Raw genomic sequence first — 288,358 nt, 5'->3', positions numbered from 1 at the left:
CATCGTTCAGTCAATGTTTGACACTGAATTCCTGCCAGAACGAGGCGCGATGATGTCATCGAAATCCCCCGGAAATCAGAGATGAGCATTTTTGCCTCCATTGTAACTTTCTGAATCATAAGTCATATTTACTTACCAATCCAGTTTGGCAGTGAGTACATTTCAGTGGCAGCGTCGCCAATTTATTCGACGAGTGGACACTTCGGTTTCAGCAGAGTGAGTAAACTTTAATTTTGCTCGGGGACTTCACTGACACTTTCACGCGAAGGCTAACTTTGGGTGATACGTCGATCCAAAGCGAAATCGCATTCTAACTAGGACACTTAGGCAACATACAGATCTTGGTGAGATGGTTGACCTTCGTAAATAATCGCATCGCTCACCGATCTCTCACCGATCGTAATAAGGGGTCTCGTGTACACTCGGACGTGCCACACTTCTAGCGGTTGTGATTGCGATCCTATATACCTCAGAGGGGGCGGCGGGTATTGAGTTGACAGCCGTCGATGACGTGTTTCAAGCTCCCCTCCCCCACCCGCCACCATTGTTGCAAAATAGAACAAATAAATATTACATTACTGTATATATTGTCCACGCTTCTTTAGGTCTTCTACAGGACGATGTCACAATGATAATCGAATTTTTACATGAATTTATATCTTACGCGAACATCGCAAAATACGGCTCCACCCAAACCGTGATATTGCCTTGGTCTCCGATTGGTATGATTCACGCTCTTGTATCAACAGCTCAGACGAAAAAAAAAAAGGTGAGTCCCCAGTGCCAGTTAATATTTCACGGGTTACCGCTGGAATGAAAAAAAAAAAGAGAGAGAGATATTGATTATTCTGACAATTACGTAAACTAGTTCAAAGATTAAGAAACGGGTCGATAATATCCCCGGCGGTAGTGGATGTCGCACGAATTGATATGCCAAGTCAAGATCTGTGGCACTGCAGCCTTTCGCCATAAGCTTTATTCACTCACGCAAAACATGAATAGCAAGAAAAAGGCAAAACAAAATTGGGTCTCCATAACGAGACATCATTAATATCGGGTGTTGCGCTGCACTGGTCTGGATTGATGTAAAGTTGTATTGTTAAATATTCATTCAGTGAAAGTCGGCCGGCATCTAACCGCTTTGTCTTTCTTTCTTTTTCTTCTTCTTTTTTTTCTGTCAGACACAGTAACGTTATTTTCTATGCCCACAATTGACAAATAAATTAAAATATGGTTAACATATACGCTCACAGTAAGCGTTCGATAGAAATTAAACGAAAGCAATACAGTACGAGGAAATGACGAAGACAGTGAAAGCTGGAAAAATTGATATGATAATAATAATACGATCTTCTCTATCCAGGGTAGCCTCTTCAGTGTTGCCACTGCTCTACCAGAGGGCCCTGCCATTATTATTATTACCCTAGCGTTGCCAGGTACCCCATTTATACACCTGGGTCGTGAGGTACGTGGTAGGTAAAAAAATCTTGTCCAAGGACGTAAACACTGGACTGGATTCGAACTTGGGTCCTCCGATTGACAGCCAAGAGTCTTATCCATTATGCCACAGTGCCCCCCAAAAGATGGATATTGAAAGACATTGAGATAAATAGACAGATATACAGGAAGTGAGAGAGGAGGCAGACGTTTTATTGATGACAGAGGAGGAGGATGATGAGATGAGGACATGGTGGAAAGGAATTTATTTGGTTTACGTCCCAAGAGACGGAATACTCACTCTCGCTGTCGCCATAGGATACATCCTATATGAGCGTCGCTTTTCTCTCTTCATTAACCACGCCCACATCAAACAGGTTCTGCAGATCATATTACGAAAGCAGTGAAAATTTTCTGTCATGCATCGCAATGCTCTGAACCTCTTAATCATGATGCAATAGATAGGATCACAAATAAACAAATAATCAAACAAGACAAAAATAAAATCTATCTCTATCTATGGATGTTCAATTCTTCAAACAGTGGAAAAAAGCATATAGATCTTACAATTCATTCCTCTCTGTTCCTTGTTCCTTGCTTGGCGTGTTCAATTTATTGTATTAAATTCTTTCACTTCAGAACAGTCGCTTGATTCTTAAAAGAAAGTAAACATAGAAGATTTGTTTTGGATTGATTTGCCTATAGATCTGGCCAAGACGCGTATTTTGAGAAGAAGCTTTTTGATAGTAAATCAATCAGACAAGAAAAAAAAAACATTGGAGAGAGAGAGATAAAGTGCGTGGAATTGAGTATAATTATGTATCACTCATTGTAACCGTAGAGAAACAAATTAGATGCAACAGTATATATTCCAGTGTATATCCTTGCTTATGTGGATGTGTGTGTTGTTGTAGGTGTGTTCCTTGAGTGTATCAAGGAGTGTGTATTCAAACGTTTCGTTAATTACATTTTGTTGGAGATAAACTTAAAGCTTGAAGTGATTTAGTTAATGTGAAGTAGATAAAAGGCATGACAGCTTTTTCAAGTTTTGTTCCAAAATGAAATAAACATAAACAAATTTATGAAACTATAATACAGCTTAAGAATCATAGGGAAAAATATCCAGAAAAAACACTTCCCCATCTTACTTGCTTTCAGACAAAAGTTCGCAGCTTTATTTACATAAACAACAATTATCGGGTGATTAAGGAAAGCGTCTTTTCTTGTAAGATATGTTGCTTGCTGTGCAATCAGCCAGTGATTTCAAGACTTGCAGAATATTTAGCACTTGGAAACCAAAATGAGATAGGGAGAAATAACTATTTGAAGGAGAAAAAGGAAGACCAATTTGCTGACTTTAGACTGAAATGTGCAAAGACTTAATCTCACGGACACTTCGGGCCGTTACACTTGGAGGAGTTGAAAGTAAATTTGTTCAGCAGTTTCATGTGATCAACAGCAGCTTCGAAGATTCCCATATGAGCAATGAGGGCGCAGTTCATCTCTGCCAAATATCTCTGATGATGACCAGATGACATCACACGAAAAAAGAAAAAGAGTTTCCTGTTCAAATAAGCTATACCTTGGGATGGTGCTGGCAGTGTAACCCTGACGACAGAGTATAGATGCTATCTTCTCTTTCCTCTTTCTTACGTCCTTCTCGCTCGTATTTCAATTTGTGATATTCTAACCTGATCTTTGATAACAACACTAAACGAATAAACTTAGCGATTGTATACCGCTTATTAATAGTCTAATCAGCACTGCGCTGTAAGAGGAGTGAAGAAGCACCACATTCCATAATTTATGTATGTAGATTTTCACAAGCGATAATCAGGCAACGGTCAGTGCTAGTGCAGTCAAATTGCGGTAAGATTGGAATCTGTGCATATTCATAATTTTCATTTCTATCTTAGCTTAATTTTGGCTGACAAAATATCTGAAAACCCAAATGTTTTTTGAAGGGACATGCCAAAGCCGGTCAACAACCTTTGTTTAACCAGTTCACTCCTCAAGGAGGAGTGTTTATACCAAAAGGCTAGGTTCTGTAGTCATGACTTGTGAAAGTCATTCATTCAAGCGTATTATGACACAGTGAGCCTGGATGATACCATATGCTGACTATTGGCAGTCACTTGGAGCGAACCACGAGAGTCGGCATCATTCGACCGCTTTCTTGTGTGGGTGGGTAGGGGGACCACTTCACCGGGTTGGCACCCTGCTCTTTGAGATGAACGAAAGAAGTGGGATCTTTGACTTGCATGAGTTGTGACCGCCTTATACACAGAACCTCCACTTAACATCCTATCCGAGGGACAGAATGTTTTGCCTCTTACTAGAGAAGACGGAGTGCTTACACACAACATTGCTCAGTCAGACTCGGGAATCGAACCCGGGTCCTTTGGAACCAGCAGGCAGACACGCTACTGACTGAACCAAATAACCGCCCACTTGCGAGAGTGATTTAGCTATTAGATTCTTTATTCCGGGACAATAGTCTTGACATGCCAAGTAATGTGAAGTAAGACGCGTATAATAATCACACTGTTTTATATTGGCAGTTTAGGAAGAGAATTTCGAGGGGGAAAAAAGGGAAGTGTTTTAACAGGCTTTAAAGTTTACCAAGAAAAGAGACACTCAGACCAGTCCCCTAGTGTTCTGCCCAAACCTGTACGGTAAGATGTCTGTTTCTGCTCCAACTCATTTTAACCTCTCTGATACGGCTTTTTATCTTCATGGAATCTGTGAACACTTTTATTTTTTTTTTGCGATCACTTTGTCCGTTGTTCTGAACGAGAAAGTACGAAGTTTATGGAAGACTTTTTTTTCCTTGGTTCTGTTACGGATATCATTCTTTTCTCAGCTGCTTGAGATCATTAGCCATGCTGTCATTACCATCATCATGCCATATATTCAAAATCAAAAGCAGCAGTGATTGGTAATGGTCATGACAATGACAGGCTTTGCATAGTTCATATTCATAGCAGTAGTTGTAGAAGTGAGTGGTAGCAGTATCAGCACGTAGTTCTTCTTCTTCTTCTTCTTCTTGTTTGTTGGTTGTTGTATTGTTATCGTCGTTGTTAATGCTGCAGTTGTACCTGAAAAAAAAAAGTAGCTGCACGCTGGTTGAAGTATCATCATTATTGTCATGGCTGTCGGCGTCGAACTCATGAATGCTTGTTACCCTCTCTCGTCTTCACACATTAACCCCACACCTTAACAGTAATCAAATCTATCAATCAAACTTCGACATGTTCATACCGACGCCCACATCACATCAATCGAATTCTGCAGACGGAATATGAAGCTGACGAGGTGAAGAGGTCGCTTCGTTAGACTCGTCCTGACATTTTTCGGCCCACACTATCGATCCGCGCATTCTAACCCACCGCAAACGCAGCAATTGCAATTGTCGTTATTCCCTCCACGTATAATATAGGGCAGAGAAGAACAGCGGCGCCGGTTTTCCAATTTACACGTCGGGATTGATAGAACGCTTATCATCTGAACTCACTTACATCAAGCAGCGATTGAGTCTGTGATAGAGAATACCAATAGACGCCAAATATGAGATATCGTTATTAATGTTTTCACTACGACACTCGCCTAGTGTTTTCTACTGTGGTGTTGTTTACATGATTTCCCGCAGGTTATGCGATAATACGAAAGAGGTCATCGGTTTATCAATACTTCATAAACAACCAACTTTAGGAAAGATTAAATCATCCCTACTTCTCTGACATCCAATCCCATCCCCCTCTCTCCCTACACTTCCCTTCATCTAATACTCTTCCTCTCTAGATCCATTCTGGTGCTCTATGTTTTCAAGTCTATGAAGTATAACTTTCATGAAGTCTTGAGATAACTGTGGCCGAAGGATCAGTATCACCCAGCAGGCTATATCATGAATGTCATACAATCTTCCCATTCAATCCAAATGTCATCCATCCCGGCATGTGATGAACCACGAGAGACAACTTGCTTTCAGTGTATTATCCCATCCTATTCACGGCATCATCAAATTGTCACGTGACATAAGCACCTTACAACAGAACTCGGGCGCTGAGTGTAAGGGAAGCTCCCAACGAGCACGATTTAAGCCCGTCCGCCCCGTATTACCTCGCTCAAATTTCTGGCCGTGGGTTTCTAGACGCGACAACATTATTCAACATGCAGGGAGTGACTGGATTGTCTTGCCCCTGTAGAGTCTAGCCACACTTAGTGAAAAAGAACGTGAGAAAAACAGGAGTGACAGCGAGTGTGTGAGAGAAAGTATGAAGTATAGACAAAAAAACAAAAAAACAAATAAACAGACGGACAGAAGCAAGAGAAGGATAAACGTTAGCAAGAATGAAAATAATTTCAGAGTAGATCGTTGTCTAGATCTTTAATTATGGCAATTGTACAGACATGGAAAATAAAATGTAAGCAGTACCTCTAGACAAAGAACACTTCACACGTGCGTGAAACTTATAATGATCTTACCCCAATATCTAGTACTATGTTCATTACCGACTTTTACCTGTGTATGAGTTCGCTGACATTCCAAAATATTGTACAGTTCTAACAACTGTCTAATCAAGCCTGGGCCTTACTTTATCATCATGTGTAAGTATGACGATAAGTCGTTAGAAAAGGCAACATTTGTTTTTCTTCAGAAAAAGAAAAAAAAAGGTTATAAGTTTTTGAGAGGTGAAAATATCGCAGAATCAATGCAGACATCCTGTTTATCAGACACAAGGATAGGAGAGACAAAAACGATTACCCATCTTTCTTTGTTTATGCATATCATATTTATTTTGGAAGAAGAGAAATGATACTTTCTTGAGTGTTTAAGACACAGGAGCACTGACAGCTAGCTATCACAGTCTTCAGCCTTCAAGAAGCAGTAAGGCACATCGAGGAATTCGTCCAAAACTGCCTCGAGACAGAGTAAATTAATGCTTTTCTGTTTTCCACGAATTCCATCCACCTGCCATCACACTCAGCCCTTTCTTCACGTCAGGGTTTATATTGCAATTTTGAACACTATGTTTGTTGAATGCGTTTTAACTACACACCACATCGCAATCTAATCATAAGCTTACAGTAAAATCATGTTAGCACATCACACACGCACACGCGCGCGCGCGCGCACGCTGACACACACAAACGTTCAACATCGAGAAGTGGTAACCAAGGAATGATATACAGTGGTTTGATGATGAAGAAACTGTGATTTTTTTGTTTTTGTTTCCAGACCTTCTCTTTATTTTGCCACTAAATACACCTTTACACATCAACAATAACATCTTCCATCCCCTCCCATCACTTTTCTTTTGGTATAAAATCTTTTACTGCAAATACAGAAAGTGATTCCTAATATTTACCTAGATTAAACTAGACGTCTCAAAGAATAGCCCCAATGGCGCTGATCTATGAATAGAATACTCGGTCTAGAAGACATCAACAAGTGAAGTAAACACCAATATCTGGGGGACATTTCATGCAAACGCCACCTATATAATCGCCATGCTCTATAGTAGAAACCACTATAAGTCATTTTACCACATTATACTGAAATCGTGTTGAAATCGGATTGAGATGTACAAGTATGAAGGCTATGAGTAAGTGGTAATAAACACTTCAAAAGGACTGTACAGTACTGGTTGAGGTGGGGATTCGTGTTTTGAACATTCCTAAGTGAGATAATGAGAAACCTCTTCTGAAATATGAAAAAGCATGTAATTTTAAGAAGGATTCAACGTTTATTTGATGAAAATTGGTTTTCAAATGGCTGAGATATCCAAAAAAGTGATAATAATAAAAGGAGACAGGCCACGCCTTTTATTAGGATCTCTTTGTTTCACCTTATTTTAGGATATCTCAGCCATTTCAAAACCGATTTTCATCAAATAAACTTTTGATACCCCTTAGAATTGCATGCTCTTTGACATCTCATAGAGTGGTTTCTGAATATCTCGCAAAACGTTAAAAGCTAAATCCTCACCTCAACCAGAACTGTACACACCCTTCAAAAATAAAGGCTACTAGAGAAACTGTAATGGGATGCGATCATGGATTCAAATAATGATTATGCCGCCTATAGCTTAGAAGCATGCCTGGATCTGTTCCATCTTTTCGCAGTCATGCGATGTCGGCTAGACTTGGTGTCCAGGGGGTTGTAAGAGAATGATCTATGGCACGCCCTCTAGGCTAGGAACACGTGATATCGCGACTTGTCCAACAACATGACGAGATATGACGAGACAGTTAAGATGGCTGCGAGATTTCAGTAAACGAAGACTCGAGTTACATTAATTGTGTCATAGAGTTTTATTGACAAATGAATGAGCGATGTGTCTCATACCAACACTTGACCTGTAGCAAAGTCATCGCACTGGTCAAGAGGGCTCCAATGCGGGCGCTGTCTATAACATTAAATGATCAGGAAATTCAAAAAGGTGGATTGACCAAGTTTGGCTGTTCTTATCGATACTTCATCAGGCAATATCTATGACCATTGAAATGAGATAAAGAAGAGATTAATCGTGATTATCTTTGTTACTTCTATCTTTTCCTGCATATTTCATTTCTGTTTGCAGCCAAGTCGATGGAAACTCGAGCGCCAGTGACGCAGGTTGCTCCCACTCGAAAGCGGATAGCGTGCCAGATGAAAGCTCTTCGAGTGATGTTGCGATGATGTATCCTAGATCCAATACCCCTCTGGATCCTAGCCTTTCTGGGCCGTCGGCGATTTTCCACGATATCCTGGCCGAGTACGACATGAGAGTTCGACCAAACTATGGCGGTAAGAGAATTTCCCTTCAAAAACAAAGTCCCTTGTACTGGCTAAAACATTGTCCGCCGTATACAAAGCAATGATCATGCTACAACAGTACTGTCGTCCCATGTGTCTCGAGACAAACCAACAACAAACCCACCCGCTGGGTTGCATTCCTTGATAAGTTAAGTGTATCAAAATATCTTATGTAGGGGGAACACATATCATTACATGAAAACTATGTCCAATTAAAATGGGTATGAGAGCTGGGGCTCAAGGAGGACAAAGAACAATAACTATAAACTGGTATTTTAAACGAATACTATTCTTCTGAGAACGAGGCGTTGGGTTCGCATTTGAAAGAAGAGCCATTCCCTTTGGACCGTCAGGCGGATTTCTAGGGTGGAAAAGGGGGGGGGGGCTGTTTATAGGAATACCTGCCATGAAACGATTAGTATCGTCACAATATGTACGTGACAGTCAGAACATAATCATCTTTAGATATGAAATGAATATAGGGCCTATTGAGAAACCAGGGGGTGTTTCATAAAGCTGTTCGTAAAGTCACGAACGGCTTGCGAGCGACTGGTGATTAGTTCTTGTGCTGAATTATGGAAATTCTGATAAGTATAGCACATCAAAATTGATCACCAGTCACACGTAAGTTGTTCGTAACTTTACGAACAGCTTTATGAAACAGGCCCCAGGAGATTTAAATCTTGAGCACTTAATTATTATAAGATCATCTTGCTTTTAACACTGTAATTCACCATTGCATGATATGATGATTATGTGACACATGCTTCTTTTGTTCCAAGTATTTTCATATTATATTGATGGAAGTTGTTAGACATTGGAAAGAATTATCGAGAAGTCTTAATGCAGTTATTTTTTGGGGAAAAGAGTTATATTTTCACTTAACCCCAAAGACCGGATAATTAATAAAATAAGAATAAAATTATATGAGATGCATTTAGATAGGACGTTCTAAAACAATGTATGAACAATCATCAGCAGTGGATACATAGGCTATAATTATGATCACAGGGTCTTTTAGACGAACACTGGTTAAACAGTACATAATTCACTTGGCCAAATTATATCATTGTTGAATACTGACAATCCTCATTTTCTAGTTAATTACAGCAGTTCATTGCATATAGTAATAGCACAAGGTGAAACACGTGACATTTAAAGATAAAAGTACTGTAGAATGAATAAGAACATCATTCTATTTCAGCTGTTCCAATCAATACCGTATGACACAAATAATATACTTATCGCATATATACATAAATATGCACTCTATAATGATGATTCCTTGTATGAAACAAATAAGAACATGTATTTCAGCTGTATCAATTTCATATTCACATAATGCTGGTTTCAATCATTGCATAATGTGGATATGATACTCACGGCCTTCTCAAAAGATATTCAAATTATCAGTTTAAAGCAACGAGAAACGATGGAATCATAAATGCCCATAATTTCATCGGGATCTTGTGGAAAGCCAAACCGTGATGAGTCGGAGTGTTGCCTTTCTAACCCTATTATCCAGTGCTGGTGGTTAATTTCCCGTGAAAATCGAATTACCTCTGGCTCCAGCGCAAATGTGATTGAGCGAGAACATTGGCTATTCAGAACGCATACAGCTACCATCCTTACGATGATACGAGGGTGAATATAAGAAAGTGGAAGAGAAATCTAATACGTTTGATGATTTCTTAAAGTGGCAGTGCTTCATTTCTTAAAAATTAATAAGATAATGTGAAATCTTCTCTCTATGTGGAAAAGAAATCATGTAGATATTTCTAGAGCTAAACTCACTTGTTACTTTGGATCTTACTTTATCTTCTCATTAATTACAAACTTCATCCAAGATTCAGTGAAGAGAGTTCATCAAATCATACAAACAAATCGGGAATAAGTCTAATCTTTTCTGATTCTCTTTGTATAGAGGGGGGATACACAAATTCAATGGCAATGCAACTTTGCAACCCCAGAAAGTCTTAGTTGAACTTTTGTTTGCTCTAGGGTATTTCTCAGTGTACGTTTCTCAGCAGTTTGAATGAATTGATATGGGAATTTGACATCGTGTTGCTTTTCAATCATACTGTGTCCCCGCCTTAGGGAAATGCACTTTTGGTTGATTAGTCCTAATTCATTGAGGTGACGAAAAAGTTTGCCCACGCGCTCATCGGTACTCTCGTGTACCAAGACAAACTTGCCAAGAGCTGACATGTGTCGAGGTAAATATTGCTAGAACTGTGGGTAAATATAGTTTGACACTCAGCCATCAGATGAGTTTACGCCTCAGCGTGATTGGAATGTCTCACAGATGATATGAAAAAGCCAAGGACGTTTTTCCCCCTTCCTGAAATGATCACTTATCTGCAATCCATTTATTTTTTGCAGCTCTTTATCTTTCAAGAATTAGACGCTGAGACGAGAACGGACTTCCAGACATGTGGGGCAGGTAAACTGGGTGAAAAAAAAATGTGCACGAGAATCATGATTTACGAAAAAATAGCATTAAACAATCAGGTTTCAGAAGACTGTTTAAGGGGGAAGGGGGGTAAAAGGGACACTTTTCAAGAATATCTGTCTGTGAGACAAAAGGTTAGCGATAAGTGTCCATCTGGCCGACATTTCCCCCAGCCTAAGTGACAGATCCAGGTTAGAGGGAGGGTGGGCTATCGACTAATACATGAGAATACCCGAGTTATTTTACGTCATGTCTCTTTCCTTTGTGTTATACCTCCTGTAATAGGCCTTTTAAAGATTTTTGACTGCCACTTTAAGAGGGAGTCTCTTTAAAATTCTCGTAGGATTCTTCAAAACTTCCCTTCCAGTCGCCGTCTTGAACTGAATTGTTGAAAAACATTTCAAATGTCACGTTTTAAACATGGAATTTGAAATGAGATGCGTTTTACCGTTTACCGATCGTTAAGTCATTGTCTGCTATAGTCAGCGGCTCCTCACAGGCCCTTCCAAATATTTTAAGCTATGAACAGGCACGTAATATACGAACGATGTTTTGTTGACATTCAGGGATGCGAGAAATTAAAATCTTTGAGCTCTTTGGCGCACATGCGCACTCTTCACTCGTCCGCCGCAGTCGGAGTGGGTCGATGTAGCCGTAATTGTTCGTGATCGACATTGATCGAATCAAAATATCCCAAAGTGTTGGCACACATCATCCTCTGTAATTCCGACCTTAATCGCAGGCTGAAACGTGCTCTTTCCCTGGCACCCGAGGTACATCGCCGTCTCCCCGGTGATTTCTTCACCCATAATACATCACCGTTTGGCGTGTTTGCTGCCGGTTTATCGAAATAAGCATCAATACACACACTCTCTATCATTGATTCAAGACAGTTGATGGAATGTTTTACGCGAGCAATTTACTGAAAATCCAAACTAACTAGCATGCAAAAATACCAATCGTATAGATTTTCAAGTACAAATTGTTCACTTCCACGACATTCCAAGGATTAATCCATCTTGATTTCGTCTGTAAATGAGCGTCCTACTTCCTTTTTAAGGTCACGGTTGATTTTCTAACGATTGCAAAATGGACTGGTATTGACGAGAGCACTCAATGAGACAATTCGATTTATTTTCAGATAAGTTGTTTTCCATACCTAAATCAATCTCATTAGTCAATAAGTAAAGTATCAATTAATCGGTACTAACCAATCACTTAATCAATCTTTTATTACTCAATCAGTCTTTTATTACTCAATCAATATTCTGCTGTTGGTAAATCGTGATTCGCGTTCACATTTTGTTCGCACCCTGTTTATCTGTTCCACCTTGTTTTTTCAGTCCATCCTCACCTTGGAAACTAAAAGGGACATTCCAGACGATTTTCATAATTTCACATCATGTAACAGATAGATCGACAGCTCCATGTATAGATTTGCTGAATTCATTGTGGTCCTTGAGCAGAGAAACCAATACTTTGAAAAACCTTAAACAAATTACACTGAATAATGATCATGACATAGGAGGCTCACATATTTCATGAAAATGTAGCAGTGTAATTCCATTACAATACCGCTTGCTTAACAAGTACACCTGTGTATAATCTATGCACGCCTTCTTCTTTTGTTCTGCTTTCTTGAGCCCCAACTCAAGCATCTTTATGGTGAGGCTGCCATGTCATCATCCTTGTTCATTGCAATTTGTTATAAATTTTGAAACATTCTTATTCTTCATCCCAAACATTATAAATTCTGAAACTCTGTACTCAGTATAACTAATTCATAGTTGTTCAAATGTAAATGTCTAAAAATAATCCGGAGGTCTCTTTTAACCCAGAAAGATAAATACCTTCAAAAATGGACTGCAGACAAGCGATACTCACTGGTAATACTAACAAGTTTGTCTATGACAACTGACTAATAAATCGGTCAAGTGATTTTTTTTTCTTCTTCAAGTCCATCACTGGACCAAACCACAACGTATTTCTGTTTCTCCTTGTGTGTAGGTGTGGCGACCAATGTGGCGTGCAGTATCGACATCATCAGCGTCGATTCCGTGACAGAAATCACCATGGTGAGTCGATGCCAGCATTTCATCAGAAGCAGTTTTTAGTCACGTGACCTGTCACCGCAACGGAAAAAAAAATGACCCAAAAAATATCTATAGGAGTCGAACGTAATATGCAAGTTGTGCGTGAGGAAGGAAGGTACTAGTTCAGGTAAACAAAATAATGACCCATAGTCAACTGATGCAAGAAAATCAAGCCTTGACCTTTAGGTATATACCACTTCATGAAAAAAAAAACCCGTCATGCAGCATTTTGAAGATGCAAATTTTGCTTTGAATAGTCCATGCCAAAATCACCTTACGTATATTTTCTCAAATCCGGGAATGATGTCTTTTCTATGGATAAACACATAGACTAACGATATATTGGTTTACTATAACAACCTTTTACATACATATACAGACGATTTTTTTGTGGTTAGTATATTCTGAAATAGTACGCTCAATGTAGTTGAATCTAAATGTACTATGTTAACTGCACAAATAAAAGTGATGCATGAAACATATTTTGAGAACCAAGTATTGCATATCAAACATCTAACTTTGCACGTATGTGATTTTTGGCTAACAAAAAGTCATGCCAGCAATTATAGGAATGACAAAAAAAAAGAGAAGAAATTGACTGTTTTCTAAACCTCGCCTTTGTATTTTCTAATCGACGGCTTCTTATATTATTCACTGTGAAAGCGAGAAACCTCTGACTAAATATATATGAGAATTTCGACACTAAAGACCACAATTTCTTACTCTTAAAACACACTCACACACACGCACACACACACACATACACACACAAACACACCTACCCAACCGCACAATGAAAACCCCTGTCAATGTTATGGTAACTTCCATTCAATTCAATTCAATTCAATTCAATTCAATTCAATTCAATTCAATTCAATTCAAACTTTATTTTCATTTCTGTCAACAGATGTACAAAAAATACCTAAATTCGACATGCATTTAAGGAATGACACACAGGTAGCAAGGAATAACATGTTCATGTCTGCAGTATTATCTTTATATCCAAACATATTTATACATTCTGTAAAAAAATGGAGGTACCGACTCAAAAGACTGCTTGTACTAACTATGTGGGTATACCTCACAGAGAAGAGGGTAAAATAAGTGAAGAGCTTAAAACTACAAGAAGTGTGACGTAAATTAGGAAAGAGAGTGAAAAAAAGCAATTTGGAAAAAAAGCAATTTGGAAAAAGAGGAAACAGATATAGGGGGAAAAGACGAGACAGTTAAAAAAGCCTGGATCAATTGATACATCAAAGGTCTAAGCCCACAGAGACGATTAGCCATAGTAGGACACTAAAGCAACAGAGAAAGTGGCGCAGGGAATTGCTGATAGCAAAACTTATCTATATAATATAGTGTAACAGTAAACAAGTTCGCAATAGAATAAACATGGGATGTGATATGATGAAGGACTGTTGGTCTGAATTGTTGAATTATGCTATGTTTTCTAACCTACTAGAATGAAATTATTTTAGTGGGATATGTATCGTATGTTTGGTAGTGTGGGAAAAACGGATCAAGTATTTATGGAATTTCGCAGCAAGATATTAGCATTCATTAACATGCAATGAGCCAGCGAAGCCCTCTATTTTTGCCCACAGATTTTTAATCTGGCTATATTTGAAATGATCTGAATTTGCATGGTGTCCATCCTTAGCAGATAGTCTTGTTTCAGACGTTATCGATTACGTTGGAATTTGCCCTTGATATGCATGCATTTCACCCACCATCAGCACATATTCCACCAATCAAAATTTTGACAATGCAGGACTGGAGCGTCGGAATGCTTGCCCTTCAATGGGCATCAGTCAAACCCAGTGGGTAGCTAAAAATGTGTCTTGACAAAAGATCGATGCGTTATGGACTTCTAGCGATTTCTGGCACTCCCGTGAAAAGACGAAAATAATCTTCGCTTCATTAGCCACCTGGAAAATGTTCATCCAAGCGACTGAACATTATGACGTCACGTTCTGCATAAGATCTGTTTGAGAAGCGAGTACACAGACACACAGACACACAGACACACAGACACACACACACACACACACTGCCACGTATATTGTATTACATTGCTGCACAGGGCACACACACTACACGAATACACACACAGACACAAATCACGCCTACAAACACATTCACACACCAAAGTTTCTGTGAAGTTTTCCTTCTGCATAGTTCATGAAAGTTTTAGGAATTTCTGCTTTAAACTTAACGCCCGACGTTCATATTAACCGTTATGGTAAGTTAGAATGGAATCCAAATATCTTCGTAACCAGGCGATTGCTAAAGCGTGAAAGCGTTAAAAAAAGCGTATTATTAATCAATGGCTGATTAATAAATGATTAACAAAACGAAAGTTGGTGTATGAATTCTGCATGTTGTGAAACCGCAGAATATTTTCTTGTCATTCAATTTTGTAAAATGGAGCAGGGAGGGCTTGTCAACACTAGCTATACCCCGTTTAACATCATCAGCATCGCAATTCCACACTTTGGACATCATTTAAATTATATACTCGTAACTTGCCTTATTTATAATTCATCCTTATAAACCTATGAGAACATTATTTATTCCTTATATCATATATAATGTAATCTCCTTCACTTCTTTTTTTTTCTTGTGCTGCATGCACTTTCTCTTTTCTGTAAATCAAACAGGCAAACTTTTCTGTCGAAACAATTTGCATACTTTGTTGCTCTGCCCAAAAGTTTTCATTTGATGATACAATAATCGTTTTTCCTTTAAGTTCCATAATTATTTTTCATGAGCTTAGCGTAATCTGATGACGCCTTTCAAATTGATCTTCACAAAAATAGAAGCAGAGTCATTGACAAGTAGAACATGGCGCTACTTTCCGCTTTCTGTCTCTTAGATAACAATAGTAACTAAACAAATGACATTTTACAGCGCTTTTATACTGGCTTTTTAAAGAACTGATGAACATTGTGATGTTTGTCTGGTGTCATAATAAACGGTTGTTGTTGTTGTTGTTTGTTTGGTTTTTTTTTCAAACCGAATCCCGTCCCCCCTGAAAAATAAAAAATAAAAAAGACCAAAAAAAAAAGAAGAAGAAGAAGAGACAAACATAAAAAGACAGTAGAAAATGCACCTAATCTATTACGTAACCATGTAACCGACCATGACCTGTAACACCTTGTTCACCTGTACCTTGTTGAGAAAATGTTTTTGTCATGCTTTGCTGATCAGTGATCCAGGTGATGATCTAACTTTGTGTAAACCTAAATAGGCCTGAATTCACGAAGGTGGTACACTTTTTGTCCATGGACAAAGGCCGTAGTTTTGTACGGGGCGCCAAGTGTCGCATGGCTTATTTCGTTACGAAATAAGTCATTTCGTCGACGAAGTGTCGCATGGCATATTCACCGACGAAATGACTGATTTCGTAACGAAATAGGCCATGTGACACTTGGCGCCCCATACAAAACTACGGTCTTTGTCCATGGACAAAAAGTGTACCACCTTCGTGAATTCGGGCCTTAGTGAAAGCAAACAGACCTCTCCTTTCCTTTCTCCTCTCTTCTATCTTATCTCTACGCAAGTCATCCCTCCCTTCTATTTTCCAATATGTACTATGTATAGGGCTGCGAGCAGATCAAGCTACGCTTAAGCTACGCTTAAAGGGAGGCAGTCCTGAGAATTTTTACCTTTACTATAATTAAGGACAATAAGCAATAAAATCTTTAACAAGGTTTTACGGAGGGAAATCCACCAGTGTCTCCGTATGCGATTTTTGAAAATTAAATTAAATCAATCTTCCGCCAACACTCCCTCATTAGCATATTCATCACTGCAGATTCACATTTTTTCAGTCGAATATACGCGCTTGTTTGGTGATTAAAGTTGTTTTTGGTGAAAGTAGTTCATTAGAGATACCAACAACAACATTTTTTTTTTCAAATTCGTCAGGACTGCGTCACTTTAAGCTGTAGCCCCTCTGCATTATTCATTGTATCGCGGATACGTTTTGATGTACATTGTAAAGGCAATGAAGGAAAAAACTACTTTGTTAACTACTTATCTTTATGTATGATTATGTATGGCTCCAACAATGTATGCATTCATGTTCATGTATATGTGCATGTGCAATGATGAGCAGGAACCCATAAATCAAATCAAATCAAATCAAATCAAATCAAATCAAATCAAATCAAATCAAATCAAATCAAATCAAATCAAATCATCTAAAAGGCATCGAAAACTTCCTTATGCGATTTATAACTGACAGCAAAACCTCAGTGCAGTGCAGTGACGTAATGTAACACTAATTCCACGCCAGGGTTTTCAAATCTCTGTCTTGACAATTTCAAGTTGCCGCATGTCCAAGGTTTTGATTTTTGTATTCTTACTCAAACACTTCGGAAAACACAGCTCAAAGAAAAATGACAGTAATTTGCAAATGTCACTTGACAGTTTATAGAATTGTTCAAAGAATAGGAGTAGCGCATCGCTATCGTGTAAATTTCAATACGATATGAGAATTGAGCAGATGGGGACTTACAGGATGATTATGAAAGTTGAGCTTGAGATCATGGACGTGTGAAACGTACAACCCTCTCTGTTCCCGCAATTCCAGTTAACAAGGGGTTTGATATTTTCTTTCAAAAAATCTCAAAATCCTTTGATACTTGGACTTGAATCTGCACATTCTTTAAGCTAAAAACATTCCAAATTACTTCCTCTCCGATTTAAAGCACAAACAACTTGAGTATCAATATGGAATTTTAAGTGAACTTCAGCAATTTTGTTAACTTAGAGCATTAGAAGTATTATTTCCTTAGATCACGTGACTTATCAATATTGAGATTCGGGAACTACAATTTTGGTCTTCGTTTATTAGAATTACAATCTAAGCGATTTCAAATTTGTACACCGATACATTTTTCTTTCGTCACAGGGTCCAATATTGCGCAATGATAAATTATGAAAACCGTTAGAGTTGTTCTTCCCCATTATAGGCATAAACGCGAAATTTTATAGAAAATGAATGTGCCACCACAAATAGCACTATATAATCGAGTACGCACATAAAGTGTACTTTTCTTCGTCCAAATTGTGAGTTTCCCTCTTTTTTTTCTTTTTTTTTTGGGTGGGGGGTCAAATTTCTGTGATATAATTTCTCTTTGAAAGCATTTACTTATTCATCTAATGTAGGGGACTGAAATTCTGTGCGTTGTCCTTCGAGTGTAAATAAAGTAAATATTTACACACGTCTAGTGACAATTCTGTATGCCAAAACTTCTTGTGAATTCTTTCTTTCACTCCCAAATGCATCTGCTGTAAATATTTTCATTTCTTTGCAATTACTTTAACATAATGTAGACTTGCAACTTCAAAGACAGCCTTCGCTCTTCTTGACAATATGAAATATTTCAAATTTAGTCGCAGCTTAAACCTCGGACGACTACTTCTGCGCAGGTGAGAGCTGAAAATGGTGCCGTGCGCAAATTCATTTTTATTTTTGTGGTACTGGTGGTTTCATGATTGTGCAAACTTCACGTCACAACGCATCAACATTGTGTCCTAAAAAGGCTGCATTGCATGGTAATTTTCATTTTCTTATGAACGTTATAACATCTTTGAATACACAATGATAAAAAACTGTAAAACAGGAGTCTTTCCTCTCCTTTCTTTTCTTGTTTTTTTTTAATGAATTATGACATCTTCATTATAGTGTGATGAAATCGAATAGGATTTTTTTTTTTGTCGACAAAAAGCATGAAAATAAGCCTGTGGGATTTCTAAAATTCACACATGCTTTATTTCGTTGAATCAACTAGTGTTCGGCAAAGAGTATTTGCCAAAGAGAAAGAGACACGAAAATAGAAAAAAAAAATCCTTTTGAAATGGAGCCTTTTTTAAAGACAGACACAACATTCCGCATAAGTTTTGATTGTACCCATTTACCGTTTTTATTGCCTCGTAATACTAATTTTGACATTGTACCTCATTGGGAATTATTCCTTGTTCAAGTGATCACGTTTGTTCCTCTGTCGCGTTTTATTTTAATATCAGGGAGCTTTAGATTTTCGCGACGGGGACGTTCAGGGGAAAAAAACAACAACAACAAAACCTTTGCTGAGCATGCACAAAATCGCTTAACAACAGTGATCAATTTATAACTCGCGTCGTCTGAGTTTTCGTTACGGGTTCTTGGCCATTTTTTCGTCCGCTCAATTCACGACGCTGAGAGCTACTTGATGCACTGATCATAATAGAGACGCCATTTCTTTATAGGTTACGTTACTAAAGCTACTTTTCAACACGACGGAGGAGAGAGGAGAACTTCCAACGCAATCGTCTTCTGAAACGTCCGCGTCGCAAATCTAAAGCTCCCTATTATTACGTCATTTCAACGGGTGCACGTCACGAGAAAGCCACCACCGAGTCATACAGCCCTCGAGCAGGACAGTAAGTGAAAAAGGCCCATGAGCTCGACTTCAAGTAAAATACGCCCAGGAGCTACACTGTCGGCGACACTGGGCAACTATGGCCCATGAGTCCGACACTAGGCAAAAAAGAAAAGAAAAAAAAAAGGCCCACGAGACCGACATTACATCACGGGGCGTAATGTACGCAGTGACGGTCTATTGGGCCTTTTTTTGTCCTGTCGGTCTCATGGGCCTTATTTGCCTCGTGTCGGACTCATGGGCCTTATTTCCCTATTGTCGAGCTGGTAGGCATTATTGCCTAGTGTCGAGTTCGTGGGCTGTAAGGCACTTGGACCTTTTTCCAATTTCGAGCTCGTGGGCTGTATGACTCGTGGGTGTAGAGCTCGTGGGATGACCCATTTCAACTTGGCAAGTTTGGTTCAGTTGTTTTCACGTTGTCTTGTAGCACAATAGATGTTACAATGTGTCGGATTACTCCTAACCAGTTTCTCAGGTAGGGCCTACATGTTCTTCATGAAATCGATCAAAAGAAAGTGTTACTTAATCTGTATACTTTTATGTTCATCATTCTGGTCGTGTATAACAATTCAATTTCGTTTTCATGGCACCGTCTAAATATTTCTTAAATCATATCGTCTGATAATCATATCAGCCTCTTTGTTAAAAAAAAAACCAGTTAAAGACATTGAGGATTATAACCATGCAGTGTGACATGATCATCTTTGTTTATATGAGAACATAACGCCATGTTTCGTGTAATCAATAGGGATTTTCTCTATCTGCTTTGTTTTTCTGTTTGTTTGCATTATTCAGAATTTTATTTTCCTTTCCTCTTAAAGGGATTGTATAGTTTTGGTTGAGACCTAATTTCATGTTTCTAACATTTTTTGGTGAGATAATGAGAAAACTCATATGAAATATGAAAGAGCATGTAATTCCATGAGGAATTCAACGTTTATTTGATGAAAATTGGTTTTGAAATGGCTTAGATATCCAAAACAGAGTGATTTTAATAAGTGTGGGACCCACACTTTGTTACGATTGCTTTGTTTTACTTTGTTTTTCGATGTTTCAGTCATTCCAAACCCGATTTTCATCAAATAAACTTTGAATTCCTCTTAAAATGGTATGCTTTGTACTATTTCCTAAGTGCTTTCTTGGTATCTCGCAAAAAGTTAAAAGCCCAATTCTCATCTCCACCAATACTGTACTATCCCTTTAACCGCTCTCCTACATAGACTACTTATAATGACTTCGTACCACTACCTTACCGCTGCAAACATTATTGCTGCTAAAATAACTGTCCAACTTTTAATGCCTTCACTTGTATTGCTGCAAATACTAATTTCATCGGCAAGTTAACTACTTATACTGCCATTACAACCAATGTTACCACTATTTCAACACTAGTTTTTACTTTTACTACTTCCTCTGCCATTTTGAATTCAAGAAGTACTGCTCCTGCTATGCTATAGGTTCCATATGCAGTAATACAAGTACTATTTCCAGTGAATTACTGGTACTGTCATTAAAACTACTTCTTATCAATCCTTCAGCTACTCTTACTAGGGTAATTCTATCGTGACTGTCTTATTTGTTTTTATTTTTATTCTTTATTCTTTATTCTTTTTAGACAATGCTGTAACTACCAATAATGGTTAAACTTTTTCACGCTTTCTTGAGAGCGCACTTCTCACCTTGGACTTTTATTTTTATATAATTATGTTTATACTCTAGCCCACCAGTAACTTGTTGGCGTAAATGTCGATTACATTTTTTATTTTACGCTGCGGCGCGGACAATCTCATGCAATGCAACGTCTGAACAGAATTGCGCATTTCACACACACACACACACACACACACACACACACACACACACACACACACACACTTATAGTAGCACTTTCCTTGTCATGTATATGATAGCGAACGTCTACATTGACTACCAGCAAATACCAAACATCCTGTGCGCCTTCTGAGAACAAGATAGCATTAAGGAAATATCATTCTTTTGTCCCTTAGGTTACAATGATTACAGCTCAACGCACACAATTGGTTAGATACTTCTTAACGCGGGAATATCTAAACATCATTAAAATAACTACAAAGAGCTGGAATACAACATATTGAGTCACTCTATAGCAACCACAAAACATATCATATAAATTTGAAAACGAGGCAACGTTTTGTTTCAAAAGTTTTTGAAGAAATACAAGCATTTACACCAAAAAAAAAAGAGATATCAGTTATCAAATAGTTATAATTATAACAGTGACAATGTCGATAACAGTATTGATACAAATTTAAAATGCGCCATGTCTGTAATTGTGGTTGCTTGAATAAAATTTGAATCACGGTTACATGATAATGAACTTTGCAGTCTTATCTTGACAGAAAGAGAATTTACCTTATAAATGCGCAGGTTAGTAAGAACTGAGCTCATGGGCGTCACCAGGGGGGGTGCGTTGGGTGCGAACGCACCCCCCTTCAGACCCTTAAAAAAAAAAAAAAAAAAGCGACCTCAACGCCGGACACTAAATGATTATTTTTTATCTATTTTTTTTTTTTTTTGGGGGGGGGGGGGTGAAATTTTGCATCGGGGACAAAAACAAAAAAAAAAAAGAAAAAATCGTGGGCAAAAGCAATTCGCACCTCTGATTCTGGCAGCACTGATTTTATACATAATTACCTACTAGACTAAGTACAAGTGTATTCTATACAGTGTTGACTATATATATACATAGATTTTGGACATCCTTCCCATACTTGGTCACTTCGACGCCACCTCGCTGGTCATACCTCCCCCAGTCATAAACATAAACCGACACACTTGACTACCAGTGGCGGATCCAGGGGGAGGGGCGCACCGGGCGTCCCCCCCCCCCCCGCCCCCTCTTAATTTCCAAAGCGAAAAAGTATAGCTACACACGGCAGTTTTTGGACTGTAAAATGTCAAAATTTTCAAGCTCGCTCGCTGGCATTTAGTCGTAATGCCATTCTCCTGAAGTTGCTGCCAGTAATTGCCGGCAGTTCCACCCGGTGCCCCCCCCCCCTTACTGCAAAAAATATAGCTACAAACAGCAGTTTTGGGACTGTAAAATGTCACAATTTTCAAGCTCTCTCGCTCCGCTCGCTCGCATTTAAATTCTCCTAATATTGCTGTCAGTAATTGCCAGCAGTTGCGCCCGGTGCGCCCCTCAATTTCGAAAGCAAAAAAAGATATAGCATCAAACGGCAGTTTTGGGACTGTAAAATGTCAAAATTTTCAAGCTCGCTCGCATTTGATCTTTGTGCAATTCCCCTGATGTTACTGCCAGTAATATTGTCTGCAGTTGCACCCGGTGCGCCCCCCCCTTAATTTCCAAAGCGAAAAAATATAGCTACAAACGGCAGTTTTTCTACTGTAAAATGTCAAAATTTTCAAGCTCGCTCTCTTAGTTATAACAGGATGTTTGATTGAAAGACATGTCCCATACACCAACATCAAAAGTTCAGCAAAAAACAAAAAACAAACAAAAACAAACAAACAAAGTAAGATCACATCTTTTATACACATGATGCACATACTTGAGTGGATTGCCTTGAATGGTCAAAACTTGTATGGACAGTCATGGGTATTTTGGTCCATTTCCACAATATAAGAATACCATTTCATTGATTCATAATAAATGTGTCACACTTTGGTATTCTATGTATCATTTGTTTTACAAAAAAAAAAAGTAATAACAATTTTCCAAGGTGAGTCAGGAAACACTGAAGTAAAACATCCAGATATTCCTTTTTACAGCTCTTAAGTATGCAAGCATTTTCGATGAGCAAGTATAAAAAAAAATTGGAATGTTTTAAGGTAGTACTCTAAAGAGAACTTGCTTTAATCAAAGATATGCCTTAATATTCACCTTCTGACACTAAGGGAAACACAAGCAAAGTTTGTCCGATACACTATGCATAGCAGTCATTTACATCAGCGTGTTCATTGTTGAAAATAAGAAATTAGATATGACTACACAGAGACTAAGAAGATAGCCACAAACAGTACTATCCATTAGAGATGCAAACAATAACAGATATAGTATAATACCAGGTGGTTTGTGTACAAGGTAGAGGTGGACTTGATATTTACATTAAAGAACATAATTAATCATTACCAACCATTTAAAAAAGAACTCCACATATCAGTTCTAAAGTCCAGTCATGAGGTCACTCTTCAGTCAACATTGATTTAAGCTTTAAGTTGTGGAGCTATTCTTGAATACTGGTGCATACTTTCAAATTATGATAATACTATGCCTAATATATTCTACAATTAGTATTGCATAATTATGAACATATAATTTCTGTATATCACACTGTACATGCATGAAGATAGTAATAAATGATGCATATACTACACACTATACCATGTCACAATTTCACCCACTTAATGTTCACTGCGTCCTTCACCATCGTGAATACTTCAGCACATTTCCCACACACAGTATCGGCACTCCTTGAAACATTTCAGACATATCTTTTTAATGTTTTTGACTACAGACAGCACTCTATGTGACTTAATATGATACTAGATGATGTTGGTGAAAATTTCTAATAAGTTAACAAACAACACTTTCTAAAGGAAAATGTAAACAAACCATATGTGGTCATATTGCCACACATGATCACAATTGACATTACAATTTCATAGCTTACCTTTTTCACAGCCTACAAGTAGATATACACATGTACATGTATTTACTCTTCGCTCGTTCGCATTGAATCGTTATGCAATGCACCTGATGTTGCTGCCAGTAATTGCCAGCAGTTGCGCCCGGTGGCATGCGCTCCACCCCCCTTAATTTCCAAAGCGAAAAAATATGGCTAAGAACGGCAGTTTTTGGACTATAAAATGTAAAATTTTCAACCTCGCTCGCATTTAATCGTTATGCAATTCACCTGATGTTGCTGCCAGTAATTGCAAACAGTCCGCCCGGTGCGCCCCCTCCCTTAATTTCCAAAGCGAAAAAATATGGCTGAGAACGGCAGTTTTTGGACTGTAAAATGTAACATTTTCAAGCTCGCTCTCTTCGCTCGCTCGCATTTAATCTTTATGCAATTCCCCTGATGTTACTGCCAGTAATTGTCTGCAGTTCCGCCCGGTGCGCCCCCCCCCCCCCCATTTCCAAAGCGAAAAAATATAGCTACAAACGGCAGTTTTTCTACTGTAAAATGTCAAATTTTTCAAGCTCGCTCTCTTCGCTCGCTCGCATTGAATCGTTATGCAATTCACCTGATGTTGCTGTCAGTAATTGCCAGCAGTTGCGCCCGGTGGCATGCGCTCCACTCCCCCCCCCCCCCCTTAGTTTCCAAAGCGAAAAAATGTGGCTAAGAACGGCAGTTTTGGGACTGTAAGATGTAATTTTCAAGCTCGCTGGCATTTAATAGTTATGCAATTCACCTGATGTTGCTGTCAGTAATTGCCAGCAGTTCCGCCCGGTGCGCCCCCTCCCTTAATTTCCAAAGCGAAAAAATATGGCTAAGAACGGCAGTTTTTGGACCGTAAAATGTAAAATTTTCAAGCTCGCTCTCTTCGCTTGCTCGCATTAAATTTAATCTTTATGCAATTCCCCTGATGTTAGGTACTGCAAGTAATTGTCTGCAGTTGCGCCCGGTGCCCCCCCCCCCCTTAATTTCCAAAGCGAAAAAATATAGCTACAAACGGCAGTTTTTCTACTGTAAAATGTCAAAATTTTCAAGCTCGCTCTCTACGCTCGCTCGCATTGAATCGTTATGCAATTCACCTGATGTTGCTGCCAGTAATTGCCAGCAGTTCCGTCCGGTGCGCCCCCCTCCCTTGATTTCCAAAGCGAAAAAAATATGGCTAAGAACGGCAGTTTTTTGGGACTGTAAAATGTAAAATTTTCAAGCTCGCTCGCATTTTATCGTTATGCAATTCACCTGATGTTGCTGCCAGTAATTGCCAGCAGTTCAGCCCGGTACGCCCCCTCCCTTAATTTCCAAAGCGAAACAATATGGCTAAGAACGGCAGTTTTTGGACTGTAAAATGTAAGATTTTCAAGCTCGCTCTCTTCGCTCGCGCGCATTTAATCGTTATGCAATTCACCTGATGTTGCTGCCAGTAATTGCCAGCAGTTCCGCCCGGTGTGCCCCTCCCTATATTTCCAAAGCGGAAAAATATAGCAACAAACGGCAGGTTCTTTTTTTTTTTTTTTTTGCTGTAAAATGTCAAAATATTCAAGCTCGCTCGCTCCGCTCGCTCGCATTTAATTGTTATGCCTTTCTCCTGATGTTGCTGCCAGTAATTGCCAGCAGTTGCGCCCGGTGTGCCCTCCCCCCTTTATTTCCAAAGCGAAAAAATATAGCTCCAAATGGTAGTTTTTTTACAGCAAAATATGAAATCCTAGCTACGCCGGTGCCCTTTCCACGCTTGGTTTCCCTTAACAACAGTAAAAGTCTAGGGATTGAGAGCTTCCTATATTCCAAATGTCTGTCAAAAAAAGAAAAATCTCGTTACATTATGGTCAAAACGCACCCCCCTTGAAAAAAAGCTGATGACGCCCCTGGAGCTATATGCTGGATATCCGGATTTTAGATTTAAAAGATGTAATTCTAAACCCAAACTACCCAGTTGTAAGATATCATAAATGTTGAAATTGCTCGTTCAGGAGGGATATCATTTTAGAGGAGAAGGGTGCATTGTACGTCGGTCTATGTTATGTTGTTTTGCCGCCCTGTCTGGCAGTGATCCGTATCAAACATCGGTCAACCATGAAGCGAGACTGCCTCGTGTCTGGCATCCCTCCTCTTCCACCATCTGCCCAATCTCGCTCCAACTCAAGAGGATTTGGTCTTTTACCATTTCAGTAATCTACAGGACTAGTCAGAAACAAGTAAATTTTGCCCTATGCCATCTGGAATGCAAGTTGAATTAACGCTATAAAGCGTTTCGACAATGTTGCAGTATCTTTAAGATTTTTTTCCATTTATGTTTTATTAGAAGAATCATATACAGAATCACACGATTTGTAAATGATTTGCATGAGTAAAATAACAAATCACAGAAGGAAAGTTAGCGGAGAATAAAAAAAAGCAGAACAGATATTGTTCAAATATGATTATAAGCAAGCGGATTCTTAAGGCCTATTTGTTATTTTTGCTGGATAAGGCAGATGGAATCTCCTTGCACTGGCATGGCTTGTAATACATAATGAACAATCAGTGATCAGCCTGCTTGATTGCCTAGCCGTGATACGTCTGGCTGTTCACATCAAATTGATTGGAAAGGAATCTTTTGCATACAAAATGATGATTATCTTTAAGTAAACACACAAATGAAGCAGAAAAAGAAGGTGTCGCTATGCTTAACTATTTACTGCTAAGATGCAAGATAAAGGGCGGTGAGTTAGCTCAGACGGTAGCGCGTCTGCCTCATGATCCAAATGACCCCGATTCGATTCCCGTGTTCCACTGAGCAATCTTGTGTGTGATCATTCCGTCTCCTCTAGTAGCAAGAAACAAAACACTCTGTCCCTCGGATAGGACATAAAATGGAGGTCCCGCGTGTGAGAGAATGTAGAAAATATAGAATGTAGAGCAATTCTACTCAGTGCAGTCCAACGGAACACTATATCTGAATAATATATCCATCTGGTGTTTGTGTTTTCATGCTAAGGACTTTCCATCAATACACCTCTGCATGGAAATATACGGGTGCACGTTACGAGACCGACACTCACGAGTCATACAGCCCACGAGTCATAGAGCTCACGAGTCATTCAGCCCATGAGTTAAACAGCTCACGAGTCATGCAGCCCATGAGTTCGACACTAAGCTAACAAGGCCCACGAGGCCGACACATTTAAGCCCCGTGTTATATTTGTTGAACTCGTGGGCTGTTTATACCTATAGTGTCGAACTCATGGGCTTTATTTGCCTATAGTGTTGAACTCATGTGCTGTATGACTCGTGAGCTGTATGACTCATGGGCCTGTTTTCAATGTCGAACTCGTGGGCTGTATGACTCGTTGGTGGGTGTCGGTCTTGTGGGATGACCCCAAATATACTATACCCCTTTCATGAAAACAGCGATATGGAGTTGACAGTTTAAGTTCACCTAAAGGAAAGACCAACTACCTATCTGTGAAAATTTTTAAGTTAAGATTATCTTTTTATTCTTCGACAAGACATAATAAAAATTCACTTTTAATGAGGAGTTTATGATGTTAATCTTAATCATCAGTATAGATGTATGAAGGAACGGATTTATTCTCTTCACCTGTAATTTGATTCAAGATCTGAACAACATACATTCTCATCAGGACGTTAACTCTCATTGCAAGGCTAAAAATATCATATAAATTATAGGAAAAGAGCCCCATTTCTATACTGCTGCTATAATTATGATCATATGAGTGTTCACATGTCTCCATGTCGTTGTTGTTATTGTGTTGGTTGCTTTCATTACTACGTTGGCTTTTGCATTTTTCATTCACTCACGACACCAAATTCATCGCTACAGTTTACACCTCACATCACAAATAAGTCTTGTTCAGTGACCATGTGGTTTTGTGGTTATGTGAAGTATACTAACGTTATGTTTAACCAGGATAGGAAAGCCGGTTGATAATACGTGCATGTACAATGAATATCTAAAATAAAGAAAGATAACACAAAAAAGCCTCCTCTCATCAAAATGTAAGTGCACTGCGACATGACCGTTACCATGGTGACTGGCACTTCGGCGTATACACAATCTAAAATGGACGAAACATTCTTTGAGAATAAGGCGAACCAAATGAGCAGCAGTGATTGACTCGTTTTTGTTTTGATTGGATGGTTCTATTTGCTTATCAAAACCTCACATATATTTTTTAAACAACTTTACAGCTCAAAATGAATATAACGAAAGGAATATTACAAGCCTTAACCTCAATACATAATTGCATGCTCAATTCTCATTTTGGTGGTGATTACCTGAAAATGCACAGAAGCGTCCCCACTCCGTGAGATTAGTAATGATAGATGATGCATTATTCACTTCCTATGTGGATTTCTTTGGGCGCATGAATATACCGCAGTTTTGTTTTCCCTCAAAAGTGATTTAATTTGTTAGTGGAGTTCAATTCAGCCTCTTCCTAAATTTAAATCAATCAAGTACAATTCAATCATCTCTCTTCATGATTTGGTAATAATGCAGTTTATGCAATGACGTCATCAAAGGTGACATATTACTGGAGCTTCTCTTTTTTCCCCCCTGCGAAAAGTTGTCCTTGATTTTCAGGCTGATATTCAATAAATCAGTCAAGAGCAATACACAGTTAATTCTAATGCACAACAGATGATCCAACGATCGGCCAATCGGTGATTCGAGAAAATGGCATGAGGATGAAATAAGGTTTGGGAATTTGCACCCCATATTTTCATTGTTTGTTTGTTTGTTTGTCATCTAGCATTTCCTCGACGGCAAGAAATCTACTCAGGAGAGCTGTTCAGTTTCTTTTGGTTTCAGTTTCTTTTGTTAAGGGGTGGGGTTGTCTCGACGACATGTCTAACATGTGACGAGCATGTGATGAACATGAGTTCAAATAACCTAAGGTTTTGGTATTGCCAGCTGGTAAACAATACGCGTCTCATGAAATTCAGATTCGATACACATTAGTGTCTGGGGGTGCCTCAGTCGCCGGATAGCTAGAAATGGTTAATTTCCCACGTGCATGAATTGCACTAAATATCACTTAAGAGCAAATGTTTCGATAGGTTGGCTTAATGGATCATGATTCTAAGCTGCAGTTAGCTTTCCGCTTTTAGATTATCCTCCCCCACCTTCCATTTTGTCCAAGAAAGGTGAGTATCCTTCAAGATCTTTCCCTTGAAACTTTGAAGATTCTTTCCGCGCTTCAAAGAGCATCTGATGCAGGGCACCTTTGTATAGTAAAGAGGATGATTGTAGGCATACTTATTTTACAATCGAATACCGATTTGGTTTTTGTTCTGTATAAGCAAACTTTTCATCAAGGGAACAAGAAACAAAAACAAATCCAATACAAAAACCTACATCATAAGGCAAGGTAACATCAGTTTCTTTATCTTTGTTGGTGCAAAAGTTCATATTCATGTAACTTGAGACATATCGACCATATCATTTACAACGTAGCCGATGAAAACAAATTCAAATCTGTAAAGCTATAAAACTTCTTATCCAAATGTCTTATTCCTGAGCAGGACTATGTTTTCACATTAGCAAACTAGATTTATATTTTTGTGAATTGGGCACTTAAGATAAAAAGACATCTAAAATCATTTTCATCTTCCTCAACCAAGCAAGAAATTCATCACTCACCTCCTCCCAAGATCTATGCGTCAAGGTGTGAAATTTTTCTTATAAAAGGGGGAAAATTTACGGCCGAGAGCTCATTATCATGCTGGGCATGATATTACTCCTACCCATGGATATAATAAACCATGTGCTCTTTAGCATTACATTCGAGACAGATCCAAGGGTGGCATACATACATCAACATTGAACCAGGATATGGTTATATGTTCAATGTGTTTGTGTGTGTATTCGTGAGTGTGTGTGTTCGTGTGTGTGTATGTGTGTGTGTGTGTGTGTGTGTATGTGTGTGTGTGTGTGTGAGCAGCAGCGCATACAAACGACTGCACCAAAACAAGAAACATCAATTCGAAACCGTTTACTTGCAAACATACTGGATAGGTCTATAGTTGCGTGTTTTCCCCAAGAATAGTATAGAGCGAACGAGGAAGTCCCAATGCATGTAACTGCTTCACAAACACCAAGGCAGACAACACATATTATCAGAAAATTTAGTCATAAAGGATGAAATATCCAAGAAAGCGATATTTGAAAAGGGTAAACAATCAAAGTTTAACATATAGCGAGTCACGTACAACCTTAAAGAGCTGGAGTCATTGGGTAATCTGAGAAGTGGGCCCTGTTGCATAAAACCCTTACTGCTGAACTTACCGCTCCTTTCTAGCGGTAAGTCTTCAAATTAGCGGTAAATTTTATAATCCCTGATGCTGATTGGCTGTGACGCCTAATTTTGACGGTAGTTACCATTCAAATTCAACGGTAAGTTTTATGCAATGGGCCCCAGAATCAGTTGTAATGTGTTCCGAGTAATGGATGCTAGCTTGTCTTTATCAATCCATTGCCGCAACTGAATATTTCATTTATGACTAAGTTCTGAGCATTTCTTAACCATGAAATTTTCTTTACTGTTGTGATCTTGCAGGACTTTGGCATGACTATCCTTCTGAAAGAGTACTGGAACGATCCAAGACTGGCCTACGGGAACATGACGGACCAGCCATATTTCGCGTCGGGAAAGAACATGATTGAACAGATCTGGGTTCCCGATCTCTTCTTCGCCAACGAGAAGCAGGCAAACTACCATGACGTCACACAACCGAACAGGCTCGTTCGCATCTATCCAAATGGAGACGTGTACTACAGCATGAAGTGAGTAACGCGTGCGCGCCGTGCGATGTAACATCACACTGACGTGTTATTCCATGATAATTGCGTTACACTGGGATAGATTGGAATAAATCTTCATCATGGTCCAGGGTTTATCTTTTGTTTAGCGCACTATACTTATCAAGTCAGCAACCATGCAAATTGTAGAAGAAAAAAAAAAACCTCTATCTGTGAAAAGTTGGGTTTGGGGATGACCGAGATAGTATGGATATAATACGCCTTCGCATTTTTTTTTTTTTTTTACATGAGCCAAGTCCACAGATTTTATTTATAGCTGGAGTGTACTATGCTCCTTTGATGGGAATGATATTGGTGATAATTTTTTGGGAGGTTAGATTTCGTAGGTGAAAGTTACTTGAAAGAAAGTCAGAATACGGGTAGATAATGTAAGAATTTTCATATATTCTACGATAATTTCATTCACAATGATTGCAAATGTAAGGCATGTAAGGTGAGGCTTCTGTTTTGGAAGAAATTACTTTGTTGTTGCGTGCCTGGGTACGACTGCGCCAATATTTCATTTGCATGATGCTAGTATTGTCTGTACTGATTGGATGCAACTTAATATACTCAAGGGGTTAGATTTTTCCTTCAACTTAACGGTATGATTTAGATCGTATGTTACTGTGACTGAGATTATGTATTCAGAAAATGTGGTGATCAAAAAATTATGAAATAATTTGCCATGACACAGACCTGTCGTAACGCTGCACTAACTGCGACCTTGATTTCAAAGTCGTTTTTCACACCCATGCAGCAGGACTCGGATGAAGTCACATTGGGAAGGGGTGAGTGTACGAAAAGAGGGGATGGGGGCTCTGTTTTTCAGGTAATCAGTCGGGTTTTCACTCCATTACAGCAGTCTTTTGTTACGTGACAAACCGCACTACCTACGTCATGTCCCGTCGCGTTCAACTTTTGGCGGTGATTCTTCTTACAGGGGTCTAGCGTTCATCCCTGGAATATGACCTCTTCTGTCGGTCGGGATATCTCGTGTCTGCGCAGCCTTTCAAGATATTATGATTGAAATCATCAAGTGGCGTTCCATACTTGTCACTTCCTCCCTCCCCCCCCCCCCCCACACCTTCACGGTCACATACATCAGTGAAACTTTACAATTTGTGCAGTTGAAGCGACAATGATTATTGTTCTTGCGGATTTCATCTTGTCCATACACGGTCATCAATTTGCAAAATCATTTTCATCGATATCATTTTTAAATAATTTCGGGTCTTCTTACAAAATTTCGGTCGCGAAAAGTTTACCTGATATCATGCATATCTCAGACTTGTCGCCGGTGGGAACAAATCCGGTCTGCATTTCTTTGACTGCGGGAAAACCTAGCCGACCAAGCCTTCAGTCCCGAAGGCAAATTCTACACTGCACGGTCCTGTCAAAGAAAGTTAAAACACACACAATACCATTGTACGAATACACACAATTTTAATTTAAGATGCCTACTCTCACCCACCCACACATACACGCACGCGCAAACAAATGTAGTCAGTACGGTTTTTTAGGGCTAATAGCCCATCATGAAGAATGATAAGAAACAGGCAAAAGCTTGTATAGACAGCAATGCACTGTGATGAATAACTCCATATCCTAATCACTGCTTCATAGCAAACAAAGAAAGTATCTGGAGTGCAGGAGCACAGCCTCGGACAAGATTTATAATTATGACGATAGGTGGCTATGATTTATGCACTCTGCACCTGAAGGATGTACACGTAACAATTTCAGTGATGTCACCTGCTAACATCTGGCAAGCTGTTCCATACACGTACTGCTGAGTGGATAAAAGTCCGACCAGTGAGTATGTATATATATATATATATATATATATATATATATATATATATATATATATGTATATATACATATATATATATATATATATATATCCCTAGTTGGCACCTTAGGGAGACATATTGGGGGGAAGTGTCTTCATTAGGGAGACAACTGGTCATTAAGGAGACAATTTTCGTGTCTCCATTGCGTAAATTGCCATTGAACATGTATTTTAAAATTTGCATATAAAACAAATGGAAATGTCTTCCAAATGACCCATCTAGGAGTATATATATATATATATATATATATATATATAAATAATACATACTACCACTACTACTACTAATAATAATAATGATAATAATAATAATAATAATGTGTGTGTACATATATATACATGCATACATACATACTGTTTGTGTGCGTGTTTGTGTGTGTGTGTCTTTTGTGTGTGAGATTACTATATTCACGTGCTGAAACTGAATCTGTTTTCTTCTTTTTGTTTCGCTGAGGTCATAATATCCTTACAAAAATGGCTCATATTCTTTACTAAGAAATCTCCCAGACGAAGATGCCAGCTGCCTTTCACAGACACAGACACAGACACACACACACACAAATACCAAACAAACAAACAAACACAGACCACACACACTTTAGTCCCCCTGTCAATGCATAGAGATGGAGGAAGATGCGAAAGGAAGATCCTTATATACTACCATCTCCTCAACAAGGCAGATAGAAATAGGATGGGTGGTTCAGGACCAATCTACCACCAATTTAGAGGATGCGTGTATGTCCCACTTCATTACTTCACATTCTACTATCACTCTACTTGTATCATAAGGGACAAAAACTGTGCCAATAGAATTTACGTTGAAAACACATACGCTATACTGAGGTACATTTCTCAGAAACAAATACAGCATATCTTATTTGGCATACCACTTTAATTTTCAGGCATGGTAGTCTCATCTTATCATGGTGAAGGTAGGTGATTAATGAGAAATCCCGGATCTGACGTTTTAAGGCGACAAAGATATCTTAGACCTGTGCATCCCCTGGTATAAAGCATAATAGAATTGTTTAAAAAAAAGAATAAGGGGTACAATAGTGGACGAGTTCTCATTTTCACTAATGGTGTTAGCGTGCGAGTGAACTTTTCTGTAAAGGGTCTTTTCCGTAAAGAAAATAAATATATGAAAACTGAGATCCCCCGCTACACAAGTCATCCAGAGGATATGCGGTACATTTTTTGGAAACATAACGAGGTTATGTCTTATTAGCCGACAGGCGTACGCAAGTGACGTGAAACGAAAAGATCCATGATCAGAGGAGACAGTTCGTACAGCGCGTTTTCTTTTTCTCCTCAAAAGCAGATATTTGGCTTAATTCCATCCAAGATGTGCTGGGGATTTCACGGGATTATACAGATTCAAGTCTGTCGATCCATTGTACAACTTCTACTCGCTATTTCATCTGAGTTCGCTGGCAAAATCCTGCCTTTGTTATTTGATTAGAAGAGGTTATAGAACCATCCAATTACACTGGATTTATCGCAGAAATGTCACACTAATGAAATTTTGTAGAAATTGTATTTGGACTGCCATCTTTTTTCCGCTATTATTGAGGAATGTGAACCTGTACGCCAAAAGGTACGGAAGAGCAATTTTCTTCTCCATTAGCTTTCCTCTTATTTCGTGAAAAATCTCTTATTTCTTACACTTTCTTTCTTTCTTTCTTTCTTCTTGTCCTTTAATCGCTTGTTCTTCTATTTTTCCCCTAATTTTTTTTTCAGTGTTTTATTGTCCCCAATTAGCATACTGTTTTTATCAGCCTCTAACCGGATTCAAGAGAATATGCCTCAAAGAGGCGCATACACTTTCCCTCAAATTACGACTCTGATTGAAGGATGACCCACTTTCAATACTGTTAATCGTGTTTACCGTGTAAGTTCTGTCTTAGCCAGTAGACCTCATGAGAATTCGTATTCTCGCACTTTTTGATGTAAGAACTAAAAGCCACATCACCACTTCAAGTGTGAAGCCGAGCCGTCGATAAATGAGGGCATCTTTATGAACCACCATCCATCTTGTGGTCTCGTGGGACGATCAGGGCTGGTGATCAGCCCGAGGCTGCTATTGTGGTCAGATCTGGCTGGACATGCTGAGCCATATATAGCTATAAGTAGACAAATACAATCTGTGTATACTGCGCATATGGGAAAAAGAACACTGATTGTGTCAAGTACTGTGGTTTATCTAGATACATGTGTAAAGTATCGATGTTTTCGTATGGTGCCAAGGATGCTATAACTCCGTCGTCTTGCTTCAGTAACCTCGACGTTCATATCTCAGGAAGATACCGTGTCCGTTCACGTGATGATTAAGCAATGGGGTCCTGAGTGAATGCTGCTTTGGATATTTTTTCATCATTAATCTGGAATCTCTACATCTAATTTACACAAATTAACAACAAATTTACAAACATCAATTTACCGATTTGAGAGAGCATCAGGGTCCATATTCACCTGAAATCAGAAATGTATAGCCAATCAAAGAATCAGACATTAGTAATCAGAAAACTATTAAAGGCGCCGTTGAAAACATCAAGTCTATACGGATTTATTTATATAAGAAGGATTCAAACAAATTAAAAGATTCAACTTTTTAACATAACAATAACACACAGTATGAAACTCCGTAAATGCTTTTTCAGTGAATAGATGAGCTATGAAGTTGGAAGGTGATGCTTTCATTCCTGACATGAGTGATTTAATTTCAGCGGACAGAAAAGTTAAAATATGTGCTGGAAATGAAAGGCAAGATCTTTTCCATGGGCTAGAATGATGTAAAATCCTGAAGTATTAAATTCTGTTATCTCTTTTGAATACTGAGTTATTTCGGATGATTAACATGCCGTGTTCTGGAGATCTTTTAAATGTACCACCGGAATGTTGGACAGCGGCAGGGTTTTATGATGTAGATAGACTTTACCTTTAGTCGTTTTTTTGAGTAGACACGATCAAGTCTCCAAGAAGCGATCTCCCTCTCTGACTTGGATTGATTGATACACCGACCAATGTCACGATCCAGCGAGTTTCAAATGGAACAGGCGACTGGTTTTCACCCTATCAATCAGAGACTGACAACCCACTTCCTTTTCGTGCATCAAATCGAGCAATAAAGGGCGGGAAACGCAGTCATGCGATCATGTCGTCTGCTTGCAAGTAGCTCCGCAGAGGAGGGGGACTTTGTTTTAAGGGCTTAGCGATGTTGGCCTCAATATCTTTGACCATAAACTGAAACATTGTAAATGTGAAGAAGTTTTTGACTTTCACATTCGTTATATTCCCGATCTCTTGTGCTGTCGTTGGTGAGTGAAAATGAATGCCGAAAGTCTGGCATAATGATTCATATTCTTTGAAAAAGTTTTGTTGAAATTGCGGAGGGATTTTTGTGCTATTCGCTTTACCGTCAAGACTGAGGATTATAAGACAGCACCCGACTTCTTGCAATCTTTTTTTACTGACTGAACGCAAAGTGCATTGCCACAAAAATACTTAAGTAAGACAGTAAAATACAAGCAAAAGAAGTCGGACAGACATCTACATGCACACTAAGACAAACAACGTCAGACAGAAATACACACATCAACGCACACTCTTGCCAACACAGTACAGCGCCCTGTCTTGCTTACGTTCTTTTTTTTTTCAAATACGAATCAACCCAGTCCCATTTTATTACGCGAATTTTAGCTACCACATAGCATTCTCCGGGAGTACTCTATACTGCATGCGTGTTTGGCTTGCTGTAACAGTAGGGACTATGTCCATCCATACGCATAGTCATATCAACATCTATTTCATGAAATTCATTATTGTCCTACCTTGTCATTGTTCGTGTGTTCTCATCAACTGCACTTCATTTTTCCCTGGTTTACTTCAATTTGCATACTCGTTATTTCTTCCTCGTTAAATGTATCTTAATGAGGTAAATCCTCAGCGGATGGAACACAGTGGTCATGACAACATGTCCCAGTGAATATATTTGTCTCCTGATCTTGTCTGTATGATGAATGGGGCTAATACAACACCTAATGACATGGAACCTTTTCTTTTTAAGCTGCTTTCTGGCTGTCGTGAAAAAGATTTGGCTTTTATTCCCTTACAGTGTGAAATTAAGAGAACATGGCTGAGAGAACGCGAATGGCGCGCAATATTGGGATCTGGACTAGGGCAATCACGGGCAACGGAAGCGCGCTAGATTAAACAGGGTTTGGAGCACTTTTCGCAGCTCCTATTTCCGTCTTCTCTATACCGACTGCAATAGGACCTCTTGAAATGAATTTATAGAGAGTGTGCATCCCCTCCCCCCCCCCCCCGCCCCAGCTAAAAAAGAGAGAAAGAAATAGCCCTCAAAGATCTTTTTTACAAGTTTTTCAAAATTTCTCATTGATGCACGTCATTGGTGCACGTCACGAGACCGACATCCACGAGTCATACAGCTCACGAGTCATACAGCCCATGAGTTCGACACTAAGCAAACAAGGCCCACGAGACCGACACATTAAGTCCCGTGTTGCATCTGTCGAACTCGTGGGCTGTTTTTACCAAGTGTCGAACTCATGGGTTGTATGACTCGTGAGCTATATGACTCATGGACCATTTCTTAATGTCGAACTCGTGGGCTGTATGACTCGTGAGTGTCGGTCTCGTGGGATGACCCCACTTAAAGGGTGGTATAACACGATATCCAGCAAAAGAGAAGACAGATTTTTGTTGATGGAAAACATCCGACTCTCAGAATGAAGAGTGTGACCAGATTGTTTCATATATACACGAAGAGAAATTGTATTTTAAGGAAGCACCTTTTTAAGGGGGCTGTCTGTTAATGAATAATCATTTGTTTCGAAGTGCTATTTGATATATTGAGACGCGTTGGTTAAGATTGTTGTAGGGTGCATGAGGATACTATAAACCCACATATCCCGAAACCGTACCACCATGGACACACACACACACACGTTTTAAGAATACTATGCACAGTACAGACACCAGGTGCTTCATTTCAAATCGATTCACAGGAGTACACAATATCAAGTTGACCTCCCCCTCCCCCCCCCCAAAAAAAAAAGAAAAGAAAAGGAGACCAGCCTTGAATACGTAAATTCGCAGTTATAGTCCACACCTGAACGGCAACACCCGAATTTCTTTAGATATCCCTTGGTTGCCGTTTTATTGATCTTCCTCTGGCAATGTGGTTTTTTTTTTCACTCTGTGTACAGATTTCTAGCTCAAATGAAGACAGATATGATATGATGAATGCGAATCGACATCAAAGACTGTGTATTGATGGGAACCTTGATGAAAGTTGCGCTTAAAGTGCGCTCAATGCTCATTGGTCGTTTATCTTTCCATCAGGTCAAAGGTTAATGTTGCAGGCCAGTATTGACGCTGTTTTCTCCCTGTACATGAACGAGCACTGAATCACAACGCTCGTAACTTTGCAAAAGTCGCTCTTGTACTATATAGTTCTGCATTTTCGTAAGGAATTTTCTTTCAGAAATATAAGACGAGGATCCGGGTAATATCTACAATACTCTTTCCATGAGATTTCATCAAAACATCAATCAGATGAATTTGGATTAAACTTCTCGATGTCTTTGCAAGCATAATAATCTTTAGTCACCCACGATACTCATAAGCTATTCTGTGCTCCTATATGAATCAAACACTTATGTCATAGAATACCTATCCTCTATCAGAGCAATTTATTTGTTGTTTTCTTTTTTTTCTAAGTTGCAGTTTTTGGGATAAATGTCAGGGTGTAAAATAATCAGAGCAATATGTTAACCACAACGACAGCCACAACCACAGATGTCGCTAGAAATATAGTACCGGTACGCTTCTTATTAAAATCTTGCATAAATAATCGCTGTTTATTTACGTCGATAAAGAGCAATTTGTCAATCAGTTACAGTACACTCCTGTTTTTGCTTCCATTTACCTTCTCTCGGACGACGACCATTTGTCATGGCAGCTGGCATTTGCATCATTTTCTGAGGAGACAATTCCGAAATTTCAAAACATAAGAGTTGCGAATACAATTTTTTTGAGCGATTTCACTTTAAAAAATCGTTTTAGAACGATTCCACTTTGTCAATATTTTTGTCAATCAAATCATGGTTTAACATTGTCGGACGAGAACCACGTGTGCTATGACAGATTTGTTTTTAAATTAATTGCCACCCTTTGTACAGATCATTCTGTACATTCTGTACATTAATATTCTCTTACTTTCATTCAGCATGCCTTGTCTGCCTCGGACTATTCAACGTAGAAATGTCGGAATTTTAAAGCCTTGACATTTTGTTCCAAGTTCATCGTGTCACTGCCGGCAACCAGCGACAGCCTGGTGGTGGTATCGCTGCCCGGAAAGCAGTAGATGACAGGTTCGAATCCTATTGGTTCCTCTTTAGGACATGTTTGTTAAAATGTAAATCAGCAGTTGCGATCTTACATAAACATTTGTACAGAGGGAGACCACTGTAAAGATTCTCTCATAGCACATCTTCTCTTTATTAAAAACCAAAGCTCGCGCTAAAATAATTGGACTTCTGATCTTTGGTTTCTCCTTTCCAGGCTGACGCTGGTTCTCTCCTGTCGAATGAACTTTGAGACGTTTCCTCTAGACAAGCAGAGATGCAAGACAGTCATCGAAAGCTGTAAGAACACCCAACCAATCGGGGTCATCCCACAAGACCGACACCGATGAGTCATACAGCCCTTGAGTTCTACAGCCCACGAGATCGACACTAGGCAAATAAAGCCCATGAGATCGACACTGGGTTAAAAAAGCCCACGATTTCGACAGATTGGATACAACACGGGGTTTAATGTGTCGGTCTCGTGGGCTTTGTTTGCTTAGTATCGAACTCATGGGCTGTATGACTCGTGGGCCATATAACTCGTAGGCTGTATGACTCGTGGGTGTCGGTGTCGTGACGTGCACCCGACCAATCAGTTCCATACTCCCTCATTTTTCCTTTCCATATGCATGTTGGGTTGTTGGATAAAAACTTTTTCTAGTCGTAGAAATGACAGAAGCCGTGGATTATATTGATGAATCCAATTTCCACGATGGAATCAAGTTAATGATTTTACTGGTAGGATCGTTCCGTAGATGTGTCATTGAGACTATTTTCAAGCACAAAGAACGCAAGGAAATAAGATGTTGAGTGTAACTCAGAAAACGGAACTGAAGAAGATAGATGGTGGAGTTCAGGCCAATTTTTCATCGTTTCGGAGACACGCCTGATACTAGCTAGGATGAAATTCCTCAGTCAAATATAGTTAACGTCTGCATTTGTTAGAGAACATGAAGATACTTCTGAAAAATGGTCGATAGAATTTGCAGCACATGCCGTCGATTTGATTTGATTTTTATTTATTCCAACACGGTAAAAAGAGTACTATCAGCTTTAAAGCTGCTTCTTTTTTTTTTAGCAAGGCAATGCGTAAGAATTTACAAAACTGAATCAAGAAAGAAGAGTAACAGATACAAGCATAAAAATGATTAAACAAAACATAATTAATGACATACAAATGAGCAAAATCAAAGCTAGAAGAGATATGACTATTCATTCCAATATTTAGATTTTTCATTCATTTTCAAATTGTTAATTGCTTCGTGGACACTGTGAATGTATAGATAGTTATACATCTTTTGAAGACGTTGATTACGCATTGATTGAAGTATTTATAGTCGGTTAAATATTTTACATGAAGTAACTTAACCCGTTCCATACGGGAACCTGGTAGCCTGTGTATTAAGTCTAATATGGGGATTTCAGAATTCAGTATGGAACGGGTTAACATGAGATAACTGTGATCATGACTATTTCAATAATTCGTTGCATCGCATTCACTGTATCTCATCATGTATACGAAGAAAGAAATTCGTGAGTGACGTACATGCGACAAGTTATTTGTTTTACAGGCGTGATCTCATTATGTTTTAGCACTTACATTTGTTATCCGTGATACATCCAAATTGTAGTTGGTTTCTATTTTGAAAGCTAAGTTCATACCTTTATAGCTAAGTATATACTTCGCTTTCAAACCCACTACAATTTGGATGTATTGTGGATAACAAATAATGTGCTAAAACTTCTAGAATTATTGAGGAAAATGTTAGCGTTATCTTTTGCGCTGCATTCATAGAGTTAAATGGCTAAATCCACACACTCATTAGAATGGCAGATCATTATTTCAAGGCTCTAATCGACCGTTTTCCGTTGATGGGTTGCCTGTAATAGATCAAAGCACTGACGATGAGCTTACCCTCGAGTGGAAGGAACCATTCGCCGTCCAGATCAACTCCAGAATTATGTTACCACAGTTTAGTCTTCTCCCAGACATTGATCACGGCCCGTGCTCGGATACTTTTTACACAACAGGTACTTAACTCTTATATACGGTAAACCTAGCTCTACTTGTATTGCTTCTTCAGGGTTTTTTATCTTCTGTTGCATGTCCAACCTTATTTCTTAAGTATTTCTTGTTGCCTTTACATTCATATCGTGTTTATTTGCCCTTGTTTTGTAGTTTATATTTTTCTCTTGTTTCTGTCCTGTCTGTCCTGTTTTGAATATAAGAAAGTCTAAGTTTTACGCCGATTGCATCAGTTGTCCACTGTATACGAGCACTGCACTTTAGTGGACCCTTGATTTTCTTTCTCAGAACGTGGATAATGTAACAAATTTGATTTGAAACTATTATACGTATACATGCCTTTAATTCGCTATTTACATCTAAGTTTATCATACATTCATCCATTGTATGCTCAAGATCATTTGCAATTTCGTTAGGCTGTGTAATGCTCTGTTGAAGAAAAAAGTTAAAATAAGAATTGAATTAGATGAATAATTGAATTAAAGTACCAAATATATTGGATTGATTTCTCAAAAGGATTTCTTATCAGTTCAGTGAAATGCATGATCCCTCTACATGTGCGTGGAAAGCTACGAGTAGCAAACATTGCCCTTATTGTAAGGCCCTCAATACGTTTATGTGAAATTGTTCACAGCATTTGCCGTTTGTAAAGGTACACATAAAATAGATTAAAACTCTGTTCATTCAAACGCCCTGTATTTTCTTAGGTTTGTCTTGTTACCATATTCACACCCGGGTATATAGACATTAGCGATGCTAACTCTACTGACAGTGGAAATATGGTATGAAATCTCTAATGCTGTAAAATGTCTATTACGATAATCCAAATGATTATACACACTTAATTTAGAGCGATGGACAATATCTGATAATTAGATGCATGCATTTAAGACAATGTTCGTTTCCCTTTCCACATCAAAGCGTTCACAAAAGTCTCTGCTTTTGGAGGGAGAACATAAGTTTTTAGACGCTTGATACTTTCTGCGAGTTCTGAGACAGATCAGTACACAGACAACAACTGCAATCAAAACTACTAGTAACTGTTTCAATACCCTAGAAAATAATAATATCATAGAATTATATTCTAGGTTCAATACAGAGTTGACTGACAACTATGCCATCCGAGATAGTATTTCTTTGCCTCACCTTTCAACATATTTTATGCTATTAACCGAGAATTCTCGCAGCTGCTTCTAAAAGTATTAACCACTTGGCCTGTACATTGAGTGAAAGTTTGAACGAGAGTCAAACTGTTTTGCTCTCTCCTGACTTGGTAGGAAATTTCTCCTGCATCGAGTTCTCCTTCCTGCTCATCCGGGAACTTACCTTTTACGTGGTCCAAGCCTACATGCCTACCGCCCTCCTGGTTATCATTAGCTGGGTGTCCTTCTGGATTGACATCAGCCAGGCCGCTGCTAGGGTGTCGCTAGGCGTGACCACTATCCTCACCATGACAACTACTACCACTGGTTACGCGGGCTTCGCTGGTCTTCCAAAAGTCTCCTACACTAAGGTGGGACATGGTGATAGGGTTTACTCGACTCATAAAGCTAGGGATATAAACTCATATTTCAGTAGGTGATTCCCTAGATGAAAACAAAATATTTTCTGTCGTCTGCGAAATCAATCCGAATATTGATACATGCATTAATTTTCGTCATAATAGAACAAATGCATGAATTTTCATACATCATACGACTTTTTCTTGTATAAGTATTTGGATCCAATTGGCATGCTTACAGATCATCTTGTCTATCTATATATACATTTGAAGTTGGGATCTAATGCTTTATACATTATATATATATATATATATATATATATATATATATATATATCTAAACATATATATTACAATCTTGAAACTGGAGGGTATATGGCTTATCGTTCGTCTGTGACTTCTTTCACTTCTCTTTTTTTTTTTCCGGAGTCGTGAAATAATCCGAACATTTATATTGTCCTGTTAATAATCGAGTAAATTGAAATGTCGCATTAGAATGAAAGCAAGTACAGTGCTATTGCAGAAAAGACAACGCCCTTCTGGAACTTGTTATGATATAATGAAAACCGGTAAAATTAAACGGCGTAAAATATTAACGCCCTAAGGTAGAGTGTTGGAAAAATTAATATTGACAACTGACGGTTATGGCGTCGTCCCGTCTTGCGTAGTTTTGGCGATCCCTCGTTTACGCCTCATCTGGCAAGTGAGCACCAATCAAACACCTCGGCAGTCGTTTTCATGGCCACAGGCAGAGAAATAAATGGTTTTTCGTACGAGAACGAGCAGTGACCTGTTGTTTTCATTTTTCCTCGAGAGGGGGCGCTGTTGGCAAAAATCGAGCGCGGGCACGGTAATTAACTTGGTCAAGGGATTCGGATTTGCATTTTCGTCTGAGAAAGATCAGTCAAGAATTACTCTTACCATGCTTACTGCACTTTACCAAGCATGTGAAATTTATCATTTAATACTGGGGCGGATCCAGGAATTCCGTTAAGAGGGGGCGCCTTTACAAAATATTGGGGGGGGGGGGGGCGCCCGGTGCTCTCCCCCCGCTGGATCCGCCAGAGGAGAAGAAGCAAAATGTAAATTGTCGCCAATAACCCGAGGGAAATTGTGGGCATTTGCGAATCTAGCTGTCTGGTTTCTTTTTGTGTGTGCGTGCGTGAATCATATGGTTATATGTCAATATCCAGATCATTCCTATTTTCCTATCTTCAAGGTACAAATATTCGATCACTACCTAGATATCAAGCTAAGGTTTGTGAAAATGAAAAACAGTTAAAATCTAAATAAGGTGTATTATGGAGTAGATTAAGCTGCCTTAGTTTTGAGCTTTACGAAATTCTCTGTTTTTTATTTAAATCTGTGTCATCTATTTCGTTTTATTTCTGTAGGCTGGACAGAGAGTAGGGCCAGATTATACGTACTCGTTTTCATCTCTCTTTCTCTCTCTCCTTCTCTGCATAATGCACTTACACAATCACATTTACATACATACAACACACAAATACAGGCTATCGATATCTGGTTCGATGCTTGTTTAGCCTTCGCCATAGCCAGCTTGTTCGAATATTCGGTGGTTCACTATTTGTGGACCAGAGACAGAACGGAACGACAGCGGCAAAAAGTCATGAGAAAAGCCAACAGAAAGGTAAGTATAATATGAGATGACGAATGTTGATCTAGTCTACAAAATTATTGCGCACTTTGATACCCATACATCCCATTAACGAAAAGTTTGTAGCATTTTCATTATACAGTTCCCACTTTCTTTTTGTTAGACATGTGATGCTTGATAGAGAATGCTATAGGTCACGTACTTATCTTTTGATCATGGCTCTCAACCAGGGAACCTGTACATCACCACTGCTATGACATGATGTTACATAATACCTGTTCTAACACGGAATGTTGGAACCCAAACCATGAATCGAGAAAATCGATAGTGGTCTTGATAATGCAGGTAACCGTTGTATGTGTTCCCTCAGACGGAATTTACCGACACCATTGTCTGTATAGGCTCCAAGCCTGATCAAGATTTGAACATTTCTTCAAGACCAAGGGTGCCTATGTTTATATCGACTTCTTTTACCTCTACTTATTTTTCCCTACAGTTCAAATTTCCCGGTTTGTGTATCAGTGGCAATGAGGCTGAGTCACCAATCCACCAACATCGAAGCCACAACATCAGCAACACGGGCAGAACCGACTTCATAGTTGCCATCGACGAAAACAAACCATACCCCGACAACCGCTACAACAAGTACAACTACGGAGCCACCTACCGACCCGTAAGGACGTCGAACTACCGCACAAGCTACGAAGGCGAAACGAGGTCGGATGTCCGCGACGATGATGTGGAGAACGGTCTCGCACCAGGAGTTAGCGGGGAGCGAGCTGGGCGAAGGGAGGGACACGTCCCGGGAGAGAAGGAGCATCCCGTTCTCTTTGGACTCTTCTCCTCTCAGAAGAGAAATTCAAAACTCCTGGCTCTCCGAATCGACCAGCTGGCCCGAGTCATGTTCCCCTTAACTTTCCTCATCTTCTGCGTCACGTATTGGAGCTACTACCTGAACATCCGCTCCTACACCATCTTATGATACTGCCGGAGAACAGATCCCGCGCGCGCCAAATCGTCTGCGATCGAAGCCGGTGGAGGCCATGGGAAGGACGCCCCGAACAACTATAAGCAGCATGCCGTCGCAACAAAACCTAAACCTAAATCGTTTGCTTTGGAAACTGTATGCAAACCCGCCAGACATGAATGGACAGAAACTTTATGTTTTTCTGCTGCAGTAATTCTGAGTTTTAAAAATGTTTCGGGAGTACTGCACAAACGCCAAATTATCTCCTAGAATAGATCTAGACCCACTGTAAAGTAAACTGCGAAATTCAAAACTAACGCGCGAATCCTCGGCAAATAAATTGAGAAAAGAAATGTGACACTGTGATGATATTGGACCTGTTTTGTGAATAAAATTCTTCCTATCGACGTTGGTTGTGCCACGTTTCCAGGAGACCTTCTGTTCGGAATCATTCCACCATCTGAGACGGTCTGTGTTGCTGATCCGATCGATGCATTCGATGGCTAGTCAGACATGTCAGAATTGTCAATCGCTGTACCTGCTAGTAATCATTCTGTCTGTGCTTAATGTGAACTACACGGCATTGGTGACCTTCTTCACATTTTGAATTTAACATGACTTCTAAGCGAGAATAAACGACGAGATCAAGACAGCTTGTTCGCCTTCGAAAAGCCGTGAGAAAGTGAACTACAAGCCCATTATATTTTGTTTTGTTTTTTCTGCATTACTACTATAACCATATGAAAATACGGAAGAGAGAGATGATACGCTGAATCAAGGAAGCAGACGGAGAGAGCAAATAAAGATTGCAGTATAAAGTTATTGAAAACTGCAGACGGATTGCCGTCTTGGGAGTGGATATGAAACAAATGTTTCCATGCTCCTTGCAAACTCCTAGATTCTAAGACATTTCTGATATGTTTTCCACAGTAGCTCTCAAGTCTTGCGTTCAGACCATTGAAAGCGACCCACAAGCGTGCTATTCCCTGCTTTCTCAAAATTATCATGCTGGTTTGTGAAGAATGTTTAGTGCTCGTCGACAACCTGTGTCAGCCAACTTGTTTTGAAGAGAAAAGCGTGAGCGCGTTTCACATCACCAACATCGAGCATCAAAACAATGCTTTCTAAGGACAATATCATATCTGAAATGACACTCTTTTAAAAAAAGGTAAATTAGAGGATTACGGATACGTTTAAAGTCTGAAGGAGACGTCACATTTCTGTTGGGGTATTGTTTTTATCGTTTGAAGTACTTACTGAAAGGGTTTTAATAAAAGTATGCCAGCAAGTGACATATTAGGGAGAAACAAAGCGACAAAAATGTAAAAATGGACAACGGTGGTAAAGTGTTCCATGTTAAAGTGGGCCGCTCAGACATGAAATGGTGAAATTCTTGTTCTGTGTATAGTCTGTGGATAACCCTCGTAATTTTTAAGAATGCCCTGAAATAAAAATCAATTATTTCCTCACATCAATAGGGTCTACATCAGCTCGATGACTAAATACGAAAATCAGAAATACATGTATCTGCCTCGAGCTTAAATTGCACGCTCCTCGACCCCGCTTTATTATGTTCACACTTCATGTTGTACAGTTGTTGTTCTGTCTTTCCTTCTCATGTACTTTCTTTATCCCCCTCTCAGTCTCTGCCTTTCTATGCCTTCATCTCATTTGTTTTTTCTTTCATTTAAACTATACGTAATAGCATAGTTTCTGTGTACGGATATTTTTAATCAATACATGTTTGTTTACAGGCCGGTAGCCAGACACTGCTAGGGGGTACGTCGGGTGCTGCACGCGACCCCCCTCCAAAAAAAGAGAAAAAAATATGAAAGGTAAAAAGGTCTACTTTTTCGAAAGAACATGTTATTGTGTTGATAAGCCTCAAGATAATGATTCTTTTTTTTTAAATCACATATACGCACTACGTTATAACAGTGTCGTTACAACGGGACGCGCTGTATTGTTTGTTTGTTTGTTTTGTTTTGTTTTTGCTTTTTGGTTTTTATTGCTCTGGAGCTGAAGGTAAATAGCTATTATACGGCCTCTGATAAAATGATATCATTATTTTTCCATATACGACTGAAGATGCTTATGAAAATGCAGAGAAAATGTTTTTCCACCATGCTCCATTATATTTTACTTGAGACAGAGTAACTGCATGATTGATTTAATGAATTTTATGTGTATTTTTTTACATGTACATTTCATGAACGTGACACCGGTTGCTGGTATCCGATTCACGCTGGACGAAATTAGGAGTAATCTCTATATTTTTACGGTTTGCCGAGTCAAGAATGGCATAGTGTGCGAGCGTGAAATTTGTCAGTCGTATTAACTGAGTCGGATATCATACAGCCCGCCCTCACCGACGTGTTTTGAGGCTGCGGGGAAGAAAATATGTGGAAGTGTCTATATAGTCACTTATTTTCTGCTTGATATTGTGTATACATGATCGATCGAGCACTCTATTATAAACAGTGCGAATTACATACTCAAATATGCAAAACAGATTTCTCCTGAGATTTGTGTAATGAAGCATTCGTTTCCAGAAAAGCAGAAAGGCGAGAGATGAGGGGTATGTTGATATTGTGTGTTAAAGGGTTAAAGTTCGTAATTCCGGTTTATTATTCCGAAGGTATGATATTCCTTAGGTTTCTTAATTCAGAAAAAGATTTGTTATTCCGAAGGTTCGTCAATCCATAGAATGAAGTAAGGTTCGTGATTCCGAAGGTTCGTTAATCCGAAAACGAAACAAGGTTCGTTAGTATGCACTTTTTTACTCATTATTATTTTCGGATTAAAGTGTAACAACGGAATAACGAACCTCTTTTTTTCTTTTCATTTTTCGATAATGAACCTTCGGAATAACGAACCTCATTTCATTCTCAGATTAACGAACCTCCGGAATAACGCCACATAATTATGTTCAGATTGACGAACCCTTTTTCACTTCGGTACTGACGATCATCTAGGTATAGGGAGTGTCTTACGGAATGACGAACCTTGGGAATAACGAACCTCATTTCTCGGTTTAACCGTGGTTTAACGAATCTTCGGAATATCGAACATCACCCGTTAATTTAAAAAAAAATGGTTTACTTGGTTGATACGTACATCCGGTGAAACTCTCACAGTATAGATGAGACGACTATACTTCTGTGGACCACTGCTTGCTGGCAGTAGTCTTGTTAACATGATTCAAGACTTTTTTAAAGGTAATTTGGGAAGATAGGAGAGGGGTGTTAGCGGATGTCATTCATCTTGTTCGCGGAGTCAATGGCGTGTTTTCTCGGACGATCTTAAGCTGTATGGGTGATATTTTTGCAGTGAAGAGTTTATTTTTACCTTTACAATATCTTCCGGAACTGCTGTATCAGTTTATTTCAGCTTGGTGGACGTTATCATATTACAATATCATAATATCTTATGTCATGCAATGTATCGCTTGATATTTCATCACATAGGCCTACTTTTTTTTAAAATTACATATAGTCTCTCGTTTGGTAATGTATAGAGAGGTTTACGTGCAACTGATGCACTCTGGATGTAGCATCATGTACGGTACATGTATCAGACATCCAATTCGATACAGGACGATGCGATCAAGAGTGTCCATTAAATCTGCTTGGTCAGTGCATTTCCAATGAGAAAACTTTTAGTCACTGACAGATGCAATTCATGCGGGACAGACCCAGTCCACTAAGGTGACAGATTTATAGTTCGTGACGAACGTGCAGCCCTAGACGCGTGCTTATAGGCCTACATGTAACGGCAAAGACTGGGCCTCTTAACATGGGCGGCATTGGCTTGTGTGGATCGAGCTCAGTAAATGACGATTTTATAATCCTTCGTTATACTTTTACTCCTTTACAAATGCTTCCCCCAAATATCCGAATGCGAGTAATGCTGACGATTCAAAAGAGATAGCGTTCACAGATTGAATATTATAATCCGCTCTTCTTCTTCTTCTTCTTGTTTTTTCTTCTTTTTCACGAGTGTCCGTGAGAAGAAGAAGAAGAAGAAGAAGCAGAAGAAGAAGAATGAAAAATAGGGAAGACGGATAATCGTCCTTCTTGATTTTTTAGGGCACCTTAAAAATAATCCGCATTATGTTGGAATTGCGTTCAAAAACCTCGAGTCTGGTCGCGATGCGGATATAATGCGGATAATTGCAGCGTCAAAAAAGTGCGGATACTGTGGACCCGCTCCGAATATACGACCAAATAATGAGGATATCATCCACATGATTGAGGTTATGACAGAGGTCCAGGATCGACCGGGTCCCGTATTTCGAGGATTTAGCACAGAAGGTGTGCTTCGTACACGTATGACATGTATTTGTACACGTCTATCAATGGTATATATTTATGACTCTAGACCCTACTGTGTAGGGAGTGATTACCTTTGCATGTATTCTAGTTTGTGTACATAGAAATAGTACCATAGTAGCCTTCCCCTTGCCCTATTCAACCGATTTTTTTTTCTTTGAATTTGACACAAATGTATATAATTTCAGTGCTGTCTAGATGCCCTAGAACCTAGAGTACGTGTAGATCCATGATAAAATCAAAAGCTTGTACTCACACTAAATTCGAGATACGTTAACCTTTTTTTTTTCAAACAATACCTAAAAGATGCCTCTTGGACCTGTATTATAATCATCTACTACCAATCTATAACATGATGGGTTGCTTCGAACGTCCATCACTGTCCATGTCGAGTCTACGTTCTTTATTCTTTAAAACTATATTACCTGAAAATATGTTTGTAAAAAGTGATTTCCTTTATTCTTTGTTTTTCCATCATACTAAAATATTGACTTATCGTGTATAAGAAAAAAGTTTTTAATCTGACTTATGTCGTTGGCGAGCAAGGACAAAAATAATGAACAAAAGCTAAAATCTCGTGTAAGTTATGTGACAGAAAAATAAAGTGCGTGACGATTTAAGCAAAAATAACATACACGTTGACTTTATGCAACGATCGTGAATTTCAGAGTGCTTTTATCAATACGTCGCATAAGAAGTAGATAGAATTTTAACGAATCGGTGAATCCTTATCATACTTCCGACATGAAAAAAAAAAAGGTGTATTGGTAGATTTTTTTTTTCTTTTCACAAAACCGCCCTCTGAGTTTGCAATTGAACCCCGCCGCCTTTTTCAAATACAAGAAAGTCTTCTGGTCTCGATGAATAAATAATTATGATGCATAGATAAATACTTATGATTGAAATGAATAATCATGATATAATTGTGATGATTATGAATATATTATAATCATTATAAACTCTGATCTGCTTTGTACATGGTGTAGTATGAAAGGTTTCGATGTCCTTCATTGTTGTTTTTATTTTCATTTTTATTTTCAGTGGCTCGTCGTTGTTACTGAGGGCGTATTTCTCTCTTTTCTCCCGTAATACTTTGCGAATAACAGTACCCAACCTTATCATTCACAATTAATCGTCTGATAAAACTTGTAAATAATATCATACTGACGAAATTTAGAATATTAAAACGTTGTGACTTCAAAGACAATATTCTTGGATACCAGAAGTGTATAAAGTAACCTCAAATTTGAAAATCGTATCATTCTTCCTGAATATTATGTAAATGTCATACATTAAATCGCTCTTTTGTGTTTCAGTTATTGTACTCGTTGCATTTTGTGTTATCAATAAAAGATGTCGCGACAAATGACTTGACACGAACATTGAGCATAAATGTCATTTAGCCTAATCTCTCGGTTGAATTTTTTTTTTTTTTTTTTTTTTTTTTTTTTACTGCAGTGGGCACGAGTACAATATATAGATCATATAAAAGGGCCCAACACTAACTTTTTTTCTCTGGTGACCACGTCGGGTTACTGACATCTATAAATATCAAATTTGGTGGCCCGAAGACATTATTTTCGGGCCGTTAATAGAAGGAAACATAAAAATCCATATATATACATATATATATATATATATATATATATATATATATATACATATATAATGTATATGTATGTATATCTCTTTTTTCTTTTTTCTTTTTTTCAATTTGGTGGTCTGGCATCAATTTTGAGAGGCACCGGACCACCGGCCACAGCTAATGTCGAGCCCTGCATGTATAAGTCGTAGGAAGTTGATGAAAGGGAAGGGTGGGGGAGAGGAGCAGGTGTAGATAACAGTTCCCCCCCCCCCCCAAAAAAAAAAAGAAATAATAATAATAATAATAATAATAATAATAAATGAATAAATAAATAAAATAAATGAATAAATAAATTAAAAAAATAAATGAATAAATAAAAATAAAATGAAATAAAAAATATATATACATGTAGTGCGATGATGGTGATATTTTTACCGAACGCTTCTGACATCTTGGGAAGTATGATATAATTGAGACAATAATGAAGACAGTTGATGTCACACGATGCCGGCTGTTGATAGAAGCTTTCGACCTCAGGTCAAAGCTGACGAAGACCATTATCATGTATGGCGTCATACAAAAATGATATACGTATGTCCGATGTATATATACATGTATATCATACAAAATAATGTATCATTAGTATATCTATGACAGATGTATGATTAACATTCCAATTTTCTTCAGTATTTCACAATGTCAGTAATCCAATATGTCAAATATGTATCGATACAGGTTCTAAAGAGATTGGTGTGGCATAAATGAAAATTATTTTGAAAAATATATGCTTTGGATTATCTGATGGAACTATACATGTATGGATAAAGCAACAGAACAATCAAAGGGTTTTTTTCGACTCTCATCAAACCGAAAATAGGCCTATGCTAATGACTCTCAGGTGAAATACATTTATACTGCAGGAGAGAGAGAGAGAGAGAGAGAGAGAGAGAGAGAAGGGGAGAAACAGCCAGCCAGACAGCCGAACAGAGTTACAGGCCGCCAGACTATCAGCCATATACAGCAGCGAGGGGAGTAGAGTGAAAACGTCGCATCGATACATGGACACTTACAAAACAGAGTACTGAAAAGACACAGATAACGTAGACCGAATACAGCTATCCATAGCGGGAAATGTTACACAAATATCACGCACACAGCATATCACATCACCCACAACCCCAAATTACAGGCCCTATACAAACGAACATATACTAGTACATTGTTTCTAGTGTATTTTCATCCATACACTCAACTCCGATTAATGACGTTGAAATGTGTCTTCATCAGTTTTAGAGGCAATCATGGAAAAATCCCCTATGGCAAAAGATTTTGTCTGTGTGCGCTTGTCACACTCATTAATTCAAGTTAATTTAATTAAGTTAATTTAACTTGTATATGGTCGTCTTCGCCAGCGAAGGACGAACATCATCAATTCAAGTTGGCACATTCAGGCTTTACAGTAATAGCATCAGACAAAGATAAGCCCAATTCGGTACCTATATAGTAAACCTGACGATGCATTGCATGCTATTATGTTGTGATTGCACAAAATGTAGCTATCTTTTTCTTTTCCCCTTACAGAGAGAGAGAGAGAGAGAGGGGGGGGGATTGTTGGAAATTGTGAATGTAAATCGAAACTTCTTTGATGCAATTTTGCTAAGCTCATGTAGTCAAGCGGCATACCTGGTAATCCTAATAGAAACAAGAATTTCTGCATACTGGAAGTCCATTACTTCAGTGCGCTCCTGCGTGTATCTATGCTCTCACCCTAACAGTAATATACATATTCTTTTATGTTCCCTTCCCTCCGATGAAAAAGTTTGTCCCTAATACAGCTGCACATTTTGGTACAGCTGTACACTGTATGACAGCCATCAATGTTGTGTGTACTGTGTTTGATAATAATATTAAAAATAATACTCAGAATCATGACAAAATAATGTACAGATCAGTGAAACTTGTAGTATCCTTTATCAACCACTTATTCATCCTTTATCAATCCTTTTTAAAACACATCCTTTATTAATCCTTGATTCACATAACCATGACATTAAATGAAAACAAGAGATTTTTAAGCAAAGATGTGAGGATATGAGGTATGGATGTTCTTCAACTTGTCTGCCCTCTATACAAATGAAATTTGTAAGATTGCAATATTATTGCTAATTTACATTTTTGATAAACATGTCAGGAAAACAGGGAACCAGCGGGAATCGAACCTGTCATCTACTGCTTTCTGGGCAGCGACAAATGCCTTGTCCGCCTCGGACTACTTAACATAACAATGCCGGAATTTTGGAGCTTGGGTATTTGTTCCAAGTTCATTGTGTCACTGCTAGCAACCAGGAATAGTCTGGTGGTTGTTTTGCTGCCCGGAAAAAAAGTAGATCATAGGTTCGAGTCCCTCTGGTTTCTTTTTCCCCCACAACATATTGAATATGCATATCAGCAGTTGCGATCTTACAAATTTAATTTAATTTTGTAGACAGGGCAGACAAATTGAAGAAAACTCATACCTCAACCATGACAATGTCATCAGTATCATAAAAATATATCTGCACAGGAACGTACCGTGGCATATCATACTCATGACACTTGTACATGGACTGTATATTTCATCAGACACCTGCAGATGACTTTTGTGCATTTCAAAACAAATAACATTCATGTGACTCAACAGTCTGTCATAGAGACAATATACCCGAAACGCTTTGTGCAGCAATACCATTCTCCTGATTGTGAGTGAAAGTTAATTAAATAGATACACAGATATCATATGCATTCCCACTTTTAATAGATACTTCAGCAAATGTATTTCCTGTTCAGCTTTGTGGCCACATAAAATGTATTTCAAAACTGACTAGAAAATAGTACAGATATTTCTTATTCCATCATTTTTCCCTTTTCATCATACAAACACTATTTCAAGGTTTCAGGGAATACATGGATATATCAAATTTTACATTCTTTGATACAATATCTAAGCATGAAAAGATTGACAAACATTTGGTACGAGAAACAGAAGGAAACAATAACATCAACAAACACTGGTAGGTTCAGTGCACTCCCGTTATAACAAACACAGTTATAACAAAATTGTTGATACAACGTAGTAAAAAATCAGGTCCAAAATTATCATCTTTATATGTCTATATACTTCAATGTTTGGCTGTAAGGAAATTCTGATATAATGAAAAAAAGTCAGTCGCAAGGACTTTTTATATAACACGAGTCGCCTCCACTACATAATTACATCAGCATGGAACTTCACAAGTAATGGAAGCTGCTTAAAGCTGCACATCATCATTGTTGAGAGCACACATCAAATTTGTCATTAAAATCTATAATCAAAGTTGATAAATAATTATTCTACACAGAACACGCCATACATGCACAAGTTTGTTTTTCGTCATCCTTTTTGACACCGAGTACAAGCAAAGTCATCAAAGGGGAATTCTGGACCACTTAAACGTTGTCTGAACAGAAAGGGTCAAATATTATGAGCACAACAGTGAAAATTCAATCAAAATTAGATGAAAATCAGAGGCTTCATGATATTGTGAAGTTTTGCATAATTCTGACAAACAGTCCTACGACATTTGATATGAATGTGCAAATGCAAAAACTGACGATTTCATCACCTCACAATTAATTTTCCATTGATTATACACAGAAAAAAATCATGGAAATTCCAGTTTTCTACTGTAAATATGTACAAAACAAAATGTAATATTCCTGGACAAATAAGTTTAAAATGACGATCAGTAACACATACCAGAAGTTGAGACTGTGGCATAATTGCATTTGAATAGAAAACATACCAACTGGAAATATCAAGATACTGTGTAAAAAGCATATACCACAAGTTGTCAGATGATGACATAATTTCACTCATTTGCATATTCATATTGAATGTTAAAGGCTGTTTCACATGAATTAGTGACAGATTACAATTTCATAACTTCCTTAACCTTGATGCAATTTTAATCAAACTTTGCTGTTGTACTTATAAAATTATATTCCCTTTTTTAGACTAACTTATGACTGGTCAGGAATTGCCCTCTAAGAAACCTGTAGGCCAGACTTTTCTGGAGATTCCCTGATAAATACATTGTATGATTACCCATGCCTAATAATATCAGTGTTATGACCCTTTAAATTATAATACAGTTGTACAGCTGTTGTGGTATCATCCATGGTGCAATAATCGGCACCTGTTAAATATCTATCTCCCAAATGAACAAATACAAGTCCATGTATACTTTTATTTACACAAGCCATGAAATTTAAGCCACAGCATATATATATATATATATATATATATATATATATATATATATATATATACACACATATATATAATGCTATACCAATGATTTTGATATCAATTTGCTACAAAAAAAACCTCATATTCTATTTCAGGGCATAAGTTCTCCAGCACTGAAAGACCCTAGCAGAGCCAGTCGCACAACTGTGCTCACATACTGTTAAAAAGTTTCTTACAGTACTAATCACTATACACATGAGGGAAAATTGCTGGAATGAAACTGTCACAATCTCTATCTGAACATCATTAAACCTCTGCTATGCAAATAAACCCAGATATTTAGTTACTGTACAATATCCACAGGACTATTGAAAGGTGCTTAAGTCACCACAATTTATTCAATGTTCTAGTGTGAAAATATATATATCCTAATCTGTGTATAAACATACATACATGTATATTAAATTTGTTCTTTTTCTTTTCTTTACCAAACAAATCTCAATCATTGCATTCTAAAAAAACTCTAGCAATACTGAAATAAGGCACTGATTGGAGGGAAGAATTTGAATTTGTAGCATGGCAGCTTCCCATGAAAAAAAGAAAAAAAGAAAGTGATAAAAGTATTTTTGAAAATAATGTACGAGACATGAACTAAACATGTGCAAAATATGGGGGTGATAGGGCGTGTTTTTTCTTGAGTTATTGCAAAGAAAGTTGCAGAAAGAAAGAAATATCTCAATACATAGAAGATAAGCTTTAATTTCAACCAATTTTTATCGTCATCCCGACATCGTATGAAAAAACAAAGGAAATAAAACGATAGCGCAAAGTCTCAGCTACAACATATTAAAATCTGGGAGAAATTCACCGAAGGGTAAGTGAGCTAGTGCTCGATAAAGACAATCATGTCAATTTTCACATTAAAGAAAATTCCCTCCCATAGAGATAACACGTCATAACGAAGATACAAAAAGAAGTACATATGACCTTTGACCTCAAATTGTACAGACAAGATGGCATCTGAGTAAAAAGTGGTTATTTTGTGAAATGATCCTTGTAACATGGTCTTTGCGTATGCAAAATATGGGAAAGATAGGACATGTATTCACTAAGATACAGGGTGAAACACTTATGACCTTTGACCCTAATTTACATACCCAAGATGGTGTCCGATCAAGTAGTTGTTATTTTATGAAATAATTCACGTGACATGAACTAAACATGTGCAAAATATAGAAGTGATAGAGGCCGTTTTTCTTGAGTTATTGCAAAGAAAGTTGCAGAAAGAAAGAAATATCTCAATACATCGAAGATAAGCCTGAATTTCAACCCAATTTTTTGACGTGATTCTGACATCGTATGAAAAAACAAAGGGCACACTTACGGTAGCGTAAAGTCTCAGCTACAACATATTAAAATCTGGGAGAAATTTACCGAAGCTTAAGTGAGCTAGTGCTCGATAAAGATAGTCATGTCAATTTTCATTTCCAGAAAAACTGCACTCCCATAGAGATAACACGTAAACTGGTCAAATTTGACAAGATTACTTTTAATCCATTTTTACGAGGTGATACCGTTATCCAATCAAAATATTGTAATTTTATGTTTGAAAGAACATTAAATAAGCTACATCATACTGAAATCTGGGTGAAAATTGACAAAGGACTAGTGAGATATGCTCGAATGAACTTGAAATTTGATGACGTCATTTTGAAAATTTACTTTTTTTTACTTTATTAAGAAATTTGATATCTTTTAATCATTTTGTCAGCATTGCCACCCCATGAAATGACATGTACAACTCATCAGCTTTCAAAATATGTACAGAAAATGGGGGGTCACCGTCCATCCTGACGAGTAAAATCGGATTTAAAATTGGCAGTTTTTTTGGCATAGTTGCACTGTATATCGCCATTGACGCGCGCGCGGAATTTCAACTTTGACGGGCCCGTATGACGTCATATTGAGTCGGATTGATTTGAAACTTGGTATAAATATTCCTTAACATTTCAGACATCCGATCAAAGTGAAAAAAACTGGAAATTTCAATTGCACATGAGCTGTGCGTGCGTATATGCGCGCGCGCGCGTACGCGTCCGTCCGATTTTTTCAATTTTTCAAAAAATGCTCTTCATACAATCATGAAACTTTGTGCCTGATGTCCCCATCACTGGGCTAGACAAACTAAGCTAGGACATACTGGAACCAATCCATCTTGGCTGGCTGACAATCCACTGTTCTCATTGAGCCACATACAATCTGCCCTTGGGCACTTTATGCTCTGTCCTTGTGTTCTATGCATACAATCTGTGACTATGGCACCAAGATTGGATGTAAGTAGAAGCAGAGTTTACTTCAGGCTAACTCTAGGCTCCTTCTGATGCGCCTGGTAAATTTCACACCATCTAAAACTAGACCCAAGTTTCAGCCTACCCTCGCCCTGCATACTGTACAGGAAAACTTTTGAGAAATTTAGTTACATTTTTATATTTCTGAAATGACTACTGGCATGACACTTTTATAATATATTTTTTTTCCATTGAGGATTACTGACCCTTGGACTGAATTGCACTTAACACCACATGTGATGTATTCTCGTGACCTTTGACCTCAAGAGCAAATTGCTGATCAAGTCATGTAGCCTTTAAATTTTACATCCTCTGACCCCTTCACGGAATGGATTGCACATCATACTGTTTGTGCTGTGAATCTAATGAATTCTGACCCATGGAATGAAAACGTCAAACACACTCTGTAGCCGTGGTAACACTGGCAAACGATTGCGAAGTTTAGGATCGCGAAGTCTTCGCGATCTTTGGTCATCCGTCCACATGGAAAGCCCAACCTCTTGATCCTACAACAAATAAGTTCTTGAAATTTGAGTCATTAATGAGCGTATGCAAGGAAGAAGAAATAGTGCACCGTCTGACAGCTGGTGATTGTGATGTAATATTGCACACCTATACATTACAATGACCACGCACTTCAGAAACAGATGGTGGACTAGTCACTCGACAAACTTCGTGAAGTTTCAGTTGCTAGCATTCACCCTGGCAAAATATCGAGAAGTTTGGCAGGGATGGGGGAAATATCAGTTTGAGTAGGAAGTTTCGTGAGAAATTTCGCATGAAGTTTCGCGGGAAGTTTGTGGCCATGCTGGCAAAAGATTGAGATCTTAAAGATTGTGATCTTAAACTTCGGGATATTTTGCTAGTGTGACTGCAGCTTATGTGTGTGTGTGTGTGGGGGGGAGGGGGTATGTGACCTGTGATCCCCACTAGTGGGGCCACACACATTTTTTAGGGTTGGATGCAGGTCCCTTCAGACATTTGTTGAGCTTCTCACATCCCGGAGGTGACCAGTTCTGTGATGTATTAAAGCAGAATGTGGCAGAGATTGAATGGGATACCACCTCAAGAGAAACTGATTTCTTTGTGTTTATTTGCATATTTACTACAGAGTACATAGTGGCAAAAAGTATTATCCCATAATACTTTACATAGTTAAGAACTATAATCATTACATATCAAGTTCTTCAGTACCTTCACTTTTTGTCAAAACAAAACAAACTAGAAATGTCGCTATGGCGACTGATATGCCTCCGCCATAATACATGGTTCTCCTAATAGGTCTATTGTACAACATCTTGACAATGTGTGATGACAGTTTCACATAATTGGCAAAATATTAGAATGACAGCTTTGTCACAAATGTGTTGAATGTTCACTTTCCTTGCACTAGGTTTAATTGGATGGATGCTATACTGCCTAAGAGTGCAGGTATTTGGGGATTTGAGGATCTTTACTTGACTTTTGACCGTTTTATAAGTCTATGCATTGAGTACCTTTCAAGGTATGGAGAAAGAGTGTAATTTCAGTATCAAATAGTAAAATTTTTGCATTTTAACTTGGCCTTTGACCCTGGACCTTTCACCCTATGACCCTAAAATTCCTGAGAGAATCGCTGTCAGGTAGAACATGCATAAATATGTACTAAGTTTCATGATGATACCTTAAGTCACTTTCGAGATATGGAAAAAAGAAGTAAAATTCAGCACTTTCACTTGACCTTTGGGCAAGAAACTTTCCAGAGAATCTCTATTGGGTAATACAAGTAGTTTCAAGAAAAATCTGGCAAGTATTGCATTTAAATATGAGGGAAAAAGTGATATTTTGAGGAGTTGACCTTGACCTTTGACCCATGACCCCTACATTCCCCAGATAATCACTGCTAGTCAGTACATGCATTCGTACTAAGTTCCATTATGAAGATCGCACTTTGAACCATTTCCCAGATATGGAGAAAAAAAGTGAAATTTTAACATTTTAATTAGACCACTGACCTTTGACCTCATGACTCAAAACTCTCTCTGGATAACCTTTATTTGGTATTTTAACAAATTGCATGTATACACTCAAGTTTCAAGAAAAAACCTTTAGGCATTGCATAGATATGGGGAAAATAGTGAAATTTTAAGCATTTAACCTTGACCTTGAGCACCCAAAAGTTATTTGGCTCAACTTCGTCCACTCATGCATACACACACCAAGTCTCATTAGGATACCTCAAACCAATTTTTGGGGAAAATAGTTACATTTAACCTTGCTGTCCACAAAATTCATTACAGACGGACGGAAGGACGGACAACCCGAAAAAATAATGCCTCCGGCGGCACTTCGTGGCGGAGGCATAAAAATCAATTCCACCTCAGCGGTACAAAATTAATGGGTTTATGTTGAATAGGTACACATAAGTATTAAAAGTGTATACAAAATGGCCTGATTTTTAAAAAAAGAAATGTAGGCAAATTTTGTATAAATTTTGACACACAAAACACATTTGAACATTAAAAATGATCATGAATCACCTCAGTACTTTACAAGTGGGGAAAAACAGTTTGCTCATGAACACATATATCAGGACAGTTATATTTCCACAAAAAAGAATCAGTAAAAAAGCTGTACACAATTCATAATGAGGATTTTTGAATATATTCGAGCCAGGCCAGTCTACTTACGCCATAGTATCCCCACGCTACCAAGTCTTTAACTAAAACTTACCATGACTGCATTGTCACACATATTGAGCTGCGGAGTCCCTGGGACGAGTCTCGACTTGTGATCGTCGACCACCTGCATGATCCCAGGCATCATCTGCTTGTATTCCGCCGTGGTGTTCCTGCATAAGTCAAGTGATATTCCCGTTGTGGTAACATGCAGGCATATATAATTTCAAGTTGTACATAAAATGAAAATAGACCATGGACAGCAGCATACATGAATATAATATTTATGTTCTACTACAGTGGACTCCCGTTAAAACGAAATCCACGGGACCAGCAGTTTTCTTTCATTATATCAAAATTTCATTATAAATGAACAATAAACAACAAAGATACATAGACTGGATAGTGCTGCCGCCTTAATTCTTACTTCTTTGTAACCAGAATTTCATTATTCATTATAACCGTGTTCGTTATAACAGGAGTGCACTGTATTACAAGCCCACCTGAATTAGAGGATAGTGAATTGGATAAACATGCATGAAATAATGCATCATTACATTATTTTGACTAACCTACAGAATCAGCAAGTAAGAGATGATAACATCTGTTACTGAGAACATACAAAATTCTATGTCCCTATATGGTTAAAATATGATTTTAGGTAGGAGATAAGTTTCTCAATGTCGTTTTAATTTTCTCGAATGAAATGTTCTGCGTGTTCAAGTCCATGTCTGTCATCATCTACGTAATCTTACTCTCCATGTGAATCATTGATGCAATAGCTGAGAATGAATGACTAGTAGCCCTCATGAAATAATGCATTTTACCTTTCAAAGACTAGAAGCATAAGCAACACTTATATTATATACTGGTAGTCATATATGTAACATTATTTCTATCTTTATATTCATGTATTTACCCATCTCTATTTCATATGAAAAGATGTGTGTGGTATTAAGTATCATACACCAACAGTACATCAACCAAAGTGTCCAATAATGAGAGACATACCAAAAACTTTTGGCAAAAGCTCCAGAGAGGAATGAAACTCACTTGATGGGATGTTTTTCCCCTGGGTCCCGCCCAAGGTGAAAGAGGAGAGGTGACAGGGTGTGGTTGACCTGGGCGTGGGTCATTACTCCGGTCACATTTTGGCCCTGACAGAAATTGACACCCTGGAGAAAGGATTCATGATTAAAACAGATTTATTATAAATCATACTGAACATGACTGATTAGATTATCTAGAATAAACACTAGTGACAGTTTTCCTTTTCTTTCCAGTAAATAGGAGGGTAAAAGGTTTGTTGGTAGTCAGAATCAACCAAGTACAGGCAAGTACAGGTATACATAACATTCATTCCAAATGCAGTGACAGTGGTTTGGATTTGTTCTTTACATTAAATGACAAATGTTTTTCACACTTCAGCCTACCTGTCAGACATTCAATTTACATTCATCTTTTCAGGAGAACTAAATCTACAGACAGTGAATTTGAAATCATCATCAAATTTCCATACCGGTGCATTAGGTTATGATGATGGGTGGTCATCAAACCATTATGGTCATATTTTTTTCCTTAATGCCAAGAACACTGGTTACTTTCATGAAGTAAAAAATATCTATCTACTGAGGAGCCATTGCAAAAAACCAAAAACAACAAATAAATGCATACAACTTTTTAAATACTACAGGTATAACTATTCAAATAACACTATCATAATCATGATATTCAAAAGATAAATGAACAAAATTAGTTTTGAAATCATATTTAGGTAGCTGACTGGCCAGGAAGCCTGAAGCGCACACAGGAAATTGAAATCAAAGATTGGCAGGAAGACTAAACTCCTTCACTCACACTCAAGAACTCTGAGATGGAGTTGGTCCAGGTCCAGTAGTGAGCCTTGTAGAGACCCCGTCTGACCGCCATCATCTCGTCGCCACGGTAATAGAACATGGTTTTATTTGCATCCACATCACCATTCAGAAGGGCCGGTAGAAGGCTCTGACCATCAATGATGCGGTCACTAGGAGGCTGGAGTCCAGCCAGACTTAATGAGGTGGTGAAGAGATCCATGACGCTGCCAATTTGATGAGTTACCTGAAAATATACAAATCAGTTTTCAAGAACAATGAATAGTAAAAGAAGATTGGTCTCGACTATGACTCTAACTTTGTCATTTCTCCAGTATTGCTAGGGACCTTTTAATGAATATCCTCCACGAAGGACATTGTGGGTAAAATATCTTGTCCAAAGATGCATGAGTGCATGATATAGATACAGGGGAACATATGGAACATAATGCATGTATATGCTCGATCCTCATATCAAATATCAACTGATATACAATATTGCAAAGAGGATAATGTTACCATGGCAACAATACGACGATAGCAATTCAGTTACACACAAAAAATTGAAACATGAATAAACACATGATAAAGAACAAATCTATCACACATCTACCCAACTTCATTCTTGTCTCAATCAATGATAATGAAAAAGCAAATGTTAGTTAATATCCATTTAGCAGTGATTAAAAGATCCCATAATTTGCAGCATAAAAGACTTTCCTTGGTAATTGAGTTTAACCCTGAAACGCAGGGGTTTATCCATGTGCACTAAAGGCAGTAAGTCACATACGACAGCTCTAGAACAACACACCCAGGGACACACACAGCATGACAGACAGAATCACAGATTCTGTCACCAACTCGGAGATATGCCCTAAGTAACACTTCTGATGCATGATGTACTCACAGTCCCTGGTTTGATATGACCAGGCCACCACGCTATTGTCGGTTCTCTCATTCCCCCTTCATACGTTGTCTCCTTCCCACACAGAAATGGGCCATTATCTCCACCTTGGATCAAATGAAATTAAAATACTAACCATTAATCTGAGGACTCAGTTTGTTGAAGAGTTCTTCAATCACAGTCATAACTTTCTTAAATGTACATGTCATGCCAGATATATTACACTCATTATGAGTTTCATTTCATTTAACAGGAAAACAGCTGGCTAATTTGTGCTTTTTATTTCTAAAGAGGTTCATCACATTGATAACACTCAAGCATGAAAATCATTCATATCTGAAAATCAGACACATATCACTGAATATAACAGACATTTCTTGTACTTTGAAAAAAAATCTTCATCATTCTTTCCATTCTATTTTCAACGGATTTATGTAAATAACAGGAAAAATTTTGGAAATTCTATTTCGATTGTGACCCTTGACATGAGACACACCAAGGTCAAGGTCTCCTTCATGAAGTGTTCTATCATTGAATTTACTTTGAATACACCACTACTCTTTGCTCAAATTGACCAACATAAAACAAAACAAACCATGTGGAAGTGTCATTAATTCCGATGGAAGAGAATACTGTAATGGACTTCCAGTTTCAAGTGTATTTATGTAATAGAAATATTAGTGAAAAGCGTGTATGCAAATTAAATGAGGCAATGATGCCATTACCTCCCACTGGCTTATACACAAAAATTGATAAAAGTTATGTTTTTTTAAATTATGATTTTAAGAACTGCAATCCCTTCCCCCTTCACCCTAACTTACCTGGGGGGGGGGGGCATAATGCCCCCCCCCCTCGACGAATTTCCGCGACCATCCCGGCGCGCAAATTTTTTTGACCGCGCCGCTCGCTGACTTTTTACTTTCAAGTCTCGCGCAACTTTTGAGATCAAATTTGTCGTGCCCAAGCATACCGTTCAGAAGTCACGCCCCTTCAAAAAAATTTTGTCAACCCCAAAATTGCTCAAAAACGTGATTTTGTGTACAAAGTCAATACAAATTGTTTTTTCAATTAATTCATATAAAGATTCATATCTTTAATTTTGATGGCTGAAATCAATTTATTTTAGCATAATTATGCTTCAAAAAATTTGTATGACAAATTCTGCTGAAAAAACAACAAAAACAAAAGTTCGAAAAAACACAGAAATACATAAAAAATTGATAAAACAATAAAAAATATAAGAAATTAATTTTGATACTGAATTTTTTTACGCACAAATGTTAGGAATGTCACTAGGAATATTTACACAAAAAAATCAGCATTACATAAGCTTTTATAAGCCAATTACAGACGAAAATGAGGGTTTTTGCATATATTTGCATAATTAATTAATTTAAAATAGAAAATGCAAATTTTTGGTAAATATAACTTAACAGTCTTGTAGATTACATCCGGCTTTATCTTCATGCAATATCTTGCGGCGATCGCGCGATCAACGGCCGAGATCTGAAGGGGGGGCCTTGATGGGCCCCCCCCCCCCAGGAATTCAAGCTCGCTAAATAGCAAAGGTAAGTTAGGGTTAAGGCAATTATAATTTGGTGATTAGCAACACACTGGTATTTTGATGCAAAGGTATAGGTCTTTTCTATCTGAATACATTTTGAAAAATTCAATGATCTGTGTGCAGAACAATGAGATGTTGTGCAAGTCAAAGCTATGACGGCTGTCTTCTTAGGCTTTGTGGTGGATGAATAAAGATGACATAGGGAATGACACAATATGGAAAGGCATGGAAAAGGCCAGCAAGCGTGCACACAATAAAACAAAAACGGATGTGCAGCCACAACACATGACAAGACAGCAGGGGTGGCAAGACTTGCCCCCATAAAATGGGCAACAATTTGTCGAACAGCTTTTGTGCTTGAAGATTTCAGTGTAAGTACTTATTTTTTATTATCAAATTTTGATTTCATGTTTCTAATTCATAGAAAAGACTGACTCTGGATACTTCTGAAGTGAGAAATAATTTTTGCTGTTTTGTCTTACCATTACGATCATTCAGGGGAGCTCCATTATCAGAAGTAAAGAGGACAAAGGTATTGTTTGTCATCTGATTTCTCTGCAGGGTCTCAAGAATGCTACCCACACCGTTATCCAGCTCTCGTACAGCGTCACCATACAGCCCTCGCTGACTCGTGCCCAAGTAGGCTCGCGAGGCATAGTGGGGCCCATGGGTTGCATCGGGGGCCCAGTACAAGAAAAATGGCTCCTGCCCTTCAGCACTCTTTTCAATGAAACTGATTGCTTCCTACGAGATGCAAAATCACAAATACAAGAACCTGCTTAATCAATTCCCCTTTACCTGTTGTAAGATATTGTTTGGAGGTATCCCCATCTTCTTAGAGGTTGCCATGGATTCCTTTTAACCCATTGAGGATGGACTGATTTTGCTACAACACGCATTTCCCATAGACACCTGCCCGAGTATACTTGGGACTCGTCCTCAACGGGTTAAGAATTACAAATCAAATCCTTTGTTGTCACTTTCTTTTAACCCTAAGAAGGTGGAGTCTCACCACCCAAGGTGGTCAAATCCTGTGACTTTGTGGAATGAATTGACATTGGAATGTCTTCTGTGTGAGGTTAAAACTGATTTGGTCAAATTTTCTGTCTCCCAGACTGTTCCACGTCCATCTCCTCCTTGGGCGATTTTGAAATCATATTTGGTAAAAGAATTAGGTAACGCTCTGGGCAACTGCCTAATAGACTAGGCAAGTGACGATCACAATAATAAATGAAGGCTCATTGAAGAAGCAGAAGTGTTGGTGATACAGTCACAGTTTGACAAGCAATCACATGTAGGAAATGAGATGATTAGTGCCAAGCCCACATGGATACAAGACAAACGAAGAGCAAGACAATTTTGAGTACAAGGCAGAAGCTTTCTAAAGGATGGATTTTGGAATACAATCACGAGAACTATGTTGGTGGTAATTTGCTGCACAAAGGCAATGAAGCGAATCTGGAGGTGAAGTTGTGCAATAAGGAAATATGAGGAGAGGAAAATATGAGAGAGTGAGGTTTAGATATTAGCGAAGCAGGAGTTAGATATCCCATCATAAACAAGCGCCTCCTGGGATCCAATGATGCCCCCAATTCTCACCCATCTCTCCAGCGTATGTGGCGCCCCCATTGTCTGAGGAGAACAGCACAAAAGTGTTATTGGCAATGCCCAGCTGACGGACTTTGTCTAAGATCTGTCCGACGCCGTGGTCCAGTTCCCTCACAGCGTCGCCATAGAGACCTCGCTGGCTGCCTCCAAGGAAGGCAGTGGAGGCATACACAGGCTCATGGGTTGCGTCAGGAGTCCAGTATAATAGAAATGGCTGCTTAGAAGCAGATGACTTTTCTATAAAACTTAGCCCTTCCTGTCAGTGACAAAAAAAAATAGTAAAAAGATGCAATCTGTCATGATGTGATGGATTGTATTATTCATGTGAAAGTTCCATCTCATAACACAGTGATGGAGAATCGTTAGTAATGTGTTTTTAAAGACAAAGACAGGGTATGTTCACACTGGACTGGAAGAGAGAGATTCACCCACTCAAGTCTCCAGTCTCTCGTGGTCATACTCTTAGTAGAGAGAAAGATAAGGAGAGAATGACTCATGCAATGCATGGGGACCAGTGCCGCGAAAAAAAGTTGTGAATCTATCAAAACCGAAAAACTAGAGAAGCACTCTGAGACCACAGACCTCTGCCAAGCAGCTAATTTCCACCAATGATCTTGTTCTTCCACTAGAGATCAGTGATTTCCACCCATATGTATGCATGCTGAAAGTTGCCCGATTTCACAATATAGAACTCTTTTGTTAAGTCGTCAACTTCCAGTTGCGCGGTGCGCCTCGCCCTCACAGAAACTAGAGCACGCACTGTAGTGTGCGTATGAAAACCTAAAAAATGGGCAGCTTGAACTCCCAAGTTCACAGACCCTTACCTGCCAAAATATAAAAAATCCTTCATAAAATCCATAAAAACTTCTGGATTACAACCAAAATTTAATCATCTGTTACTTGTGTCATTGATGTCATTCATCGCAATGCGTTCACAACTTGAATTATTTTGCATATGGACAAACAAACAAACGGTAATGAAAACATAACCTCCTCCCTTGGCAGAGGTAATAAATACCAAAAATAGGCTAAATGAGATATTGGTGACTTTAACCTGGGTATAGTAGTTCAATGATAACAAAAGCCAGTAGCAGGCATTTTTCTCACCTTTGGAAATTAAAATTGAAAACATCTCAGTGAAATTTAATTCATCTCCCCCAGCATGAAGAGGTAAAAACATTTAAGCCAAAATGTACCAATTTTTGTAAGGCATCCGATGCTTTTCTCTGATAAGACAAAATTGTTCAGTGAGATACTGTTTAAGAGTCAGAGGGTTAAAGAGAACACGGTGGATGAACAAAGTTAAGATGCACAAGTTCTACGAATCAGACAACTTCACAAAACATCCTAAATAGTTCCAGTTCTTCCACAGGGTCTGGTGCATCATCCTAACTGATATACCGCTCCACCCCAGAAGACTTGGAGCAAGGGGAAAGTTGAGTTAGTAAAAGGCTACAAATTTGTTAACGTTGTTACAAAGTGAACTCTTTCTCTCTCTCTGCCCAACTTGGAGGAGCTGGAAGTGGATGTTGGGGAGACAGAATCTTTCTGAGAAACGGGAGAAAATTCAACAAATGTTGGCATTTGATGTCGGGATACAGTAAAGAAGTCATCAGGTGAGCTAAAGCCAAATATGCCGAAGATGAAAGCGGATACTACACAAACTAGGATCAAGGTCTGGGGAATGAAGACTTGTAATCCAACTCAGAAGCCACTTAACTTGAACAATTTTTGTTTCACTATAATATTTGTGTTCCAGTGTGGGTAATCCTCTTGTTTATTTCCATGCCGTAAATGTATTACATAATTTAGTTCAATAAGCAAGAATGATTAGCGAACTAAAAGAACAATTGTTGCAGCTTATTTTGTCGACTCTCAGTGATGCCTTAATTCAAGTCACATGACAGAGTAGTGGCAGCATCACATGACAGTCTTCAGTTGCTATGGTGATCTAGAAGTGGATTCTATGCAGTACCTGGTACTTTCTGTTTAACCCTCAGAAGCATTTTGTCCGACAACTTTGTGGGACAAATTTGCTCTCAGCCAATCAGATGCAAGGATTTCAGTAGCTTTTAACAGTTTGTCAGACGAAATATCTGACAAAACGCTTCATGAAATGCCCCCCAGTTTAACTCTCTGTGTGCTACATTTATTTCCTGTCCATAGGTTTGTGTGTAAAATTTGTACACATTTGACTCATTAGCTCAGAAAGGGTTAATCTCCCATTTCTGCTTATGTTTTTGTTTGCAGTCTACAAGGGGGGTGTTTCATTATGCTGTTCTTAAAAGTTACGAACGACTTAAAAACGACTGGTGATCAGTTCTGATGTGCTATACTAATCAGGATTTCAATAATTCAGCACGAGAACTGATCACCAGTCGTTCTTAAGTCGTTCGTAACTTTAGCTTTATGAAACATCCCCAAGGTAATATATTTGATGTCTGTGCAATTTCAGGTCCTACACAGCTAACCATTGAGCACACTATAGTAACATTACACTTTGCTTATTTCTGAGGACAATGCGGACTTTTACGTGTCAACATGCATCGTCTATTTGATTTTCAAAACAAACTACTAAACATTCAAACTCTTTGAGGACAGGAGTACAATAAAAGAAAATGGCAGCATGACTTATGGCAAAATTTTGCAATAAAACACTACTATCTACTATCAATCCCTGTTTTCACAACATGAGAATGAAAACGATTCTCATTTGGTCCACTTTATATTTCCTTGAGTCCTGTTGACCATCACTGGGTAAAACCTGTTAACATTTAATCAATCACCACATATTCTCTTCACATTCAATGATATACAGCATAGGTACCTCCCATCAATATCTACCCTACATATTTATTTTGCTTATGTGATAAAACATATGAATGAAACAACTGATCATTGAATCAAAGAGCGACTCATGAATCATGATTTCATCAAACTCCAATAATTTCTATGCAGTTGGTTGTTACGAGCAAAGTGAACCATGCAAAATTGTTAAGAGTTTTTGAGAATTTTGCTGATATGTTGCTTTGATTTGATCTCTGATTAATACAACCATCCGTTTGTGGGATCTTAACATCTGGGGGACATTTCATGAAGCATTTTTGTCCGACAACTTGTCGGACAAATTTGCTCTCAGCCAATCAGATGCAAGGATTTCAGTAGCTTTTAACATTTTGTCAGACGAAATATCCGACAAAACGCTTCATGAAATGCCCCCCAGAACCATCTGGGGGGCATTTCATGAAGCATTTTTGTCCGACAACTTGTCGGACAATTTTGCTCTTAGCCAATCAGATGCAAGGATTTCAGTAGCTTTTAACGTTTTGTCAGACGAAATATCTGACAAAACGCTTCATGAAATGCCCCCCTCTATGACTATGGGTTCTATCACTGCATACCTGCACATTCCCATCATTTCAAATATTTGAAGTTAAATATTTGACACCTCTGATTTCAAAATTCTTAATTAATTACAAGCAGGACATACTTTTCAAAGCAATGACAAATGGTAACCAGATGGGGCAAGTCTGAGAGAATCCAAGACAGAAAACACTTTGATGCAAGTGCAACGTTCACGTTCCAACTCATCCAATCTAATGATGAATAATGACATAAAATGTAAACAAATGAGAGAGAGAGATGAACCTGAATGTAAAGCTGAGTTAAGTTGGACTCTCCAGTCTTTCTGTCGATGACAAAGTCCTCGTAGTAACGCCCCGCCATCTCTGCATCCTTGTAGACTGGAATGTTGGGTATGTTTTTGTCGTTGTAGGGACCAAAGTGGCAATTGGGGGAGCCAAACCACTCATCAAATCCATGCTTTAAAGGATGAAACTGTGGTTGATGGCCCAAATGCCTACAGAAATAGAACACGGTGGGTGAAAGATATTACTATGAACAATCACAGCAACTATTTTTTTCATCATAAAATTTTCAGTGGAAATTGCATAGTTGCTTGACTTCAGAGTGAATTAAGAACTATCAGAGCATAAACTTCTCTTTGAAATATTTGGTTGTGTGTGTGTGTGTGTTTGTGAATATGTTCATGAGTGTGTGTTAGATTTTAAATGTATCTACAATGTATATATATACAGTCTGACCTGAGCCTCTGTTATCCGGCCATGTCAGGATCAACGCCCTTCTGGATATTAAAGCAATTGGCTGCATATGGGAGAAACAACAAGTGCAAGTAGGCTACCGACCCAGTAGTAGCTACATAAGTAGTGCACATCGCAACAGAATTTTAATTTATGCTTGTCTACTTAAAATCATAGTCATGTAAATGAAACATCTTACTATAAGCATAGGGAATATTGGTAAATTCCATGAGTTTTGTAGGAGTTTTAATTGTGTTTGAAACATTTTTTTTCTGGCCTTTACTGCTTGCAGGCATTGGGGTAATAAAGAAGTCCGAATAAGAGAGGGCTGGATAATAGAGGTCAGATTGTACAAAAAAAGATGTCAGACAGGAAAAAGCAAGTCTTTATGAAAATATGAAATAGTTCTACATATAATAAGCAAAAAAAAAAAAAAAAATCATGGTTTTATTCTTGCGCTGGTTTCATGTTGAGTGAAATCTGTGAAAATTTCCTAAGTGTTCACTTTCACAGTACTTGCTTTTAATATGGAGGTTGGTGAGCTCCATTACCATTTGCCAACAATCTTGGTGGAGTAGCCAGCTGTCTGAAGAAGTTCCGAGAGAAGAATCTCGCTGTCAGCAATCCCACCCACGATGATCTGAGGAGTGTAGCCATTGCGGGCGTGGGCATTGGTGGTGTAGAAACCGTTCCGGATCGGAAGACGGCCAGTCAGGAGAGAAGCTCTTGCTGCATTCATTGAATGTAAGCATGTAAGCATGAGGATTGAAGGACATATTTGTTGTTATTTTAAAGATCGAAAGAGAAAGAGAAATGGGGCCCTATACAAATAATTTGCCCCAGACAGCACTTATAACATAAAACAAACATTATAGATCTTAAAGAGATATAAACAAGAATATTAAATGCATACCAAGTCTCCTCGAGGGAGCTCATATCGTCTCCACGAGGGAGCTCATATTGTCTCCACAAAGGAGCTCATAAAGTCTCCACGAGGGAGCTCATATTGTCTCCATAAAGGAGCTCATTACGTCTCCACGAGGGAGCTCATATGACATTGATGAATACCTCATATTCTTCAGACAAACTCAAATAACTACACAATACACGCACGCGTGCACCGCACACTAACTCATCCACGTGCACACACTCAACCACATACACACACCTCCAACCACGCACAGACACACCCATATCATGGTTCAACCCAAAATAATGTACAGTATTTAAATAGAGCACACACACAATGATATGTTTTTTACAAAATAGATAAAATTACTATAACTGTATCATTGTTTCGAAAGAAAGAAGAAGAAGAAAAAAAAATATATATACAGTGTTTATATCAAGGAGCTCTAAGGCGTTGATACAGAAAAATATTTGCAGCAAACAACGGAGAAATATGATACAGATATAATCCTGGAATCAAAGACGTGCGAGTATACCTGCGGGCTTCAAGCCCCCAAAAATAAAAAAAAGTACAATTTAGTGCCAGAAAGTGGGAGTCATAATAATCTTCAAAATAAATTCAAACCACAGATTTAAAGTATTAATTAGGTGCAGGCGACTCATACGAAAGGGGATTAACAAACACTTTAAGTTGTTCTCACCACAAAAATGATGAAAGGTGTATCATTTATAAAATTACACTATAGGTATATGAACGAAAAGATCCCCTGTTCTTGCTAGGGAAACGCACGCAAGGAACGTAAGACAATATACATGTATATATTTTATATAACAGAGACACATACAAAGAATACAGACACATACAAATGCATTTGTAAGCATGCATCCCTTCAACATGCTACTATGTTGACAGTAATATAATTCCCCATGCTTTCTGAAAGAGACACGTCATGTCCGCTTTCACTGTGCTTCAAAATAGGCAATATGTTGAATTCTGTCTACCTTTTAATTGTTGTCCTATTTGGTTATCAACAATTGGGCAAGTCCAAGATAAGGTCCCCTCAGAAGGCAAAATTTCATCTTTGCTCAATATTGACATGTTTGGTATCATTTTGAAGCTTATGAGTTGAAGTTTGATTTCCATGGAAGAAAAGATGATATTTTATAAATTGATGCAATTTTCAATGGTTTCATTTGCATACATGTGAAAATTCATTATAACCAAACAACTAAATAATGAAAAACCTAGAGCGGATAATGTTTCGGCCTGAATTTTTACTTTGTTGAAACTAGAATTTCGTTATAACTAATAATATTCTTATACTACTGGGAGTGCATTATGTAAATAAATTTATGCAGTGACACGCTAAAATTCATGGTATACCCTAGTTTTCAGACTTACATGGTGAACACAGCGGGTTACCAGAATAGAAATCTGGTAGGATGGCACCCTCTGCTGCCATACGATCCAAGTTTGGCGTTTCCTTGGCAGGGTTTCCGTATATTCCAAGATCCCCCCAGCCCATCTTTGGAGAGAGTGGAGTGGAGAAAACATACAGACTCTGACTGAAAAGGTATCAATTATTGTTTAAGTTAGGCAGTAAACACAAACACGTACCCGTACTTGAAATCATGACCTCTGTGAACACTGTTTAAAATAAAGTAAGCCTTTAAAAATTACACACTACCATATTTGTGGGTAACCTCAGCTTACTGGTATGGTACATTAAGTAAACTCAGCCTCTCACAACTCCATTACAACTTACAAGGGGCCGAGTTTACCCAAAAGCCGAGTTTACCCACAAATACAGAGCAATAATACAGCACCAAGTATGTCATCTATATTACATAGCACAAGACAAACTTTCAAAAATTGGCACTCTATCTTTACAATTCACAGAATACGGCTATTAAAAATTCCCTTAGCAATGTCAGAGGATTGCTACCTCACAAACAAAGCTACCAAAAGTGGTGGCCCTCTTCGACAAGGTCAGATATACTGCCCTACGCATGCGAATAGTAGAGCAAATAATAATTGCAGCAAGTTTCAAGAGGATGCAGAGGGGCAAATAAGTCCAGTATACTTTATGCCCAACATCAAGGTAAATCAAGGTAAATACTGCTGCACCACGGAAAATGCGCCTTTGACAAGCAAAATCTACACGAAGTCACCAAAGATTCAATGTCCAACCTGTGAGTGTTAGATATCTATTCGATTCCGTACTTACATCATCCATCAGCATTATGATAATGTTTGGTCTCGTCTCGGCATGAACCCCGTTCGACTTCCGAGTGGCAATCACTAGGAACAGAAAGACGAGAGACAACGCAGACGCCATGATGCCTAGCGGTAGAGGATCGATAAATTAACAGCGAGAAAGACTGCCCAACTCTGCTTCTCAGTAATGTTTGGCAGCAGGATCCCAGAACCTGCTTGGTCGCACGCACAGTATACCTCCCGTATCACGTAGGGGTATAGAGACCCGTGTGGCGCGGCTAGTGGCAGCGATTAGTGCAGTGATACGGCCCGCGGCCGGGGACGTTCAGCGAGGGTAGCGATGCGATGATGAGCTGGAATGGCCTTGTCACATGACAAACAGCGCTTCGATCACGTGAGCATATGTTTAGATGACGTCTGCTCAGTGCGTTCATATCCAAGTACATATGTGGGCCATTCTCAGATTAAGTGTTCAATTCCATGTGAGTAAAACCGAAAAATCAACCACAAAGTAATACATTCAAAGATGTGTTTTCGGAAACTTCAAAACCGGTCAAATACGAAACAAAAAGTGGAACATTCTAAATGATGGCCATTCATTGAGTAAAAATGAATTGAAATAGAGCATCATATATGATTTTTGATCACCAATCAGATACGTTACCGCAAATTTACATGTTGTAATGGACTCCTAACTCTGAATTAAATTTATTGTTTTGATCCAATTTCTGTTCAGGAAAAGACATCTGTCCCCCCTAAAGATATTGGGGTTTTTCAAGAGGTAAAGATGTTGTCATCCCTTGCTAATTGGTAGAAATTATTTCTGTGTGGTAGGTTGAAATATGTTTTTTGCTGAAATGAAATATAACCTTAAAATTCACTTTGTATTTTTAGCAAATTTCGCTTACAAATAAAGTTTCGAATCCCACAAATCATGCAAAGGGAACGAGCCGATCTGGAATTTCACAGGAAACAAATATGAATTGCTTTCCTGGGGAAATAACTATTGAAAAACATCGAATCACCTTTGGTAACGTATCTGGTAAAATATAAGTAATAATTTTAGTTGTGTATGAATTAATAAATATCACCTGTTTAATTATTTGCCTCATGAATTGATGTAAAAATGAATGATGTAAGCCCAAATTAACCATTTTACACATTGTACGTAATATTTAAACTATGAAATGTAGTGAAAGAGAACCTCAAATGTGAAAGCTGAGTTCTTCATTCACAGAATATTCTCATCTTACGTCTGAATGTATTTATCCATCTGACTATAAATATTCATTAAGTTTTGATGGATAATTCAAACAAGGTTTAAAAAATATATTTTTGCAGGCACTTAGAAGGAAGTAGGTACAGTCTTTATGAACTCGATATGCTAAACAGTTGTTTGACCTATGGTAACGTATTTGGCTCATCCCTTTTAATGAAAATGAATAAATAATTGTTCAACTTATCAATGAATCTTGAGTAGTTCTTCATATGTTGAAAAACACTAGAATAAATATGCAACAGAACGCTGAAACTTTTCTCGGAAGCGTTTCATAAACTACTTTTTACTCTTTCAAAGTTTGGTAACGTATCTGGCGTACCGTAAATGAATCTGTCGGTGAAGTTACAGAGCAATTTCTACTGAATATTCTTCATTTGAACATAACTTTAATTTTTTATGGAAGCGTCATTCTATGTAGAATTGTTTTATGAACACTTTGTTTTACATAACATTATTTGTCACCGTGGGTGCCCTGAATTATACGTAACGTATCTGCTAAATCTGAAAAGCAAAAAACTGATATGCTGAATCTTAACTTCGTCTTGTAAAATAAACGTTCAAAGTTGTTGCATAGAATATGAAAGTGGCTGGGTTTTATAGAATAGAACTTTGGAGTTTATGAGCACACAACGATTTGTTTGTAAAAACATTTACATTTTCTTTTCAGCATTTTGATTATGTGGTAACGTATCTGTCGGAAAACTTGGCATTAAGTTGTGAGACACTGACGCAGAAAGAAAAATCATGTGGAAGTGTTGATCTTTTTCACCTCTCTGTCCTTTTGGTGTAAGAATATAATCCCGAGGTCCAACAAAACGAGGCATGTAATGTGTTGGGATGAATTTTGACCAGATTTGATCCCCAGAAAGCACAAGACCAATGAGCAAAATTCGGTCACGTATCTGGGGTAACGTATCTGTGGTAACGTATATGGTCGATCATATTATTATGAGAGCGATATCTACCAAATATTTCTCACTTGTACTAAACTTTAATGTTGAATCGATGCGTCATTCCGAGGAGTAATGTATAATATACAATTTGTCTGACATTGCAATATCTGTCGCAGTGGGTGGCGTGAAAAGTATGTCACGTATCTGTCCAAATAAAAGTGTAGAAAACCGATATTTCAAACATTGTACCGTATTCTCTAAAAAGAGCTGTTGCACAAAAAATCTAAGTACTTGCAATGTATGAAGTATATCCTCAGGGTTTCATATACACAGGGTCATTGCATAGTCTTGTTATTTTCGCAATGCTGTAACACTAAAGAAACTGGTAACGTATCTGGCGGTGAACTTGGCGACAGGTTTCAAAAGGCTATAAAAAAAGAAGTCAATGAAAATTGTGGATCTTTTTGAGTATTGTGATTAGCACATATGATATGCTCATCGTCCATGAAAATGATATTTGGAAAGTGTGTTTGTGGACGGAGAGGAGCAATAAAACATAATTCTGAAATAGCCGGCGACACTGCGTTTTGGGGGTCTTAACGAAGTTTAACAGCAAAATTTTATACAAAAAGGCAGACAACCGCATTTGATCGTGTTTATTTTTAACAAATAAAGTCCTCGTGATATATTATAAACATTTAAATAGTATCTAATAGGTTTCAGGGAACCGCAAACTGTCATGGAATGTCGGCGACACCAAAATTCCGTATTTGAACGCTTTTACTGAGAATGGGCCATGTATCCCATAAATCTGAGTTAGTAATCAACAAAAGTGCGTTGCCGTTCCTCTAGATGATATTCTTATTACGCCGACATTCGGAAGGTTCGTTGTTTCAAATTAAAAAAAATGAAATATTTTCGTTATTCGAAGACTTGTTAATCCAAAATTGACACAAAATAGTTATTCCGACGTTTTGTTTACCCGAGGACGATTATATAGCCGTTATAGGTCCTAGAGCCTAAGGTTTGTAGTGTCAAAGTTTTGCTAGTGTACTCACCTTCTTTAAACTTTTGGATTAACGAACTTTATTCCATGTTCCGATTGAAAAAACATTTAGAATAACAAAGATTCTTATCGTTTTGGGATAAACGAACCTTCGTAATAGATTAACGACCCTTATAGAAAAACCAACCTTCTAAAGAAAGCCACAGCGTAATGCATTTTTCAATTTACGAACAGTACTTGGGTATATCAGAATTTACGTGTTAAGTAATAACAAACCTTTGGAACAAAGAATCTTATTTCATTTCGGATTAACCGTGCAAGTTCTCCTCAGAAACGGAACGTGACACAGGGAGCAAGCGCAAAGCCCAAGCTAGGGTGACCCCTCCTAGGCCCGGCGGGGAGGGGGGGGGGGTACATAACTTCTTTATTATTTGATGTATCACAGTCATATTTGGCACATGAGTAGAGCAACTCAAACTCTACATGACCCTACATGTGAACTTTCTCAAGGTCACAAATTGAGGGCGCTATTTAACAAAATATAAAGGAATACATTAAAGGCACTCAGTCGTGGCGAGTGGTTTGTGCGGCACGGAGACGAACGCAACACGCTGCCTCCCCCATTCTGTATCAAATGTGGTGACCCCGAATGAGAATAGCGCTGGCTCAATGGGTCAGCGAACAAAACGCGTAGGCTACAAGAGCGCTCTCTGTGCTAATCTCCTAACCCAAAATGGCTGTCCGAGCGAGCCCACAGAATTTGTGAGCGAGCCACGTGTGTTAGCTTCCGAATGGACGCACACACTCAGTGCGCATGCGCATGAAGAGAGGCCAAAAGAGCCACGCGTCTTCTGGCCTCTCTCCTCCAATCACCGCAGCTCGCGGTGACAATGTTTGTGTATGATGCGTACACACACATGCACACACACACACACACACACACACGCGTCTTCTGGCCTCTCTCCTCCAATCATCGCAGCTCGCGGTGACACTGTTTGTGTATGATGCGTACACACACGTGCACACACACACACACACGTGTCTCAGTGGCAGCATTGTCCCACACGTTTATGGATATAGCACCGAGTCTGGCATTGCGCAATTGCATGCACAAACTTCGGTCGTTCGGAGTTTACGTACCATTAGGGATGGCGATCGGCTGCCTTTAAAAAATGCAAAAAACCTTATCTTTCTTTAATATTTTTCTATCCCTATTTTTATGTCTTTATTCTGGACAAATCATTTTCATATTTGTCACAAACCAAAAGTAAGTCAAACTTTACTGTTTGTCATGGTTACAATTTCTCAAGGTCCTCACATTACAGTATAAAGAAATGTATTTTGAGACCTGTGATGCAATGTTTTGAATAGATACAATTAGTGACTGTAGTTATCACATGTTATATTTCCATGATATCAGAATATTGAGTTTGCAGAATGATAATAATGATTATCAATCTGCAATTATGATAAACAGGGGGCACGAGAGGTAAAACTTGTGTGAAAGATTCAAAATGACACAAAATAAGATGGTAATCTTTAAAAAAAAAACTTTTTCAAGTATCTCTCTTTTAACTATCTATTGTTTGATGTCTATGTCACATGAAAAATAATAGAAATAATAAGAGAAGCATTTCAGGTTCATTCGCAACCATAACTACTTCATGTTTTCTTAATTCAGCAAATTACAGCTGAGAAAACCCCATTTCATCCACTATTGTCCTGGAACAACAACAACAACAACAACAACAACAACCCTGTAAAATCTGACTTACATGGTTGTCAGCTCACGGTTGCTATGGCAACCAGAAATATCAGACATTTTTAATAATATATCAAAAAGTTCGCAATAAAATTTTAGGAAAAGTCGCCAAATCTGGTTGGAATTGGGTTAAGGACGTATAGGAGTGGCAAATGAGAATATAGAAGTGGGCACACCCCCCCCCCCCCCCTTGGGCTATATCGGGTTCAGCGTCCGCCAATCAGTGAAGAGACCCTCCTTAAATAGTTCTTCCGCTATGTATTTTCGTATTCAAGGCAATCTGCATTTCGTTGTAACAGATGAGAACATTTCTTTTGTTTTTCTTTGTTACTGGCGCTCGGAAAGCATTTCGATAGTTTTACTGCAGTATCTGCGAGGAAGTTTTACTGTTTCGCATTATGTATTACCCTTGCGTCTCGTAACCACTTGAGTGTTGGAGTTTGTGATTTGTGTGCCGAGTTGTTTATTTCGAATGGTGATGATAGTCGTTGTGAATGCTTGGCAAAGGACGCAATGATTATTTTGATTAGGGATAGTATTCATGATTACTGCAATGCTGTCATAGACAGTTTGCTTAAAGAAATGGAACAGTTTTGGTAGAGATGTGGCTTCCAACGTTTTTGATGACAATGTTTTGAGATAATGAAACACCTCTAATGAGATGAAAGAGCATAAAGTGTTATAATTCTTTGAGGAATTTCAAGTTTATTTGATGGAAATTGGTTTTGAGATGGCTGAGATATCCAAAACAAAGAGACCCCAATAAAAGGTGGGACCCACCTGCCTTTAGAGTCGCTTTGTTTTAATTTGCGTTTGGATACATCAGCCATTTCAAAACAGATTTTCATTAAATAAACCATGTAAACTTTTATTACTTGTTAAAATTCTATGCTCTTTCATATTTCATAAAGTAATTTCGAAATATCTCGCAACAAGTTAAAAGCTGAATTCTCACCTCAAGCAATATATACCATCCTTTTAACACGCTTTTCCTTCTTTCCTTTTCTCCTCTTACCTGTCACTCTTTTTTTTTCTTGTTTTTCCTGGGTATACGATGAACATAGCAACGACGACAACAACAACAGAAACCCTACCCTAATATGCCAAGAACCAGGACGTAGTGCTGTAACAGCCAATTAAGTCTCTTGAGGGAACATGCTGACGAAGAAAATAAATTAGTGATAGTGAACACTAACTTGGGAATAATTTTCAAGAAAGACGAAAAACATAACTTATAGGACGGGAGGGAGGGAGTCAATTAAACAAAATAATTATTCACCTCATGCGGATGCGCGTTCATGAATTCAAGACTGGAGGATATCAATGACGCAACGAAAAAGAATATATTTCCCAGAATCGATCTAGCACCCGTGTCGTGCCCGAGGCTTGATATTGATTGAACGAATAATTACGATAATCATAGCATTTTCTGATACAAAAACAAATTACACATTCGAATGAATTGATGGTTAATGACTGTTAATGGCCGTACCAAATTTCGTCTCGTTCAAAAGATTAATTAAAGAAAGAAAAAAACAAATATGTAAAATAATTTCCGATCGATGTAATGTCGCCAGACAATCATAGTTTCACACTAAATTCGTGAAAAGCGTACATTTATATCCAACGTATGGTATATACATGAAAATTTTTAATTATCAGCATAGTCGATGGAACACTTAGCGCCGGAGCGTATCTTCGATGAATGTCGGCGGAGCAACTGTCGGCGGAGCAAAATAATGTCGAAGGAGCACAATGTCGGCTGAGCAGTGGTTGCTGGCGAAGCAAATGTCGCGGAGCATTTTAGATTTTGTCACAATTTTCGGAGCAATATTGTCGGCGGAGCGTATATCGTGTCACAAGGCAGGGGGCCACAACGTATGTGCCTATATTGGCAGCTCGCACTTATACTTTATTAATAGTCATAGTTATACTCTAGGATGGGGAGACTAGTATACGGCATACGGCATACGACAATTTTATTCATAAATTTTTGTATTATTATGATAAAAAACATTCCTTTTGTTCGAGTAAAACATCGTAAACGTACACAAAATCCTCGGATAACTTACTAAAGGTATCCTGATTTCCATTGAAAAGAGAAATCGTCTTTATAACAAAAATCAGATAAACAGCCATCTCCGGAAAATTGTAATATATATAAACGTTACTGTAATAATGTTAACGTCATTAATCCGGCAATCCCGTAAACTTTATCACATGCATAAAATTATCATTCATTAGATAAGAACATTTACTACAACTACAATAAAGAATGAGGGTGAAAATATCAGTGATCCACAAAAAAAAATGCAGATATTTTCAATACTTATTTTGTAAATGTCGGTTTGAAATTGGCTTCTGATATAGATATTATTTATGATGATTTCACTCAAACTCTTCCTGAACCCTCAGTAAATTCATTATGATTATTTTTTCGGCAAATGAGCCCGCATGAAGTTGTTAACATTGTACAATCTCTCAGAGTTAGTAAGTCAACTGGACACGATGGAATAAGTGTAAACCTTTTGAAAAAGGTTATTCATTTTAATTCTTTTCCTTTGTGTTATATATCTAATTTATCTCTTACCATGGGTGTTTGCCCAAATTCTTTGAAAATAGCCAAAATAGTACCAATTCACAAAAAAGATGATTCATCATTAAAATATTGTGTCTAACTATCGGCCAATATCGGTTTTACCAGCCATATCAAAAATTCTCGAGAAAATAGTGCATTGCCGTCTTTGTGATTTTTTACTTAGTAATGATATATGTGTATCAAATTAGTATGGTTTTAGAAAATTTCACTAAACGGATCAAGCTATAATTCAATTCCATGATAAGATAATAAATTGTTTGTCACGTAAAGAACATGTTATTGGTATATTTATTGACCTTAGCAAAGCATTCAATACTATAGATCATGATATTGATTAAAAAAAAAGAACTCCGTCATTAATGCGTGGCAATACTTTATTGTGGTTTGTAGATTATTGTTAGGCATCACGGACCAGATACATGGAATGCTTTACCTGGCTCCCTGAAAACACGAACATCACTGTGTTCCTTCATAGCTAGTTTAAAGAAATATATATTTTAACTCAATATATTTAGTAAAATGAAATATGATAATTGATATATTTTTATATATTTTTGGTCTGATTTTGTTAGTATTATTGTATTGATATATTAAATCATAATTATATATTATAATGACCCCAACACAAACATTAATGCACCTATTACTGCACACGCACAGCACTTACTCACGTCTTCTTTTTCCCTCTAAAGCGTAATATTGCAATAGAAAATAGATAAAGCTACTTTTTGCGAGAGGCAAACATGAGTTACATTCCCAATGAGGCCATCAGCCCTGCCAAGCCTTGCTTACGCTGACGGTCTCCTACATGTACTTCCTTATCGAGTCATATGTACTGCCTTTTCTGTATTAGGCCTACATGCAACTATAAATGTTTTACAAAGATTTTTGTTATGCATATAGTATAAACTGCACTTTTGAATTGCTCCTTTGTCATTTAGTTATGTTTTGTTAAAAAATTGTCACACCCATGTAATTCATTTGATTTGATTTGATTTGATTTGATTTGAGAAGTAAAATAAATACGAACGGACGAATACAATTTTCCCCTTGACGTCAACGCACTGCATGCACAGTGAATTCAGAGTTTGCTGTGAATAGGGAGTTCGCTGTGAATTTACAGTTTGCAGTTAGCTACGAATGGGGAGTTCGCTGTGAATGGAGGGAAGGGGGGGGGGTGCTGTGAATGGAAATTTGCTTTGAACAGGGAGATTGACGTAAATTTGGAGTTACATTGCTGTGAATAGGGAGACTGATATTTAATTGGGACAGGAAGTATACAAGTCTGAACTTCCCCTAGAGTATAATACTATGAGTCTTAGTATTGTATTCTATAGGGAACCTCCAAAACTCTTATGAAAATACATGGAAGCTTAAAGGGTCATTCCAGACGACTTTCATAATTTCACATCATGTAGTACATAAATCGACAGCTCCATGTATAGATTTGTGGAATTTATTGTGGTCATTGAGCAGAGAAACAAGGGGGTTATGTATGTTTTTGTCAGAGTTTGTTTGTTTGTCTGTGTGCAAAATAACTCAAAAAGTTTGGAACAGATTTGGTTGAAACTTGCAGGAAAAGCTGATAATGACACAAGGAACAGATAAATCCATTTTGGTAGTGATCAGGGAATTTTCATTAAATTACACTGAACAGTGTTAATGACATATAGAGCCTCACATAATTATTTAGAAATCGAGCAGTGTAATTCCATTACAAATTTTGAAAACATTCCTATTCCTCAACCCAATCCCTATGAATTCTGAAACTCTGTACTCGGTATAACTAATTCATAGTTGTTCAAATGTAAAAGTCTAAAAATCATGCGGAGGTCTTCTTTAAGTCGTGCGACGTTTCGCGCGCCTAACGATATAGCTTCTTAAGGCGTCCTTCTAGAGGAATAATCGTCTTTATGATCAAGTATGCGTGAAGTCGTGCAGGAATGTCACGCACTGATGGGTCTTCACTGCGTGAAAAACGGCTCGGAATCCCCCCCCCCCCCACGCCCCTTCTTCCTGTTTAGGTTAATATTTCCTCCACGTTGTTCCCAAATGGATTCTTTGACGTCTCTCTCTGTCAATAATCGTCTCCACGTCTTCGAATGGTTACTTTGAGGTATGAGTAAACAGCTGATTCCGGGATGCTGTTCATGCTGATGTAAGTCTTCTGTCTTTGCTCGTACGTGCAATCCAGTTGTTTGATTTATAAGAATTTTGGAGGTTACACTTCGACGGGATGAATAATAATCTGCATCAGTTTATACTCTGTGGGGTAGGGAACTTCCTCATTTTATATCGTGTGCTATCGAAGTTCAATTCCACTCTCTGCGCATGCAGGCACGCTGCGCAGATTCGCCGTCCCTTCATCCGAAACTTCCAATCAAATTCAGTTTACTCGAACAATTCGATACTCAACTATTAAGAATCACATACACACACATGTACACACACACACACACACACACACACACACACACACACACACACACGCACGCACGCCCACACGCACACACGTCACTCACATACCACAGCAATAATCGTGGTGCCATCTACGTTAAAATTACACCCATTGCGCATGCACGCTGCGCATGCACATTCTATGCCTTCCAGCATCCGAAACTTTTGATAAATACACCCGACTCAAATGGTCACTCAAGAACAGATGACTGGATTTTCACCAAACTTGCAGGGTTTGTATGATAAAATAAGGGGAATAAGGGGAAAAAAGAGTAAAATTTGGGGGTCATGAGGTCAAAGGTCTATATGGGTCATAGCGGACATAAAACAAGCTCAATCTCCGAATAACTCAAGATTGGATGATCAGATTTTCCCCTCATGCATTGTGTAGACGCCCCTATACCTTTATGTTTATGTTGAAGATAATGCCTATAAGAAGTGAGCGATATTTGAATCATGGCGGCTTGGCGCAGTTCTGCTCTCTCTCAGTCCGCCAATGGCTCTTGTTTCAATGTATTCCGTTCACCGAGGGGGGCTCCCCCCCCCCTTCTGTCACATTCTCTCTCTCTCTCTCTCTCTCTCTCTCTCTCTCTTTACAGTCTTCTACGCACTCCTATTCGGGGAGCTGATATACATCATAATCTTACACTATATCCTTGTGGTAACAGTAATACTAATTTGTCATAAAATGCAATTGTGTGTGTGTGTGTGTGTCTTGTGTGCGTTGCGTGTGTGTTGTACGTGTATGTGTAAATGTGTGCATGAGCGTCTGCGTGTGTGCTGTGTGTGTGTGTGTGCATAATGAAATTTGTATCATCTTGTAATAAATCGATTTGTACGTATATTGTTTATATGAAAAAAAATAGATTGACAAAAACAACAAGAAAGTAGAAAGCAGGGGGGGGGCGAAATGCATAAGGTAGGAAAGGGAGAGGGTGAAAGGGATTGGACAAATACGCAGGGTTACGAGGGGCAGCTGGGGAAAACTTCATTGGGGAGTGGAGTTGTTTGCTGTGTACATGTAGATTGTAACATTGCAATTTCTTTTTCAGTTGTTATCAACCTGACAAATAAAATACATGGTGTTTATATTCAACTTTAAGCTTTACTTTTCATTTCCGTTAAATAAACAGGGAAAATTATATACAATACATTTACAGAACATATTTGTAAGAATTTCAAAGACGTAAATTAACAAAATACATGTGATCACGAGTAACAACATAAATTCATTTCTTTAAAGGTATATACATATGCATAATACAAAGATGGGAATGGAGGGTCCCACTAAAAAGCAAAGCTTGTACGGTATGGGACCCTCAGAAAATACATAAGGGAACGAATAATGACTTAGTGAAACTACAAACAGATATATGAAACAAAATCAAAGAAACCAATATTAACTGACATGAAATCAAATTTGGAAGGAAGGAAAGAAAAAAAAAGGAAAAAATGAAACTACAACACGCACCATCGTGGACACAAGCAGACCGGATTCCATGATGTAAGAGCAATGATAAGACTCACCCTGGATTGATATTGCGAAGAATTGGGTACATATATACCGGCAAGAATTACATGCAGAAAAGCGGATATTAAAGGAGAGAATATAGACACAGTGATATACGGTATATTATATTATCAAATTGTAGCTTATATTTCTGAGACCAAAACGTTGTACACAGGAAGGATATATATATATTCTTATTACTTGTGTCCAAGTCATGTTAGAGTTTGTTACAGCAGTACCAGTTTGCCTTTATATTGCCTGAATGTTAATGAATAAATACCATTGGAAAAAAAAAGTGCGTGTTACCACCGCCGCTAACATGTGCAACATCTGCCGAACACAATAGCTTCCGCCTTCCTGTTTTGTGATAATACGGGTTTGTACATGCAAAATACTGAATCAATATTCTCCGGTGCCAATCATCACGTTGTGTTTTATTCACAGAATGATTTGAGTTTTTCCTTGTCTATGTCCTCTTGCACGCCCCCGACAGTGGGGAGAGCTTATAACAGTCGGCTGGGATGAGGGCGCCGCCATAACGCTTGGAGTGACAAACTACAGAGCTCATCCAAGTTGAGGACAATTCTGGCCAAGTAGGCGGTTATCTCAGACTGTTGAAGACAAAGATGGGCATCCGATGGCAACTAGCCTGCTTGCTCCTGGTGGCGCTAGCAGGGGCGGCTTATGCCGCCGGACCTGGTCACAATGATGGGCGAGGTGACGGTCATAATGGCCATTGTGACGGGGGGAAAAAAGAAGGAGGAAAGTGGTCGAAGTCTTGTAAGCACCGAATCCGAAATCCTCGCGACAAACCTAACTTCGTGCTCTTCTTTGCAGACGATATGGGCTACGGGGATCTGGCCTCCTACGGACACCCGACTCAAGAACGAGGAGCCATCGACGACATCATGGTCAAAGGGGGTATCCGATTCACTCAAGGCTACGTACCTGACTCTCTTTGTACTCCGAGTCGCACAGCTCTGATCACAGGTATGATTAGCAGGACACTACAGGCCTATTTATCGTCTAAGTAGGCATTTCACTTTATTTAACCTCATGGAAACTATCAGAAAATGAAGAAAATTCTATATTACCTCAGACAGTCTATCCCTCTTCCTACAGCTGCTACTTTTCGACAGGACATCGAAGTGTTAGAGATTAGTATACGTTGTGCATAATTATACAGATTGTCAAATGTGCTGCCCCTGGTTTGAGTCCCTAACAGAATTGGTGTGCCCCTTAGCAGAAAACCCAGATCCAGATGTTGCGCCAAAAGTCCTTCTTATAGCTTTGTTCGCAGTTGTAACAACTGGAACTCCTTGCCAGACGCAGCTATCAGAGCAACAAGTGTAAATCAATTCAAATCTATCCTTGAGAAACACTGGAACAGCCATCCCCTAAAGTACAGCCCATTATCAGAGGGATAATGAAACCTGGAGGGGCAAAAAGCAACGCTTCACGTCTTTATTATATCCAAGTAAACTCCAAGTAAAGGCGCTTTAATATCCGTGTTGCTTTCGCGTCCGCAATTGTTTATTTACACGCTTTCATTGATTAATAAGTTGCCACTGTGAAAAAAAGTATTTGAATACATTTTTACATAACGGATTTTTCTTTCGAATAGACACACCGTTCTAATTTGTTGTTTAAGATGAGGTTGATTTGTCGATGTACATCAATAATTACAATGTGATACATGTATATCATACTATTTCCGAAGTAAAGAACTTTTCAGTTCACAAACACCTCGTCTTCCACTTTACTATAATAGCGTAATGAAAGAGCACTTGACTAACCGCTTTTAGAAAACAGGGAGAATTATTTCTACCTTTAAAAGGAAGGCTAGTAACTGATCAGTGGGAATCAGTGGAAATGCTAGGAGATGATTGTTCCAGTCCTTATGGGATTCCTTCATGAGTACATTATATATCTATTGTTGTGTGAAAGTTATTTGCTTCAGAATGGTCTCATATTCAAGTAATGTGCAGTTTAATGTTTCCAGGTTAGCATGCCTGGTCAGTGACGGGGCATTAAGCTGCACATCACTTGAATATGAGACCGTTCTGAAGCAAATAATTTTCACACAACGATAGATATAATGTACTCTTAAATGAATCCCACAAGAATTGGAACAATCATCCCGCAGCATTCGCACTGATTCCCACTGATCAGTTACTAGCCTTCCCCTTTAACATAATGTCAGTATCAAGTTCATGGAACGTGTAATTTTCATGGAAAATGATTTTTTTTGTGTGTGTGTGTGTGTGGAATTCTCTTTATATTTTCTTCATATTGTTGTCCACACATGACATCATGAATTCTGGTAGTCTCCTGATCCAGAGGTTCCAACACAAAAACTTTAAAAATGTATAACTTTTGCATCGATCGATTGTCCGATTTTCCTCAAATTTTCAGTGATGTGTTTTACTAATGTTGCTGCTTTCTCTTAATCCACGCTGCTCTTTGGGTTTTAGTTTCCCGATTTTGATTTTGTCGTGTAGTTGTATAATAGCGAAATCTGTTGAATGAAACTTTCGGAATCAATATTGATTTGGATTTAATAATATGTTGTATTGTTTAACAAAATCATGACAAACGTAAAGTGTCTTTTCTAAAATTTTTGATATATAGCAGGCAAAGTTGATATGTGGCGATAATTTGATGCTAAGGAAAGGCCATCTTTTTTAAATATTGTTATAACTCTGGCAATTTTCACAGAATCTGGGCAAACGCCGGATGTGATAGACAAATTGAAAATACATAATATAGGGTAAACTATTTTGATACATATATTTTTTCCCAAAAAAATCAATACTTATTCCGTCATATCCTGTAGACGTAATTGGTTTTAAAGAATTAACAACATTCAAAATTTCTTGATGATTATAGTCCATCGTAAAAATGATTTCTGAAAGGATTTCTGAAAGGGTTTATCCCGATAATTCTTAAGATCCCCTCGAGGTGCATTAATTCTTTATGCTAAATTAGGGCCTATATCAACAAAATTTGAAATAAACATTATTTGAAATTCGTTCAAGGTCACTTCGATAAATCCTTGCCTTCATAATGAAATGATGTCGGGGCATTATCAACTTTAGAGCCAGTGAGATCTTTCACAACATGCTAGAGAAAATCAGCATTATTCTTTTTTTAATTCTATATTTTGAGAATGATACATCTTTCATCTTATTTTCTTTCAGTATAGTTATTGGTTTGTAAGCATCATAAGATGTCATAGTTTCATATTCATTTTTTTATTCTTATATCATTTTTTTTTCATGTTCGATAGCATTTATTGACACTCAGACCTACCTCCCCAGATGCCTAGCCCGCCAATACAATAAATATGATGGCTATAACCACTTGATAACTTGTCCAAGAACTTTATTCCTAATTGAACGTATACAAGTTGCAATTTTGAAAGATAGAATGTGCGGGAACAAGATTTTCTTCTTTTTTTGTGCTAAAAAAGATGGGGACAATGTTAACACACTTCAGATTTAATCTGTATCTGTGAATAATTGTCATCTAATGGGCTAATTTTGATAAATTGAATACAGTAATAAGGAATTGGACTGAAAGAGGCGCGAAATTGGCCAGGAAAAGTATAAATTGTCGGGAACTAATAAAATAAGGGCAAAATATGGGATACGTGTTCATGGTTCAAATTCTTCCAAAAGCACCGAATTCGGCCCACAGGTCACTTACATCATACTTTTTCGATATTATTTTGACGGGCGCCAAGACTGGCGCCTCCTGGGGCTGTCATATTGTTAAAATCCAATATGGCCGCCATTCAGGTTAAAGCAATTGTAATAACAAAATTGTAAGGGCTTGTATTAGAAATATTTCCAGCTCTGACTTTTTGCGAGACACTTTGAAACCACTGTATGAAACCCTAATGTAAAAGAGAATACACTTGAAGAGGAATTCAAAGTTGATTTGATGAAAATCGGTTTTGTAATGCCTGAAATATCCACACAAAAAAAAGTAAAACAATGCGACCTTGATAAAAGATGGGTTCCACCTTTTATTGGGATTGCTTTGTTTTGGATATATCAGCCATTTCAGAACCAATTTTCATGAAATGAACTTTGAATTTCTCTTAGAACTACCCAGCTAGCAGACTGACGGTCAAAAAGACGTCTTAATTTGGTGGAAACTGGTCAAACTGCGTATTAATGACGTCAAATTTACGCTGCTTTTTAACGTGCTTATCACGTCATAATATATAGCGACGTATATCCCTGATACTATAGAGACACGTCAGAATGACGTCAATTTCACGTGAGCGCTGTCGTCAGAAAGACGTCGTAAACTGGCGACAACTTTTGCTCAAATGCAAGACGTAAAAACGACCTCATACTTGTAACGTCGAAAAGACGTCATTATATGCCGTCTTTTTGACGTAAATAAGCAAAGAAAATAGACTCTGTCAGGCGCCCGCTTTTGAGTTTACGGTACAAAGAAAAAAAAAAGCTGGAACATTGATCATGATAGATTCCGTACTTTTGTCGAGGCTTGGTATGGAGCTAGAACACTATAATTATGGCTATAATACCACCATTGAAACGTGCAGTGATATTTCAGTTTCCTATGAATGCATATTATAAAAACTCGTCAGTAGCGTTTGTGACTGCGATGCGATGCTCCAACTCAATGAAAAGATCTTGAATTTGGCTAATGTCGGGTAAATTAATTTTCTTTTGGTTATTTACCATTAAAGAATGAAATTACCTTGCGCCAAATGACAACACATAATAAAACTATCGTGTCAAGTCGCTTCCACATTTAATGTGTATTACTTGAGAATCGGAGCTGTGGGTTGCATTTTTTTTTCTCACGGTATCAAATTCTAGACATATTATGGTTATGCTATGGTTATGCGGGTGAACTGCAACCATACCTCCACTATCTCTATTAGACGCTACTCTTTTGTGTGTGTTTGTACCAAAGTTTAGTTTGTACGATACTGCACGATTTCGATTCAAGAAATCACGCATGACTTCCTTCCTTGGGTGTCAGTCGACGACTTAATGGTTTGATACATTTAAACTCATAAACCTATCTGGAAATTTGATACCAGTTAATGCCAGTAGGGGTTTGCCTTCTGTTGGTTTCTATATTGATCATGAGTTTTCATAAAAAGGGACGAGTACATGAATGTAAATTTATTGTGTATTTGTAGTGTATACAGCTGTACATACGAATTAGACACAATAACAGTCTCAATATTGATTTGTACTATTTTGTAAGATGTTTGATATATCACGCAGCTAGCAAACAGCGTGTAGCAAAATAGCGTCTAAGCAAAAATACGTTTTGACATCAATCTAAGACGTGTAAATGACGTCCAGTTTCTTTGTCTATTTACGTCAAAAAGACGGCATATTACGACGCCTTTCTGACGTCTGAATATAATAGGGCCTAAGTACAAGATATCGCACATGATTGCAGTAAAACAGTTTGAGACAGTTTGCTTGAGATTGTCTGGAGGAAAATCTATCATTAAGCGCAGAGTAAGCCTAACTTTAACACGAAGAAAAAAGAAGATATAATTATTCAGAATCCTTGACGATTTAACTTTTTTCTTCCCTTCCCTAAATTCATCCCTATAATAAGTCAATATAATTATATATATATACATAATTCAGATTCAGATTCAGATTCATTTATTGTCCATTCAGGAAATTCTTTTTGTTTGCATATGGACATACACATAGGAATATCTAAATACTACATACATACATACGTAAGGCCTACATAGTTCATTGGTATCATAGTGAAAGACATCAAATTGAGGCGGACGTTGCTCTCTGCATCTTTTCCCTTTTAATCGAGCTTTCGGCCTGTCCTGACCTTCATCATGATCTACCAAGAGAAAACACATTACAATAATTGTCTAGATGGTATAATGTGCCTTGATGTAATAGGTGCAATACCATAGCGCAATATCATACGATATAATAATGACAATAATAACATTAACACTAATAATAATGATATCAATCTTCTGAAATATTGCCTTTGCACAAATCAATCATCTACTTTAACACAAAAGTACAATCTAACATCATCATCAATTGTGTATCATACAAAAATGAAAAATGGAAACTTAAATTCAATTCCTGTATCGAACTTCCGAAATATCATAATCATACTTTGCCATTATTGTAAACATACATACACATATTTATGATATACAATCAGAAAAAAAGAACACTTTTAAGTTAATATTTCTCATAGAACATCTGGCTAAAAATCAATGTATTATATACCATATCAAAGGTAATTTAATTGGCTATCAACCTAGTATGTCAATGAAAAGGGAAACGTTATGCATGAGTGAACACATTTGTTTTTTCTTCCAAGACACAAAAGTAAAAATTGCATAAATGAACAGGTTGTTATACATGCGTAGGTGATCTTCAATATTATATAAAAATGAGAACAAAAGAGAAATTCATTACAATAAGAAACATGATTTAATTTTGAAAATAAACCTATTATTTCTATCATGTCTTCATAGCCCCAAAGATAAAGAGAGGCTAAAAATAATGCAGGAAAGTGAAGAATCTTTTGTCAAATCCAATTTCAAATGACATGAGAGAAGAAGCAATATCAACAATAATGATGGAAATTTTGATTGTTTTTTTTTATTGACCTACCAGGTTGATGGCCAATCAGATTTCCTTTAATAAGGTATATAATACATTACAGTTTTATCAAAATCTTCTATTCAAAATATGAACTTGAAAAAGTGTTTACTTTCTTCTTTTTTTTTTGCTGAGTGTATGATATATATATATATATATATATATATATAATATATTCATATATGTCTATATGTCTATATGCATTGTACGCGTATGCTTACACACACATACATGCATATGTATACATTATAATTAGTACGATACTTTTTAAATCAACATATAATATACTAGTATTTGAATATTACCAAAAATAATAACTTAAACAACTTCCAAAATGTATTAGCTTTCAAATCAACTTTCAAATCATGCATATATATATATACATATATAATAATAATAATAATAATAATGATAATAATAATGAGTACAAACCCTCCATTCTCCCCCCCCCCCCACTAATAATAAGAAGATAGGGGAAAAAAGAATAACAGTCCGAGGCAAATGAAGGGATGGTTCTATGAACCATCAAACAAAAGTGAGTGGAAAGGGCACAAACGGGGTTATTTTTTTTGAATGTTTGAAACGGAACATTAATGGAGATATAAGCTATTTCTTCCTGAAATAAAAGGTGTGTATACATGTGTGTACGTGCGGGTCAAAGGGTGCTCTGTATTTTTTAATTTTATTGATTTATTCATTTTTTTTTTTTAAGGGAGGGATAGCTGCGCGGGAGAATGGCGGGGGATCAAGGACAAATCTGTGTACCACTATGTGTGTGTACTTGTCAGAGGGGGCTCCTGTACCTTTTTAAAGGGCGGGAAGAAGCCAAACCTCGGATTTCAACGGGTGTTGCTACCTGTCGAAACTCAAGTTCTGTCACAAAGGCAAGCGGCGGAATAAAATTCCAACCATTGACAGGGTCGGCACGCATTACTATTAGATTTTTGGGCGGGGATGGTCTTGAGTAAAGAAGAAATATAGAATATAGAAATATCATGAAAGGAAAAAATATGAGACCCTCATCAGACCCGTGGATTTCCACAGGTACTGCTGGTTCTTCGAATAATAGCCTTCGTGCTTGCCGCTTGAATTCTCGCTTCATCGGAGACATTCAGGGTGACAGTGGGGAGGGAAGATCCAACGAATCACAACGGATGTCTGTGGAGGTGGTTGGGAGATACAAAGACTCGCGCTCCAAGGGGCAGACAAACACAAATGTTATAATCTCTGCTTCATGCCATCGAGACATATGAAAAGCACTTCATTCGTTTTGATTAGTCGACCGTGCATTCGGTACTTGGCAGTCCTGTACCCTATACTTCGTTCAAGCTTCACTACCACAGACTCTCGTATGGATAGCATAACATGTAAAGGGGTAAGAATGTACCACCCCCCCCCCCCCAAGATTTGGAAAGCAGAAAAAATGGGGACAATTTGCGTTTATGCTACATGCATGTGAAGCCGCTCCCTTTCAACATATTTTCAAGTAAGATGATATCGTTCAAAATATTTCACCCAAAGTGTGCAACAGATTGTTGAATTTCACTTCTGAATATGCAACATCTCTCCTGCTTGACAGGGGGATATCCCACTCCCACACCCTCCCCCTCTGTGCTCCTTTCCCTATAGCCTATAGTACACGTTTCAGATTGACAAAAAAAAATCTGAATAATTCTGAGTGCATATAAGATTTATCACTGTTATTCCAATAACTCAAACGTTCCTGCATGTACAAGAGAAATGTTCCCTTTTCATGAACCATTTTCTCGCTGAGTTACCCCCATATCAGATTTAGTGCAAGTATTTGACAATTTCCAAAATTTTTCGTCAAATATACGTATACGAGATACCTCAATTTCAACGTTAAAAAGGCAAAAGCTCCCTCTTATGAGACGGATGGGGATAGCCATCTCCCACGCCTTCCCTCTGCTCGCACCCGTCACCCATCTCCATGCATAGACCATGGTTACACTTTGCATGGAGATTAACAATTTTCCAGTTGTATGCCACAAAATGTGTGCGCGTACTGAAATCACAAAACTACAAAATCTCCCTCGTGAAGGAGGGGGAATATGGCTTATACCATCTCCCACATCCTGCTTTGTCTCCTTCCACAGACTTGCTCACTTCTCTCATTGACAAATTTCGAGTTGATATTCCAACAAAAGTGCATGTGCGCAAGATCGTTGAATTTCACTTCTAAAAATGACAAATCTCCCTCAAGTATGGGAGGGGTATCTTCCCACCCTCCCATCAACTGCCCATTGCTTGGTATAATCTATCAAAGACTTAGTACACTTTGGGGAATGACAATTTCCGAATTTTACACAAAAAGTGTGCTTCAAATCGCTTTATTTCAATTCTAAAAATGCAAAAACTGCGGGTCAAAGGGTGCTCTGTATTTTTTAATTTTATTGATTTATTCATTTTTTTTTTTTAAGGAAGGGATAGCTGCGCGGGAGAATGGCAGGGGATCAAGGACAAATCTGTGTACCACTATGTGTGTGTACTTGTCAGAGGGGGCTCCTGTACCTTTTTAAAGGGCGGGAAGAAGCCAAACCTCGGATTTCAACGGGTGTTGCTACCTGTCGAAACTCAAGTTCTGTCATAAAGGCAAGCGGCGGAATAAAATTCCAACCATTGACAGGGTCGGCACGCATTACTATTAGATTTCTGGGCGGGGATGGTCTTGAGTGAAGAAGAAATATAGAATATAGAAATCTCATGAAAGGACAAAATATGAGACCCTCATCAGACCCGTGGATTTCCACAGGTACTGCTGGTTCTTCGAATAATAGCCTTCGTGCTTGCCGCTTGAATTCTCGCTTCATCGGAAACATTCAGGGTGACAGTGGGGAGGGAATCACAACGGATGTCTGTGGAGGTGGTTGGGAGGTACAAAGACTCCCGCTCCAAGGGGCAGACAAACACAAATGTTGTAATCTCTGCAATCGGCATCAGAACAGAGCAAGAATGACTGAAGCAACAACAACAGGAAATAGTTGTAACAGCAGAAAAAGAAAAAGTAAAGAAAGAAGAAAAAAATTAAAACATTTGACAAAGTAAAAATAGAAATAGACAAAATGAAAATAGAAATGGAGGCCCACACAGTCAGATAGAAAAGGAAAAAAACACACGCATAATGACAGCACTAACATATAACGGCTGTCTGGGTGGGCATCCAAACTGAAAGCAAAAGTCATAAATTTATGTGCAGAAAATGTTGGGCGGAGAATAATGAAAGAAAAAGAAACTGCTTCATGCTCTGCTTCATGCCATCGAGATATATGAAAAGCACTTAATTCGTTTTGATTAGTCGACCGTGCATTCGGTACTTGGCAGTCTTGTACCCTATACTTCGTTCAAGCTTCACTACCACAGACTCTCGTATGGATAGCATAACATGTAAAGGGGTAAGAATGTACCGCCCCCCCCCCCCCCAACATGACACGACTAGACAGAAAGGTGGAAAATGGAAGGAAGGAAGAAAGAGAATGCCTATATACACGCTGATCAAAGAAACGAAAGAGGGAATTGAAGAGGGAATTGAAGAGATGCTTTAAACAGCCGGTGGTTGCATACAGCCGTGTAAAGAATATGATGGCTATTTCATGAATTAATGAGTTCAGAGATTAATTGATTGATGGTTGGATGATGAACCCTGTGGTTATTGGGACTTGGTTAGTAAAAACGAACATCAGAGATGGTTTAAGAGAAAGGATTTCAACTTACGCTTAAAAGAAAACAAAGAAGGAGAATTTTTTTATTTCACAACTTAATGAATTCCAGAATCTAGGGCCTGTGTATATAAATGTATTCTGAGCCAATAATGTTCTCAGAAGGGGTAGATGAAACTCAGTAGATCATGTTGTCTGGTGGGATGGAAAAGTTGGTTTCTTGTAAACATTGAATTGAATATACAGGGAAGTACATTTGTGTTGAAATTAAACATAAACTGTCCAAGTTGAAAAAAATACAAATCTTTAATTTTTAAAATCTTTTATTTAGTGAATAATGGATCTGTATGGGAACGCCACAAATAACACGAAGTGCCCTTTTTTGTAATAACAGTAATCTATCTAATAAAGTTTGATGAGCGTTCCCCCATGCTAAAAGACCGTAGTTAAGATCAGGTAAAATTAAAGAGAAATATAACGTCAGCAAAGAAGACAATGGAATATGAAACTTCAGTCTATTGATGATACCAATATTACGTGAAATTATTGTACTAATGTTAATAATATGTGGCCTCCATGAAAATTTATCGTCTACTGTAATCCCAAGGAATTTTCTATGAGATACGCGTTCTAATTGAGTGTCATCAAAAATAATCTCTTTACGTAAAACTTCTATAGAATTACATGTACTAAATAACATATACTTAGTTTTCAAAAGATTAAGAGATAATTTGTTAGCTCTTATCCACTGGGTCACTTTTTTCAATTCGGAATTAACAATGTGTACGAGTTCATCCGGATTTTGATGTGAAAAGAAAATACGTGAATCATCAGCAAAAAGTATAAATGACAACACGTCGGATGATCTGCAAAAATCATTGATATAAATGATAAAAAGTAAAGGTCCTAATAAGCTACCCTGTGGGACGCCACACTTAATGAGTTCGAAACTTGAAACGTTCTCGTTCAGAGATACGTATTGTTTGCGGTTTTGCAGGTAGCTCCTGAACCACTCCAAGGCCTTCCCCCTTATTCCATAATGAGCAACTTGTAAAGTAAAATTTCATGGTTTATTGTATCGAAGGCCTTGGAGAAGTCCAGGAATATACCAAAGATGAGAATGATTATCAATAGTATGCGCTGCGTGGTCGATAAACTTCAAAAGGGCATGAATGGTACTGTGTTTTTGACGAAACCCAAATTGAGAATTTGTAAAAACATTATGAAAAGTTAAAAAATTAATTGTTCTTTTATATATCAATTTTTCCAAAACTTTAGATAAAGATGAAAGCAAGGAAATGGGCCTGTAATTACTCATATCAGACATTTGTCAGAACCATCGCCTTTTTTGAACAAAGGGAAAACCTTAGCTATTTTCATAAAATCAGGAAAAACACCACATGATATAGATCTATTAAAAATATGTGAAAGTGGATCAGCGATTGAAAATAAAATTCCCTTTAAAATAAAATTACTTATGTCATCGTAACCAGCACTTAGCTTGTCATTCATTGCAGTAACAATATCAATAATTTCATATTTCGTAGTTGGAACAAAAAAGATAGAACTTGGATTTGATTGACCTAAAAATGTTGAAAAATGCGTATTCTCCCCAATCATTGAAAAATAAGAATTAAAAATATTAGCTATATCACTTGGATCTTCATATATTTTGTTATCATATCTTATTGTTGTAATATTTGATTTCTTTTTCGATATATTCATGGCCTGGTTCAAAACCTTCCATGTATTCTTCATGTCATGTTTATATTTTTCTAACTGAAACATATAATATTTCCTCTTTTCTAACCGTATAATCTTAGTTAAAGTATTTCTATAGGAAGTGTATTTTTCTTTTGACTTCTCAGTTTTTTCCATTTTGAATTTATAATATAACCTATTTTTCCTATTGACTGAAAGAAGAAGAGATTTTGATATCCATGTAAATCTGGGGGATGTTTTATAATTAACTAACTTATCTTTTGATTTAGGTATATATTCATCTAAATGATTATTAATTATCCCTGAAAAATTATTAAATGATATATTAACGTCATCACTATCGTAAACACTAGACCAATCAGCCCTATCTAGGCTAGCACCAAGGCTAGCCAAATTTTCTGGTGTAGCTCTACGTCTGGTTGGAGAAAAACCAAATTTATTTACCGAATACCCGAGATCGAAACATGCTATAATAGGGAAATGATCAGTCATATCGGATAAAATTATAGAAGAATTTAAAATTTGCAATATATTAGTGAAAATATTATCAAGAAGGGTGGCGGAATGATTTGTAACGCGTGTGGATTTCAAAATTAATGGCAAATATGAGGCTGACAAACCTGAACTCTTTAAATCAACGTTTAGTCCTAAAATATTAATTCAATAGAGGGAAAGACTTCCTGAAAATAATTATGTCATCTTAACTGAGGCTTAAAAGTAATAACATGTATCATACTTGACTAAGGTTGAATTGATGACTTGCATGATTTTAGATCGATACCGATAATTGATATTTTTGTTGTTGTTTAACGTATTTTGCTAAGTGGCCTCTTGCTGACAATTCTGTTGCACTACAAACAAACGAACAAGCAAACTTCAGATGTTTAAACGTTAAACGTTAAATCGGGAGCTATAGCGCACTTGCTTGGTGAGGTTCAGAGCCGCTGAAAAGTTGGTAAGATTAGACTGTGTCCCTGAACAATCCTATTATTGTCAGTGCTATTGTGCCCCACCAAAAAGAAGCTGTACCTTTTCGGTGGGGGACACATACGCGTGATAAGGAGGTCGCAATGTGAACCATCACTGACAAAAGACCAAAAAAAAAAATCCTACGTATTTCAAAAAGATCTTAACGGACATTTTCCGTTAAAACGTGAAGGTCAAATCCTTCAAATCCCAAGTAAATGGTCAGCACCACCCATGGACACAGTAAGATGTCCACAAAAACGAATAATCACACTTGACCGTCTGACTTTCTCCTGTACACCGTTCTACATGCACGTCGCACTTTTAGAGAGGACTCTTTTTTTTATTCGGGGGAGGGGGCAGAAGCACTGCGGACTGCAGCCCACACGATTGAAAGTTCACAATCACAATTCGTGAGAATTACATCTACAATGAGAAGTGAGAGTACCCAGTGGTGGAAAAAATAAACAACAGATATTTGGGTGTTATCGTAAAAATATATTTGAGATAATTTTCCTGAGGTTGTGGATTTGGATTTTGTTTCGTTCTGATAACATGAACGGAAAGAATAAAAAGATAAAAGAGGGACAATGAAGTACGGCTTTCTCAGAGTTTAACCTTAATGACCTCTGCCATCTTCGTACTGAGAAAAGCCCAAATATCATCAAGGAAAGATGTGATATTGATCGTGATGGTGGTCGGGAACTTTCGACACCTTCGCATGTTATGATATTCATATCGAGAGTCTGCAGTGGTAGTGACAATGTAGCTTGAAAGAGGTACAGGGTACAATCCTTATACCCTGTTAAGACTGCCAAGTACCGACTGCATGCGGTCGACTGATAAAAACGGATTACGTGCTTTTTAGATATCTCGATGGCATACAGAAAAGAATAGAACATTAATATTGTCTGCTCCTTGGAGCGGGAGTCTTTGTACCTCCCACCAAGGCTCCTCCACCTTAGACATCCGGTGCGATACAAAGCGGGATCGATCTTCCCTCCCCATTGTCACCATTAACGTTTCCCCATGAAGCGGGTATTATCTCAATTTTTCTTTCTTTTTTTCTTCCCCGCTAGACATGAATGAGTTTAGTAGGAAACCTTGCAGCATTCGAGCATAGTGTTTACACTTACGTCACGGTGCTTGGACCTTGGAGTTTCTATGTACATCATTCGACATGTTTGACTGCGAATAAATAACACAACAACATTTTAACAATGCATGTTCAAAAGAAACCATTCTCATGCGTATCTCACTCGGAAGAGTGGTTAAATATCCCCTTCCATGTACTTTGGCAATTTCCGTTAAAGCGGGGTTCCCACTATCGTACGATGTATTACGAACGCCACGATTGGACATTCGTAACTGATCGTGGAAGTTTTGTTGAACTCTTCTGAAATTTCACGTTTGGATACGAGGTTATGTGAGTCAATACGTGTTGCTTCGCTTGGATGCGATATGGTTACGATTGGTCTATTTCAAGCAATACGATCTGTCACGATCTGATCTGCCGTTCAAATACGATCCGATAGGATTGTCCCGATTGAGTCCATGAATGGTTCCGATCTACCATGATCATTACGATCGGAATCCCAGATTTTGTGCGTGCAGCTACGTTCTGATACGTTCCAATACGAATACCGCGAACCAATGCGAGCAGTTGAGATAAGATACGATATCTTTCACGATCGGGATCAAAAGCGACCCCCATTTAAGTTGCGATTGGACCCGAACGGGCAATTATAGTTCGGCTGACAATGGATTTCATCGTTTCCTTAACTTCCGCAGAGTGATTAGGCCTACTATCCACAATCATTGATGATGGCAAGGGTTGACAGGTTGAGAATGATGACAACGTGACCTTTGCAGTATTGCGAATGACAATTACGTTATCATCAGAGAGAAAGCATCACCTAGGCCAGCCACAACCTCAGATAGTCCCTCCTCTAATTCAACCTAAAGAAATAAATTATTGAATCGACCTGCTCACCCTTCCCCTCCCCCTCCCCCCGCCAAAAAAAACCCCAAAAACGGAATAACCAAGATCAGATCATTGCCCTCTCTTCCCTAGAAAAAAAAAGATCAAGACAAAATGTTTTCACCTTCCTTTGAAATACATGAAGAAAATATGATATAACATATGTGTTATATACGCTAGATATAAGAAAGTTGGCCGAACTGTTAGTATTACTTGTGCAATTGTGTTTGATTTCATATTCGCATAGACAATATTAGTATGTATCATATGCATTTTTATTTAAAAATGTCGTTATCTCATGGGGTTATTGAAACTTTTGTTGGTTTGGCTTGATTTATTGTTGTTGTTTTTAACAGTGTTTAACAAAACCGATATATACACACAACAGAAAGGTAACTCCCCTAAAATAATGTCACTTTTTAACAAAAAAAAAATCAAGCAAAATCATTTCGCAGGGGTATTGCTACACTTATTGACTAACTTCTGTGTGAGAAATAATAACAGTGATCTTTATAGTCATGCACAAGTGACCTAACATCCACGACAATGGTCACTTTTCAAAAGTCACCAAAGTTACTTTGTGTGGTAAGTGTTTATGTGAAACATTCTACTTCTGGTGGATGTTCCAGTGATGTCATTATTTCATATTTCATTGTGCCACCCCTCCCTTATTCAACCTCGCGGAATTCAAAATATATACTATTTGCAGGTAAAATAAGGGCAAAATGAATGTGAAAAAAAAAATAAGCAGAAGGAAAGTGAAAAAGTCGATCCCGATTAACACGATTAAGAAGCACGATAAGTTAAGATTTGCTGCATTTTGATACGATCCAAGACAATCTGATGCGATGATCACGATAACAAATTAATCGTGTTAATCGCAGAAAATTTTTGAACCGTCCAAAAATTTTCTACGATTAACGCGATTGCTACGATTGACCTCAAGATCTGATACAATCTCATACGATCTAATAAGATCACTACAATTGCTTCACGATTAAGACCACGATTCCAATCGTGGCGCCAATCGTGATAGTGGGAACCCGCTTAAGATACAACACTTAATGCTTACAAGGCCAAAATAGTATAAAATTATTTGCCCTTGAAGCAACTAGGCAAACACAATAGTTGTCCTTCATCTTGAATGAGGGCATGTTTATTCATTTCCGGTCTTACATGCTTTGTTACAAGTAAAATGATAAAAGATAAATGTCTGAATTTATCTAGCAGTCTCATCATATTGATGATCATTGAAATGGACCTCTGACAGCTTGAGCCATTTTACTTCTCACATGTCACATTTTCCGTGCTCTGCTCCGCCCCTCCAACCCATGTACAGCCCCCACCCGCTAACTTCTTCTTCTTCTTCTTCTTCTTCTTCTTGTAGTCCTGCGTCCTTCAGACTTGAAGATTATTACAGGCATGATTCATGGTTGCTGTGCTTATGTGAATGTGCAGTTAAATAAAATATCGAAGGGGGCGAGTTAAAATCCATCAGCAGTCTGCACTGCATAGCTTGCCATCAGCGTAAGTCGGAAAGCTTCCACTGATGGGGCTTATTTGATGTCAGGAGGCAGTGAGTTCCAATTTCCGCACAGTGAATGGGAAGAAAGACTACTTATGATGTTCATTTCTTGAGAATGGCAGATGGTAGCCTTGATCATGTCTGGTTGCTTTGTGGACTGGTGTGATGTAGGCTGCGGTGCTGAATTCTACTAGGTTGTGGTGCATTTTGAAGCCTGAGGAGGGCAAGATGCAGGATTTCTCTCCTTTGCTGTAGGGAGTGCAACTGGAGTTCATGAATCATGTCTGTCACAGATGAGGTGCTTGTACACTTGTTTAGGGCAAATCTCGCAGCTCTCCTTTGGATCATCTCGATTTTCCGGATGTTCCACTCTGTATGTGGGTCCCACAGTGGAGCTCCATATTCCAGGAGTGGTCTCACCGGAGATTGATAGGCCATGGTCTTGAGTGGTGTGGAGGAGATCCTCAGATTTCTGCGAAGGAATGCAAGGGTGGTGTTTTCTTTGTTGCAGATGTTGTCAACATGTCTGTTCCGACGGAGGTCTGAGGAAGTTGTGACTCCTAGGTACTTCACTGCTGGGAAAACCTCGAGAGGTTTGCCATTGAGGGTGAACTGGAAGACCTCAGGGTGTCTTTTACGGGTGACCCGAAGGACTTGGCACTTATCAGGATTGAACTCCATCAGCCATTTCTCGCTCTAATCAGCTAGAGCATCAAGGTCAGTTGGAGTTTTCTGGAATCGGTGGCAGTTTTGACAGTCATGTAGCACACTGGAATCGAAGGATTCAGGCAGGTCATTGATGAAGAATAGGAAAAGGCAAGGCCCCATGACTCAGGAGCCTGCGGTTTGGCCTTCCAGCACAACTCGTTGAGGACATTTATAAGTTTTCAATCCATCTGCCTGTATATCTTTTGATACCATAGAAATGAAGCTTCTGGGCAAGTCGTTGGTGGCCAAACTTCAAAGACATTACTTAAGTCCAATACGATGACATCTGTTTGATAACCTTCTTGCATGTTGTTCTGAAGATCTCCCAGAAATCCAGCGAGTTGTGTTTCACAAGACATTCTTGTTCTAAAGCCATACTGTAGCGGGTAGAGGATGTTGAGGATGATTGTAGCATGGTGCATAACGCTGCTGGTAATGTGTCCATTATCTTGCAGCATACGCAGGTGAAGGAAATCGGTCTGTAGTTTGATGGGTCAGATGCACTGCCCTTCTTAAAGACATGGACAATGTTTGCCTGGCGCCACACGTCTGGAATGAGCCCAGTCTTGCAGGACTTCTCATAGATGTATAGAGTATCGGGGCAATAACTGGAGCCAGCTTTTGATGTATTCTTAGGGTTATCCCATCTTGGTCCTGGTGTTTTGTGGGCCTTAAGCTTTTCAAGAAGTTTTTGGATGCCCGGTGTAGTGATCACAACATCTGGCATATCTGGATATGGTGAGACTTTCTGAAGAAGATCATCAGGTGGTGAGGTCTCTTGAGTAAACACAGATTCAATCTGTTGATTCAGGGTATCCGCAATTTCTTTTGGATCATTTATAATGTCGCCATCTTTCTTTAACTGTGTTATGCCAGCATGGTCAGTTCTGTTATGCTTAATGAACTTCCAAAACTCTTCATACTTCTGTATTCATCATTCTCACCAGGAGTAATAATGGACTCTTTGTATAACAAGTAAGCCCTCATCTTTCTTTGGATGTTCCGTTTGAGATCCTTCAGTTCTAGCTGCAATTCCCCAGGGACCTGGATGTTGGCCTTCCTCTGGTCACGGCACATTCTGTTTAGCTTGTTCCGTCTATGGAGGAGTGCTTTGATCTCAAGGGTAATCCATGGTAGGTTTTCCCTTGGCTTGCTCATCTTGTAGGGTACAAATTTCTGGATGTCACATTCTATGTGCTCAGTGAACAAATTCCACATATCATTGGCCGATAGGACGCTACTTTGGGAGATAATTCGGTCCCTTACAGCTTCCATGTGTCATGCCAAGTTATCCCAGTCTCCCTTCCCATACTGCAGTATGCGTCGTGTTCAAACTGGCCGTCCTCTGCTAATCCTTGTCTTGATCTGTACCATGGGTCAATCATGGTCTGAAATGTCCAAGACAACTGACACCTCATTGATGATTGTGGGGTTGCCACGAGGTCCAAGGTGCTCTCTTGCCAAGTAGGCTCCTCAGTGAGTTGGATAAGCCCTTAATCTTCAAGCATTTCCCCAAAGTGTCGGTGGAGGGCTATGGGTAATTGCACCTTTCGATCGTTTTCTCTCGCCAGTTCCATCCTGGAAAGTTGAAGTCATCAGCGACGAGAACAGTGTGTATTATGTCGATACGAGCAAGGAATGCTTCCTGCTCTGCAAGATCTTCTACTTCATGTTCATATGAGGTTTGTAATAAGCTCTTATCAACACTGTCTTAGTAGATGCAAGTTCCATGCTGCACCAGCCACCAGAGTATCTCGAAGTTAGTTTCTAGGGTATCTTCCCGTCTCAGCAAAAGGTCATATTTAGCTGCGATGAAGACGCTTCCTCCATGTCCTCCTCTGCGTCGATTTCTGCGATGTACATTGTAGATGTCAGTTGGGAAGCATTCGTTGTTAGTATGCTAGTCTGTGAGCCATGACTCGGTTCCAATAATGATGTCTGGGTCGTGTTGTCATTTCAATCAGTGGAATTGTTCTCCCTTAAAAGGGCATTGTACCGGTTTTTTATTTTTTTATATGTTGTTCTTTTAATTCTAAAAGACCCAGCGGTGCAAACAGAATCAAAATTTCATAACGATTTAGTCCGTAATTTCATGTTGAAAATGGAAATTTTTGGGCGAGAATTATGCTAATGAGCTGACGAGCCCGGATGTCGTGATGTCACAGGTGCCAAATGTTTCACTGATTACAAGCCCTCGCATACGCGTGCGTTAAATTGTGCCGAGTAGCAGACGACGCTTAGGCCCAATTTAGCTAGCAGGCGGCACTTGTGTACTGTCCTATCCATGCAGCTGTCTCAAATTTCGCTGAACCAAATCGCACCAAAATTACAGGATATACTTCTAAGCATATTTCAAATTACCGTATTATATTTGAACGAAATCGTTAATCGAGAAGTATCAATATTGACGCCGAAATTCAAGTTGTCACTAAAAAAAAACTCACTCTTCGCGAGAGATCTTGGTAAACGCGATATGCACAATCTAGAACTGAAGTTAGCCGACTAGTGCTGTGCGAACGGGGAATTTACGCGGGAACTAAATTTAAAAATGTCATGATTTTAGCGATTTGTGTGATTTACGAACTTTATTTTTCATTCAACTTAGTTCAAATAATTTATAAATTGATTTCTTGCTCCCGATTACTTGAAAGATTTGTCTCATGATATTAGATGGCTAACTTCAGTCTGTGCGTGCACAGGCAAGTAGGGCTACGATCTACGCCGCGATCACTCTTGTTTAGTCCTACAGAGCAGATTGTTTTTAGCGACGACAGGAAAGTCGACAACTTCACTTACGCTTTTCAACTTGCGATTTGGTTCCAATTAGCGTGAGCAAGTGGACATGAGTCATAAAATACTTCTTGTGATTTTGGTGCCATTTGGTTGGGTGAATTTTGAGATATCTACATGGATACGGAAGTACTCTAGCACTATGCCTACACCAGCGCTTGGATCGCGAAGCGGTGGCACTGTTTTTATCTACGTGGTCGGGTCACTCTTCCGAGGTATGGGTCCTACTAGAACTAGATCTAAGTTAGTCCTTGGTGTTAATACGACCATCACGAGATTTATCTCGACCACAAAAACATCGAAAATCCATAAAGCAGATATCTTACCTGCAAAATTCAGCACAGAAACAACAGGGCCTGCAGCACAAGGGCCTCTAACGGCTAGCGGCAACGCTAGACCTTGGAGTCTGAACTTTCGTCTGGACTTTCTTCAAGTTCTGGCAGCAGGGCCATCCGGGGTGCGTATGTATTGCATGCATACTAAACGTTTACGCTGTGCCTATTATTAGCGCTGTGCACGTACAGCTGTCGACGGAGCGGCGAGTAGAATCTTCTCGGTCCTTGACTGCTCACTAGTCCTATTCCTAGTTCTAGTCTAGATCCCTAGAGTCTATATGTACTGAGTGCCGTTTTCTTCTAACTAGGCGTAAACCGTGATTGCCGTTGACTATTTTTTGGATTTAGATTTTAAGAATCACTCAGTCCTCATCTTCGTTAGATAGTTTGAACTGTGATGTCGAACCATTATCGCTCATCATCAATGCATACTAGTTAGTGAAACGTTACTTACACACAGTTTTCTATGGGCAGCGCAGCACGTTCGGGCAATGATGCCAATTTCATTTTGCATATCTGGAATATTCCCCACAAATTTGATCTAAATAAAAAGCTTTTGAAGAGATTCCTTTTGAAAATTAATAAATATTGTTTAACATGTTTATTTCAGCTCCATATTGCAATTTTACTAAATAACAGTTTTTGCAGTACTTCGTGTGAGATTTCATCAGTAAATTGACATGTGTAGAACCTTTCTAGTTCGTTTTGCTAAAGTCGGAGGTTGGCACCACCGAACTAACGGTGGTTGGCACCTGTGACGTATGCCAAATTGTGTGGATCGTTCCTTGGCTTGCTCGTTTTCATTTTTTTTCAAAAAATCATTACAGGCTTATCCTGGGTTTTAGAATCCTCTCTTTCCAGTTGTAGGCATCAAAAAATGTAAATTAGAATTATCAGACAAGTAGAAAATGTCAGTACAGGTTTCTTTTAACAGGAAGACTTTGACAGTTGACATTCAAGATTTTTATGGAGCTCCTCATCGGTTTTAGCTTGGAATGTGGCTTTTGTCTGGAATTCTTGTTCTTTTGTGTAGATGTAACAGTTGGTCGATTTCCAAGTGGTGTGGGCGAAGAGAAAGTTGTCTCCGGTGGTTGGCTAGGTTCACTGTCATTGCTAATCGACTCAAGTGGATTAAAAGAATACTATTTGTCAACTGAATATCTTGATGGCAGTGTGAGTGGTAGATGTTAGGGTGTCCACATTGGTTGCAGAGCCAAACTGTAGAAGAGTTTCCCAACTGTTCATATTCTTCAGAATCCATGCTCTCGGATGGTAGGGTACTTGTTCTGAAATAATAACTAGAGACTAAAGCCCGCGGCACACTACAAGATCTGAGGTCGTAAGACCTTCCGACTGTTGGTTTGAAGTCACCAAAACCCCAAGTGTGTCAGGTCGTAGGACGTACAGGTCGTACGACCTGATCGGAAGGTTTTTGCATGTTGAATATTTCTCAAATGGTCGTGAGCCCAATCTCAACTTTCAACCAATCATGGTTAAGTATTTCATTGACGGTGTGAATTTTGATTTAAAAAACTCCAGAAAGGTCGAGACGTGGTAGTCTCCGACTTATCGCATGCATGCTAGGCATTAGCAGAGCGGCATCCTGCTCGTGCCTGATGGCCGGCCGCAGCGGGCATTTCAGCCTAGTGCCATTTTTTTTTTTAATGGTTGCTACGGAACAGGTTGCAGGTCAGCTCGGTCAGGTCAGGTCGCATAGCGTGCGTGCCAGGTCGCATGGCCGGTCTCGTGATCAGAAGGTCGTACAACCTCAGGTCGTCTAATGGGGTGTCATTGAAGGCTTATATGCTAAACAGTCAGGTCGCTTGGCCGAAATTAGCTCCAAAATGTTGTATTTTTTAAATTTGATTTATTGGTTTCTGTATCATCATTGTACATACACATTCATATATACAAACATAAACAACTGTATGGTGTCTTCGAGAAGACACGTCGAAAACAGCGTCCATATCCATTACCGGCCTGCAACGAACGTACGCCAAGCATGCATAAAAACATTGCTTGGGCAATATGCTTTTGATGAAAGATGATTTAAGCCACACAGAGAATAATTGCTTGGGCATCAAATAGGAAAAATCAGAAATTCGAAAGGAATGGTGCGAAAGTAGCCTACACTAGCGCAAAAAAGGGAATACTGAATTCATCTGCATTTAGATTAAGATAAAGATTGCAAATAAAATGATGACCCTTGTTTAAGTAATGCGGCAAAGATATGTTGTATCACATAACCCATTCCCATTAGAGCCAACAGAGTTCATGAATGAGTCATATCTGTTTAAATGGAGATACTGTATATATATATATATATATATATATATATATATATATAATATAGGCCTATATCAGGTCGATATATAAAAATAATGATTGAAAGTGGATGGAAGGGTTATTCATTGTAAACATCGCATCTAAAAATTGTTGATAACAAGAGGAGATTCCTTATGTTCGTCATCTTTGCTTTCCGACATTCTTAACTTTTTTTTCTACTTTTACCATTCTGCATGTTTTTCTTGAATATGTAGGCCTATATGCTTGTACTCAATAATTTATAGTGTCTCCGTTCATTCTCATATAGGTTTGTGGCAACTCCAATATTTCTTTTGATATTGAACTTAGTATTAGTTTAACATTTATGGTTGCTCTCCAGTCCGTGAACAATCAGAGTGTGATTTTGTACGACAATTATAATATGTCTTGCGAGATCACCAACATTAAATTGCTGTAGAGTCTGTCGTGCCCCTGTGCTATGAGCTGCCTATGCATTTTTTTGATGGGTATTATTGTATATTGAAAAAAGTTTCTGACAATAAATGATTGTAAACAAAAAGATCTTCTTTGTATTCATTTTCGGGTGATTATGATTATAGCGTCCAATTAGTATGGAGGTAGCTCATTCTTTGTCTTTCCTTGCTGTTTACACATCTTTACTCGTCCATCATTTCTTCATCATTCTTATCTGATTTTGATTCTGATTTCAGTTTGATGGGGCAAGTTGGCGACGGAAAAAATGTCTTTACAGAATTGTGAAAGTCATCAAATGATTCAATTTCATAGCAGAATTAATCAAAATACCAGATAAATACTTTTGATATTGAGAAGATTTTATTTTGACTGTTCGACTGTTTAGAAAAAGCCTCATGGTCTGAAATTGCCATATTTTGTCTACGCCATCGACCCATTTCCCCTCATTTTCACGATCATGTTATCAGCTTTTCCGCTCCCTCCCCCCCCCCCCCCCCATCTCCCTCTCTCTTCCTCTCCTTTCCCATTTCTTTTCTGCATGACAGCGACTAAGTGTTGGGATTTGTCTGGGTGTTGTTTAGGGCTAGTTATGTGTGTATTCTTAGTTCATGTAATTCGGTTTTTCAATTTCGCTTTCCACGTGTATAAATAGCAGGTCACTGTGAATTTGTTTTATCATATGTTTAGTGGAATGCACCCTGCAAGCCCTGTTTTTTTTAAGCATTCCTCCCATCTCAAGAATTTTTATATTTTTGAAATGCTTTTCTTTTCACCTTCCTTGTTAATGGCATAGCTTCTTATGAATTTCACTTAGCATACGTTGTAATGTCAATATATGCACCTATATCTTCTGTCAAATTAAAAAAAAAAATGTATTTTTTTAGATGTTTTGTTGGAGAGGGGAAATGAATGAATGGATGCGTGAGTGTCGCACGCATGAATGTCAATGTATAGCAACTACCGGTGACCTACTCAGTTTCATACAGTAACGGGCGTAAAACCCCGTGTTAGGCAAAAAGTAAAAAAAAAACTGCGTGCTGGAGCTATGTTCTTCGAATTCAAAAAAAAAAATGAACCATTGATTTTATCAGAGTGTGGATACATACTGTATTCTACGACAGGTCGTTATCCCGCGCGGTCCGGAGTCTACAGCGCCCCTGGTGGACCGCGTGTGTTCCTCCCCGAAACCCGATCAGGCCTACCAAGTAGTGAGTTGACGATAGCCGAGGCACTCAAGATGGCAGACTATACCACAGGCATGGCTGGCAAGTGGCATCTGGGTAAGAATTATTATTATTATTATCATTATTATTGTTATTATTATTATTATTATTATTATTATTATTATCATTATTAAAATTATTATTATTATTATTATTATCATTATTATTATTATTATCATTATTGTTATTATTATTGTTATTATTATTATCATTCATTCAGCATTTCAGATATGTGTACATGAGTAAACACAAGAAACTTTTGATTCAGCATAACAAAGATAAGATGAATTATAACACATACACAAAGCACAAATGAGGAAAAAAGAAAACCTAGATTGATGTACTTTTTATCCCCATCCCCGCCCTCTATCGCTCCCCCTCTTCCCCCTTTTCTATGTCAATCGAGTCCTGTCTCTGTCCGCTTTCCTCTGCATCTCTATATAATTCCAAAGTTTTTCTTCCTCTCTCTCTCTCTCTCTCTACTTTATGAAAGTGTATATATATATATATATAATCATTACAGTAACGCGCAATGCCGTAAATCTGTTTTGCCTCTCAGTCGAGTATGTCTCTCTTTCTTTTGATAAATGTTTTGAGGTTTGTTCGTTTGTTTGTTTGTTTGTTTGTTTGGTTGGTTGGTTGGTTGGTTGGGTTTTTTTTTTACGCTGGCGCTACTAGGAATGGAGGTGTAATGATTTAACAATCAATCAATTGGTTTACTGGATAATAGAAAATACAATGAATAATCAGCCAATGAATGAATATCTCATGTCTGAACATTATTTGCATCAACCTTTTCGAGTAAAACTAAGTGGGCTGTGAGTTGTGTAAGGGTGTGTGTGTGTGTGTGTGTGTGTGTGTTTGTGTTTATATACCCTGGTGTGTGCGTAGATTATGCGAGTGTATGGATGTGTGTTTTGAATTATTTCTTACAGTGCCGGTATAGGGGTTAAAGGTGATGTGCATGTCTGTGGTGTGTGGTGTATGGTGTGTGTGTGTGTGTGTGTGTGTGTGTGTGTGTCTGTGTCTGTGTGTGCGTGTGCGTGTGTGCATATATGTTTGTGTTCTGTATGTTGTTAAAGGACAAGTTCACCTTCATAAACATAAGGATTGAGAAAATGCAACAATATAAGTAGAACACATCAGTGAAAGTTTGAGGAAAATTGGACAATCGATGCAAAAGTTATGAATTTTTTAAATTTTTGTGTTGGAACCGCTGGATGAGGAGACTACTACAGCTTGTGAGTCATATGCGTACAACAGTATAAAGAAAATATAAAAGAAAATTCAACATAGTTTCACTTTTTTCGCATAATAAAAGAGCAATTGACTTGCCCCTTTCTAATGGCAGGGGGAATAATATTACCCATAACATTTATCGGTTACGAGTCAGGGGAATGTGCACTTTTTTCAAAAGATGGAATTTTGTGAAATTCTCTTTATATTTTCCTTATATTGTTGTACGCATGTAACATCTAAGTTATTCATACACTGCAGTAGTCTTCTCATCCAGCGGGTACTGCACAAAAACTTCAAAAATTCATAACTTTTGAACGGATTGTCTGATTTTCCTCAAACTTTCAATGATGTGTTATACTAATATTGCTACATTCTCTCAATCCTTATGTTTATGAAGGTGAACTTGTCCTTTAATAAGTTCGATGGAAAGGTGTTCTGGTGTGGGATATCTGGACTGTAAACAAGATACATGTATCAAGAAGCTGAAGAAAAAGGCATTGTTGTATTTTTACTTCCTCTATTTCTTCAGCTTTTTAGTTAACCTTTTTTTGTCTTTTTCTATGAAATACTTTGTGCAATATTTACATAATTGCGATTTTGTTGCTGTAAAATGCATTGATTGTCATTGTCTATAATTATTCTGCATGTCGTTCTGTATACTGAGTGATTACCGTAATGTTTGGGACACTTACTTACTGTGCACAAAATTTAACGTCCGAAAACAAATTTCATGTATATTTTTACGTGACAATGAAATACTTTGAACTTTGATGCTGGTTCTGTGCAGCTGATCGTGTGGTTTAATAGAATATGTTACATCTCTTTACGAAAACTGAGTAGGTCATTCTCTATTTGGGCCATGTCAGACATTTTGATTAACGAGTGTTGGTAGACACTAATGTGTGATGTATGGACATCCCTTTGAGACCCTTTCTGATACGAATATCCCTTGGAGTAAGGACCACTCATTTCACGTGCCGTAATGTTGAAGTCTCGGCACTTTAATTGGCATTCACGGAATTTTTTTTTTATTTTATTTCTTTAGTGAAAATGAATGTCAAGTAAGAGGAAAGAGAGAAAGACGGAAAAGAAAGAGAAGCGGGGAAAGACTACTAACGAAACATGATAGCTGTAAAAAGAAATGCAAAAGGAAATAAAAAGTGCAAATCTCAAGAATGTCGGAATTAAGATTGAGGGAGAAATGCAGTTGTTTGGTTGTGATCGGTCTATTACATGGCCGGCGCAGTGTTTTCAAAAGTGTGAGGGCCCATTTCCGGGTTTCATGAGCTAACAAGCAACACAAAAAAAAAAAAAAAAAGAAAAAAAAAAGGCTCATCTCTTTTCCCCGTCCACTTCCGGATTTCTTCAGCTGACAAGCCAAAAAAAAAAGACTTGAAAAAAAAAGGCCCTCAGCTCATCTCTACCCGTCCACTTCCGGGTTTCTTCAACTGACAAGCAAAAAATAAAAAATAAAAAAGGTCTTCAGAGAAAAAACATAACCTTACCGCCGCCATACTACAAGATCCCTATCTATTTCTATTTTAGTGCCACTTACGTACTTCCGGGTTAAAAAAAGTGTGGGAACCCAAAGTGATGACACCTTATGTATTCCTTTGTATAGTGCACAAAAAGTGTGGGGTCCGAGCCCTCACGGCCCCCACGGCTGCGCCGGCCATGCATAATATCATGATTTGGTTAGCATGACGAATCTATCTAACATCTCTGATGAAGATCATAAGAACAAAATATGATACTACAAGGACGCGGAGTCCGAGGCCAGCACTAGTGTTCCTTTTAAGCCCAGTCTGACATTAACTCCTCCCCGATATATTTCAGGCATAAACAATAACACCAGAGACGATGGCACCCATCTCCCAATGAACCATGGTTTCGATTTCGTCGGACATTTCCTGCCATTCACCAACAGCTTTGCCTGTGATGATACTGGGGTAAGTTGATTACGATCTGTTATTTGCACTCCTGACCATAAAGTGGACATATGGGACTACATGTATATTGCCCCCTGACTATATTGCCTTCTGGACGACAGGCATTCGGACAATCAATGCCTTCGGAGCCCAGTTTTCTCGTTCATTATCAGATGTTACTGCAAGTGGGAGCAGTCAAGTCTAACCAAGAAGGTACTAGGCGAGCTTAGTAACTCCTTGGTTTAACCAGTCTGTTATATCCCACAGACTTCGCTAAGAAATGCTGTCCACATATTGAACATGAATTAACTGGTCTAATAGTAACTCGTAACCAATTTCGTGAAAAAACACGGGGGGGGGGGTGTCTGGCTCACCATAGTACCGCAAGTTCATAAAACCTTCCATGCATTCTTGCAGACTACTACCTGAGATGCTACTTGCCAAGTTGGGTGAACATTCGCCATGGGGTTGTCAAGAAGAAGGTGAAAATGTAAAAAGTGTAGGCCTACATAGGAACGACAGACAACGGACACCGGACGATGAGTGATCGCAGTAGGTGAGCTAAAATACTAAGAAGCGCGATCCTCGTCTAACAACACGGTGTCCCCCTTGCCCCTCGATAATGATACTTTCGTCTGACGCTTGAAGACTCAAAAGTCACGTGATCTGGCAAACATATTTTATATTTAACTGTCGGTCTGTTTTGAATTTCATTGCACAGCGACTTATGGATTTCCCCGATGTCGAGAAATGTTTCTTGTTCAAGAACAAGAACACCATCGTAGCCCAACCGTTCAATCACACCTACCTCTCCCAGACCTTCGTCAACGACGCACTTTCCTTCATCGCTGACAACGTCGATAACCCGTTCTTCTTTTATTTCCCGCTCGCCCACCCACACGTGTCGCTGTTCGCGTCGCCTCCCTTTGTAGGATCTTCGAAACGAGGTGCGCCATATTGATCAGATGAAATATGAATCTTATACAGCTTATATATATATATATATATATATACTTATATATCATATATACATGTATTATAAACATGTTGAGAATTCACGTATTGGCTCCAACATAACGTAGTATTAAGAAATACACTAGTAATGCATTTTTTTTTTGCCAATAAAGAATGAGTTTATTGTACTCAGAATTTCAGTGACCTCCTCTTTCTTCAGGAGTCTCGACGGGGAAATGCATTACTAGTTTATTTTTTGATTCTTCGTTTTATATCATATATATATATATATATATATATATATATAATATTCTTCTTCTTCTTGGTTGTCTCTCGAAGTCCGAGGAAGACTAAGTGTTGCGCCCTCGTTGATGTGTTCGCATGTGACTGCGTAGTCCAAAACTGGAGGCACACATGCGGTTACAGGTGGGACATGGAATGCCAGACGGTGGGACACAGGTAGATGCAGCTTGATGCCGTCTCTCCCGAGCAGCAGCAAGGCGGCAAGGCGTTGGCGGCGGTTAACTTCAAAGGCAGTTACAACCTTCTTTGTTAAGGCTCGCCATCGATATCTATAAGTTCACGGGGTTGTAAATGCGCCCATTTGAGGTTGGCCTTGAGATTGTCTTTATATCGTTTCTTGTGACGGCCTTGATTGCGATTACCTTGCGACAGCTCGCTAAAGAGGAGCTGACGAGGGAATCTTGACTCTTCCATGCGGATGACATGTCCGGACCATCGAAGTTGAGCTTGGAGGATTTGGGCTTCAATGCTTGATGTCCTGGCTCTGTCCAAGACCTCTTAGTTTGTGATGCGATCTTGCCATCGAATATGCATAATGGACCGCAGGGAGCGCATGTGGAACTGTTCCAGTTTTTTGGTATGCCTGCGGTACAGGGTCCACGTTTCACAGCCGAAGAGCAGAGATGGCAGGACAACTGCATTGTACACCTTGAGTTTGGTTGAAAGGCGTACGTTTTTGTGTTGTAGGACTTTCGTGCGTAGTCTTCCAAGTGCCAAGCTGGCCATCTGTATTCTTGCTGCTATTTCATTGTCAAGAGTACCGTCACTGGAGAGCGTACTGCCCAGGTATTTGAAGCTTTTGACATTCTTAAGCTCTGTGCCATTAACAGTGATGCTTGGCTGGCAGGGTGCACTGTTCGGTGCTGGCTGGAGGAGGACTTCTGTCTTTCTGAGACTGATTGTAAGGCCAAACATCTTCGACGCTTCAGAGAACTTGTTGACGATCAATAGGTGATTCTCTCCATGTGCCATCAGAGCACAATCATCTGCGAACAGAGCTTCAAGAATGAGCCTTTCCAGTACCTTTGTCTTTGCTGCAAGGCGTCGCAGATCAAACAGCGACCCATCTAATCTGTACCTGATGTAGATGCGCGAAGAAGAGGTTGAACAACACGGGGGCGAGCACACAACCTTGCTTTACACCATTGGAGATGGCAAATTTTTCGGATGGTTCACCGTTTGACAGAACCTGACCAGTCATATTTTCATGGAACAATCTGATGAGTTTAGTGAACTTTGCTGGACAGCCAGGTTTTCTAAGAATTGTCCAGAGTGCTTTTGAGATGGTGGAGATACAAAATATAAAAATGATTGAATTATTACATGATTACATGTATTACATCATTTTGACTTTTGTGATATTCATGTATATTGTTTGAAAAGGAAAATAAAACAGGAATGAATGAAAAAAATAATGAAAAAATAACGGAGATTTAAATGAAAATGGATCATAGCTTTACAAAATACTGAAAACTGCGATTTGCTCTTTCAGAATATATGAAAATCCCAAAATTGACTATGAAAGGCTGACCTATTTCACCTATTTTGAGTCCTCCATAAAATGTGGGAGTGCGACTCTGTCTTGGTTTTTGTGGTGCAAGGTCACATCATTGTCATCCATGCTTGCAATTCTCAAAGAGAAAGAGTAGCATCCTCCAAGATTATTTCGTCAAATTTTCCGGTTTATTGCAAACTTTCTGCACGCCTGTATCTCAGATACTGAAAAGTAGACCTGTGCGCTATACAATAGCCACTATTATTATTATTATTATTATTATTATTATTATCATTATTATTATTATTATTATTCCGTGCTTCATAAATACCCCCCCCCCCCCTCTTTCTCTCTGTCGGCAGGAGAATACGGCGACAACATCAATGAAATGAACGACGCCGTTGGACAGGTGCTGCACGCCCTGGAGGAGCACGGTCTGGCTGAAAACACCCTGACTCTCTTCATCTCCGACCACGGACCACAGCCAGAGTACTGCGCCCATGGCGGGGACGCGGGAATCCTTAAAGGTACGTCTTTAGGCATCTGCTCATTGCAACAAATTTATCTATCTATTTCTACATTTCACAAATAATATGCTGCATAAGACTGAGTTGGTGACCAAACTTAAGATTTTTAAAAATCCAAGACTTAGTGTAATCAGCTTTCCTGTCCGCTTTTAAAAGAAACCTGTACTGACATTTTCTATTTGTCTGATAATTCTAATCTACATTTTTTGATGCCTACAACTGGAAAGAGAGGATTCTAAAACCCAGGATAAGCCTGTAATGATTTTTTGAAAAAAATGAAAACGAGCAAGCCAAGGAACGATCCACACAATTTGGCATACGTCACAGGTGCCAACCTCCGAATTTAGCAAAACGAACTAGAAAGGTTCTACACATGTCAATTTACGGATGAAATCTCACACGAAGTACTGCAAAAACTGTTATTTAGTAAAATTGCAATATGGAGCTGAAATAAACATGTTAAACAATATTTATTAATTTTTAAAAAGGAATCTCTTCAAAAGCTTTTTATTTAGACCAAATTTGTGGGGAATATTTCAGATATGCAAAATGAAATTGGCATCATTGTCCGAACGTGCTGCCCATAGAAAACTATGTGTAAAAAAAAGTAACGTTGCAATAACTATGCATTGATGATGAGCCATAATGGTTCGACATCACAGTTCAAACTATTTAACGAAGATGAGGACTGAGTGATTCTTAAAATCTAAATCCAAAAAATAGTCAACGGCAATCACGGTTTACGCCTAGTTAGAAGAAAACGGCACTCAGTACATATAGACTCTAGACTAGAACTAGGACTAGCTAGGACTAGTGAGCAGTCAAGGACCGAGAAGATTCTACTCGCCGCTCCGTCGACAGCTGTACGTGCACAGCGCTAATAATAGGCACAGCGTAAACGTCTCGTATGCACTTTGTATGCAATACATACCCCGAATGGCCCTGCTGCCAGAACTTGAAGAAAGTCCAGACGAAAGTCCAGACTCCAAGGTCTAGCGTTGCCGCTAGAGGCCCTTGTGCTGCAGGCCCTGTTGTTTCTGTGCTGAATTTTGCAGGTAAGGTATCTGCTTTATGGATTTTCAATGTTTTTGTGGTGCTGAGGCATGGGCAGACCAGTTCATGGAGTCTCATAATACATCAACCCCAGTGGAAACGCTCCTAAATGAGATCCAACAAGGCTTGGAAAAGATCCTCACAGACAACGTTCCTAAAAAGATGTCGTCAACAAGACTCAATCAGTGCTGGCTCAACACCGCTACCAAGCGCATATGCCGAAGGAAGGCCAGAGCATACAAGAAGGCTAAGGCGACATCTTCGTGGCACCGCTACAACATCTTGAAGAAGAAAGCCCAGAAAGTCTGTAGACAGGCCTACAACAAATACATTGCAGACCTTGTCAGCAATGACGCAGGCTGCAACAAGCGCTTGGGAGCGCTTGTCAAGACCATGCGGTGTGACCACTTGGGAGTAGCACCACTGAAGGAAGGCAACATTCTGCATTGTGACCCAAAGCAGAAAGCTCAGATCCTGAACAGGCAAGTTTTCCTCAGTCTTCACATCTGACAACGACAACACCCTGCCAGACCTGGGACCAAGTCCTTACCCAACCATGCCTGACATATCGATTAGCCAAGTTGGAGTAGAAAAGCTGATGAAAAGACTGAAGCCACACAAAGCCACCGGACCAGACGGCATTTCTGCTCGACTACTCAAGGAGACGACTTACCAGATCTCACCTGTCATCACCTTGCTTTTCCAGGCCTCCCTCGTCCAGGGCAGCATTCCATCTCATTGGAAGAAAGCTTTTGTTGTACCAATCCACAAAAAGGGATGCAAGTCCAACCCGGCGAACTATCGGCCAATCTCACTCACTGCAATCCTGTCCAAATTATGCGAGCATGTGGTGCATTGTGCTGTCATCCATCACCTCATTGAACACAACATCTTGTCAGATGCACAACACGGCTTCAGAAAACGAAGATCCTGTGAAACCCAGCTCATCCTCACCATCAATGACCTTGCAAAAGGGCTCAACGACAAGGAACAGATAGATTGCATACTGTTAGACTTTGCGAAAGCATTCGACAAAGTCTCTCACCGGCGACTTCTACTCAAAGCAGACTACTATGGCATACGCGACGCTACTCTCAGATGGGTCAAAAGCTTCCTGAGCGACCGCACCCAACAAGTCGTACTTGAGGGCCAGATCAGTCAGGAGATCAAGGTTACATCCGGAGTACCGCAGGGCAGTGCCCTAGGCCCACTCCTTTTCTTGATCTACATCAACGATCTACCAGACAGCGTTGAGCACTCGACAACACGCCTTTTCGCTGATGACTGCCTGCTCTACAGACGCATTAGGTCAGCCCAAGATTGTACCAATCTTCAGGAAGACTTAGACCGGCTACAGGAATGGGAGAGCAAATGGAAGATGGAATTTCACCCTTCTAAATGCCAGATCCTTCGCGTGACCAACAAGAGAAAACAAGTTACTGGCCAGTATAACATCCATGGGCATGATCTCGAAGTGGTGAGTTCCGCAAAATACCTCGGCCTCCACATCGACTGCAAGCTTAACTTCAACTCTCACGTTGATACCACAGTGAAGAAGGCTAACTCTGTTACTGGCTTCTTACGTCGTAACTTCAAACACTGTAACCGTCACATCAAGCAGGCCACTTACTTCACATACGTCCGACCAGTGGTGGAATATGCTGCAACAGCATGGGACCCACACACTCAGCGAAACATCAACAAGATCGAGATGGTCCAGCGAAGGTGTGCCCGCTATGTGACAGGTGACTTCAACCAAACATCCAGTGTGACAGCCATGCTTAACAACCTGCAGTGGCATTCCTTACGGGACAGACGCCTTCACAGCCGCCTGGCTATGTTGTATCGCATCCGCTTCAACCTTGTTGACATCGCTTGGCAGTCCTACCTCAGGGAACGGACATCAGCCACTAGAGGACATGGCTCTCGACTGCAGACAATCCAATGTAGCAATCAGGCGTACGCTTCTTCCTTCTTCCCAAGGACCTGTAAGGACTGGAACAGCCTCCAAGAGGACCCAGCTTCTTCTTCTTCTCTCGACGCCTTCCGGCTTGTCTTGAGTGGGAAGAAGAAATAGTTTTGTCTCCAGAGGACACAAATTTTTTACTTACACATTGTATATATACGCACTTGCACGAAAGCTATCCTGACGTAGACGTGTGTGAGGGTCCACACACTCACACGCATTTCACAGTGCGATAATCTTCAAAACTTGAAGCTGCACTCTACCTGGAAGAAGAAGAGATAAATCTCATGCCATGATGGTGGTCGTATTAACACCAAGGACTAACTTAGATCTAGTTTTAGTAGGACCCATACCTCGGAAGAGTGGCCCGACCACGTAGATACAAGCAGTGCCACCGCTTCGCGATCCAAGCGCTGGTGTAGGCATAGAAGTGCTAGAGTACTTCCGTATCCATGTAGATATCTCAAAATTCACCCAACCAAATTGCACCAAAATCACAAGAAGTATTTTATGACTCATGTCCACTTGCAATTGCTCACGCTAATTGGAACCAAATCGCAAGTTGAGAAGCGTAAGTGAAGTTGTCGACTTTCCTGTCGTCGCTAAAAACAATCTGCTGTGTACGACTAAACAAGAGTGATCGCGGCGTAGTAGCCCTACTTGCCTGCGCACGCACAGACTGAAGTTAGCCATCTAATATCATGAGACAAATCTTTCAAGTAATCGGGAGCAAGAAATCAATTTATAAATTATTTGAGCTAAGTTGAATGAAAAATAAAGTTCGTAAATCACACAAATCGCTAAAATCATGACATTTTTTAATCTAGTTCCCGCGTAAATTCCCCGTTCGCACAGCACTAGTCGGCTAACTTCAGTTCTAGATTGTGCATATCGCGTTTACCAAGATCTCTCGCGAAGTGTGAGGTTTTCTTTAGTGACAACTTGAAATTCGGCGTCAATATTGATACTTCTCGATTACCGATTTCAATCAAATATAATACGGTATTTTGAAATATGCTTAGAAGTATATCCTGTAATTTTGGTGCGATTTGGTTCAGCGAAATTTGAGACAGCTGCATGGATAGGATAGTACACAAGTGCCGCCTGCTAGCTAAATTGGGCCTAAGCGTCGTCTGCTACTCGGCACGATTTAACGCACGCGTATGCGAGGGCTTGTAATCAGTGAAACATTTGGCACCTGTGACATCACGACATCCGGGCTCGTCAGCTCATTAGCATAATTCTCGCCAAAAAAATTCCATTTTCAACATGAAATTACGGACTAAATCGTTATGAAATTTTGATTCTGTTTGCACCGCTGGGTCTTTTAGAATTAAAAGAACAACATAAAAAAATTAAAAACCGGCACAATGCCCTTTTAAGGGAGCTCCCCTTATTCCGTTGATTACGCAGGGGCGGCGCAGCCGTGGGGGCCGTGGGGGCTCGGGCCCCCACACTTTTTGTGCACCATACAAAGGAATACATAAGGTGTCATCACTTTGGGCCCCCACACTTTTTTCAACCTGGATGTACGTAAGTGGCACTAAAATGGGAGGGGAGAGAATGAGCTGAGGACGTTTGATTGTTTGTTTGTTTGTTTGTTTTTTGCTTGGTAGCTGAAGAAACCCGGAAGTGGACGGGGAGAGATGAGCTGAGGACCTTTTTTTTTTTTTTTTTTGCTTGTCAGCTGACGAAACCCGGAAGTGGAAGGGGACGGGGAGAGATGAGCTGAGGACCTTTTTTTTTTGTTTTTTTTTTTGTTTGTTTTTGCTTGTTAGCTCACCCGGAAGTGGGCCCCCACACTTTTGAAAACGCTGCGCCGGCCCTGTTACGTATCATCATGAGTATACCAAATTAATCCACAAACAATCAACTGGTGATGGGGTTCGATCACGAAGTTCATCTCGTAGTACCTAAATCATTATCAGTCTCCCAGCCCCTCCTCATTCTCTCTGTTACTCTCCTCTTCCTCAGTCGTGAATAAGGGTACAGACGCGTTGTCTGCCATCATGGCAATTGCCATATCCCATGTGGTATATCATGTAAACTGTTACTGTTCGGACGTGTGCTATTTACAGTTGTGTATGCACAGTTGAATACATGTGCTCCGCGTAGCTGACAAAATACTTCACGGGTAGAGGCAGCTCGAAAAACGGTTCAGTTGACACTATACAGTGTGTAATAGTATGTGCATTCGTTGACATACCAGATATGCCACTTTTTTATTTTACCGACATTCCGGTTACAAGTCCAACACCTGGGAGGGTGGCATTCGAATTCCTTTCATCGCCTACTGGCCAGGCACAATCAAGCCACGAGAGTCGGACACGCTGGTCAGTTCACTGGACATCCTGCGCACCTTGATGGATCTCGGCGGAGGCTCCCTTCCAAGTGACCGCCAGTACGACGGGGAGATCATAACGGACGTCCTCCTCAACGACGCGCCGTCGCCGCATGACGCGCTGTTCTACTACTGCGAGGACCGGCTGATGGCAGTTCGATCTGGCCCATACAAGATTCATTTTTACACACACCGCGTGCAGACTAAGGCAACATTTGCCACCCAGTGCTCGGCTGACGGACTCCCATCACGGCATTACACGGACTGCGACCAATGCTACGGCTCCTGTGTGTCTGCCCACAACCCACCCCTTGTCTACAACATTGAGAATGACCCCAAGGAGACCTACGCACTTGATCCCAACTCTGATCTGGTCCAGCAGGTCTTAGCAGACCTCCAGGACGAGATCAAGAACCACCGTGATTCAATGATCCCCGCAGATCCGATTCTTCAGGACCAAGACCCGGACGGAGCCAACCTTCCATGTTGCAACCCCGACACTGGGTGCATCTGTAACTACGGACCTGTGGACGGTCCGTACAACTAGATAGGGGAGAGATGAGGAAGGTGTCCGTACTTTGACCGCAAAAATTTGGGGGAGAAGAACCTACCCTTACAAAAAGAAAAGTGTTGCGCTAATACCAAATGATCAGTTGGATTATCACTGGATTGTACCACAGAAATAACCCTCCCGTGATATTTAGGACATTACCACAGGACAGTTAGCACGGGATTACCACACAATATTACTTTAAAAAAATATAGTCCAGGGCCCTGTTTTATCAAAAGATATTTTCGATTTTCCTTAACACACAGGCTGCCATACTTATGATAGAAATCAACTTTGTAATCAGTCATCCTATTCCTACATAGGTCCTAATAGTCATCAGGTGTATCAATACATGTTATACATAGGCCATATAGTTGTTATGCATCAAGGCATGGTTATTAACTAGATAAAATTATTATTAGAATATTAAACTACCAAGTTTTCATAGCAAAATTTATGGCATTGGGAATAACATAACAATGATATTAGACAATTTCTGATAAAGTACAAAATAAATCTTTGCAGACATTCGTGAATTCAAAAGTCTTTTACATGTATATGTATTTTCAAAAAATGAAAGATTTCTTTTTATGAATATTCATGAGCTATGTAACAGTATGTACTACGTGGAGTACCACAGAAATACCACAGGAAATACTGTACATCAGGGGCCCTTTTCATAAAACTTGTCATCAGTGACAAGCTGTCATAGATGTGACAAGCTACTGAAATCCTTGCATCTGATTGGCTGAGAGCAAATTTGTCATAGAAATGTGGCAGTTGTCACTGATGACAAGTTTTATGAAACGGGCCCCAGTGCTCCCACTCATATACCATCCAGCTTCAAATCAGTTATGGTTTTGTTCATCCAACTGGTACTGGCACGACTTAATTCTAGTTGGGCCTATCGTTTAAGTAACTGGCATCAAATCTTGTACCATATACGATATATACATTATCTCATGGATACCACAGCTGACTAATATCCACAATACCGCATGAGCATTATTCATCTAGTGCTGTGCTATCAGAAACAAAAGCTGAGAAGGATTTGGGTGTTTTAGTGGACTCACAATTGACATTCAAGGATCATATTTCCCAAGCTGTTGCAAAGTCAAATAAGCTGTTAGGAATTATTAGGAGATCCTTTGTATATTTGGATGAGGATACTGTTAGGCTCTTGTTTAAAGGCATTGTGCGACCCATCTTGGAATATGGTCAAGCTGTGTGGTCACCTTTCAAGCTAGGTGAACAAAGAAGACTTGAAAGTGTTCAGAGAAGGGCGACTAAAATGATTCCGGGGATTAGGCATTTGTCCTACTCTAAACGTCTAGGTCACCTTTCACTGCCATCTCTCAGTTACAGGCGAAAAAGAGGGGACATGATTGATGTGTACAAGTATCTACATGGACACTATCACACAAAGTTTGACACGTTCTCTCATAATAGTAATGGACGAACACGTGGTCATTCCATGAAACTGGGAAAACGGTTTGCAAGGTTAGATGTCAGAAAGTATTTCTTTGCTAACAGAGTTGTTGGTATGTGGAACTCTCTCCCAGAAGAAGACTTGGTCTCTGCTTGTTCCATAAATGCCTTTAAGAATAGGCTAGACAAGCACTGGAAAGATGTTGTGTTTGATTATGACTGATTATAGTCATTACACATGTGTATTGATACATAATACATGCTCTTGGTCTCCAGTAGCTGTCAACTCCTGCCATAGACCATTTTTGGTAATAACGCAAATACGCAATAGAAGTTGAGCTGTTATGTATTAGAAGGGTAACAGCGCTGGACAATTGCTGGATTGCAGTGGCGGATCCAGAGGGGGGCGCAACCGGCGCACGCCCCCCCCCCCTTTATTTTTCGTGAAAAACAAAAAAATTAAAAAGAAAAACAATGAAATGAAACCCGGAAGTGGCACCAGAAATATTAGTCACGCCCCCCCCCCCCCCCCCCCTTTACAGAATTCCTGGATCCGCCCCTGGGATTGGAAAGAGAGCATCAAGAGATAACTCTACCTGATCGATGAACGGGCTCTGTCCTACACCATCGTTCCGGAAAAGTAAAGTAAGTAAGTAAGTACGATATATTTTGGTAACATCTGGGACCACTACAACATAGCTATAGGTAATACTGTAGGAGTATAGGACATGTTAAGTACTACTTAATCGATTGTTATAATTCACATCATAACTCATCTATCGATCAAATTCTGGAATGTTATTTGTTTCAAGATAAAAAAAAATATTTTTTTTTTTCTGTGGTACTTTCTATTGTATTTTGTGTTGTTTTGGTGTGTGGTAATGCTGTGTGATATTGGTGTACTGTGGTATGATGTTGTGTGGTTTTGCTGTGTGGTACTCCAGTGTGGCACTGCTGTGTGGTATTGTCCTGTGGTAGTCCTGTGGTATATATCCCAAAATGATAATGAATTAAAAATGGTTACAGCTCGTTATTCCGAAGGTTCGTTATTCCGAAGGCTCTTTATTCCTAAGATTCGTTATTCCGCAGGTTCATTGTTCCGAATTTCATTTTCGGGTTAACCAATCTTCGGAAAACGAACCTTCGGAATAACGACTACACATTTTCGGATTAACGAACCCTATTTCATTTTCGGATTTACGAACCTGTAGGTATAGGGAATTTGCGTGTTTCGGATTAACGACCTTTCGGAATAACGAACCTTCGGAATAGCGAACCTTCGGAATAACGAACAGCACCCTTAAAAATGATAGCTAGTTTTTATATAGCGCATTTCACACTTGTTAAGTATATCAATGCGCTTTACAGATTTAAACATCACAGGAATATCCTGCGGTACTTTCTGTTGTATTTTCTCTGGTTTTGCTGTGAAGCTCCTGTGTGATATTGCTGTGTGATATTGCTGTGTGGTACTGCTGTGCGGTACTGTCTAGTTGTGCTGTGTGGTACTCCTGTGTGGTATTGTCCTGCGGTAGTCCTGTGGTATACGTCCCGAAGTATCACAAGTGTCCTGTGGTATTTGCCTGTGGTACTTTTTGTTGTATTTTCTCTTGTCTTGCTGTGTGGTACTCGTCTCTGATATTGCTGTGTGGTACTTCTGTGTGGTACTGCGGTGTGGTATTGTCCTGTGGTAGTCCTGTGGTATATGTCAAAACACACACACACTCACACACACACACACACACACACACACACACAGGAATATCCTGTGTAATTTTTCTGTTGTACTTTCTATTCTATTTTCTGTGGTGCTGCTGTGTGGTATTATACGGGAGTACCACAGGACATTTGGTAAGGGAGTCCTGTGGTACGCCGATATTGATCCTTGCATTTTTTTTAAATGAAATCTTGTACCCCGGGCTTGTACCATAGGATATATTACCACACGGATACCTCAGCTGGCTATCGTCATTACGTCATGAGTCTGTGGTACAATACCCATCGAGTCCTATGGTATTGTATATTCTCATTGAATTTTGTAATATAATTGTAAAATTAATAGTGATATAACGTGAGCAAATCTCTGTCATTCAGTAGAAATGAGGACATCTCACTAAACTGTATCTTTGATGTTTAATGTTTATAGGTGTAATATTATTGTTTCGAAATCTCGTTAACACCTGTAGGTGATTGCATCGCGAAAAGGGGTTGGTGCATGTAGTATAGTTTAGATAAATAATTGGTTTACACATTTATCTCGATCGTTATGGAATTTCGCCCTCATTTGTATTCTTAAATCACATGAACAGAAAGCAGTATGTTGACTATGTACTTATTTCTCCTATAATAGCAGTGAATATATGAATTGGAAACCGAAAGTATATATAATCTGCACAGTGATGTATATGGACAAGACACACTCGCAAAGTATACAGAGGAGAAAATCATGTTATTCAAGGACATGTTCACAAGAAAGAAGATGCCTTTAGAGATACTTATTCATCAAATTCTTCACGGTTATCATAATAGTAATTATATATATGCTGCAAAAGTTTATCAACCTTCTCCTCTGAAAGTCCCATCACAAACTGAGCGAAACAAAACAACAACAAAAAAACCCAAACAAATAGAATAAGAAAGAAGAAAAAACTAGAGTAGCAGAAAAAAAAAGAGAGGAATACTTCAGGATTTTTTTTATTCTATCTGCAGAAATAATGATTTCTATAAGGTTGCAACTATGCATGCATGCAATGTATATTTTTCATTACTATTCATGTTTAGTTCTTGTAAGTTCTGTCTGGTGCATACAAAGTTAAGCTCTTGATATCTTTTCCACTTTAACCTTCGCCTGTCATTTTATATTCTTTTGAATAAATGCCATCATTTACTTCTGGGATATCTGTGGCCTCAGATCACTATGTCCAGTGAAATTTTCAATCTACAGGAGAGAGAGAGAGAGAGAGGGAGAGGGAGGGAGAGGGGGGTGCACGTCACGAGACCGACACCCACGAGTCATACAACCCATGAGTCATATACAGCTCACAAGCAAGCGCGCCGGAACACTTTTTTTTTGTTGTTGTAAAAACCAGAGTACAAAAGTCGCGTTTATAGAGTATTTAAAAGCAAATTTCTAGGAAAATAAACATAGTGAGAAAAAAATTAGTGCAAAGGACTATGATTATAACATACGGGGGGTACATTTATATGTGACGGTGTGAGATCCTCAGCGAGGGAGCGAAGCGACCGAGCAGGGGGAGGGTGTCGGAGGGGGATATACCCCCTCCCACGATAGGGACTTTTTTTGTGGTAAAAACAGAGTACAAAAGTCGCGTTTATAAAGCATTTAAAAGCAAATTTCTAGGAAATTAACAGTGAAAAAATTAGTGCGAATGACTATGATTAGAACATACGGGGGTACATTATGTGACGGTGCACTTGTATGTGAGATCCTCGGCGAGGGAGCGAAGGGACTGAGCGGGAGAGGGTGTGGGAAGGGGATACCCCCCCCCCCCCCCCACGGTAGGGATTTTTTTATAAAAACAGAGTAAAAAAAAGTCGCGTTTATAGAGCATTCAAAAGCAAATTTCTAGGGAATTAAACATGGCGAAAAAAAAATTAGTGTACGTGAAGGACTACGATTATAACATACGGGAGTACATTATGTGACGGTGTGAGATCCTCTGCGAAGCGACAGAGCGGGGGAAGGGTGTGGGAGTGGGGTTTCACGGTAGGGGCTTTTTGTAAAAACAGAGTATATACTAAGTCGCGTTTACAGAACATTTTAATTCAAATTTCTAGGGAATTAAACGTAGTAAAACAAAAATCACTGCGAAGGACTTATCATAACTTATGAAAACTGTTCATTTTACTCTCGATGTACGGGCAGAGCGAGCGAGCCACTTTCACTTTGTCATTTGTCTGAAATGTATTCATTAAAAAGTGATCGCATTGTTCGAGCAATAAAAATTATTCTTATTTTGCTAAAAAGCATATAGAAGAAATGGAAAATGTAAGGTTTACTAAAGGTATGTTACAGGGGCACACTCGAGGACGCGAGGCTACCATCTATACACTAAATTTACTCATAAGTAAATATTAGTGTATAGATATTATAATGTATATTAATAATGAATTATGATTTTCGCCCAGGAGACCGACACATTAAACCCCGTGTTGCATCTGTCAAACTCGAGGGCGGTTTCTACCTATGAATGTCGAACTAATTGGCTTTATTTTGCCTATACGAGTAGTGTCGAACTCATGAGCTGTATGACTCGTGAGCTGTATGACTTATGGACCTGTTTTCAATGTCGAACTCTTAATTGGGCTATATGACTCATGGGTGTCGGTCTAGTGGGATGACCCAGAGAGAGAGAGAGAGAGAGAGGGGGGGGGGGGGGGGAGAGAAATTTGGTGGCGAGGTGGTTCAGTCTGGCTTGAAATGTCACTGTAATGGTTCGGGTTCGAATCCCACTGACTCAAACAGAGCAATGTTGTGTATCAGGTTCCATGACATTTGCTCCTACTACATTTATTGCTCCTGTGAAATATCTGCACGCTATAAGCCAAACATAGATTCTACCCACAAACATAAGCCTAATCCTAATCCTCATCACTCAAACTTAACCTAAAACCCTATCGTTTTTCGTCAACCATTTTCAAAGACTTCGCATTTAAAATCGTCAATTGTCATTGAAATTCGTCCCCGCCGCCCATCGACTGGAGAAGGTAAGAATCAAATTCGTCACTTGTTCGCACAATTTCATGAATTTTTCAAACAAATTCGTTGGATAGCATTGGTCTTTTAGTGTGAGTATGAACTAATTCTAGGCTTGCATTCCCTTACTTTCTCCCGGTATTGGGATCAGTAGACATTATTCCTCAACCGTTTGCTTGACAATATACACACACAGGAGATTGAAGAGCAAACGGCAGTGAGAGAATATTAAAGGACAAGTTCACCTTTATAAACATAAGGATTGAGAAAATGCAGCAATATTAGTAGAACACATCAGTGAAAGTTTGAGGAAAATTGGACAATTGATGCAAAAGTTATGCATTTTTTTAATTTTTGTGTTGGAACTGCTGGACGAGGAGACTACTACAGCTTGTGAGTCATATGCGTACAACAGTATAAAGAAAATGTAAAGAAAATTCAACATATTTTCATTTTTTTCGCATAATAAAAGAGCATTTGACTTGCCTCTTTCTAAAGGTAGGGGGAATAATATTACCCATGACATATGTCGGTAACGAGTCAAGGGAATGTGTATTTTTTCAAAAGATGCAATTTTGTGAAATTCTCTTTATATTTTCCTTATATTGTTGTACGCATGTGACATCGTACACTGCAGTAGTCTTCCCATCCAGCGGTTACTGCACAAAAACTTCAAAAATTCATAACTTTTGAACGGATTGTCCGATTTTCCTCAAACTTTCAATAATGTGTTCTACTAATATTGCTACATTTTCTCGATCCTTATGTTTGTGAAGGTGAACTTGTCCTTTAAAAACAGCAAAGACAATCTTTAATCATGTCGTGACAACTTTTGGACTTGAGCTCTTTTACTTCCTAATTTTATGTTATTGCATGAAACAAACTTTATTCAAAATGATAAACGCAAAAAAATTGATGTCTTTTTTCATAATCTTTTAGATAAACATTAATATTTAATGGGCTTAAACCGTACACACATAAATAAAATTGTAAATCGTGGATCACTGTTTTCGTTTGTTTGACAGTACATAAATATGTTTATCTCCGTGTGTTATGTGAGAAGGGTGTGTTTGTATGTGTGTGTGTGTGAGTGCATGTGTGTGCATGTTTGTCTGTGTTTATTATGTGCGGGGTACGGGATGTATGTGTATGTTACTCCTAAAATGTGGAAAAAGTGAACGGTTGCAGGAGAAATGAAACAATCATGCACGAAATCACAATAGAAAAGATTTGAGAAGAATTTGAAGAAAAATTTGACGAACATGATCGCTAAAAGACGAAACTGCTTTTGCTGTTATAATATGTGCAGCGAGTGTGACGGACGAATTTGAATTGTAAATGACGAAAATGTGTGACAAAATTAATGACTAAATTGAATAGACTTTGTTCGAAAATGATCAACAAAAGATGAATTTGAAACTTGGACTGGCATATTCCAGATCTTTCGGGACGAAATTGAACCACATATCTATCATATAAATTGAAAAAAGTTTGAAAATGAACGGGAAAACCTATATCATTTCAACATGCATGATTCATACACACTGCAAAATATACATGTCATATACACAAAATAGAGAATAGAAAATAGAAGACTATAAGCACGACAATAAAAAGTGCTGGGTCTGGGGAAACACGCAGCACACCAACACTTTACACACTTACATGCGTGCACACATCTCCCCATCCCCATACACACACACACACACACACACACACACACACACACACACACACACACACACACACACACACACACACACACACACACACACACACGCACTCGTGCACATAGCATATTATATTTTACGCTAAGCCCTAAGTATGTCTGTCAACAAAAGCCAACAACCAATTTACCACTTTTTTAATGGAAAGTTTAAGATTTTATTTACATTTGCAACAACACATGTGATCATATACATGTACATATTCTAAATATGATAACATTAGTATACATTTTTTTTTCCATTGCACAATATGAGTTGATGAATTACATACCAAATGTACATCTGTATGAATGTCTCCATGGGCTATATATGGCTGCATTCAGATCATTCTGATTTTATAAACTAATACGGACTAGCAATCCAGAGGTCTCGGGTCCGAATCCCGATGGAATCCCATTTTCTTTACTCATTTTTCCACTAATAAATTATATTCATTTCTGGTCAGTTTTCTTCTGTTTGCGTTTGTTACATTACAAATGTACTCAAAAAGCTGCATCACTTCGGTGATCCCTCGAATTTATCCCCAAGTTGAATTATCCTTTGGGTTTATGCCAAGTTCAAGTGTGTGCGTGTGTCACACACAAACACACTGGTAGAGCTTCTGACCATTCCAGCATTGAGAATTAAGGGTTTCTTGGACGAACACTGAACTATATAAGGGTTTCTACCAATAATGTACCATTTTTGTTTTTGTGGGCGACGTTTGCGATCTTTCTACATTTTCTCTTTGCATTTTCTACACTTGCGGGCGCTGTCCAATTTCTACATTATTTTGTGAGTGATTATTTATATTTCTGCACCCACGTCGTCATTCATCGGATCATCATCACCATACCAAGTAGAATTCTAGGTGCTGTGAGACAGTGTTGCTTCTTTTGGCAGGGAGCAGAGCTGGGGAACATTATGAACTGCAATCATGGAAGAGGACAATCTAACAAGACAGGTAACAGAGAATTGTTTGAGAGAGTAGGACTAAATTCTATCGCCACTTCACAGTTCATGCCTTGCCTGTTATGTTGCCGGTGGGGATCAGCGGTAGGGGTCACCGACTCTTAGCATGAATCCTGAGCCCACGGGAACGGGGGAGCTCGTGTGCAGGATACCGTTCGTTCTGTCGTGCCTACTAACGTTTTAATAATAGTAGGCCTATGTGTGCATAGGCTAGATCGTCTAAATCTGTAGAAAAGCCGAACCCACGTTCCCAGAGCTTTGATGATGATAACCATTCGGCACATACTGCCATATTCTCGTCGTGCTCTGTATGCTGGACGAGCACTGGAAGAGTTGCGTATTACTATTATTTTGATTACTCATATTAAGAATCCTTGCCCTTGGTTGGTCTCAAGGATATTGGAACTATGGAAGGATCAAGAAGACTAACTATAGTATAAATATACACAGCCCTGTCACTGCACACAAGTGTCGCTGACGCACGGTCTGATCGGGCTAGATCAAGACTAGACAGAAAGATTTGTCTGTCCGGAGGAGTCTTTTATGTTTTTTTACACTATCGTGAAGCCAGACGCAGTCTCCGTGGAATATATCCCCGACGACCAGATACAGACCGATCTTTCAGTCAAGATCAAGACAAGAGCAGCCGAGGATACGATCCTGATCGATGAACACTAAGGCTCTGACTTACGCCATCGTTCCAGAAAAGGAAAGGAAAGTAAAGTAAAGGTGTTATAACATGCATGACTCTTCTCTGTCATCTAGTTAGCCAAAGGCACAAATCCAGAGTTACGCTGTTATTTGCAGTAGGCATTTCTAAAATTGCTAAAAAATCTTAGTTCTACTAGTTCAGTAGTACTAAGTAATACAAACCATTCAATGCCATTTGAAAGAAAGCTAACACTAATAAACTCCCTAATAAAGATGGATTTTTTTTAAAAATTGATCTTTCAGGTTGATGAAATAGAGGCAATGTCAGCCATCTACGGTGATGACTGGTGTGTTGTGGATGAAGTTAGCCGCATCTACTGCATCGCTGTCTCGGATGAGGGTAGAGCACACAAAATATGTCTGCAGGTCAGTACAGTATAGGAGAAATGACTGCATTGTACTCTTATAGTACTACTAGCTCCCAGGATGGCTTATTGGAAGCAGTGGCAAGGAAAGGAAAGAATGTAATCCCCCACCCACTTCCCGTCGTGATGAAATGGCCATGCCTTTGAATCAATAAATGTTTGAAGGTGACAAGCAGATTTACCATTTAAAAGATAACATTAGGTCTGATATTTTCCAGAAATTTTTTCAGGAAAAGCCTTCAGTTTATCTCATGAAAGACAACTGAATTAGATCTTTATATACAAAAGAAAACAAGATTTCTGAACAAATGGACATCAAGTTATGAAATTTATAACATGGCCCGAAAATGTGTTTGTTAGCTAGATCCCACAAGGAATCTTGTGAAAACATGACATAAAATTTTAGACTCTCTTTTGGGATTTAGCTTTTGGTATTGAAAAAAAGAGTATGAAAGTTCAACAATACTTTCAAAATTCAATTCACACCAAGTATTTTCATCTGTGATAATCCTTTGCAGGAGTCTCCAGTACACAGCTGAAAATAAAGAATTGGAAATCATATCTGTTCTGTTGGTGAATAGATATACAGTCTTGCAAATGGTGTATTAAGTTCTAGTACAACAAAACTTTTACATCTAATGTTATATAGTACACCTGGATCAGATGGTGGTAGCATTTTTAAGATAATTTTCAAAATATTGTTAATCTGACCATTTGTTGCAGGTTATCCTTCCTGATGACTACCCCAGCACTGCATCCCCAATTTATCAACTAAAGTAAGTTTACCTCACTTGGATCAAATGATCAAGCAAGCTGCGTAAATCTTCCCATTCAAGATGTCAAGTATTTGTTATGAATATTTGACATCACTTTCATTGTATTTCCAAACCTGTTTTATCATAGCTATTATTAGTAAATGTGTTCAGATACAAAGGACACATTTTTATTTTATTTATATGTTTCAACATTTGGCACACAAATTTAAATTATTTCTAATTATTGTATATAAGTAACACATGCAAGAAAAATACCTTTTGGAGAGAAAAGAAAAAAAAAATAATAGAAAAAGAGAATAAAGGTAGCAGAATAGAAATACGCTTGACCTTAGGACCTCCGTCAAGGGGAGAGGGGAAATGATAAACCCGAAGATAAACGGTAGTTCACAACAACAGCAACAAGAATAAAAAGAGATTCTTTTGATTCGCCAGAGAGAGAGGGGAAATGGGCAAACTCGTTTATACTTTAAATGTATGAATATTGTGATGAAGTAGAGAGATGTGGATAGAGCATCTATTCCCTCCCAAGCATAGAAACACTCACGATTGCGTATACTCTGACACAAACATATCATAACAAAATCGAAACATTGTGAAGATGTGTGTGTATGTCATTAGCAGACTTGTGGGTGATGGCATCACCCTCATCTAATTTGCATATGTTTATGTTACTGTAGCACTGTTTTGTGCAAAATACATCAAGAACTATCAAGTTTCATGGATTTCTCACATGAGGTGAACTACTGATGAAACCTTTATCATTCTTTTTGTTTCCTTTTATTATGTTTATTGAAGCAAACTTGAACTTGGTGTTGAAATGTATTTTACTGGTAAATCTTTCCTTAGTTTGCTCAGCTTAGAACCCATGATAGTTATTCATCTGTAGCTGTAGGTCTAAGTGTTGAGCCGATAGGCACCTACTGTTAGATATTTGCATTTCATTGACAATGTAAACATATACGATTAGATTACTCATACCAAGGATCATAACAACAAGATACCACACAAGAATGGAATGATATGTCCATGATTAAATGTACAATGTATATCGATCTACCACTGGTACTTCATGACAGTATGTAATCTAGGAATCTTTCTTCCCACATGATGTGTTGTAAAATTCTCCATCTCTCTTATTACAGTGCACCTTGGCTAAAGGATAATAACAGAGTACTCCTGGAGACAAGCCTAGCAGATGCCTGCAAGTAAAAATCAACTCTTTCTGCTCATTTACAGCACTTATTCATGCTCTATATGACTAACCAAGGATTTAAATGTTTAAAGTTTCCTGTTGGAAAAAAAAAAGAAAGAAAGAAAGAAAGAGAGATGAAAGATCATCAGAAATGAGAGTAACAAAAGTGAATATGTGTTGATCTTTTGACTGTTGTTTAGGAAAACACATGTAGAGATCTATGCATTGCGTGCACAAAGTAAATTTTCATTCTCGGTGATCTTCAACTAGATGATTGAAACATGCTCTATTGATTAACCAGAACCATCCATGTCATGTCCTGATTTTGATTTTTTTTTCTGCTGTGATGCGATGTCCATCATGGAATGGGAGACTAGCTTAAAAACTGACTTTAGTGTTGCTATATACTGAACATTTCAGTTTGAATATGAACCATAAACATCAATGATAGGAAGAAATAGGCATAGGTTTTGTTTGACCATTGTGAGACCATTGTTGCTGTGCAGATTTGAAGTACTATGTATACTGCATTATAGGTTCTTAATATACATGTATTATTTATGTCATTTTGTATCAGGGAAAATCTAGGCGAGAGTGCGCTCTATTTGCTGGTGGAAAGAATTCGGGAATTTCTCACAGAAGCAGTGCCACCTGCAGAGATTAGAAGTGGTAAGACATCTCATGATAAAACTGGTAATACTGAAGACAACAATTTGAGCGCCTACCAGCAACACAAAACTACATGTACCTGCTGAAAAAACAAAAAAGGAACAAAACAAACAAAAAAAGGGTATTTGTTTTCAGTCCCAGATTTCTAAAATTAAGAATTTAGTCCGACAGTCAGTGATTGTGCAAGAAATAATTGAAGAAGGTATACATATATGATATGCATGATATTGATGTTGATATGCCACAAAGCATTGGCAATCTTTTTATTTGGCTCTTTATAGTTCCTATGCAACTGTACACATGGGTTGCTATATTTCATTCACTGTAGTTTTCAGTACATCATACAGAAGAGTGTAAAAGCAAACGCACATGCACGTTCATTACACTGTATCGTGATTAGCTGAAAACCCATGACCAGTCGTGAAAATTTGACATGTCATATCTCTATGACTGGCACTAAGACCCAGTCGCACAACTGGCAACTGGCAGGGCTGGTGATGTCATACTTCTGGTCTTAAGGTCATAATTTATGACCGGTCTGATCGATCATGTGGTGTGCGGCGGGCTTTACATGTGCTGATCTCATTGACGAAATGGACATCCAATCTAATTTACAGCTAAGGGGGAAGGTGAAACAGTAAAGAAAGATGAGTTTGAAGAAGTAATCCAATGATTGGTATTCATGTGATTGACAGGAACGAAGAACGCTTACACAAAAATGATTCTGTTATATTTCAGAAGCCCCAGAGAAGGAACCAGTTCCAGTGGAGTCTTTTTCTCCTTCAGTTTCTCATCTATTCAGAGAGGAAGAGGTCGTGTCTCCAAATCAAGTCTGTCACATGGGTAAGTTTCGTTGACACTGTTACAGCCTGATATCTTTTCTTTCTTTCTTTTTTCAAGTGGACTCTGCAAAGAGTTCAGGTAACAAAGTGGTTCACCAAATTAGTTGTTATCCTTCATGGATGCACTTCAAAGTTAAGTTTGAAACTTGGTCGTTGTCTCCTTTTCATGGAACCTTCTGTCCAGCTTTCAAACAGACTGCGTAAATTCATTGGTACACATCTTTATTTCCCAGGCACAACTGAAGGCTTGGCAAGCTGCAGAGTCTAGGTCATAGATTGAACACAGTGTATTGCTTTAAAATGATATACTAGTAGTGTCAACTTACAGTTACTGAGTGACTATGTAAAAATGTATGTAAATTAATTTGATAAGGAAGAATAAATTTTGTTTCCTGCCTTATATTTTCATTTCAGTTCATTATATTTCCACGACTGAAGTAAAAAGAATAAACAAAACAGGATGGAAAGCATACAATACACAAGATAGCATTATGATACATAGGCCCGAATTCACGAAGATGGTACAATCTTTGTCCATGGTTTAAACCATGGACAAAGATCATAGTTTTGTATGGGGCGCCAAGTGTTGCATGGCCTATTTCGTTATGAAATGTTAACATTTCGTCAACAAAATGACTGATTTCGTAACGAAATAAGTCATGCGACACTTGGCGCCCCATACAAAACTATGGTCTTTGTCCATGGTTTAAATCAGAGACAAAGATTGTACCACCTTTGTGAATTCGGGTCATATAGTTACTTCAGTGTAGCTCTTACTTAAACTGACACACAGATCTTTTCTTATTTTATTTTTTTTAAACCATTTTATGATTCGTTGTCACATGATCAGAACTTCCTCCCATCATGCATGGCGAACCAATCACAGACAAGAGGAGTACTTTTCAGGCTCACCTTGCCTTCCCTGTGGTGGAGGTGAAACAGGTGAGGTAGAACTATTCCTTTTCTTCTTCTTTTGATTCTTGATACTATCTTTATCATAATCACTATAATGATAATTTGTAGTTAGTACAGTGTAGTAGTAGTAGTCATGGCCGGTGCCACGTTTTCAAAAGTGGGGGGGGGGGGGGGGGGGGGCACTTCCGGGTTTCATGAGCTAACAAGCAAAAAACAAAACAAAACCTGGTGCCACTTTCGGGTTTCTTCAGCTGACAAGCCAAAAAAAAAATGGTCCTCAGCACAAAAGCAACGGCCGTACCACGCTTAGTAGTAGTACAGTGCACTCCCGTTATAACGAAATGCTCGGGACCGGCAGTTTTCTTTCGTTATAACGAAATTTCGTTATAACCGAACAAATACAATATATAACGAAAACAAGAAAATCACATATATATCATATTCTGTTTACTGAATACTCATCATACACTGAAAAGCTATATGAAATGTGATGGGATAACTGTATTACAATAATAAACGCAAGTTCCCCTCAGAAACTGTGCGTGACACAAGGAGCGAACACACAGTGATGTGAAGCGTTCACTCATGCACGGACGCTATATATGGTTGTTCCGCTACGTATTTTCGAAAGCAATTCGCATTTCGTTATAACGGAGCACATTTCTTTTGTTTTTCTTTGTCTGTGGCACTCGGAAAAGACTTCGTTATAACGGAAATTTCGCTATAACCGTGTTCGTTATAAGCGAATTTTGTACCATAGACTTTAATGGTGATAATTTTGGGACCAGAAGATTTACTTCGTTATAACGAAATTTCGTTATAACCGTGTTCGTTGTAACGGGAGTGCACTGAAGTAGTAGTAGTAGTAGTAGTAGTAGTAGTAGTAGTAATAGTAGTAATGATGATAATGAGATAATTGTAATAGTAATAGTAATAGCAATAATTATAATCACTATTATCAGTGTAATGACTACTATTATTACAATTATTTTTAGTAGTAGTAGAAGTAGTAGTAGTTATGTAGTAATGATGATGAGATAATTGTAATAGTAATAGCAATTATTATAATCACTATTATCAGTGCAATGACTGCTATTATTACAATTATTTCTATTAGTAGTAGTAGTAGTAGTAGCAGTAGTAATAGTATATGTCTACAGTAGTATCATCATCATCAGTATCTATATTCATGTAATGTTGTTTAACCAACTCTCTGAAAGTGGTCTTATTTTTCAAAGTGGTTCAATGAAAAAAAAAAATCACTTCCCACTTCAAAAAAAAGAGAGAAAAATATGTAAGTGTACACTTTGCACACTTGATTTTTTTGTTGTTGATTATTGGCTAAATTTAGTGATATTTTTTTCAAGATGAGAGTATTACTGTGTTGTATATATGTTTTTAAAAAATCCCGAAATACCTCCCTTATTTATTAGAATGCAAAATTCACATGTGTATGGTAATATCATAGGGCACAAGGTCAAGGAAGAAGATTTCCCACACAAGAAAATATTCCCTGTTTATTGAGTGTAGGCATACATTGATTATGAGAGTTTTCTTGTTCACCTTTTCCCCAGGTCAAATATCTGCTGCAGAAGCTGTGTGAGAATAAGAAGATTGCCAATGCAACACACAATATCATGGCATACAGGTGGGTTGTGATATACCTGCTATGTGTGTTAATGGAACTAACACAACATCGTACTGCAAGTACCCTCCCAAAGGGATAGAATAATACTGTATATGCTGAATATTTCGCAAGGTTTTTATTTTCGCGAATTTTGCGACTCAGGTGCTATTCGCGAAATTAAAGACACGCAAAAATATTGACTCTGATCCTGATGTGAATGTAACATACGTATGTATATTTCCCCGTTCAGTACAGGACTCCATGATCGCGAATTAAGCCACCCGCGAAATCATCACAAAAATTTAGATTCGTGAAATATATGGCGTGTACAGTATATGTGGTTTTTCACTTCTTCAAAAAGTAGAAAATAATGTTTTTAATGTGCAAATATTTTTTCTGATACTTGATTCGGCATGCTCAGTAAGTGCAATATTTCCCATGCTTTTTCCAGAAATATAATTTTTGTCTCTTATTTATGTTTTGTACTGTGCAATAGTATTTTGTGTGTTTGTTTGTTTTTTGATCTGTAGAGACTGGCAGTCCTGTAGAATGATGAATGCTATACATGTATTAAAAACCATGTTTTATATGTTTGTGTGAGTATGTGTGTGCACATGTGATCAACAGTCTCCTTGTCTCTGGAGATGTATGTCTGTCTGTCTGTACGTGCCAAATTCTAGCAATGTCAGATGTGAAGATATTGTGTGGGATGGGGCCCGGCCGCAAAGAGGCATTTTGTGTGCATACGTGACATAGTTACCTGATGATAATTATCTTGACCTTTGCCAGTGCCATTTATTGTACTATTTTTACAGGATTTACAAGGAAGATCGAGACTCTTTCATCCAGGATTGTGATGACGATGGTGAGACGGCTGCTGGGGGTAGATTGATGCATCTCTTACAGGTCAGATAGTTTTCATCCCATGCAATTTACTTTCTCCTTATCCTTTCTCCATTCCGCCATTATTGACTGAAAAAAAAATGCTAGGTGATTTGTTTGTCATTGCCTTTATGTTTTTTTTCTGTCAGGACTTGCACCACCAAGAAGAAACAAAGGCAAATAGCAAGGACACAATCATAATAAAACAATTTACCATATTTCCTTATCAACCACAGAAGTCGTTTGAATAGCATCCTGGACATAATATCTGCTGTGATAACCTCAAGTTCATATGTAAACTTTTCCTACTTGCAAGCAGATTCCATACAGTCTTACTATTTGAGTCACAATTTGAGTCACATTTGCTCTGTTAGGCATTGAAGGAATCAAAACCATGCTCTGATTCTAGGTGTTTAAATCATAGTTTTTAGATCTGCCTGAGCCTATAAGATTGGCCATGACCCCCTAAACAAATAGGCCTATAACTTTACTGTTCTCTTCCCCATGGCTTGTGAATATATCTCAGAATCTGAGTTTTGTGTTCTCTTTACTTCCAGATAGTAGATGCAAGGAATGTGATGGTGGTCGTGTCTCGATGGTACGGAGGTATCCTCCTTGGTCCAGACCGCTTCAAACACATCAACAATGCAGCGAGGAATATCCTAGATAGCTCTGGATTCATTCAGGCAAAGGTAAGAATATGAGGAGATACAAAGTAACTCTTAATAAGTCAAGTTGAACTTGTCAAATTTTCACTTTTCATCAAAAATCAGAACAGTGTGATGGATTCCAAAAGAGAAAAAGGAATGTAGTGGCATTTTATTCAGAAGTTAAAGTTAGGAATTAAGGACCAGAAATCCATCGTCATCCATGAAAAACACTTAAAAAAAAAAAAAAAACAATTCTCAGTATGATGTTTTTTCTTACTCATGATTGAAAGCTACAAGGTCATTAGATTGATCAACACTGACGAGGTATTCTACCATTTAGTGTTGTTGCTGTTGTGAAGAGATAGCCTTAGTAGACTAAAACCAGTAGAGTTTAGGCTTTACTCTGTCAGGCACAGACCATTTAAGATATGAGTAATCTGTGTCACCTGAATATTTTTATTTCTTCATTACAACTATTGCAAAGACTAGATAGCCAAAGTGCTTTGGGATTGAAATAAAGAAAGATGACCATATTATATTCCAAGAGACAAAGGCTAAAGTGTATTTGTGTGACTCTAAGCATTTCGGTGTAAAATCTGATATTGATCTGAATTGAAGTGATAGTGGAGATGATCAGTCTAACGGAAAGATTTGATTCTCTTCTACAACTCACTTTTACCACCAAAATGATAGAATATGACATGTGCTGATGGACTCGTATGTATGAAATTTCTGTAATTCTATCAACCTCAACTGCTTTAATATTCATTGGAAGTTTCTAGAAATGCTTAGTTTAGTCGCAATGCCAGCAAGCCTTTATGTTGCAATTCTAATATTTTTTTTTCTTTTTGGTAGTTTGGTAATTCTCCGTATGTATTGACCAGGCACTATAACAAATCCATGCAAGATATGCAGTTTCCTTTAATTTACTCTTGCTTCACCATTTGCAGGAACCCAACCAGAAGGCTAAAAAGACAAAACAGAAGCATAGATGACGACCGGACGGTGTTCAGCTTAAAGTTTGGCCTTGCAACAAGTGTTCCATCATTTGTACTCAGCTCAGGTAGATAATTATGATGTTAAAGATGCAATGAGTCAACTCCGCTTACTGTACCTCAACGGTGCATATTTGAATAATATTAAAGAGATGGTATAGTATTGGTGGAGATGAGGATTGGGCTTTTAAACTTTTGTAAGATACCAAGAGACCACTTATGAAATAGTACAGAGTATTCCAATGTAAGAGGAAATCAAAGTTTATTTAATGAAAATCAGTTTTGGAATGCCTGAGACATCCAAAAACAAAGTAAAACAAAGCGATCATAATTAAGGATGGGTCCCACCTTTTATTAGGATTTTTCTGTTTTGGATATCTCAGCCATTTCAAAACCAATTTTCATCAAATAAACGTTGGGATCCTCTTGGAATTACATGCTGTTTCATATTTCATAAGAGGTTTCTCATTATTTCACCAAAATATGTTAGAAACCTGAAGTTTGGTTGCAACCAAAACTACATGATCCCTTTAAAGCTAAGTCGATGCAAATAAAAATTCCCCATTGACATTCATAGCCTTATGTGTGTTATTCCTCTGCACACCCACAAGTCAAATATGGTATCACCCAAGTTGATGCATAACTTTCCTCAGTCCTGTCAAGATCAACTTCCGTGGAGTTTACTGCTTACATAAGCTGAAGTGACGGAAACCTTCATTCAGATAAAATTCCTCACACACCAGATAAGAAATTGATTCTTTCTTATCATTCTTAAATGCTAGTAGTAGCCATTTATTTCTGAGCATCTTTATAAAGCATCTCAACCAAAAAAGGCTCAGTGTGGTGTTTACAACTTATACTGAAAAATTATGAAGTAGTTATTCATTTTACATGAGGATATTTTTCACACTTGTAACTACATATCCATAGCCTAACTCAACCAGAAGATGCCATAAGTATCAACAGCTAGAAGTTGTTATCAGGTTCTCAATGACACTTTCAAACAAACACTCATGGTACTTGGATCTAAATCTTGATTTTCCTTTTTGAGATGCCAGTCTGTCTTTGCACAGATGCAATTAAGTGAGATTTCATTGTCCCTGAGATAACAAGACCCTCATATCTCAAGAATAATAAATTTTTTCAAAAGACTGAGAAAAAAAGAAACTTTTTATTTTCGCCATTTTTTTAAAAAGAAAAATAACTATAATGTTGAAGTCTAATAATGTAGAAACACTGTCTTGGCTTATATCAACAACTGCAGTGTTTTGAAACTCAAATCAGTATTTTTGATACTGTATATGCCGAATATTTCACGAGGTTTTTATTTTTGCGAATGTCGCGAGTCAGATGCTATTCTCAAAATTAAAAATGTGCCAAAATAATGACTGATCCCGATATAAATGTGACGCACACATATCAAAAAATTAAAGACATGCCAAAATGATGATTGATCCCGATATGAATGTGACACACACGTATCAACAACTGCAGTGTTTTGAAACTCAAATCAGTATTTTAAATACTGTGTATGCCGAATATTTCGCGAGGTTTTTATTTTCGCAAATGTCGCGAGTCAGGTGCTATTCCCGAAATTAAAGACATGCCAAAATAATGATTGATCCCGATATGAATGTGACACACATGTATACATTTCTTTGTTCAGTACAGTACTCCATGATCACGAGTTTAACCACTTGCGAAATCGTTGGGAACGCCTTATTCGCTAAAATTTAGTCTCGCTAAATATATGGCGTATACAGTAATACAGTATGAACAATTCGGGGTTTCTGGAAGTCACGTCTCCATAGGGACTTTATACTTAAATACATATCTGCTTTATGCCAATCTGTTTATGTGACCTTGATTAGACCTACATTAACTGCACATTGTACTACTTAATGTCATGAGAATTGTCACTCAGCGGGGTATTTCATGTTGGATTCATGTTGGTTTGCAGCATAAAATCAGGTGATTTGATTGTTGATTATTCAATGGAGTTTATGAGCTGCATAATCTGTGTAACAGGTGAAGTAAAAGTCAGAGTGCTGACAGCTGACAAATGTCCGGGACTGTGGAGTAAACATACATCAGTATACTGTACAACATAATTGCTTTGTAATTAAGACGAAGTATAAAAAAAAATCTTATGATTTGAATGCTTGAAGTATGTAATATTTTACACTGAATTTAAGAAAATAATGTACACTTCACTGCTTTGTTCATCTCTGAAACACATTCAGAAGTCATATTTGAAACTAGATTATGTTGTTTATGATGAGTCATTGAGGGTTGAATTTTTGTCATTGCATGTACAAGAAGCCTTAGTTTGTATTACAGGCATATGGAAATGCACAAGGAAAAAAGGTAGATCACAGTGTTTCTAAGTTCATGGATTCCAGCCCAACATTGCCCAGCTCTTCGTGATAGTCACATTGAGTTTTTTGCTAGTTTGAGTGATTTTCAAGCTTATCTTACTACAGCTGTATTAATTTCTATAATCTTCCACTTCACAATTTCAAAGATTCTTAAATATGTCAAAGCTCTGAATGCTTATTCAAAAATGAGAAAGTTACCAAAGTGACAATCATTTTCTGAAAATCAGGGTCAGGTTACATCATATATGACAAGACAGTATTGGTGAAATGGACTTCATGTGCAATAACTTGTAACAATTTATGCCAATGAAGTTATCTGCTTATTGGCAACAAGTTTCCTAGTCAGTGGAAGTAGCTAGAGATTATATAGTTGGTATGCATAGGACAGACAGCTTGGCAATTATGTGAAACAGAATGATACTGTCTTGCAGAGACCCTTGAGGCACTATGTCCTGTCTGAGGAACAGAAGATCCTTGAGGGTACTATTGTACTTCAGTAGAACCAGGGCCCTGTTTCATAAAGTTGTTCGTAAAGTTACGAACAACTTACGAGCGACTGGTGATCAGTTCTGATGTTGCTATACTTAATCAGAATTTCCATAATTCAGCACAAGAACTGATCACCAGTCGCTCGTAAGTTGTTCGTAACTTTACGAGCAGCTTTATGAAACACCCCCCCGGAAGTGTTTGTGTGCATTTGAATTTCATGTATTTCGCGAGAGCCAATACTCGCCAAAGTAGAATGCATGCGAAAGTTCTTGTCTACTCTATATGCATTGAATGCCAGTGGGAATTTGGGAAAATTGTGTATAAGATGAAATTTATGCTGAATAAAGTCTTCCGGTTTTTTTTTTTTAATCAGAGTTTTAATATGAAGATAGCAGTGGCACCATCGTGTCATAAGTACTGTCATTACTAGCTAGCTTGCTGGTGGAGCAGCAAGAGAATTGTAGAAAGAAAAGATTTTGAATGGGAGTTACTATGCTTTAAAAGTTGCCAAAAGGTCATCCACATGTTTTCCTTCCCTTTACTGATTTTTAAGACGATTTTATAGTGTTTATTTCATGAAATGAGAATATATATGAAATAATAACTTCAATTTCAATGAAAATGAGTTGTCTGGTCTGAGTGTGTATGCTTTCTGTCATGTGGAGAATGAGTCTTAATGTCAAAAGTCACTGCAAAAAAAAAAGAAAAGAAAAGAATACTGATAATTTAGGCACACTAATTTTACAAGCCCTAATAAGTTTGTGCATGAATATTTGCTCTGAGTGATTCCTCCTCACAAATAAAGATGCTATTCAAACTTAGCTATTTCATAATTTTTTCTAATGTGTGTTGGCTAAAAACAGCCCAAGAACCATGATCATACAATTTTGTATCTCGGTAAAAAGATTACTGAGAAAAGCCAGTGAGCTACTGAAGGATGCTCAATGATAGTAGATTGAGAGAAATGAGGAGCTTGCATCACTAAGCAGACTCTTTATTTAGATGTTAAAACCCGTGGAGGCGGGCTGCATTTGCTACAACATGCATTTCCTATAGACACCTGCCCGAGTATACTTGAGACTCATCTTCAACGGGCTAAGATCTATATACATGTTTCTATGGAATGTCATTGCTGTGGATGATACTGTGTGTAGTCATGTTTATGAGTGAATATATTACATATGGGACTATGGCGCTGAGAGAGATGAAAAATCCCCCTACAAACACACGCACATATATGATAATACACGAGTGTAAATATGTTTTTGTAGTCGACCTCGCACAAGTCAACATTCATTTCTCTAGTCCCTTTGGATTCATCTTGTGAGGGGTTTATAAATGTGTTTGTGTGTGTGTGTATTTTACATATATATATGTATGTGTATATCAACATATACATATACATATACATATACATACACATATCCCAATATATGATTGCGAAGGGAAGCAAATGCCAATTCTGAATGGAGTTGATGGCCTTACTTTGTAGGGATACAAAAGTACTTAAAAACATATTTCGATATGAGATTTAAAAAAATGCACAAAACATGCTATGTATGTGTACCGAATACATGTAGTTTATTATAAAAGGCTGGTAATGACATACGCACAAAGATTTTTTTTTTTCAAGTACAAAAATTTCACATCTTTTCAAAATCCTATCACATCAACTGCACATAAGATGCCCATTTTGCATTGTAACAAAATTGTTACTATTTTGTGGAACACTTTTACAAAGCATGTTTACTTCTAAGAAAATTCAACTTCACGAAAATTCTGTTGATACGGAAATAGTCACATAGACGTTGGGTTTTTTGACATTTGTCAGTCAAACATGACTAATTACCCCATTCTATATTGCTTATTTGTACTGGTTGACTGGCTGGCTTTTTTTTTCTTTTCTTTTCTTTGGCTTTTTACACACTGGGCTTGCGGCGGGTTGGCTTGTTGAGTCGGGTTCGTGTCTGTGGTCATGGTACTGTGATAGAGTACAGTCACTGTGCGTGCTGCTGTCGTTTCATGACACTCTCTTGGTCTCCTCGTGCCATGGAGTCTCAGTGGTCGGTCCGCGCTGCCCCCAAATTATGATTTCACTGTCAGGCCTATATTAATACCATTAGGCTTGCAATTTCTTGCAACTGGTGGTTGGTAAGCACTATCACAGTTTACGGCTTGGAAGCATATACACCAGGTATATTAATTTGTCCAGTTGTTGGTATCCCCAATGCTTCAGAGATGAGCAGACAAGTGTAACAAGTGTAACGTTCACAAATCCGTCCTGGGGGGCATTTCATGAAGCATTTTTGTCCGACAACTTGTCGGACAAATTTGCTCTCAGCCAATCAGATGCAAGGATTTCAGTAGCTTTTAACATTTTGTCAGACGAAATATCTGACAAAACGCTTCATGAAACGCCCCCATGGTCTTCAGGGTAATCAACAGGCCGACAACTTACGGCAGCGAGTGCAGTCGGCGAACAACCAAGTCGCCTATTTTACATAATGGATAAACAGACTGGCCATCGTTTTCTTGTAGACATTGGCACCCAAGTAAGCGTCATACCTCCTACTACAGCAGATAAACGTCGTGGTCCCAACTCTAATGTGATGCTACAGGCAGTTAACTACTCATCTATCGACACATTCAGAGAACGTTCCATTACATTAGACTTTGGTCTTTGCCATACTTTCAGATGGATTTTTGTTGTAGCAAACGTCGGTACAACCATCATCAGTGCAGATTTTCTTTGCCATTTCAACTTGCTAGTGGATATCAAGAACCACAGGCTGTGTGATATCACTACAAGTTGAACTATCAACATTGTTTATACTACAAACTCTTATCTTATACAGTGCAGCGACATCCCTAAAATGTACCCAGTGGAACGATGTCTTGGTGCGGACTAGAACACAGTGAACAGTTTCAGATTTGCCTTGGCTTCACATCTCATCAAGCATCCAGTCAACCTTGCCTCAGTCAAATCTATCTGGACTGAAGAAATATTTTTAACTTGGAGAAAATTTGGCTTATGAGGGATTAAAATCAATAGAATATAAAGTGAAGAGGACTTGTAAAGACCTTTGACTTAGGCCAGTAATTGACTTATGTGACATTGACTGAAGCAAGGTTGACTGTATATCCATTATGAGGATCAAGAAGTGTATTACACCTCTACTCCCTACCTCAAAAGCTGGATAGCGTCTTATTCCTACAGGAATATGTTGTATTACTATAGACATGGTTATTTTACCTCTTCTTTATCTATTTTTGCACAAGTCATTCATTCAAACTCTTTAGGGTATAATTGATATCATTTATGTCACATGTCAACATTTTCAGCCCAAAAGACTGATCACATTTAATGAATTAATTAAAAATGATTGTTTAGAATATGTCATATGGACCACCTGTATACAGACGTTATACATGTATACATGATGGTGCCAAACTTCTGTTACACAACTTATCACTAACCCTAGAAATTGTCATTACCCTTGTCATCAACATTTCTTATGATTCTACATTTCTTGACAAGAGTTGGTAATTAAAACATGGACATGATTAAAACATTGAGGTGATTAAAACATGGACATGATTAAAACATGGAGGTGATTAAAACAGGGACGTGATTGACAGGACAAGGATAGGGATCCCCAGGGGCGTCTGGCTACGTGTACCGGTACATATTCACCTCGCTCCTTTTGCACACAAATTCTCTTTCTACCACAATTTATCAACTTCTGGATTATATCACTGGAAGCAAACTGCGATACCTTCACAGATTTCGGATACAGGTAGGCCACAGCATGATTGAAAGCTTAGGAAATATGGAAAGGCACGAAAACGAAACAGAAGAGGTCTTTAGCCGTCCTATGGACTTCACTGTCACTAGTCGAGCAGCCAAAATAAAGAAGCAAAGTTCAAGAAGGCACATCAGAACAAACAGATCAACCAAGCACCAGCAATGGTTCTTCCCATAACCCATTTCGTGTAAGAATAAGAGGAGTTGGTTTCAACATTAACAAACAAGGCCTACTACAAATAGCTAGAGAAGTCGGGAAAATCACTGGTGCCTCTACCATAGGATCCCTAGGCTGAGAAGGCACAGAATTGATCCCAAACTGTTACACCTACTGGCAGGCAAAGGCATTTCTTAGGCTTCACAGAGTTCTGTAAGAAAAGAGCGACAGTCAGAAACAGGCCAGACTCCAAACACAAAGGAGTCATAAGTGGCATACCGATAGATTTAGACAATGATGAAAAGATGCTGGAAGAAATACAAGAGAGCACGAGAAGGCAAGGAGTAACTTTCTGCAAGAGATTGAAGAGAAGAGATAAAGACGGAAACTTAGTGCCTATGAGGGCAGTATTGCTCATCTTTAAGACAAAAACGATGCCGCAATATATCAAACTAGGGTACGATCAGATAGAAGTTAGGCGATACCGCAGACAAATAGTGCGTTGTTTTAAGTGCCAAATCTTTGGCCATGTTGCCAAGTACTGCAAAATCGACAAAAATTTGATGCCCCCGCTGCAGTGAGGAACACACATTCCAAGAATGCAGTAAGAAAAAACGAAATGCCAAAATGCGTAAATTGTGGGGGGTCCCACTCAGCGGCATTTATAGGTTGTCAAAAATACTCAAAGAAAAGAAATACTGAAAGTTCAAATTGAGAAGAGAATCTCTTTCACAGATGCAGTAAAGCACATGCAAACCAAACAAACAGCAAAGACTCAACACATCCCCAAAGCTGTGAAAATGAGACAGAAATAGAAGTGAAAGAAAAGACACAAGAAATCAAAGCACCAGAAAGTAAGAAGACTGCCAAAACCTTGAAGCAAAAACATAGGGTGCAAGTTCAGCTCGACAAAGATGCAAGCCAGAAGATGGCATTCCATATGAATGGCGGTCTGTACACCTGGAATGTCATGCCCTTCGGCCTGACCAATTCACCCACCACTTTTGAGAGATTGATGGATAGAGTGGTTGCAGGATTGAAGTGGGAAGTGTTGCTGATTTACCCAAATGACATCATAGTGTATGGAAGGACCGTGGAGGAAAAACTGGAGAGACTTTGGATGATGTTTCAGAGACTGAGAGAAGTCAGCCTCAAACTAAAACGCACTGAAGTGTAACTTGTTTAAAGACCTAATAAAATGGTTTAGGCATTTTTTTCTCAATGATGTAATAATATTAAATGTTAAATTCTAAGTAATTCTATGGTTGTGCGGGGTTTTTTACTGTTCTGAATTTTGTTCTATATTTGTTAACATAATGGATGCAATTTCCTCGGTTTTGGAAAACTTGCTATACTTTCGCCGCATGCGGCGCACTATCACTTCTAAATTGTGATGACGTCTAAGAACGAAGTCGTTCACGACCAGTCTAGCCGTAGCCAGCGAGCTGGCAAGGCTATGCTAGCGCAGCGCAGCGACAGCCGGCCGGCGGCTGCACTGGCTAGCGCTGGCGGGGGAGCGAGCTAGCTAGCGCATAGCAGGTGCTGCGCATGCACTATTGTCATTGGCTAAGCCTTTACACAAAAGAATATTTAATGAACTGTATCGGATTTAATACTGCCAATAATACAGATTACAACTGTGGTACGCTTGGATATCCATTATTTTCGGCAAACTCGTGAAATAGGCCCCACCACTGCGTGTCTGTACTAATAGTAATACTACGGCGACTCGCCTGTTTCAGCCCCACCATGTGGCGTTCATCTCGGTAGGTAAGCACGGCGGTGGGGCTGCCTTCCACAGTAAATACTCGTGAATGCGGCGAAAATGACTTCATAATATGGCCCTCGACTAATTTGACGGCCAATTTAACCATAAATACAACCCTACCTAACCCTAAACCCTAGGAGGACCTACCCTTGCTTGCTATAAACGCACGGGTACGGTGCACGCGCACTGCGGTGGGGCCTATTTCACGATAGCCCCACCACCACTGCGTGTCTGTACTAATACTACGGCGACTCGCCTGCTTTATAGGCCTAGACCTACTCGTGAATCCAGCCCCACCGTGGCATTCATCGGTAGATAAGCACGGCTTCCTTCCACAGTATGATTTTTAGCATAAAACAAAAACTACTCGACCAAAATTGACGATAATTCTTGGTATCGTTTTTCTTAGAAAATGGCGCATCTAAATTACTGATAACAAATGTTGCAGAAACTGACTATGGGAAACTGGTTAGGCTTTTTTTTTTTTTTTTTTTTTTTTGAGCCACGACCCACCCTGTAACAACATATCCCCTACCTGGCGGCGCGGTCTCCGGGGCTACATATCCCCCTAACCGTTAGGCGTTAGAGTGTAGCCTCTGTACTACTACCAAAGATTCTGCTATTACTACTTACTAGTCTACTAGACCTAGTGCCGTAGTGGTAATAGTACTACTACTAGTAGTAGTACTAGTAGACTACTACTACTACTAGACTACTACTGGTAGTTTAACTTGTAAGCGCCGGCCGACGGGCCAGGCCACGGCCGGGACGCTCCCGCTTGCTTGCTGCGGCCGGAGTAGCCGCTCACTTTGTGAGCGAGCTGGGCTGTTCTTCTAATCTACTTACTAGACAAACAGTTACAACTTACAATGTCAATCATGCAGAATACAGTATATCCTTTCTAACGTTAAACTATATGGGGGCATACCAGACATACCACTCTGTATTTCCCAGGCGATCGTTTCCGTGAGGTCTATTCTCGGGCTTGGTGCCATGTTCATACGCTCTTGCACTGGCAGCGGGGGAGATGCAGCTGGTTCATATCGTCAAGGTGCAGCCCCACGATAACGTTCTGGTTCATCGGCTGCCTCTCCCTCCCCATCTTCCCCTTCAACTTCATGTGCCTCCTCTTCTTCTCCGCTATCGTCAGAGCTGCAGTCTTCATCATCATCATCAATGTCGAAGTTTACCCATATAGGGGAAGACATTATGCTCGATGTACCAGGTATCTGTGCAAGCTAACTTAGTGATAATGTACGTGGTAATGCGTACATGTCGACAGTCAGTGGGTCGACCGGGAGCGCACATCCCGCGGGGCCCGGGCCTGGCCGGCCTGGCCGGGCTAGCTTTCGTGTACGCGCGTGTACCAAGCTAGTAATCTGAGTGCTTGTGCTGAGCGGCGTCTGCTAACTGATCACTGAGCACAACTCCGTGCTTATACGTCATCAATCGGTTCAGGGGTGTTGGTCACGTGACTATCTTTTTCGCAAAAGCTGCAACGGGGTCCTCCAAAAATGTGATATTTGGGGGAGTTTCTAGAAGCGATAAAAACCGGAACGACACTGACAACCTATTTACATTGATAATCATGACATATATTTTACATTTCTTTTGCATATTAAAACATTTTGCAAGCATTTTATTAGGTCTTTAAGACCAGCATCCACTTCTTGGGCCACATCGTGTCAGATGAAGGCGTAAGCATGGAGCCAGAGAAAGTTGATTCAATGAGAAGTTGGCCAACATCAACCAACGTGTTGGAAGTGCGGAGCTTCCTGGGCTTGGCATTATATCACAGGTACTTTGGGAAGGTACATGTAATTGCAGAGATACGGTAGTGAGACTGCTACACCGGCTCATGGAGAAGAACCGACCATTTGTCTGGACAGGTGAATGCGAAATCGCATTCAAGGAACTGAAGGATCACCTGGCGAGCCCATCAATCCAAGCTTATCCACAACTAGAAGGAGACATCATACTGAACACAGATGCCAGTAACAAAGTGATAAGAGCAGTGCTGTCACACATAATACAAGATGGGTAAGAGACAGTTGTTGCATACGCCAGCAAGAGTTTGGTAAGGCCGAGAAGAACTACCGGTATTGTGTAATAAGAAAAGAGCTTCTTGTAATATAATGGTGTACCTCCAGCCCTATCCCACAGAACAGACAAGGCCACCTCGGGAGGCATTTCCAGTGAAAGTGTCCTCAGGAGGGAGAACTCCATCTCGCGCCACTTCTCCAGCCAAAACAGAGTCCTCTTCTGGGAGAGCTCCGTCTTGCGAGGCTTCCCAAAGTCTACACCTTCAGGAAGGAGGATCCCCTCACCCAAGTTCCTTGGGACAGAAACTCAGACTATACTGGACAGCAGACAGAAAGCGAGTGAGGTGGTCAGCCGAGTAAGGAAAATGTCAACCTCTGCATCAAAGGTGTTGGAAACAGCGTAAAGGAAGTTCACATTCCAAACAACATCATCATTGTCCGATGTACCGAACGATACATTGCAACAGGCGAGAGTACATAAAGGTGACAATGGAGGAAATAAGACGGATGACGATGGAGTAAAATAGATTCAACAAACTGTTGGAACTCCAAACGTTAATGTAACGCACTGGATAGGTAAGAGAGATTGAGTATTGCATGCTGATGAACACAGATTGACAACCATCCATTCTGTGAAGTGGTCAAGTGGTCGACTCATCTAGCAGCCTTTAAGCATTCTCCAGCGGGCTTGCTGCAACGAGGGACTGGAAGCTAGCAGCAATTAGTGGTTATTGGGTGATGTACTTTGTGAAGTAGGCCACCAGCTCCAATTTGCAAAAATTTCATGCCGCAAATATATATCTTGCTTTACAATATTTTTCTTCCAAAACTGGCTTTGAAATTCCATGAAAATATAATATGATTCATCCTTACATTTCTGATAGCTACAAAAAATGTAATTGATAAATTACGTAAAAGAATGGTAGAGCGAGGATTCTGAACGCCGACACAGTGTTGTCTGTATCACCAATAGGTTTGTACGTGCTTGCAATGTTCATGCTAAGCAGGCATTCGCGCCTTTTCACACTACAGCTTCGCACATGTCCGGTACAGGTGAACTGTTTTCATTCTAGCTATATCAGAAGTAATGTATACCCAACCACAAGAATATGTAACATCTTGTCACATCATTGCTTGCACACATTGCATTTTAAGTTCACCATTGTGATGTGGGAGAGATGATTCCTCTGGTGAAGCAACTGAAACCACTATGACACAATAACATGTGTCATTAGCTCTCGGGACATTCTTTAGTTACAATGTTCTCAGTTCACTTTGACTCTGATGACATAGAGTCTCTTGCTGGTGAGTATAAACAGTCTCTCGTCTGTGGCTTGCATGCCAAGAATGTCATCGTTTGAATCCAAGCTGACTACCTGTTGCTTGGCAACCTGACCAATCACACGCCCACTTTTACGATTTCGAAGGGGACTAGGAATGTCTGATGGTTGCCGATACACATAGGCATGCTTTGAGCAGTCGCATAGGACACAGTAGGAGGTGTCTGGGGCACAGCTGGCAAATTTACAGTTTCTCTTGGAAGCCTGCACGTAACCAAGTGCATTGAAAGTAGCTTCGTGTTGCCATGGTGATGTGATCTCCGGGGTCACGGCCCTTGGCTGCCATATGATTCCGTCCACATCGTGTCGCAGGCAAATGGCAGGGGCTGTGTTGGGTTGGAGAGGTGCCTTGAAAAGCCTCTGGTGACTGGCTAAACTTGCCTATGGAAGATAGAAGGAGGCAAAAATTACACCAGGTAACTGAGAAATACTTCAACAAAATCTAAATGCAATTTTCATGTTGGCAGGTCATATGCAATAATGTGTGCACATGAGCTGTACTCTATGAAAATACTACGACAGACCCAATACCTAGGTCTTTCTTCAAAGCCTACAAACTGTACATGTCCAGTTGCAAATCTGTAATATGAAATTCCGTACAGAAGGCATGAAAAATTCTTTGTTCAATACTCGTCTACAAAATGAAATGCTGCACCTTGTGTTAGTCTCATTAAACCTTTCAGCTGTGACTCGCTCACCAATTTTCGGTATCACCAATGCGCAGAAAACTTCTGCACACACTGAAGAGCCCTGTCACAGATGCACTGTGGGATTCCTCAGTGCCATTGTCACTTCCGGTTGTCTCGCGCACGTCACAGCTTCCATACAATTCAATGAAGTTATATGTCTGCTTTTCCGTTGTTACTCCTTTTTTCTTGGCTATCATTCACCTTTAGAAGAGTTTGAAGTTTCTATATTTTACTGATTTGCGGTCACTAGAGTCATAGTTGACTACTGCAAGGCTTCAATGTGCTGATGGAAAGTGAAAAAATCTTCAACAAAAAACACCCCTGGATAAAGACAGGATGTGACCCAAGTGCATATGCAGCCAAAACCAGGGTAAGTTTGTCCCCTGAGCTATCCCATATACATATCCAAAATGCCGCTCTGCGCACGGAATCTAGGTATTGGCGATACCAAGAATGGGCTCAATGTACAGGTCTTCTTTCCATGTTTGCTGGCACAGAATTCCTGAAACTTTGGAGGTGAGTTACTCAGTCATTCTAACCCCAACTGTGTTGCAGTGGCCGTCATGTGAAACTGAAGTGCATTGCTACCTTCTAATAAGTCAATCTAGCATAAATCAGGTCAAGTTTCAAGGGTGGCCACTAGCTGTTGTACAACCCAGCAGGATATAAGCGAGTCCATGAACACATCAAGGGTCAATCAACAGAGACTGCAAATTTGGAGAAGAGAGATATAGGAGAGGGAGAAGGAAGAAGGAAGAAAAGAACGAGCCAGAGAAGGAGACTGGCTGACAAGATTTCTTTCATCCCACTGACCTTGTGGCTGATGGTGTGTAGCTTTCCATCGATGCGGTAGATGCAAACAGTGTTTTCTAGATTCATGTCACACTCCTCCAAGTCCTGGGGACTTATCCCTGGTCGCCCACCAATGTCTCCACTGGGATCAGCTCCCTGAAATCAGAGCACACAGTTTAATGGATATCACACAACACCTAATTAGAACGTAGCTATCCGACTGGTCAATTGCCCATCATGTGACATTTAGTTAAAAGTTCCATTGCACACTGTGGCTGTCAGCCATGCAATTTTGTTTGAGCAAAAATGGATAGGCATGGCTGACGTCACCCATTTCCATTGACTTCCGTGATAAACTCACGATTGATTCGTAGTTTTGTTCCATCGCATGGCTCTGATGTCACAATAAACAAACATTTGCTGCGTGCACTCGACAATCACAAGCAGGCTTACAAGCGCGTACTTTTGTCACTCAAATTTGTAAACAACTTCAACCCATCGGCTTCACGTACATACGGTACACGGTGACTGTGATGTGCAGCTACTTGTTCGTCTTTCACAGAAAATGGTTGCCATTTCTGTGCTAAATTCAACCACATCTGCTGACTTCGAGGTGTAGTGTAAAACAAATAGGCCTGAATTCACGAAGGTGGTACAAATGAAACCATGGTTTAAACCATGGACCAAAACCATGGAGGGCCAAGTGTCGCATGGAATATTTCGTTACGAAATCAGTCATTTCGTCGATGAAATGATTATTTTGTAACGAAATGATAGCATTTTGTAACTAAATTAACATTTCGTCCACAAAATAATAATTTCATTAACGAAACGGTCATTTTGTCGACGAAATGACCAATTTCGTAACAAAATATTCTGTGCGACACTTGGCGCTCCATGGTTTTTGTCCATGGTTTAAACCATGGTTTTATTTGTACCACCTTCGTGAATTTGGGCCATAGTGTATGGTCTTTGCTCATGCAATGGAACAAGATTTCGCACTTGTGACCATTCACTATTTGTATATCAACACTAACATAATGTATACAAGGGCACATTTTCACATAGGGCCATCACCTGTCAAGCAAGAAGAACTCTATGAAGCTATGTGGATTATGTAATAAGTACAATGGGCTTGCACTAACACAAGACATTACAGAGTGCAGTGACCACTGTGATTTCAACTTAGAATAATTTGTATCAGGGATGAAGGAAAGATAAGAATGCAAATCTTCCCCTCAACCCCTTACCCACCCCCATTCCCCTAATCTTCCCCTTTCTCTCCCTTCCCCTCTCAACCTAATTCTCCTCTCCCCCTCCCATCTCCTCCCCCTCCTCTACCCCATTCCCTCTTCTCCTCTCTCCCCTTCCCTGTCCCCTCCCTTTTCCGCTCCCCTTTCCCTTTTTCCCTCCCCCTCCCCCTCTTCCCTCTAGTCTCCCCTCCTCCCTCCCCTTCCCAATCCCCCCCCTTCTCCACTCCCTTTTCCCTCTCCTCTTCCCCCTTTTTCCCTCCCCCTCACCCTCTCCCCTCTCCTTACCTCCTCCACTCTCCCCTCAACCATCCATCTCCTCTTCCTCCTCCCCTCTCCCCTCCCTCTCCCCTAAACCATCCCTCCCCCAACCCCCTTCCCTCATCTCCTTACCCCCTCCCCTCTCCCCTCAACCATCCATCTCCTCTTCCTCCTCCCCTCTCCCATCTCCCTTCCTTCTCCCCCAAACCTTCCCTCCCCTAACACCCTCCCCTCCCCAACCCCCTTTCCCTCATCTCCTTACCCCCTCCACTCTCCCCTCAACCATCCATCTCCTCTTCCTCCTCCCCTCTCCCCTAAACCATCCCTCCCCAACCCCCTTCCCTCATCTCCTTACCCCCTCCACTCTCCCCTCAACCATCCATCTCCTCTTCCTCCTCCCCTCTCCCCTCTCCCTTCCTTCTCCCCCAAACCTTCCCTCCCCTAACACCCTCCCCTCCCCAAACCCCTTTCCCTCATCTCCTTACCCCCTCCATTCTCCATAAACCTTCCATCTTCTCCTCCCTCTCCCATCCCCCCCCCCCCCCCTTCCAATCACCATGGTATACAGCTTCCATTCCTCACCAGAGCATCAGACGTCAGGTGTGCCAGCCTTTCATGTATTATCCTGGCCTGGTCTGGGTCAGCCACGTACTCCCCCTTGGTGTTCCCTACCACCACCTCGGTCCACATGAAGCCTTCGTCCTGCTTGGCAAGCGTCACCTCCAGCCTGACAGACGGAAAACCAAGAGGGAAACGATGCTATGTTCAGTGGACTCCCATTATAGCACAGTCCTCAGGACCAGCAGTTTTGTTTCATTATATCGAAATTTCGTTTTGACCGAATAAACAAACAATACAAATACATAGGGTGGATAATATTACGGCCTGAATTTTTACTTCATTGTAACCAGAAATTCATTATAACTGTGTTTTATTATAACAGGAGTGCACTGTACTGCTTCTCGTGAGCTCCTCATACTCTCATGGAAAAAATAATTAAATAAGCTGAAGCACAAACATCATTAAACAGCCTAAATTTATATGGATGTTTCGTTGTTGTTTTTTTTTAATCTCATGGACTAGTACTGTGCACATAAAGAAAGGGTTTGAGGTACCAATAAATGTAAGTGTTCCTTGCAGAATGTGATATATCCACTAGATTGGTCACTATACGATATCAACTGCAAAATTAGGATTTCTAGGTGGCAACACCCTCCAAAACTGATTGTGACAAAATCTATTGAATAATTCTATACGACAGCCTCAGGTTTTGTGCTTCTAAAAGCAATTTGAGAAGCACAGAATGAGCATACATGTGAGGATTAGACAGTGTTCTACAGGTACAGCTTGAATATTTGCAGTAGGTTTCCACATCAGTAAACACAGGATATTCACTTTCAAATTTGAGTCGAGGACAACCATCCTGCTGGTTATCTATCTGTACCTTACAGAAAAAAAAAAATACATGGTGTATGGACCCAATTTGATACTGGACAGATGATTGACTGGTACAGTAAACAAACAACCGCACATCATGATTACTTGCGCTTCTCTAATGTCCATGTACAGCAGGTGATGTCAATTAGCCTATAGAGGGCGCCAGACAGCAGCTCTGGTCCATTCTTGATCCTGACATCCAGCCTGTCTGCCTCCATCACTACGTGGATGTCTGGTTTGGAGACGGTTGCCGGGACAATGAAGGTGATGCTGACATCCTCCCCAGTTTGAGTCCATGTGAAGAGTGGGAGTGGAGCATCTGATGGATGAATAGCAGTGGGCTCATTTATGCAAGTTTTACATCCACAATATGTGGAAGTTCTCATACTGTAACATGGCTCGACACTAACTTTTTTGTTTGGTGGCCCGATGGGGCCACCAAAATCCTAAATTTCAAATTTTTGGTGTCCCGAAAAAAACAATAAAAAACATTAAAAGTCCATTTTTTTAATGAGTCAAATATTTAAGATTTATGATAGTAAGAATTAGAAGTTGGACATATCTACTCATAAATAAACTTCAACAAACTTGCAACACTCACTCTCAGGCATTCATTCAGTCCTTTTCATCCATCCTTTGAACAAATTTAACTGCTAATTTCCGGCGCAAAAAGTTACGAATTTATTGACATACTTTTCATTTTTGGTGGCCCCGGGCCACCGGGCCACCGTTAGTGTCGAGCCCTGTGTAAATATGTGACTTTGATGATGTAAAGGCTGTAACATCTACAATGAAGACATTTACTCTGGAACCATGTTTAGAACATAAAACTATATTTGGTATAACTCTAGTCAATAAAATACATGTCATAGATGTAGAGTTCCTCATATCGATATTATGAAAATATACAAGTCTTCTGTCTATTTAGACTTCAAACTAAGATGGCTGCACTACTTTTCTTTTCAAGTAATTTGTCTGGAAAAAATGTCATTACAAAGTAAAGTAAAATGGGATGTCGGGCTATACATGATTCAGTTACATCTTTTTTTTTTTTTGCATTTGCATTTGCATTTGATTGGCACATATAGCTGAATTGTGTGTGTCTGGTTTCTTTTTTATAATTTATTTTCGGGCTTGTTTGTTGTTGTTTTTGTGTATGTCTTGGTCACACGCATAAAGAATCTAGAACCACACAAGATATACAAGTGAACCCTTACCTTCCTCTTTTGCCTCCTCCTTTTTCTCCTCCACCTCATCCTCCTTCACTTGATTGACAGCATCTGAGATGACCTCAAAGTCAGCCTCACTTGCCACATAGAGCCCCTGACCTCCCTCCTCCAGCCCAATGTAGACAGGAGCAGTGGGGCCTTGTAGCTGTCTGGTGTTCTCAACCTCAAAGTCAGCTAAATCTGGCACCACACGGAAATGACACAAAACAGCAAATCAAATTAAGAATATTTTACACACAGTGGTGTACAGTACCCTAACACCACACATATTTTGGATAGTCTGTAAAATCAACTTATCATTTTGTGTGTGTGTGTGTGTGTGTGTGTGTGTGTGTGTGTGTGTGTGTAAATTCAATATCATAAACAACAGGTGGGGATTACACAGACTTTAAATCGGCCTTAATAGTTAAGATACAACTTTAAATCATGTTATGCTGGTTTTCTTGCTCAGCTTTAATCAACGTTTTCAGAATCCACTTCAAATTGTAATAAAAATTTGCAGACAAATTCCTTTGTCACTTATTTCATTTTGTGTGTTTATGGCTGCATGACAGTCTCAAAAATTTGTATTTTCACTGGGAAATCAGTATACCGTATAAGTCTCACACAGTATACTACAATTTAAAGTTGATCTTACCTTTCAAGACTGACTTAAATTCTTTGGGAAGCACACTAGGATTGCCAAAAAAATGAAAATCAGATTCTCTGATCACCATTTAAAAGAAAATGCTACGGACAGCACAAAAATGCTGTCTAAAAGGTGGATGTGCGCACTCAATAGAAACTGGCAATATCACACTTGCATATAACTCATATATTCCAAGTGAAAATTAGAAGCACACCTCTTTGCAGAAACATTCTGAAATTTGTTCCTCAAATCTCATGCAGTTGTATATTGTATGCACATGACTACCATAACTATGTGATGCCGTAAAAGCAAAAATATTATCTGGCGAACCCTATGGGAGTGACCTTCCAGGACTAATTTCTGATCAAGATATTAAAATACTGACCACTCCCTGCACTCAGAGTAATCCATTCTAAGAAGGTGGCATGGTCACTCTTGTTGTCTGAGCTCTGGTTATCTCCCTGGCTTCCCTCGCCCTCATCTCTCTTCTCAATATGAAGCAGGATGCAGTCAACCTTGACCCTTGACCCTTCCTCTGTCACTGTCGAATGCTGGAGGATGGCTGGGGCACCATTGCATACTTCCTTCTTAAAGACAATCTGCAGGTAACACACACAAAAACAATGTCTCCATTGTGTCCCATAATGTCTCCATTGTGTATAATGTCTCCATTGTGTCCTATAATGTCTCCATTGTGTATAATGTCTCCATTGTGTATGCTGGTTCTTTGTTCCCCTGTGCTAATCAAAATTATACACATAAGATTTCCTGCTTGGGGGATAACCTCTCTTTGGCATGCCATCTCATGTTCCAGTTAGGGTCTACCTATGGCACATCAGCATCTACAAATATACCACTTTACAATTTTAGCAGCACAATTAGCAGCATGGAACACAAGTATGTCTTTAAGTTGCTGTAATTTTCATTGGCTGCTCAAGGTAGCTTTGGTACCCTTATGGTGGAAGAATATGATTCATGAGGTACGTAATAAAGTCAAATGTAAGCCAGTTGTTGCGCTCAATGATTTTATACTTTTTCTAAATTACTTAAAGACAGTTATAGAAGTTAGCTGATCAAGACTTTAAGCTGTTAAAACATCCCTCTTTGCATCAGTAGTATTCAAGAAGTACATCTTCCTATTTCTTTTACTTTCTAAGAGTGAAGATGTAAGATTTAAAACCACTGTTACCTACATGGCCATGGGAGATTGCTTTGGTGATGACATGACATTGAGTAGGAGGTACTCTGGTATTTGCAAGCACCTAACTTACAAGAGCTTGGTCAAGAACCACAAGAAACTAAACGTTTCATTTGATTGTTTCATTCCATGCACAAACTTGGATATACTTTATAAACAGTAGATCCAATTAAAGTCTGTGTCAGGTATACCTTCCATTCTGAGATTTCTGCACCGTCTCTGTTGCCAGTATCTAGGACATAGAGGAATCCTGCTCCGTCTGAGAGTACACAGAGCTGGCGTGATGTGAAGTGGGCCGAGACATTGTGCCTTGACCCTGTCCTCTTAGAGTGAGCTCCAGGAATGGTGAAAACTACCCTGGACTCATTCAGCTGGGAATCCTATGGATACAATAGAATGACATGAATAAATGACATGCTTTAATCAACGCTCTATCTATGATTCCATAAATCATATTTTGATTAATTTTTATAAATGGAATGCACTCTAGTTCTGTATCATACCAGGAAAGCTAGAACAATGATCACTGATTTTCTTTGCTCATCTTTTAATCATTGAACCCTACATGGTACAACCTTCAAGTTTGTTTTAGTATAAGACAGCTTTTTTCCATGTAAGCAACTTGAAATTCATCTAGGTAAATGCTTCCTAGGATTTTTGTAAGTTTGTATAATACTGACAAGACTTTGTGACAAAATACCACACACAACTTAATTGCTTGTGTTTCAAAAGGCGAGTACTTTATGCACAGATAGGCTTGGATAAAACATGTACATGTACATTGTATAATAATGCAGTAAAGGGCTATGAGTGGGATGAAGAAAGTACATGTAGGTGACCTTCGGAAGGAATTGGAAGACTGCATGACATTGTTTGTATCACACAAGGTATCAAGGCATGATGATGTCTGGAGAAAGGAGTGTAGGGATGACCAAAGAAGTGATAGGATAGAGGGATGACAGTGATGGGTGTAAGGTGTGGAGTGGAGTCATGGCAAGCACAATTCTACACATGATTGGAATGCATGTAATACAGAAAGTACAACCACAATAGATGTCACTTTGGATCCTGAAAATGCTCGCAGTGTGGTTTCTATGCATGTATATGACAGATTTGTTATCAAAGCTTGCCTACTACTAGAATCTCTCTATGAAAGAACTACAACACACAGAAAATAAATTCAAAACAAAAAAGATATCATAGGTTTGATTTTTGAAGACTGAACTGCCATTTGCTCAAAGACCAAGTTCATCTGCTGACTTCTAGCAGATGAATAGCATTAACCACATCAAGCTTTGACCACTTGTCACACACTTCAACAACACAGTTACAACTTGCAAAGATGTACCCTGTACTAAGTAGTCACTTTTCTTCTGCATTAGCCTTCTATAAAAATCTTGATCTGCCAAGCCACAATATTTTAAACACCACTATTTTGATGATCTCTAACCTGTCCATGCACTTATCCATTCACCAGCTTTCAAACTTAGACAAATTAATACAAATTTCCTCCAATAAGGATCATTTCAACTCACCAGAACAACCCTCTGTTGAAATAGTTTCCACTCCGTGGTGACATAGTAGACACAATTTGGATTCCACAAGTCCCCTATCAGGTGATTGGTCAACCCAAATAACTGCATGTGTTGGAAGGTGTACTCATCTTCTCGCAGCTTCACCTCATCTATAGCTAAAGAAAATGTGAAGAGCAAAAGGCAACGCTTTATGTCTCTACATCCAAGTAAATTCCAAGTAAGTATCTATATAGGGTAACTGCTCGAAATTCCCAATGGCAGTTTGCGGTCTTGCCCCTTTCAAAATCAAAACGTTCATGGCCACAATATCTTTTTAGTCAGTTGTGCCCTTTGAGCAGCTTTGTGCCCCCTCAAGAAAGTGGCCTTTACCCAAATTTGATGAAATTTGAGGCCTGGGGCAATCCCATCCAGGGGTTTAAGTTATGTACAAAATCTCCTCACGTGCATGCTCATCACTCAGAAAAATCCCACAGCTTGCATGGCTTGCACGCTGTCTGCACTGGATGCAGCAGCGGGATGCTTGCGCGAAAAGGTGCCCAAAGGCTGCTGGACGGCAGAATTCAGGAAGAAAGTGAACCTGTAAGTGATTAGTTTGCTGACAAATTTGAGTACCCATCTACAGTGTGGAATAGTAATTTGGAATATACAATGTATGCACAAGATCAGGTTAATTCTGATTTTATTTTTCTCTTTATGAATATTTGTAAAATGATCTGAGACTTCACATTCATGGTGCTGAATTGTGCATGGAGAGGAGAGAGCCACAAAAAAAGCACCAAAAATTTCGAGTAAGATCAGGCTTATAGAAGCAGCAGCCCTGCATTGAGCAAACCCGCTGTGTCAGATGTGAGATGGTTGATAAGGCAACAGGAGACATCATGAACACCTCGCCCAGTGCAGAGGGCAAGGCCTCTAATGAGCACCCCGGCCATGCTCATGAGTAGGAGGGATCCTTCCGAGCCAGAGCCCCCCTCATGACAGGGTTGGGAAAGACTTCCATATCGTCGGTTGAGAATGATAAGGGTGTTACGTGACCACAAAACCCATAGTGTTCGAGAAGACTTAAAGCTCTTCTCATTCTCAACAGACGATATGTACCCCCCCCCCCATTTTATACACCTACATTGTATGAGCTTGCTCTGAAGTTCGCATTTCCCTAAGACACCAAGATCAATGTTACCATAACTCTAACCCTAACCCTAATCCTAAACTGAGTAGTACTGTAAAAGTGGAAATTTTCGCGGTGTTAACGTTTTTGCGCATTTCGCGGAACCCGAAACTAGCGCGAAATAAAAGCATGCAAAAATTTTTGCTCACCATATGTTCCAGCAGTTGATGTCTTCATTCCGCGGAATTAAAAACAAGCAAAATTCTTCTTACCCCGCCGATCGCGAAAAATTAGTCGCGTGAAAATATCCACTTTTACAGTAAACTCTAATCCTAATCCCAAAGCCACCTAAACTTATTAATGTTATTTATAAATAATGCATAGCAGGGGGTACATATAGAAGTCTTGCCGAGGGGTTTCCTGGACTGATCTAGCCCAGGAGGTAGGTACACTCCTTGATCTAGCTAGCTTAGTTAGAGCAAAATTACATGCACTATAAAATAGCACACACTGTCACTGACATGTGTGTGCACACACCATACAGTCATGTGTCAGATCAGACAGAAAAATCTGTTTGTCCAGCTGTCTGGAGGTTCTTTTTCATCATTTCTTTTTTTTTTAAACGGCTCTCCTCCAAGCCTATTGAGGCTATTGACTATTGTTAAGGTAAGGGGATTCCGTGAAGCCAGATCAGATGCAGTCTCCAAGGAACATATCCCCGACCCCGGCTAGCCCGACCAGACGCATGGCATCCCTGTATCGCGACACTTGTGTATGACGACAGGGCTGTGTAATCCCGGGCAAGATACAGACCGATTTTTCGGTCAAGTGTCAGATTTGACAGAAAAGATCGGTTTGTAACATAATCTCCTCCTTCTTCAGGAACCAAAATTTCAAAACTATCAAAAAAAGTCAGCAAGAATGATAAAAAGACTCCTCCTCAGCGAGCTCCGAACAGACGGATTTTTCTGTCTAGAGTAAAATATCCCGTTTGCGGCAGTTTAAGCATTGTTAAGGGTTTTTCCAACTTGTAAACAAATCAGGCAAATTATTTTCAACCATTTCATATATCATAGACAAGATTATTCATTAACGTAATTGTTTTCATAAAAGAAATTTACCATTGACCAACGCAGTTTTCATGATTTACCAGGGCAAAACCCGGCACAATTTTCGCCGATAAGGGCGATATGCGACATAGTATTTCTGCTTGCGGCACGATGTACAATCCCTATGCAATACGTGCGTGCTCCGCGATCTTTAGCTGAACGCCTTCACATGTCTCGCGAACATTGCGTAAGCGCCAATTCCCATTGCGAAAGCACATGAAAATAGCGGGCGCACATGCATTGGCCGCAAACAAGATCGCAATTCTGGCGGTGTTGTTGATGTCTTTCTTGTGTTTTTCTCATTTTTTTTCGATGGTAACATCCACTTTCCGAAAAAAATGGTAGCCCACATCGGCTCGCGAAAGTTCTATTTTACGTGAGGATATGTTTTCAAAATCCATGAATATCGAGAAAACGACAAAAAATCAAGTTTCTTGGACCATTGTTTCTGTTCTGTTATGTTAAGAAGTACCGAAAATTTCATTTTGGATGCGATATGTTGTCATTTAGGTGAGAAAATTTCACTTTCGTCAGAGATCGTGCCCATTTTATCAGTTGTTTTTTGTTGATTGCTAGTGTGTTAGTATATGTGTAGTGTGCATGTAACAGTGCAATGCAGTGTTTAGTGGTATATTACCGTGTATGTTGTACCTGCCGCGAACGGCTGCACGGCCGCTTACTGACGCAGTTACTCTAGTTACCTCTTCTATAAATTTAAATCTATTAAATTTAAACGTCTTCTTCTTCTTCTTCTTCCGGGTGAAGTACTGACCTCTGGAAAGAGTATTTTCGTACTTTGTGCAGTGCTGAAACTAGTGTGCCACGCTGCATTGTTTGATGCTTTTTTTTGTTGTTACAATTGATATAATATACACTATAAAAAATAAAAAGTGCTCTTTGTGCAAGTAAAATTAGCTCCTCTTCCAACTAGATTTGACGCAGTGTCACCCCGACCAGCTGCCTCCTAAACTGTTCGAGGGAAGAAGCAGCTGTCACACTGGTCGGGAGCTGGTTCCAGAAGAGTATGACACTTGGGAAGAAGGAGTTTTGAAAGCCAGAGGTCCTGCAGAATTGTTGTCGATATTGAGTAGGTCTTCGTCCAGATGATCGTGTTACCGGGTAGATGTAGGGTGGTTCAGGTGGAATAGCAATCAGTTGATGTAAGATGCGGAACAGCATGAGGACAGCATGAGAACACGTCAGAGGACAAGTGTCAAATCAGCCTATATCTAGACCTATATAGCCATAGCCAATATTAATAGGGTTTGTTGCGATAAATAAGTATGAGAAAACCGGTGGAGTAAAAGAGCATCGTCATTTAGCTCCACGCTGACAGCAACTAATTATACCCCTAACGTTAATTATAATTTGACCGTGCCCGCCCCGCCCGTCGCGTCGCCCATGGCGTGCGTGGGTGGGTGGCATACGATGGTGCGAGCCGATGGCGTGTGTGGGTCGCACTTTAGACACTTGTTTTGTACTAACACAGAATTGAACACTTCGGACTAGGAGTAGGACCTACAACGTGTAGAAGACAAGATGAATAACGTGGGGTTTGATTTTTTGTTATTTTTCAATGAAATTCTCACCAAAGTTGAGCGGTAGCTGGTAGGTTGGAAGCGTGTCTAGTGACAACTTGTATCCATCAAACTGGCTATCAACTAAGTCTCTGTTCACTCTCAAAACCTCTGTGCACGACGCCATTATGATAGACCCTTCTTTGGCCAGTCGAGTCGTACTCGTATGTGTGTTGTCGAGTCACAATCTTTTTGGTTGTCACTGCTGGTTGAAATCGTTTGATGGCGCTCTTTAGTCCGTTTCTGCGTTTGCGCAACAGCTCCCGGCGAATATTTCTGCATAAATAACTTTTAATTTTTGTGATTGGTTAAAACAATTTGCTGTCAACCTGAAACAGATTTTGGTTTTAAAGCATACACACCGGGTACTTTTATCATTACACATACTATTCAATAAACAACTAATGCTGAAATATCAGTACAAACTATAATATCCAATATTTACCAGTGCATCTAACAAAACAAATAATATACTTTTGTTGAGGATGATTCAATATATTACTTATACTAAGATTACTTACTCCAAGATAATTTTGTAACTGATTTCTGTATTCTTTGTAGTCCGGACATTCTAAGAGGAAATGTTGCACCGTTTCTAATATACCGCACTGAGAACATTTACCATCAATATGTTTTCCTAATTTAAACAATGTTTCATTCAGTAAACAACTTCCTACTCTTAATCTGTGAAGTATATTCTCATACTGTCTGCAATACAGATTGCTTTTACATTGTATGCTTTATGTTTGGTTGTGGAAATAAAAATCGACCTCTTTCAGAGTTTTCCCATGGTAGTTAATTGCCACTGTTTCATATAATGGTTAAATATAATGATATTCATCTCACTTATGCTGCTATGTACTTCTGTTTCCTGAGTGTTTTTCAGCCCGTTTTTTGCTAACGTGTCGACTTTGTCATTCCCTCTGATGTCACAGTGGGAGGGGATCCATTCAAATTTGACTTTAATTTGTTGTTTTGTTAATGCGTATAGTTTCTCAATTCTGTCTTATCTCAATAGTAAAAGGGGTGTATTTAAATCTTTCAAATCACATAGAACGCTCAAAGAATCACTAAAAACAACTGAGTCGGTTATTTTGTTCTCTTCAATCCAATCTAATGCTGATATCATAACTAATTGTACAGCTCGGAATATTGAAATTGATGAAATTTTATGAGCGATTTTTACTTCCTGCTTTGGTATGTATACTGCTGCGCGGGTGCATGTTCTGATGTTGGTCTTTTGATCCATCTTTATAGATGTGGGTGTATTTGTTCCATTTTTCATGAATAATGTTAAGCGCTATCACGGTTCGTTATGGCTGCGGTTGGGGTGTGTTTCTTTTCTATTTCGTCTTGGAGTTCGGTGACTACTAATGGGGGAGGCATGAGCTAAGGAGGTACATTTGCATGGGTTGACATGCGGCTTTCAGTTTCCCGAGTGAGATGAAGGACTCTTTTGATAAAAGGATATTCGTCTTTGAAATCTAAAAGTTCGTATTGCCAGCAAGGTAATATGGGTTCCCTGATTGGGTGATTTACTGGGTAGCTTTTTAACTTTGCTAGATATTTTGAACTCAACATTTTCCTTCTTAAATCCAATGGCATCTCGCCCCACTCTGTTTTGAAGTACTGGAAGAGAGGTGAAAAAAATTGTTCCGCTACAAACTTTTAATGCTGAGTATTGTATAGTGTCTAATGTCTTGGTTGCAGTGGGTTTCGCCGAGTCGTCTTCACAGCCGTAATCTAAAACGGGCCTTATAAGGGCGCGGTAAAGTATAGGAGCATATATAGAGGCGGTATCGGAGCCCCAGTCTGTGCCAATTAGCAGATTAGACACTTGAGAACATTAATTTACTCTTTTCATACATCTCATTTTGATATTGTCTACGTGTGGCTTCTATGAGAGGCGCGAGTCAAAAATCATTCCCAAAAACGTGAAATCTGATACTACTTCAATATCCAAATTTTCGATTTTTATTGAGGGGCGCTGATACCGTCGGTGCGAGAAAACCATACAATTTTGTTTTGCTATATATACAGGGGACAGTTTTGCTCCCCATGTCTTACGCCAGACATTTAAGTTATTGAGGTCTGACTGTATTTGCTGACTTATGAAAGCTATTCTGATTTCCAGATTGCTACATCGTCGGCGAACTGAGATACTCTTGAGTGTTGAACTGTCGTATCTTGGTAGGTCATTGACAAAGATATTGAAAAGGGATGGGCTTAATACGCTACCCTGTGAAATGCCATTGATCTGGGGGCAGACGTTGGATAGACAATTCTTTATCCTTACTTTGAATGTACGGTTTTTAAGAAAAGCTCTGAGCCATAAGGTTGTATGTTTTGAAAGGCAAGTGTTTAACGCTTTTATAAGAATTGCGTTGATAGGTATAGTGTCGTAGGCTTTCTCGAAATCCAAAAATGCAGCAATCAAGAATTCCTTGTTGACAATAGCTTTTCTCGCATCTGTTTCTAGGCGGAGCAAGTGGTCGGTTGTATTTCTGCCTACCCTGAACCCACTCTGAAGGGGCGGTTGTAGTTGATGTCGTCAAAATACCAAGAGAGCCGGTTCAAAATAATTCTTTCCATAATCTTACTAAGAATACTTGTCAAAGCGATTGGCCTATGAAGTGACCTTAAACCTGTCCTGGTTCTTTTTGAGTATAGAAAACTCCATTGTTTAGGGATTTCACAACTTCTCCAGATTCTATTCATTCGTTTTTAATAGTATCCTTTTGGCTGATGAGGAAAGGTTGGAGATCATAGACAGGCTAATTCCATCATTTCCCGGGGTAGAATCTTTTGATTTTCTAATTGCTGTTTCTAGTTCACTGAACTCAAAGTTTTTATCAATGTCGTTTTCTTTGGTACTGCTTGAAAGTTTGTCTTCTAATAGACTATGTAAATTGCTTGCCTGGTCGTTTGACAAGGTTTTTTTTTTTTTTTTGAGAAGCAGTGACGAATTTTTTTTGCAAGGGCGTTTGCCTTCTCACCATCTGTGTTTGCCAGGGGGGTGTTTCATCAACGTTTGTTGTCGGCGCTGACAAACGTTGATGAAACACCCCCCTGGTCAATACCCCCGGGCGCGTGTTTTTTTTTAGACGGCACAGATTGGGGAAACTAAAAATCTATCGGGGACCCTATGCCTGAACCTAACCCTAATCCTAATCCTAACCCTAACCATCAAACCCTAACCCTAACCCTAACCCTAACCCCATCCCTAACCCTAACCCTAACCATAACCAAAAACCCTAACCCAACGTTTTTCCCATAGGTTTAACACGCGCCATGCCCCAATCTGTGCCGTCTTAAAAAAAAACGCCCCCCGGGCAACCATTTCTGATGCGCTATTGATCTTCATTAAAACGTAGTAGGATCCTAGCTCCGTAAAAGTCCGTTCGCATCCCGATATCATTAGACTGGACAGAATTGCAGCGCGCGCGCACTGCGGTAAACACAAAGTAGCGTGACGTAGTCTGCTTTGTCATCGTCCAATCAGGATGCGAGTAGTCAGGCTTCAAATTTAAAAGGGCACTTTAGTGCATGTGTTATTGACGCGAGTGCAACAGTGAGCTTCTGCGATCATCGGCGGAGTGAAGTGCGATAGAATTCGTCTTTTAGCCGTGCTGATCTTGACTGAGAGAAACTTTCTTGTTCCGGCATATCTAACACGCTTGTACAAAGGTGAATATTACGTCTAAATTTGACAATAATCGTTTTACCAATAGATTTAGTTGTGTCATTCTTTGCAACATCAACACTGTTGCGCACTATTCTATTTCTGAATCATTGCTGTTTATCATTGCTGTTAAATGCGTGCATAGCATAGTATAGTGCATTGCTAATGAGTACACTACTGTACACTGCATTAGCACACTGTGTAACTGTTTAGTAGACCTAACTGTTAGGCGAGTTGTGTGGACGAGAAGCAGCAAGAGGGTAGAGACCATAATGCAGTGTTGGTTATCAAAAGATTATGTATGATTTGTGATTAGTGGTGTGACTGTGAGTGAAGATTATCATGATTGCAGGCCGTACTCATGGTACTAGTACTGGTCTGATTTGTTCCTGTGACTAGAGTTCTAATGTTAGATAATTTGTTTTACTTTAACATCAGTGCAGCATATCGGTGCAGAACAGAGAAATTTGACGCTAACAACTGAACAACTGCATTATCATTACCTTCATCACAAATTAAGTAAAGTTGTCTGGATCATGTGGGTTGTGTGTGTTCTTGATAATATGAGCTAGAACGATGGTCTAGGTGGTGATTTTGCCACTTCTTATCTGTTCAATATTCAATCTCGATAACTTAAGTTTGAAATTGAATTAACATTTTAACATTAGAAACCTATTAAACTGATGATATCCATTCACCAGGATCATTCATTTCGTCACTATATTAAACAATTAAAGGGATAGATATGGTAGGCCTATCCTATCCAGCTTTGGTTTAGATGGCGCTGGGGGTTTCTTTGTGTGTGTTTGTGTTTGTGATATGAAGTATGAAAGAACGTAATTCTTAGAATTCGTGGTTTATTTTCATGAAAATTGATATTGAAATAGCTGAGATAATTATTAAAAAAACGATCCTAGTATTAGAATGCAACAGTTATCGAGATTGAATATTGAACAGATAAGTGGCAAAATCACCGCCTAGCTCTTTCTTTTATCTCGTTATTGGATAGATATACAATCTCAGTCATTCAAAACCGATTTTCATCAAATAAAATTTCAATTCTCCTTTTAAATATTTCACGGAGTGACTTCTAAATATCTTGCAACTATAGGTTAAAGCTTAAACTTCTCAAGCCTCAACCAATACTATGGCTTCTATACCATTCCTTTAATCATTAATGTTGTCAAGACTTATTAAAGCTGAGCCTTGAGGAAAGAGACTTGGACAATCTACAAATCAAGTGAACATGCAATGTCTTTTTCTTAGATCTTATACTTAATTGTCACAAATTACAGTCAAAGAAAATTGTTTAAATTAGTAGGCCTAACTAACTACCAAATTATTAGAGACAAGAACTTGATTATGACTCCTGTGGGTATGAGATGGATCCTTGTAGATCCTTGTAAAGTCTACGACTAGATATCTCACATAGTGAACAAAAATATAACTTACTCAGATATTCATTCCTCATTTTCTTCTTTGCCTTTTTGTTTTCCTTTACAAAGATGATGGATACAGGCAAAGAGAATGCTGCGTACACTCACATGCCATCCAAGGTTTGTATTGTGAACAGGTCTTCATTACTTGTTATATGAAACATCAATGATATCACTGATATTTCACAAATTATATAAATCAACCACAGTGGACCTTATTCTACATAAGACTTTTGACAAACTGTGAGACAGCAGTGCTCATAATCCAGTACGGATGTGCAGCCAGATTTTTAGTCACTGTCATAATCACATTCAACAACTCAACAAGAGAAGAGCTCAGGATGCCTTATGTTTCAAACGATTAGTATAGTAGATGTGCTGATTCCCCCCCCCCCCCCCCCCCCCCAATTTATTTGTTGTATTTTTCTTTAGAATGAGCTACCACAGCTCAGGAGTAGGCCTACAGTAGTATCACATGTATGTGCCATGGTCCTCAAAATAACTGTATAGATTTTCCTTGTCCAGAGTTGCCAGTGTTATTGCCATTGACAAGGAGGCCTGGGCCCCGTTGCAAGAAAGTTGCAATCAATTGCAAATAATCGCTAATTTTGAAACAATCATTCTGATTGGCTCAGGGTCTGCCCTATTAAGAAGACATGCATGCAACAATGATTTTGATTGGCCAGTGACAATCAGTTGCAAGTTGCGTTTAAACGCAAAGTTTCTAGCAACGGGGCCCTGGTATGCTATATAAACAGTGACAGCTACCTGGAAATTTTGAAACTTATGCATGTAGCTGTGTCATTCCATCAAGTCATGATCATTAGTAGTTACACTTGTCTGGTAATCTATATTCTGGAGATGGCTGAAAGTCTTTTTCTAGCATTAAAAGAAATTAAATAGGTTAGCAATCTATAGATTTGCTTCTGCAGTCCCCCTTATGTGAGGTATGTCACTGTGAGAAAAAAAATGAAAGACCACAGGGAATAATTTTCCTGGTATCGCATCGCAATTTGCTATGCATTTTTACACTACTGCTACACAAAATAACTTGTGTAGCAGTTTTCTTACATAGAAGTGTACAGGAGTTCATTGAAGATATTTTTCAAATTTTTCAAATTGCTGATCAAATTTGAGTTTGAAAATTATTCCCTGGACCATTTTGATATATTATGTCAAATTCAACCTTGTCGGACAATTTTAGCATCAAAATTTTTAAAGTCTGCTGAAGATGACTGTTTATTGTACCTAACTAATTGTACCGGTACTGTACTTCCAAGTTAGCTCACATGTGTTGTCAGTGCACTGACTAATTTCCCTTGTGTCACACAACATCACACTTTGGTTATTGCATGAATTGTGGACAGATTTAGGAGTTGCTACGTGGTATGTTACATACAATGTATCAACTGATTTTTTATTTCCATGCCTAAGGAGTCTTTCAGTACTTGCAATCCCAACCATTCCTTTGACATTTGAATGGACATGGTTTTTATTTGACTCATTGCAATGATATTTACCTGACTTGACAAGGAATCCGTAATAGGTAAGAGCATTGTAGTAAGTCTTCAGGGCTAATTTTGAATCTGTTTCATCCACTCAGTTCCAGACCCCAGTCAGTGCCTCCAGAGCAGATGCTGGCCCCAAGCGGATACTGAAGCCCTCCTCAGCCAGCACAAACGTAAGCACAACTCCAACAAAGGCCACTAGGTCGAAGGTCGGGCAGCCACCCGTGTACCATGCCCAGTCAGAGGTCGTGAGTGAGGTCGCAGGGTCGAGAGGACCAGTGAGTCTTAAAGGGCAAGATCAAAGCCCGCGGGGTGAAAATGACCCCAAGTTTTCCTGCCATCCCAACTGACCTGCTGGCTATGAACTAACATGCTTCTTCTGGGTGGTCCCTGGAAACCCCAATTCTGTAGATTACAGATTGATGTGATAATGTCACACAGTCTTTTGTCATAACTTGGATTGGAGCCAGGTGTAAGCATGGTTGGCATCCAGTCAGGTGCTATTGTTTTGAACCATTTTCCATGGCAATGAATGGCGATGACATCACGCTTTGGTACTCTGGTGTTGACAAGGATCAAATGTGTGGCATGTTGGTCATAATGGTGTCCTTCCACCCCCCCCCCCCCTTTTTTTTTTTTCTTTTTTATAACACCTGTATACAAACTGGCTGTTTTTTTAAGGTAGTGCAATTCCAAAAGTTTTTGGTGACAGTGAATTTCAGTTGCACTTTTGTGGGAAAATGATGATTTAAATCTATGATATGTACACCACAATGATAGTTGTTTGCAAATCCACAATGGTTTGTCTCCCTTTAGTGTGCAAAGCATAGGTAAACATTCATCATTTAATCCAGAACAAAGTATTAAATATTTTTCTTTGTGGGCCACCCTCATTTCCCTCTTTCACATTCCTGCCCTAGAGTTAACAACATCTATAGTCAAATTCTTTGAAAAACATCGGTTTCTGTGATTTCCATTTCCTTCTCATGGACTAAACAACTGCTCAGAACAGAATTGCTCTGAAATCTATCAATCTTTCAGGTTTCAACTAAAAGACATATATACAGTACTCTATCTGCAAAGTTCATATATTGCACAGTAACAATCTATTATCTATTTGTATTCTCTTCAATTGTAACACAATAGTCCAGAGAACTGGTGGTGATCTTTCCTTTCTCTTATTTAGTTTCTATGGGAAAAGTGCTTTTGTAAATTATCTGAATTCTGTTGTGCTACTATATGTTGCATACGGTATGTATTATTCAGTTGCTGAGATTTTAAAATGTTTTTTTTTTTTTTGAGTGTGTGTACAAAGCAAGATCTACGATTTGAATTCAATATGGTTAAAACTGATATCTTTACACTCAAAGTGTTTAACCTTTGTTCTCCATAGCTGTATCATACCCCAGCTTAAACCCAATACCTTTTATGGAGCTGTCTTCATCCATTTTATACTACACATATCAGTCCAAATGTGGGAGTGTATATGATACTGATAACAGCATCCTAGCAACATCTGGATTTGATACACTCAAGAATAATGGTACCGGTATGGCTTAGCTGCAATAGGTCATGATGGTATATACTTAAACCATATGGCAGTTTGATGTTGTCCATTCCAAGATGCATATCACCACAGTGCAGCAAATAAAAAACATATAAAATGTGAGCACCAGCAGAACCAATAGCATATCTAGTGTACTTTAGTGACCAATGTGATGTAGGGCCATCTGGCAAATACGAAATGTTATTGATGAAAATTCAAGTAACTAGTTTTAAGGGCTTACAACTTCTCAACAGGCATTTGTGTATTTCATCTTGTGTAAATCATTCTCTAGCTGTCATGTAAAGGGCTCAAAAATATGGAAATTTCAATTTTCTTTTATGTATAGATACGAAAGGAGTAAATTCAGTGCCAGTTAGATTTCCAGTTTTTGCTTCTACTATCAAAATTTGTTGTTAAATGAAATTGTTCATTCTAAAAAAGGAAAAGGACAGAACTCCTTACAATTCACAGAAGAAACCCCAAATAAAGAAAAACATTCCAAAAGTGATTGGAACCATTAAAGGAGCCAGTGCTTCGGGTAGAGGTGAAGACACTTGATAAGACAACTCTCTTTTCCAGAAACTGTCAAAGATTAAATCTTGTTTCCTCCAGGCATCTTCATCAGCCAGACCCACCCATGCCAGGACACACCCAGTCAAGCAGTCAGAGAACAAACAGGACAGTGCAGGGAATCAGGCGGCCAATCAACAAGCACCCAAGTAAGCCACGTTGCCAATTGCAGGGAACAATCAGTGATCACTGGGACTCCTCCATTACTGCAGCATTCTGCATATAATTCCATTGAAGATATCCTGTAATTTGCGTCTGTTCATTTGACTCATGACTATAGTTCTAAACAATACTGGTATTTTGTAAAAAATGTGAAGAAAAGGTTTGTGTTTTGAACAGTATTTCACTGCATCATTACTTCACTCAAATATGCACTTGGAATCTTGATATCAGTGCAAGATGGTCATTTCCATGCTTTCTATGATGTAAACATCATTCAATTGTTGTTATTACCTCCGCCAAGGGAGGAGGTTATGTTTTCTTTACCGTTGGTTTGTTTGTTCGTTCGTTTGTCCGTGTGCAAAATAACTCAAAAAGTATTTAACAGATTGGGATGAAACTTGCAGGAAAGGTTGAGAATGACACAAGTAACAAACTATTAACTTTTGGTAGTGATCCGAGAATTTTGGGGGAATTTATGAAGGATTTTTGATATTTTGGCAGGTAGGGTCAATGAACTTGGAGTTCAGGCTGCGCGTATTTGAAGTTTGCATGCGCACACCAAAGTGCGTGCTCTAGTTTCTGCTAGGGCGAGGCGCGCTGTGCAGCTGAGGGTTTATGACGTAACAAAGGCTTGTGAAATCGGGCGACTTTCAGCACTCTATAAACACTTCAGCATCAGTACACTGTATGTATGGGTGGAAATCAGATATCTCTGGGATATGGAAGAACAAGATCAGTGATGGAAATGAGCTGCATTCTTGGCGGAGGTCTGCGCTCTCAGAGTGCTTCTCTAGTTCCAAAATGTGTACAAGTATGTTTGCAGGACTTCTTGAAATGATAAAAATAGAATGATCCTGTGAATATACTCCAGCTTTTTGCTGTCAATTTACATCTGTCATGAACTTTTTCTTTATTTATTTCACACAGAAAAACATGGACCCTGAAAGACTTTGACATTGGGCGGCCGCTGGGCAAGGGCAAGTTTGGCAATGTGTACCTGGCTCGGGAGAAGCAGACCAAGTACATCGTGGCCCTCAAGGTTCTCTTCAAGTCCCAACTCCAGAAGTCTCAAGTGGAACATCAGCTGAGGCGAGAGATTGAGATCCAGGCTCATCTAAGGTCAGTGGTTGACCCTTCTCTGGGATGTCCAAGGGGGTCAGTCCAGTGGTCTGGGGTCTTCTTCACATGTTTTTATTTTCTGTTGACAGTTGTATGTCATTGCCTTTTTTTGTCTTGTGTACAGAATGCAAAATAAAGTTGTTTTTTTTTGTAAAACGATAAATTGCAGCTTCAGCATAACCTTAAAAAATCTTTGGTAATCAATGCTACTCAAGGGGAATATAGAAAATGTAAGCCTGATATTACTTGGAACAAGAGTGAATCCCAACTGCATGGAACTGCAAAATTGCCTGCAGAGATACTCAGAGTTGATATTATTATGAGATGCATAGGAATGGACAATGTTATAATTTTTTTCATACTCCCATCAAATATTTAACAAGGGTGATTTCTTTTTTCAATGTTATCCTAATTCATCTCGATGTAAATTCTCCCATATTCTTTCTAGACATCCCAATATTCTGAGGCTGTTTGGGTATTTCTACGACGAGACCCGTGTGTACCTTATCCTTGAGTTCGCCCCAAGGGGAGAGCTGTACAAGGAACTACAGAGGGCAGGCCGGTTCAACGAGCAGAGGACAGCCACGGTGAGTACAATGCAAGAATTCTCATTATCTGCGAAAGATGTTATAACAAGCATTAGCTGCTTTAGTGTCAGCTAATCTGGCAATTAAAAGCACTCTTTGAAGCATAGATAAGTCTGAACAGTTGAGGCAAAACTTCTTATCTTGGGCCCGTTGCATAATGGTAACTTTGCCATCCAATGGTAACTTCCATGGAATTCTTGATTTTGATTGGCTGTTAGGTAATTGTTGCCATGGAAGTTGCCATTGGATGGCAAAGTTACCATAATAGTAACTTTTATGCATTGGGCTTAGGCTGGAGGTGTAACTTTACCATAATCTAACCACTGTCATGGAAATGAATCCGGTTGACAAAGTTTACTGCTGTTGAGTTAATTACGTCCGTATGGACATAATTGTATGTTATATGTTGTATGTTACAATTAGGTTCTAGAGGTGTTAAGTCATCAGCATTGGGTCTACTAAGACACCACAAGAAACCTTGGCCCATCTAGTGGGATGAGCATGGAGCAATGTTTGCTGATGTCATTGATTTTGGTTGTCAACATTATGAGTACCGCAGAGAACACAAGTTGTTATGGTGGGGTTGCATTGATCTGAAGAATATAATGCTTGGATGGAGAAAATTACAAACAAGCCAATGGTTTTTCATATCAATGGTTTTATTCCAGTGTGCAATCAAACTGTAACAGTGAGCTGTTTACTTTTAATCAACTAAGAGCATCATGCTTCCTCTCATTTCTTTTGTTTTCTTTTTGTTTGTTTTTTAATGTATTTATCAATCTATTCACTACCTGTGTGCAGTAGGGTTTCTCGGCGTAAGTTTCCCACATGAGTGATGCATTCTTGGCAAGCTCAGAATATAAGGTAGCTTGATTTGAGCCTTGTTCATGCTGAATGGATACGTCTTCCATGAGCTGTAAAAGCTGAAATATTTTCATTTGAGTAATTTCTCGTGCTTGGCCATGTAATTTCATGGGATTTTGATTTCCTGGACGATGATAACTAGAGAGCAGGCATTTCACACAGCTCTCTGCTGCCTTGGAGGCTGTGGGTTTGGAAAACCCACAGCCTCCTCGGCAGCACAACCTATGGTAATAGGTACAGGGGTAACCAGTCCCCTTTACAACAGCAAATTCATTCATGCTCCAGGACTAACGAATATGAAGAAAAATACATATAACGACAGTCAACCTTGCCTAAGTCGAATCTATTTGGACTGAAGAAATAACTTTAATTTAGAGAAAATTGAACTTATGAGGGATTAAAATCAATAGCATATAAAGAGAACAGGACTTGAAAAGACCTTCAACTTAGGCAATTATTAGACTTATGCAAGGTTAACTTAAGCAAGGTCGACTGTAGAAGTTTTGCCCTATTCTTACTTTGAAGATATCTCGTAATATTACACATAACAAGCAAACAGTCCATGCTCGTTTATTTTTTGCTAGCTGCGTGTTGCACAAAATTGGTGAGAGTTTCCACTTTTACAGTATCTGTCATCCTATTTGTTCCTTTGTTTTCCCTATAAAAATTAAAAAAAAAAACTTTTCTCTGTTCCCTTCACTCCACAGTACATAAGGCAGCTTGCTGATGCCCTCAAATACTGCCACTCCAAGAAAGTCATCCACCGTGACATCAAGCCTGAGAACCTCCTCCTGGGTCTGCTCGGTGATCTCAAAATTGCTGACTTTGGCTGGTCGGTTCATGCACCTTCATCAAGGTAAGACTTCAAGAAATTGTCTACCTGTTGTTCTTTGAAGAAGTTTGAGACCTCTTACTATTAGAACACTTCAACACAGACAATATCTCCATCATAACAATTTTGCAAGGACCACTGATTGTAAATGTACCAAAAAAATGTACCACTGATAATAAATGTACCAAAAATAGAGAACAGCAAAATTGGGCAATGGAAAATCTGGACTGCTGAATTCACATCATTAATAGTGGTACCTTGTACATGCAAACTTGTTTTAATGGGCTTTGCCTGTACCACTACTACATGACCAACACATACCATACCAATGATTCTTGTTCCTCCAGGAGAACCACCCTTTGTGGCACCATGGACTACCTCCCACCTGAGATGATCGAGGGGCGCATGCATGATGAGAAGGTGGACCTGTGGAGTCTTGGGGTGCTCTGCTACGAGTTCCTGGTGGGCAAGCCCCCTTTTGAGGCCGAAGGCAGCAGTGAGACCTACCGTAGGATTACCAAGGTGAGAGAATGCCCAAACCTTGTCCTTTTGCCCTGAGGAGAACCTAGAACAAGCTTTTACCCATCCTCTACCTTGCTTGTTATGGTTATGTGTTAGCCATTCGGATGGCAGTGGGTAATTTGTTGTAGATGCCCAAAGGCATTACGAACCTATGCGTTAAATATTGAAGATCTGAATGCCTTGCTCGTTATGATAAGAAAAGAAACATTCTCTGTGCATTGAGTGAGTGAGGTATCTGTCATGAAACTTATGTCCCATTTATACTATTGTCGTAACTAGAATGGTTTTTGAATAAGCTCTCAAATAATTTCTGCATGTTAGCTGGAGTGCGAGTCCATTGTAACTGACTTATAATTTCTTTTTGCAGATATTATTAGCTCATTTCATATAGAAACCCTGTAATATTTTGTGAATGCAGGCAAAGTGATGCTGTTATATTTGTGATGATTTCATTGTAGTGCCTGCATGTCAATCCTAGCATGATGTTCACTTAGTGAAGATTCTGTATTAATCTCGTGATTTTTTTTTCTTTTTTGTTGAGCCAGAAAGCTTGCTGTACAGATCAATTCTTGATTGCAAACATCCACTCAGCAGGATACATTCCCTTCTAACCTACTACTGTTATTTATCAAACATCTGTCCAACTTGGATCAAGATTCGTTTCCATAGCCTATCAGATTCCTGTTTCAGAAAGTGAAGAGAAAGACAACGCACCATCAATTTAGACATCTTAACTCTTCTTGAAGAGGATCCGAAGTAGTGTCTTGAATTCAACAGTAATTGTATTTCATGAACTGTTTCCTTTCTCAGACCCATAATGACAATTTGTTAGGTTATGAACATCATTTTGGAAGGGATTTTGACTTGCTCAAGTCTTGACTCTGAGGAGGTTTGGAGTGCTCCTGACATTGAACAGGAATACTGTGGACTTGGATGTCTTTCAATAGGACTTTCAGTACTGTACGACAGTTGATTGGCACAAAAATGCATGATAATACAGATTTCCCTAAATATACATGCAGCATGTAAAGAGAAGACCTTAACACTTACCGGCCTATACTTTTCAACAGGTAATACAGTACCTTGCAAAAGATTATACCATTCAAAAGAGTAACTTGGTGGATAATATGACTCTCAGGTGTGAGTTTCTTCAATTTGTCTCCCTCTAGAAATTAAATTTGTTAAGAATCACTTAACAAACATGTCAGAAAAAAGGAACCAGTGGGACTCGAACCTGTCATCTACTGCTTTCCGGGCAGCGGAACTACCACCAGGCTGCCCCTGGTTGCCGGCAGTGACACGATGAACATGGAACAGATACCGAAGCTCTGAAATTCCGATTAATATCTTTCTTTCATTTAATATGGCTCTCTCGTGGTGTTTTTGCTGCCTTGCAGGTGGACTACAGATTTCCCAACTATGTAACAGCAGGTGCCAGGGATTTGATAAAGAGGGTAAGTTAGTGCTTTCTATGTCATCACACTTGCTTCTAATTTTTGAAAGATGTCACCATTGGACCCTATGACTGATTTATTTTCTGACGGTAACATGGTACAGTAGGACCTTGTTTTAACCTGTAGAGGATGAGTCCCGAGTACTTGGGCGAGTGTCTATGGGAAATGTGTGTCATAGAAAAATCAGCCGGTCCTCAATGGGTTAACAGGGTAAGATATACTGTAAACCTTGCCTAAACCAGCTTCCGCTTAAAGAAAATACAACTAATGAGGGACTAAAATCAATAGAATATAAAGAGAAGAGGACTTGAAAAGACTTTCAACCTCAGCGATTACAATGTATTTGACTTTATGCAAGGTCAAGCAAGGTTGACTGTACACTTCCAACAAAATTGGCTCTAATCCTACAAAATACTTCACATGATCCATGCAGTGCAATTCATTATGAATGGACACATTTCCCAGATTACAAGATGTTTTTGTACATATTTTAACCTGACTGAAAGTGTACATATGGATTCATTTCAAAAATTGTATTGCACCTCTGTGATGTAGCTCTCACTAGCTGTATTTTTAATATACTTGTCAAGGGTGGAATCCAGGAATTCTGTAAAGTGGGGGGGGGGGGGGGTGAATAAATGTTTCTGCTGCTACTTCCAGGTTTCTTTTTTTTTAAATTTTTATTGTTTTAACAAAAAAGGGGGCACCCGGTGCGCCCCCTCTGGATCCACCACTGCTTGTACCAAATGTACTGTGTTGGATGAGACACTTTTTATTGTGTCCGTAGTCATAGTCAGTATATTTTACACTTAGTTCCCTCACCTTGCTTCCATTCCGACAGCTCCTTCAGCACAATCCGTCCCACCGACTACCACTAGAGCAGGTCTTAGTCCATCCCTGGATAGTGGAGCATAGTACCAAAACCACCCAGTCCTCATCCTCTTCCTCATCGTCTTCATCATCCAACTCGCAATCATGATTACGATGTCATCTTGCTATTGGCAACCCCAAGATAGCGCAGTCCGAGTGTGCAAGACCTCTGAGAACCACGAACAACAAGCATGTGGCTCTTTCATAAATTCTTCTTGTTACTGTCATTCTGTGGCTTGAATCAAGCAATGTCACATATATGATATCATGCACATTCATATGTATGGTTCAATTGATTATTGTGTCAGATATTAGACCTTATGACAAATGTACAGAGTGTAGCAGAACACACTCTTTATATGCAATCAGTCACTGAACTCTTTGTGCTGCGCTGTTTCATTGACCCTAAGCAAATGGGGAAAACTTATGACAAGCCTTGGCTTGCATTGCTTGCATCGTCTTGGAATCACTGGTGCTCAGTACAATAACTTTGGGCTGTTGAGTCATCTTGGGTTAGCCCGTAGCTATGTCTATTTAATGTTTGACGTCATATTCTGCATTTTGTATCACAGAGTGTTATATTGAATCAGGCTTTACTATTGTAAACCATGATTAAAAGAAGGTGTACACTGTATGAGTACATGAATGAGAAGTTGTGATTTCCCAGCAAGGGACAAAGTTGTGATTTCCTAGCAAGGAACAAGATAGTTACACTTAATCATTAAGCAACAAAAATTACACTGCACTTCCTTTATTCTTCCCCAGAGTCATTAGAATTAAAGATGAAGTGTTCTTTATTAGTGGGTTTTTTTTCCAAGATATTACTTCCATATGACTTTTCTGCTACAAGCTTGGCAGTTTATTTTGATTCATTTAGTACTCTTACCTGTCAGAAGTGTTCAACAAAATGTCTTGCATACTTTTCATTTGATGTCTTTTTGTTGGTGACTGGTAAAAGAGCCCACAAATAGCAAAGCATGACAAACAGATAAATTTACAATTCTTTATTCCACATTTTCATTTGATCTTGTGATTAAGTTCAACAAACTAATGTTACGGTGCCATAGTTGATCGAAAAATGTTGAAAATAATGTATCAAAAATTGCAAAGGCAAACATTTATACATTATGCTTTTTGTTTCATTTAAGTGTTGTCGATTTTGATGTCTATGTAAAAATTAAAATATATCATGTCTTCACACAGATGATACAATGCTTTATATACAGGTATATTTTTCCTTTGTTTTGTTGTAGATGTACTTATCTAATATACAAAAAAAAAAAAACTCTCTTCCTAGGCATGATTTTTGTTACCTGTTTCCTTGGTTGAGTTCTATATTATCTTTCCTTTTGTATCACAATTTGATATGATATTTACATGTGGGACAGGCATCTACTTAGTTCTACTCTGATCTGGGATGTACACTGTGCGTGTACGAAGAAGTCACCTTTCAAAAGTTAGCCAAAGCTTGCTAATTAGAGACACAAATGTGTGTCATTGCAGAGGCAGTCTAAAAGTAGAGGTAGTGTTAGATGGGGAAATATACAAAGTTTCAGCGTACTATGCAGTATCAAATGTAAGCACAATCGGAAGGCAATTTACACAACTTGATGGCATGTAGACCACAATATTTACAGTAACAGTATGTTTTTCCATACGAATTTACGTAGATTGTGTCATAATTTTTTCCAGAGTTTAAGGTATTTAGTGACTACAAGTCAGTGGGAAAATGGAGATCTGAGAAAATTAGCCACTCAATAGGAAAGTGAGCATGTATTGACCATGTGACTGTCACCAGGCCAGCTTTTGCAAGGTTGTGTGGGCAGCCTAAATTGGCTGCTGGGTCACAGGAATGTGATGTGACAAACAGAACATTTCCCTTCCGGGATATCTAATTTGACATGGATTTTCATTAATCTTTACTGTTCTCATTCACTGTTTTCATTGAAAGTCATACAGGAAAACTCCATTATAACAAGCTCGCCTGCAATGAGATGCCATGTTGAATGATTTCCAGTACAAATGTACCGTTTTAATCTGGTCCCTTTTTTAGTACGTTTACAATGAGGTACTATTTATATAGAATTGGCCGCTGCAGCGATCTCATTGTAATGGGATTTTCCTGTATTCTCTTTCATGTAAGTTTGAGTGTTCATGTATTTCAAAACATTCCACCATATATGTTTTGTATCAAATATGAAGGGTATGATAACGAAAAGATTTTAGGGTAGCTTCCACCAGACTGAAACTTTGTAAGGCCATTCATGAATGTTGGTAAAAAAATTTCTTTGTGACCCCTACAATGGAGGGAGCCAGAGGCAGTCTATACTTTCTGAGAACTGCAAACATGCTCTAGCAGAGATACACATGTATATGAAAGTATTCACACGACAGTGTAATGCAGAAACTTGAGACCAATATTTTGTTTTTTCAAACTTGTGTTAACTTCAGTTGAGGTGTACTGTACAAGTATTGTGTTCAGTTGACTAAATGTAGTGTGTGAATAAGAACTGCAGATAGATAAAATGGGTTAGTCGCATGGAATTGTCTCAAAGCTCATTATTCACTATGATTATACTGTACATGTATGTACACAAGATAGACCACTGTGATGTGCCGATCTGTGAAATGCCTGTTGTACTGGCTTCATATTGCGAACATGTAGATGTACTCAATTTTTATTGTCAGTGGTGGTGATATGAGTGTAAATAAAGAAAGTGTACATTATGTACATAAGTTTGTACAATTAATTTTTGCTTTCATAATCTTGAATTCCTATATGAAAGAATACATAGTACAATCCCTTTCCGAAAACATGAATCAGAATTATTTCCATATTACGTATCATCAATCAAAGCCAGCATTGAAACAACTTTCAGCATATCATATGAATAAGCACCACCTTCTGTACAGAGTCTTGCAAGGAAAATTTCAAGCTGTGCAATGCACACAGAATAAAAACTTGTCAAATTTGACCATGTGCAACATCAAGGATATGCTTACATAAATACATGAACATATACATTGTACATGTATTCAATAGAAATCTTCATATCCACTTCAGAAAAAGGAACATCATGAATCTTGAAACAAGAGAGATACTGCAAAAAAAAAAAAAAAGATAACATTCAACCAACTTTCTTTTGACCCCCAATTTTAAATCAAAAGTTTGTGTTTGTTAATACATGTACTGTAGCATATTTTTCTTTAATGTAGGTACATGTACACGTTATTGGTAGGATCAAAAGGTCATGAATGAATAGTGTAAAGATTTGACAAGGACCTGGGTTAATTAGTTGGGAGACACTGCTTTTAAACTGTAATAACTGTTGACCTCCCAGATAACCATCAACACAGACCTTTGTTATCTTTTGCCCCACATCTAATCAAGGAGCTAGCTTATCATGACTCGGCAAAGTAGAGTTGTCCCGAGGTTGGTGAAATCACATGACATAGGCCTGCTTTTGGGGTTTGTATCAAATCGCGGTAAAATGTGAAATTTGCCTGCCTGGGATTCTACACCCCTCCCATCTCAGCTTACCTCAAATATATCTTCTTTTTTTCACCTTCTCATAGTTTTTTTTTTTTTTTAACATCTATAAATCACCTTTGGTTTGTTCATTTAATGTAATGTTAAAGGGACTGTACAGTACTGGTTTAGGTGAGGATTTGCAAGACAATTAGAAACCACTCTGAAATGTTACAAAGCATACAATTCCAAGGGGAATCTAAAGTTTATTTGAAGAAAATCGGTTTTGAAATGACTGAGACATGTAAAAACAAGGAAAAACAAAGAGATCCTGATAAAAGTAGTGGCCTGTCACTTTTATTAAGATCACTTTTTTGGATATCTCAGCCATTTCAAGTCTAATTTTCATCAAATAAATGTTGGATCATTGAAATTACATGTTCTTTCATATTTCATAAGAGGTTTCTGATTATTTCATCAAAAAATGTTATAAACCTGAATCCTCACCTCACTGTACAGTCCCTTTAAAGTTAACATTGACCTTTGTCCTTGACTTTTGATTTAACAACAGAAAACATGAAATGGACAGTTTGAAATGGACAGTTTGAAATGAGTGATTTTTACAGATATAACTAACTGTTGTCTAAACCGTGTATTTGTTGAAGGATAATTTTACTGTACCACTCCTGTCCCCCCCCCCCCCCCCACATAGTTTTTTTCTTTCTTTCTCTCTCTCTCTCTCTCTCTCATTCATTCTCCCTCTGTACCTGCTTGCTATAAATCCATCTCACAGTACAGCCATTTATCAACCTTGAGCACTTCAATACAAAGGCACTATTTTGACTTCTTGAGTCAAGGACCCCTTGGGTGGATGGGATTGCGCTTTTGATCTGGAATTTAGCTTTGACCCCGACCAGGTAAAATGAACATTCATGTTTTCGTGCGACAGATGAATTACATGTCCAGCTTTCACAAACAACTAACACATAAGTAACCTTTAAAATGTGAAATTTTACTTTTCTTACTCAGCTTTTTTTTAATACCAATAAGTTGGAGAATACATGGTTCAATGTTTGCTTGAATTGTGCATACATACATGTAGTTAATAAAAATCATAAAAACAATGTATTCACCAGGTGCACTCAATGTAAATCTACTCTATGTATATTGTAAAACGGTTTTCCCTTCAGGTTGATTTACTGGTTGATAAATGACCTTCAGGGAAACCAAGAAATATAAAAATACCAGGCAGATAAGTTCATAAATAAAAGCTAACATCAAACCCTGCATAACATGTTTAACAAGGTTACTCTGGATTTAAGGAGAGGCTGCCTGCATAATATGTGCTACCTCATTGATCAAAAGCAAAAAAAAAATATGAGCCAACAACAGGAATACTTATGTCATTCAATACAAGTATGAGACTTCCCATTTATGCGACAACTGGCACTTCTTGCATACTTCAGTTTCTGCGGATAAAGTTTATTGATGGAGCACTACAATGTATGAAATTGAGAAGTTGCTTAGCAACACGCAGACATATCCTCTTTACCAGGTATGACAATTACATAGTAAACTGAGACGGGCATAAAAATATTGTTCTTCTGTCAAAAGATTTTTTTTTTATTACATCAGAAAGACATCACATATTAAAGACAATAAAGATCATACAATGCAAAATGATTTCAGCTTTACAGGCATTACAACAACAAAAAAAGTCACTGTGATGATTAACAGACTTATCAATCATTGGCTTATACAGGTGACAAAACTGAAAGTCACTGAGTTCTCATTTCTTCTCAGTGCAGCACCTGTCTTTGCCAATGTATCCGTGTCAGATATACATCAATTTTATCATAAAATCTGATGTCCTTGTCTGAAGTCCACACAACGCATGATGACATCTTCTTTTTATTAACGTGTAGTAAATCAAAATGTCACCATCCTGGAGATGCATGAGTACATCATCTTAAAATCAATTTCATCAAATAAAACACACAATAAAAAAACTGTAAACCTGGCTGTTATTATTTTGAAGCTTGACACTTTCAATGTCTTAAAAAAAGAAGGAAACAATGATTGCTCTGCACTGTTGCTCTATATTGGATTAAAAAAAAAAAACAATAAAAGAAAACAGCTGGACTTTAACACCTACACATACGTTTCCAGCAAGCACTTCATTCAATGAGCCTGCTACTTGCATCTTCACCAGCTCATGCATTGGAGGTCCTACTGGTACAAACACTCTACAAAACTGTAGATGTTGTCTTGATAACTAGGAATGCTGACACAAGATGAAGCAAACTGACTGGTTACTAAAAGGAAACCGCATTTCATGTATAACAAGTTCCCTTACAACGAGGTACAGTACTGCTTTTCTGCAGTCCTGATTTTCCACTATAATAATGATCTAATAATAATGATGTCTCATTTATCCAGGGAAGCCTCTTCAGTGTTGCCACTGCTCTACAAAAGGCCCTGCCATTACTGTTACCCACACTCTGTAGGTACTCATCTATGTACACCTGTGTATAGAAGGACAGGTGGTGGGTAAAAACATCTTGTCAACGGACAAAAAGCACTGGGCGGGATTCAAACTCGGGTTCTCCCATCCACTGAGAGTCTGGAGTCGTATCCACTATAAAGCCAAAGCGCCCCCACTTCTGTATTTAGCTGGTCTCTTTTTTGGTACATTTACAGGGTACTGGCTACAACCAGGTAAACTTGGCAGTCTCAGCAACTCTTGTTATAACAAGCTTTTCTTGTACAAAGATACAAGCCACTACAAATGAGTGTCGCCATCTCTTTGATTTCAGTTGAATACCATCATACAGCACAGCTGAGATTTACTTCATTCATCATCAACAGTGGAGTCAGTACTGTTGCTCCTTCCAGGTGTCAAGCTCACTAGACGTCCTATCTTACAACCTTTCACCTGTTGCCACAAAGATGTAAACTGTAGTACATTCCCATGTACATACCAACCATGCATTTGATGCATGTTCTAATATGCAATGGGTGAAATGGTACTCTTTTCCCACTAAGTACATTAAAGACATACAACAGTTTTGTTTCATAAAAACTTGCAATTATTGGAGGATAAAATAAATACCACACCGCTTAATATTACACTGACACTTTGCCACTTCGTTGTTTTGATGGTAACTATTTTAGTACATAATTGATTTGTATTTATTTGACTGTTGTAGTAATGCTTCTGCATAAGCCACATGAAGAGAAAATGGTATTATATCAGTCATCTACAAATTCTGCTTTCATTGAGGTTAATAGTCTAACTGAAGGGTGTTATCAATACATTATGTAAGTACATGTAAAATATTGTCCACATCGAAGCCCATTTTTCTACTGCTTTTTTCTGTGTACATATTAAAGAAAAAGTGAGCTGACATTATACGAAGCAAATGCACAAATACTGCAACTTTGATGAATCCATGTTTTGACATAAAGGCATTCAAAAATACTACCATCACCCACACACTGATGATACCAAACTAGACAACTACTGATAAGTTTTTATCAAACAGGTGTACATGGTCTCACTGCTGTATGCACAGATGTCGCTGCCTAATACAAACAAACAACATTTTGCCAGGCACTTGATATACTCATATGCAAACACATGCTGGCTGCAGTACATGGAGTTAAGGAGTACAAATATTAACATTGATGATTTCAGGCACAGTTCAATGGAAAACAAACACTAATGATGCACAATATACTGTATATGCCACATATTCTTCCAAAACATAACATTTGCATAAGTGGAAAACAGTAAGAAAATTTCAGAGGTGGTTAGATAGAAAGAGTTTCCCTTTCTTAGGAAAAAAAGTTTTCACCATCTAGATGTACTAGTATCTGAAATTTGTAATATTTGAGGCAATATTTTGGTGTGTTGTTCACCATCCATTTGCCAAATACACAAAATAAAACCACTGTGAAATGAAGAGCAGACGCACTATTCAATGTGGATGACTTTGGCATGTGACTTTGATCACGACACAAGATATGGCACTAACGACATTGAGTTACTCCAGACTTTGAGCAAAGTCTCTCTGTTAGCATGATTTTGCAAAAAGGTGTCACATGGAAGATAAAAGTTGCTATCAATGAACTACATGATTAACCCTAAGATAAAGAGTACTTCTATAGATAAACTAGTGTAAACATTATAATATTCCACAACTAATCAAATGGCCATGCTGGCTTCCTTTGGAACATCAAACATACATGTATGTCCATAAAACAGAATTACCTATCTGAGAAAAAAAACTGAACATGTCCTGTCTATCTTTGTGATTTACATGTAATTGACTCAGTTATCATGTTTTATATGGCTGAAGAAGTATTTTCCTTTGTGGTACAGAGGCAGAAACCTTTGCAAACATTGATAAATACTATTTCAGTGGGTTCAATGACTTAGCTGTTATGGATGAAGACCTGATAGATGATTGTGTACTCCATGAATAAACAAAATAAGCTTGTAGTGTCTGTTACGCAAATGAAGCTTCATTTATGGCAGCAGGAATTCCAGTCCATCTATAATTCAGTCTGATTAGAAAGAGTAAAATCTTATGAGTATAACAGTGAAAATTTGATCAGAATTGGATAAAAATTATGGGAGATATGAGACTGTGAAGTTTTTCTAACTTCTGCAGAACAGAAGGCATAGCTCACAATTTTCCATTTATAGTGTACAAAAAATGACAAAAATTAAGTGTTTCTGTTATTGAAGAGTAAAACATGTTATTCCTGGTTTAATAACTTCAAAATAATGATCAGTTAGATATAAATCAAGATCTGAGACTGGGGTGTAATTGCATGAACAACAGGAAACTTCACAATTTTATGTGCAAACTAGTGTATATGACAAGTTGTGAGGGGATGACATTATCACTTCACTATTTGCATATTTATTGACTGTCCAAAAACAGTTTCCTAAAAAGTCAGCAAAACTTTAAAATGTCATAACTTCCTTATATTTCATCTGAACTTGATCAAATTTTCATTGTTGTGATAAGAAAATGTACTCCTTTTCACACTAAATTTCAACTGCACTGGAATTCCCCTTTAATGGAGATGTAATGAAGTTTAAAAAAGATAATAACAAAAAATCTCAATGTACCCACTCAATGGCAGGGATATTTAAGGCAGAAGTGAGCATATGATGAAATCAACAGAGGAAAAGGCCCTGTACAAAAAGAAATTACAAATCACCAAAGCAACTTCACAGCTTAAATATCCTTTTTTAAAATACATTACTGTGTCTTAAAGCTTCATTTGCAACACAAAAAGATATGTTGCCATGTTACCCAGCAACCCTCTGGCAATACTTCCTCTGAAACACAAAAAGTTACATTGCTACAACACAAAGCAACCCTCTGGCAACACACATTACTAATGTGTTGCCATACTGTCAACCTATTACAGTTTAGACAAGAAAGATGGTAACAGTTGTACATGATCTGGTTCCAGAAATCCCATGGCTCTGTGCTTCAATGATGACTGTTGTCCTGTGAGTCGCACAAAGATTAGAAGAATTCAAACATTCTTATAAAAGATATATCTCTTTATAAAGTGATTCCTAGATATGGAAGTCAATTAAATTGTCTTTTATCACTGTATCTTCACTTCGATGGAATTGGCCGCTTTAGAAGGCCTACACCGCGTAGATACCGTACAATGAAAGGCGTGCAGGTTAATGTGATGCCGATGCGCACAGGAGCAAATACTTTGTGGACGGCATAGGCCATGACGAAGGTGCTGGTTCCCGTGGCGATCTTTGATTCTATGACTTCCTTGCTGAAGCCTAGAGCTGACAGGAGTGACTGGACATCAACACCACTAGAGAGAGAGATACAGGAGAAAAGACTCAAATCATAAGCACATTTGTAGGTGACTCAATAACTACAAAATTTAAGGCAAGGGTATAATATTCAAGGACAATATCATTGATATCTATTTAAAGAGAAGATACTCAACCTAAACACTTCAAACTGGCAAATATCATCAAAAGAAATACAGCTCATAACCAATCTGACACACACATCTGCTACAATTGGGATGTTGCAATTTTGATTTCTTTTTTCTTTTTAGTAACAAAACATTTTAATAATTATCCCCCTTTTTTCTCTTTTTCCTTCTCCTCTGGTGTGTTTAGAGCAGATGATAACGATGTACTATATTGCAGGAACTTTGTCTGGAAGAATTCAGGTCCCAAACTGGTGGACTGCATCATACTACATGCATATCTATCTTCCAACTAAAAAATCAAACAAGAAAAACATACTTTTAGTGTTAACAGCTTCAGTCAAGATAATCTTTCTTTTGTACAGTTGCTACAAACTGTCTATGGTACATGTATACATCTAAACCTTATTGTTAGCTACTTGGCAACTTGAAAGGCCAATCTTCATTTTGATGCACCCAAAAACAATCTGACCTTATTTCATTTGACCTGAAATGCACGCTCACCTATGATGTACGTGACGAGTGTACAAAAGAACAAGATACAACGTTTGTATTATAGCCTGGCTGCTCTACACACATGACACTAGAGTCAACAAACAAAGCCACAATATGAGCTGTGATGAATCTTCATGCACAAGCACACACAATTTTGAATATGCACACTAGGATGATTAGGAAAGTCACAAGGCAGATGCAACAGTGTGCAGAGATTTCTCTTGGCCAAAAAGCAGGCATTCTTGGTCAATTTAATATGTATCAATGACTCTGATTTTTCACATCTTTTTGATCTTTAAAAGCAATGAAAAATGACAGCTGAACACAAAAGACACAATCAGCTAAAAATCCTGCACGTTTCAAAAGTTATGACTTGTTTCAGTTTGTGTCGTGCTTGGAAATAATTATGGGAGGTCATGTGGCCTTTGCACTTAAATCCTCCTTGTCTACACGACAGGGGTATTACACACTGGCATATAAAATGTACAGATATCATGCAAACTTTCTTTCACAAGAGCATGCTATTCTACCAGCATTTTACCACTTTTAAGAAAAGGTTTTGTCCTTCTTTTTTTTCTGAAAATGCAGAATGCATGAATCTTTCTAATGAATGCTTTCACATGCAAGAATTTTCTTTTCTTTTTTCTTTTCTTCTTTCCCAGCTGTGAAGAATGAAAATATTGAATTGAGAGTTGCATGAACAATGAACATACAGTGTGCTTTCAGTCAATACTACATGTAGTTAGTGTACTGCTCTATAAACCGGGGAAAAAAAATTGAACTGTAGCAATAGTTTTGTTGCATGGAACACTATGAAACAGGTTAGTGATGCAAATGAAAGGGATAATGATTTGAAAAAAGGAAGTGTTTTTGTCATGCAGAGAAAATAGTTGCTTTCTTGGAGATTGGCATATTCTCATGAATGGTTACAGATTGGACTTCCCTCAAGAGAGTTTAAGACTACTTTCTACAATTCCTCAACATAATATCAAAATTAGCATTTTAAATAAAGAATTAGCCCAAGATCATGATAGTGGAATTTCAAGGGAAAATTCATCATTATCTACAGTCAACATCTCTGAAAAAAAGACAATTGTGTGATTTGTGTTAAAAACATTCTACACGGAGTAAATAATATTTATCACTTGGTTCCTTGGTGTCAACTGTGATATGCCAATTTATCTTTTTTCTTTTTAATTTACCTATCTGTTATGATCATTCTGACAGTTCAATCCTAATTTTGGACTTTGTAGGTATAATATATGGTTATCATTATGATAATTGGTAAATGGTTTGTGTTTTAAAAAGCATATGAACATTTTGACAGAAAAACTATATAAATCCCACAGTGCAACATAGCCATTTAAGTACCTTGGTATTGCAAAACCTATCATGATGTAATAGCTGTTTAAAATCACTATCATTTGTTACAGCAATGTCTCATGGAGTATTAAGCTTTACATGGTAGTCAATCTATATATAGAATTGTATATCTCATTTGGCATCATGCCTGAACTTAGAAGGCAACCTTGAGAAATAGACAAATCAACTTGACAACAATGGTCAAGGATCATATCAATATTCCCCAACATTAAAATACCAATGACCAACTAATAACAGTACTTAGAAAGAAAATTTATAGCATTTAAGAAAATGTACCTTATCCATACAGCAAATATATGTAAATCTTCTTGCTCTTTTTGCTGACTGTGAAGAAATGTTACTCTCCATCCTCATCCCCTGATGTAGGACCCAAAACATAATTGTGGATGAAACGATATCATGACCTCTGTAAGAGTTATAATTACATCACTGCAGAAATATCTTAAAGTTTAAAGAGAGAAAATATATCTCCTAGATGGGTATTAATCATTTGTTAGGGTTTATGTTTAATGAAACTAAACATAAGTGGGTGCAAATCTGAACTCAAAAGCACATCATTATTTAGTAAAGACTTCAGTTACACCTAGTGGAGAGACAGAGAGGGAAGGAGAGAGAGGGGGGGGGGAGAAATGTTTTCTTTGTTGAAAGCATGATGAGCATTTTATTCACCTGGAGACAGCTAGATAAAAGCCTCCAAGCGACATGAGCGATATGCAGACATGGAACACCACCACAGTTGAGCCATAGTCACGCACAGCTCTCTTCAGCTTAGCCCTCTGACTAACCTGGCCCTCCGCCGCTCCACCCTCCTCCTTGCCCTCTGGAGTGTCTGTGGCATAGCGGTTCACACCGACCAGACCAGCAAGAGGGGCAGGACTCGCTAATCTCGAGTTCCTTAGCGACCAGATGGGCAGGGTTCGGGTTGCAGTGTGGTAGTAGCGCTTTCCATTTAACAGGCCATTCCTTCCCGTGGACTGCATGATGTCTTGTAGCTCCATCTTGCTAAACATGGAGGCGGTGCGGCAGTAGCGGGTACTCCCCGGCATGCAGCTGCCTTGCAGGATACAAGCCATGTCATCAGACCACGGCTCATAGGCCTCGCCGAATCCAGAGTTCCCACATGACTCCCGACGCTGTCCCGTGTGTATCTGGCGCTGCACCCCCTGGACCACATCACCATGTCTGTCCTGGATGCCAGAGGCTTGTGTTGCTGTTGAGGCAGCCGCTGCAGAACGTTTCTTGAGCTGCATATCCTTGATGGCTTTAACCAGAGCCTTCTGGATGTCTGCTTGTTTCAGCTCCAGTCCCACCCTCTGATAGCCCTGCACATAGTTTGTCAGTCGCTGCATTGTGCTTTACTAAGCTCAGTCACTCTATTCAATCAAAAACACAGGAAAACAGAATTAGAGAATTAAAGACATTGGTATTCTGAGATGCCTATCGCAGATTTCTATTTCTTATTAAAGAGACCATTACAATCATGTGCAACACAAGCACTACATTACAAGTACTTGGCAGAATTACATGACCATAGTAGGCCAACATATTTTGATATGTACCTGTATAGAGAACTCTAATTAGACGCCATGATATTTCTCATAGAATCACTTAGATCCTATAAAAGTGTTTGTTCCCATGGGCGGTAATTTTGTTAGAATATTATCTCATTTGTCACTATGAACACGAAACTGGCTCTACTCAGTGGAACATTGAAAATATTCCCACTTTCACTTCACTGTGTGGTCTCTTAAAAATGTTTGAGGGTCTATGTATAGATCTATCTAACATTAAATGCTACACCTCTTGACAAACGTTAACCATGGCAGTGTGCATAAAACAAGACGTCAATGCACTTAGACTAAAGTATTGCATTGGGCTGCATTTATCTAAACATTTTCTGAGGCAGAATCGTGATCCTAAACACCTTTGAGGCATTTTCAGGTGTTAGATAAACGCAACCATGTTTTCAAATGCGTTTAGCAATGGCGTTTTGAAACGCCTTTCAAAGGGCGTTTTGAAACGCGTTTGAGACCACAATCACCGCTCTGTGAGTAGATAATTGCAATGCCGTTTTAAAACGCGTTTGATATCTCAAGGTCAAATCCCAGCTGTTTCCAGTTGTGCTCTCTACCTACCCATTATTTGTGTGTGACTGCATGAGGCATGTTTGCTGGCACGCATTTGACCTTTACTTCCTGGGTCAAACGTCTCAAAGTAGCTGCATAGTGACAACACTTGAATTGTGATTGTATGATGGTTAGATAAACACGGTATACCCAGAATAGCGCTTCAAACCACATTCGCAAACACCATTCAACACGCATGATTTATTTGAAACGTGATTCTCTCTCTCAAGTTAGATAAACGCAGTCTCAAGACTCTCTCTGAGTCTCATCAGTCTGTATTTATTTGACTGAGTTCTCGCTCTCTAACCATTAGAATTCTAGATAGACCCTATTTAGTATTTGTTAGACCTACGGCTACGTTAGTGTCAGTGACACTGGATTCACCACTCAAAACTCTTCTTTCACAACGTCGCCATGATCTGTCCACGCTACAGTCTACACTACCCATGGCGACAGTAAATTTACAAGTCTACAAGTACAATTGGTACAATTAGCAATGATAATTGACAGTAAATTTATCTCAAGTTGCATAAATTTAACCATCAAAGCATCATGATCATGATAATCTGAAACTACACTCAACTAGCACTCTCCTAGCCGGTGCAGTGTCTGAATCTGACTGACTGAATAGACTGATTGATGGAACTGAATCTTTAACGTTATGTAGTTCGTCTGGTATCGTATTAACGGTTTGTATAGATGGGAATGTTATTAATGAACTCTAACGTTAACGTTTAATAACACTCACATATATCACGGCCAGCTGCTGTGTCACTGTCATGCATGTTTGCACAACGAACAGATCTGTGTCCAAATCATACACAGGTCACAACTCTTAGTCTTGATGCTGTGTATCAAAAGAGACGAAAACATGCAGGATCAATCTAACGTTAGGCAGTATTTAGTGTGTGTTAGGAGCAGAAAGTGAGAAGAGGACCAGCAGAGCAGCTGCTATATAGCTGCATGCAACTCTTGAAGGACAGATCACAGAAGAAGTCTGCCCGTGGGTACGGGTCACGAACGTACAGACTCACTCGACGACGTTCAGCCGATGAAATGAATGCATGCAATAATGCACGCACTCGATCGACCTCGAACTCCGACTACTAGTACCGTACCTGCGGTACGGCGGGGCAGTCTGGTCATGCGTTCAACGCATGCAACAACGTACTGTTCCAATGTTGTGCAAACAGTGTTCGTGTGGACAGGTGCGGAACGCGACCACACTCCTACTCTGAACAGCCCGCTGCAAAATGATCATTTTGATGATCATTTTGCTGAATCATTCCGAGCACATTATTAACCCAGTTTCAAAATGCAAATGTAAATCATATTTGTGCTAGTTTCTTCTGTATTCACATGATGATGATCAAACTGGAAACTGATGATGTAGGCCTATAATTTGCATTAATATGAGAAAGACTCTGCAAAACAAAGTTTGTTTTCAGATAATATTTGGTCTAGTTCGTTTGTTTTGTTTTTTCGTTACCAAAGTGCAGCGCCGTGGAGGATCGAGATACGTGTAATAATTATTGATAAGTAGGCCTATGCTGTAAATTTGAATGGTAACCAAAAAACAAAACAAACGAACTAGACCTAAATATCTGATATGACATTAATTTTGATAAGACGTTAATTTTGTTTTTTGAGGGCTTTTTACCCTATATACAACAGGAAAAAAAGTGACCAGGCGGTGTTCCAGCAAATTGTCAAAAACCTCGCAAAGGTGAAGGTCCAAAAATTTTGATTACGACCCCCCCTCCCCCCCCCCCCCCAAGAAAGAAATCCTGGATACACCCCTGGATGACTTCGTGAGTTAAACTGCACTTCGATCAATGTTGTTTTGTGCGCAGTGTTGTGGGTTTTTTTTTCCATTTCTTCTGAAGTTACAGGTCGGCTAACTCCTATAGAAAAGTCAAAAGGACACGCTATTCTTTCCGGGAGTGACACGAGGGATTGGTGAGTAGGCCTATACAGGAATGAGGTAGGCCTATACATCGGAACTTATCTATACTATTCTACTTTGGTCATTCCCATAATCCCATCCTCAAGTCCTCCACCGGTCGTCCGGTGACGACGCCCTTGTGTGATGCGGGGAAGGCATCACCAGGGGCGGATCCAGCAGAATTCCTTTCATGGGCGGGGGCGAAAACAATATTTCTGGGGGTACTTCCGGGCTTCATCTCCTTTTTTTTTTTCTTTCTTTTGTTTTCACAACAAATAAAGAGGGGCCCCTCTGGATCCGCCACTGATTCACTCTCTGCTGGGGGTCTTGTCAATTTTTTTCGACTTGCAAATAAAGATTGCAATGCGACTAAATATCAAAGCAACAATATAGGCCCTGCTGCACATGATCAAAACGGATGGGGGTTTTGCCTGAATTGCTGTTGCCATAGGAACTGCAGTCAATATAAGTACAATGTTTGGCATTCCAATTCCTTAAAGTCCATAGGCATATTATTGAAATTTGCTCCCACATTTAGGCAATCGAGTGAAATGACAGGCGTGATTATAAGTGCACAATTCTTACGAGTGCTATAGTAGGACTATATTAGAAAGTTTATGAAGCTTACAGATTATTTTGTCTTTCCTGTGGTAACAAATCGATATGGTTTTGACCCTGGAGTTTATTTTTTTACGGCCCCACCGTGATACACACACACACACACACATACACACACACACACACACACACACAAACTCAAACTCTCTCTCTCTCTCTCTCTCTCTCTCTCTCTCACATACACACAAAAAAATAAAGTTAGCCATTCAAAGGCCTGGATGATTTCAACGGCATCATGATTATGGAATTTCCATCCTTGATACGGACCGCCATATTTTTTTTTTCGTGGGAATGATAACTTATAGTTCAAAAGCGTATAATACATAGCAAGTATAATCATATAGGCCTATTGTATATATAATATATATATATATATATATATATATATATATATATGTATATATTATATAAGACCCAACGATTGCATTTCAAGAGATCAGTGAGACGATTGATAATATTGAACGTCTGATAATTAAGGACGTATAAAAGGTCCTGTGTCGACTCGCAACGAAAACAAAAAAATAAGTGACTGACTTTTCAATGTTGGTAAAATCATACAGAATTTCAATTCAGTTCAATTTAATTCATTCTGGTTTATTGAGAATATTGCCATGTTAGCCAAGTGGCTGAAACGCGGAGCGACATATACGGACAGCTGTCATCATTATTGCATTAATAATATATACACACATACATAACATTCATAGTTACTTACGATAAAACTGTGAAAGAATAATAGGTTTATTACACGGTATAAAGTATACATACTAATGACAACAATCAACATAACTAAAAATATCAATTACTAATTTAATCATTCACCAATATCGGGCGCATCGTTTGTTATAATATAATGGCGTATAGAACCAAGTGGCATGATAAACGTGCCTCGTTAATTCAAAAATACCGTGTGCTTTTAATTATTACATAAATCGATCAGAATGATGACAACCGAAACACTAAAGCCGGGTTCACACGTACACCAATTAGCGGGATACAAATTTCGAGATTTGCATCGCGATCGTCATCCCGCTATTTTGTACGTGTGAACCCGGCTATATACACACGCGCATAAAAGGTAAATGACTTTCGGTTGTGGGATATGCAATACGGGTTACATTAAAACGGCAAAAAAATCCAGTATGTTGAATCTGTAATCAAGGCTATACAAGATCTTATCTTTACTCAAAAAATATTTAAGAGTCATCTTCAATATATGATAACTTCTAATGACACATATTACATTACATCAGAAGCTTAAAATCGCTTATCAATTTGATAATAGAATCGGACAGAAAACCAGAATGTTATGTCCATTGTATCATCTACGTCCACATGTTTTTGAGAAACAGCTTGCAACATTGCGGGTCATACAGAATCATAGGTAAATTATGTTTATAACGTATATGCAAATTATTGTCTAGGTTATTATGACCTGATATGAAATGCATCTTTTTTTAATGGATATATAGAAACATTGTCTGTCTCATCGTAAAGTAAGATAATGAGAGCGCGTGTGAACATTGTTAAAATCTAAGTATACGTTCAATCGTGGAGTCCTGCATTTTATCAGTTTTTAAAACAAACAGTCGGAAACTTATTAAGAGATTCTGATTTGCGATTTATTGTTTATCAAAACATTGATATATGAATAGGGAAATGTATAAAATGCCATAACTTTCATGCTTTAAACATTATATTATTGGAGCTCTTATCCATTGTTTGTCGCGATTCTATCAGTTAACTATATGGGCTTATTGAACATACTGCATGATACAAGTCGAAGATACACACACGACGCACTGTCACTCGCACACACCTACACTTTTATTGTCTATATACCATGCAGTAGTCAATGGTGCTGCGTGCTGTTTTTTTTTTTCTTGTTTTAAAGCGCCAAGTCACTATTTTTCTTTTCTGGTTTTTTTTCTGTAGCAAAATGTGTTTTGTGTATTAAGATTAAGAGTTTTATGAGTACATAATTGGTGTTGTATTACATTGGTATCACATATTCAGATAGGGCCTCATCCACGTCAAGCTCTGCTTATGATGACGGTCCCCTGTATTGATTTCTCCTTTGTTAATAGATACAGTATGCCTTAGTATGTTATTTTGATTCATAATTCGTCGTTGACACCACGAAGTGGCACTTTGGCCAAAATCGCGTAGAAAATCAATTTTCTGTTTTCTTCATTTTTGTTATGTATTAGTTATTCTCTATCATTTCACAGAATCTCAGGTCAGAATTATGCTTATTTATGCAAAAACTGGTATTTCTACAAGTGGCACAAGGCACAAAAACGCAGATCAGTAATTTCACAAAGGTGGCACTATCGAATGTGCCGCTTCGTGGAATTAATTGCTCTGTGTGTTGGTTAGTTCACGAAGCGGCACATTACATAGACGCCCTGTGTTAAGACGTGCTACGCGCATCGTACGCGGACCACTTCCAGCCAAGCTACGATAATAATACGTCAATATCCAATGAAATACCAAGTACCATGTCATAAGAAGGTAAGAACTCTGGGTAGATTTTAGTCATCTATGATAATGGTGTTTATTTTGTCATACTTGAAATATTTGACTTGACATTGCAACGCTATCAGAAACGTAAGATTAGAGACGTTCAAGACAAGTGTCTGATGTTCCTACTGTACAACGCAACTTTCAAGTTAACCTGGGCCCACGTACTGTGATCCCTGTATGCTATGAGTTATCAACACCCCCCCCCCCCCCCAGTCATAGGTCTACATGTATTAAATTCACGCTTTGCCAGCATTACCATTTTTTCCCCCTGGACAAACGTCTGTCCATTTAGACTTTCCCCTTTTTATTTGCTTGTCAGTTGCGTAGAAGTAAATGTGTATGATGTTCGTGCCTGTAGAAACGTCTAGTTTGTAGGCCGAGATGAAGTAGTAATACCTGTACGGGCTGTACGCTGTTATTAAGAAGGGCTCAGAGGGGTCCGTTTTATGGAGTCATTACATATTTGAATCTCTCATAGATGTGTCTTATGAGCGAAAAGTCTCTCCTTAATAGGCTTTCATGAAACGGATCACAACCTTGTAATTTACATAGACATGAAACTAATATGCCAGGGAACAAAACATAATGTGATTATCTAGGCCTACACCCTCATTTGACCTAGTATCAAGATGTAGATAGACCCTAAAGCACGATGAAAGAAAACTCTAGACACCCATTTAAAATGAAGCAAAAAAAAAATCATAGGGCTGTTTCCCGGAAAAAAATGGATTCCTAGCGTTCAGAGAATTATGCATTCAGGTTTTCAGGGAAACATCTTCACAGTCTTGTGCTACTTCATCGTTGAATACATATTGTGCCATTCTGGCAATGCATTTACCAATTTGAAACGTAACAGAGCAATTCAGAGTAATTTTGAAATTGTGTTTATTTTTTTTTTGATAGAAAAGGCCCTGGATGTGTTAAGATTTCCAAGGTCACCAAGTCACATTATTCATGTAATAATTTACATGTCTGTGTTTCTGCAATTTAATTAATCCAGATACCAACAGTGCAGGGCACTTCATCTCCAGAATCACACCTCTACAGAAAGCAGTTCGGATTCAGAGGACAATGTTTCACCGCCAGTACTGTGTAACAAAAGTGTACTTCAGCAACAAGTGGAGAAATTATACATGCCAATCGTTGCAATGTTTTTCTTTTTTTTTCTCAAGACTCTCAAGCATAAACATCCCTCCCTAACATCTTTACCACCAATATTTGACAGTGATGTCAGGCCTTACTTAAACTCATGTGTCCATGTAATTATTTCAAATGGTCTTTAGGTTTTAGTTATCCTCTGGTCGTAAGATTGATGATGAGTGACATGTTTAGCAAACAAAAGCACATGCCTGGAGCAATGCGGTTTTCTTATTTAATTAAAAATATTCGAAGAACTATGAATCAAACAAAATTTGGTACTATGTTTCACCACTGTAAATGTGACCGTGCATCACAAAGCGAACTAAAAGTCGCACCCCTTTATTTTACGCGAGGACTAAAAAAAAAGTAAAATGGGTCAACCGAGTCAGTCTTGAGTTTTTCATATTTTCTGAAAGAGCAATCCTTGTACATTATTCTTCAGTTTTGGATCATAACATGAATGGGAGAGTGTGTTTTCAGCAGTTTTTCTACAACCATTTTTTTTTTGGGGGGGGGGGGTAACAGAATGATCAGGTATGTCTTAAGGTCCTCTTTTCATTTCCTGAAATCCTTTACTCACTATTCACTTTCAAGTTTAATAACTGTTGAAAGGATAATTGTACTGCTTTGAAAATCGACATTAATTGAGGGCAGAATGTGTTAATAGAACATGCGCAATTTCAGTTCAATCTGATAATTCCTTCATTGTTGTCCCGGTGGTTTACATCCTGCGTTTGTCCCTTTCATTGCATAGCTAGCACGACTTGGTAAAGATTAATTGCTTGAATAGACCCTGTTCTTCAAAGCCTCTTTTCTCAGTTCAATCTTTTTCAGAGTGTGTGCTTTCTTTCTAGTATTTAGATAGGTTAGGGGAGACCATTTGAATTTAGTTATACATCGTTTTAAAGCTCAGAGTCTGCTCTAAAAGAATCTGCCCTCAACTGAAAATCAATGTCTGGCGACTTTTTGTCGGTTTTGTGATGCAGGGTCACAATGTAATATAGAATGCGCAACACTTTACTGTTAACTCCATATTTTCAATCAGTTAGCTTAATGATAGTATCCATAATATTTATTATATATGATATACATTGTATATTATCTCTTGTGTATTTCAGTCAGTTAAAAAATCATTCCTTGAATAATTTCTTTTTGCCTTTATTTCCACATTGAAAAATAATTCATTTGTTAAAAAAAAAGAAATGAAAATTCGTAAAGTTCGAATTTACTTATGCCATTCGATATACCGTTCCGTACCATTCTTATTGATTTAGTGCTTATCGATTCATATTTTGACAAACATTCTGAAACAGGCATAATGCATAATTACATATCCAAGTGCACGAAGAGGGTCCAACTGATATACTGGAAAAAATAGAATATTTGCTAGGTAATAAGGGGCATGGTCAGCTTCTTGGAATTGTTCTGGTTTTGAGGTTGTCGTTTATATTTGACATTCAAAAAAAAGGGTGTATTCATTTAATTATTTCACCTTCTGAGCCGTTATATACCGCTCAAAGTCAGTGATCTAATTAAACGTAGAATTAGTGATCGTTGGTGCGTTTTAAAGTGCTGATATGCAGGGTAATGGACGTTGGTGTTAATTAAGGGGACGCAGGTATATGTTCCACAGAATTATTAATTTTCTTCCGCTTATCTGAATCTTAATCTGGCAGAGAAAAAAAGAGAGAAACTACACTGTATTGTTATTTTAACCCGTTCCGCAGCTAGCCTTTCCTGCAACGTGTGTATAGAAATACAATTATCTATTCTGTCAAATACCTTCAGAATATGATTATGTTATAACAATAAGCGGACAATGTAGTTTTCAAATGAACTGTCAATTTTGTAATACTAAATTTCGATTACATGTTTGAAATGTAAGCGCTTATTCAAGTCTGAAGTGGTATAAAAGATAGTTTTCATTGCTTTATCAACTGACCATTTTTCTTTGTCAGTGAAGAACGAAATAAAATATGAAGTGTTTCAGCACTTAACAAAAAAATTGTGGGGATCGATTTTATCATTTCTTTCGTACATTCTTTATTCAACCTTTATCATGTGGATTTGGTTTTGTTTTGCTAGTTTTTTTTTCTTGTATAAACGAATGAAAGTAGTGAGTATTCTATTAGAATAATAAGTATGATAAAAAGAGACTGAATACGGGCAGTTGATGGGGTATGAGGAGGGCATGAGATTGTTTCCAGGAGAGAGAGAGCCGGAGAGGGAGAGAGAGAGAAATGTGAGAGAGAGAAAGTAGACTTAACTGTAAAATAAAGTCTGCATGTGAAGTTATGAGACGTTAATCATAACTGTGAGCATCGTGAAACATAGAATTAAGCAAGAAAAAAGATCAGTATACATTAGAGTAAATGTACAGAAGTGAATAATTCTGATTAGGAATCAACCCCTTGTCATTATATAAAAACAGAAAGCCCTGAACATAACAGCAACACTACTTGTTTTTTATTACATGCAATTGTTCTTGTGATATATAGCCAAGAAGACATTTGGGGTTTATAATGAAATGGCGAAACTGTCTACATTTTTACTGTAAAGGCTGCACAAATGATTGCAAGTAATTTCGGAAATTGCAACACGCGCGAATACCTCATTGTTGTGAACAAGGCGCACGTACGGTACGTCGTGCGCGCGTGCAATGTGCCACTTCGTGGAATTAATGAAACCTCGATTTGGGCGTGTGATTTCGTTCACGAAGCGGCACATTATGTTTGCAACTTTATGGTGCTAATATATTTTCTCCTCGATTTGAAAAAATCATAGTAGCCGGTGAGAAAAATACCCTTCTTGCTTTTCTGGTCAATAAACCATACATATATCCCCTAAAACCGATCGTAAGAGCAATTTCACGATCGCATCTCAGAAAACCTCGTATTGTACTCGATAATACACAGGACACAATGGGGCGCGGCCCAATGTGCCACTTCGTGGAAACAATCGGACCGCGGTTTACGCGTATGATTTATTCCACGAACCGGCACAATTGTTTCCTGCCTCGCCGTCGCAATATTTCACCTTCATTATTTAAAATTGGTATGTGACTGTAAAGAAGAAGTTCTCCTCTTTCCGTTCATGTACAATTTATCATGTTTAGTTACAGAAATCCACTCGATTTGACGATTTCAAACATTGTAAAACTTTAATTGCGTTTTTCTCGAAACGCGGTATTCGTGAACCCCGCGCCAAAGTGCCACTTCGTGGTGTCAACGACGAATTATGCCACTTCAGACTGAATGTTGTTACGCAAATGATTTTTCTTTATATTGATTTGTATATATCTGTATCATTTTGTTTTCATTTGCAATTGTTATATTCGGAGAAAGAAAATGCAGAAATAAACCAACCAAACAAACAAACAAACAAACAAGATAGATGACATAATGATGCCAAAATTTAACTCTTTTCTTCGTGATAAATTGCCGATGTTTTCACTTAGATTTAACCTTTGTTAATGACTTATCATTCTTTTAAGGTGAAAACTATCATAGGCCTGTCACATTCGTGATAAATTGCCGATGTTTTCACTTAGATTTTTAGCCTTTGTTATAAGCTCATTCTTTTAAGGTGAAAACTATCATAGGCCGGTTATACCCTATAAAATCGCGACATTAACCAACAAGGAGACCATTAACAGGAATGCGTTGTGATATTCTGATTTCGTTTATAAACATCAGACACCGCTGACTTAATTTTTTTACGTTGTTTCGCGTGTTCTCAAAGTTTTTATTCCCTTTTCCCTACTGAAGTTTATCTCGTGTCTAAAATTGAGCACTCTGAGTAAACTTGGGATTTCATCGAAAAAATAAGTCGTCCGATTTGAACGGTGGATCGGGGTGCGCTCTTTGATGGAGCCATGCGGTGTGCAGGGTGTGAACTCAATTCATGACGTTTGTGGAGTGGTAAGGCCCTATAACTTAAAGGACAAGTTCACCTTCATGGACATGTGGGTTGAGTGAATGCAGCAATATTAGTAGAACACATCAGTGAGAGTTTGAGGAAAATCCGACGATCCGTTCAAAAGTTATGATTTTTTTTAAGTTTCTGCTCAGTCATGGCTGGATGAGAAGACTACTATAGCTTGTGATGTCACATGAGTACAACGGTATAAAGAAAGTATAAAGAAAATTCACCTTATTTTCACTTTTCTCGCATAACAAAAGAACACTCGACTTCTCTCTTTCAGAAGGCAAGGGGAATAATGTTATCCATAACATACATCAGTAACGAGTCCAAGAAATGTGCACTTTCATCAAAAAGTAAAATTTTGTGAAATTCTCTTTTTATTTTCATTATATCGTTGTACGCATGTGACATCACACACTGTAGTAGTCTTCTCATCCAGCAGTAATTGCGCAGATACTTTAAAAATTCATAACTTTTGAGCGGATTGTCGGATTTTCCTCAAACTTTCACTGATGTGTTCTACTAATACTGTTGCATTCACTCAATCCACATGTACATGAAGGTGAACTTGTCCTTTAAGTTCACAATATTGCTGCGCATTGCTTGTAAAACAAACAAACAAACAAACAAACAAACAAACAAACAAACAAACAAACAAACAAATCAACGAGGTTTATGGTTGCAGCTTTTATAGCCTCTTCAGTGTTATCCCATTCAGCATTGCCAGTATAACAGTATACCGCATGTATATACTGATGTCGTGGGTCGAGAGGGACGATTACAGTAAGGTTCGTCATGGAAGTGAAATAAGGCTCGGTATTATAGGTTCAGACTATCCGAAACCGAAATAAGCATCGTAATTCGTTATAGTTTTGATACGCATTCTTTCCATATATTTTGATTAACGAACCTTCATTTTCGGATTATCGAACCGCTGGAATAACAAACTTTTTTTTTCCTTCGGATTATATTATAACGAACCATCGCAATAGATAACGCACCCCTTTTCACTCTCTAATTAACAAACATCTGGGGATTATGATTGTAGGCCATTTTATACGGAATAATGTGTGTTCGGAATAATGACTTTTCGGAAACAAACCTTCGGAATATCGAACCTTTGCTCATTTTTGGATTAATGAATCTTCGGAATAACGCTACAAAACAAAAATGTTCGGGTTAACGGACGCTTATATTCATGTCGAATCAACGAACATCCAGAGACTCCAACTCTCCCGTTTTTGACGGGAGATCTCCCGCCGAAAGCTCATTTTTGCAAAATCTCCCGTTCTCCCGTTTGGGATTTGATTTCTCCTGCCCTGGCTCTGTGTCTCCCGGTGGAAAGAATTTTTTACTTATTGCTATCGTATGTTGAAAAAATAAGCCTTAGATAGCACCAGAGAACATCTAGAACCCTAACTTCGCGCTTCGCACACATCAACTTGGAGTCTCCCGTTTGCTAGGGGTTTCGGGCGGGAGAATCTCCAGATCAGAAGGTGCTTGGGGTTGGAGTCTCTGAACATCTCAAGTATCTGCGTGTTTCGGAATAACGAACCCTCGGAATAACGAGGCTTAGGCCCATTTCATTTTCGGATGTCTTGAAATGTTCGGAAGAACGAATGTCACCGGAGGGGGACATCCTGCGGGTTAGAAAAGAAAAGAAAAACTTGTCCAAAGGGCGCCATCTGGCAATAACCACCGAACTAAAATAGTTCGGTGGCAATAACCAATAGGACTTATAAAGTCACGTGTGGACCTACTCAGTATACCGTTCAAAGTCAAGAGTTGTATCCCCTATACAGTGATATCACTTGAGGATTAGCTCTGTTCATGCTCTCATTACAATCGGCAACTTGTTTGTGTACAATATCAATGGGGTTTGAGGTTTGAACCGTCTAAGGATTGGGGAATGTAGCTGCAGAACACGAACTCACATGTCAGAAAACCTTGAGGGTTATGAATAGGACAATCCGTTCTTTGAGTTATGGGTTTTTGAAGTTTTTTCATTGCCACCATTGCCGGATGAGAAGACTGAAATTTTGTGAAGCCCGTCGAATGGACAACAATGATGAAGGATAATAAATAGAGAAGGAAAATTCAATAATCATTGTGTATTTCAGAGGTGGATCCAGAGGGGTCGGACCGGGCGCGCGCCCCTCTTTATTTATTTTTTTTTAAACAAAAGAAACGAAAAGAAAATTGGGGGGGGGGGGGGGGGGGGCTCCCTAAATTTTGTAAAGGCGCCTCCCATGGATCCGCCCCTGTATTTTCACTTTCCTGTGACGGACGAGTGCTTTATGTGTTTCAGAGAGCAGGGGAAGTATGATATGCCCATGCATAATCTAAACACTGTTTGGAGGAAATTGTAAAACTTCAGAGATGAAGTCTTCGTATTCCTTTGACACACGACAACGTAAGTATGTCGCCGTTATAACCGTGTTGAAATAAAATGAAAATGCAACGTTGGATAATCGAAGGTTTACTTAACACAGGAAATATTCCAAAACAAGAACGGGCCTATTATACTTGTACATTAAAACAAAAAAGGTTCGTGTAAATATTCACAGTCTTTGTTTAAAATCAAACTAAATTTGATAGATCTATTATGTAAAATAACATGCCTCCCTGCCGCTGCGCCACTAAACTGCAAAGTGACAGCAGATGGCGCTATGACTGAAACGGGTACGACAACGGTCGGTGGAACTAGCTTGCGTTGCGTGTGGCGTACAGCCGGTCTGGTACAACCGTGCCGTACGTACCGATACTACACAATCCATGCACATGTTATGCATATCATACTGCGTCTCCGTATCATCACCTAAGATCTTACAGGAAAATGCCCTAGATCTACAGTAGTACGGCAACGACACCCCTTGGGCCTTCGATCACCACAGCCAGGATAGCTGCTATAGGCTCGTATCGTCTCAGCTTGGCTTGTGAAAAACAGTCGCAGTGATAACCAAGACGATAGACGGTAGACCAGCGAGCAAGCAGCTGGAGCTTACAGTGCACTACACAGTCGGAACCAATTTAACTTTCATCATGTCGAACAACCAACCCGATTATGGACCCCTTCCGCAAACCATCGCGAGGGCTCTTAGTGACAAGATGTATGAGAAAAGAAAAGGAGCTGCACTAGAAATAGAAAGGTCAGTCGATCTCTAAAGTATTCATATTCATGGACTGATAAAGGTTGTTTTCTTCACTTAGGTCAGGCGAGCGCGAGTGGAGGTGACCTCAGGTGGCACGAGGGCGTGTACTGTCGTGTCGTCGCGGTAACTCCCCCGTACGCTGGTTGTCGCGTCCCGTTGAAGTCGCAATGCCTGTGTACCGTACGTCTCCAGCGTTACGTGTTCCTTGCGTGTCCAGCGAATTGAGTGGGCGAGACAGTGACTCGTGATCAATCAAATTTCAATGTTTTGATTGTTACTAACAACAACATTTTTATTAACAACGTTTAGCAGGTATAGAATAATCCCCTGGGGCCGTATTATGAGGGCTTATTAAGTGTCTGGTTAGCACTTAATTAGCGAATCGGTATTCTGAGAGCTTAATTAAGAGGGGGTCTATAACTACCATGACAACAAGAGTTTTGGCGGGAAAGTCTTACGCGCTTGCGCGTATACAATGCGCGTACACCTCTGAGAGGACTGAACCACAGAGTTAATCACAAAAATCGGTATTCTGAGCGTGTAATCAAGTATGAAAGTTCATGAAAAACTTAATGATACCAAAGAGTGTCATTAAGTACTCCGATATCACGCATTACAGAGTTTTTTCTCGGCCACACCGATGCTTACCTTCTTCGGTAACCGAGGAGCGGTTGAGTCTTGTTGTCATGGTATCCGTAGAATTCAGAGAAAAAAAGAAATATAGGCGATCTTCAGGGAATTTTGTCATTTTATGTGAGCTCTTCGCGTGTGTAGGTGAAGGGTTGTAATCAAAGACCGCAGTGTGCGCACGGAGCTCTTGCATTGTAATTACAGGGGGTGTGTGGAGAAGCGCGCATTGAGGGCATATTTGCGCGCATGATCATCATTTTGGCTTCTAAAAATGCGTCTGATTGGATGGAATAACAATTAGATGGGAAGAACCTAAGATAATTATAGGGGACTTAATCATACCCTAATTACGTCCTCAGAATACCGATTTTGCCCATGATTAAGGGCCTATTAACTTCTCGACTTAATTACGAAGTTAATTACAAACTTAATTACGACCTCAGAATACCACCCCAGGCCTATGCAGGGTTCGAAATTGGCGATGGTCCGCTGGCCATTGGCCACCCAAAATAATGTCGGACTAGCTAAAAATCATAAAATTCTGAAGTAACTAGTCCGTCTGGCTAGCCAATATATTGCTTCAGTGTCAAAATTGATTCTAAGTAGTCCGCCTGGCTAGTTAAATAAAAAGTTAAGTGCGACCCCTGCTATGTCATGTTGCTTTTCATATATTAACGTTAGATATAAATTCCAAATTCTTAATTCTTCAAAACAGTGTTACACTGCACTGTTAAGTTAGTGGAAAACTCCATTTCTGTATTCAATTCTATAAACATCACTAGAAAATAGTAGAATTTCTAGGCCCTAAAGTAAAGCCTGGCTTAGACCCTATATAGCTAGGTCATGAGGTATGCTTCAAGAGACCAACTTCAAAATGATTTAATCCAACAAGGTTCCTTTTTCTTTGGCAGGCAAGATATTGGGTCATAGACATAAAATTAAAGGTAGCAATTGCTTGCATGCAATTGCTTCAAGCACAAGCACAAGCTTGACAAGCAAAAGATCACAAGTAAAGTTGTTGCTTAAAATTAAATGGTTATATTATATGCATAAGTATAATAACCTAGCTCTTGCTCATTCATAAAAATTTTGCTTGTCCTGCACAAGCGATTGCTTTTGATCTTAACAAAAGACTGAAAGAGATGTCATGCCTGTGCAGACACAAGAACAAATGTGGGTTTGGTAAGATGTATTTGAAAGGGTGTTTGTGTAGGAAACATTTCTTGGCATAGCAGAAGAACTAGCAGAAAAAACATGTCACTCATTAATGCGCACACACATACTGGCTGATTACCATCACTTCCCACACCCTGCTTCCACAACTGCTACCTACATTGTAGTAGCCCTGCTACTCTGTCATTAAAGACCAAGATCTCTACCTTTTATGAGGCATTATCATGCATGGTTTAAATGGTTGATATGGATCCTAAAACCACATGATTAGTTGCGAGCAATCACATGACCAATCTTTCATTGAGCTGAACGACATGTCCAGAGGGTTTTTTTTTTCGTTTTTTTTTTTTTTTTAAACCAATGTCTTGTAATAAAAGACCGCTCAGCAATATCATTGCTCAAATATGTGATTGTGGCTTGCTGGTAATCTAGCTTAGTGACATCACAATTGCTTACCATGGGTACTCTAGCATTACACATTTGAATAGTTCAATTAAAGCGCCTGCTCAATTTTATATACTGTAAACAGTTTCTAAGATTGTGTTCAGTATGTTTAGAACATTTTTCCAGACGTCTTAGCTTTTGAGCAAGTTCTACAGTGTACATGTACAATTGAGGTGGCTGGTATCTAACCGTGATCATGAAGACAAATAAGAATACCATTATAGTTTACAGAATCATTTAAAACAAATAGTGCACTGGTCTAAGTTTGTGATGTCACTAATAGTGGATATTCATCTCACTCTCAGGTAACACTAAACCAGCATTCCTGTTTGACTTGTTTTGATGTCAATTATTAACTAAAATGGTGTTTGGTAGGAATTATGTATCTACCTTGAAAAGCTGATTTTAAGGTAAGATTCATGAAATTCCTCGATCTGTTAAACGTTGATCTTTCTTCAAAAATCTGATTTGTGATCACTTTTTGTTTGTTCTGTGATACAAATTTGCAAAATAATCACTGCCAATTGATTTCGTATTCCAAAAAGTTGGTCTGCACATTGAAATCAACACTAAAGTCTGGAACTCACACTGAATACATTATTGCATTTTTAAAAGAATTATTCTAGTTGAGTGCCAGCCTCTTGGATTAACCAAGAGCTTTGTCGCATAATTTGCAAGGTAATAGAGCTTGCTGCTTGCTGTATAGACCAACTGGGCTTTAAAACACTGTGCTTTATGTTCAGCCGTATCTGAGGGGCTTCAGACATAAGAAGAAAAGATGATTCAATGGGTTATGCAATAAGTCAAGTGCATTGTTAAACATACCAGACCCCCAATTGTGGCTGAAATATGTAACATAAAGGACAGGACTCACTCACACCAAATCGGTCTGTACTGAACATGCCATGTGATACTTGTTACCATTAAGAGACATGTCTGTCATTGGGAAGACTCAAGTGGTGGGGAACACACTCTCACTTTCGAAAATAAGTTTGTTTTGAAGCATTGCAGTAAATAACATCAACTATGGCCTCACCAACACTCATGCAGCATTCACAATTGTCATGACGTATGCAGAACAGGTTTCTATTAGATGACTCTGTACATACACTCCAGATGCTTCAAATTTGTTTAAGTGGCAGCCATTCTCAGAGTAGGCTGAGTATTCCATAACCAATGACAGAGGATTAAATTCATGCAGAGTCGGGTGACATCCAGGATGGCTTTAATGTGAAGTGGTGTCACATTTATACACTCACTTTATTTTTTGCTTCAGAAATGCAAGATCAGAGTTTGCTTTTAGATGTATTCTAAGTGCTTCTTGTCGTGGCCATGCCCAAGGTGTCCTATTTCTAATGAGGGTGCCTCTAAATGTCACTCAAGTGTACATCATAGAGCTGCAAAAATATGTGATTTTGATAATGAAATTAGCATGTGTGAATATTATAACTTTTGCTCTGAATTTTTTAGTGACCTGGGCCCCGTTGCTAGAAACTTTGCGTTTAAACGCAACTTGCAACTGATTGCCACTGGCCAATCAAAATCATTGTTGCATGCATGTCTTCTTAATAGGGCAGACCCTGAGCCAATCAGAATGGTTGTTTCAAAATTAGCAATTATTTGCAATTGATTGCAACTTTTTTGCAAAGGGGCCCTGGAAAATATGCATACTGTGCTATTTTTGGACTACCACATCTAATGAGTGGTAATCTCTTTACTGTCATTGAAACCTTTGAACTCTCATTTTGTGTTTACAGTTATCTGAAACAAAAATAATTACTGTATGGTCCAACTTCATGAAGGTGGTACAAATGAAACCATGGTTTAAACCATGGACAAAAACCATGGCACACCAAGTGTTACACGGAATATTTCGAAACGAAATTGGTCATTTCATTGACAAAATGACCGTTTTGTTAATGAAAATTATCATTTTGTGGACGAAATGTTCATTTAGTTACAAAATGTTGTCATTTTGTTACAAAATAATCAATTCATCGACGAAATGACTGATTTTGTAACGAAATATTCCATGCAACACTTGGCGCTCCATGGTTTTTGTGCATGGTTTAAACCATGGTTTCATATGTACCACCTTCGTGAATTCGGGCCTATGAGTCATAAGATATAAGACACCATGTCACGAATGCTCAGCAATATCTCAGCAAGGCAAGATAGGCTGTGACATTAGGCTATTCCCAGCATGTAGTTTACTGAATATTCAGTTCTTTTTGTTAAAACATTTTAACATTTATATTTGTATTCACGTACATGTATGTGTTATCATAATTTAAGATTATCAAAATTCATATTCTCTTTTATAAACTAGTCTTACATTTTTGTATGTTTCTAATTTGGTGTCATTATCAAAGACATAATACCATATTGAAGGTTTGATTTTGTTTTATGTCCAATCAATATATGTTATACATGTAAATGATTTAGCATAGTGATGTATAGCTAAAGGGTATCAACACAGTTTTTTGTGAAAGAAATTTCAATTTCCTCAAAAATTAACCACTACATTTGTGAGATAGTGATTTTTTTTTTTTGTTGCTTATTTGTCAATTTGATATGCAGTATCAGGAAATGTAATACCTCATATGTCATGCGTTTCTAATGTACTAAGTGGCACAGTGGAATAGAGAGCATTGTGATCCCTTATGCTCACAAAAATGCAACATTGTACAAAAGTTTCTGAAGTTACTGTATATGCTAAATATTTTGCATTCGCGAAATAAAAACATGCAAGAATATTGACTCTGATCCTGATATGAATGTGACGTACATATGTATTTCTCCGTTCAGTACATGTAGGATTCCACGATCGCGAATTTAACCACTCGCGAACTCGTTAGGAAGTACCAATTAGCAAAAATTTAGACTCGCTAAATGTGTGGTGTATATTTATACAGTATTCGTGCTCTCTGTTCTTTCGATTATCAGATTGGTGCGGGAATTGGCAGCAAATGGAGGCAAGGACCAAATCAAGAAGTTGATAGAGGTCCTAGGAAATGAGTTTGCTCTGGCGGCAAACACGAACATGAAGCGAGGAGGATTGATCGGACTGGCTGCCACGGCAACAGGTCTTGGAAGGGTGAGATTCAGCCATAGTACTCTGCAATATCTACCATCTTTTTTCTATTCAATTCAGTTCAAACTTTCTTTTTTTTTGACAGAATTTTTGGTATACAAAGTGATGATTGAAATTAGACATGGGTATTTCATTGCATGGGTAACAAGACTTCTAAAACCTGTGAAAATGTCTTCACAGTTTTATCTGCACATTTTGAATGGGTTGACATTGCAGAGCTTGTGAATTCATGAACAGGCAAATGTGTTCTTGAGCCTCTCAGCACTAAAATATTGGATTTTACAGTAGAAAGAAAAAGAAAGTGCACAAAAATAATGAGGAAACAAGAAATAGGAGGGAGAAAATAGGTGAAAAAAAAGAATCATGATTCATTTATAGTGAATGAGGATTGAAGTGTCCATTATTGATAAAAGAGAGTATGGAAGAATATGAGGCAGAACTAACCATGCTAGAAGAACACATTTCATTCAAGTCTCATGTGGGACTTTTTTTCAGCGTTATCAGAACAGATTGTCAAGAATTTGAGTGTGTAATTTTTATGAATAGGCAATGACCCCAATTTTAACATTCTCCTGTGTTTTTATGCCTCCGCCACAAAGTGGTGCCGGAGGCATTATGTTTTCGGGTTGTCTGTCCGTCCGTCCGTCCGTCCGTAATGAATTTTGTGGACAAGGTAACTATCGAAACCTGTTGAGGTATCCTAATGAAACTTGGCATGTATGTGTATTAGGGGGTGAAGTTGTGCCTATCAACTTTTGGGTGCACATGCTCAAGGTCAAAGGTCAAAAGGTCAAGGTCAAATACATAAAATTTCACTATTTCCACCATATCTATTGAATGCCTGAAGATATTTTCTTGAAACGTAGTGTATACATGTTTTACCCAATTAAGATTCTCTGGTGAAAGTTTGGGTCGTGAGGTCAAAGGTCAAAAGGTCAGGGTCAAATACATAAAATTTCACTATTTCCACCATATCTATTGAATGCCTGAAGAGATTTTCTTGAAACTTTGTGTATATATGTATTACCCAATTAAGATTCTCTGGTGAAAGTTTGGGTCATGAGGTCAAAGGTCAAAAGGTCAGGGTCAAATACACAAAATTTCACTATTTCCACCATATCTATTGAATGCCTGAAGATATTTTCTTGAAACTTAGTGTATACATGTATTACCCAATTAAGATTCTCTGGTGAAAGTTTGGGTCATGAGGTCAAAGGTTAAAGGTCAAAAGGTCAAGTAAAAATATTAAAACTTCTTTTTTTTTCTCCGTACCTTGGAAAATTGTTCAAGGTATCTTCATGGAACATAGTATATGCATGTACTGACTGGAAGTGATTATCTAGAGAATGTAGGGTTCATGGGGTCAAAGGTCAGGGTTCAAAGGTCAAGTGCAAGACTTCAAAATTTTACTATTACCCTCATATTTAAATGCAATGCCAGCAGGGTTATTTTTTTACACTTGGTGTATGCGTGTGTAACCTAATAGAAATTCTCTGGAAGGTTATTGTCCCCGCCGAACGAGTTCGAGCAGGGGACTATGAAACGGGCTCCGTACGTGTGTGTGTCCGTCCGTGCGTCCGTCCGTGCGTCCGTCCGTGTGTGATCAAAATCTTCAATTTGCTACTTCTCTGTCATTTACGAGCCAATTTTGATTCTGTTTGCTTTATATGATAGCACTACATGGGAGCTTTGAAACTTTTACACAGAATTTCAGTCGTGACCTTTGACCTTGACCTTTGACCTATATTGTACAATTTGCTACAAAATGCTACTCCTTCGCCATTTCTTACCCGATTTCGATTCCGTTTGCTTTATGTGATGGCACTAGGTGAGGGCTTCAAAACTTCTACACAGAATTTTGACCTTTGACTTCTTTGACCTTTGACCTTGATTTTTGACCTGTATTGTACATTTTGCTACAAAATGCTACTCCTTCGCCATTTCTTACCCGATTTCGATTCCGTTTGCTTTATGTGATGGCACTAGGTGAGGGCTTCAAAACTTCTACACAGAATTTTGACCTTTGACTTCTTTGACCTTTGACCTTGATTTTTGACCTACCTGTTTTGTACATTTTGCTACAAAATGCTACTCCTTCGCCATTTCTTACCCGATTTCGATTCTGTTTGCTTTGTGTGATGGCACTAGGTGAGCACTTCAAAACTTCTACACAGAATTTTGACCTTTGACTTCTTTGACCTTTGACCTTGATTTTTGACCTGTATTGTACATTTTGCTACAAAATGCTACTCCTTTGCCGTTCCTTACCCGATTTCGATTCCGTTTGCTTTATGTGATGGCACTAGGTGAGGGCTTCAAAACTTCTACACAGAATTTTGACCTTTGACTTCTTTGACCTTTGACCTTGATTTTTGACCTGTTTTGTACATTTTGCTACAAAATGCTACTCCTTCGCCATTTTTTACCCGATTTCGATTCTGTTTGCTTTATGTGATGGCACTAGGTGAGGGCTTCAAAACTTCTACACAGAATTTTGACCTTTGACTTCTTTGACCTTTGACCTTGATTTTTTACCTTTATTGTACATTTTGCTACGAAATGCTACTTCCGGCGGGGACATTATTACGCACCGCGTAATTTCTACTTTTCCTTGTTTTTTCTCTTTTTGCCTCAAAGGTCAAAAGGTCAAAGATCAAGTGAAAGTGCTGAACTAACTTTTTCCTCCATATCTCGGAAGTGGCTCAAGTTACCTTGAAACTTAGTACATATTATGCATGTTCTACCTGAAAGTAATTATCTTATGAATTTTAGGGTCAAGGCCCAGATGAAAATGGTAACAATTTACTATTCAATTCAGAAATTGCACTTTTTCTCCTCACCTGTACCTTGAAAATTACTCAATGCCTAAATGTATGAATGGGTCAAAGTCAAGTTAAAGTCCTTAAATCCCTAGATACATGCTCTCCTATTCATCCAATTAAACCTACGTCAAGGAAGGTGAACATTCAACACATTTGTGACAAACATGTCATTCCAATATTTTGCCAATTTTGTGAAAATGTAATCACACAGTGTCCACACGTACTATCTAGACCTATTGGGAAAGTCATGCATTATGGCGGAGGCATACCAGTCGCCAAAGCGACATTTCTAGTTTTTTTCTTTTTCTTTTTCTGTCTCCTGTGTACCTCAAGGAGTCAGCAGGATATGTGTCAGACCTGATCAGACCTGTGATTCCCTGCTTCAAGGACCCTGACAGCAGGACTCGCTACTTTGCTTGCGAAGCTCTTTACAACATCGTCAAGGTTACGCGGAATGCCATCCTCAAACATTTCAACACCATCTTTAATGTGCTCTTTGTGGTAAGTTTGAGTAGTCTCTGAAGAAATTTGATTTTTTTTTTTGGAAATCTTGGATTCATTTGATTACTACTTTGCATGCATGGCCATAAAAGAGTTGGTTCACTATGAATAGCATAATATCTATTATTAATGAATGAATTGCTCCATTGTTAATTTTCAATATGTACATGTATGTAGTCATGCCTTTGTAACTTTGTACAATGTACCTAAATAGTGTAATTTTTGCTTGACATTAAGAGTGAAATAGAATTTGTAACAGTTTGATAGTAAGATTTGAAAGAATGATTTTGATTGAATATCATTATGAATCAGTGGAGACTTTGTTGACAAAATATGTAATTTTATGTGGCTGACTGCTGGGACGTGGAACCCAACAAGATATTATGCTGTGAACTACAGCTGTACTGAATTGTTTGTCATGATTTCCCTTTGAAATTTTCACTTCGGAACTAGAGTGTTTATCATAAGAGTATTTGAAGATGAGTCATCTTGTAAGTTAGAATTAAGTGATGGGTGATCAGAAGTCATTCTTTCTTTTCATCAACCTCTGAATAATATGTCACATCTGTGTCTGATGATCAAAAAGATTGAAGTTCAAATTCACTCTTATGTTATTACAATGTGTATAGGACTATAAATTGTGGCATAAAGCCTTCATCGAGTCTTCATGTGGTTCCTCCATGTTTCAATGACGATTTCTAATTATCCATTCAACTTGATTTGACAGCTTTCTGCAGACCCTGACCTCAACGTGAAGAATGGTTCGGAGCTGCTTGACAGGCTAATGAAGGTGGGGAAGTTATGTCCACAATACATGTCTGTAGCTGATTCTCCATTCAATAGAAAAGATCACAACTTTAATGAATTGGTCAAGAGTCAAGTGTTTGTGTAATGCTATAGGAAGTATTTGATTTCCCTTCCTGCAAGTTCATGGATAGTACACCAGAAATGGTGAGGAAACACAAACAGACTGTGAAAATCTTTTTAATTCCTAGTGCTAGTCACACAGAGACCATATCCTATAGCAGTGAAAATAAATAGCATGATATGATATTAGATAGCAGAGAATTAATGACCATTAAGTTATTGTCGTAGTAATCTTAGTGGGAACACTGTGGTATAATGGATAAGACGCTTGATTTACAGTGAGTGGTCCAAAGTTCAACTCCAGCCTAGTGCCTATTTCCTTGGACAAACTGTTTTTCCGCGTGTTCCTTTCCCCTTGTGCAACATACTAGAAATTTGGCAATGCTTGGTTATTGATGGTAAAGTAGCGAAGAGGCTACCCTCAATAGATAAGACCTAAATTAATATTACTATTTTTATTATTATGATTATGATGATGATGATGATGATGATTATTATTATTATTGTTATTATTATTTTTTTGTTGTTATTACTGTTATTATCATTATTATTATTATTATCATTACTGTTATTATCATTATTATTATTATTGCTGTTATTATCATTATTATTATTATTGTTATTATTATTATTATTATTATTATTATTATTATTTTCATTATCAGGGAATAATTTTCAGACTCATATTTGAGTAGCAATCTAAGCTGATAATCAATATTTTGAATGGTACCCTGTACACTTCTATGGAATAAAACTGCTACACAAAGGTTAGTTTGTGTAGCAGTGTTGTAAAAATGCATGTCAAATTGCGATGCGATACCAGGAAAATTATTCCATTATTGTCCCCGCCGAACGAGTTCGAGCAGGGGACTATGAAACGGGCTCCGTACGTGTGTGTGTCCGTGTGTCCGTCCGTCCGTCCGTGTGTCCGTGTGTGCGTCCGTGTGTGATCAAAATCTTCAATTTGCTACTTCTCTGTCATTTATGAGCCAATTTTGATTCTGTTTGCTTTATATGATAGCACGACATGGGAGCTTTGAAACTTCTACACAGAATTTCAGTCGTGACCTTTGACCTTGACCTTTGACCTATAGTACATTTTGCTACAAAATGCTACTCCTTCGCCATTTCTAACCCGATTTCGATTCCGTTTGCTTTATGTGATGGCACTAGGTGAGGGCTTCAAAACTTCTACACAGAATTTTGACCTTTGACTTCTTTGACCTTTGACCTTGATTTTTTGACCTATATTGTACATTTTGCTACAAAATGCTACTCCTTCGCCATTTCTAACCCGATTTCGATTCCGTTTGCTTTATGTGATGGCACTAGGTGAGGGCTTCAAAACTTCTACACAGAATTTTGACCTTTGACTTCTTTGACCTTTGACCTTGATTTTTTGACCTATATTGTACATTTTGCTACAAAATGCTACTCCTTCGCCATTTCTAACCCGATTTCGATTCCGTTTGCTTTATGTGATGGCACTAGGTGAGGGCTTCAAAACTTCTGCACAGAATTTTGACCTTTGACTTCTTTGACCTTTGACCTTGATTTTTGACCTATATTGTACATTTTGCCACTAAATGCTACTTCCGGCGGGGACATATGTTACGCACCGCGTAATTTCTACTTTTCCTTGTTATTATTATTATTATTATTATTACCGGGTATTATCATTATTATCATCATAATTAATATTGATTACTATTGATGATGCTATCACCATTTTATAATCATTATTGATATTGTTCTTATTTTTCTCACAACATTTTTTTATTAATATTCCAAAACATTTCCTGAAAATATAAATGCAACTATAACTTTTGTTGCTCACTTATATCATATGGAGCTGTTGGACAGGCAGGGAAGCTGTTGCATGTACAATGTATATTGTTGGTTCATCTCATGGCAAGTGTGATGTAATGCATTTCAACTGCAGTTCCTGTACATGTGGTATGAATGTTCTGTACATTTCCTCATGTATGTCTTTGCAGGCTCAATTTATTTGAGTGGGTTCTCTGATGCAAGGAAGAGTTACTTTACTGTGCACTTTAAGGAAGTTAACCTCATCATTTACATATTACATTATTGTCCCCGCCGAACGAGTTCGAGCAGGGAACTATGAAACGGGCTCCGTACGTGTGTGTGTGTCTGTCTGTCCGTCTGTCCGTCCGTCTGTGCGTCCGTGTGTGATCAAAATGTTCAATTTGCTACTTCTCTGTCATTATACCCCCGCCAAACGAAGTTTGAAGGGGGTATATAGGAATCAGCGGACGGTCGGTCGGGCGGTCGGTCGGGCGGTCGGTCCGTTGCAAATCTTGCGTCGCGAACTACTTCCTCAGTTTTCAACCGATTCCCATAAAACTTGGCACAGATGTGTGCCTTGGGTTGTAGATGTGCAAGACGTATTTTTTGACAGTACCCAAAACTACGTTGCCATGGTAACGGCATATTATGGGCAAAAATGGGTACAAATCTTGCGTCGCGAACTCCTCCCACAGTTTTGATCAATTTTTATGAAATTAGGTACAGATGTTCATCTGAATATGTTAATGTGCAAGACACATATTTCTGCAGTGGCAAAAAGTGCGTTGCCATGGTAACGGCATGTTATTGGTAAAATATAGGGCAAAATGCTTCATGGCAAAACTGCTTCATCAGTGTTCTTCCAATTCTCATGGAATTCATGTTGAATGTTTGTCTTAGGATATAGGTCAGCATGACACATTTCTTGACAGTGACAAAAAGTATGTTGCCATGGTAACAGCTCACATATTATGAGCCAAAATGATGAAAAATTTTGTGTTGCAAACTACTTCCTCAGTTTTTGCCCAATTTCCATGAAACTTGGTACAGATGTGTGCCTTTGGTTGTAGATGTGCAAGACGCATTTTTCGACAGTACCCGAAAGTACGTTGCCATGGTAACGGCATATTAATGGCAGAAGATCAAGGAAAGATCTTGCGGATTTAACTACTTCCTCAGTTTTTTGACCAAAGCTTATGAAATGTGGCACACACCTTGATCTTGGTGGGAAGATGTGGAAGACATATTTTTCGGACGTGTCGGAAGCTGCGTTGCCATGGTAACGGCATATAAATGGCAGAAGATCAAGGAAAGATCTTGCGGATTGAACTACTCCCTCTGTATTCGACTGAAGCTCATGAAATGTGGCACACACATTGGTCTTGGGGGGAAGATGTGCAAGACATATTTTTTGGAGGTGTCGGAAGCTGCGTTGCCATGGTAACGGCATATTAATGGCGGAAGATCAAGGAAAGATCTTGTGGATTGAACTACTTCCTCAGTTTTTGACAAAAGCTTATGAAATGTGGCACACACAATAGTCTTGGTGGGAAGATGTGCAAGACATATTTTTCGGACGTGTCGGAAGCTGCGTTGCCATGGTAATGGCATTTAAATGGCAGAAGATCAAGGAAAGATCATTCCTTGGGTAAGACTGTCGTCACTGGGCGGGGGTATTAATCACCTTAAGTGATATTTCTAGTTTATGAGCCAATTTTGATTCTGTTTTCTTTATATGATAGCACTACATGGGAGCTTTGAAACTTCTACACAGAATTTCAGTTGTGACCTTTGACCTTGACCTTTGACCTATATTGTACATTTTGCTTCAAAATGCTACTCCTTCGCCATTTCTAACCCGATTTTGATTCTTTTTGCTTTATATGATAGCACTACATGGGAGCTTTGAAACTGCTACATAGAATTTCAGTTGTGACCTTTGACCTTGACCTTTGACCTATATTGTACATTTTGCTTCAAAATGCTACTCCTTCGCCATTTCTAACCCGATTTTGATTCCGTTTGCTTTATGTAATGGCACTAGGTGAGGGCTTCAAAACTTGTACATAGAATTTTGACCTTTGACTTCTTTGACCTTTGACCTTGATTTTTGACCTATATTGTACATTGGCTACAAAATGCTACTCCTTCGCCATTTCTAACCCGATTTCGATTCCGTTTGCTTTATGTGATGGCACTAGGTGAGGGCTTCAAAACTTCTACACAGAATTTTGACCTTTGACTTCTTTGACCTTTGACCTTGATTTTTTACCTACATTGTACATTTTGCTACAAAATGCTACTCCTTCGCCATTTGTAACCCGATTTCAATTCCGTTAGCTTTAAGTGATGGCACTAGGTGAGGGCTTCAAAACTTCTACACAGAATTTTGACCTTTGGCTTCTTTGACCTCTGACCTTGATTTTTGACCTATATTGTACATTTTGCTACCAAATGCTACTCCTTCGCCATTTCTAACCCGAATTCAATTCCGTTTGCTTTATGTGATGGCACTAGGTGAGGGCTTCAAAACTTCTACACGGAATTTTGACCTTTGACTTCTTTGACCTTTGACCTTGATTTTTTACCTATATTGTACATTGGCTACAAAATGCTACTCCTTCGCCATTTCTAACCGGATTTCGATTCTGTTTACTTTATGTGATGGCACTAGGTGAGGGCTTCAAAACTTCTACACAGAATGTTGACCTTTGACTTCTTTGACCTTTGACCTTGATCTTTTGACCTATATTGTACATTTTGCTACTAAATGCTACTTCCGGCGGGGACATATTTTACGCACCGCGTAATTTTTGTTTTTAAAGTAGGCTTGTAAGAAGAATCATGCTGTTATGATTTTTTTTTTTTTTGTGGTTACACTCACAGGACATAGTGACGGAAAGTCCAAACTTTGATTTGAATGCCTTCATCACACTTCTCAGAGATCGGATTTACACCCAGAATTCCTTTGTGGGCCAGTTCATTCTCTCATGGGTAAGTTTGAAAGATTTGTGGTTGATGGATTACAAAATTTTGTAGACATGTGTTTCATTTACATGATAAGAAAAAATAAAAACACTTCCTCAAATGGACAATAATGGTGGTACAACATGACATGAGCAGTTTTGTACAAATTCACATAAAGTCTAAACATTTTGTAATTTTTGAAGTGATTGTATGACTTTCATGAAACTTTCACTGAGTATTTTGCTAGGCTCTCCACACTTGTTGGATCCACATGCACTTGAGGAAACTATCCCTTTTAAGGCATAATTTACCAATTGCAGATGAAACAAAAACCCAACATTAGCGCTTCAAAATAGTTCTAAAATGTGAGTTAGGGATAGTAACAACCAATGTAAAAATTTGAACCAGTGTAATCAATGTTAAGTATTGTTTAGCATACAAAATGTTAACAATAGTTATGATAAAAAATGTTTTCAGACTAAGCCGTCTACAGTTATGGTTTAATGAGAAAAATATTGATATCTCCTTATATTTTAGTCTTTATTGCAAAAAATATATGGTAGAATGTTTTGTGATACAACTGACCTACACATATGCTTCAAAAGTGATATTTTGAACATTGTTTAAATCACTGCTCCCTAAGGTAAACAGGACCTTTACGCACAGGGCAGAACAGAAAGTGGCGAGCAAGTGATGTCTTGCAAGACAATACATCCATCACAAGGACTGTCACATCCCTTTCTTCCTGTTATGATTAGTATCCCCTGTACAAATGAGTCATAAGGTGTCACACCAGATAATGACATGACAATTTGTATTGTAGAAACTTCTGTACTGGCTGGACAGTGGTGTGGATAACTTCCAGTACAGTTTTGTTTTTATTTGTTTTCCTGACTGTAATGGGGATTATTGTATACATGTTTTTCTTTACTCTCCACAATTGGTCTTTGTGACGAAGCATTTAAAAGATGATGATGTCATGATGTCATCTATTCTGCTAGGTCACCACACTGGATGCAGTGCCTGATATCAACATGCTAGTCTACTTGCCAGAAATCCTCGACGGATTATTCCACATTCTCAGCGACCAGAATAAGGAAGTTAGAAAGATGTAAGTGCTAATGTAACTCACCAGTGCCTTAGTTGATTATCATTATTTTATAATTTTATTTATTATTGTTTTTAGTTAGTAGTGCTGCCATGAAATAATGCAGGAAATGTTGTGTTTGTGAGTTTCTGTCTGTTTGTATGTCCTTTCACTTGTGATATGTATCAAAATGAGACTTAGTGTAAAAATGGATAACCATGCAAAGATATTCTGAGTTAGTTGTGGGGTCATGAGGTCAAAGGTGACATGTCACGGGGTTAAAGTCAAATACACAAATGTACATTTGATTTCAAGTGATAGAACAAGAAGTGTGGGATTAATTTCAGTCATATCCAGTGCAGTTAAGATAAAGGCAATAACCTTAGGTGATTCTAAGTTAAATCAGGTACAAACACCTATTCCAGATTAGTTTATTTGTGCTTTTATTCTCAAATTGCATAATGAAATTCATTTGACCTTGAAACAATGCTCAATCCTCACAGAGATTTTGAAAAGTTGTACTTAACATTTGTTGGAAGACATCATGATGAATCAAATTTGTATTGCGTGACAGATAGCTGATCAAATTTAAACTCCTCCAGGGTATTTGATACTTATCTAAAATGAGTTTTAAATGGTAATAGTTGCAAAAGATATCTAAAAATTCTCTCTGTGTAATTTAAGTTGTCTTTGTCCTTCTGCCTCAAATTCTCATGGGAAACAATTTTATATTCGTAAAGCAAAGTTGAAGGCCAAACATGAACACAATCAGATATATATTATGTATGCTGGCCATTTTTCAGTAATCAGTGTCAAATTTACTTCCATCAAATTATGATTACATAAAGTCATCAAATTAATACAGTCAATGTAACTGAGAGTGGTCGCTATATAGTGATTGTATGTATCTTGTTTCTGTGGCTCTGTAGGTGCGAATTCTGTCTGGATGAATTTTTGAAGGGCATCCGCAAGTCTCCGAGCAGCACAAATTTTGCCAGCATGGTGAACATCCTAACAGCACAGAGCCAGTCACATGGTATGCCCAGCCCTTGACTCTATTAAAGCATGTTTACTTCCTGTTGCCAAACTTTTTATTGCACATTACGATCTGGGTTTCAGAAGTGGAAGTACTTTGATGTTCTGCAAGTTTCATTATGTTAACAGTTCAAATGTACTCTTTATCATTTGTTTTGTCTCATGACAGCAAGAGAGACCTTAGAAAGAATCTCTAGGGAGAACAAAAGCTTATTGTTTTGGTCTGTCCATTACCAAAAAAAAAAAAAAAAAAAAAGGTCTCAGGTATGTCACAGATACATGCGTAGTTTCCTGAGGAGACATGCTGTGTAAGTACCTTATCCAGTGCTACCAGATGAGAAGATTACTGTAGCCAAAGAAATTAATGTGTGTGAGCTATGTCTTTGATTATCAAATAGTAGTAATCTTGCCCATGGTTATGTTTCTTCTTCAGTCCTGTAAGATCCTTAATGACAGTACCCAAGTACGTGTGGTACATGTTTGTTCGTTTGTTTGGGGGTTTTTTTTGTGAGGGATTTGACATGACACCTTGAATGTAATTTTTCTGAGAGCAGATAAGCAGTTTCTCACCTGTTTCACTGTAATGATGATATCCCATATTATATACATGGAGATTTATTTATTTATTTATTTTTTCTGGACAGACAAGTTCTACAGATTTTGTGTACTGAGTGAGGATAAATGAAATTCACCTTTGAATGTTTCTGCCAAGTTTCAGTGTCATACGTACTGATAGAAATTAAAGCTAACAGTAGTTGAGGTCACAAATGTAACACCTGTAACAAAGCAATTTTCAAAAAGAAAGTTGAATTGACAATAGTTAATATACATTCTTGACTGGTAGCTGTACGCAAGTAGAATCTCCTGTCGGAATCGAGATCTCCAAATTTATTGGTCTATTAGGGACGATGATAGTTTGCATAAGAAGACTTGGCATCACCAGCACCAGGATACCTGGCTCCATTCTTTCAATTCCGAGACAATGATTGTTTGATTTTACGACCCTGCCTTCTCACATTGAAAGTCAATCGGCGGCAGCCAGTGTTTGGTGATGATGTTAATGATTTATTGTAAAGTGCTTTGAGTGCGTTTATGTGCCAGAGTGGCCTGATCAAATAGCTGTTGTTATCATTATCATTAGTAGTAGTTGTAGTATCGGTAGTAGAATTGTCATTATTATCATCATTGTTATGATGTTAATGATGATGATGAAGAGTAGTAGTAGTAGTAGTAGTAGTAGTAGTAGTAATAGTAGTAGTAGTAGTAGTAGTAGTAGTAGTAGTAGTAGTTGGTAGTAGTAGTAGTAGTAGTAGTAGTAGTAGTAGTAGTAGTAGTAGTAGTATCATTATCATCATCTTTATTAATGCTTTTCAATATAACATTCCACTGTTTTCCACTTCGGTAATAACAATTAAGCATTGATTTTCTCATGTAGTAAATGATCACAGAGTTTTAGGCCCCAGAAAAATGAACTACAATTGATATGATGCAATACTGAACTCAACCTGTGAATTGAATGTTTTGTCATATTTATGAAATAAGATACCACAAAGCAATGCAGGAAATCTTTATCTGTAAGTCTTTCTTAATACTTTACAGTGATTGTTATTTCCTTCGTACAAATTATTCAAATGTGCCGACATGATTTGTCTCCATGAAATGAGAGATTTCAAAATGCAGAGAAAAGTAGTTTAAGTGATATTAATACTGTTGGAAACATAAAATATATACCATGTCATCTGAAAATCATAATTGACATGAATGCAAAGTTGTGGGAAAGCTTGCTGAGAGCAAAAACATATCTTTTTTGTCTCTATTTTTTATATCTACCAAAACAACCTTTATGTTATTTGATACCTTTGGTAGTCTTGAGTCATAATTTAGTTCAGTTTGTTTTCTATTAACTGGATAACAAACCGTTATCTTTGCAAAGTAGTCAAATAATGTCTGTACTTTGAGACTCTTGTAAATTAGAGGCAAACATGTCACAGTACGTTAGATATTTTACTTTACTGTTTTATTGCATATTCCGTACTTAATGAAATATCGGTGTACAGTAGTCAAACAATGTCCCTGCTTTGAGATATTTGTATTTTACAGGCTAATAAATGGCAACACCTGGGATATTTTCCTGAAATTATGTGCTTTATAGCATCCTACAGTCACAAGGTGAAAAAGGTATCAAATCATTCTTGTGATTGTTGCACCACATAGAGTTCGATGAAAATATTGATATTCTGATAGATGAATGATCATAATTCCTAATGAGAGGCATATATTTACATTTGAGACCTGCACAATGATCAATTACTGAGGGTTATACAATTCAATTTAATTCACTTTATTGTTAATCGTAAAAACAACATCTACAGTCTAAAATATGACAGGGATAAGGTGTCACCATTTGACTTTTCTTCCGTGTAACAAAATCCTGTATGTCACATGTTCATTGTATTTCTTTGCGACATTCCATGCCTTTTTTCTTCCTTTGCTTCAATTATAGATGAACTGATACAGTTCACTGCCATGACGTGGATCAGAGAATTCCTGGGACTGGCGGGACGGACATTGCTAAGCTTTCTGTCTGCCCTGCTGGCTGCTACGCTCCCCTGCCTTGCCTATGAGGAACCGCAGAGGAGAAATATCCTTGCTTGACTCTGAACAAGTTTGGTTTACACTGTAGCAAGACCTTTGGACTCTTAACCCCATTGAGGATGATCTGATATTGCTATAACACACATTTCCCATAGACACCTGCCCAAGTGTACTCCACACTAGTCTTCAATGAGATAAATGAAATGAAATTTGAATATAAATGTGAATTGAGTGAATGCAGCAATATTCATAGTAGAACACATCAGAGAAGCTTAAGGAGAGATAGACAATCCGTTCAAAATTTATAAGTTATGAATTCTAAAGTTTTCGCCATCACTGGATAAGAAGACTAGACTACAGTTTGTGACATCATGCACCCTCTATATACCAATATGAAAATATGAAGAGAATTCTACAAAATTGTATTTTTATGAAAATTACTCATTCCCTCAACTTATTATGAAGATAATATTATTTCCCCTGCTTTTTGAAAGAGGTAAGTCAAGTGCTCTTTCGTTACGCTAGAAAAGTGAAAATATGTTGAATTTTCTGTTTATTTTCTTTATATCTCAGTCTGTACATGATGTCAACAGTATCCCTGCCTCATGTTTTTTTTAGCTACATTCTAAGTCTTATATTAATGATTTTTTTTGTTGTTGATACCATAAGCTCCTGAGGGAGAATGTTTGGATCCTTGACTTCATCGCTCACATATCAAAGAAGTAGCCACAACGGTCAATCAAAGTTTGATGCGGCTGGTAACCCACGGCGACGACGAAGATGCACCTCAACAAATGAACTCAAACACACAGGAGAAGACATCAGAAGGGTAAGAATTTTGGAAAACTTCCCAACTCATTCTGTTACTCCACCTTAAAGTTATTCACTTATCTCATCTTTCAGGCTACAAGAGTTCAAACTCAATGAGATATATACTAGTGATTTTAGTAGCATGTGAATAAATATTTTTTCAGTTATTTCTTTCAGTCAAGATATCATGAAAAGTTGTCTGTACTAGACTGGGCAAGAGATAAATAGGCAACCTCTTTTTACCAACTCCAGTTACAGAGAAACGTATTGAGTTAATGATTTTACTTGTGCAGTATATTGGTATCGTTTCCCACTTTACTGAACTGGTTTTGCTGGTAATCATCCTGGCTGATTAAAACATGAGACTGCTCAGTACTTTGCCTCATGTCCACTTTTTCATATTCAGAGATTACATAGTGCTAATAATGATAATTATCACAAGAGATTGTAGTGCAGTGGATGAGAGTAGTGTAGCATAAGCTACATCACAAGTTAATGACAACATCAGAGTACCAAAGTGTGATATTATGGCCATACATCACCATGGAAACTGGTTCTAAACAACCTCACCTGGTCCAAGTGTTTATGCGCGCTCCTTCTTCCAACCTGAACTGTGACAGAAGACTGTGTCATCATCACTTCGGTACTTTATAGGTCACCAAAGACACAAAAGAGGATGACAGTCATGATTTAAAGGGATTGTATAGTTTTGGTTGAGACCTACCTTCACGTTTTTAACATTTTTGTTGTGATAATGAGAAACCTCTATTGAAATATGAAAGAACATGTAATTCCCAGAGGAATTCACCATTTATTTAATGAAATTTGGTTTTAAAATGGCTGAGATATCCAAAACAGAGTGATCCTAATATAAGGTGGGGACCCACCTTTTATTATGATCGCTTTGCATTACTTGTTTTTAGATGTCTCAGCCATTCCAAAACCAAGGGGGTGTTTCATCAATTTAGTCAGCGCTGACAAGTTTTCAGTCTCTGACAATCACCATGGTAACAGTCAGTGAAGAGAACATCTCAGCCAATCAAAACCAAGGATTTTACTGAAATTGTCAGAGACTGACAACTTGTCAGTGCTGACTAAATAGATGAAACACCCCCCAGTTTTCATCAAATAACTTTGAATTCCTCTTAGAATGGTATGCTCTGTACCATTTCATACGTGGTTTCTTGGTATCTCACAAAAAAATTAAAAGCCAAATCCTCATCTCTACCAATACTACATTGTATACTATTTCTTTAAAGGATAGATTTGAATGATATTGTTATGGAGATGAGGTAATTGCAGTAATAATCCAGTAATTTTCCCCACCACCTCTTTACATCTGTACTCACCCTTCAGGATGTGGGCTGTCCCACCCACACAGCTCCAGCTAGCCCCCATAGTCCAGGTCCTAACCCGCTACCTGGGACACAAGTCTATGCAGACTAGGGATGCTGTCTTAAAGTGGGTCTACCACTTACTCATCAAGACTCCAAAGAAGGTGAGATTGAGGACATTCCTCTCTGGTTGCTAGGGTGTGCCACAGGGCAAGGATACCAAACTTGTGTAAAGAAGCAAAGTGTTACAACCTGGAGGAGATAGCAATGATCAGCAATACACGCATCATTTTCTCTGACACTTGACAATAATAACGCCACATCATCACCAATCATCTCAGAGGAAATGCCAAGACTTTATTCCTAGAGCGCCATGTGTGCGAGCTCCTGAAGCTTCTCACCACATGGGCTTCCCAGAATTAATCACGCATACATTAATTTACATATGACATGACAAAAGCCTCTACCTACATCGTGGAAGACCAAATCCTCAAAGATTCTCCTGATTCCATCATAGATTTATCATAAATTCTGGCGACAGTGCTGCAGATCTCACCTTCATCAGTGAGTTTGACCATCATGTCAGTATGAAGGCTCACCATACTGGATTGAGGAGTTGTGTTGTGGCTCAGTAGTCGAGACTACAGACTATGAATCTTGAGGTCCTTGGTTCAAGTCCCCGGCTGTGGTGGTTGTGCCCAGGCACTCCATCCTCATTGGCTAGTCCTTCCGTACAGACTTAAATCGTCAGTCCTGTGGCTGCCTGCATGTCGTAGCTATCAGTTGAAACATATAATGCAATTTGATTAAATTCAAGAATTTATTGCCTCATTTATTTATATCTTTGTCCTCTATTATGCACTGAAAAGAGGGTATTATTAGAACATCCAATCTTTTGTTATATGTAGAAAAAAAAAATGAATGGGTCAATATTTGTACACATGTGTTTGCCATGAAATTGTTGGCATTATTTATAAGGTAACTTTCTCTCTGTGCAGATCTCATGTGGTAGATACCATGAGATACAGGATTTAGAATTAACCAAATCACGCTGCATGAGTGACATAGAATTAGATTCTGTTTTTTGAGTTGTAGCTTTTATATTCTGAATTTTTCAACTATGGGTCTATAAGTACAAATGTTTTAATCTTAACTGAAAAAAAAAATAAGTAAACAACCAAACAAACAAGTAGATTCTGTGTACATGTACATTTGTATGTTTGGAAGCACCTGCACTTGACAGGGACGACATAATTCAACCCAGGTGTAATTAATGGTGTGAGAAAATTCATGTTTAATGCATTTGCACTTGCATCTTTTCAGTCATCTTATCAGAGAATTCATTTTGATGTTCTTATCTTTTGTTTCTGCAGATATTTTACCATGTAGAAAAGCTCTTTCCAGTTCTCCTGAAAACACTGTCGGACCCATCAGATGAGGTATGTATGATGTGTACGTATTGACAAGTGCCTTAAGTGAGATGCTGGCTGTGGAAAGAAGCAGAAAAAGTTGTAGATGCCTGTTATGCTGGGACTTTGTTTAGGATTAGGCCTACTGATTTTTGCTTGTTACAAATACTTCTGTTATCTCTCCGTTATTCACATTGAATCACCTAGAACCAACACATTTTTTGCTTTGTGTAATATGACTTTCTCCCTGGATTTATGTTGAATTGAAATGCCAAATAAATGATAATTGTAGTAATGATAATCCCCAGTATTCTTTAGTTCAGCTATTGCAGATGTTTATCACCATCGTAAGGATTATTTGCAAAGTCAGGATGACAAGTGCTCATTGTCAAAATACAAAATATTTGGAATATATATTTTTTATACAATGGAATTTTCTAAACAGATAAAATATTCCTTACACAGTCTTATAAATCATAGTTTTGCTACATTGTAAAGTTGTGAGTTTTGAGAATAATGATTTACAAAAGAGAGAACAGTAATGATGATTTTTTTTTTTTTTTTTTTGGGGGGGGGAGGAAAACATGACAAAATCTTTCTTGTGCAAACTCTCACTTCTTTGAAGTAAATGACCCTTTTCTTACTTTACTTTCTTGGATTGCTACATCAAAAAGTTTTGAGTTTGTAGAAAATTTACAAATGAGAGAACAGTGATGAGGGAATTTTTCGGGGAGGAAAACATGATAAAATCTTTCTTGTGCTAACTCTCATTTCTTCTTTGAACTAAGTGACCCCATTGCTACTTTCTTGGATTGCTTGTCGGGATTAAGAGATCCACTTTGTTCTTTCCTCTGTCCAGGTTGTTCTGCGTGATCTTGAGAACCTTGCTGAGATCGTGTCATCATCAGCTGGCCCAATGTTTGTCGCCGACCAGCAGTCATCCAATCAGATCATGCCATCATCGACGACCACCGTAGTAAGCCCACGGTCTGTGACCGGCACGAACAAGTACTTCACTGTCTTCATGGTGGAGCTCCTGCAGCTATTCCGAACCAACCCTCAGCTCTTGGAGGACAGGGGGTCTTACATCATCAGGTTTGTGCAAACCCGAGATCTTTGCTGTGATTTCACATATTGCAGTGGGTGCTGTCATTTATAATACCAGCTCAATTTGACATATTTAGCATCATTGTCATGTTTTCATATGCTCAAACCAGATGTAGATGTTGCAGTAGCTTTTTGTATCTCTAGTAGTTGTAGTAGTAGTAGAATTGGTAGTAGTAGTAGTAGTGGTAGTAATAGTAGTAGTAGTAGTAGTTGTAGTAATAATAATAATGATAATAATAGTAATAGTAGTAGTAGCAGTAGTAGTATTAGTAGTAGGGTGGTGGTGGTTGTAGAAACAGAGGTGGTATTACAGTTAGCAGTCACAGGTGATTTATTAATAATTTCCTAGTTTGAGGAGATTCCATTCCATAGTAGTAGCAGTGTAGTCATAATGGTAGAATTAGTATTAGTGGTGACGGTAAAAGTAACAGTAGTAGTAATTGTAGGTGAAGTTGTAGTTGTTGTAATGATGCTGACAATTCTTGTAGCTACAATGGTGAACGAGCATACATGGAGTGGCAGTGGATGTAGAAATCAAAGTGATACACTGAATGGCAGATTGCAGTTCGTTTCAAGAATAGCCCGGATGATAACATGACTACCAGTCAAAATTGAAATCTCCCTCACAGGCAGCTGTGTCTCCTGCTGAATGCTGAGCACATCTACCAGGCTCTCTCCAAGATTCTCCTGGAGACACCAGACATGAAGTTTGCCACCACCATGGTACAGACACTCAACACCATCCTCCTCACCTCCACCGAACTCTTTGAGCTACGCACCAACCTCAAGGAGCTCAAGTCTGAGGTGAGATGCCCTTCTCCGGGCTCTGAATAATAATGTAGAGTTTGGATGAGGGGATGCTGATATGTGTGATGTATGCGGTACATTTATGCCATCATAATTTGTATCCATGGTAATCCATGCACAAGACTTAAAATTGTCTCTGTGAAGCAGACCTATGAGTTTGATGCCCTTCTGCTTGCCAAGTGACTGTAGGGAATGCAGTACCAAGAGTTATGAATCTTGTCACAATTCATCTGAGTTGCTTCCCCAGCTCAGCAGGTGGCTTGTGGGCACAACCTTTTATTGGTATTTTATCTTGGTCATCAGGAAAATTCCTCACTATTTCAGAAATACAGGCGACTTGAAGTCTTTGGGACTGGCAATTTTCTTGTGTTGTGTAGAAATTTTGTTACAATTAAACAAGTAAAGTATATCAAGATTATATGGATTTTTTTTTTTTACCTGAATTTTTACTTGAATTTTTACTTCGTTGTGAATCTTTACTCCGTTGTGAAAAAATGCTCTTATAACCTTGCTCGGTACGACGTGAGTGCACTGTATAATTTACACCACCACCCTTGCATGTGAAACCAGTGACTGTTTCCTGGTTGTCATTTGAGCATAGCACATGTTTGCAAGTCAAGGGAATTGATGGATGTAATGCATTTTGTAAACCTGTGACTTTTCTGCCACCACACAGGCAAGTTGCAGCTTGTTCTGCTGTCTCTACAAGTCATGGTGTCACAGTCCCGTGGCCACGGTCTCTCTCTGTCTACTCACCCAGAACTACAAACATGCCTGCGATCTCATCTACCAGTTGTATCCTTCTGTGCTTTATCCTCTTGTCTTATATGATAACAAAGTCTGAGAGTACTTGCAAGATTTTGTCCTTGTTTTATTTTCCCCTTACTTTGTCAATATCAGAATGTTGATATGTGCTCAGTGCTCACACACTTAGAAAGTCTCATTCAGGTGCTTTCTGGTTTTATAATGATTCACAAATTGATCAATTACTTTGACTGGCCCTGATGCATACAGACATAGATATGTATGAAAACAAAAACATGCATGTACACATTTTTTTCCAAATAATATTCATTTACTTCCAATCATATAATACAAGAAACATCAGTTTACGTTGGTATTACTGTACAACTTAAGAGAATTTTTTAAAAAATAAATTAAGTAATTAATACATTTTCATGTTAAAATATAACAAACTGAAATGGCAGTGGTACAACAATTACCGAAGGAAAATAAGAAAGAAAGTATATTATATCTAAAATAAAACCAATCCTAAACAACAATCCTCCTTAGCTGACCTAAATACCCTTCCTAACCATGTACTACTTTACTATAACTACCCCCACCCCCCCAAAAAAAAAACTTCACCCATACATAATTACATATGTATGTGTGTACGTGTGTATGTACACACATATGCACAAACGCATATACATACACACCCACACAATCATTATCATCATCATTGCTATTGGTGTGCTGCAGAGATTGAGAAATATGAAACCACATGTCAGAATATACCTTGAAACTATGCACTATTCATATTTCAAGTATCTGTTGATTGCATGATTGAAATTTCATTGTATCATCAAAATGATTTATTTCCAGTTAGTTTTGATTGAGATAAGTGACTGAATTATAATGTATGAAAAGTTGTGCATTTTTTTTTGTTGTGCTATTCCTTGACATCATGTTCCTCAGTGGCGACCTGGAAGTGACTGTAGATTTCCTCACAGAGATAGACAAACTGGTGCAGCTAATTGAATCACCCATTTTCACCTGTACGTGATTGGTAGCCACGCCTCTCATTTCCTAGCCAATGATTGAGGCAGAGGATGCAGCTATTGTCTTTGCTGTTACGCAAAACATATGTGGCAAGACTCTTGTCTTTTCGAAGCGATATGTCTGATGCAGCGAGACTACGAACAGAGAATGCACGCAAAGCATCCACCACCTCTATCCACTCATCTCGCTGTAGTCATTGTTTACTAATTATCAATTTTGAATTGGTGGTAGTTTTTGAACGAAAAACTGCCATCAATTCATAGTCGATAAAAAAAACAGTGACTTACGCAAGACGAGTGGATATGGGCGGTGGATGCTTCCACTGTTCTTAGTCTTGCCACATCAAACGTATCGCTCAGCAAAGATAATAATCTCACCGCATCAGACTTTTAAGCATTACAGCGAAAACAATAGCTGCAATCTCCGCCTTGATTATAGGCAACTCATTTCCTGGAACTCTCATACATGTAGATTTATTAGTAATGAAATGATCAGGATTCATCACAGCAGAAAGTTATCTTAAATAGAGATCATTGCACTGGAAGCAGGAGAGTGGTTGACTCATGAGCAGTGCAGACTAATATCCTAGAAGTGGAAAATTTAGATTAAATCTCATTAAATTATTTAATTCATGATTAAATAATGTAATAACTAGGGGCAAATTATTTGTTTTCATTCTTATTCAATTGTGTCTCATGTAGGTTGATTTGACATAATTTTTTTTTGTCCCCGCCGAACGAGTTCGAGCAGGGGACTATGAAACGGGCTCCGTACGTGTGTGTGTCCGTCCGTCCGTCCGTGTGTCCGTGTGTGCGTCCGTGTGTGCGTCCGTGTGTGATCAAAATCTTCAATTTGCTACTTCTCTGTCATTTATGAGCCAATTTTGATTCTGTTTGCTTTATATGATAGCACTACATGGGAGCTTTGAAACTTCTACACAGAATTTCAGTCGTGACCTTTGACCTTGACCTTTGACCTATATTGTACATTTTGCTACAAAATGCTACTCCTTCGCCATTTCTAACCCGATTTCGATTCCGTTTGCTTTATGTGATGGCACTAGGTGAGGGCTTCAAAACATCTACACAGAATTTTGACCTTTGACTTCTTTGACCTTTGACCTTGATTTTTGACCTGTATTGTACATTTGGCTACAAAATGCTACTCCTTCGCCATTTCTAACCCGATTTCAATTCCGTTTGCTTTATGTGATGGCACTAGGTGAGGGCTTCAAAACTTCTACACAGAATTTTGACCTTTGACTTCTTTGACCTTTGACCTTGATTTTTTGACCTATATTGTACATTTTGCTACAAAATGCTACTCCTTCGCCATTTCTAACCCGATTTCGATTCCGTTTGCTTTATGTGATGGCACTAAGTGAGGGCTTCAACACTTCTACACAGAATTTTGACCTTTGACTTCTTTGACCTTTGACCTTGATTTTTTGACCTGTATTGTACATTTTGCTACAAAATGCTACTCCTTCGCCATTTCTAACCCGATTTCGATTCCGTTTGCTTTATGTGATGGCACTAGGTGAGGGCTTCAACACTTCTACACAGAATTTTGACCTTTGACTTCTTTGACCTTTGACCTTGATTTTTTGACCTGTATTGTACATTTTGTTACAAAATGCTACTTCCGGCGGGGACATATATTACGCACGGCGTAATTTCTACTTTTCCTTGTTTTTTTTTAGTGTACCTTTTTTTACTGATGAGCCAAGGGAAAAATTAAGCCTTGATAAGACATCAAAGAATAATCATTTTGTATGATGTATAGAACACTTTATTTTGCATTCCATTTGCTCGCTGGTTCCATTCTGGATTTGATTTGATTTGATTTGATTTGATTTGATTTGATTTGATTTGATTTATTTCTGTATGGCATCATTTACAATTCTTTTTTATCAATATAATCAAATATAGTATATACAAATATGATACTCATGATAGCTAGTTTCTACAATGTCAACAATCTTCATTACACATACATCTGTGACATAATGGATGAAAGCTATGACTCTCTCTCTCACACATTCCAACCCAGATCTTCGCCTTCAGCTCCTGGATGCTGATCACAATCCGTTCCTCCTCAAGAGTCTGTACGGCCTCCTGATGCTGTTACCACAGAGCACGGCATTCAGCACTCTCCACAACCGTCTGACCTGTGTGCCAAACATGGCCTTCATGGCGGGCTCAGCCACACCCTCCAAGAAGCTCTTCCTACCAGGAAACAAGTCCCATGTGGATTCTTCAAGGTGACAAGCTTTGCTTATTTTTCCACAATAAATTATATTCGTTACTGGTCAGTTTTGCTCTGTTTGCATTTGTTACATACTCAAAAAACTGCATCACTTCGGTGACCCCTCGAATTTATCCCCAAGTTGAATTATCCTTTGGCTTCATGCCAGGTTCAAGTGTGTATGTGTGTGTGACACACAAACACACTGCTGTAGCTTCTGACCATTCCAGCATTGTAAATTTAGGGTTTCTGGGACGAACACTGAACTAGGACTTTCTATAGCCCTGTTGGTAGAGCATCGGGCTAGCATCTGGAGGTCTCGGATTCGAATCCTGATGGAATCCCATTTTCTTTACTCATTTTTCCACTAAGCTTTATGTTTGTTACAGTGTTTGTGCTGGTTCTGTTTGGCTCATTTTAGTTTACTTTGCATGAATGTGTATTTGTGTGTGTTTTGAATGAAAACACATTTTCAGATACTTTTGTCATTATTGTCCGCAGTTTCATTATGTATACCATTATTCTCAGTAATTTTCACAATCCGCAACAATTTAACAACTCACCACTGCTATCATGAGTGCTGTTAGTCACTGCACATATTACGTTATGGAATCATCATATATGTTTTATGATATGAGACTGTGGTATATGACGACTCCAGTGAACACTTCAAAATTCAACAAAATGATGCAGACATATTTTAAATTTGCACAGTGACAAGCAGAAGCTTTTTTCCCCCGACCAGATATTGTGCAAGCCCTTCATAGTCCTCTTATTATTCTTGCCATTTTGTCTCATTTATTTACCATCATGGTTTACTCCCTCTCTCTTGCATCTCCCATCTCAGCAAGGGGAATTCCCCTCAAAAGAACATCAACTGGGTGGAGCTGCTGGACCACTTCAACTGCATCCAGTCAGAGCACGGCAAGGCGAAACGGGCACGGCACGGTCCCCTGGGAAACCAGGAGAATGCGCTGGAGTCATGATGGTGTGGAATGACAGCATCCTGTCGGCAAGGAGATGCTCTGGCCTCGTCTGCAGGTGGAGCTGAGGCAGAGACTCCAACTCTGCTGCTTTTAACGGGAGATCTCCCGCCGTAAGCCCATTTTTGCAAAATCTCCCATTCTCCCGTTTGAGGTAGTTTCTCCCGCCGTAGCTCTGAGTCTCCCGCTTGAAATGATTTACTAAGTGTCATCGTATGTTGAAAAATATGCCTTAGATAGCACGAGAGAGCATCTAGAACCCTAGAGTTTCCATTAACTCATAAGCACTCCCTAGACCCCGGCCGCAAGGAACTCCGCGCTCCTGATGTCGAGTCTCCCGTTTGCTAGGGGTTTCAGGCGGGAGAATCTCCAGATCAGGTGGTTGGGGTCGAAGTCTCTGCTGAGGGAAGATGGTTCTGTGCCCAAAGAAATTGGCAGCTTACATTCTCAAGGATTGCATCTTGCATTAAAGAGGAGATACTTCCATAAAGATTGATATGACTGTTGAAGAGAGACCAGCTTGTTTGCCAAGTGAGACTGCATGAACGGGTGAATAGCGCTCAGTATGGTTCTACATACTTGCGTGATCATTATGAAATGTTGATCATTGGGATGTGAATTCAGGTTCCAGGCTGCAGTCTCTAATCATGATGTAATCGGGGAAATAAATATTGCAGCAAAGTCTCATTTTGTGGAAAGTCTGAAATTTACATTTCTTAAAAACTAAGGAGTTTCATTTCAAAGGATGAAAAACAATGTTTGTGTTAAGGTATAATTGTACTGACAGATTCACAAAGTGTAGCTCTGCTACTTACATGTACATGACAAACGAAAAGCAAAGAAATTTTCATTGATATATGTAGAGTTGAATTAAAGTCACATTTGAAATGATATTGCGAGACATTAAAATTTGTCCTACGGAGAAGTGGTACAGTAATGGGATTTTGCTCCTCAGCATAGTATTACAGTTTAGAAAAATGCAAGTTTGTCTTTCACTATGCTGACTTGGGGTTGTTTGCATTTAAGAACAAAATATAAATTTCTGCTACCCAAATTTTATTCAGAGTTTTGGTTTGCTGGACTAGTATTTTAGAAGAAATTTTGTACTGTTCTTTGCAGAAAAATTGCTTCTTAAAAGATATTCTATAGAGTGGTATGTCAAGAATGCATTGCAAATTGGTGTATTTAGAAATAAGGTTCTATTGAAGACTCCTCATGTGCAATATATGTAGTAAGTAATATTGAATTTACAAGGTATGGGTAGTCGTTGTGTTACAACACTGGCCATAATGCTGTGTGTAATTTTGGTAGGTGAGTGGCTATGTCCTTATGGTAGTTCAGCACTGACACCAATTTCAAGAACTTTAGCGAGGTTCTGTAGGAATACTTCTTCAACATCTCTGAGATACACTGTCACAATGATTATACATGACCAGTGTTGATGTTTTTTCTGTATTTTGTCTTGCCTCTTGAGGCAAAGTGTTGAATATTGCCAAGTTCATGCATGATACACATGTGGGTTGAAGAAGGTGAGCAAAGTTATATTGTCTATTCATTTTATGATTTCATTGTTTGCAAATGTTTGGGTCTTTGGAACAGGAGCTGTGCACTGGTTTACATACAAGTATGCAACTAGAAAGAAACTGTAGTTGGGGAATTGGGTCCGGTAATACATTGAATAGAAATTTTATACCCGCATAATCAAAGAGATTTTCAGTAATTAAAATGTCAGACTTGTATGCTGTCTCCACACTTAATTTAAGAGATCTTTAGTTGAACAATGCTACTTAAAAGAGAACTTGAAGGTACTTTGGTGACTTGTAAATAGCAAAAATGTAGATTTTTTTTTTTAAAGGTATCAAAGAAGCAGGTAATAAACATTGGAGTATAGTAACTGACACCATGCAAGAACATTCCATTCTCTTTACGCTTGATGCAAACCATGTTTTTGGTGGATTTTTGTTTTTACACGAGTCCATAGGTGTAAGTTAAGCCGGATCTGAACAACTCAAGGAACTGGTTTTTGTTTTGTTTGTTTGTTTGTTTGTTTGTTTGTTTGTTTGTTTGTTTTTTGATGACTATGAAGTAATCATGATACATTGGTTTTGCTTTTCAATTCTCAGAGGGTTGTGACCAGATCAAAGTCTGCTAGAGAGAGAGACACACACACAAGCAGGGTGCATGAATGTTATTGTATTCTGAAACTATAAGCATTTATTGCATGAAATTTTAATGGGATGCCACAGAAATATATATGTAGGTAATCAATCACATAAATCCTGCATGTTCTGGTTTATTGCATTATGCCATTTAATGCATTTAGTTTAAAGTTAAAATATAGTTTCCATACTCTTGAAGAAACTGTTGATACATGTATATGCTTTGAAGTGGACCCATATACATGTACATTACAAATGGGTGAAATAGAGTTGTGATAACATAATTTTTTTATCATTAATTTATTCATTAGTCATATTTTCACAAGGTTGCTCCATCCATGAGTTGAACACTTGTTCGTGGAGGCCCTGCACAGTATGGACAATACACACATGTATTCATAAGCATCAATGAAAATACAAAATAATAACCAAAAATGTATGGTGACAGTATTGTAATCCGAGAGTCAGATTGTGGTTGCTATGTAATGTTTTATAATCGATCATCGATAATCAACAAATTAGGCCATAATAGTATCCATTGATCTTCCACGCAATAGTGGACAGAGTTGCAGCTTCTTTCTCTCTCCCTTCTCTCAACATAGTCTCATCTCTCCTCGACTTACCTTTCCTTCATGGGATTATTCATCCTTTCTCCATTGATTCCACATTCCACAGTCCACATTGTCCGCCGACTTCATTCTTCTCTTGGTTTCATGAATCTTCCCTTCTCTCTCCTATCTCCATGATTTTCCAACCTTCAACTCCTCCATCTTCCTCTTCCATTTCATCTTTCTCCTCCTAACGATGTCTGAACATCTTACTTGATTCTCACTCTATTCTTCCTTATCACTCTCTCTGTTCCTTTCTCTACCATCTCCACTAGTGCAACTTCAACTTCTAGCCCATTACTGTCCCCCACTCTTCACTTTTTGCCCTCCTTACAACCCCCATATGTCGCTTCCCTCTTCAATTCTCCTCTTTCTAGGCTCTTCTTCTGCCAAGCAACGATCCGGTTAAGGATTACATGCACATGGTGTCAAACCTTTCTCCCTCATTTACTTCACCATGCAAACCTTCAAGCAACACAGAATTGCAGCTTGGTGTAAAATGCAATTCCTTGGGCACAATTTATCATCATGTAGTATTCCACCTACCCACTACATAATGTTGAAAAATCATCGAAAAAACATTGAAAATTTACAAATCAGTAATCTGTTAAATCAAAGAAAAATTCTACCGGGATAGATATACGTAACATGTTTTAATTCTGTTGCAAAAGTCCAAATTCAGGCAATATACTATAATATACTGGCTGTACCAATATTGTTTATCTAGACGCAAAGCTTGGATGGTGCTGTGAAGAATAAAAACTTCAGATATTTTTTATCAAAAAAATGCTTTGCAGCTCATCGTACATGCACTTCATCAATTTTGTCGGTCTGTTCCTATTTTCTCTGCAACTAATCCTTACCAAGAGTGTCACATGAATTGAAGCTAGCAGATGATTAGATGTTCGTCTTCCTGTTAATACCACTTGAATGTTATGTATGAATGCAAACAGTCAGCTATTTTCAGTCCAGTTTTACTAGTTGTCATTGTAAGAATAGACTACTGAAGGTCACATTGAGATATAAAAGGGGAAATCCAGTCCAAATATAAGTAACTCTGATAACAAAGAGTAAGATATTATGAGTTCAGCGGTATAAATTTGATCGACATCAGATGTAAAATAAGGAAGTTATGACATTTTGAAGTTTCACTATTTTTTCGGGAAAGAGTTCTTGAATGGTCAATGTGAATATGCAAATGGCAAAGTGAGCTTGTCATTCCCTCACAACTTGCCATATAGTTTGTACATAAAATTTTGAAATTTACAGTTTTTCATTCAAACACAATTATGCTAGAGGCTCAAATCCTCGTATCTTATTGATCACTATTCGGATGCTATTCAACCTGGAATAACATCATGTTCAGACTTCAATGACAGAAACACTAAATTTTCGGCATTTTTGTACACGATCAATGGAAAATTGTGAGGATATGACATGGTTAGCTCGCTCATTAGGGTATTCATATCCACTGTACGAGAAATGTTTTGTAAGCAAAACTTCAAAATGTCATATCTTCCTTAGTTTTCCTCTGATTTCAGTCAAATTTTTATTGTTGAACTCGTAGGATTTACTCTTTTTAATCAGACTAACTTATGTTTGGGCTGGATTTCCCCTTTAAAGGCACCAAAAGCTTAGCTGGTGTTGTTGGTAAGAATTTATACTATGCTAAGTTCGTCACCATATGTAACATATTTTTTATTAAGTTTCTTAAAGTTTTGTGGAATGATATGTTGGTTTACAGTATCTCTAAAACAATGCTATGAAATATGATATTGTGAATCTTGAAGACTAAATGAAGCAAGCCTTTATCAGATGAAGATATGATTGGCCAACTCATTATTTATTTAATAAAACTGCTATATTAAGCAAGCAATCTAGAAAGTGATGTGCCGAGTTTGAATCTGAATGTCTTAAAGTTGTGTGACTGCAGATGCAAAAATGTGTGGATGACTCACATTAACTCTCAGTGGTTTTGATTTTGAAGGGGTATGACTATAATGAGAATTATAAAATGTGTGCCTTACAGCACTCTTTATCCTGCATATAATGAGGGGAAAGGGTTTCATATATTCTGATGCACAACACTGGCGCTGTTCTGAAGATTGCAGACCAGTGACTTCTCAGGAATTGCCAAATGTACTGGTCTGACATGACCGATGAAGGAAAAAACAACATTGTCTGGGCCAGTAGGAAAAAAGAACAGGACCAATAAGTTTAGGTTTTGACAAGTAAAAGAATTAAAGATTTGATATCTACTGGTCCAACAGGGACAGGACAGACCAGTAGAAAAAAAATGGGTTAGTGTACAGCCCTAATTTGGGGCATGGGTATTCATGGACTTGTCAATCCTAACATGCTGGAATCTGTCTTGGCAGTTACAGAAACGTTTTAAATCTGCGAAACTTTCTCTACTTGATGTTGCGATTTTAAATATTAATCAGCTCGTAATTAAATAGGTTTTGTCTTGTGCGATTGTTTGCTTTTTAAAGGACCTTTTACTTTAATGAGTAATTAACTTTTTGCTAGTCGACTGATACACTGGGCACCTGGGTACACAAGACCTGCTGATATTATTATAGAATTACAGTATAACATAATCCTCTCTGTGTTTGGACCCAATGGAACTCTTGATTTTCTACTTCTACCATTTTTGGCTACTGCCTAGACTGTTTGGGCATATGGTTATGTTCAGTTATTGATATACATCGTATTGGCTTACTTTTGTGTTTGGTACAACCAAAGGGAAAAAAACACACACACAGACACACACACACACATATATATATATATATATATATATATATATATATATATATATATATATATATATATATATATGTATATTGAAACAAAGAAAGGGAAAACTGACCAGAAACAAATGATAAATAGTGAAAAATTTGAGCAAAGAAAATGGGTTTTCATCGGGATTTATCTGAGACCACAGGATTACTAGACCGGTGCTCTACCGACTGAGCTATTGAAAGCCCTAGTTCAGTGTTCGTCCCATAACCCATAATTCTCTTTGCTCTTTGCATTATAGCTTCTGACCACACGAGCAAAGAGACTTGAGGGTTATGGCATGAACACCGAAATAGGGCTTTCAATAGCTCAGTCGGTAGAGCACCGGTCTAGTAATCCGGAGGTCTCGGGTTTGAATCCCGATTAAAAACCCATTTTCTTTGCTCAAAGTTTTCAATATACACATATATATATATATATATATATATATATATATATATGTATATATATGTATATATACATATATATATATATGTATATATGAATAAATAAATATATATATATATATATATATATATATGAATATATATATATATATATATATATATATCATGGCTCGACACTAACTTTTTTGTTTGGTGGCCACATGGGGCCACCAAAATCCTAAATTTCAAATTTTTGGTGGCCCGAGAGAAAAATTTGGTGTCCCGAAAAAAAACATTAAAAAACATTAAAAGTCCTTCTTTTTTAATGAGTCAAATATCTAAGTTTTATGATAGTAAGAATTAGAAGTTGGACATATCTACTCATAAATAAACTTTAACAAACTTGCAACACTCACTCTCAGGCACTCATTCAGTCCTTTTCATCCATCCTTTAAACAAATTTAACTGCTAATTTTCGGCGCAAAAAGTTACGAATTTATTGACATACTTTTCAAAAAATTTTGGTGGCCCGAGGCGGGCCACCAAATTTACCCTTGTTTGAAATTTGGTGGCCCGACTTTCATTTTTGGTGGCCCCGGGCCACCGGGCCACCGTTAGTGTCGAGCCCTATATATATATATATATATATATATATATATATATATATATATATATATATATATAATAAGTCTGTATGTGTATATCAAAAATTGTAGAATTTGACAGAAGAACATAAGGGCCAGTGAGGTGAAAGTGTATCAAAATCTGTTGGTTTGATCATATTTATTTAAGTGCTGTACAAAGTTCTCCACCAGTAGAAATTAGTACTTTACAAAGCGCATATCATGTGCTGTCTGACCATCTATGTCTGTTAGCAATTTACATTTCTCATGGTACAGGGCCGGCGCCATGTTTTTAAAAGTCAGAGATGGCAAATTCCCCAAATTTTTATGAGTGAGATTTTCATGACTACACATCTATGTGCGCGCGCATGCGCATGAGTGAGGGAGCGAAGTGACTGGGTAGGGGAGGAGGGAGAGGGTGTAGGAGGGGGGTGTCCCCCCTCCCATGGTAGGGAGCTTTTTTAATTTTTAGCTCTTAATGGTGCGATCTGGTGCACACTTTTTTTAAGTGACTATTTTTTTACTTATTTTGAAAGACAAAAGGGAAATATTCCTTCAATTGCAACTATCACTTTAATCCTTTACGCTAGGTCCCGATGCGTGAGAAATATGGGTGCCATGCGTGAGATCGTGAGACGGACCTTAAATGCGTGAGACTTGGTAGCTCAGCAGAGTGGGGGGGGGGGGGGGGCACACTTTATATTCTGACTTTTGGGTTTCTTCAGCTAACCGCAAGCAAAAAAGAAAAAAAAGAGGCCTTGCCCGCAATTTTCTGATAGTACTTTTGGGGTAATCAGCAACAAAAAAAGCTTAAACACATTTTTTTCTTAAAGGGGGGGGGGGGGGGGAACAAGTGGTTATGTTATTATGTAGATTATTCATTTTGGACATCTGCATTTGAAGCAATATAATGCTTCCATAACTGGAGCAAAATCTTGCTACATATGCAGTTTTAGTTTTAGCAAACACCAGTTTAAACCAATATTTCCCATTCTTAGTGAATGAATCATTCCCTATTTTTCTACAGCTTCCATTAAGTATCTCTTCAAAAAGTCTTTTCTCTGGACTCTCTTGCTGCCTATTCTGTGTTCATTCTCTGGTCCTGATGACCAAGGTCAAAGACCTTTTCGTTGCAGTTATCATTAGAAACAAGCAGGAAGTTGTCACTTTACAAGGGCTTCAGAACATTATTAGTGTGGACTCTGAGGGACTGGGGCGGGTGTTAAAGGCATAATTTACCATTTGCAGATGAAACAAAAATCCAGCATTAGTGCTTCAAAATATAGTTCTAAAATGTGAGTTAGGGGTAGAAACAACCAATGTAAAAATTTGAACCAGTATAATCAATGTTAAGTATTGTTAAACATACAAAACGTGAACAATAGTTATAAAACTGTTTGCAGACTAAAATCTGCAGTCTACAAATTATTATGGTTTATTGAGAAAAATAGTGATATATCCTTAAATTGTAGGCTTTACTGCAAAAATGTTATACGGCAGGATGTTTTGTGATACAACTGACCTACACGTATGCATCAAAATGTGATATCTTTCACATTTGTTTAAATCACTTCTCCCAAAGGCAAACAGACATCTAAGGATCACTAGGTCGGTAATTTCCCTCCCAAGGAAGAATCTGCTGACCAACTCTTCAGAATGTAAATGCTTTTGTTGTTGTTTTTTAGGGGGGGGGGTTACTTTTTTGTTTTAGTCCTTTTTCCCTTTTTTCTTTGAAGAGCCAAAAGCGTTGTTACACAAAAGGTGTGGCTACTGTAAATTGCTGTTTTAAAATACAGTGGAAACTCAGTAGGCCTATAAAGAGATCTTTTAGACCAAGACAATTTGTTTTTTTTTATATCAGCAGATATTTTGTTATATCAGTAGTCAATATACACCATATAAAACAAGGAAAATAAATTTATTGGGACTGGAAAAATCAGCTTGTTATATCAGGTATTTTCTAATATCAGATCTCTTTATATCGAGTTTCCACTGTAATTGATAGGGATAATAGAATAGTAAAATCAATGGCAAACTGAATTGATGATGGACACCACCATACACTTATACAATGTAGTGTGGATCATGTTTATAGTAGTCCAGTACTGTAATATTGCTATATTGTATTTAGGATGAAAAGAGAGCAAATATTCTCCATCCTTCTTACATTGTATTTTCTAAACATCATGGTAGTAAAATAGAGATATATAGGATCTACTCAGGGAGGTGGAAAGAGATCTCTTTCCACTTCCCTGATCTACTATAGTACTGTAATAAAAAAACATACAGATATTAGATTCAAGTAGTGCTCTAGCTCCCTTTAGACAATGAGTGCTCTTCAGTAGTTCTTCGTCCAGGGTAGCGACCACAATCAACAAATTGGTCCGTCTGTCCAGAGGGGTCTTTTATTTTTTTTTTACGTTATCGCTCTCCTCCGTATATAATAGACGATAGATATATACATAGACTATTAGAATACGTTGAAGAAGAAAAAGAAAAAGAGTCCCGAATCGGGACTAACACACACCAAGGAGGTTTGAGAAAATGGATATCCAACTGGCTGTAAACATTCAAATAGCTGTAAGTTTTCTTTTGACGTACAAAGAAATTCCACAGGTGCATTTGTGACTTTGATGATCGGGGTTCGATGCCGCCGTCTTTCCGAGCTGAGATGATTCATTTTAAATGCTAACATAATGTCGGCTATATTTTGTTTGTTTTTGTATTAAGGGAAATTAAATTTCAGCTAATGATTAGGCATATGAAAAAGAAAGTAACTCCTGTCCAGGAATATGTCAAAAAGTATAAATCTGAGCCGTACGTTGTGAAAATATTTGAACTGCACCCTTACTGGATCTTTCCGATCACTTCCGACAAATGAAACTGATATGGTATAATCTTCTTAGTTCTGTTAGATTAATGTAAAAACATGTAAAGTCGGGTAATTTTAATTCTTTTCATCAATTTTTGTGGAATTTTTGTTCGCACATTCCTGTGTCTGTACCTTTATGTACCGCTCATGTTTCATAAGAAGGGACAGCAAAAAGTAATTAATGTACCATCATAAAGACATATCTTCCATTGAGAGTGACGAGTCCATGTGAATGCTATGGGGATGTGAGGCAGCTCCGGTTCAGCACTAGCCTTTTGGCAAGGCCTCGTGACTGAAAAAGAGACTAACTGCGAGAGAACGGGTCGTTCAAGGACAAGTTCACCTTCATAAAGATAAGGATTGAGAGAATGCAGCAATATTAGTAGAACACATCAGTGAAAGTTTGAGGAAAATTGGACAATCTATGCAAAAGTTATGAATTTTTAGAATTTTTGTGTTGGAACCGCTGGATGAGGAGACTACTAAGGCTCGTGATGTCATATGAGTACAACAGTTTAAAGAAAATCTGAAGAAAATTCAACATATTTTCACTTTTCTCGCATAATAAGAGAATGCTTGACTTCCCTCTTTCAGAAGGCAGGGGGAATAATGTTACCCTTAACATACGTCAGTGACAAGTCGAGGAAAAGTGCCCTTTTTTCAAAAAGTAACATATTGTGAAATTCTCTTTATATTTTCCTTATACTGTTGTACGCATGTGACATCATCAGCTGTAGTCTTCTCATCCAGTAGTGACTGAGCAGAAACTTCACAAATTCATAACTTTTCAACGGATTGTCGGATTTTCCTCAAACTCCCACTGATGTGTTCTACTAATATTGCTGCATTCACTCAATCCACATGTCTATGAAGGTGAACTTGTCCTTTCACTACAGGGAGGTCTCACCTCCCTGTTTCGCATGCAGTGTTCGGTGTGGCGAGTTAGTCTCAATCTTCAGCCACGAGGCCTTGTCAAAAGGCTAGGGCGAACTAGGCCCGGCGGCGAATATCGGCGTCACACCTGTATATAAACTGGAACATGTCCTAGACCCCAAAATAAATGAAGAAAAAAAAAATGATTAAAAATCAATAATGCAGTTTGGCAAAAAACTGAATAGCTGCAGATATTGAGTATCACCTCCTCTACAAATTGCATTTGGTTTGAAGATGAAAGCTTTTCTCATGGAATTTGAAGGGACTATATTTCATTGGGTGCATGTACAGAAAATAATATTATATTTTTTTAGTGATGAAAAGAACTCGTAGTCTGGCTTTGCGGCCGCGAACCCTTGGACAGAGTTTGAGCTGAAGAACCCGCCTTAGAAATTTGATGGATGAAAAGGTTATCTCACTTATCCAGGTTAGTGAAGATGAAACACCTCATTATTTCTCTCAGCTATTTTACAGAATTTTTTAGAATTTTGAATTTTAACACACGTCTCGATATATGGGGAATTATGGGGTTATAGGTCATGGGCGTCACCAGGGGGGGGGGGGGTGCGTTGGGTGCGAACGCACCCCCTTCAGACTAAAAAACAAAACAAAAAAAAAACCCAACAACAACAACAACAACAACAACTTCAGTCTGCGAGCGACCTCAACGCCGGACACTAAATGATTATTATTTTTGATCTATTGTTTGTTTGTTTTATGAAATTTTAAATCGGGGACAAAAACAAAAAAAAAAAAAGAAAAAATCGTGGGCAAAAGCAATTCGCACCCCTGGTTCTGGCAGCACTGATTTTATACATAATTATCTACTAGTACAAGTGTATTCTATACAGTGTTGACTATATGCATAGATTTTGGACATCCTTCCCATACTTGGTCACTTCGACGCCACCTCGCTGGTCATACCTCCCCCAGTCATGAACATAAACCGACACCCTTGACTACCAGTTGCTGATCCAGGGGGAGGGGCGCACCGGGCGTCCCCCCCCCCCCCGCCCCCTCTTAATTTCCAAAGCGAAAAAGTATAGCTACAAACGGCAGTTTTTGGACTGTGAAATGTCAAAATTTTCAATCTCGCTCGCTGTCATTTAGTCGTAATACCATTCTCCTGAGGTTGCTGCCAGTAATTGCCGGCAGTTCCACCCGGTGCGCCCCCCCCCCCCCCCTTACTGCAAAAGAATATAGCTAAACGGCAGTTTTGAGACTGTTATAAAATGTCACAATTTTCAAGCTCGCTCGCATTTAAATTCTCCTAATATTGCTGCCAGTAATTGCCAGCAGTTGCGCCCCCTCAATTTCGAAAGCAAAGCAAAAAAAAAAAAAAAAAAAAATATATATATATATATATATATATATATATATATATAGTATCAAACGGCAGTTTGGGGACTGCAGCCGTAAATTGTCAAAATTTTCAAGCTCGCTCGCATTTAATCTTTATAATTTAATATATATTTAAGATATCTAATAATTTAATATAATATCTTTATTTAATCTTAATTCCCCTGACGTTACTGTCAGTAATTGTCTCCAGTTGCGCCCGGTGCGCCCCCATCCCCCCCCCCCTTAATTTCCAAAGCGAAAAAATGTAGCTATACAAACGGCAGTTTTTCTACTGTAAAATGTCAAAATTTTCAAGCTCGCTCTCTTCGCTCGCTCGCATTGAATCGTTATGCAATTCACCTGATGTTGCTGCCAGTAATTGCCAGCAGTTGCGCCCGGTGGCATGCGCACCACCCCCCCCCCCCCTTAGTTTCCAAAGCGAAAAAAATATGGCTGAGAACGGCAGTTTTTGGACTGTAAAGTGTAAAATTTTCAAGCTCGCTCGCATTTAGTCGTTATGCAATTCACCTGATGTTGCTGCCAGTAATTGCCAGCAGTTCCGCCCGGTGCGCCCCCTCCCTTAATTTCCAAAGCGAAAAATATGGCTAAGAACGGGAGTTTTTGGACTGTGAAATGTAACATTTTCAAGCTCGCTCTCTTCGCTCGCTCGCATTTAATCGTTATGCAATTCACCTGATGTTGCTGCCAGTAATTGCCAGCAGTTCCGCCCGGTGCGCCCCCTCCCTTTATTTCCAAAGCGAAAAAATATGGCTAAGAACGGCAGCTTTTGGACTGTAAAATGTAAAATTTTCAAGCTCGCTCGCATTTAGTCGTTATGCAATTCACCTGATGTTACTGCCAGTAATTGCCAGCAGTTCCGCCCGGTGCGCCCCCTCCCTTTATTTCCAAAGCGAAATAATATAGCATATATTTTTTGTTTTTACTGAAAAATGTCAAAATATTCAAGCTCGCACGCTCCGCTCGCTCGCATTTAATCGTTATGCCTTTCTCCTGTTGTTGCTGCCAGTAATTGCCGGCAGTTGCGCCCGGTGCGCCCTCCCCCTTTATTTCCAAAGCGAAAAAATATAGCTCCAAGTGGTAGTGTTTTTACTGTAAAAGATGAAATCCTAGCTACGCCGGTGCCCTTTCCCCGCTTGGTTTCCCTCAACAACAGTAAAAGTCTAGGGATTGAGAGCTTCCTATATTCCAAATGTCGATCCAAAAAAAAATCTCGTTACATTAGGGTCAAAACGCACCCCCCTTGAAAAAAAGCTGGTGACGCCCCTGCAGTACCTAGCACGTATCTCACCCGTAGTCACCCGGAGGTGTGCACGCAAATCTTTGTACCCGCAACCATGTTTAGGCCCTGTCACACCTTTCCGGGCAAGCTATGCATTCTGTTGCGTGTAGGGATTTTCTAGCATATCGGGAATTTCTGAGGGCGAACAAGGATTTGGGCGAGTCAGTGCATGTGTATTACTTGCTGGACGCGTTCTACTTAAATTTTACTTGCGGGTATACTGTGTGACCTTTGTACCAGTCGCGTGGGGGCTGACAACTCAGTGAAGGAATTTGTCTGAAGAAATGACCGAAGTCCTACGGAATGTCAATCTTGGCTGCATACGGGGACTGCGAAGTACCTGCGTGGGAGTTGCCTGCGAAGTGCTGCCGCTAAGGGCCTCCTACTGGCGTTCTGCGTGGACCTCTCCGGGCATCCCCGTGACTCACCCGGAAAAAGTTTTGGTCATGCTCAAAACTTGGCTGCGGTTAAATCGGGCTTGCGTGAGCACCTCCGAGCAAGTACAGGCGAGATACGCGCTAGGTGTCAGGTGCGGACCAACTGCGGAGAGCTCCAGGGAGCAAATTTGTTTCCCCGCAAGTCAAGCCGCAAAACTTCCCCAGATACAGTATAACAAGGCCTTGAGCATGCTCAAAATTTGTTCCGAGTGAGTCGTGGAGTTCGCTCGCAGAGGTACACGCAGAACACCAGTAGGAGACTCTTACCGGCAGCACCTCGCAGGAGTTGGCTCTCACGCAGGTCACATGGAATGCACGCAATGCACGAGGGCTGTAAACAAAGAAGACGAGCACAAATTCTTTACCCAATTATTAAGAGTCTACAATACATTTTGATGTACTCCAAAAATAGTAGACGAAAAGCAGAAAGCAGAAGATTGTCAAAGAGCATTTGTTCTTTTTTTTTATTTATTTATTTTTTTTTTTAGTATGTGTGGTGGCGGTTAGGGCAATTATGGACACATATAGGAAAATTTAATGGGCTTTGATTTTCAATACCACTAGTTAGGGGATGTTGGATTGCATTTGAAATAAGTGGGTTGAGAGGGATGATAAGAAATCACCATTAGGACCTAGTAGACATCAGCTCGACACAATAAAGACGTTTTCCTGCAATATCATATCATAGTTTAATGTAGTAGTCGGGGTATGCCTTCTATAGAGCTCCCTTTATCAAAAACGTAAACAAACGGATACGTAGATAATCGTTGCTGGTACAACTTGTACTACTGTAGTAGTAAAGTACTCTCCGCGTAATCGGGTATCGCTTAAACGGGTACTCCGTTTAATTGGGTAGTCATGTCAAAATCAGTTCCAATGCACGTTAAAATTACCTGATAATCGGGTTGCCTCTCTGCATAAATGGGTAAATAATTTTCTTCTAATCTAATTTCTACCTTCATTTTATCGCAGATATAACACTTTAAGAAATCGTGAATGTCAAAAATGTCCACTGCTAATGTATTCTCTGCTTAATTTGCAAAGAAGACCGATCATTTGGGGAGTGATTAAACATGAAAACACATGTACCAGTATGTATTCATTTCGGAAAACGTCTGCGTGTTAGCGAGGATTCCATAGTCAAACGACAAAGTTATCTGAAGACATATTTTGTCCATAAAAAGAGTGTAAATTATTGCTCAGGTGACTAAGCAAGTATAGGTATGTATATAATATGCCGAGCAAGCACGCGTGTTAAGCATACAGTGTAGGTGTTTGGTGCAGTGTACAATATACAAACACATTGTGTGTGTCAATTGTGAATGAGACATGTTCATCTGTTAATCGGGTACTGAAGTACTCCGCTTAATCGGGTAAGAAACGCTCTGCTCGAGCCTACCCGATTATGCGGAGAGTACTGTACATGTATTCTAGCTTTGTTTACATCGTGAAGTCCCGCCTAAAATTAGGATCCCACGGAGCGCGACGCACGTTGACCAAGAACACTAGTACTACTTAGTTTGCAGGCACAAACCCTTGTTGGTCGTAAAGGAGTCTGCGCCAAGACTACTACATGCACCACTTTGGCACTGTCCCATAGGCCCTGTGTTGAAGCTTCTCCCTTGTTGGGAGAGGCTGCAGTGTAGTGGTGCGTGTATTAGTCTTGGCGCATGCAGACTCCTATACGACCAACAAGGGTTTGTGCCTGCAAACTAAGTACTACTAGTATCTGTTTAGTTGTGTTGATTTACAAGACCCATTAGTTTCTATCGATGATACTACAGTACTGTAGTAAACTTTGCCGTCCGATTAAACCACTGAGCATAAGGTCAGTGGATAAAACAAGGGAACCGTGTTTTAGTCTTATCAAGGTCTGTGACTGATCTTTTCTTTTGCGCATGCTTAAATCCACATTACAGTTACCTACATTAGTACTACAGGGATGGGTAGCTCTAATTGCATCCATCAACATCAAGTGCCGTATGATCATAATGAGGTTTCGACCTTTTCTCTTTGGTATCAACTAATAGATATCTCTATGTTAAATATATCAATGAGTTTATATGCCAAAACCGACCAATAATGGTTTTTATCTTGCGAATCATTTTCATCTGCTCAAGATACCAAACCAAAATGGTATATCCCGTAATGTTTGAATATTCATGATGCGTATTCTGGCCACTTCCGTGTTTATTCCCAGTTTCTTCACCTTCGGTCGACCCATTCACGTTCGTTCATTCAGAAATACGCTCGAGCGAGCCGGTCCGGCGGGCCGGCTAGCTAGCTACGTAGTACATTGAGCGCGCGCCAGACGTAGACGGACGTTGTAAACTTATTTTGCCGCGTCGGGTTTTCTTTACAACAGCGTCAGTCACATCAGGCCCGATGATCGAGGATAAATTTGAGTGCAATGTGGATAACCACGTCGCAGACAGTCCTGATTCTGGAAAATTTTCGGTGTGCTTAGACTTTACTGGTTCAGATTTGGATTCTTCGGGGTATATTTTAGGGAGAGAACGAGGGAGAAAGCCGGTCATAAGGTTTTTCAACTGCTCTCGCCAACTCCTTCTTCCATGATTAGAACAGCGAAGGATTGGAATAATCTGCCATAATTCTAGACCTCTAACGTTAGTAATTAAAAGCAGAATCATAAATTTGACACATTTAAAGAAGCGCTCCAGCGTCACCTCCGTTGTGATTAGCTGCACATCACACCACAGTGCTGAGTGATACTCTATCCAGAGTTCTTCGGCGTATTCATCCAGATCTAGATCCAGACTGGTGAGTTGTTCATTCATACTAAACACGTTAGTATACGTTAGTAACGTTGGATTTCTACGGTTGCGTAAAATTTAGTTGCGAGTATGTGCTGAGCAGAGTGATCATTACGTTAAATATATCGTTTTTCTTGTTATTGATAAAACTTTGAATCGGCAGTCGTAGATAACTTCAAATTACATCTGTTGTGTAATTTTCCACAACAGGAGGAGAGTGCCAAATTTAGTAGAACAAGAGCTTCACTCCTTCAGTAACTAACGTTAGATAATTGTGTTTCTTTTACGAGCAGATGAATCACTTCGTTCTGGTCTGCGATTTCACGGTCTCCCCCACTCAATTTGATCCACTCTTTGGCACACAAAATAGATTTCGTCTATCTTAGGTTTGTCATAGCCGTGAAATTTTCAAACTTCATCGATGTTACATGCATAATAACGCATCTTAAGTTTCGGCGTACGTGAACGCAGCAGTAGGTAAGATTCGCCTGTTGCCGATTTAACATACCAACCCTACTTGTGTCTTCTTAGGAGAGCATCAGATAAATCTTCAACGATACCGAAGAACAATTTTTCATAAATGTATATATAAGAATATTTGATAGATATTTTTGATGGAAACATATGCTTGATATTTTTTTAGATGAAAGTAGTAGCACAAAGACCATTGTATGTCGCGCGTTCGTCAAACAGGGCAACCCGCCCGAGATGCGCGCCAACTTTGAATGGCTCTCATTGTCAACAAAGTTACTAGTAGCTGGCCGCCGCCGGCCGCGCGTCGATGTTTTGAGTTGTCGCGCGAAATTTCGGGTTGCCTCCTGCGTGACCAGTGACAGTGTTGCCAGATGGTGATTTCGGGAACCAAAAAGGGTGAAATTTGGTGATTTTTGAAGTTGTTTGGTGACAAAATTTCAGCCTGGTGACAAAATTTCAGCCTGGTAACCAAATCGGAATGGTGATTTTTGGTATTTTTTTTTGGTGATTTTGAGACGGATGATGAATAAATCATACATCTTGTAAACTGAAAATGAAAATACATTTTGCATAAATTAAATTTACAGTAAAAGTTTCCCCATATTTACTCTAAAAACATAACATGTGCCCCTTTTTTGTCACTCGACACACTCGAACACTCCTAGACCCATACACATCGTAGGTACACAATTTGCATTCATTGTGCATTTAGTGTAAATTGCACTGAGACTCGTGCAGAGTGTTTGATAAAGGATCATTAACATTTTGTCTTGAAATTGAAGCCTTAAAGGGACTGTACAGTACTGGTTTAGGTGGGGATTCATGTTTTGAACATTCCTAAGTGAGATAATGAAAAGCCTCTTTTGAAATATGAAAAAGCATGTAATTTTAAGAAGGATTCAACGTTTATTTGATGAAAATTGGTTTTCAAATGGCTGAGATATCAAAAAAAGTGCTGATAATAAAAGGCGACATGCCACAACTTTCTTAGGATCTCTTTGTTTCACCTTGTTTTTGGATATCTCAGCCATTTCAAAACCGATTTTCATCGAATGAACTTTTGATACCCCTTAGAACTGCATGCTCTTTGACATCTCATAGAGTGGTTTCTGAATATCTCGCAAAACGTTTAAAGCTAAATCCTCACCTCGACCAGAACTGTACACACCCTTTAAACTAGGCCTACCGGTACACTACTCCAAATTTGGTGATTTTTTATGGCTTTTGGTGATTTTTGACATGCCTTTTTGGTGATTTTGCTCTGTTGGGACCTGGCAACGTTGCTCGATAGTTTATGTTTACCACGCGTGCCTTTCAGAAACGACCGCTATCCAACATGACAAGAGTAATGCCTCATGATTGTGTCATGAACGCATATTTTTTTTTGTATCACCTTTCTGAAAGAAAGATAAATTAAATGCCCACATTTCTTCTTTTCTTATATTCTAGATGGTCTATGTTCAGTCAGATGAACACGAAGAACAGCGATGGAGAGAAATTTTGTCACAATGATGATGTGTCTGTTGACAGCTGCACTTATACTGTTCAAGTTCCATGGCCATGTGGGGGTTACTGGTAGTGGTATGTCATCGCAGAGGAGTCCGATTTCTTGTGAGACCAAATGTCATGTTGTATCTACTCTTGAATATCAATATGTCCAAGCAAACTGTGACAGCAGAGAGTTGACAGAGATTCCCATGGAATGTAGTGCTGCCACATACCTGTTTGTACGAGGGAATGACATCACTAGGATCGACTCGGTAACCTTCGGGAACTTTGTTTACCTCAAGGAGCTCTACTTGTCCCACAATAAAATCGAGCAGGTAAGGCTAGGCGCTGTCCACATTGCGCTTAAGGAGTTGGTCGGTAAAACTATTCAGACACTTTAGATAATATATAAAGAACTACAGTTTCTACTCTAACATTAGGCCTCTGTTCCTCTAATGATGGGCGCGGCACAGGCCACGAAGCTCTCTCAGATGGACCATGATGTCGCCCAAAAAATTAATGAATAAGTTTAAACTGGTAAAGAGTTAAGTTTCAATACAAATAGAAATCTAGACTAGTCTAGACTCTAAATCTATATAGCTGGGTCTCAAAAAAAAGAAAGAGAAAAAACTTAGGTTATTGCTTAGAGTCTAGACCCTATGAACCAAAGTCACAAATTTTTATCACCATCATTATCATCTCCTCAACAACATTATCAGCTTCACCATCATAATCAATCATTGTCATTTTATAGTCTTTGCCACGGACGGGTCATTATCATCATCACCTCATCTTGGGATTTTACAGTTTTTGGATTTGATGATTCATGTAATAGCTGATAATGTTTGATATGGATTATGTCATTTATGAGCTGTTACCTCCGCTTTCTTTTCCTTTCTTATTTTTCTTTCTTTTTTTTACCATTAATCCTCCCTTTAATTGTCCCCGCCGCACGAGTTCGAGCAGGGGACTATGAAACGGGCTCCGTACGTGTGTGTGTCCGTGTGTCCGTCCGTCCGTCCGTGTGTGCGTCCGTGTGTGATCAAAATGTTCAAAATGCTACTCCTTCGCCATTTCTAACCCGATTTTGATTCTTATTGCTTTATATGATAGCACTACATAGGAGCTTTGAAACTTCTATACAGAATTTCAGTTGTGACTTTTGACCTTGACCTTTGACCTATATTGTACATTTTGCTTCAAAATGCTACTCCTTCGCCATTTCTAACCCTATTTTGATTCCGTTTGCTTTATATGATGGCACTAGGTGAGGGCTTCAAAACTTCTACACAGAATTTTGACCTTTGACTTCTTTGACCTTTGACCTTGATTTTTGACCTATATTGTACATTTTGCTACAAAATGCTACTCCTTCGCCATTTCTAACCTGATTTTGATTCCGTTTGCTTTATGTGATGGCACTAGGTGAGGGCTTCAAAACTTCTACACAGAATTTTGACCTTTGACTTCTTTGACCTTTGACCTTGATTTTTGACCTATATTGTACATTTTGCTACAAAATGCTACTCCTTCGCCATTTGTAACCCGATTTCAATTCCGTTTGCTTTAAGTGATGGCACTAGGTGAGGGCTTCAAAACTTCTACACAGAATTTTTACCTTTGACTTCTTTGACCTTTGACCTTGATTTTTGACCTGTATTGTACATTTTGCTACCAAATGCTACTCCTTCGCCATTTCTAACCCGATTTCGATTCCGTTTGCTTTATGTGATGGCACTAGGTGAGGGCTTCAAAACTTTTACACAGAATTTTGACCTTTGACTTCTTTGACCTTTGACCTTGATTTTTTTACCTATATTGTACATTGGCTACAAAATGCTACTCCTTCGCCATTTCTAACCCGATTTCGATTCCGTTTGCTTTATGTGATGGCACTAGGTGAGGGCTTCAAAACTTCTACATAGAATTTTGACCTTTGACTTCTTTGACCTTTGACCTTCATCTTTTTACCTATATTGTACATTTTGCTACTAAATGCTACTTCCGGCGGGGACATATATTACGCACCGCGTAATTTCTACTTTTCCTTGTTTTTTTTTTCTTTTGGCAAGTAGATGTATAGTTACAATGATTATATATTTGTTATTATATATCTCTGAATTTGTAAAATGATTATGTGCAATACAATGGGTAGAATTTAGAAAGAAAATTATATGAATAATGATATAATCACTGATATTGTTATACCCCCGCCAAATGAAGTTTGAAGGGGGTATATAGGAATCAGCGGACGGTCGGTCGGGCGGTTGGTCGGGCGGTCGGTCCGTTGCAAATCTTGCGTCGCGAACTACTTCCTCAGTTTTCAACTGATTCCCATAAAACTTGGCACAGATGTGTGCCTTGGGTTGTAGATGTGCAAGACGTATTTTTTGACAGTACCCAAAAGTATGTTGCCATGGTAACGGCATATTATGGGCAAAAATGGGTACAAATCTTGCGTCGCGAACTCCTCCCACAGTTTTTGATCAATTTTTATGAAATTAGGTACAGATGTTCATCTGAATATGTTAATGTGCAAGACACATATTTCCGCAGTGGCAAAAAGTGCGTTGCCATGGTAACGGCATGTTATTGGTAAAATATAGGGCAAAATGCTTCATGGCAAAACTGCTTCATCAGTGTTCTTCCAATTCTCATGGAATTCATATTGAATGTTTGTCTTAGGATATAGGTCAGCATGACACATTTCTTGACAGTGACAAAAAGTATGTTGCCATGGTAACAGCTCACATATTATGAGCCAAAATGATGGAAAATTTTGTGTTGCAAACTACTTCCTCAGTTTTATCCCAATTTCCATGAAATTTGGTACAGATGTGTGCCTTTGGTTGTAGATGTGCAAGACGCATTTTTCGACAGTACCCGAAAGTACGTTGCCATGGTAACGGCATATTAATGGCAGAAGATCAAGGAAAGATCTTGCGGATTTAACTACTTCCTCAGTTTTTTGACCAAAGCTTATGAAATGTTGTTTGGTGGGGGTATAACCAGTCGCTGTAGCGACATTTCTAGTTTTCATATGTGTTCATTTGCTTGTTGTGTTGTATTTTAGGGCGAGTTGGATTGAGTTGTTTCAGTTTATCGCAGGCTGACGGGGGGAATGAGACTTGGAACATCTTTACTGCTCGTATTGCTACCTACAGTAAAATGTGATACTGTATCAGGTCAATTTCCAAATCATGAGCTAGATGGATTTTTGGAAACTGGGGTTTTTTTGGGGGGAAAAAATGTTGGCTAAATCCCACATCTACAGTCAAAAACATATTGTAAACTGCCCAGAACTTACAACCTGTAATGATCCATTTGGAGAAGGGGGAAAAAAATACAGAAGTTGCACAGTCCTAAAATGTATGTCCGTGTATAAAATATGTCGTAACAGTTGCATTTACCGTGAAAAATAGAAAAAACAATGTAGAGTGGGGGGGGGGGGGGTCATCACCCCCCACCCCACTAACATGTACATTGTATTGAATCTGTGCCAGAACTGTCATCCTTTCAGTCACAACATGAGAGTAGATGGGGGTTAGCTCCTCGAAGCAAATCATATATCACATAATTTGAGGGTACATTAACCCTAATCAGGCTGGGGGGTGGGGGGCGGAATCCGCCCCCCCTCGACGTTTCGCGCAATATCTTCGCAGCGCGATGAGCTCCCACCGCGATGTTTCATGACTTTTTTCTTTCAAGTATCGCGCAACTTTTGAGACCAAAATTGTTGTGCCCGCGCGTACCGTTTTGACGCGATGCCCGTTCGAAAAAAATTTGTCAACCCCAAAATTGCTCCAAAACGTGATTTTGTGCACAAATCCAATGCAAATTGTGTTTTTTCAATTAATTCACATAAAAATTCATATCTTGACTTAGAGTGGACGAAATTAATTTATTTTAGCATAATAAAGCTTCGAAATGTGTCTGTGACAAATTTTGGCCAAAAAAACAAACAAAAACAAAAGGTCGAAAAACGAGGAAATACATAAGAAATTCAAAAAACAATCAAATACATAAGAAATGAATTTCGATACAGATTTTTTTTTTATCCTGTGTCTCAGGAGAATGATACAAGAAACATTTTTAAAAAGAAATTAGCTTAATTAGAGCATTAATAAGTGATTTAGAGCCCCAAACTGATTTTATGCATAAATTACAATAATTAATTAATATAAAAAAAAGAAAATTTTTTTGGAGAAAGCAACCATACATTTTGATAGTATACGTCGCAGGCGGCGCGTGTGCTGATTTTCGACGCGATCACACGTTCCATAGGCGAGATCTGAAGGGGGGGGGGGGCGGAATCTGCCCCCCCCAGATATAGCATAGCCAAAAAAGCCCAGCCTGATTAGGGTTAAGGGTACATTCTATTTCTACTAGACTGGCTTTCTCTGAGCTGTATCTGCTACATTTTGTAAACATTTTATATCCAAATGATTTTTATTACTGAATAAATGTATGAATTGAATTCAAGTTGAGAGTAAATAGGGGTTAGCTCCTTGAAGTGAATCTCATTTCACATAATTTTGAGACTTCTTACCACTCAAAGTCATTCCTTCTTGATATTTTCTTTACCATACAGGTGGCAGGCAGTGCCTTCTCTGGCGCATTACAGCTGGTAAAAATTGACCTAAGCCATAATAACATCACTGACATTGAAGAAGGCACCTTCCAGCACTTGCCTCGCTTGAAGACCATTTACCTTCGCAATAATAGCTTGTCCAGTCTTCCTCTTGGCATCTTTGACAATTTGAGTGAACTAACAGGTCTCAGTCTCAGGGGAAACAAACTGAAGATGCTGCATGGAGACCTCTTTAAAGGACAAGTTCACCTTCATAAACATAAGGATTGAGAAAATGCAACAATATTAGTAGAACACATCAGTGAAAGTTTGAGGAAAATTGGACAATCGATGCAAAAGTTATGAAGTTTTTAAATTTTTGTGTTGGAACGGCTGGATGAGGAGACTACTACAGCAAGTGAGTCATATGCGTACAACAGTATAAAGAAAATATAAAAGAAAATTCAACATATTTTCACTTTTTTCGCATAATAAAAGAGCAATTGACTTGCCTCTTTCTAAAGGCAGGGGGAATAATATTACTCATAACATTTATCGGTAACGAGTCAGGGGAATGTGTACTTTTTTCAAAAGATGGAATTTTGTGAAATTCTCTTTATATTTTCATTATATTGTTGTACGCATGTGACATCTAAGTTATTCATACACTGCAGTAGTCTTCTCATCCAGCGGGTACTGCACAAAAACTTCGAAAATTCATAACTTTTGAACGGATTGTCTGATTTTCCTCAAATTGTCAATGATGTGTTCTACTAATATTGCTACATTCTCTCAATCCTCATGTTTATGAAGGTGAACTTGTCCTTTAAGGACTTGACGTCACTAGAGTCTTTGGACCTCTCTGGAAATTACATCACTGTGTTAGCGCTAAAACTTTTCACTAGTCTGAGACAACTTAAGGAGCTTAATCTTTTTGACAACCAGTTGATTTCTACTGGAAGAGTCTTCATTCTCCCGCAAATAACGACTATTGACATGCGAAATAACAACTTGACGAGTCTTGAGAATATAACGGAAGAGGCACTAGGTCGTCTGCAACTACTCTTACTCAAAGGCAATCCTTGGAATTGTGACTGTCGGCTAGAACTTCTCCGTCTATGGTACTCCATGCTACCCTCTCAAGGGAATCATGGAGTCTTTGTAGATAGTCCCGCGTGTAACTACCCCCTGTCTCTCACCGGGCAACCAATTAACAAAGTTGGTGAAGGATTTTGCCAAATAATCCCAACTACTGACTCACTCTCAGATGAAATCAACAAAAGGCATGACGTGACACTCAGTACTGTACCAATATCAATTGGTACAATGCCAGAGATATCTGGGGATGACAGTAATTTGCCAGTAGTTGTTTCTGTGCCAGTGATTATAGGTCTGGTGGTCTTAGTGATTTTGGTGTGTGTTGCTGTTAAATACAAGTGTAATAAGCCAACCGAGAAAGATTTGAATTCAAATGTTGGAGACAAGAGACAAGGAGATGCTGATGGTTCTTCAATTCCTCTACAAACAATCACTGAGGACAAGAAACAGACCTCTGAGATTACTCCAATGAAAGATAATCCAGATAATGGCACAGCTGCAACGCCCTCGAAGATGATACATCAATCACATCACAGCCCGTCAAAGCAAACTCGGAGACAGCTATTCAAATGAACAAAAGTTTTGTTTTGTTTTGTTTTTTTGTTAATCACAACGTACAGACTCTCAATATTAAAAAGGTGGATCTTTCTGTCAGGCCATTGCAGGTCATTCATGATGCATTCCTAATGCTCTGTTAACATTCTTTAAGTGGAAGGTGATATCATAACACACTACACAATGAGGAGGTGAAGAAACTCGGTGAACATTGTCAGATGTAGGTGGCATAATTAACTATTTTCCCAACAGATTGATGGGACAATCTGACTTCTTCTTTTTCAGAGCAAATATCTCTGTCAGTGTTGGATCCAGAGGGAGGCGCATCGGGTGTGTGTCCCCTCTTTTTTGTTTAAATAAAAGAAATAGGAAAAAATGAGGGACGTACACCTCCCTTTATATGTTAACCCTATCTTAACTGGGGGGGGGGGTCAATTTGACCCTCCCTCGACATTTCGCGCCATAATTCTGCAACGCACAAAGATTTTGCCACATCGTTTCATGACTTTTTTAATTGAAGTCTCCTGCATATTTTTTGAGACCAAATTTGCAACGCCCGGGTACACTGTTCTGAAGTTACATAATGTTTTGCATATGATTGTCAGCCCGAAAACAGCTCAAGTCATTTATTTCGTGTGCAAATCCAGTGCAAATTGTGTTTTTTTGTTAAGTTGATATAAATTAGATATTTCATAATTTTTAATCATTGAAATTAATCAATTCTAATCTAGATAAGCTTGAAAAAGTGCCTCCGACAAATTTTGGCAACAAAAACATAGAAAACAAAAGGTTAAAAAAGAAATTATCAAAACAATGAAAAACTAAAGAAATTGATTTTGATTGTGCTATTTTCTCACAGGAAAATTGTTCAATGTGTCTTGAGGAATTCTGACACAAACATTTAGCAATTCTTCAGTCTTTTTAGTTGAGTAACAGGTGAAAATATAACTTCATGCATAAATGTGCACAATTAATTTACTGAAAAAAAGAAAGTCAATACACTGTATGTGACTCTTTTATTTGTACAATGTGTTAGTATACTATTTATGTTCCTTTTTTTCTGTCAGTGGAAGGCAAATTTCTGTATTTTTATCAGACAATGAAGAATCTTGAATCTAATGCAAATTCCATTGCGTAATAATGTCATGACCTTGTAATTCTCCATTGCTTGTGCAGAGAGTCTTCATCACATATGAATTTCCATTTTTCTTACTAAATTTCATCTTTGATTATACAACAGATCTGTTATAGAAAGAGATATTTATTTCTTTGTATATGTGTGTTTTTATGCCATTTTCTTCCTGGAGGATGTTGGCAGGGAGTTTACTATTTTTATCACCTTGTGTCTGTCCCTTGGATAGGACATTAAATAGAGATCCCGTGTGTGAGTTAGCCACGACTCCTGCACGTTAAAGATCCCACTTCATTCATTCATCCCTAGGAGCAGTGAAGTGTACCCCCTACACACCCACACAAGAAACAAGAAAATGGGTGAATGACGGCAACCCCTCGTGGTTCGCCCCAGGTAACTAGCAATAGTCAGCAAACGGTATCAACCAGGCACATTGTGCTATACGCTAGAAAAAGATCCCCTTGTGTTTGGTTTTTTGCTTTTAGTGTGTGTAAGTGTAGAATTATCGGAGCTTTTTGAAAAAGTGATGAATTGTGGTACATCACGTACATAGTACATACTGTAAATACAGTACATTTCTTTTTGTACAATCCTTTTTTATATATGTACATTGTACATAAAAATATACTTGTTTCTATTGTATGTCTTCCAAAAGAGAAAATTATAAAAATATACTTGTTTCTATCATAATATGTCTTCCAAAAGGGAAAATTTTGGTAATAAGAGGAATGCAAAGGAGGTGTTGTGAACAAAAGACATACAATGTAGAGGCTGGAGCAGTATAGAGTGAAATATGCAGTTTCTCCCAGTGTGTGTCTTTAAAGCCTCATACAGTCAATTTTACATTTTCTTGTTTAATTTCTACAGAATCTTGGGTCAAATATCTATGTGTTTTAAGTCAATTTGAAATTGGAATTCTAGATTTTATGAAATAGAAAATCATTGTCCCTCATTGTTGAAAACCACTACAAGTGCCTTGAAAGTGTTGGCACTCGATGCTTTTCAAATCATTGTTCTCAAAAAGTGAAACAAATTACATATTCCTGTTGTAAGAACAATACCAGATAAGATTTAAAAGCATCATGTATGTGATGTACAATAATTGTATGATATAAATCAAACTTGATTTTTTTTTTTAAGTATGTGTACTTGAAATTGTGTTTATTTTTGTCATTGCTGTTTTTGTTTTGTTTTGTTTTTGTTAAATCAAAGTCTTGGGAAGCTTTCAAGTGCTTTCTGAGGTACTTAATAACTCTGGCATTGGAATCATTTTTTTATGCCTCCGCCACGAAGTGGTGCCGGAGGCATTTACCATTATGTTTTCGGGTTGTCCGTCCGTCCGTAGATCCGTCCGCATTCGTTTACGCGATAACTTGAGTAATATTGACTGGAATTTTACCAAACTTGGTCCAAGTATATAAAGTATGATAGGGCAATTACTTGATTAGATTTTGGGTGAAATCGGCCAAAGGTCAAGGTCAAATCATTAAATTGTGCCTGTTTACACGATAACTCAAGACTGGATTCAGTAAATTTCACCAAACTTTGTCTGAGGATGATGTATGATGGGACAATTACTTGATTAGTTTTTGAGTGAAATTGGACAGAGGTCAAAGGTCAAAGATCAAGGTCAAATCCTAAAATTTATCTGTTTACGTGATAACTCAAAACTGGATGAAGCAGCTTTCACCAAACTTGGTCCAAGGATGATGTATGATGGGGCAATTAGATGAGTAGATTTTAGTGACATTGGCAAGAGGTCAAAGGTCAAGAGGTCAAGGTCAAATGCTAAAAACGTTGATATTTCCCCCATATCCATGCAATGCCTGAAGGTATTTTCTCGAAACTTAGTGTAGACATGTACTACTGCATAAAGATTCTCCAGAGAGAGTTTCATGTCATAAGGTCAAAGGTCAAAAGGTCAAAGGTTAGGTGAATATGTCACAATTTCACTTTTCTCGCAAATGGTTCAATGTCATCTTCATGGAACTTGGTACATACGCATGTACTGACTGGCAGGGATTTTCTAGGGAATGTAGTGGTCATGGGTCAATAGTCAGGGGGTCAAAGGTCAAGGTTAACTCCTCAAAATTTTACTATTTCCCTCATATACTATTATATGCAATGCTTGCATTATTATATTTAAAACTAAAACTTGATATATAGGCCTACATGTATTCCCTAATGGAGATTCTCTGGGAAATTTCCAGCCAGAAGGTCAAAGGTCAAAGGTTAAGGGTCAAATGCCAGGTTTAAATGCAAAAAAATATATTTATATTATACTGTAATTACACTCTTTCTTCATACCTTGAAAATTTCTCAATGCATGAACTTATAAAAGGGTCAGTCAGAAGTCAAGTAAAAATTCTCAATTCCCCAAATACAGGTACCTGCACTCTTGGACAATTATAGCAAACCTAGTTCAAGGAAAGTGAACATTCAAGATATTTCTGACAAACCTGTCATTTCAGTATTTTGTCAGTTTTGTGAAACTGTCATAACACATTGTGAAGACATTGTACCATACACCTATTGGGAGAATCATGTATTATGGCGGAGGCATCAGTCGCCATAGCGACATTTCTAGTTTATCATTATCAATGAATTGCATTTAATTGAAATGAGAAATAAGTGAAATCGACAAGGTGCATCTGTATTGGTTTGTAGAATGTAGTTTGTCTTGGAGCCAAATAACAAATGAAATATGTTAACAGTGTAGAGAGAGAGTGTGTGTGTGTGTGTGTGTGTGTGTGTGTGTATGTGTATATGTGCTATATGGCCCATTCTCAGAAAAAGTGTTCAAATACGGAATTTTGGTGTCGCCGACATTCCATGACAGTTTGCGGTTCCCTAAAACCTATTTGATACTATTTAAATGTTTATGATATATCATGAGGACTTTATTTGTTCAAAATGAACACGATCAAATTCGGTTGTCTGCCTTTTTGTATAAAATTTTGCTGTTAAACTTCGTTAAGACCCCCAAAACGCAGTGTCGCCGGCTATTTTAGAATTATGTTTTATTGCTTCTCACCGTCCACAAACACACTTTCCAAATATCATTTGCATGGACGATGAGCATATCATATGTGCTAATCACAATACTCGAAAAGTTCCAAAATTTTTATTGACTTCTTTTTTATAGCCTTTTGAAACCTGTCGCCAAGTTCACCGCCAGATACGTTACCAGTTTCTTTAGTGTTACAGCATTGCGAAAATATCAAGACTATGCTATGACCCTGTGTACACCTGTATATGAAACCCTGAGGATGTACTTCATACATTGCACGTACTTAGATTTTTTTGTGCAACAGCTTTTTATTGAGAATACGGTACAATGTTTGAAATATTGGTTTTCTACATTTTTATTTGGACAGATACGTTACATACCGGTACATTTCAAGCCACCCACTGCGACAGATATTGCAATGTCAGACAAATTGTATATTATACAATACTCCTCGGAATGACGCATCGATTCAACATTAAAGTTTAGTACAAGTGAGAAATATTCAGTAGATATCGCTCTCATAATAACATGATTGACCATATACGTTACCACAGATACGTTACCACAAATACGTGACCGAACTTTGCTCATTGGTCTTGTGCTTTCAGGGGATCAAATCTGGTCAAAATTCATCCCTACACATTACATGCTTCGTTTTGTTGGACCTCGGGATTATATTCTTACACCAAAAGGACAAGGAGGTGAAAAAAGAGCAACACTTCCACATGATTTTTCCTTCTGCGTCAGTGTCTCACAACTTAATGCCAAGTTTTCCCACAGATATGTTACCACATATTCAAAATGCTGAAAAAAAAATTGTAAATGTTTTGAAAAGCAAATCGTTGTGTGCTCACAAACTCCAAAGTTCTATTCTCTAAAACCCACCCACTTTCATATTCTATGCAACAACTTTTAATGTTTATTTTACCAGACGAAGCTATGATTCAGCATATCAGTTTTTTGCTGTTCAGATTTAGCAGATACGTTACGTATAATTCAGGGCACCCACGGTGACAAATAATGTTATGTAAAACAAAGTGTTCATAAAACAATTCTGCATAGAATGATGCTTCCATAAAAATTAAAGTTATGTTCAAATGAAGAATATTCAGTAGAAATTGCTCTGTAACTTCACCGACAGATTCATTTACGGTACCCCAGATACGTTACCTAACTTTGAAAGAGTAAAAAGTAGTTTATGAAAAGCTTCCGAGAAAAGTTTCAGTGTTCTGTTGCATATCTATTCTAGTGTTTTTTAACATAATTATGAAGAACTACTCAAGATTCATTGATAAGTTGAACAATTATTTATTCATTTTCATTAAAAGGGGTTAGCCAGATACGTTACCATAGGTCAAACAACTTTTTAGTACATCGAGTTCATAGAGACTGTACCTACTTCCTTCTAAGTGCCTGCAAAAATATATTCTTTAATCCTTGTTTGCATTATCCATCAAAACTTAATGAATATTTATAGTCAGATGGATAAATACATTCAGACGTAAGATGAGAATATTCTGTGAATGAAGAACTCAGCTTTCACATTTAGGGCTCTTTTCCACTACATTTCATAGTTTAAATATTATGTACAATGTTTAAAATGGTTGATTTGGGCTTACATCATTCATTTTTACATCAATTCATAAGGTAGATAATTAAACACAGAGCTACCAAGTCTCACGCATTCTGAGTGAGACTCGAGCATTTAGGGGTTGTCTCGCGATCTCACGCATCGGGCAAAGTCTGCAATTTGGGCCCATAATAAGGAGCATAGATCAAAGGATTAAAGTAATAGTTACAATTGAAGGTATATTTTCCTTTTGTCTCTTAAAATAAGTAAGAAATAGTCATTTAAGTATGCACCTGATCGCACCATTAAGAGCTAAAATTGGAAAAGCTCCCTACAGTGGGAGGCCACGGGGGGGGGGGGGGGGGGGGGTGCTTGCGCGCACATTCTCTCGCCGAGATGCCGAGTCATGAAAATCTCACTCGTAAAAATTTTTTGAACTTGGCATCCCTGTAAACAGGTGATATTTATTAATTCATACACAACTAAAATTATTAGTTATATTTTACCAGATACGTTACCAAAGGCGATTCGATGTTTTTCAATTTCCCCAGGAAAGCAATTCATATTTGTTTCCTTTGCAAATTCCAGATCGGATCATTCCCTTTGCATTATTTGTGGTATTCGAAACTTTATTTGTAAGCGAAATTTGTTAAAAATACAAAGTGAATCTTAACATTTCAGCAAAAAACATATTTCAACCTACCACACAGAATAATTTCTACCAATTAGCAAGGGATTACAACATCTTTACCTCTTGAAAAACCCCAATATCTGGGGGGGGGGGGGGGGGGGGCAGATGTCTTTTCCTGAACAGAAATTGGATCAAAACAATAAATTTAATTCAAAGTTAGGAGTCCATTACAACATGTAAATTTGCAGTAACGTATCTGATTGGTGATCAAAAATCATATATATGATGCTCTATTTCAATTCATTTTTACTCATTGAATGGCCATCATTTAGAATGTTCCACTTTTTGTTTCGTATTTGACTGGTTTTGAAGTTATCGAAAACACATCTTTGAATGTATTACTTTGTGGTTGATTTTTTTGGTTTTACTCACATGGAATTGAACACTTAATCTGAGAATGGCCCACATACTGTTTAATTACGTATGAGAGTACATGTATATATCAAATCATAAGATTTATGTCAATTTGTAGATGATTGCTCTTAATCCATACAGCAAGAGACTCCCCAATACAATGTACAGTAACTACATATTCTTTTTTTTTTTCTTTTACAATTTGGGGACATTTAGAATTAATACACCTATGTCACATTCTTGCTGTTGCCTCCCCCCCCCCCCCCCCACACACACATAGATACATAAACATAAGGCAACATGCAGTTGAAATGAAACTATGGAATGAAACCATGAACAGGGTATCAAAAATTAGTCCCAAGGGCCTGGAAAAACTTTTTTTTTTCCATCATCAGGTATTGCATCATAGGGTAGTGTTTGCTTTAACATTGTGTTCAGTTTGTGGAGTGTTTGTGTGTGTGTGTGTATGTGTGTAGTTAAGTAAGATACACAATGTCTTGGATGAAATTAAATGTACACAATACAGCTGTATTTAACATTCCCATAACCCAGTTTGTGGTTCCATTTTTACATTAACAAAAAACGCTCATTTGTACCAGCGGACATGTTGGTTTTTAACACTTAGCATCTGTGATGTTCCTGGAAAAAAAAAAGAAAAAAATATATATATACATGTATGAACGTATGTATGTATATATATATATATATATATATATATATATATATATATGAACTGGTTCTCCTTGCACATGGTGCTTGCCAGCACATACACTGGACAATGACAAAGTATACATGTATTCATTTAAATGTCTGATATTTAGCAGTACAAGTATACAGAGAAATCTGTTAATGCATTCATTGTAAAACAATGAAATGCATGCTTCTCTGGTTTTAATTGACAGACCATTCAGGCAAATTTGTGCAGTACGTTCTTTGAAAACAAATGAAGTGCCAAACTAATCGAGGAGAAAAAAAAAAGGTCATAACAAATATCTTTGACCAGCTTGCACATAAGCTAATTACAAACTGGTTTTCCTTTTCACTTGTTTCTTCCAGAGAAAGAAAAGTGATTTGCACAGAATGTTTTACACAAGTTTTTCAATCACAAATACATTGTACATTCCATTCTCTATGCAAAAAGAAAACACACATACACAAACACGCAATTAAAATGTCAGTATACTTTGTACATCCACCTGTATAAAATTAGCCAGACACCTTCTTTTGTTAATGAAACTAGTATATAAGTTATAACTTTATTACTCTTTTCTTTGGTGCATATACAATGTGGTTATAGATTTAGGAACCTCAGAACTGCTGTACAACAAGAAAAATCACAGCACAAAGTCAGTTTTACACAAAGTCATGAAATAATAAAAATGTGCAGTGTATTTATAAATTTATAAATGCAGCAAGACACAGTACCGACTGCAGAGAATACTGGTATGGATGACTACGTTAACTTCTTATAGTTTTACAAAATTTACAAAAGTACTTTCCTATTCCCCCCCCCCCCCCCAAATATCAAATCATGGACGTCTACACATGTATAACACAAACCATGAATTTTAGCAGAGTTTTTAGCATGCATAATGGCAGGGCATTTTATGATTAGAAAAAAAAAACAATTGTAATTGTTACTACAGTCAACCTTGCTTAAGTCGACCTCACATAAGTTAAATAATCACCTAAGTCGAAGGTCTTTTTCAAGTCCTTATCTCGTTATATCCTGTTGATTTTAATCCCTCATAAGTCAAAATTTCTCTAAGTCAAAGATATTTTTTTTTCAATCCAAATAGATTCGACTTAGGCAAGATTGACTGTATACTTATGAATACATGTGCGGCCAGAAACAGTTTTATATACTTGGAGTAGAATACTTACACACACTTTACACATCAAGAAGTTCTGCCACGATGCCTTTTGTTTGCACTACTCCACTAGTGAACACATCAAAAAGTTTTGAAGTGTGAATTCTGTTGCATAAAATCTAGCAGGTTTTTTTCTTTTGTTTTGTTCACAAAGGCTCAAACTATCTGAAAATGCATAATTTGCATCATACTTCCCTACATGTTGGCTATCATTTCTTCACATGCCTAACTGTCAAGCTTCTGTAAGCTGCAAACTGGCATAGGAAGCTAAAATGGGCAGATAACATCATTTTTGTAAACTAATGTCAGACTTTAAACAAGCATAATTATATTATGGCATTCTACAAGTGAACAAAACATGTTTTTAAGGGTTTAATACGTATAGCATTTGCAGGTGAGAATGACCCTCGTCAAGAAATACAAGCTTAGGAATAATGGGAAATATGGACAAAAGCTTGGACTATATCAAGAAAATCAACCTTACACAAAAATTATCATGTTGGCAACTGTAAGACAATGCTCTACTCCTTTAACAACTTGTTGCCATGGCAAAATAGCCCCCGAAACATTTATTAACCAAGTCTTAATTTGTACAACAGATCTACACATCAGTTGTTGGTTCTTCAATTTTGAGGGTAGGGATGTGAGGTGCATGTGCACCTACATATGTTTTGATGGGTGTCCTGAAAATGTTTCTTTTAATTTGAAAATGTGAACAGCAGTTCTTAGACGACATTATAGTCAAATGTCACCAACATCAGACCTATATTTCCACCTGGCACAAAACTGAACAATAAACATTAGAATTACTGACGTTTTGCTGAACTGCTGTCTTGATCAATTGTTAGACCTCCACTTACTGTAAAAGTGGATATTTTTGCATAATTTTTTGTGCTCGGCCGGGTAAGATGAATGTCGGAATCAGGACATTAATTATTGGAACATATGGCATGCAAAAACATTTGCATACTTTTATTTTCATGCTAGCTTCCGGTTGCATGAAAAGCACAAAAATTTACACTTTAAAAGTATCTTTCATCTCAACTTCTTTTCAACAGACAAGTATGTAATCTATGTACATTGTGCAAAGCTTTTGCTTTGGGGCATTCTTGGTTGACAAGACATCACACAAAATCTAATGACATTGGCAGAGTACTTTGTAAATGTCACATAAAAGTCCATTACAGTGGAAAATAGGTTTGTTGTATGTGAAAAGAATCAAAATTCTCAAGGACTTTCTTTTTTTCACACCATGACCATCTCGTATATGTAGCAGCCTATACACAGCCAGTCATGTATGAATAGGTGAACATTCCTCATGTCCATGCAAGATTTCCTCACATATGAATTGTGCACGTATTCTGCTAACATAGACAAAATCAAAATCATGAATAACGAATCTAGCTTCAGAAATGTAACTCTAAAAGTTGTTCTATCATGTATTGACTTCACTTTCATGCTGCATGTGTCATTTGTAATAAAGGAGGAAATGGAATATCCTTTTCTTTTTCTGGCAGTTTTCCAACACTGCTCCTGGGACTAAAGTTGAAGCTCTGGCGTTATGGTTACACCTTGTACCCATGATGCACTAGAGAAAAAAACCAAACGAAACTAAACCAAACAAAACAATTTCTTGAATGGTTTTGTTTTAACCCGTTGAGGACAGACTGATTTTGCTACAACCTGCATTTCCAATAGACCCCTGCCCAAGTACACTCGGGACTCGTCGTCAATGGATTAGAAGAAAGTAACGCATACCAAGGCATTCACGGCATGCTACAATATCATATGAAGACTTATGGAACCAAGCGGGTTAGTGACAGTCCCTAGTCAGTGTAGAAATGACACAAAAAAGGCATACAAGTCAATTTATATGCGCATGTACAACCAAGTAAGCAATCGACGTCCCCATATAATTTGGAGAAATGGTCAGTAACTTCAACATTCTTTGAACATTTTGAAAAAAGACGACATATGACAATGACACAAAGGAAAAGAGAGTAAACACATAAAACCAAGAGCCAATATCACTTTGAGATGATGATTACATTCAGTATTACATTGCTGTAAAAGTGGATATTTTCGCGTGACTAATTTTTCGCGCTTGGCCGAGTCGGAAGAGTTTCGCGTGTTTTTAATTCCACGGAATCAAGACATCACGCACAGGCACATATGGCAAGCAAAACTATTCGCGTGCTTTTATTTTCGCGCTAGTTTCTGGTTGCGCGAAATGCGCGAAAATTTGAACACCACGAAAATTTCCACTTTTACAGTACTCTGTTCCACATAAATGCACTGATACATTTGTCGGGGAATTTTACATTTATGGTCCGTGACAATTTTTATGCAAGTTGTAGTTTTCACTGCTCTACATACATGTAGTAGATTGTGTATGAGGATTACATTGACATCACAACACCACAAATGGACAGATGTTTCAAATTGTGTGCTGTCAAAACAGATGACTAGGATTTAAATGACACCTGAAAAGAAAAAATTGGAAAAAAAAAGAGATGGGTGCTGAGAAAATAAAGACCTGGCAAAAAAAAAAAAAAAAAATAATAATAATACAATAAAATAATAACAATTGAAAACCGTTGTTGCAAACATGGCACTCTACATTCATGGAGAATATGGTGCATTCATTGAAGGATGTAACGACATCTTTCGAAATTATATGATACCTAGTTTGCAAAATAACAAATAGTATATATAAGTGACTGGTTTTGCTCTAGTGTCACAGACTTTATGCATAGGCTCACTCTACTTTCCAACAAAAATGACCCAAACATGTATGATCTTTAGCAGCAGCAAAAGGCTACCTCCATTCTGGCAGTGGCATATGAAACACAAATTATCGAACTCGGAGCCAAAGTTTAACACACACTATAGAGATATAAATTGTATGACAAGATACATGTATTATGGTGTGACAGCTAGTGTACAGCAACCACATGATACAACAATCAACAAATGACCTGCCACCCATACTGTGTGGTAATCCTTTGACTTTGGGCATTTTATGATGTAAATCATTATACATAAATATATTAATCACCTCTATTTCCAAACTCAGAAATCATTCTGCCATATTTACACTGGGCTAGCATTAAAGTTAAGTTCAGTGAATGATGCATATGATTTGAATACCATCAAGAAACTACTAGTCTTCATTCAAGACTAGACAGTCGGTCAGCTCACAATGGCAGCACTGGTGTGAGGGCTTTGGAAGGAAAATGTTAACCAATCCCAAACGTTCACCGCCAAAAGGTCATAACGCGGGAGCCACCCAGAAATGTCCACTTCGCACAGCTTATATCCAGTGTAACAAGAGAAGCTCCTACTTATACAGGAATTGAGCCATGTTTCAAGAATCCGACAGAGATTTTACAGAACTTCAGCAAAGCTGCATATTGACCTGCAGGTTGTCAACACAAACACAAGCTGGAGTATAGAATCATATTCTACTTCATATTCATGGCACATACAAAATATGGATTTAAAAGAATAATAGTATGATGAGCTTAAATGAAAAAAAAACTCCAAAAGTCCATTTTATTAATTTGAGATTATTTAGATTACATCTGCTGAAAAAAAAGAAAGTAAATATATGTGATAATTTTAATATCTTCAAGGAAATATCCTATGAAATGTAATGTGTGCACTATCAGAGAAGAGATTTCATTTTTCTGTATTTGATAATGATCTTGTTATGAAAAAATGAAAAATTATGTCTTTGCATTCTAACTCTTTAGATACACTTGATGTAAAATTGCCATACAGTGTATTTTAGTTTTCCCCGAAGTTAATTTTACTTATAAAGTTACATGGTAACTTACATTCATATATCAACTGAGTTACCAGCACTCTCTCTTCCCATTCTATAGGCACTACGGAATATGCACATATTTACAGTCCATGTGTAGACACATCTCTTAACTTGTGTGTAAATTCATGCAATTGATATTATGACTACAAGAAATCGAGTGACTTTATACACATGAAAATGTCACGTCTTGAAGCCAAGAATTGTGCACTGTTGTACAGTACTCAAAGGAATAATTTAGCTGTGAGCATAATCTATTCCACTACAAGTATCGAGCCCTTATAATATCTTTGCTTGATTCGGGGAAACATATGAACAAACTCTTTATGACAGAGACAAAATTATGTCTTGCGGCAGTGATTCTAACCAAACAATACAAACTACAGTGCACTCCCGTTATAACGAAATGCTCCGGACCGGCAGTTTTCTTTCGTTATAATGAAATTTTGTAATTACCGAACAAATACAATATATAACAAAAACAAGGAAACAAGGGAACAAATAACAAACCCTATTTCATTTCCAAACTAACGGACATTTAGGTGTATCAGAATCTGTCTTTTGTAATAAAGAACCTTCAAAACAATAAAATGAACTTTATTTGATTTCAGATTATTGTATAACAAGAACGCAAGTTCTACTCGAAAAACGTGCGTGACACACAGAGCGAACACACGGTTATATGAAGCGTTCACTCAATGCAGAGACGCTCTAAATGCTTGTTCCGCTACATATTTTCGAAAGCATCCGCATTTCGTTATAATGGAACACATTGCATTTGTTTTTCTTTGTCAGTGGTGCTCGGAAAAGACTTCGTTATAACGAAAATTTTGCGATAACCGTATTCGTTATAAGCGGATTTTGTACCATAGACTTTAATGGCGATAATTTTGGGACCAGAAGTTTTACTTCGTTATAATGAAATTTCGTTATAACCGTGTTCGTTGTAATGGGAGTGCACTGTACATTATTGTTAACAAGGCAGCCATAAGCTTGGGAATAAGTCACACAAGGCTTCCCATGCAGCAGGTACAGAAATCATTAGTGAATGCCAGTTACATTTTAAAGACAAAGTTACTGTCTACAACCAAATCATCCTAACGTTATGACCACACACTTTTTTTCAAGACATCCACGAACCTTAGCTACCACTGTCTATACCATTATTGCTGCATATCACAAGTATCTTTTTATTGCATAGTTACAGTACATTATGTCATTTAATTCATATTAGGTGTATGATTAATAATTTCAACCATATTACAAGGGGACAAATATCATTGAGATTGAGTTATTTTATAAAGCCACACACATATGTTGCTCATATGGTATGGTACCAGCAAAAAGAAACAAGAGACCTGGGGGTCACACGCTCACCTGAGTATCAAAAAAGTTCAAAAAAAGTTCAAAAAAAAAAGACTTAAAGCCCTATCATTTTATATTAGAACTAGAGAAAAAATATTATTTAATTCTCATTAATTTAGTAGGTTTGGACCCCTGAGGCCCTCAAGGAAAGCATGGTGTCCATTCAAACACTTTGAGATCTTATCCCTATGGGAATGCTACTTGACAAGTTTGGTGAAAATCCATTATGTTGTTTTCAGCAAGAAGATGAAAATTTAGGCCTGCATTTGGACATCCCCCCATCCCATCCCACTTCCTTGGGTCCCAATGGGGTGGGGGGGGGGGGGGAGGGCACCCCTGATTCTCCCATGAACAAATTGGAAACAACAGTCATCAATATACTGACTCATTGTATTAACTTAGCTTAATCACTTACAGTTCCAGAGAAAAATCTGTAAAGATTCCTTACAGGAGGGGGAGGGGTGAGACCCCTGGGGCATGGTGCCCATTTGATGGAATTGAGATTCTATCCCCCTAGGGATGCTACCTGCCAAGTTTTGTGAAAATTGGTGATAGGGTTTTCAAGAAAAAGATGAAAATTTACAATTTGGGTCCAAGTTTAGGCCCCCTGGGGCCCCCCAGGTGGAGCATGGTGCACATTTGATGGGAATGAGATTCTTTCCCCCTAGGGATGCTACCTGCCAACTTTGGTGAAAATTCATAATGGCATTTTCAAGAAAAAGATGAAAATGTACAATTTGGGCCCCATTAGGACCCCTCCCCACCCCCCTCCCCTGGGTCCCAAGGGGGGCACCCCTGATTCCGCCATGAACAAATCTGAAACTACAGTCATCAATGTATTAATTCATAGTATTAACTTAGCTCTATCACTTTTGGTTCTAGAGAAGAAGATTTTTTAAGATTCCTTAATTTTGGGGGGTTTGGGCCCCTCTGGGGGCCCCCCAGGTGGGGTATGGTGCCCATTTGAAGAAATTGAGATCCTATCCCCTAGGGATGCTACCTGCCAAGTTTGGTGAAAATCGGTCATGGGGTTCTCAAGAAGAAGATGAAAATGTAAAAGTTTATGCACGATGGACGACGCACGACGCACGACGCACGACAGACGCCGGACGACGAGCGATCGCAATAGCTCACTTGAGCCTTCGGCTCAAGGTGAGCTAAAAAAAGTAAGGAATATTGAAGCAATAAATGAGAACTAGGAAAAGTTACTTCTGGCAACAGAATGAGAAACAAATATAATACAATCAAAAAGACAAAGATCGTACATAAAGGCAAAAATGGGCTAAGATTGAAACTATGTTCGAAGAATATTTGGCAATAAGGAATTAACTTCCCAGGTTTTAGTCCATGCTTACATAACATAGGCCTATGAATTTGTGGCTTGCTGATATCTGGTAAATCATCCCTCTATTAGCAAATCATACCTCTGTTCTAGTCCTTTATTCATGCCTATTTCAAAAGAGTAACTCTGTAGAATTTCAAAGCTGTAAGACAACAGAGCTCTGCAAGACAACATAATGGTTAACAACAAAATATCAGTGTCTTGTTGAGATTTAGGGAGGAACTGATCGGAATGGGTCGTCTTTGTCCATGTGCTCCTCCTTGTAGTGCTGGTTGACTGCACAACGAGAGTCACTGTGAAAACTGCAGAGTTGGCACTTGAGGGGTTCGGACTCCTTCTTTTGGTGTCGACGCATCTTTCGTGGCTCTGCTGTGTGATAGTCACAGAACCAGCAGCACAGAACGGTGCGCCCCGACTCGCGCAAGACCTGGCGGCTACACTGAAGCACTGTGTCACCACATTTCACTATCTGATCCCCAGTCACCTGTGAAGGAGTGGTAGCTGCACTGCTAGATGGTGCCGTCTGAGCATTGCTGGTGTCCGGTGCAACCAGCTCTAGTGGCAGGTACTTGTCACTCGTGTTGCCAATGATTGCTCGGCTGGTCACAACGGTTGATGTTGTTGCTGTCATGGAAGTGGAAACAGTTGTTGCAGATGGCATGTCTGGGGCTGAGCTGATGGCTGGTGGAGCACTACTTTGTCTGCTGGACAGAGGTTGTTCCGAGAGTCTGGGAGTTGGCAGAGGTTGACTGGGTTGAGCAAGCCCAGTCATAGGGCCAGTCATAGGAGTACTGAAAGACACTGTGGTTGATGTGTGTGGGATGCAGGATGATGAGACAGAGGAAAGGCTGCCCATGGGGTGGTGGGTCAGAGAGTGCTCACATGGCAGGGCACTTGAATACCTGTGGGCACCTGCAAATGCGGCACTATGACGTCTGGCACTGTGAGCCAACAAGCGTTGTAAGTTCTGCTCAAACAATGAGTTCTGTTCCCTGTTGGCCAGGATGCTGCTGTGTTGCAATGAGCCGAGAGGCCGAGGCACCCGACTGCTGCTAGAACTTGCTACATCAGCTGTATGATGAGATGACTGCCCAACTTGAGGCATCCTCAGTGGTGCTGTGGGTATTGAATTTTCATAGTGTGGTGATGGGTGAGGGAGATGGTTCCTGGCGTAGTTGTCAAGGTGATCAGTAGAAGGGAAGTTGCGATGGAGGGGTGCAGGGTGAAAGTTGTTATTCACACCAGGAGAGAGTCTGTGCAAAGATGAAGGAAACCTTGGACTGTACAACACACTGTCATGGACATGAAGCTGGCCGTATGAGTGCGGTGAGAGCAGAGGAATTTCAGAGTTTGGAGCCGGACTGGGAGGCATGTACAGAGGACGGTGGAGAGTACTGTAATGAGATGGAAGATACATACGATGTCTGTCATGTGATGCAGGGGTGATGGGATGGTGAACAGGAGATGTTGGAGCAGAAATCATCGCAGGTGCTTGAGTACTCTGTCCCATAGCACTGTGACTTGAGAAATTTCCTGGTATAGGAACACCATGGATTCCTCCAACTGGGAGCCCAGGAACTGGTGCAGAATTTCCAAACATAATGGGAGGAACCAATGGGTACGGCACTTTCGGTCCTGGCTCATTTGTTGGGGTGCTGAAATTCATAGGATTCGGATGATTACCTGCAGTCACACTTTTCTCACTTGCTACTGGGAAGACAGGTACCTGAGCTGCATGAGAAGTGGAGATAATATTTGTATTTCCTGCTCTTGTATGAGGAGGATGGGTAGGTGGAACAGCTGGATGTCCTGTCCTCATGCTCGCTTGAAATTGTTCACCCATGTCTGATCTAGCTGTCAGATTACTCTGGAGTGGGACAGACTGCACAGAGGATGACGCTATCAGGGTATCACTCGTACTATTGCCGTCAGAAGGTGTAGGTCTCTCTGGTTGCTGCCTCATCTGTGCAGTGGCGGATGGGCGTGTGGCATGGTGCTGGTCGACACTGTTGGCAAATGGTGGATGGTGTGGCCTCACCTGTGCATTTCCAGCCCATTGGGGTTGCCAGACGGGATGTATGCCTGAGGATGATGGCATTCTTGCAGCATTCATCTGCAATTGGGGCCTCTGAGTTGCTGTATGGAAGGTGCTACTGCTGAAGGCAGTTGACACAGGATGGTTCTGAGTACTGCTTATATTTTGCCTATCACTTCCTGGATTGATAATCTGTGTCGAGACAGCAGGACCATTCTGCATGAGATTTTGTTGATTTTCACCAGCTCTTTGGGAGTGATTCCTTACTTCCATGTTGGGGGCTCGATTTTCAGGATAGTGTGACTGTTCATTTTGACTCGGAACTCCACCTGGAATCCTTGACACATTTCCGGCAACACTCTCCCTGGGAACTGGTTGGTTGCTATTTACAGCTTTACCACCGCTGCTGGGTGGCACATTTAGGTGTTCTGTTCTGCAAGTATTTGGAAAGCGAATGTTAGTAATCCCACCTTGTCCTACATTCACACTTGGTGACCGTAATGTATGTGATGATGCAGATCGTTGCTGTCTCTGCGTTTCATGGCCAGCATGAGAACTTGAGGAGTAGGTTATGGCTGTGTGAATGCCATGGTGTGAATTTCTTGCATGGTTGTGTGGTGAAGTTATGCTCTGAAGCTTCTGGCCAGCATTACAAGATGCCATATTATTCTGAGTTTGGAATGGAGTGATTTGAAGATTTCCTTGTGTACTTGCACTATGACCCTGGAATGCTGCATTCACCTGTGGTACACAGTTGTTACTTGTAGACACAGTACACGGGGACTGAACACTCGTCTGACTGGGGACAGAAACAAGGCCAGTCTGTTGCTGTCTGCTGCTTGCAACACTACCCCCACTCCACTGACTGCGCACTTCTGCACCAGAAACTTGATTTGTTTGACACTGAGTTGATGAAGCTATATGATTGCGAGTAGAAGGGGCTGTGGCTTGATTGGGTATTGAAAGCATCGACACTGTAGAGGATTCCGCATTAGTTGTGGAGCTGCCATGTGTAGTACATGTAACCCTGACAGTTTCAGATACTTGTGTTTGTGACCCGCCCGTTGTAGTGGTCACTGTACCAGCTGCACTTCGAGGCAAAGGTGTGACAATTGCCGTAACGGCTCGTCGCGTTGGACTGTCTGACAGAGTAGTGGTGGTAGACACAGGCATGCCAACATCACTCATACCAAGGACTGCACTCACATTGTCATCAGACCCTAAAAGGCTTCCTGATGACTGGTCCATCTCTACACTGAAGGTATGCATTTCATCCATACTGTACAGACTGGAATCATCCAAACGTGCGGAATTTCTGTTTGGAGTACTACAAGACAAGGGCATGTTCTGGGATTGATGGGAAGCCAATCTGCTTCCAGGGGTACCTTGGATACCTCTGAATTGACTGACATGGCTAAAATTCCATTGTGGATGACTAATAGATTCTACCAAAGCAGCAGTAGATGAAGGAAGGCTTCTGTGTACAATACTGCTGGTGACCACTGGAACATTAGAAGCAGAACTGGTTTGTGAGGGGTTATTTGATCCAGATACTGAAGACATCAGAGTTGCTTTTGTCACTGTAACACCAGAACTGCTTTGAGGAATCATAGGTTGGACAAATGGCTGTAGAGTGCTTGTGGTCAATGAAGTTACACTGGAATCAGTTCTGTTAGGCTGTGGGTGTTCACGCGATATTCCATCAGAGTTTTGCCTCACTTGTAGATTGGCAGTAGGAGTACAAGGTACCTGCAGACTAGTACTGGATGGATGCTGTAGATTATTATGGTGTGAACTTGATTTTAAGATAGTGCTGGAACAAGATGAAGTCGGTTGATTCAGATATGTTTTCTGAGTAGAAAAATCATGATGTGGTGGTCTGTGCACTACAGCAGTGCTCGAGACAGAAGGTGTAGTAAGTCCATCCTTTCCTGGTGCAGAAACTTCCCGAGTTGTATGTTGAGTGTTTCCTATCACGGGGATCTGCCTTTCTACAGAGACAAGAGGTGGTCTCTTTTCAGCTGATGGAATTTGCGCTTGTTGTGTCCTGCTAGCTTCCAATGTTGACAAAGTAGTACATGGTGTCACATTAATGCTTTGTATCATCTGCACTCCATTCTGATCAGTCTGCAAAGGTGTTGCACATGTCTCTTTTGGAATGTCACTACGAGCATGAGATTCTCTACTTTTGTCTTTAATACTATCCACAGAAGATGCATCTTGACTTGTTTCCTGTGTAGTACTGGTAGCTTCACCTGTAGAAACTGGCAATTCAAAAGTTATGCCATGGTTTGCCATGAAGTCCCCACTGACACCACGTAAGATGTCCTTGAACAGGGAACCATTCTTGATCATGCTATACTTGTATCTGCATGGTTTTGTTTTGGTTCCTGTGGATGGTGATTTATCTTGCTTAGAAGCCCCTAATGAGTTGGGGCCTTCCTTTTTACTTGCGTGCGCACCAGTAATGTTGACAACCGAGGACCCTTTGGTCTTTTGTGAGTCTGCTGCTACAGTCAAAGGGCTCCTGGAGGCACTCGAAGTCTCCGGCTGATTGACACTGACGACAACTGGCACCATGACGGGAATGGGGATGGGGACTTGCAGTGGGATGTAAGAACCATCTTTGCCTGGCACCACAGGCACTGGTATCGGCATTATCATGGGTCCTCCACACATCAGTGGCAGGGAACCACTGGGCCTCATGACATACAAGCTGTTGGCATCCAGCTTCGGTGAGGGAAGAACTGTGACTTCCTTTCCCCCAGCAACATCATTCTTGACTGGAAGAGCTGCAGAGAGTACTGACTGATGCTGGTCCTTTCTGATCACAGGTTTGGGAGCAATTGGTTTGAATTTCTTGCGACATAAATCTTCCATCGATGTATCTGGAGTGTCTCCATCATCCACGGACCTCTTGCACGCTGGAACTGCCAATTTCTTCTTCTTTGGTGACTCCATTGCACTTCCCAGGCAATCACCTACAAAAAAAGAATAACAAAGTAAAGCAAAGACTCCACAGTTAAACAGAATAGTCAAGATAGGATCAAACAAACAGAAAGGTTGAGTTATCTTTACAATCAGACCTTAAAATTTGAATCATTTATACAATGGAAATTCAAGGTTTCACAAGTTAATACAAAATGTTGATATTAGTAGCAGCATATAACACATCAAATAAAGTGATTATGTCATGGTATCTCAGGTTTCCCATTGACCTACATAAACACATATCTACACCAAATTCATTTTTAACCTGGTAATGAGGATTTTTGGGGAGACAGTACTTAGTAGCTGTTATGATATCTACCAAAACACAATGTTTTTGATATTTTGTTAACCAACAAATAGGAGAGTTCTGATTTGATGACATCACCACTTCAGCCACTTTGCACATAGTTATGGCCAGTCTTACTACTGTATAAGCCAAATATTTTGTGAGGTTTTTATTTTCGTGAATTTTGTGAGTCAGGTGCTACTCACAAATCTGAAGACACACAAAAATATTAACTCTGATCCCTATTTGATTGTAACATGCACAAATACATTTCTCTGTTTGACCAGTACTGTACTCCACGATCAAGAATTTAACCACTCGCTAAATCGTTGTGAAGTCCTGATTTGCAAAAATTGGACTCGCTAAATATATGGCGTATACAGGATTTTCATGAAAACTTGTAAACATTGAAAAATCCATAAATTTCTTATTTGAAGTCTGGTTTTGAAGTTCTACCCTTTTTCTCATTTGATTTAACTAATTATATTAAAGTTAACTTGCACATGGTATGGCATTGCATTCAGTTACCGGTATATGATCGAGTGTCGGATATGCAAGGATTAATTCTCCGTATCACATATTCATCGCTAATGATCAGGTCCATACAATGGCCGTATGCTACATGCAGATGAATGAGGTGATCTTATTTTCAATTTTAAATATTATTATAAATTCTAGGAGATAAGTACACAAAAATGATTGAGCAAAGACTGATGGCATATTGGGACATGACTTTTGAAAACACTGATTGAAAAAACTGAGGATATTAATTTGGATGAATGGCAAGCATCAAAAATAAAATCACATCACAGAATGACATGATGGATTCCTGAATTAAGACACTGTTGCAATAATATCCTCCAAGAATTGTTTTCCTTCAGATGATCTTCAAATGTTAATATGATATTAACATTTATATTTTCCAGTGGACATGAAAAAGGGACATTTTCATTGATGTGATACTATAGTTATATCAACATTCTTAACCGGTTGAGGACAAGTCCCGAGTATACCAGGGCAAGTGTCTATGGGAAATGCATGTTGTAGCAAAATTAGTCCGTCCTCAATGGGTGAAGGTTGAAAAATAAAACAACTTGATAAAATGAACTGGGGTGTATGCACCCTAGTATAAAATGAATTCAAGCAAATCGGGGAAAACTGACCAGAAATATATGATTAAATATTCAATTCACCCTAATTTATCACAAAGGCAGCAAGGTTGATATAGCACTGGGGGAAAATGCCATCATGTGCTGTCCTTAGATCAAAGTGTGCTAGTGTAAATTGTCAGACTGCTGCATCACAGTGCATTTTTCTACTGGTTTAACAATTAACACAAGTGTTGGAGACGGCAGAAAACACTTTTGATAAAAATTAAAATTGATCATTGCATTAGAATATGGGATGATTATGCCACTGAAATTTCAATTGCAGTACACCAGGACAAGACTTAACTGGACATCAAGAATATGATTATGATCCATTAGCCAGACCAGACAAGCTGAGCTTTGCACTGGGCCGGATGCATAAACGCTAGCAATTGCTTGTGCTAGCCTTTTACTCGAATCCGTATGCATAAAAACAAGCAATTGCTTGCAAGCAGAAGCTTTTGCTAGCAATCACAAGCAATTGCTTGCTGCCCGCAAGCAATTGCTTAGAGACCAAGCGTTTGCTTAAAAACGTATGCATAAAACATACCTTTTGCTTGTTCTTGCTAGCAATTGCTTACGATTTTCCAAGCTCTGCAAAATGAACTTGAGCTTTTGCTTAACTTGGACGTTCCCTTAGGGTACCATTTTCACATTCATACAAGAAAGACCACACTTGTGCAGGAGTGGTATAAATCTACAAGAACTTACTCTTTAGCAGCGTTAGAAACTTTTTCATTTCAACAATGGGAAAGTCCAGTGGTCAGCACGCAAAATGTGATGAAAAACAGGTAGATGTCTGACTTCGGTGGAGAGCAAGGAGACTTCTCTCCACGTGAGATCTGGCAGATCCGGGCTATCTCTACAAGCAGTGATGGGAATCAGCCAGTACGTGTGTGTAAAGATGTGTGTGTGTGCGTCTGTGTGCGCATTTATGAGTGCCATTTCATAGCTCTATTGCTATGTTAGGAAATGTTTCGCACACACACGCCCTTTCAAATACGTGTTGTCACACTCGCCTTTGTTCTTGTGTTCGCACAGGCGTGACGTTCCTTTTGTTGAAAACGCAAGCAATTGCTTGTGCAGGACAAGCAAAAGTTATGGGCAAGAGCAAAAGGTTATGCATATGAATTTAAGCAATTGCTTGAGCTACACCTTTTGCTAGACGAGCTTGTGCTTTTGCTTGAAGCAATTGCTTACAAGCAATTGCTTGTTTTATGCATTCCGCCCAATGTGTCTGACAAGTACCCATAAGGGATACCCCTAGGAACAGTTACAAAACATTAAAAGATTCTACTTTGTACAAGTGTACTTCAAATTATGTTTTACTCACATGAAATCTATTGCTTTGGCTTATGAATTTGGTACAGTACTCTCCGCATAATCGGGTAGGCTCGGGCAGAGCGTTTCTTACCCGATTAAGCGGAGTACCCGATTAACAGAAGAACTCGTCTCATTCACAATTGACACACAAAATGTGCTATGTACATGTATTGTACACTGCACCAAACACCTACACTGTATGCTTAACACGCGTGCTTGCACGGCACATCATACATACCTTACACTTGCTCAGTCACGAGCAATAATTTACATTCTTTTTATGGACAAATTATGTCTTCAGAAAACTTTGTCGTTTGACTATAGACTCCCTGCTAACACGCAGGCGATTTCCAAAATGAACACATCTCTTTGCCTGCACTAGTCAGGTAGAATGTCGGGTCACTTTTCGAGAAGTGACTGGGGAAAAGCAAAATTATGGAGCTGGTGAATGGCCTGATTTTCGTTGCAAGTGAACTTCTTGTATTGTGAATGTTGTTGTAGAGTAAGGGAGGAGCGCAAGTGTGTTTAACTCCAACCTGTCTGTCTGCACAGACGCAGTTGTGAGTGCCAGCTACGTGTGTAATTTTTGTTTACGTGTGGCAAGTCAGTGTTGGTATTTACCCATTTATGCGGAGATGCAACCCGATTTTCAGGTAATTTTAATGTGCATTGGAACTGATTTTGACATAACTACCCAATTAAACGGAGTACCCGTTTAAGCGATACCCGATTACATGGAGAGTACTGTATAACAATTGCAATCAAAAGCTAGGCATCATGCAATGTTCATTGGACAAAATATGCATTTTTTACTGCAAAACCTGTTCATCCCAGCATGAATTCAAAATGCTTTGTACCATGCTGTGCAGTGTGTGCTTCACTTTGGATTGTCTGCTAGTGCAATTGTTTCAGTGTGCGCACTGCACTGCTCCAGTGTATCGCCACACTGCCAACAGCTAGCCCGACCAGACGCTGTAAGTACGCTGTGCGAATACAGCGTCTGATAGGCGAGGCATGCAGCTTCAAAGTGAGGAACCAACACAACTAAAAAACTTATGAAAATTTATACTTCTCTTCTACAAACAGAATACGTTACTCATGCTAAATGCATGCTTGTATTACAGAAGAATTGTTCACCACACCGGGTCCATAGAGAGCCCTTGCGATAAGTCCGTGGAACAAAAAAGGATGCAAGGATTAATTCTCCGTATCACATATTCATCGCTAATGATCAGGTCCATACAATGGCCGTATGCTACATGCAGATGAATGAGGTGATCTTATTTTAAATTTTAAATATTATTATAAATTCTAGGAGATAAGTACACAAAAATGATTGAGCAAAGACTGATGGCATATTGGGACATGACTTTTGAAAACACTGATTGAAAAAAACTGAGGATATTAATTTGGATGAATGGCAAGCATCAAAAATGAAATCACATCACAGAATGACATGATGGATTCCTGAATTAAGACACTGTTGCAATAATATCCTCCAAGAATTGTTTTCCTTCAGATGATCTTCAAATGTTAATATGATATTAACATTTATATTTTCCAGTGGACATGAAAAAAGGACATTTTCATTGATGTGATACTATAGTTATATCAACATTCTTAACCGGTTGAGGACAAGTCCCGAGTATACCAGGGCAAGTGTCTATGGGAAATGCATGTTGTAGCAAAATTAGTCCGTCCTCAATGGGTGAAGTTTGAAAAATAAAACAACTTGATAAAATGAACTGGGGTGTATGCACCCTAGTATAAAATGAATTCAAGCAAATCGGGGAAAACTGACCAGAAATATATGATTAAATATTCAATTCACCCTAATTTATCACAAAGGCAGCAAGGTTGATATAGCACTGGGGGAAAATGCCATCATGTGCTGTCCTTAGATCAAAGTGTGCTAGTGTAAATTGTCAGACTGCTGCATCACAGTGCATTTTTCTACTGGTTTAACAATTAACACAAGTGTTGGAGACGGCAGAAAACACTTTTGATAAAAATTAAAATTGATCATTGCATTAGAATATGGGATGATTATGCCACTGAAATTTCAATTGCAGTACACCAGGACAAGACTTAACTGGACATCAAGAATATGATTATGATCCATTAGCCAGACCAGACAAGCTGAGCTTTGCACTGGGCCGGATGCATAAACGCTAGCAATTGCTTGTGCTAGCCTTTTACTCGAATCCGTATGCATAAAAACAAGCAATTGCTTGCAAGCAGAAGCTTTTGCTAGCAATCACAAGCAATTGCTTGCTGCCCGCAAGCAATTGCTTAGAGACCAAGCGTTTGCTTAAAAACGTATGCATAAAACATACCTTTTGCTTGTTCTTGCTAGCAATTGCTTACGATTTTCCAAGCTCTGCAAAATGAACTTGAGCTTTTGCTTAACTTGGACGTTCCCTTAGGGTACCATTTTCACATTCATACAAGAAAGACCACACTTGTGCAGGAGTGGTATAAATCTACAAGAACTTACTCTTTAGCAGCGTTAGAAACTTTTTCATTTCAACAATGGGAAAGTCCAGTGGTCAGCACGCAAAATGTGATGAAAAACAGGTAGATGTCTGACTTCGGTGGAGAGCAAGGAGACTTCTCTCCACGTGAGATCTGGCAGATCCGGGCTATCTCTACAAGCAGTGATGGGAATCAGCCAGTACGTGTGTGTAAAGATGTGTGTGTGTGCGTCTGTGTGCGCATTTATGAGTGCCATTTCATAGCTCTATTGCTATGTTAGGAAATGTTTCGCACACACACGCCCTTTCAAATACGTGTTGTCACACTCGCCTTTGTTCTTGTGTTCGCACAGGCGTGACGTTCCTTTTGTTGAAAACGCAAGCAATTGCTTGTGCAGGACAAGCAAAAGTTATGGGCAAGAGCAAAAGGTTATGCATATGAATTTAAGCAATTGCTTGAGCTACACCTTTTGCTAGACGAGCTTGTGCTTTTGCTTGAAGCAATTGCTTACAAGCAATTGCTTGTTTTATGCATTCCGCCCAATGTGTCTGACAAGTACCCATAAGGGATACCCCTAGGAACAGTTACAAAACATTAAAAGATTCTACTTTGTACAAGTGTACTTCAAATTATGTTTTACTCACATGAAATCTATTGCTTTGGCTTATGAATTTGGTACAGTACTCTCCGCATAATCGGGTAGGCTCGGGCAGAGCGTTTCTTACCCGATTAAGCGGAGTACCCGATTAACAGAAGAACTCGTCTCATTCACAATTGACACACAAAATGTGCTATGTACATGTATTGTACACTGCACCAAACACCTACACTGTATGCTTAACACGCGTGCTTGCACGGCACATCATACATACCTTACACTTGCTCAGTCACGAGCAATAATTTACATTCTTTTTATGGACAAATTATGTCTTCAGAAAACTTTGTCGTTTGACTATAGACTCCCTGCTAACACGCAGGCGATTTCCAAAATGAACACATCTCTTTGCCTGCACTAGTCAGGTAGAATGTCGGGTCACTTTTCGAGAAGTGACTGGGGAAAAGCAAAATTATGGAGCTGGTGAATGGCCTGATTTTCGTTGCAAGTGAACTTCTTGTATTGTGAATGTTGTTGTAGAGTAAGGGAGGAGCGCAAGTGTGTTTAACTCCAACCTGTCTGTCTGCACAGACGCAGTTGTGAGTGCCAGCTACGTGTGTAATTTTTGTTTACGTGTGGCAAGTCAGTGTTGGTATTTACCCATTTATGCGGAGATGCAACCCGATTTTCAGGTAATTTTAATGTGCATTGGAACTGATTTTGACATAACTACCCAATTAAACGGAGTACCCGTTTAAGCGATACCCGATTACATGGAGAGTACTGTATAACAATTGCAATCAAAAGCTAGGCATCATGCAATGTTCATTGGACAAAATATGCATTTTTTACTGCAAAACCTGTTCATCCCAGCATGAATTCAAAATGCTTTGTACCATGCTGTGCAGTGTGTGCTTCACTTTGGATTGTCTGCTAGTGCAATTGTTTCAGTGTGCGCACTGCACTGCTCCAGTGTATCGCCACACTGCCAACAGCTAGCCCGACCAGACGCTGTAAGTACGCTGTGCGAATACAGCGTCTGATAGGCGAGGCATGCAGCTTCAAAGTGAGGAACCAACACAACTAAAAAACTTATGAAAATTTATACTTCTCTTCTACAAACAGAATACGTTACTCATGCTAAATGCATGCTTGTATTACAGAAGAATTGTTCACCACACCGGGTCCATAGAGAGCCCTTGCGATAAGTCCGTGGAACAAAAAAGGATGCAAGGATTAATTCTCCGTATCACATATTCATCGCTAATGATCAGGTCCATACAATGGCCGTATGCTACATGCAGATGAATGAGGTGATCTTATTTTAAATTTTAAATATTATTATAAATTCTAGGAGATAAGTACACAAAAATGATTGAGCAAAGACTGATGGCATATTGGGACATGACTTTTGAAAACACTGATTGAAAAAAACTGAGGATATTAATTTGGATGAATGGCAAGCATCAAAAATGAAATCACATCACAGAATGACATGATGGATTCCTGAATTAAGACACTGTTGCAATAATATCCTCCAAGAATTGTTTTCCTTCAGATGATCTTCAAATGTTAATATGATATTAACATTTATATTTTCCAGTGGACATGAAAAAAGGACATTTTCATTGATGTGATACTATAGTTATATCAACATTCTTAACCGGTTGAGGACAAGTCCCGAGTATACCAGGGCAAGTGTCTA

The 288,358-nt window shown here is 38.7% G+C and overlaps 8 protein-coding genes and 1 pseudogene across 9 annotated transcripts in view; 5 read left to right on the top strand and 4 right to left on the bottom strand.

The window, feature by feature from the left end:
- The first annotated feature begins 8,118 nt into the window (after positions 1-8,118).
- On the top strand, positions 8,119-45,043 carry LOC139725852 (glycine receptor subunit alpha-4-like). Its single transcript, XM_071636934.1, has 8 exons — positions 8,119-8,227; positions 12,696-12,763; positions 30,449-30,675; positions 39,131-39,213; positions 40,807-40,947; positions 42,220-42,455; positions 43,957-44,094; positions 44,558-45,043. Exons 1-8 carry the CDS (start codon positions 8,119-8,121, stop codon positions 45,041-45,043), a joined length of 1,488 nt encoding a protein of 495 aa, XP_071493035.1.
- A 12,568-nt stretch (positions 45,044-57,611) lies between these two features.
- Positions 57,612-73,690, bottom strand: LOC139726623 (N-acetylgalactosamine-6-sulfatase-like). 2 transcript variants are annotated; one of them, XM_071637616.1, is made up of 10 exons: positions 73,383-73,690; positions 72,557-72,680; positions 70,797-70,974; positions 69,794-70,004; positions 66,137-66,401; positions 62,977-63,080; positions 62,074-62,316; positions 61,270-61,391; positions 60,272-60,389; positions 57,612-58,575 (listed from the first exon to the last, which is right to left on the bottom strand). In XM_071637616.1, exons 1-10 carry the CDS (start codon positions 73,491-73,493, stop codon positions 58,489-58,491), a joined length of 1,563 nt encoding a protein of 520 aa, XP_071493717.1. In that variant the 5' UTR covers positions 73,494-73,690; the 3' UTR covers positions 57,612-58,488. The 2 variants fall into 2 exon arrangements, with proteins under 2 accessions (XP_071493717.1, XP_071493724.1); XM_071637623.1 differs by lacking the exon at positions 66,137-66,401 and adding an exon at positions 65,020-65,281.
- Positions 73,691-85,504: 11,814 nt separating this feature from the next.
- Positions 85,505-121,574, top strand: LOC139725841 (arylsulfatase-like). The gene is made up of 6 exons (XM_071636923.1): positions 85,505-85,868; positions 109,120-109,278; positions 112,297-112,409; positions 113,110-113,335; positions 115,503-115,666; positions 120,927-121,574. The coding sequence occupies exons 1-6, from the start codon at positions 85,505-85,507 to the stop codon at positions 121,572-121,574; spliced, it is 1,674 nt and encodes a 557-aa protein (XP_071493024.1).
- An 8,791-nt stretch (positions 121,575-130,365) lies between these two features.
- On the top strand, positions 130,366-140,024 carry LOC139725832 (protein IMPACT-like; annotated as a pseudogene).
- An 11,904-nt stretch (positions 140,025-151,928) lies between these two features.
- Positions 151,929-164,943, bottom strand: LOC139726613 (nudC domain-containing protein 1-like). Its single transcript, XM_071637605.1, has 9 exons — positions 164,829-164,943; positions 161,023-161,177; positions 159,679-159,867; positions 158,675-158,888; positions 157,650-157,841; positions 156,538-156,751; positions 155,578-155,722; positions 153,506-153,640; positions 151,929-152,384 (listed from the first exon to the last, which is right to left on the bottom strand). The coding sequence occupies exons 1-9, from the start codon at positions 164,941-164,943 to the stop codon at positions 151,929-151,931; spliced, it is 1,815 nt and encodes a 604-aa protein (XP_071493706.1).
- A 5,060-nt stretch (positions 164,944-170,003) lies between these two features.
- On the top strand, positions 170,004-180,113 carry LOC139725820 (aurora kinase C-like). Its single transcript, XM_071636903.1, has 9 exons — positions 170,004-170,054; positions 171,538-171,720; positions 173,601-173,707; positions 174,648-174,839; positions 175,288-175,426; positions 176,998-177,146; positions 177,470-177,644; positions 179,042-179,098; positions 179,940-180,113. Exons 1-9 carry the CDS (start codon positions 170,004-170,006, stop codon positions 180,075-180,077), a joined length of 1,191 nt encoding a protein of 396 aa, XP_071493004.1. The 3' UTR covers positions 180,078-180,113.
- Positions 180,114-188,869: 8,756 nt separating this feature from the next.
- On the bottom strand, positions 188,870-194,195 carry LOC139726591 (uncharacterized). The gene is made up of 3 exons (XM_071637585.1): positions 194,178-194,195; positions 191,973-192,676; positions 188,870-189,299 (listed from the first exon to the last, which is right to left on the bottom strand). Exons 2-3 carry the CDS (start codon positions 192,650-192,652, stop codon positions 189,083-189,085), a joined length of 897 nt encoding a protein of 298 aa, XP_071493686.1. The 5' UTR covers positions 192,653-192,676; positions 194,178-194,195; the 3' UTR covers positions 188,870-189,082.
- A 21,682-nt stretch (positions 194,196-215,877) lies between these two features.
- Positions 215,878-233,014, top strand: LOC139725810 (protein VAC14 homolog). Its single transcript, XM_071636893.1, has 13 exons — positions 215,878-215,889; positions 216,126-216,188; positions 220,961-221,068; positions 222,043-222,152; positions 223,058-223,164; positions 225,667-225,804; positions 226,470-226,587; positions 227,925-228,066; positions 229,276-229,341; positions 230,171-230,406; positions 231,048-231,222; positions 231,902-232,020; positions 232,927-233,014. The coding sequence occupies exons 1-13, from the start codon at positions 215,878-215,880 to the stop codon at positions 233,012-233,014; spliced, it is 1,482 nt and encodes a 493-aa protein (XP_071492994.1).
- A 42,732-nt stretch (positions 233,015-275,746) lies between these two features.
- LOC139725801 (uncharacterized) overlaps positions 275,747-288,358 on the bottom strand; it is a 17,448-nt gene continuing 4,836 nt past the window's right edge. Inside the window, exon 2 of the mRNA XM_071636883.1 lies at positions 275,747-280,816. Within this exon, the coding sequence (XP_071492984.1) occupies positions 276,012-280,796 (4,785 nt within the window). The 5' untranslated portion in view covers positions 280,797-280,816 and the 3' untranslated portion in view covers positions 275,747-276,011. The remainder of the gene's footprint in view (positions 280,817-288,358) is intronic.

This window comes from Diadema antillarum, unplaced genomic scaffold (genome assembly GCF_040938485.1).
Source record: "Diadema antillarum isolate AM-2024a unplaced genomic scaffold, OU_Dant_1.0 scf00000017, whole genome shotgun sequence".
In the NCBI taxonomy this organism is placed as follows: Eukaryota; Metazoa; Echinodermata; class Echinoidea; order Diadematoida; family Diadematidae; genus Diadema; species Diadema antillarum.
Note: the sequence above shows the minus strand (reverse complement) of the source record. Positions and strands in the feature narration are given on the sequence as shown.

Bases quoted from the DNA above. Each gene is read 5' to 3' on its own strand.
- LOC139725852 (XM_071636934.1), top strand. From the start codon at position 8,119: ATGTATCCTAGATCCAATACCCCTCTGGATCCTAGCCTTTCTGGGCCG. The intron at 30,676-39,130 runs GTGAGTAACGCG...TCTCCTTTCCAG, and splicing joins GACGTGTACTACAGCATGAA to GCTGACGCTGGTTCTCTCCT. The intron at 42,456-43,956 runs GTGGGACATGGT...ACACAAATACAG, and splicing joins CAAAAGTCTCCTACACTAAG to GCTATCGATATCTGGTTCGA.
- LOC139726623 (XM_071637616.1), bottom strand. From the start codon at position 73,493: ATGGCGTCTGCGTTGTCTCTCGTCTTTCTGTTCCTAGTGATTGCCACT. The intron at 70,975-72,556 runs GTAAGTCTGAAA...CAATGAATGCAG, and splicing joins TAACCCGCTGTGTTCACCAT to CAAGAGCTTCTCTCCTGACT. The intron at 61,392-62,073 runs GTGAGTGAAGGA...TCCTTTCTCCAG, and splicing joins CCATCTCAGAGTTCTTGAGT to GGTGTCAATTTCTGTCAGGG.
- LOC139725841 (XM_071636923.1), top strand. From the start codon at position 85,505: ATGGGCATCCGATGGCAACTAGCCTGCTTGCTCCTGGTGGCGCTAGCA. The intron at 85,869-109,119 runs GTATGATTAGCA...ATTCTACGACAG, and splicing joins TCGCACAGCTCTGATCACAG to GTCGTTATCCCGCGCGGTCC. The intron at 115,667-120,926 runs GGTACGTCTTTA...TACCGACATTCC, and splicing joins GGGACGCGGGAATCCTTAAA to GGTTACAAGTCCAACACCTG.
- LOC139726613 (XM_071637605.1), bottom strand. From the start codon at position 164,943: ATGGCGTCGTGCACAGAGGTTTTGAGAGTGAACAGAGACTTAGTTGAT. The intron at 159,868-161,022 runs GTGAGTTGAAAT...TTGTATCCATAG, and splicing joins TTCAACAGAGGGTTGTTCTG to GATTCCCAGCTGAATGAGTC. The intron at 157,842-158,674 runs GTCAGTATTTTA...GTGTGGTGCCAG, and splicing joins TACTCTGAGTGCAGGGAGTG to ATTTAGCTGACTTTGAGGTT.
- LOC139725820 (XM_071636903.1), top strand. From the start codon at position 170,004: ATGATGGATACAGGCAAAGAGAATGCTGCGTACACTCACATGCCATCC. The intron at 171,721-173,600 runs GTGAGTCTTAAA...TGTTTCCTCCAG, and splicing joins TCGCAGGGTCGAGAGGACCA to GCATCTTCATCAGCCAGACC. The intron at 174,840-175,287 runs GTCAGTGGTTGA...TATTCTTTCTAG, and splicing joins GAGATCCAGGCTCATCTAAG to ACATCCCAATATTCTGAGGC.
- LOC139726591 (XM_071637585.1), bottom strand. From the start codon at position 192,652: ATGCAGCGACTGACAAACTATGTGCAGGGCTATCAGAGGGTGGGACTG. The intron at 189,300-191,972 runs GTGAATAAAATG...CTCTCTCTCTAG, and splicing joins TTTTATCTAGCTGTCTCCAG to TGGTGTTGATGTCCAGTCAC.
- LOC139725810 (XM_071636893.1), top strand. The intron at 216,189-220,960 runs GTGGGGAAGTTA...TTACACTCACAG, and splicing joins TGCTTGACAGGCTAATGAAG to GACATAGTGACGGAAAGTCC. The intron at 228,067-229,275 runs GTGAGATTGAGG...TTGTTTCTGCAG, and splicing joins TCATCAAGACTCCAAAGAAG to ATATTTTACCATGTAGAAAA.